This window comes from Periplaneta americana, chromosome 15 (assembly GCF_040183065.1).
Source record: "Periplaneta americana isolate PAMFEO1 chromosome 15, P.americana_PAMFEO1_priV1, whole genome shotgun sequence".
In the NCBI taxonomy this organism is placed as follows: domain Eukaryota; kingdom Metazoa; phylum Arthropoda; class Insecta; order Blattodea; family Blattidae; genus Periplaneta; species Periplaneta americana.
The window spans coordinates 51,736,246-51,952,539 of record NC_091131.1 but is presented as its reverse complement, the minus strand read 5'-3'; the positions used below and the strand labels follow the sequence as shown (position 1 = coordinate 51,952,539).

General features: G+C 35.0%; 1 protein-coding gene and 1 non-coding gene across 2 annotated transcripts; both read right to left on the bottom strand.

Annotated features, from left to right (window-relative positions):
• Nucleotides 1-19,787: 19,787 nt before the first annotated feature.
• LOC138714919 (uncharacterized) lies at nt 19,788-215,393 on the bottom strand. The gene is made up of 9 exons (XM_069847203.1): nt 215,125-215,393; nt 127,569-127,674; nt 119,237-119,370; nt 61,203-61,425; nt 57,090-57,168; nt 35,640-35,779; nt 33,977-34,150; nt 24,360-24,579; nt 19,788-20,854 (listed from the first exon to the last, which is right to left on the bottom strand). Exons 1-9 carry the CDS (start codon nt 215,206-215,208, stop codon nt 20,629-20,631), a joined length of 1,386 nt encoding a protein of 461 aa, XP_069703304.1. The 5' UTR covers nt 215,209-215,393; the 3' UTR covers nt 19,788-20,628.
• Nucleotides 189,689-189,761, bottom strand: TRNAY-GUA (transfer RNA tyrosine (anticodon GUA)). Its single transcript has one exon. It is a non-coding gene; the product is annotated as a tRNA-Tyr (tRNA).
• Nucleotides 215,394-216,294: the final 901 nt, after the last annotated feature.

Below are 216,294 nucleotides of genomic sequence, written 5' to 3'. Positions count from 1 at the left end.
AGAAGTTTCAGTTCCACTTGAACACTATCTACTGGGTGTTCAGTTCAAAGTGTGTCATGGCTCGCTGTATGTCGTCATGTGGCTAGTCGATGAGCCTAGAGAATTCAATCTTCCTACACTTCCGCAGAGGTGTATTACTTATGTGCCAGTGAAGTTACCTAGCAAGTACGGCGCTCATTCAGAAGAGTACTTACAGATACGTACAGTAATGCCGGTAGTGTCAGGAATGTGAACTGTTTCGAAACATGTACTGAGGTGAGTTTTTTCTTACTGTCGGGATATGTGGAGAGGGTTAAGATGATTACTTACATATTTGTTGACATTAACTTGGATGGTCAACATGGACACGGAGCATTTGATTTGTATTGTGGAATGTTGCCGTACGCAACCAATGATAACAAATATCCTGCGTACTACTTGGCCGCGGAAAACACAGTTCGAAAGAGGTTATGGTAGCACACAGACCGTACAGACCGCCATCTGTTGCTACGACGTTCAAGTTATACCGTAGGTACACGTTCTCAAGTTCAGATTGAACGCCTTGATTAATAGGCAACTTCTCTGACACAAAAGCTGACACACTTTGAAATGAACACCCAGTATATCACAGAAGTAATGTTCGCCAAATGGCTTTAGAACTTCATATGCTAAGAAAGGTGGAGTTTCGGGATGTAAAGTGTTTATTCCACTAAGGCAGGTGCTATTTACAATAAATCTTCTGTTCGGTTCTGAAATTGCCCTTTCAAATTATTGGAATATAAATACCGGTATGCTGTCCTAAGTCATCCTCATTACACAGATTTTCTCGTCTATTGGGTAGTTGTCCTGTCACATTACATTTGCATAAATGTGTGGAAGTCATCTCTTTTGTGAGTACTTACATTAATGTCAACCTGTTTTTCTATAGCAAGCTTTTTGCTCTCTGATAATAAAACTTGAACCAAACCCTCTTAATGAATTTCTCATATCATTCAATCATTCAGTATTAGCCTGAACAATAATACAAGCATTTCCTATGTCACAGTAGGTATTTATTTTTAAGACAATCAGGAATAACTTTTAAGTCCATAAGCACCACAAGTATGGTGGTATTTCTTTTTTAATAGCAATACATGCTGTAATTTAGCTTGCCCAATGAGTCTCACTTATTGCTTCAAGTTCACGTACCTCAAGCCCCATACTTTTCTGTACGACAATAAACATTTGATGTCTTTTCGATTCAGATATGAATACATAATACTGGGTGGGCAAGATAAAACTGGCTCAGAAAATCTGTAATATTTACATTTATATATATTTATAGTTATAAGCAGGGTGCGAATTAAGATTTCTGATGAGGGGGGATAGACAGCTAGATAGAGAATATCATACATAAAATTATTATTATCCTCATTCGATACGGCTCAACGCTTGGTCGCTCTGAGTTGCTTGTCTTGCATCTTGATCATAATAATAATTATATCCATGAGCAGGCTTGAGATAAGATGTTAATTCCTAAGTTATTGATTGTTGTCAGCTTGCTGGTGATAATGATACATCAATATTATTTTCTTTGCTTACTTTATACTTTATAAAGTACATATACTCATATTAAAACAGGGGAATAGAAATTATCCCTGGCAGGGATGTTAATATGAATTTATGAGAGGAAATCCCCCAATCCCCCCAGTTAATTCGCACCCTGGTTATAAGACTGTTTAAGACTGACCTTTATTAATGAACATCACAGAAGATGCTGGAAATGGCCACCTTTGACGTCGATGCAGCGTTGTGCTCGCTTCATCAAATTGTGAGACACACGTAGCAGCTCTGCCTGAGGAATAGCAGCAATAGCGTTTTCAATGTTCTGCTGTAGTTCTTCCAGCGTGTGAGGATTATTTGAGTAGGCCTACACTTGACTCTTCAATTTGCACCACAAGTAAAAACCACAGGGAGAGAGATCCTGCGATAGAAATGGCCAGGAGATTGCACTGCCTCTACTGATTGTCCTCTCCTCACCGAACACTTCATGTATTAGTCTTATACATATAAATTCATATATAATATTTCATATATATATATATATATATATATATATATATATATATATATATATATATATATATATATATATTTTTTTCCGTGGGCCTTCTCTAAGATCTTATACAAAAAGTTACTCCCACACACTGAGAAAATCATAGGAAGTTATGAAACAGGCTTTCAGAAGGGTAAATCGATAATAGATCAAATATTTATTTTAAGGCAAATATTGGAGAAAACTACTGAACACAATATTGAGAACCATAATCTATTAATTGATTTTAGTACAGACTATGACACCATAGTCTCTATGAAGCAATGGGGGAATTTAAAATCCCACATAAACTTATTAATTTAGTTAAAGCTACAATGAAGAATAGCCAGTGTCATATCAAAATTCAGAACGATATCACTGATGCTGACATCCAAGCTCGTGGGCATATATTTTATAAATCTATACAGCTATTAGTCTTTAGGCTACTGATGATATAGATATTGTAGCCAGATCAGAGAGAGAAATTAGATGGATGTTCAGGGCTATAAAAAATTCAGCAGAATCAATGGGTCTCAAAATTAATGAAGATAAAACTAAATATATGATAGGAAGTGATAAAAATGGTAAACATGAGAACATGGAGAATCTGAGACACACATTATTATTGATGGGTATAAATTCGAGAAAGTACAAAGCTTTATTTACCTTGGATCATTAGTAAACAATAACAGTGACACCACAGAAGAAATTAAGAGAAGAATCCAAATAGCCAATAGAAGTTACTTTCGTTTAAAAAAACAATTTAAATCTAAATTGCTCTCTCGTGGAACTAAATGCAGAATCTATAAAACATTAATTAAGCTAACTCTTATGTATGCCTCCAAAACTTGGGCTATGACAAAAACTGATATCCAACGCCTTCATATATTTGAAAGGAAGATATTACGTAGAATTTTTGGCCCTATTAATAATGGTAATGGATGGAGACTAAGGTATGACAATGAGTTATATGAACTCTACAAATCCTCTGACATTATACAATCGGTCAGGATTTCAAGACTAAGATGGGCAGGGCATATAAGGAGGATGGAAGAGAATGATATACCTAGAAGAGTATTGGAGTACAAAGTCGAGGGAAGGAGGAGAGCAGGACGACCTAGTTTCGATGGGAGGACTGAATACAGAAAGATGTTCAAAGGCTTGGAGTGAAGAATTGGTGTATTGTAGCCAGGGATAGGGACACATGGCGAAGAATTCTGAAAGAAGCCGAGGCTCGACCCGGGCTGTAGTGCTACCGATGATGATGATGATGATTTTCCGTGGGCCAGTTTTATTTTGACCATCCCGTTTAACATCAAAATGTGATGCAGATTTTACTTCTTTACAAACTGCTTGTGGAACTTCGATTTGCAAGAGAGCTTGAATACCATAAAGTTACAGCTTATAACACTGGCACCATGGAATGGAATTTTAGCAGTGTGACTTTACAGGAATATGCCTCTGAACATGGACCATTTCTAAAAATGACGAGAGGAGACTTGAAATTTTTGAAAGGAAGATTCTTCGAAGAATATATGGTTCAGTTTTTGAAAATGGATTATGGAGAAAAAGATATAATGGGGAATTATATAGCATGTTTAAAGAGCCCAATATAATAAATATAATTAAAACCAATAATTGAGGTGGATGGGACATGTAATGAGAATGGATGCATCAGAACCTTGTAAAAGAATTATTTTTACAAACCCCGGAGGTCAAAGGAGACGAGGACGATCACGTCAAAGGAGACGAGGACGATCACATCTGCGATGGATTGATGGAGTGGAGGAGGATCTTGTAAGAATGGGATACAGGAATTGGAGGACTGTTGCACAGGACAGAGACAGATGGCAACGCCTATTGAGGGAGGCCAGGATTCATAATGGGCTGTAGTGCCAATGATGATGATGATGATGACTTTGCAGGATCTATTGTTCTAACTCTCAACCTAGGCGCATTCCCAAACCCACACGGCTGACTACACTAAGATTCGCTGCATACCAGATTTCGAGCAAGTAACTTCACTCATCCCTAGGCCAGCTGGTGTTTGGGGAATGCTATGTAATGATGACGAAATGGAGAAATGTTGACGGAATGATGTAGGTGCCTAATATGGGGAAACAGGAAAACCTCGAGAAAAACCCTAACTGCGACCTTGTCCGCTGTATCTTAGGACTCGTTATGATAAGGATGTCAGAACTTTTCAATTTGAATGATTTAAATTATTTCCATGGCCGGAATACAATATTGAGTGTGATGCAGCATTCTGTAGATTATTTTCGAATGAGGGTAGGTCAGGTAAAAATGCTTTTGTTTGTGATTATGAGAATTGGAAGCGAGCATTTACTACAATACTATACTACACTATTTGAATATGATGGCAGAGTGTTAAATTGAAGCCAGACTCTTGTTTGATAAGTTCTACCAAGCTATTATAATTAATTATATGCAGTATCAAAACAGAAGTAAATGCATGACTTAGAAAATAATAAATAATAAACTACTGTTAGTATTTTGTGCACCATTTATTAAATTTTTAGGTGTATTAATTCTTCTTTTGGGGTGGGCAGAAAATTTTTGGTTGCGTGGGTGCCCTCCCTCACCCGCCCTACTGCCATCTCTGACAAGAAGAAGAGAATTTTGAAGAAAAATTTTACAAGTTATAATGGATTTGAACTTTTTTTTTTTTACATTTTATTAGCAGCTATACTTCACCAGTTTCTATCTTACCTTTCGATTCTGGTATTTGTTACTTCATTTTCCGTGTCAAACAACAAAAATAAAGTATTTAAATACTTTTCTTACAGAATTTCGTATTTTCGGTTCTGAAATGTAACTTTAAATAATGTTTCCAAAGAAATGTACTTCATTATGAAGTCATACAGTAAACTATTTTGAAGGAAATCTTAATGGTATAGCATCCAGACCACTGCCTGCTGGATCACATCCTTTAGCTATGTAAACTGCCTGCTAAATCAAAGTTATTTTGCCGCTAGGTGGCAAGCAGTGCCCAGCGCTATTAACATTTTATTATGCAAAGTCACTACCCACCACCTAGTGTTTACTTGCGCATAAGCATTGATTGGGAGGCAATGTAAGCAGCCATAGGACGTAATCCAGCAGGCAGTGATCCAGACACAAAATGTTAAAATTTTTTATTTAAATAAAGTTCTATACTGAATAACATAACGAAGACACACATATAAATAATTAAAATGTTTTTACCTGCACCTCAAATAACTTAATGGGATCTCTATTTTAAAACATAACTGAAGTTTTATTCAATGAAAAATTAATAGTATACTTTTCAGTATACTCAGCAGTTACATTTTGTGTTTTCTGAAAGGTCTGGTCCCAGACTAGAGAGAAGGATTTGATTAAATCATCAGCCCTCCAGTGAGGGTGACCACAAATATTCAGAATACAGAACAGTTATGTCTTTTAAGTCGATTAATTAAAAAAATACTAAAATGTGGATTTCGGATGCACTTGATACCAAAATGTCATATTGACAAAATTACCTTTCTGGAAAATATAGATGATATTGAATGATATGTCAAGAGTCCCTAAGAATTTGTAGTAAGATGTTTTGTATTTGAAAGACTTGGAATTTTAATTTCACTAATAGTTGGTAGGTAGACTGTGGAAGGGAACCTCTCGCTCCAACTAACATACCTTTGACGACCCACTGATTAACAGGTATGTTATATTTAGAAGAGAGGAAAGGTAGGCAAGGTTCATATATTTCTTGTTTTTCCTTGTTGATCTCGTCCGCTTGTGAGAGGTTTCTCTCAAAGCAGATGGTTGGATCTAATACCATGGCCTTATCCTTAACTCTGTCGATGGCTATGATGTTCGCGCACCTGTTGGAATCTGCGGCCGAAATGCAGTGAACCTCTTCATGAACCTCCCAACCAAGGTGTCTTAGGACTTATGCAATACTTGTCCTCATTCTATGATGTCTGTTGTTCCGTAGCAGCTCGCTTTTCCTGCAGAATCCCAATACGTGACCAATAATTTCTGTCTCATTGCAGTCAGTATGCCTGCAACGTGTTGTATTAAAGGATCTGCCAGGAACGGATCTTACAGGAATAAGATTGCAAGAAAGCTTCACCGCATTAACGTATTCAGATGTTGAAAGAGGTCTTTTGCTGGACATTCATGAATTTGCTTTAAGGCACTAAGCATACATAATCACTCCTTTCCCTTTATGTAGCAGTTGACACCAAGCTTGGAAAGATCTCGTTCTTAGAATTTCTCTAAGTTTCCTCCCAGTGGTCTTTGGAGGAAGAGACGATTTAGTAAAATTAAGTTTTCCAAGGTCCACATTTTTCTCTTCTTCAAGATTCTGTATATGATGTAAATGTGGATCATGAAGGGGCTGAAGACGATTGCAGATATTAAAATGCTGTATACTGGCTTCCCATTCCTCACACAGTATACCTAGTCCACGAACAACTAGAAATCCACGAAAAACTTGATCAACATCTAATTCCCTCAAACAGGGAATTACTGTATGTCTGCTCATTCTTTTTTCAGCTGCGTGTCTCCCAGTAACTACAATGTGTAAGTGTATTTCGAGACCACCAACGAAGGTTGTACACCTGCTCGATGTGTCACCATCAGTGAAGAATGGGGCTTGCCAACACATCTGCTTGTGCAGAGCATCCCAGACTCGGGGAAAGGTGAGGTAGGGTGGGTAGCAGTGTACTAATGTAGACAGTCCATATGGGCTGTACCTGATGTACAGTGGTGGTTGGGACCCATCTGAAGGGGCGGACATGTTTTCTGGAGTTGTGATGAACTCCTAATGGGTGCGGTCAGGACACTCCCCAGGCATCCTCCCAGGTGAGGGGATGGTGGGGTTGGGGATTACTTTGCGAGTTAGATAGGGTGTGGGTAGGGGCGTCGTACCTCTTCATGACTGCTACCTTGACGTGGTTGGAGGGCTTGCGTGCCTCTTTAATCTTGAATGGATCAAAGAGGCCAGACTAAAGGCAGTCAGATAGGAAAGATAATCAGGGATAGTTAGAAGTTAACCGAAGGATGATTTCAAGAAGACGAAACACAAATGAAAGGTAATACAAACGTAAATATAATTTAATGCTAAAATAAAGAAGACTAAGCTGGGTTTCAAGGAATTTTTTAATCCTTAAAATTCCTATAAGTACTAATGTAGAGTTACAAGATGTTCACTAACGTTAATGACTCGCTAAAGAGTCCACTAACTCAATGGTCTCCAAACCTTTTCAAGGCATGACCCACTTTTGGCGAGACTTTTGTTTGTGACCTCTTTTAATGATAGTTTGCAAGGCCAAGATGTTAATATACTGAAATAGTAGCCACAGAAAAAAACTGACAGATTTGTAAGGAAACTTGATTTCTGGTCGACATCATTTGACAAAAGTAATTTTATTCATTCCAGTGTACTAAAGAACTTGTGGAAAATGTTGCTACGTAGACATACCGTATGATACAATAAATTTAATATGGTACATACTGAGTTTGTATTTGCGGGCATCCAATTAAGTTAAGTTTGCACAATTATTACATTTTATTTTCATAACAGTATTCATATTTAATTATATTTATTTGCTATTAATTTCCGGATCCTCGTGGTCATCCTTAATTAAGACTGGATGATTTATTTCTCTCTCTCTCTCTCTTAACTGCGTAATATGTGAAGGTTATATATTGATATATTATACATCTTCATTACCACACAACTTTTAACACTACCTATATCACGTGTTGGGATTCTGTCGAAAAACGGAGCTGCTGCGCAACAATCGACACCATAAGGCCAGGACCGGTATTGCTGATGTCCTCAAGCGTCGTGGATGGTAGGTACTCGAGGAGATCCACTGCGTTTCATCCTTAGATTCGAACAGAAGAGCAGATATTGTAGCCATCCATAGGACTCAATCTAAGGGAATAGTTCTTGAACCTACAATCCGGTTTGAGAGGGATGTCTTGCAGGCACAACACGTTGATGAGGAGAAGAAATCCATTTATGAATCCTGCATCCCATATCTAAGTGAGAAATATAACATTCCAACTAGTCAGTGGAGTGTTTCTGGTCTTTTGTTTGGTGCACGTGGCACACTTCCTAAATTCACATGTAATATTTTAAAAGCACTTGGACTCCGATTTTTTGAAATTCAAGAAATTTTGTTGAATATTCTTAAGGATTCAATCCAAATATTACATCACCATTTATATTTTGGCCATTGATGATTCTGTCGGGTTTGCATTTCTCTGAATGTTTTACTAAACAATTCCTGTCTTTCTAAATTATTCCGTAGTTCTTTTATTCCGGATCTTTATGGTCACCCTCACTGAGGGCAGATTATTCTCTTTAAATATTTATATATAAGTCAACTAAGGTACTGTATATAATATATATATATATATACTTAGATGACTAGTTTTGGCTTGGGAGCCATCTTCTGAACTGCGTGGTCCTTGCGTCTTCCGATGTCTTCACCCCCAACTGGTGATGCATTTTTGTTGTGTAGTGTGGAGAAAGTTACACAACACAGAACTGCACGCATTGTATTCTTTACCTGACATAATTAGGAACTTAAAATCCAGACGTTTGAGATGGGCAGGGCATGTAGCACGTATGGGCGAATCCAGAAATGCATATAGAGTGTTAGTTGGGAGACTGGAGGGAAAAAGACCTTTGGGGAGGCCGAGACGTAGATGGGAGGATAATATTAAAATGGATTTGAGGGAGGTGGGGTGTGATGATAGAGACTGGATTAATCTTGCACAGGATAGGGACCGATGGCGGGCTTATGTGAGGGCGACAATGAACCTTCGGGTTCCTTAAAAGCCATTTGTAAGTAAGTAAGTAAGTGTGGAGTCAAAAAGTGTGGGTGTTCTGAAATTCAGTTGTGTTGAGGATTTTTTGTGGGTGTGTTTTTGTGTATCTGTATATTTTGTACTGTTCTAGTATGTGTTCTGCATATGTGGAAATGTTGTGTAATTTGGTTATGGCTGTGATGTGTTCTTTATAACTTGCATCTTTTACAAGGTGAGCCAGTCAAAAGGAAAGATTTCAAGACGCAGAAAAATAATGAAAAGTTACTATTATATAAATTTAATGAATAACAATTAGGTATGCAACAAGAAAAAAAATTATTTCTTAAAAATTACGTCAGCCAACTGATCTCCATTGAAACGCACACATTCTTCGTGTCTGGCCAGGAACTGTTGCATAACCCTTCTCAGCATATTGACAGGTATCGCAGCGACCTCTTCTCGTATACGTTGTTTTAGGGCTGGAATTGTTCTTGGAAGATTGCCCACAAACACCTTCGTTTTGAGGTGTCCCCATAGGAAGAAATCATATATTGTTAAATCAAGTGACCTAGGCAGCCAAGCGATATCCCTGTTCTGAGAAATAACGCGGCCCGGGAACAAAACATTCACAGCATCCATCGAAATTCTTGCGGTGTGACTTGTTGCTCCGTCCTGTTAAATAGTGTGTTTTCATTCTCTGGAAAATGGGCGAGTTGTGGTGTAAAATGTTCTGTATAATTTCAACATATCACATTGAATTAATTACTACTACTACTATGGCCTAACAGCCCAACCATCGTCATCCTTCTCCATGCCGCGCTTCCGAATAAGAGTCTGGAGTCAGTAGTAACCGCATCAATCCACCTATCTTTAGGTCTTCCAACAGGTCTCCCCCCATAAATCTTTCCTTCCAAAATTTTCTTTGGTATTCTCTGCTCTTCCATTCTGTAAACATGCTCCACCCATCCATCCATCCATCTTCGTTTATATGTAATCCAACTTTTGATGTTTCTGACTCCAAGTCCTTAAAAACTTCTTCTACTACCTGAACTCTTCGTCCCATGATATTTAAATCGTCTGCATATCCAACTATTTGAATGCTTTTATATAGCAATGTGCCGTTAAAATCTACTTTGGTTTGCTTAATAACCCAGTGTAAAACTAAATTAAATAACATTGGCGTTAAACCATCTCCTTGTTTAAGGCCTGTGTTTATATTTAAAACATCGGAAATACCTCCACATATTTTAATTTTGGCCGTCGAATTCGACATAATCATTTTGACAAGCCTTATAATTTTATTATGTATTCCAAATTCTGCCATGATCCTATACAATCCTTTTCTTTCCACACTATCATAATTATGCAGACTTAAAGTCTACAAACAGATGCAGTAGGTCAAGATCATATTTCCAGAACTTTCCTGCAATACCTTTAACTGTATATATCTGATCTATAGTCGATCTACCCTGTCGAAAACCAGCCTGATACTCACCTATGATCTCATTATAATATCCTTCTATCTTCTTCCGGAGTATATGTGTAAACATTGAATTAACAGTCACTGCATTTCCGGCCTCATTCTCAAAAAAGAATGGGCCAATTATTCCAGTTGTTGAAACAGGACACCATACCGTTACCTTTTGGGCATGGAGAGGTTTCTCATAACCATTGAAATCAATTAATTGCAGTTTGCAGTAACGATGAGCAAGCACCATTTAACAAAACATGGTAGAGACAAACAACTTGGTTACTAGGGAATGCAGAGTTAGTGACGTCACCGCCTAAGGAGTCATAAATTGTAAAGTAAGTAGGTAGAGAAGAGACAGTTATATTCATTCTCACCCTCTCCATATGAACAGTATACTCCCAGCACATCTTTCCGTTTGACTGGCCCACCTTGTATATTGAGATATTATCATTTCAATCCTCTACAATTTATGATGATAACTTACTTGACAAGAATTGGTACCCTACTAACTTTCCCCTAATCCTCATATCATGTAGTTCATAATCTGTGATTTTTCTATTGGCAGGTTTAGTTGAAAAAGTGTTGGTGCATATCAACATATGAAGCAGTTATCATAGGTTAGAGCTTTGATTAATGCAATCAGGTAATACAGTTATTCCGTGAATTTAAACAACACAAATTTATCATGGAGGTGAAACAGTTGGCTTGCTCTCAGAATTTTTAAATATAGACGCTTTCAATACTACTTCTTTCTTGGGAAATTTACCCATGTAAGGGGTTGGTCTGTTGCCTTTTCAGGCACTTTTAGCCTTATACACTAAACATATATTTGGCAGGGCTCGTGTTATGTAGGATTAACATGCCACTGGGCTGGGTTCTATATGTTTAGGGCAAACTATTTACCATTTGAAGGGTACAGAGAAAAAACGAACAGAGTCACAATTTTGTTAAGGGTGATGTCATCGTCTAATTCAGTATATTACTGCAAAATTTATTGCTGTTCCCAATGAAAAAGTAGAAAAGGATGATTGTATCCATAGTGATAATTCTCCTTTATCAGTTTTGATAAGAAAAACACATAAATTTTGCAGTAATATACTAAATTAAATGATGTCGTCACCCTTATGAGAATTGTAACTCTGTTCGTTTTTTCTCTGTACCCTTCATTTGAAAATGACTTGTAGCAAAGGTTCTCAATCCATAGAATCAAGAACTGATGAGGAGGAGGAGGAGGAGGAATAGGGTGAGTAAGAGGAGGAGAAGAAGAAGAAGAAGAATGATAAAGAGAAGGATTGTAACTACAATATACTTGACGATATACTAGAATATTAATAAGAAATGTGTACAACTATATTATTATTTATTAATCACTGCATACGCTCAAGGTATATTTAATACATATACATAGAGTGTTAAGATATTTCATTATAAACTTTCAGTTATTATTATTTACTGTACAAAACATTATAAATCGATTGCAACTACATACTTTACTTTTTTTAATTTATAAAAAAATTTAAAACAGTTACTTGTTTACAGGTTATAACTATTTTAATTATTAAAATTATCAAAATATAGAGAGGCAGAGAAAATATAGTACAGTCTCAATATTTATTGGAATTTAACTCCAAGACTTCCTAATATTGCAGGTTTCTTACATCTAAACTGTATTGTCTTTAATCAAATTGAAAAGAAATAATCTTGTGGTTTAATTAAATAATAAAACAAGATTGTACGAGTTTTCCATTTTTGAGACAGTTGTACAATCATAAACAAGTTCGAAAAAAATATGTTAGTTACAGATATTTATTTTTTTAGCATCTTTTGGTCACAAGAAATTAATATATAAAACCAGGACCACAAAAATACTGAATAATACAAGAATTACTGGTGATCTTCTCAGTTTCTTTAAAGATATGAGTTTGCAGTGTTATTAAAGGTTTCTGTATCAAAGCCATGAAACATATAAATTAGCAACATTCAGATACTTTTCACATTTATGAATGTTGCATAATCATTCCACAGAAAATACAAATAATGCAATATTAGAAGTCAGAGGTATTAAGGCCCATTCCCTCTTACTGGAATCGAATCATACAGAATTCTTTTTCACATTGTATTTCAATGGAAGGTAGCAGAAATTAGCACGTCAAATCGAACCAAACCAAATTGAATCGAATAGAATTCATGAGCTACAATATTTATTTCACTGCTGGAGCAGAATTTCTTGTTTCGGATATGATCATTATGTTCTCGTCAGCCTTCGTGAAAAAATAAATGAGCAGTGTACATTTTTGGTAGCCTAGTTTGTTTTTTGAAAGTTATTCCTGAAATAATAGGCATATGTATATAGAAAATTACACTTTAATAATGTGAACGAAAAAAAAATAATAAATCTTGTTCAGAATTATCCTCTATTGTACGACAAAACATAAAAGTACTACTGTAATAATAATGCCCATGAGCAAAATAAGTAAATTAATGGAAACATCAGGTAAAAATTAAAATCCAAAGAAGTGCTATAGAACGAAATTTTGTTTCATTTCTCAGAAGATAGTCAAATAAAGTGGCAAAATATCATGCAGCCAGTATTTTCTTTTCTTGTTTTTGATATTTATTTATTCTTTTTCCGCCTCTTCACATAACTATGGCAAAGCTATTATGTGATCCATTTACACTGCAACACACATTGGTTCGGTTTCACTAGATGTGAGCAGCAGCAGATGTTTCGTTTCAATTCGGTTCGATTCCACTAAATTCATACATGAAGCCTCTGAATAAAACAAAAACAGTTTCAATATATATATATATATATATATATATATATATATATATATATATATTATGTTTCACGGTACATTTTTAAATTTACTTATATTGTAAGAATAGTCAAGTTTTGAAGTTAAATCATGTTCAATAAATAGAATTACCGAGGAAAGTAACCTATTGGTACCAGTACCTCAACACAGAGTAAATCACAAGTTTTTATTACTGGTAATATACATTTTTTAAAAGATCGTTCTACGTAACATGAATTGTTAAATATTCTTAATGCTCCAAGAACATTATTACATATATTATCAATTTTTAGTTATTCATATTCTGAATTTGGAAGTATTGTGCGTGGTTTCCTTATTCTTAAAAAATTCTCTTCTTCATGGTGTATTTTTTAAAGAATAAGAATACCATAAGTTATGCACAGTTCTCTGTCAGAGTTGCACACATCATTAATAGGTTGTATAATTTTTTTTTTTTTAACTGTAACAGTTAGTCATCAGTTTTCTTCATAAGAAATAGAATGTTGTAAATAAATTTCAGACAATTCTCATTTCGAAGCAATAAATGTTCTCGGTCTGTGGAGAAACTTCCGGGCTTATACCGCGTTGTCTTGGTGTTAGTGGCTGACGTTTTCGACCACTGTGTTGTGGTCATCCTCAGAGCTGTGGATCAGAGGATGACAACAACACAGCAGTCGAAACATCAGCCATTAACACCAAGACAACGCGGTATAAGCCCAGAAGTTTCTCGACAGACCATCATGTACACGAGCCGTAGAAGCCTATGCCAACAATAAATATTCTTGCCTTAAGTATTTTTATAGCCGACAATTTTACATACTGGTAGCTGTATACAAAAACAAAGGCTGCATTCAGCCGGGACAGCACTGAGGTAGTACTGAAATAGGAACAGCATTGAACACCTTGCTGGCTGACAGCACTGAAATAGCGGGCGCCATTTTTCGTAGCAACATTTTTTTCGCTGCAAGCTTGCTGCTAGCCAGAAAAAGTGGAGGCAACAACCAATGGTATCATATATTCCGGAGTAGACGGAACAATAGCAGCGTGTTTCTTTGTAAACACAGCGGACATTTTGCAATGGTCGTTCAGGAACTCACAGCTGCTGTAACTCAGCAAAAATGAATAGCTGAATTAGCGCTGTCCTGGCTGAACACAGCCATAGTTTAGAAAGACATGAAGTACTATTATATATAATTCATACAGGACTGTACTGCTAACTGATGCAAAGCTTTAAACAGTTGCTTTGTTTATCTTATTGCAGAACTGCCTCTGTTAGAAATGAAAATAGATAAAGGAACCACAAAGTTTACTTAAAATTCTATTTACCGGTACTCGTATTGCATGTTTATGATAATACAACAAATTAACATTGAAAACTTGTGTATTTCTTACCAACATACTTATTTTAACGTTTATATTTTATCAATATGAACCGAATTTTTACTTCTCTGTCGTGTAAAAAGCAATAAGAAACTATTTTCATAACATCATATATTTTATAAACAATTTTCTCTGCTCTTTAATATACATGTTCAATCTAATGCCAGAATAATCTTCATACATCTTTCAATCATTCAACCAATCATACAAAGTACTTACAGTGTAGTAGGGATGTAACATGAAAATCAGGTTAGGTTAATAAAGTACACAGCATGAAGTCCTGATAACCACATTCGACCTTAGACAAAGGCCTTTTCCAAGCAAGATCAGAATTTACAGATCTTTAAATGTAGGAGATACAATATTTCAAAATATAAAGAAAGTTTCTATATGGACCCTATGTTTATCTCTTCATGGAGATTGAGAAATTTCCATTTTATAATTAAGACAAGATAAATGTCTTACCCTATATACAGGAGGCAGATTGAGACAGCTTCACATGCTGGACACCATATTCTGAACGATTTTACATACACGCTTTGAATAGGAGTTACAAAATTGTTCTTCTCCCATGAATGTAGAATTTTTAGAAAAAAAAATATATGATCCCATGTGCACGGTATCCCAAGATGCTTCAATTCTTATAGACTACCTTCCTCTCTTCGATTTTATCGAAGTATTAAGAACATCTTTCTTCCAGCACCTATTAGATTAACAGTTGCAAATTTTTTCGTAGTTTTTTTTTTTTAATTTCAATTATTGTTTCGCTTTTCTCTAGTCTATCGCATACACTGCAAAGATAGTAAAAAAATCGTAACATAACATACATCATTGTTAAGTTTCACTTCATTCATACAATCAATTCAGACTACACTAAACGATGACAATTGTTTCACAGAGTAACAAACAATACATATTTCTATTTATACGTACTACGTCTGATTTCACAAATCAGATATTAAATCTAAAAGTTAACAAAAGACTTTTAAAAAAACTGAACTGCAAAATTATTGCATAACCTATGAAATTTGGCAACATTGTGTATAAGTCTTCCCCTCCTCCCCCGAACTTTGTAAAAAAAAATATACACTATTGTAAAAATTCAGAAATGAAAATCTTTTTCTCATAACTATTTACAAAAAAGAGATTATGAGCAAAGAGTACTAGATATTGCCATTCATAGCGTTTCGAGAAAATTTAATTTGTTGATTCAATCAGAGAGTGAGCTAACTACAGCTGAATATGAGAAACACTAAGTGTCAGATAATCCATAAATTGTCATAAAGTTTATTACTTCTTCGTACGTATTTTAGGTTAATAGATTATAGGACATTTACATGGAAATCATTTACTTACAATTATGTACGATTTCTTCATAATTATTTTCACAGTCGAAATGCAAATATTTCAGTTTCAAATAATTGTAAGTTAATAAAGAATATATTGAAATAAACTTGAGTAAAATGCATTATTCATTGGCTCATTGCCCTTTGGATTTGATGTACAGTAATGAAATCATATAAATGACTTACATGAGTTAGTACACTTTCTCATTGAACCAAAGAGTTAAAACACTCTTAACATTATTAGCTAGCTAAGCAGTTTTAATTTACTGTTACGAAATACAAAAGCCTACCTGTCGTATAAGTATTGCTCTTCAGATTTATGTGAATTATTTTCACAACTGCTTCCTATTTGTTATCTCTTTTCAAGATAAAGCAATCGGTACATTATAAAAATATATACCTATTTTTTATTATAAATCTATAACTATAAAATAAGTAATGCATATTTACTGAACACATTGTATACATGAGATTATAAAATATATTATTTTGAAATGGTTAGGCCTGTTAAAGTGTATATCGTTACATAAAATTTATCAGGAAGGAAGCACTTTGTATTCACTTAAAATAAGCTATGCAAGGAGATATCACTTTCAATTAACCTAAAATTTGAACCAAGTTAAAATAAAGTGACCTGATATGTTCAGTAATTTACTTTGTACAATGTAAGTTCAGTTTTGGAAGAAAAGGTCAAAATTACAATATATCACCTACAAATCGCTTGTTCAGTGAAACTGAAATAAAGGAAGTTAGTTATAAACAACGATTGGAAATATTGCCACAATTAAATTAACGATTTAATCTCAACCTCAAAAGCCTTTTTTCAAGGAAACTAGTTTTCTAATTCTTCCTGAGTCCTGCCAGTTTTGATTTATGCCGTAGAAAGACCTGTAGTCCTGTAATGCTAGCGATGATTGTTGATTGTGTGTGTGAATGCAGAAAATAACAAAATCTATAGGCACTATTAAAGTCATTATTCTCATAAGTTGTGAAGATAGTGACTATTATTCCGATTTTATTAGTACATATGAGGCATGTAGTTGCAAAATCAGATACATCATTTTTTTTTTCGAAAATGAGTTAATGTTATATTTCATATCTTCGTATGATTCTACAACTGCTATAGAACTATTATGCTCCAAAGCCAGATACATCACATGGATTTGTATGATGAAAGAATAGATTGGTTGCAAATCTTTGGTTCCTTGCAAATGTTTTTCTTTCATACTGAAAAATTATGTTTTAGTGATGTATCTGATTTTACAACTAAACACCTCATATTTGATTTCGAGACAACTGTAATGTATTTTATTGACTATTTTCGATAGTTACTATCATACTAGCATATCATCGGTAATAGCATATATCAATTTCTTGTTGTGCATGTGAACTGTAAATTATGCATCATCTCATGAAAATAATAAGAGTTACAGAATTTCGGATTACATAAAATCTAAATAAAATGTAGTATTTAGATTACCGGTACTTAGTTAAACTTTGTTTTTCAACGAACTAAATATAATTTTAATCTGGAGTTAACAGCATAACTTAAGTCTTATTCATAAATTTTAGAAACAAGTTTTACCTCGTAGAAACTGTATTTCAGCAGCGTCTCTTTTCATCTGTAGTTGACAATTTAATATTCGTTAAAAATGGACAAGTTCAATTACAAGTCTATATAACTGTCAATGCAAATGCTATACATCTATACTCTAGCCAGCGAAAGAGTAAAGTGATCTGTAAACAATAGAACAACAATACATTTGTTTACATGGCAACAAACAAAAGAGTCACTAGCAATTCAGAAATCTCAAGACCACTTGCATTTGAAGAGTTGGAGGGAAGAACGATAAGGGTCCATAAAATTAAATGTTTTAGTTAGAGGTGCCATCTATTGGATTATGTTGAGAACTAATAGAGGCTTACATGGTTATTACAAAATCTCCAGGTGCAATAAAAAATTAAAAGTAAATGACATTACGCATATGAATTACGGGCTTCTGGTGGATGATCAGCGAACTAACATTTTTTGCATTCTTAAACAAGTGTTAACAATATGATATGTTATGAATCCTGTATAAGTAATCAGTCGATAGCCAGGGCTAGTTTAGCACGCTCGTAGTGTGGGCTAGTGAAATGTCTATGCATAGCACCCTAGAGTTTAAAATTCATTTTTCTCTCAAGTGTGTTATTGGACCCTCATCGTTCTTCCCGCCAACCCTTCATTTGTTTACATCACTTTAATCTTTCGTTGGACAGACTTTATGCAATTCGTTTCTTGTTTTACATATAATCTCCCTCACTTGTATTGTATTGGGGCACTATGACACAATGCTGAGACCTGGAAGATCTACAGATATTTCATTTGGACGCATGGCCGGTTGGCGGGGATTTGTTTGGCCTTGCGCTGCACTGCTTGTAACCGGTTATGTCTTCCTTCACTCTGCCGTCTCCCAGTGTTCTGCTAAATCAGTTGAAGTGAAGTCTTTCTGCTGTACGGAAGTTGATACATGTTTCAGTGTGTTAGTGCTGTTATAATGCCAAAAACAAAAAGTCACTATACTTTAGAACAAAGAATCTTTATGTATGATTCCTATGTGAAAACAAACTCTTGTAGAGAAGTGAGATGGCGATTTATAGACAGAGTTCCTGCTGTTCGTGCGCCTCACAGAGAAACAGTTCGTAATCTTGTGAATATATTTAGGCAAACAGGATCTGTTCTTAATAAGAAACAGAGAGTAAATCACCGTGTTCTTACAGAGGGAAAACTCGATGATATCGGGCAAAAGTTAGAACGAAGTCAAAGGAAATCTCTGAGAAAACTTGCACAGGAATCAGGAATTTCGAAAATCTCAGCTTGGAACACCACTGAACTTTTAAAATCCCCATTGAGCCAGCGCACTGAAACACATGGTTTCACAGAAACTGATTTAGCTGGCACACTGAGAGCCAATAGAGTGAAGGAGGACATAATCGGTTACAGAAACGCAGCGCAAGACCAAAAAAATCCCCCGACAGCCGGTCACGTGTCCAAGTGAAGTCACTGTATTATGCTAGGCATATTCTAAAATCACACTGGCCGACTGCACTAAAGTTCACTGCATATCCAGGTTTCGAGCAGGCAATTCCAGGCCTAAGTGGGACTTGAACTCGGTCCATCTGCATAACAGACTGAAGGTCAGACCAGTCATCGCCCCAGGGGGAATCTCCCCCACGCTTTACATTATTTTGATTATGATGTAGAATCTTATAATGTTTTCGATTGTAAAATAAGGTTGAAGTGATGTTCTTCAACATTTCTGCTGCCCATGACTCTTATCATTCTGGAGCGAGATGCAAATCAAAATCACATGCAATACAATGTTGAACTATCTTGCATCTTCTATGTAAATATTTCGACTGGAGTTGGTGTAGTAATGTTGAAATTAACTGTAGATATTATCGATATTATCTCAATATGAAACAGAAATAAACTAATGCAGTGATGGGTGATGTTAAAAGTAATCAGGTCTTGTCATACATATCTATGTTATGTTGTGCCAGTTATAGTTGAAACAAATTTGCAATGTAAGTCACAAATATGTAACACATTTTAAATGTAGTACTGTACTTTCTTGACACAGTTATTACAATTTATTTGAGTCACTTTTTATATGATTCAGAAATTTAGAATTATTCGAAATCCCATGAAACATTGCCAGCTGTATCTCCAAGTGTAGGATAAAGTCTTGATTTAAGGCAGGAATTATTTCTGGCCACTGTTTGATAACCACAACGTGTATTTTTTTTTAGCAATTTTACGGATGACATAATTTCCTTCATTAGAAGGAGTTTGTAATTGTAACACCATTAGACAAGGATGAAGTATATGTTTTTTTTTAAACAAAAATCATGCCAATTAGCTTTAGAGTAATATTATATTTTCTTAAGCGTTTGTGAATTAAATTTTCTTGAAAATGAACTGACATTAATCTTTCCAGCAACTATTGACAATTCTTGAAGCTGAAAACTTTTGAAATCTCATGCTGAATAGGAGTGAATGACATGACAGTAGGCTAAATTTCGAAATATAATTCGATGTAGTAAAACAAAAAAAAAAATATATATATATATATATATATATATTTTACTGTCTTTGGAGATTCTTTGTAATTGTTACCAGTTAAAAATTGCGTTTGTCTTATGCACCCCGCATAGCTGAGTATGAAATTGCTGTCTTCTGTAGTATTTTTCCATCGTGTTGGCTGTAGACGATAGAAATGTATTCGAATGCACTTTGAATATCTAAGAAATGCGAAGTTTTTAGGCATTAATACGAGTGTATGTGAATATTTTTCTTCAAATGTGTGAAACTACATCCCGAAATTTGCCTAGTCTTGTATATACTGTATACATGACAAAAATTGTTATATCACTGATTAAATACACTTAAGATAATTTTCACTTTTAAGGCACTAGAATCTTAATCACTTATATTCTAAATAAATTTTGAAAAAGTCTGGAACCTGAAGCTATGTACAAAGTTAAGAAGTTCTTGCATTATTAACGCTTATTCCCTAACGCCTATGGCAAACTGGCAACTCTGTTACCTACATGATTTTTGCCTTATTCGGCAATGTTACATCAAGTTACTGTAACAGCCAAAAGACTTACTTTTCAAACAGAAAACAGGATAATGCTTCCAGACAAGTGATCGATGGTTCACATTTATTTAGTATCGCATTTGGTGAACCACCCCACTGTTTAATAAATCCTGCTCTTCACCAATTCGTTTCATAGTTTTCCGGAATAGTGTGAGCCAATGTTGGATGGCGGACCACGGTTGTGGTGATGATGGGGGTGTGACAATGTTGCCGCTTTGTGTGACCCGGGTGCTGAATATCTGCTTCCGGGTCTGGAATGTACTATAGCGTAGTGATCACTGTTTGTTGAGATGGATCGCGTGGAGTTCATAGTAGAGCCCCCAGAGGTGTAACCAGGCTTCCCGTTGAGAGAGTATCTGAAACAAAGATAATTTGCTTTGATAAAACAAAATAAAAAAATTTTAAAAATTTAAAGTAATAAAATAAAAAGAAAAAAATAAATAAAAAATAAAAATATAAAAAAATAATAATAAAATATAAAAAATAAAGGAAAAAAATAAAAATAATGAAAAATAGAACATAAAAATAAATTATAAAAAAATAAAGAATAAAATAAAATAAGAAATAAAATAAAAAATAAAAAAGAAAGAAAATAAAAATAGAAAAATAAAAGAATAAAAAAGTAAAGAAACAAAATAAAAAAATAGAAAAATAATAAAAAATGAAATAAAAAATAAGAAAAAATAAAAAAGTAAAAAATGAAAAAAGGAAATAAAGAGAAAAAAGAAAAATAAAAAAATAAAAAAGAAAAAGGAAAAAAAAAGAAAAAAAGTAAAAAAAAAATAAAAAATAAAAATGAAATAAAAATGAAAAAATAAAAAAATAAAAATATAAAATATGAAGAAAAATAAAAGAAAATGAAAAATAAAAAACTAAAAAATAAAAAGTAACAAAAAAGAAGAAAAAAGAAAAATTAAAAATGGAATACAAAATAAAAAAATAAAAAAATAAGTAAAAAATAATAAAAGAATAAAAAATAAAAGCAATGAAAAATGAAAAAGAAATAAAAAATAAAAAGAATAAAAAATAAAAGAAATAAAAAAATGAATATAAAATAAAATAAAATAAATGATATATTTAATAATTTTAGCATATTTTTTTGTTTCTATTTATCACAATTTCAACTGTAAATTGCCCATGCTTTTGTTAAATATGTTATGATATATAAATATTTCATTTACAGTGATTTACAAAATATATGTAGCCAAAATTAGCAGAAATGTAGATAAATATGTAATAAATAAATAAATTAATTAAATACAGAACAGATGTAAAGTTATTAAAAATATAAGTTAATGTTATGAAATATTTGATACCATGAAAAAAAGTTTTCAATACCTACTGCAATTAATCCAGAATAGAAACAATTTTTTTTTCTCAAGCATTTGAGTATTTCTGTGCTCTCTCTCGCGTCGAAAAAAAAAACTATGTGGTTTTTTAAGGAAAAAATTTGGGCACCACTGGTCAAAATTATTTACAACAAATGAAGTTAATTAAAAATGCAAATGCGATTATTTATAGTGACGTTAAGAATAACTTCACTTGTTCACACACGAGTCACTCGGCCAAGAGATTCATTTGAGCGTGGCTTTCTTTGTCATTCGTTTATTTCAAGGAAATCTCTATTTTTAGCAAAGGAAGGAAAAGATTTATCTCAGGTAATTGTGTGAGCACAAAGAGCACCTGCTCCACCTGATGATCACATGAGCAGAAATCTAAACTTGACACAACTGTATGGGCAGTAATTATTGTTTCAACAAAAGAAGAAGAATTACATTTGGCAGCGATTGAATTATTTGGGCAGATGTGGATTCTTTGTCAGCTCAGCTTTCGTAACATCAGGCAGATGGTCAGGAAGCCTGCAATATGACTTTTTATAGTTTCACACATCACTGGAAGCCGTGGTCAGGCTTCACTTGGCTTATCTTCGTGTCCTTGAAACCCACAGCGGCACTTTATGCCGTAAGTTTCATTAGCAAGCAAGAGGACTTTCTGTGAAACTACCAGGGTTGCCATTAGCCGGTATTGACTGCTCAGGTGGGAAATTTTAGATGGTCTGAACATAAGGCCAGTAGCTGGTATCCACCCTTACTGGCCCTGTTTATGGCTGGTAATTTTATCAAATGATTTTGAGAACAAGTGATAAGAGTTTTTATCAAATAGGCTACAAGGAATTTTTCTCTATTTCGTGGGACATTTCAACTTTAACTCAGATCAGCTAAAGATATGGGTATTTTCAGGTATTTTTCACTCTTAAAACTTGATGGTTCTGTACCAAAAGTGGAAGAAATTGGAAGTATTGGACAAAAAGCAAGGTTTAAAATAGATGAAAGTCTTTGACAAACTGAGCTTATTATATGAAGTGGCTCCTTCCTTTGTGAAAGAAGAACATTTAACATGTTTGGAAGATATTGTAAGAACTTTCAGGATAGGGTACTCAGAGAAACCTCCACACATAAGAATGGCAGCTCAACACGTGTTTAATATTCTTGTAAGCAGTGCTTTTGTGAAGCGTGTATCATAACATACGGAATGATGAGAGAAATCGTATAAGGTCGAAGTAGTAAAAGTTGAACTTTGTATCGGGGAAAACCTTAAATTTAGTTGTCAAGAATTTTATCACTTTATAATAGAAAATGAGTTCTTAAAGCTGTGTTGTCAAGCTCCAAACGCAAATTTAAAAAGCGAATTTTGAACACTGAAGCAAGATTAAAAAAAAGTACAGTATTGCTCATTTATATCAGAAATTACCAGTATGTAGGCCTATACAGTTCAATAAAAGAAACTGTTTTCTTAGCAGTTAGTGTATAGTCTATATAGGCTACATGTGTAAAATGGCCTGTAATTTTATTTGCCAGAATTGGCAACCATAGAAACTACCATAACACTACAGTACTGATAGTAGCCTTCTTTTTCTTCTTCTCCTTTGTCCCATTCATCATCATCATCATCATCATCATCATCATCATCATCATCATCATCATCATCATCATCATCATCATCATCATCATCACTATCTTTAATCTTTACTTTTTCATTGTCTTCATCTGAATCTTCTTAGTTTTACATAATCATTTTCATTTTTCTCGGGGTCTTCATTCTCCTCCACCTTTCCCTTTATCAACATTCCCTGCTTCATCATTATTCTTTTTTTTTTCCGTTGTTGGTAACTCTAAAGCATCTATTAGATGCTTTATGGTTGTGCTAACAGATGGAGTTACTTGTCAACAATGTGACGCTGAAAGGTGTGTTCAGGTTACTGCCCAGCGACAGTCCTGATGTATTTTTATATCTGCGATGATTGGTTAATTCATATTAACCCAGCACGCTCACATTCATACAAATTTCCAGACTCTAGACACCCAGGGAATTATTCTTCTTCAAGAAAAATTCACCGAGAGCCGAGCCCGGGAATCGAACCAGGACCTCCTGATCTGGAAGCCAGCATGCTGATCATTATTCTTGAAACAAAATATCTTTCCTCCAGTTATTATTGGGCAATGTTTTGTGTTTGACTACATGAAAAGAAATGGTGCTGCCCATATGGGATGAAATGAACAAGGACTAGTGAGAATAGTGAAAAGAGAAGTAAAGAATCCGTTGTGAACTGTGTTTACGTAATAACACACATCACAACATAGTCGTCATGACAACGGCGTGAATGTGATCGAACTGACTTGAGTGGAACCTTGACAATGACGCAACTGTGATTAGGCAACCTGAAAAACACATTTAGCAGCAGTACAGTTTTAATTGTCTGGTTAAAATAGTAACCTTGGCAACAACATCAAATACTGTTTCTTTTTCATAGTCACTCAGCTGTCATATCTGTCCCAATACTGTGTATGTATCTAATATTACCTGGAGCCATACTGTGAACCATGCCAGCTCCTGTAGGGGTCGTAGTCCTCGATGATGCTGGGCTCCTTCTCGATGACCTCGGTCCTGGCACATGAACAGGTCATGGCAGAGCATAGGAAGATGTTGATGATGAGCATGATGAGGAACATGATGCCGAATGCGATGCACAGGTACAGCAGCCAAGGAGGGTTCACCCCACCCTCACACAACTCCTGCAGAGCTGCAAAAAAAATGTAATAATATAATATAATATTCATTCATTTATATAATATATACCGTAGGTAATGTAATGTATCATATATGGAATTTAAAATGTCTAAGCTATTTTGATTGCGTTGTAGAGTAATTTGAAAAAAAAAATGTTAGAAATGTTATTTGTTGAGACTACACTAGTGCCAATGATGGGAAGCTTGCACTCAGCTGTGTATTATAAAGTTTTAAATGCGCGATGACTCTTAGAAGTCATATGACGTATTTATTGCGCCTCATCAAAGATGAAGCCTGAGGAATGTGTTGCGTAACAGTCACCTTGACTTGCCTGTCAATCTTTATTATTCATTAATCCTACCAGACCCTTGACCACAATAAACTCAGAGTTGGCCCTGAAGAGCCTGCCATAAGGAGCTCTCACCTCCAGTGGTTTTCAAATAAGCCACGACCACATACTCCTAGCCATCACCACAGAATACAAATGATCTACCGTAGCTCAGCAACACTTAAGATCGATTCTGGATATATCCTGTTTTAAATGAAGAGGCTGTCTGGCAGATTTCCATCTGAATATATAAAGGACAATGGAAATTGAAGAATAATCGAGAACCATGCTTGAAATTATGTTTTTGGAATTAGATTTTTGACCAGTGATAAAAGACTGTAGAATAAAATGAAAAATTTACTGAAATATTATATAAAATGTGCCATAATAATGAAAAAAATTCGTGGCACATAGGTGAGTAAAAAGTATGGAATAATATTTTTAGCTTTCCTATTTTTAATTTTATAAAGAAACTCCACATACCGTCATTTCCCATAACTATGGTCCTGGAATACAACTATGGTCCACGATACAATCATTCAAATTTTGTACTCCATAACGTAGTACCTCGTTTATCTATATTTTTGCTGTACTGTAGTTTGAAGTCAAGTCACTGCAGCTATCTACGGACGGTCTATGTTACTTCTACAATTTTTTGAATGGGTGTATCGTGGACCATAGTTATGTTCCAGGACCATAGTTATGGGAAATGGATTATAGTGGGTGAAAAAAGGAATATTTTAAACTTGTTTTCAAAAGCTATGTTTTTCAATTATAAGGGGTGTGCCAATGAGTATTTTCTTTTAATGACACCTTGTAGTTATTTTTCCATTTTTGGATTCTTCAGGTCTCAACACGTCACAAAATGGATATGAATAATGGAAATTTAACTACAATATTAATACAAGGCATATAATTTAGAGAAAGATAAACCATTAAAAACAATGTAACAATATTCTAACTGTGTCACGTGTTAATATCAGTTCTCCATTCACTGCCAAATAGTGCATAATTCTGTCTTCAAAATTGTTTAATTAATGTTCAATTGATCTGCTGTATCTCATCCCTAATTCTTCGATGTACAACTCTTCCAGGTCTCGTGGTCGGTCTTGCAAGAAAAAAATAGCCTTGCAAGAAAAATTCTAATAGCTTGAGATCAGGGGATTTTGAGGGCCATTGTTATTCAATTATTTGTATTACCTTTTGTCTATGATTAATTAATTAATGGCCCCCTTATTCTCCATAGTAATAAAGGGATATACTGAAGCACTACTCTTTGTTATGTACTGTACACATAGATTGGGATCATAAATTTGAAGCAATTTTTACAAAATAATAGTTTATAAATGGGGAAATAATATATGATCTTGTACGTTTTGAGACCTGAAGAATCCAGAAATGGAAAAATAAGTACATGGTGCCACAAAAAAAAACTGCTTGGCACACATTTGATAAAATATGAAAAACATGATTTTTGAAAATATATTCAAAGTATTATTTTTTTTCACCCCTTATAAAATTGAAAATAGTAAAAGCTACAACCAGTGTCCCATACTTTTTTTATGCATGTAATGTAAGTACAGGGACATAAAAATTCGAATAAAAAATGTGTGAGGTAATAAATGACGTCGAGGCAAATAATTTTTAATAATATATTCATGACAAGAAATGGCACTCATCGTCAAAAGAAGTCGACAATAATTACTTCTTCCATTAGGGATCAACTCTGGTTGGCTTCAATCTAAAAACTGAAAGTCCTTCGTTTACAGTATTTACACTGTCTCCTCCTCCTCATCATCATCATCATCATCATCATCATCTTCTTCTTCTTCTTCTTCTTCTTCTTCTTCTTCTTCTAGTTCATCATTGCCATCGGCATAGCTTAGACAGTAATGCATTTGCCAACTGACCCGGAACTGCATTCGGGTGTGGGTTCGATTCCCACTTGGACCAATTGCATGGCTGGGTTCTTTTCCAGGTTTTCCCCAATTGTAAGACGAATGTCAGGTAATACATGAGCAATTCTCGGACTCATCTGGTAAAATACAATCTCGCTAAAACCAATTCCATAACACTAAATAACCTACTACTGCAGTTGATACAACGTCGTTAAATAACCAACTAGAGGCTGGTTCACAATAAACCGGGAACGGAAACGACAACGAGAACGAGAACAGAAATAATGTTAAAATAAATGTATTTAAATGTGAGCATTCACAATAGTTATTTGTGAATACTCATGTTTAAATACATTTATTTTAACAATATTTCCGTTCTCGTTCTCGTTGTCGTTTCCGTTCCCGGTTTATTGTGAACCAGCCTTTAAACGTTCACCTATACTACTATTCCTCTTCCATCATTATTGCAATAGATGTCCATTGTCGTAATTTCCATTTAAAATCTACTCTACAGCATACTGTTATTTAGAGACGACTACTTAGGCTATGTGAGAGATGAAGTTCTCGAGGTTAAAGACCAGCTTGTATCGGTTATGCAATTAGCTAGCCTGTTCCATAGACACTTTCTCATCCGGTTATGCGTTCCATCTGCGTTAGAAAGTGATCCTTTCAGAATCCGGAACCAGATCGGAGTCCGCCCTGTTTCCGCTGATACTGCAATTATCCGCGAGGCGTGAAAAATGTGACGATGGTCAAAGATAACAGAGTTAGTGACATGCTGAATATTTATAGCAACACACGGACCTGGAGCCGATTTTCATTTCATTCATTTCTGCCAAAGGGCAAGTCATTCACGAACGCAGCATTCTTCAAATCCTTCTTTTCCACCTTCCTCTTTTAGACTCTAAGCATACGACCCCATATCTTTATGTTGTCTATCATAGAATAAAATATAATATAGAATAAAATATAAAATAATATAATATAATAAATATAAATATAATAATAACAATAGTAATAATAATAATAATAATAATAATAATAATAATAATAATAATAATAAAAGCTGAGATGGTTATTAATTTCTGAATAGGAAGGGCATAGGCGGAGAGAGAACCGTTTCCTTGGGGGGGGGGGGGCAACGCAAAACCATAGAATCCCGATATAACGAGGTTACGGGGGATATCATTTATTTCCTCTCCCATTATAGCTTGACCGTGGTACAGTATATCGGAATATGATCATTTAATAAAAGTATTTTTGGGGTGCATGTTTCTTATAGTGTTACATCCATATCCACGATGTTTCGGGTCGAGTTGTATAGGGCTTCAACTGTAGGTCTACTACAAATTATAATAGGGCATAACCATAGACAGAGTTATGGGAGGGTATGTGGTGGCACTGCCCCCCCCCCCAAATTTGTCTGAACTCTTTTTATTTGATTAACGTTACAAAATACTGAATTCAAAAGACTTTTCTTGCTTTTGTTTATGAATGGGATATTATTTGTAAATGCTACCATCGTACCATCTTCCTGGAAAATGGCTGTTTTCACAAAAAAATCTTCGGATTATGGTTGTTTTATGAAAACTACTGAAAATTTCCACTCCTTTAACATGGGACTATGGCGTTTTTTTTTTTACTAACACCTAATTCAGTAGATGGCCGCTGCAGACTTCTAACACATGAGTACAGGCTGTTACAAAAGAAACATTACAGTGCTTCCATTCCTCAAATGAGGCATAGAAATTCTTATACATTCAGAAATTTAAAATAAATGTTACAGTCTAGACACATGATCTGAAGACATTAATTCATCAATTTAAGCACAGAAACTTAATCATAAACAAAAGCAAGAAAAGTCTTTTGCATTCAATATTTTCTACTGTTTATAGAAAAAGAAAGAGTTCAGACAATTTGGGGAGTCTGTGCCCCTCCCCCCCATAACTCCGCCTATGAGGAAGGGTCTAGTAAACATGTATTCTTGGTCAAATCATTTAACGCATCTTAATTATTTAAATACATAGTTTAAGTTACTGCGCAAAATGTATAATTATATTAAAGAAACATGCAATTTATGTCGTACCCTTTATTGTTATCTCTCTACAAGACACTACAACGTGGGTTTAAGGTCTCCGATCCCCCTAAGTCCATAACCGTGCTGCAAAGGGTGGGTTGAAGCTAAGGTCACTATAGCGTCATACTGCGGACCACTGCGTTTTCTTTTTCACAGGTTGTGATTCGTAGAATTTATATCCTTCCCAGCACCCGTGTATGGGCGTAGTGATATGTGCAGATCTGTTTAAACCTACGCGCTGCATCGAAAGGAAAACGGTGTTCCGACAGGGGTGTCCAACGCACTTTCATATGTGAAGAGAGAAAATCACTATTAAATATTTGTTGAAGTTGCTGGTAGTTGATAATTCTTTATTTAACTTCCAGTCTAAACTACAACTGTTCACAAACGATGCGAAAATGGGTTAATTGTGGAATGGGAATCACAGGAGAAACATTTGTACCTAAGCAAACCAATCCCACAAGGTTTAAACGGCTCTGTCCGAAATTGTGCGCCGGTCATTTTGATGTTGAAGGCACGAGGTTATGATTTAAATCTCATAAGGTTACATCACCATAAAAATTGTAATCTTATTCCTAACAATAATTTAAATGTTCATCATTTATCATGGAGTTCGATTCCCGGTCGGGGCAAGTTACCTGGTTGAGGTTTTTTCCGGGGTTTTCCCTCAACCCAATATGAGCAAATGCTGGGTAACTTTCGGTGTTGGATCCCGGACTCATTTCACCGGCATTATCACCTTCATCTCATTCAGACGCTAAATAACCTAAGCTGTTGATAAAGCGTCGTAAAATAACCTACTAAAATAAATAAAAAATTTATCATGGAAGCGATGATTTTTATGTACTTAAGCCCCTTTTGACTGAAGAAATCATTAATTGTTAATGAGGCAGTAAATGTGTTTCATTTAGCGACATTTTTCACATACAGATGTTATTCGCTGTCACAGAAACGATTAAGTTTAGTGGTTAGTTTTAAAATTGCGTGCAACTGTAAACATTATTCTCTGTTGGTGAAGTGATACTTTGAAGCTGCATCTACACCAGGGCTGGGCACCGGGAGCGAATCCAAACTCTAAACGGGGACGCTTAATATTCATCCGTCACAGCATCAACGCTGCGCGGTGTTCGGCGGGGAAGAAAGGGATTGAAGAGAAGTCATATGGCTCCCCGTGAGAGAGTAGAATTTGCACGATTCAATTTTCCATGCGCGTACGCATGCAATCTGGGGAGAATATTTAAAGAATCAAGTTTAAAACGCGCGTTCTATTAAGATGCATGAAGATTTTGTGTCTATATGATGCACCCTTTTTAACGTCATCTTCACTACGTATATACCCTATATTAATTAATATTAAATATCAATCTTGTATGCATTGTTTGAATTCGTAAAGATGAAAGGAAAGTTGAACCGTGTAGGTGCATCGTAAGTACAGTTCTTTGTTTAACGATAATTTTAAAGTATGTTGATTCATTGAGGATGTTGTTTGGCTGGCTGGCTTTTCGAAACCAGGACCCGGGGTGCATCTATGCACTTCGGCCTGGTTTGGCAAATTGTGCGCTCTATATGCGATGATTTCCCACTCTGACAGGTGGCCTGGGTGGCATTCGTGAATTCGATGTTGATAGGTGGGCCATCCTGCCTCAACCCTGACAGAGCCAGATCCAATCCCCAGGGCCTGGAGCTCTAAACTCTTAATTAATCTTATATCAGCATTAGAGACCCGCATTATCTCCAAGACTTCAACCCAGACCACTTTTAACTACTGCTGATGATAGTTTACTGAGAGGGAAGTGGAGAGTGTTGGTGAATGATAGTGGAAAACAGGAATATCCCGAGAAAAATCCTCTGGAACATCTCATATCTCCACCACAAATTCCATCACGACCTAGCCGGGATCGAACCTTGGCCGTTTGGAGTGCTTTAGTGCTGAGCCACAGACATTGATAAGACGATGACTGCAGCTTACTTTATCATTTTCAAATGGACGTTATATTTTGTTCTCATGGAAACGGTAGGGATATTATTGTTTTTAACATCCTGAGGTTAGTCATTATAAAAACGGAAGTTTAGTGTTTTGTTTTAAATTGCTTTCAGGTACTTAAATTACACAGATGGAGAGAAGGTAGACTATAGTTTATACAAATGTGATAAGTGCATTGCAACATAATCGAGGAACCAGTTTAAAAAACGAGGCAACGATCGTCATTTAAATAAATTTGTTTTTAATTCTGAATATTGCATAAATTTATTTGGTATGTAAAGACTTATCATATAAGAAAGTTTGAATGTCGTTGCCAAGGCAATGTAGATTATTTTATTTCACTGTAAACAGTCATCCTTGTTTCTGGTAATTAAATTTGTATTAATCTGGTAAATATAATATGAGTTTAATTAGAAGTTTTGTAATAATTTAATCATTATGACAAAATAATTGGTTGAGAATTAAATGGATGAAGAGATTAAAGAAGCATAGAGGATCGGTTGCGCTAAGTTAATATCACAGTCTAGTCTATACAGTCACGAACCTTGAGTTGATGAAGGTACTAGGAACAATATACTGCGCAGGTACTATTTCTCATTGTCTGTGATAAGGCGATAGTAGCGATCCTAGTGGTTTGCAACTATGTATGGATGCATATTCCCTACGTATTGAGCTTCGTGGCTGTATATACTAGACTGTTTAATACCGGAAAAGTATAAAAGAAGATATTAATTTGTTGTCATGGAGATGGTAAGTGTAGTGTTTTATTTTACATCTCGGTTACACAACTTTTAACACTGTATCACTTCGAAATATGTATTATAAGACTTTCGTGTGTTAAATTTTAACGTACCTTGTTTACATGTTTCGACCCATTTATGAGTCATCTTCATCTAAATAGGTCGAAACATGTAAACAAGGTACGTTAAAATTTAACACACGAAAGTCTTATCATACATATTCCGATGTTTCATTTTACAACATTACTATTTATTTTTATACGAAGAAGCTTTTCATTGGCAATATGTTTGGTTTACTTAACATATTTAACTAGATTCCATATTGATTATTTGTGTTTATAATATGTGATATTACCAAATAATATTTTGAAGATCAAAAATAAATTTTGGGGAAAGGCGTCACCTTAAATTGCAGAAAACATCAATAAACCTGCATCAGAATTAGAGATAATCATTGTCAACCTCCATATCATGAATATGCTATCACACGATGTGACAAAAATACGCAATGGTCTAGACTCGACGTGACGTTATGCACAGCCCTGGAATGGAACCCACGCTTTCTAGCGAATGGCCTTGCAGGAGAACCGGTCCGGCAGGCCACTCGGGAAGACGGAGTGAAAGTGGGAAGCTGGCTATATAAGGCCCGCGTGCATTTGAATACGTCAGGACGTTATCCCCGACTCCGCATTTGGCAGCACTACTGATCACATGTTGAGACTCTCACAATGTTGCCAACCCACTGATAAAGAAATACGGACTTTTGCCTAAATTATGCCTTAGCAGGTCTACATTATATTCTCTGATATTGCCCAAGGGATGGCGTTTCATGCTAGAAAATCTGACGGAACCCGGTTCTGTTTCTGGCACAAGTCTAGACTTACTTACTTACTGGCTTTTAAGGAACCCGAAGGTTCATTGCCGCCCTCACATAAGCCCGCCATCGGTCCCTACCCTGTGCAAGATTAATCCAGTCTCTATCATCACACTCCACCTCCCTCAAATCCATTTTAATATTATCCTCCCATCTACGTCTCGGCCTCCCTAAAGGTCTTTTCCCTCCGGCCTCCCAACTAACACTCTATATGCATTTCTGGATTCGCCCATACGTGCTACATGCCCTGCCCATCTCAAACATCTGGATTTAATGTTCCTAATTATGTCAGGTGAAGAACACAATGCGTGCAGTTCTGTGTTGTGTAACTTTCTCCATTCTCCTATAACTTCATCCCTCTTACAAGTCTAGACTTATTTATTTTAAATAGTATAATAATAATAATAATAATAATAATAATAATAATAATAATAATAATAATAGAATGCATGAGTATGGGATTGGCACTACTCTAATTCTCGAAAATGAAATCAGAAAAATATTAATTCTTACATGGGCTCGAACTCACGGCTGTGACACAACACCCGACATTAAGGTTGCCCGTGTCCGCTTTTGCCTTTATGTAGCCTATAATTTGATCAGAGTGTAAATGTGATAAACATGTAAGCGATTTGTGGACATCATTATCACCATAATCATCATTGTCATCATCGTCACAACCACCATCAACTTCTTTCTCTGCTTTTAGGTTTTCTAAAATACTTTGAGACACACAAATCTTTTAATTTGGTCTATTGCACGTTCACGCTACAATTTTTTTATGCAGTGGCAGGGCCCTTAACTTGCCATTATTCACCCTGACTCTACGAGCGTGGCTCATAGATATCGCCAATGCAGAAAAGTGTAGACCACTTAGTTCGTCAGGTACTATTCAGAGTGTACCACATGCGGTGGGTCCATATTACACTCATATTGAATGATATGATGACGACGATGGAAAATTTTTGGGATGCCTAAAGAGATCCGGAGTACCCGAAGAAAACTCCTGTGTTTCCAGGACCACGGGCTTGTCCAACACAAGTTATAAAGTCAGGGTGGATCGACCAGAATTTACCTTGGTCCCCAGGCTTATAAGCCCAGGATGCTGGGGTCAGGCTACAAAATATTAAACAGACAAGTCGGAGTTAAATATAAACGTGTTTAAGTTGGTGGGTTTCATGCAATTTAAGTCCTCAAGAGTTTTGCAGCAGTTTCTCGCAGTAATTGCATCCGACTCTAATTCAGGACATTATAGCATGGTGTGCGAGGAAGTTCTAGCATGTCACCACATTTAAGCCCTCAAATTTAGTAACAGAAATATCAGTTAGGCCGTAAGATCACAGTGAGAAATTTGGCCTGCCTCTTTGCTGTAATTCAGTCCAAGGCGTTCAGAATTTCTTAGGGGATTCTTTAATGCTCGTGATAAGGCAGGTGAGGCCCAATAGCGGAGGATGGAGCCTCCTGTTTGGTAGAATATTATAGCTTAAGGTAGTAAATAAAGGTACTCACTCGGCGTCTCGCCGGGGTCGAGCACAAAGACGCTGGTACTGGCCATCAGGACGCCCTCATCGTTTCCGGAAGACGCCGACGTCTCGGTGCTGTAGACGTCTCTGTCCAAGGCTCGAGCTTGCGCCGCCGGCAAAGGCTCCAGATCCGTCTCGCACTGTACGTCGGGGCACGAACCTATAGAGACATCATCCGATGAAACGAAACATTTGGTAGGCTATCCTCTTAATCAGTTCATATTAGCAAGCATGGTCTACTGAATTGTATTTATTGTATGAAACGAAATAATGAAATTGGTGTTCTAGCAGCAAATTCACATTAACAACAACAGTGTAATGTATTATAATATTTGTGATACGAAATGAAGGGATTAGTATCTTGAAACCAATTCACATTAGCTTAGCAAGCACAAGGTGAAGTTAAAATTATTTTATAAAACGAAAAGTTAGTAGGCCTAGTCTGCAGGAACAAAAAGAACAAATTTTTGACATTTTTAATATGAAAAAAAAAAACAGTTTGCATGCAAGCAACCAGTTTACATAAACAAGGAAAACACGTTGTTGTATCTGAATAGTCTGTATTTTAGCTTAGCAGACAGTTTACATTAGCAAGCACAAGATATTGTTGCATTTATGTTAAGCCATCAACAGTCCTTATTCTTGTAACCAGTTGACATTAGCAAGCACAATTTATTGTTGCATTTATATTAAGCTCTGAACAGTCCTATTCTGGCAACCAGTTGACATTAGCAAGCACAAGATATTGTTGCATTTGTGTTACGCTCTGAACAGTCCTATTCTAGCAATCAGTTGACATTAGCAAGCACAATTTATTATTGCATTTATGTTAAGCTCTGAACAGTCCTATTCTAGCAACCAGTTGACATTAGCAAGCACAAGATATTGTTGCATTTGTGTTAAGCTCTGAACAGACCTATTCTAGCAACCAGTTGACATTAGCAAGCACAAGATATTGTTGCATTTATGTTAAGTTATGAACAGTCCTATTCTAGCAACCAGTTGACATTAGCGAGCACAAGATATTGTTGCATTTGTGTTAAGCTCTGAACAGTCCTATTCTAGCAACCAGTTGACATTAGCAAGCACAAGATATTGTTGCATTTGTGTTAAGCTCTGAACAATCCTATTCTAGCAACCAGTTGACATTAGCAAGCACAAGATATTGTTGTATTTGTGTTAAGCTATGAACAGTCCGTACTCAAGCAATCAGTGCACAAGGCATTGTTACATTTGTAAGTGGTAAAGACAGAGATACCTTCGTTGTATGGTAGCATGGAGGTAAGGATCACGTGCTTTTTTGACTTCTACACGAGATGCAGGTGATGGTTGTTTTTGTGATAAACTATGAAAAGTACGTGTTCTAGCAACTAATATACGTTAGTAAGCACAAGTTACTGCTGTCTTTGTGATAAGAAACGGAATAGTTAAGTTATATCCTAAAAGCCATGTAAATCTGTATGGAACAATAAGTATTCAGTATTTTAAAAATAAAATTATTGCAAGATAATTTGAAACGCAACAGTTCGTATCTTATCAACAATTCGCATTAACACGACAACATAAAAATTGGTTTGTTAGTACGAAAACAATTTTTTCGAAAAAAAAAAAAACACTAACAACTCGTTGGTCCAGATAGTATCGCTTACCCTTGCATATGGCGATGTCGCACTGGAAGTGCACCTCGGTGCTCTCGGGGAAGCGGAACATGGAGTACAGCATGGCGTCGGCTGCCCCCGCCTTCTCGTCATATTTGAATTGTGATATCACCCGGGGATTGACCGGACACCTGCAACAAGGTAAGCTGTTAGCAAGAATATCCGACTGCAATGTTATACACATGAACTGATATTTGCCTACAAGGTAAAGATGTTGTAGACAACATTTCTGCGATTAGTATTTAAAATTTAAGCTTTTTACGTTCCAATTATATGAAATATAAAATTAATGTTGATTTAATAGAGAAAGAAAGCAATCGTGCGTTGTTGGAAGAGGTACAGATTTAACATTTCCAATTTCTGTAATAAATAAGAAATTTTAGGTATATCTTGACTTTTAACACATCATATTACTTAATAATTTTGTTATAATAAAAATTTATTGGTGTTAAAATAAAAAGTAATTGGTAAACCACTTAGTTGACTAGTTCCGACTTCGTATCAGTCATCTTCAGAATGAGTGAAGTCCTTGCTTCTTCCGGCTTCTTCAGTTGTTTTGCTGAGGAGGGGAGTACGTTTGTGTTTGGGTAATGTGGAGTCAAATAGGGTGTGTGTTCTGAAATTTAGTTGTGTATTGAGGCTGTGTTGTGGGTGTGTTACAAGGGGAGATCAATAAGTTTCCGGACTGACCTGAATGTAGGTAACACACAGGACATAGGAAAAGGGGAAGTTAACTAGAACCAGAAAAACGCCTGGAATCTATACTAAATGCATCACTCTAAAGGCAGAGAAGAAGACTAACCATAAGACGTATATGGAGAGATTCGAGAAAAAATCGCAATAAGTCGTTGATATGTTTGCTAAAAATCACGCGTAGAAGCTCAGTTCTTAAAGACAATGTGATGCTGTTTGATAGACTGACTCAACAGGCATGGAAGCAATTATCTTCAGCGACACGTACATGTATATTTAACGGTAGGCTACAATAAACACAAGTGCAGTTCGGAAAGATGTTCATTGCATCCTGCATTTTATCTAAAGTTTATTTCCATCTGGCCTTATTCTTGCTAATTCTTTAAAGGATGAGCATTTTTACATTTTTATTGTATTTGAAATTTGTATTTGTATTTGACTGTCAGAAGATACTGATGAATAGAATAATAATAATAGTCTAATAATAATAATAATAATAGTAATAATAATAATAATAATAATAATAATAATAATAATAATAATAATAATAATAACGCGGTGATATTATTATTATTATTATTATTATTATTATTATTATTATTATTATTATTATTATTATTATTGTCGTCGATGGATAAAGGTAGAGTTAAGGTGTTAGGTACAGCTTACAGCAGTAAAATTCTGGAAATAGTCAACATTTTTTTCCTCCATTACTGTATCTTGTACAATAATGAAAATTAGTATGTGTAAAACACTGTCCTTTTGATATATATAAAAATATTTTTACGATTTAAAAAAAATTATTTACATTTCATTTCTTTCAAAATTCAGTTCACTGTGCAGTGATGAAGCGTTTCCCACATAACTCAAAAACTATCCAACATTCTGTGATGAATTTTTTTGTGTGTATTTATGCATGTCATATCTACAGTATGATGCAAGATCACTTCTCTACCTTTGATGGATTGCCTGATAAAAATAAATTCATTAAAAATGGTCAAATATCAGTATCTTCTTCTAACACAAATTAAAAAAATATATATGATTTATTAAGGAATGTAGTTGAAAGAGCATGATATTGTAAACATGAGTTTCAGCAATAAAATAAAAGAGAGAGAGCATGAAAAAGTTAACAAATTTTTGAGTTATGAGGGAAACGCTTCATCACTGCACAGTGAACTACCACCATTATGAATTTTGAAAAAAAAAATATATATATATATATATATATATATAAGTAATTTTTTTTAAATCGTAAAAATATTTTTTTCATACAGGAGAAGGACAGTGTTTTACACATACCAATTTTCATTATAAGATACAGTAATGGAGGAAAAAATGTTGAATATTTCCAAAAATTTACTGCTGTAAGTTGTACCTAACCCCTTAATGAGGATAACCACATGAAACCTGTGTCAGCACACTTTCGACTCTCGCAATTTCTATTCTGCCTCGCCGAAATTTGAATTCAGGTCCTCGATATGAAAAGACGTATACGCTTCATCCATTTGGTTAATGCTGAACTTTAAATGATCTCGACCACAAAATCTCGTCTGGTAATAAAATAAACAGGTATAATATTATAAAAACAGTAAAAGTGTGTCCAGAGGACTTCAAACGTATATAACCGCTAAAAACCAAAGCTATACTTTTCATATATTATTATACTATATGACAAAACCTGTTCACGCAATTTCGAGCATACAATAACGCTCTATGCTTCTCAACGTTTATTTATGGGTCGTCATAAAAGGATATGATGTGTAGTCAGTGCCAACATAACGCTTTACGACATAAAACCAGTCAGACTTAGTATTTTGCCATAAACTAAAATTGATTTGTGACCAGACTTGATTTCGCCTGCTAATAAAATAACAACACATCTGTGACTGAGTATCCTATACCAGTTATTTGCAACACAAGCATCAATTATTTATTAGACCTCTATTGCATTTCATTGTGTTAATCCCAACTAAGTTTTATAATCTCAACCAACAACAAAATATTACGCATATGAGCAACAAAATTTAATTAAAACTCTCAAATCGACGCCAGAAGGCTTCATATAACGTTCAACTGTACTTGAAAGGCAGTACATATATTTCACAACGATTTTATTATGTCTGCCATACTATTAGGCCAATTACGTATCTTAGCAACAAGAGATAATTAAGTGCTACCGCGACGGAATAAATCTGACCATAAAGTTCAATAAAACTTTATTATAATAAATAATGTACATAAAGTGAACTTAATAACAGTTACTTTCGTTATAACAACGACGTATAATAGCTATTAGTACCGATAGCTCTGATGTCATACTAGAAGACTCTAGTGTTAAATTTTTAATTAATAATGCATAAAGAAGAAAAACTTTTCATTTTATCACTTTCAGTAATAGGACTGTTTGTTATCTTAATAATCATAAACATATAGTTAACACAATTCCGTTTGCTCTATTTTATTTTGAATGGAAGCTTTTGGCATTTGTTTCTATACATCCATGATGTCATCATCACGGAGCGAGTTTAATTTTCAATGCACAGATAAACGATGTAGGCCATGTCTGTTCTTAACATTGTGTATTGTTCTTTTGTTTTGTCAACAAATGAATGCAGCCGTGTATTAAAAACAAGAAATAAAATGTCATCCATATCATTATTACAACCAAACTTCATGATTTGTTATAATATTTCTCAAAGGGACACTATGGTGAAATAATAGTAAAAAATTAAGAAAATCCACTTAAACATTTTTTTGTGACTCTCTACTTATACTGAGCCCAAAAAAATTATTATTAATTTATATTCCCATGACTCTTTTCAAGCTTTTGAGCCAAAATGAACTAAACATTTTGAAAACTTTGCCGCAAGGAGCCTTTTCAGTGACGTCAATATAAAATATATTTAAAAATATAATTTAAAAACTGTAAGTCCTTATGGCACCAAATTTTCTATAGATGATAGTATTGTAGGCATGTTTGTGTAGCTAAATATTAATAGACCCCCTAAACTTTGGATGAAAATTGTAGAAGTTTTAAAAATCACATTTGTGACCTTAAATTTATACTTGAAACTTCCTTCCGCACAGGAGTTTTAGTTGAAGAACAGTATCGTTATGATACTGATCATTGCTTGTAAATAGTATTATTTCGTTTCTTTATTGGCTACTTTTATTTCAGACACTCTGTATACGTAATGTACATAAAATGAAATCTAGCAGCTGTTTCAGAATTAGTTCAATTTCGTATTCTAATAACCACATATAATTAACACATTTTGCTAACATGGTTTAAGAAGATAGGTCCTGAGGTTGGATTGTAACTACTAATGATACAGACTGTTGAAATCGGAAATTCAGTTCTTCACAAAGATAATGTATTTTACTCAATGTTAAGCTGATAGACTATAATTTTAAATAGAGAAGAAAACAATATTCTTACAGTAAAAATTAATAAACATTTGTAAATTTTTAAGAACAAAATTTTGTCTGATTTTCTCAGAATATTTTTTTTAGAATGGAGAAAGAGATTTTTTCCATAGCGCATATTGACATTATATTCGATAGAAAATTTTTGTGCAAAAATATAAAGAGTGAAAATAATCTATTGTTAAGCATTTCCAATAAATACGAACTCCTCTTAGAATGGGGTTGGGAATAACTCCAATGGATTATTCTATCTACTACTCATACATCTTTAATTCATTGTATGTACTTCGTTTGTAGATGTGCGAGGAATAAATTAAATCAGATTCATCAGCCTACTTCACTGGTATCTCAGATTGTGAATGCTATACGATGAACACTGAACACCCTTGACCTGGCTGGCGTATAAGAAAGTAGGAGACATTAGCTTCTTTTACGTGAAACATTGCAAAACTGTTACCATGACAATCACTGCATATAAGATCCTTCGCAAATTTCTTGTGTAAGATTTTATTTACACGAAGTTTAAATAAGAGCAAGTTCAACACTAGTAGATCTCTCATATTTAGAAATGAAAAAAGTTTACTTAACTTGACGAAAAGTGAGGTACAAGTTGATTGAAATAAAGTTCTGTTTTATAACTTACGTTGTAGACCTATATACAAATAAAGGAATTCATTCTATCTTATATAAATTGTAGTTCAAATACTGGATAAAATATAATATAAAACCGACAAAAACAACATCTAAAATAAGCATTTTATAATGTTGGCAAAGCATTGACTTACGATTACTCCGGAACGGGATTCGAATCTCGGTGATAATGGAGTCGTATTTGTCTGTTGGCTGTATAATATAAAGGTAAACTATAGGGTGGAAGTGAAATAATCCTGCAGATTGAAAGGGACGATAGGGTACACTTAAAGGAATAGAAAACTAACATTACATTTTGTGTTTAAATGCAAACCTATATTACGTTTCGTGATTAAATGCAGGATTAATTAGAAAATTAAGATGAAAGTTTCAGTAATCTGGTAACATCGCCGCTAACATAGTCTTCGTTCTTCTCGTAATGCAGATGTAAGAGGTCAACGAACTCAGGTCTGTCTCTATACGGAAACCTCCCTCTCTCGCTACAACGTTGCAATCTGCTCACATCATTCAGTGGCTCGAAATTAGTGTTTTTTTTAATTAAATTTACACGAAAACCGCCCACGCTATTAAAATACGCCAGAGGGATAAATGATTCTTCAGGAGATTTTCTATCGATATGGACAAAAATCACGATCCTAGTCGCAATAGTTACTGAATAAGAGATTGTTAAACATTTGGGGAAACAAAAAAAAAATTCTGAGAAAACTATGGACTTTCGCCCAATATGGTACCTATTACATTTTTTTGTTACATACAACATGAGCTAATCGCTCTGAAGATCTGCTGGGTTATTTCACTTACACCCTGTACAACATGCATTATACAGAGACATCATTTTATTTATACTAACATTTTTAATATTAACTTGCCTATACCTCTGTATCAACGCCGTTTGCTACCTCCTTCCACGACTGGAGTTCGATGATACTGGCATAATATATACAAACAAATCACTTTACTAGGTATAGGAGGGAAGAAAAGTAGTTCATGCATTTACGTAAACTAGAAAATATCGCGATTTTGAATTTGACCATTTTCATTAGGTTTTTGTTTAATCAAAATACAGTACAGTATTAACAATGAGTGTTTTTACTCACGAACTGAGCTTTCCATGCGGAAGTATTCATTATGCAGTGTATATTATACTGTCTACAGCACATTAGCATACAATATAGAAAATGAAGTTAAATTGAAAAATAATCATAATATGGATATTTAAACACATTTTTGAAAATGGTGGCCGTTCATTTCGATACAGGCTTCAGTTCTAATGTGCATATTATCGCTCTATAGACTATTGTACCTAATCCCAATTACCAGTTTCGTTCTTCGTACTAGTAACTCATGTTGAAATAATTCTGTACCTACTATATAAAAGAGTACCTTACATACTGTAAATTCAATCTTCACTTCTGCCTGATCCGAAAAGATAAAATTACTCAGACATACTATCTACTGTCCGTCCAAGTGGTTATGTCGTAGGGTCGTAGAAAGGGAGGAAATCACGTGACAGTAAATTACTTAACGAGGCCCTTTTATTTAAGTTATTTTAAACAGTTGTATAATATTACGTAGACGTCCAATTCCTAACAGAAATTAATGTTCTCAGAAAAGAGCTAAGACAGCCCAGCCACTAGCTGGCGAATAAAAGCTGGTGAGGGAAACCGGGATACGACGTAGGCAAATGGACGACAGTACCTATGCGAAAATGATTCAATATTGAAAGCTCTTTCGTCACTAGAAGACGCGAACATATTTTTGGAACGCACTATTTACTATGACCGTAAGGCTACTATGACTATATATGCGGTCTTGGATCTGTGTGGAGGACGGTTGAACTTCATTAGTAGAAGGGGTGGGAGTGAAGTACACTCAAAAACTCAGGTACAATAAAAATTGAAGTAAAAATAAAATGCTGTCCCTGTATTAGTTTACATTTGAGATGAGGAGTGCATGTCTGTTGCTTCTTGTATGATCCTGGACACCTAACACTGTAAATTCAGTTCGCGCCTTTCGTAAGTTGTAACGACACTGTATAAGTCTTCGAAATCTTCGGAACAATAGTGGTTTATAATTTCTTTATTCGAACATCAAATACCACTGCAGTTTCATATGTCTGAAAAGATGTCTGTCCTTTTGAAATAACATTTGAGCAACGAAATGGCCGTCAAATTCAATAGATGATTATATAGCAATTTGAAATGAATTAATCCTTATCCTACTAACCCAAGTACGGATTGATAGTGGGACAAGCTCGTTACTGATATGGTTCTAGTGCTCCAAATTTTGATGCGAGCTAGAAACTGTCGTCTAATTTTATCTGGAGCTCTCTATCAAGGACAGGTTTCTTTTGGGTGTCGTAAATTTACGATTTTTATCGCCTCAAAAATCCATCGCCTTCAGTCGAATTTGCATCTTGGCTTCAATGGCAAGCATATTAACCACTGAACCACAAAGGAAGAATAGCTATCTAGATATTCTTAAATTTTTATGTGAAACGAAACAGTCCGTATCCTAGCAACCACTTTATATTAGCAGGCGCAACATATTATTACATAATATTATATTATGACTTGTATACTTATAGTGAGTTTTAGTGTATTTTTGTGCGCATTAGCATGCATATTCAGGTATCTTTTTTACATAAATGTCCGGCCTCCGGTGATGGTGTGTACTGTATATGCATTGCATCATTTTTTTCTCGCAAAGTTTTGAAGTCATTGGCCAGTATAAACGAAGTGAAATATGCGCAATTCGTGCGTTGACTCTGGTATTCAATATGAGACTGATTGAGGCAATTCTAGTGGGGCAAGGCAATAATTTTAAGCCAATATGAGGGGGTACTTGCAAGTCGTGAGCTCATCGTAGCCAAGGGGCGAAAACATCACCCGGACTTTTGAGGGACGTTGCCCACTCATTAGACCGGATCCGTGCTCTGTCTTGTTCAATCATTCTTAGTTTTGAAAGACCAACTTCGAACATTGTGCTGTTCATATAACCAGTCGTAGTTACCGAAGATGCGTATCACTATCATCACAGTCAATGTATATCATTGTAACAATTTTCTTCTTCTTCTACGTCTCGTCTTTCTTTAGGTCCATTTCTACTTCCAATTTTTTTATATCTTATTTTTCTCTGTCAATGGTCTTCCTCACCTCCTCGTTTTCTCCATTGTAATTCTGTATTTAATATATTTTGTCTTTTCCAATTTCTCCCCTCTTCTTTTGAATCCTCAACTTTTTCTTCATCTTATCTTTCTTTTCTCTAATTTCATTTTCATTATCTTTTTCGTCATAGTCTTCTTTTTCCTTTTATTCGCTTAATTTTTCGTCTTTTTTCATTCTTTTTTTTTTTTGACGTGAAACGTTTATATTCGACCTTATATATAATAAAAAAAAAGAGTGGTGATTTTGTGGAACGGAAATTTATACTGACGTTACCATGGAAATGTTTACGTTATATCCTATAAATCCAACAATGTGAACGAATCCATTCTACACAAAGGAAGTCTGTATAACCTACTTGGAAGAGTTTATTATAATCCATTAGTAGGGTTGAAATATATATAAAAAATTGTGTTATTCAGTTATGCTTCGACATGAACGCGAAAAAGACGCGTGCACAATACATGCGTAGACTAACTGTGGAAAGTTAATACAAGGTTGGCATTACTCACATAGAGATGCATAAATAACAATAACGATAACATTATTCACCGGATATTCTCACGTGCTTATAATATAGCCTACAACACTTAAATAATTTGTGCCATATTTAAAAAGCCTTCGCTTATAATTAATAACTCTAGATAGATTCTATTAATAACAGAGTATGTGCTTAAGATAATGAAATCATGAACCTCGGCTACGTGCCGGCACCGGGTTTCTCCTTCTCTCTTCCTCCTCCTCCTCCTCCTCCTCCTCTTCATCATCATCATCGACATCCATTCCCTACACTACACTTACACGAACACTTACACATACATTCACCCTAGAACACGACATAACTCTTCACAGATACAGATCATGCATAACGTGGCCCGCCGAAGTGGTGTACAACTTGAAAATGGGTCACAGTTCTGCCATCTATCCGCAGTATGCAGAACCCGAATCACGAAAGTGAAGTGGGTAGGCATTAGACACACACTTCTGGTAGTGTGGAAGAGAAGGCCTTAAATCTACCAGGATAAATAAATAAATAAATAAATAAATAAATAAATAAATAAATAAATAAATAAATAAATAAATAATAAATAACCTTAATTCCTGTATAGACGTTACATGCAGTCACAGGGATTTCCCCAAATCTCCTGTCACTTTTTAATGCTTTCTCTTATCCGTCTAAAACTTTTCTCACTCCTTTTACTATTTCTTATTACTGTTCTTCTCCTCATTTCCCCTTCCTTTCTAGTCTCCCTTTTTTCCTTCTTATTCTGATCCTCCTCCTCTGAGAATTACACATTAGCGCTATACATTCTCATTTCTTAGAATTCCCTAATTACGTGGTCAACATTTTACAGTGCAGCCACAATTCTCTTACAGTACACAGTTCCAACCACTTTTATAGTGAATGAAGATGATGTAGGGCAGGTTTAACTGGCCATTGTCACTATCAATGCTACACCATCTTGCTTATTTCTAAACACCCATGTCATTTTGAAGAGAAATTTGATTAAAAAAAAACTAGGTCTGGTAACCAATTAAACCTGAATTTTCTTTTCCGGAAGTCGAACCCGAGCCGATGTTATAATACGATTGAATACAGTAAGGCCAGAGCGGCATTCTTGTACTGTAAGGTCCGCAGACTATAATGTGCTTTTTTTCGACCGCGTTCTGTATGCAGTGTAAATTCCTGAAAACTGGAAACATGTTTTGCTGGAGTTGCGCTTGACGAACCCCCCCCCCCCCCCTCCCAGAGGGCCCCACCTAGCCGCAAGCTCCACTATGCGGCATTGAAGGTTATTGCTCCCGATCGCCAATACGTAGGCAACCGGCCTCACTATTCTACAGGCGACCTCATTATCGGGATGGAGGAGACGCGATCGTGGACCACTCATTGTTCCTGCATGACGTCACAAAGGATTCTGTTATCTGCCCAACACTCAAAATTTTACATGAATTTATATGGGATTCAAGATGGATGAGATCCTGTATATTTGACTACCATAGAGAACAGTGTTTGCATATTGTCGAAATATAATACTGTAATTGATTCCCTTTTTGCTGTCTATACTGAAATGTGGAGAAATTAGAATGATCATGGAAAATATCTTAAATAAGTGGGGATCTTCTCAGGTGAAAAGCAATTAAAAAAATATGTACTCTCCAAAACTATAAAGTTGAAATTTTGCTTTATTAATACTAAGCACTTTTTTTTTTTACCGTCACAGAAGTTTCATTTATATATAGGCCTACCTATAATTAAAATCAAATATCTGCTTGGATTCGTGACGAAGGCTCTTGTTGTTTAGTCAACGTTAGAAAACAGGCTGGAACCTCATAAATGACCCAACAAGGCAACACTGATGAGGCAACTAAGCCAGGAGATAATGGGGTAGACTGGCCAGTTCCTTTTCCCCATGAAGAAGATTACAATATTTAAATCATATGTGATTTTTCGTACTTAGTTGCCATGGACCCAGGTTGTATGTTTTCGAAATTCTTTATTATTTACTGTCATAGAAACCAAATTTTGCATAAAAGGCGCAATAATGTGAAGAAGATAAGTAAACAAGCACCTAAATATATGAAAAGTAAGAATGAGTATGTGGATAGGTAAGTAGAGACCCAGAAACAAAATTTGGGCCACCTAATTTTACTAAATTGCAGGTACAATACATTGCGCATGAGCAGTAAACAAGAGCGCCTAAATGTATCCAGAAACAAAATTTGTGCCACCTAATTTTACCAAGTTCCAGGTATTATACATTGCGCATGAGCAGTAAACAAGAGCGCCTAAATGTATCCAGAAACAAAATTTGTGCCACCTAATTTTACCAAGTTCCAGGTATTATACATTGCGCATGAGTAGTAAACAAGAGCGCCTAAATGTATCCAGAAACAAAATTTGTGCCACCTAATTTTACCAAGTTCCAGGTATTATACATTGCGCATGAGCAGTAAACAAGAGCGCCTAAATGTATCCAGAAACAAAATTTGTGCCACCTAATTTTACCAAGTTCCAGGTATTATACATTGCGCATGAGCAGTAAACAAGAGCGCCTAAATGTATCCAGAAACAAAATTTGTGCCACCTAATTTTACCAAGTTCCAGGTATTATACATTGCGCATGAGCAGTAAACAAGAGCGCCTAAATGTATCCAGAAACAAAATTTGTGCCACCTAATTTTACCAAGTTCCAGGTATTATACATTGCGCATGAGCAGTAAACAAGAGCGCCTAAATGTATCCAGAAACAAAATTTGTGCCACCTAATTTTACCAAGTTCCAGGTATTATACATTGCGCATGAGCAGTAAACAAGAGCGCCTAAATGTATCCAGAAACAAAATTTGGGCCACCTAATTTTACCAAGTTCCAGGTATTATACATTGCGCATGAGCAGTAAACAAGAGCGCCTAAATGTATCCAGAAACAAAATTTGGGCCACCTAATTTTACCAAGTTCCAGGTATTATACATTGCGCATGAGCAGTAAACAAGAGCGCCTAAATGTATCCAGAAACAAAATTTGGGCCACCTAATTTTACCAAGTTCCAGGTATTATACATTGCGCATGAGCAGTAAACAAGAACGCCTAAAATGTATGCTACTTATGGACAGTCTTGCGAAGTTTGTTGCCTACATAGAGTAGGACTGCTACCAAGACTCAGGCCCATTTTTTAATTCCGTATCTGTACAATTAAATACATACTTAAATCAATATTCGTCCCCTGCAAGGCAGAATATCGTATCATTTTGCTAACTTTACAGGAGAGATAGTTACAATACTCATCCAACATGGTGGTGAAAACGATTGTCAAAGTTTAATCTAACATATCAGAGAGAAAAAAATCGTTGGGCTGAGGAAACTTTTACAGTCAATGCGCAGTGCTGGGCAATTTATTCTAAGCACCATAACTCATTTTCGGTAAAAGTGGCTCTTACGATATTTTGTCGTGCAGGAGACGATATCAATAAAATATATTTATAAATGAATAAAAAAGTAAGAAATAAGAAATTATTTATTCACGAGTGATCATAAACAGAATGAATGAAATATAAAAAATAAACCATACAATAAATAAATATAAAGAAACAAGATCGAGAAAGGAAATCCTTCGGATAACTTGGCTCTAGAAGACGAAGCAGCCGTATCAGAAGACGAAAAGGTATTTTCTATTTTAAGGGTAGAAGTTGAACTAGCACTTAAGGAAATGAGGAATGGGAAAGCAACGGGAATTGATGGAATCCCCATTGAATTAGTGAAATGCTTGGGTGAAGACAAGAAGGAAATTCTATCATTATGCAACGAAATATTTGAGAAAGGCGACTGGCCTGAAGATTTTACGGAGACAGTGTTGCTTTCAATACCGAAGAAAAATAACGCCAATAAATGTAACGAGTACAGGACTACCAGCCTGATATCACTCGGCGAAGATTCTTCTGCGAATATTGAATCGACGTTTATATTCTAAGATGGAAGAACAGTTGGAAGAAGAGAAGTTTGGCTTCAGGAAGGGAAAAGGTACGAGAGATACAATTGGACTGCTACGGACAATCGGCGAAAGATACCTCGAGAAGAATAAAGAAGTGTATGTAGTATTTGTAGGCCAAGGAAAGGTGTTTGACAGAGTGGATTGGAATAAACTGATGGGGATCCTGAAGAAAATTAGCGTAGATTGGAAAGAGAGAAGGATGTTCAGTAACCTTTATGTTTTATATGAAACAACGAGTCAAAGTCAGGCTAGGAGAAGAAATGTCAGAAGGAAGTCAAATAGGGAGAGGAGTACGACAAGGATGCCCGTTATTACCTACTCTGTTCAACATCTACTTGGAGAATTTATTGAAGAACTGTTTTCAGAATATGGGAGGAGTGATAGTAGGAGGAAGTGTGTAAGATTTACTGATGATATGGCGTTGTTAGCAGAAGAGGAGATGATATTAAGAGATATGCTACAGGAGCTGAATGACAGCTGTATGGGATGAAGATAAATGCCAACAAGACGAAGACCTTGGTCGTAGGAAGAAAAATAAAGAAGGTAAACTTGCGAATTCTAAATGAGACAGTAGAGAAAGGGGACAACTTTAAATACTTGGATTGTACTATAAGCAGGAACATGAGCTGCTGCCAAGAAATCAAAAGGAATATAGCAATGGCAAAGCAAGCTTTTAATAGAAAAAAGGAGAAAGAACTAAGGAAGAGTATAGTGCAGTGCTTTGTATGGAGTGTAGCATTGTATGGGGTAGAAACATGGACATTACGACGAAGTGAAGAGAAGCATTTGAAAAATGGGTATGGAGAAGGATGGAGCGTGTGAAATGGACAGAGAGAATAAGAAACGGAGTTGTGTTGGAAAGATTGAGTGAAGAAAGAATGATGCTGAAACTGATCAGAAAGAGGAAAAAGAATTGGCTGGATCACTGGTTGAGAAGAAACAGTCTTCTGAAGGATGCACTAGAAGGAATGGTGAACGGGAGAAGAGTTCGGAGCAGAAGAAAATATCAGATGATAGAAGATATTAAGACTTATGGATCATATGAGGAGACAAAGAGGAAGGCAGAAAATAGGAAAGACTGGAGAATGCTGGGTTTGAAGTGAAAGACCTGCCCTTGGGCAGAACACTATGAATGAATGAATAAACATAAATTAACCACAAAATAAACTGGGCATAAAGGAAAGCTGGTATCGAAGAAACTCAAAACAACTTGCTGCATATAACTAAATGAAAAATGGAAATAAATATGATGGATTTGATTATATGAGCTTGTCATCATGGTACGCGAAGCACAGTTTGTGAACTGCGTCAGCATTTGTCCCCACTCACTTGAGGTTGCGCACAATGTTGGAGTGCTGCGAGTTCGTGCCCAGTGAACTAAAAAATTGCAGCCGACTCCGCCGCCATAACAGAGACAACGGGGTTGACTGCACCGCGACAGAGGTCTGTGCGTCCTGACATACAGCCTCTGAGCTAGGAGTGTAGTATCATCGTCATTATTATCATCAGTTTCAAGGACTGGTCTCTTTGGGTCTGTTCATGCGAGAGTCATGTACCAACACTGAATTCACAAGCAGTTGCACTCCTAGTCATGTGACTAACATGCTAAAAGCCAACCAACCTCTTAAGTCAACACAGGACTACACAAAACAAGGAACACATATGGGATGAAAATAAACATTCACTTCTCCGCCGAAAAGATGAACACAGATTCGGTGAATGTTTAGCCAGAAACTTAAAAATGGCTTCTGAAAGGGGGAGTGGCACATTACGCCGCGCTGAGGTTCTTCAGACAAGCAAAATATTTCAGTATTTAATACAGAAAAGTATGTAGGCTATTTATTAAAGCAATAAAAAAATTCCATTTTTGTCACAATTTCGTGTCTGTTTACCCTTAATGCGTTTTGGGATCACATATCCTTAATTATTGCTAAAAAAATTAGGAGTGTGAAGTCAATGAAGAATGCGTATAAAAATGAATAAATTATTTCAATTAAAAAATTGAGATTCCTCAGAATGCAGGCTTGCCACAGCCGAGCGATCATGCGGCCAAGTTATGTAGGAAGTTTCGACGAAGATCTAGGAGGCACTGGTCCTTTGTATTCTTGGAAACAATGTGGAAATTTCTGAGGTTAGAATTTAATGTATTTTTCTTGTATTTCAATGGCGTTTTCATTGGATTCGCACTCATGGTAAGAGAGGGAGTTGGAAGAGTAAAAGAAATAGAGAGAAAGTTTCTTATGAACTTGATTGTTATGAGGTGTACGTATTTTTTCAATTGTTTTTACCTGAGAATATACTCATATTTCATCATACATTTTTTAAAGAAAATTACAAATCTAAATGCAAGGAGAAACCTGCCTTACAACAGCTTTTTCCGCCAACAATGGCAAAGAAACAACGAACGGTTCCTCTTGGTGGAACCACAGTCTAATAATAATAATAATAATAATAATAATAATAATAATAATAATAATAATAATAATAATAATACTTTATTTATACTGGCAGAGTTAAGGCCATAGGGCCTTTTCTTACACTCTACCAGGTCACAAAGTATACAAGCAGTTAAAATTTAACAAAAAGTTAAGGAACAGAATACTAACATATTACAAAAAAAAAAAAAAAAATAATAATAATAATAATAATAATAATAATAATAATAATAATAATAATAGCATAATAAAATCGACACTAAACAACATGAAAATAATGCCATAATAGAAAAAAAGAAAGTAAAATACATTGGAATATAGTGAAAGCAACTCATTTAGTACAAATGGTTAATCTGGAAAAACGCAAGGAAGAATATATCAAAATGGAATGTAATAAAATAATAATAAAAAAGAAGAGAAATACGAAAATTAAGTAAAATTCACGATAAAAAAGGATATGATAATAAATTTATCGGCTGATAAAGCGAACAAAAAGGGGAAAGGAAGGAAAAAGAAATATATAGCCTATATATTTACAAAACTATGGGAGAGAAAAGGGCTTATAACTGAAAGGAATCTAATTAAAAAAGTGTAATTTTAATTTATTTTTGAAACTAGACAATGTCCGACAGTCTCTGACATGTTGTGGTAGAGGGTTCCAGAGATGAGCTGCTGAGACGGTGAAAGATGAAGAGTAGAAGGATGTTCTGTGTTTATGAATGGAGAGTGTGATATGGTGTTGTGAGCGAGTATATATTTCGTGATATGAGGACAGATGTTGAAAACGAGAAGCTAGGTAACTAGGGTTAGAGGTTTGAAGAATATTGAAGAGTAAAGTGAGAGAGTGAATAGTTCTTCGCTCTTTGAGACGGACCCAGGACAGCATATTTAGTGAAGGTGTGATACGGTCAGATCTACGGACGTTGCAAATAAATCGAACGCATGCATTATGAACACGCTGTAGTCTGTCTGTCAGTCTCATGTTAAGGTCAGTGTAGACTGTAGAGAGTTCCACAGTAATCAAAATGAGGCATCAAGAGCGACTGTACTAAATTCTTCTTGAGAAGCAACGGAAGGAAATTTCGAATTCTTGTTAGTGTGTGAATTTTCATAAAAATTATTTTACATATGCGTGTGATTTGAGTATTGCAACTAGTATATACAGTCACGAAGCTTGAGTTGTGAGGGTACTAGGAACAATAGACTGTGCCGGTACTATTTCGCATTGTCTGTAATGAGGCGATATTAGCGATCCTAGTAGTTAGCAACTATCTATGGATGCATGTTTACTACGTATTGAGCTTCGTGACTGTATATACTAGACTGTGGTGGAACTAAGATGATTAGGAAAGAGTACGAAGTCAGTGAAGAACGTGTATAAAAATGAATCATTATTTCAATTTATGAAAATGCGCTTCCTCAGGATGCAGGTTTGCCACAGTCGAGCGATCATGCTCCAAGTTATGACGACGAAGATATAGGAGGTATGGCACTTTCTATTCTTGGAAACAACGTGGCAATTTCTGAGGTTAGGATTTAGTTTTTTTTAGTAGGTTATTTTACCACGCTTTATCAACATCTTAGGTTATTTAGAGTCTGAATAAGATGAAAGTGATAATGACGGTGAAATGAGTCCGGGGTGCAGCACCGAAAGTTACCCAGTATTTACTCATAGCCTATTGGGTTGGGCGAAAACCCCGGAAAAACCTCAACCAGATAACTTGCCCCGACCGGGAATCGAACCCAAGCCATCTGGTAGGATTCAGTGTATTCGTCTTGTATTACAATGGGTTCCTCACTGAATTCACACCCCTGGTAAGAGAGGGAGTTGTGAGAAAGAAGAAAAAAAAAGAAATACAGAGAAAACTGATGAACTTGATTGTTATGATGTGTACGTATTTATTTTAATTGAAGAGTCCACTGCAAGAATGATGGATGTCATTTGCAATACATTTTTCAGAAGAAGCAATTGAAAGTTTGAAATGCTTAGTGCTCAAAGCGTAACTGTGATTTTCCATTCATTACTGGACAATGACTATCAGTGTTAATGCCATATAACTCTCTATTTACATCCTATATCACTTAAGCTATGCATTGACAGTCTTGGTTCATTTTCGACAAGAAAGTGACATCCATCATTCTTGCAGTGGACTCTTCAATTATTGTTTTTATCTGAAAATGTACTCATATTTCATCATACACTTTTTGCAACAAATTACAAATCCAAATGCAACGAGAAAACTTGCCTTACAATAGCTTTCTCCGCCAACAATGCCAAAGGAACTACAGAGAATAACGGTTCCTCTTGGTGGAACTAAGGTGATGAGGAAAGAGTAAAGTTGGAATGAGAGTAAGCGGCGAAAACTGAAATAATTGCCAATTATTTTATTTTTTGACCACAAACTTCATAGAATCTATTATAGTCGCGACGCTGTTATTCCCGGCGTGACTCCTCTCTTTGCTTACGTCTTAGGAAGTCAAGGGTCTATAAAGTCTAGGTAGGTAGTATGTTCGCCATTTTTGTTCTTTCGTTGCCGAGCTACCAGACGAAGGATCTATTTGTCACACCGTTAAACATTATCATGTCGTAGCTCCTATTATAACAAATCAAACGCACTGTAATTCAGCAAATAATTGAGAGGCAAATAATGTCCTCATGTGCTTTCTGCGAACGCCAACGAAAGAGCCAAAATGGCGGGCGATCATATTAAGTATTTATCCAGCCTTAGGAAATACATGGCGTCTTCATCAGCGAATCACAAGACGCACACGTTTAAATGTAGCCGACCTGCAACGTGATTGGCTGCCGGAAATTAGAGCGACGGGACTATAGAAAGAATGAAATAATGAGAAGGTAACAGTAGAGGAATGGTCGAACGAGAAGGATAGGTGAAACCGAAGTACACAGACAGCAACTTTTCTGGCCACCACCAGTCTCCACAAGCTGTTCCTTTCTTGATGACTGCTCTGCTCAGGTAACTCCTTCTTGCACTGAACTGCTTCACTAATCCAGGATGCAATGACCGGTACCCCGACTATCTGGGTATTAAAATCGCAATTACGTCTTCAGAAACTTGCTAAGTAGATGAAACAACCGGTTAATCCAACAATTTGTCACTTTTTGTCCCGGAGACCCGGGTTCAAAGATCTGGTCTGTTGGGGGCGACTACCTCCTTGTTACTATCATGAGTGGGGACTTGAAGCCACGACCTTCTTGCAGAGTCATCCTGCCAAATACGCAGCTGCACACTCTGTATTGTCGGCGGGTTGTTTCACAAGTCGTTTTAACAAATGATGTTGCTAAAATGATGGGGGGAAATGGGCGTGAAGAAAGAGCTGTGAATCCTACAATGCAGCATAACGTATTAATATTGTACTCTGTAGCACCTGGCTTGATTTACGGGGAGAGGAGTTAAGGATTAATACCTTGTATTAGCTTTCGGAGGTAACATGTCTACAGCCGATGACATATTTCCATGGCGTTGTAAGAGGTTCAGATCTCGGCGAGTTAGAAGGGGAATGTTCAAGAGCGCCCACAGGGACACCACTGAGATTTTTATTTTTTGTTTTGCTTTTTTTTTCTCTATGTATTCGATACAGTGGACTCTCCTAAGTTCGACAGAACAGAATTGAAAGTTCAATCCAATAAGGGTAGTGGATGTGGCAGGTGAAATGAATACAAATTCTTATTGGTTATCCATCAACGAATACAGTACTGTACTTGCATTTCCTGCCCGCCCCGAGACTTGTGTATGCGCTTCTAGTACCACAGTGAGTTTCGACAGTTACGTCTCACAAACGGCACAATTCTCAAATAGAAAAAGAAGAGTTCATTAATTTAATATCAGTGATTAAATATGGATGTCCTAATCAATGAAATATTCTGTTTTCCTTTAACAAAAGTATCACTACAAGACACAACCAATTCCCATTCAAATGGCAAACCCATTTCTTATTGCCCGTATAAGGGCGTGTCTAATTCTCCTACGTAAGCAGTCGAACTATAGGATGTCAAATTTGCTATCTGTCGAATTTAAGAGCTTCCATTGTACATGTTTTCTCAAACCCTCGGTAAACAATTCAACAGAAGTGAATGCTTTAAAATATGAATGCGTGCACAGAGTAATTTATATTTCAGAACTAGCTATTTTTCATGTTCAATTTTCTCTCTCTTCGTCCATCCGTTTCCTCTAATATTCTAACCATCTTGCTGCCAATGAGATTGGATCCTGCGGGCGCCCTTGGCAATGTTTGGTAATCAATAACGTTTTGGATTTCCTACACTTCCACCATTTTCCAATTATTACCTCAATTCCGTCGATCTATGACGAAACTAATCCTCCGCTGTTCTAACTCCGAACCCAACGGTCCCGGGTTCGATTCCCGATCAGGACGAGTTGCCTGAGTGAGGTTTCATTCGGTTTTTTTCCCTCACTCCTATGGATGAATATCAGGTAACTTTATCAGGCGGTTGGAACACCACTCATCTTCGCCACTTCCTTTCCTCCCCCATCATCCTTTCCTCATCATCCCGTTTCTGGTTTTTCAGATCACTCTACAGGCGGCCTCCCGAAGCTGCTGACTCTCTCGACTGGCCTCCGTGAAATGTAGTTAAGCGACGTTGAATGGCTTCTGCAATGGCACCCGAGGCGGACCTACTCGGGGGAGGAGTTTCGCCTCGGACCGACAGGGGGGCCTTGGGGGAATTTGCCGAAGCAGGAATGGTATATGGATTCTGTCGGCTGTAAGGACCGATCGTTAAGAGAGTCATGTGGCTAGGGCGGTGCGCGTAGGGGATCTGTGGCATGCAACTCATTCCATATCGAGGGTTAGCGCAATAGATCTCAACAAGTCGCAGAGATGGGCCATCCGTGCCCCCCTCAGTTAAATTCCATTCCATTCCAATCCTCCGCTGTAGCCTAAGTGATAGCGTTTTCAATTATAAACTCAGTTCACCTGGGTTTTATTTCTGACAGAGAAATGGAGACTTACCTAGCTACTTATATTGCCTGTGTTCAATGTCTCGTTTTAGTTCTGTATCGTCTTAAGCGGTTGAATATGTCAGACTGGCAGTGTAGACACGGAGTGCAGTTGTTTATGAATGTTTAGTGTTAGTTAAAATCATCGCAAAAGTGAAGAAGGGAAATATCAAATAGTACGAGGCGCTTCCTTAAAGTAACTTTCCCACTCGTCCCACATCTAGCAAATCATATGTTGCGCGAAGCGACTGCGTGTACGTTATCGTGATAGAGTAATGTCCTGGCATGGCGCATGCGCTAGCGGAACTTTCCGAGTACACTCAGTAGCTTCGTTGCATTGGTTGAAGATGGACGTTCCTATTCCAGCTCCCGCCGCGTGTGAAGTGCGGTCAGTGATAAAGTTTTTGAATGCACAGGGCATAGCGCCGATTGAAATTGATCGTCAGCTGTGCCAGTTCTATGGGCAAGCAGATGGTGCGTTGCTGCTGTAGACAATTTTCAGCAGGACGCCAAAATGTGCATGACGAGGAGCGCAGTGGGAGGCCAACCATCATCACAGACGATCTTGTGGAGCAACGCACCATCTGCTTGCTCATGACGTTAGGCCCATAGACCTGGCACAGCTGACGATCAATTTCAATCGGCGCTATGCCCTGTGCATTCAAAAACTTTATCACTGACCGCACTTCATAGGCGGAGGGAGCTGGAATAGGAACGTCCATCTTCAACCAATGGAACGAAGCTACTGAGAGCACTCTGTAAGTTCCGCTAGCGCATGCGCCATGCCAGGACATTACTCTATCACGTACACGCAGTCGCTTCGCACAACATATGGTTTGCTAGCTGTGGGACGAGTGCGAAAGTTACTTTATGGACGCGCCTCGTACATACATACATAGGCTACATACATACATATTCTGGCCATGGACAGGTCTTTCATTGCAAACCCAGCATATATATCATCGTACACAAATGGGGCTGACTAATAAATGCGGGTGGTATAAAAGACAAAAATAGTTAATTTAACGTAGTCTGATTATAAAATATACTGTGGATTTAATTTCCAAATGAATTCAATTCTCTGTACTGACATATTATTTCATCACAATTTCAAACAAGTCATTGGAGTCATATTGATGTGTGAATTGTTTCGACTATCAATTGCATTGTCGTCTCGAAATTAGACCTCATGGAATGGAAGAGCAATAATTATAAAGTAATTAATGAGAAGAGTACGCCTTGTTGAATTCAAATATGGGGAGTGTAAAGACAAAATTGAAAAGAAATAACAAAGTTTTATTTCAAATCCTTATAGTCCCAACCGCGCCCACAACAACAACTCGTTTCTCGCTATTCGATAAATCCCAAGTCACATTTTTGCGAGTTGTGTGTTCTCGTTCTCTGTTATTTGGGAGCCAGTGCAGAAGTAAAATCTGAGAACAAGGGAAGTAAATCAGTGTAATTCCTTTCAAAAGGAAAAAGAAAGCAGGAGGCAACACAGTACGTGATCCTTTAAAATGTCGAGTCGGATATATTTTTTTTTCCTTTCCGCTGAAAAAGCAACCCCCGGCAACAAATAGAACGTAATGGATACTTACCCTCTGTCGTCTATAAGGGAGACGGTACTATTTCTTTTGCTGAAAGCGAAGCAAGATTTCACCCGGATGCCGTAAGTACCTGGAATAAAACAAAATCACTTTTACACACAGAACAGCAGTTTAGTTCAACTAAACTCTTTCAGATTGCGTACACAAATAGAGGTCCACGAGCCACTCTCGGTCAACCTACACAATGCCATTCAGTATTTAGAGGAGAGTTGGGTAGTATCAGACATCGGGTAATATCGGACAGTACGTTTCTTTCATCTACCGCACGATGATAGTACCTGATTGACATGGTTACGTTTCTGTGATGTCGCATACAGAAACGTAACCATGTCATTCAGGTACTACCACATGGTGGTAGATGAAAGAAACGCACTGTCCGATATTACCCGATGTCCGATACTACCCAACTCTCCCCTATCATTTGTGATTCATTGTGGAGGCTACGTTTATGTTCGAATTCCTCTTACCCTGTCCCTAATAATGGACCGTAGTAAAAATTTATCGAACATTTCTCGATCACGTGGAACATCAATGCTGGATAACCTCTACAGTTCGTCCACCGCTGTGGAGTAACGGCTAGCATGCCTGATCGTGAAACAAGAGGTCCCGAGTTCAAATCCTGGTAGGGACAAGTTACCTAGTTGAAGATTCTCCGGGTTTTCCCTCAACCCAATAAGAAAAAATGCTGGGTAACTTTCGGCGCTGGATCCTAGACTCATTTCTTTGGCATTATCACCTGCATATCATTCAGACGTTAGATAACCAATGCAGTTGATAAAGCGTCGTAAAATAACCCACTAAGAAGAACAGCAATAACTATCTCCACGATTCCCTTTTCATTAGCAATAGTGTTTTTTTTTTCAAAATTGTTTAACTTATTTATTTTTCATACTGTTGGCAATACTGACTTATCTGCGCCATCTATTCGTTACTTACTTAAAAATTGATTTTAAGGAACCCGCAGGTTCATTGTCGCCCTCACATAAGCCCGCCATTGGTCCCTATCCTGTGCAAGATTAATCCAGTCTCTATCATCATATCTCACCTCCCTCAAATCCATTTTAATATTATCCTCCCATCTACGTCTCGGCCTCCCCAAAGTTCTTCTTCCCTCTGGTCTCCCAACTAACACTCTATATGCATTTCTGGATTCGCCCATACGTACTACATGTCCTGCCCATCTCAAACGTATGGATTTAATGTTCCTAATTATGTCAGGTGAAGAAAACAATGCGTGCAGTTCTGCGTTGTCTAACTTTCTCCATTCTCCTGTAATTTCATCTCTCTTAGCCCCAAATATTTCCCTAAGAACCTTATTCTCAAACACTTTAATCTCTGTTCCTCTCTTAAAGTTAGAGTCCAAGTTTCACAACCATACAGAATAACCGGTAATATAACTGTTTTATAAATTCTAACTTTCAGAGTTTCTGACAGAAAACTAGATGACAATAGCTTCTCAACCGAATAATAACAGGCATTTTCCATATTTATTCTGCGTTTAATTTCTTCCCGAGTGTCATTTATATTTGTTACTGTTGTTCCAAGAAATTTGAATTTTTCAATTTCTTCGAAAAATAAACCTCCAATTTTTATGTTTCCATTTCGTACAATATTCTGGTCACGAATATACTTTGTTTTTTCGAGATTTATGCGCCATTTCTTCATTACAAATGATAACTAATGAAGCCACAATTACAAAAACAAACTATCAATCACTATTAACTAGTAGGCGTCATGTATCTTTAAACGCCAGTGTACAGCTTTTACTGAACTGTTTTATATGATTACAGCCGACACACTTTTCAAAACCAGTGGTGCAGCGCTCCGCCACTGATGCTCCAGAATAGAGTGTACTAATAGCAAAGTGTCACCACTTGCGTTCCAGGGGAGTGAATGTTATCTGAAGCCTCCGTCAGGGCGCTGCTGGCGTCTGACGAATGACTGCTCATCTCCGCAACGCAGTGTTAACACACTAGGAAATTGAATCTACTCCATCAGGGCAAGTCGCTTCCCTCACCTCCGTCCTGTCCGAGCTCGAGCCACTTTAGAATGTCGTCAGTCATTGTTTTAATTAAATTTTCACGATTTATTTTCTCGCCGGCCAGAAGTGAACTCAAGTAAATATAAACTGTGGAGGACAAATACTTACTTTAGATGAGTTTTTTTTAAGTTGGTTATTGAACGACGCTGTATCAACTACATACTAGGTTATTTAGTGTCGATGAGATTGGTGATAGCGAGATAGTATTTGCCGAGATGAGGCCGAAGATTCGCTATAGATTACCTGGCATTCACCTTACGGTTGGGGAAAACCTCGGAAAAACCCAACTAGGTAATCAGCCCAAGAGGGAATCGAACCCGCGCCCGAACGCAACTTCAGACCGGCAGGCATGCGTCTTAACCGACTAAGCCACGTGTGGTTTTTAGAGGCGCAGGTAGGCAATGGTGGATTTATGTTTAAAATGTTTTCTTTTGCAGTCTGTACTAGGGGACGAATCAAAATCTATAATATAGTTTCAACCAGTAAATTAGAATTGCCAGTAATAACATCCCCACTCCTAATTCGTATCAAAGCCAATTTTGATCGGAAAATTTGAATATCTAGTGGTAACATATTATTCCTAATCTATACATAATCCGTTTAAACTAGTAAAGCAGAATAGCCAGTAGCATATAGTATTTCCGCTGTAATCCAATTTTAATCAGTAAGATGAAATAGCCAATGGTCTGTCATAATCTTAACTTAATTTAACTCAACCATACAAACTGACGTGACCAGTGACAAGTTCCTTTCTAAACTGCATGTGATATAATTAGTTTTAAGGGGTTAGGTACAGCTTACAGCAGTAAAATTTTGAAACTATTCAACTTTTTTTTTCTCCATTACTGTATCTTCTACAATAATGAAAATTGGTGTGTGTAAAGCACTGTCCTTCTGCTATATGAAAAACATATATTTACAATTAAAAAAAATTATTTACATTTTGTTTTCAAAATTCAGTTCATTGTGTAGTGATGAAGCGTTTCCCACATATTTAAGCATGTCATATCTACAATATGATGCAAGATCACTTCTCTACCTTTGATAGATTGTCTGATAAAAAATAATTCATTTAAAAATGGTCAAATATCAGTATTTTCTTCTAACACAAAATAAAAAAAATATTATTTATTAAGTAATGTAGTTGAAAGAGCATGATATTGTAAACATGAGTTTCAGCAATAAAATAAAAGAGAGAGAACATGAAAAAGTTAACAAGTTTATGAGTTATGAGGGAAACGCTTCATCACTGCACAGTAAACTGCCATCATTTTGAATTTTGAAAAAAAAATAGATAAATATATTTTTTTATCGTAAAAATACTTTTTCATGTAGCAGAAGGAAGTGTTTTTTTTACAAATACCAATTTTAATTAATATACACTGTACAGTAATGGAGGAAAAAAATGTTGAATATTTCCAAAACTTTTACTGTTGTAAGCAATACCTAATCCCTTAAGCAATCATTTCCTTACAAGGATAACACCGAAGACAACTAATTGGTAATCTTGTTGAATGTAGAATTTTTGTAATTGATGTGCAAATGTATAGCGAGAAATGTGAACTTTAGTGAAATTTTTGTTTACTAATTAATAATCACAAAGACAATGTAAAATAAAAAAATTGGAATAACTGATTTGACCAGTTCTCGAAAAGCATCATATATATCATCAAGGTATATGACCTATAGCCTGTTCCGTTTCTAGGCCTGCCTTGGTCACTTAGTCCTTTTGCTCTATATTGACATATTAGTTTTGGATGTATTATTTTCAGTTCTCTGTAAACGCTGTGTTACAAATAAAGAAAGAACTATTCAGAAGTATGCTTTCTTTAATTGGCTACTATTCTGAAGCTAAAAATTATAAAATATTCAAACTATAATAAAATCTATAAATTCCATCCGATTCCACTAATGTTTTCAGAAAGTATTAAATTCATTTGTCTGCACAGTTTTCTATCAAAATTTCCAGGGTTCGATGCAAACGAACAAAAATATTAATTGTACAGTTTTAATTATTATTATTATTATTACTATTATTATTAGGTATTATTATGTTAACTCACCATCGGGACGCGAGATGTCGGCTCGTATCGTGTATGGATGACTGTACACGGCTTCCTGGACTCTCTTGCCTTTTTCCAAAAGTTTAAGGGAAACAAGTGAAGTTTCGTTGCGCGCATTCTTGAAGCCGGCCTTCCCGCACGTGATGACATAGAATTTGTCGTCGGCCAGCTCCAGTGTCTTGTGGATTCGGACTGCGATGGGCAGTGATCGCTCCTCCGTTTTCTGAAAACAAAAAAATGCAATTAATATGCAATTTGACTGTTATCACAGTCACACAAAAACAAAATTATGATGATCAGAGCAGATATTGAGTCGATTAAGCTCTCATTATTCTATTATCATAAATCTATTGTCACTGGATTGCGTCTGGATATAACCCAAAATTCCAATATGCCTATTGCTTTCGGTATCTATACACAAACGTAAATAAAATGACGTCACACAGTTTTGAGATTGTGTTACTATATTAACATCCACTTTGCTCTTGAGAAATATGGAAGTTAGAATTTATGTATAAAACATTTATACTACAGGTTGTTCTGTATGGTTGTGAAACTTGGACTCTCACTTTGGAGACGAACAGAGGTTAAGGGTGTTTGAGAATAAGGTTCTTAGAAAAATATTTGGGGCTAAGACCGATGAAGTTACAGGAGAATGGAGAAAGTTACACAACGCAGAACTGCACGCATCATATTCTTCACCTGACATAATTAGGAACATTAAACCCAGACATTTGAGATGGACAGGGCATGTAGCATATATAATTGAATCCAGATATGCGTATAGAATGTTAGTTGCAAGACCTGAGGAGAAAAAGCGGTTTAGATGGGAGGGTAACATTAAAACAGATTTGAGAGAGGTAGGGATTGGATTAATCTTCCTCAGGCTAGGTACCGATGGCGGTCTTATGTGTGTGCGGCAATGAACGTCCAGGTTCCTTAAAAGCTATTTCTAAGTAAGTAAGTCACTGTATTAACAATTTCACTCCTATAAAATTAGTGATTTAATATCTTTGAATGTTGTTCATTCTGTATCAATCTACGTAAATGATGACTCAGCTGAAAGGAATCGTTGCCCTTTTGTTTTCTGCTGTCATAATTTCCTATGTAACGAATAGAGTTGTAAAATTATGGTAGAGTACCATAGAATAAAAAAAGTCAGTGTAAAATATGCTAGTTTTCCTAGTAGTATTCGTAGAATACAATGCAACCTTAGATACACCAAGGTTCTGTTAGTTGCATAAGCAGCAGCGATATTATCTACTAATATTAAAAATGACAATACAATAAGCAGATTCTGTAACATACGGCTTCGTCGTCTAGCGTTCAACATTCGTGACTACAAGTCATGATATTCTGGGTTCGATTCTTCGTCCTATGCATGGAAATTTGTCATTAAAGAGACTATTTAATAAATTTCTAAATAAATAACATTAGAGATGTTTAACTGGTAAAAAAATACAAAACAAAACAGTAGCATAGTTATCAAAATGTTCTGGTTCTATTTCCAGATATTACCTACGGTGATATAAATAGAAAAAATCGCAAATAAATTTGCATTTCTACCACGTATTGTGGGTCCCTATCACCACGGCATGGCGCGTCCTCAGGTTGGGATAGAGGAGACGCCTCCAGATATGGAGGGTAGCTGCGAATATATTGAATAAGCAGTCGTTGACAGCCGATAAGGGGTAGTCCTCCAGCTTGGGGGTTGGGTGAAGGACTAACAACCCATCACCGTAAAAAAACAGCTTGTTACAATAAGACTAGAAATGGGACTGATTCTCTGGCACGACTACAGCAAATCTTGCACAGGATAGGGACCGATGGCAGGCTTATGTGAGGGCGGCAATGAACATACGGGTTCCTTAAAAGCCATTTGTAATTAATTATGTTGTAATTTGGATTTCTAGGAAACATAAAATATAACGTTAAATAAAGCGTTAATGTTTTTTACTTGAGATTGCACACTTGATCTCAAACATACGAAAGAAAATCCTAGCCTTTTAATAAGGGCCCAGCAATTAAAGATTGGGGAACGGATTATTATAGGCTACATTGAAAGGTAGAGATGATGTTTCAATTAGGCTTCTTGATTGTTTACACATAACAGTTGCCAAAACAGATAACAATTCAGTCTGGTATAAACAACTGTGGCGATTCAGGGCTGCTTGACGTTCGACAGTTGACCACTCCCGATGTCTTGAAAGTTCGCTTAAGCTGTCAACGACGTAGGTAATATTGTCGTGCGGGTTTTCGGCTTTGCGGGCGCTGTTACTCTTGCTTTCTCGATCGTTGTTCAACTCTACTAGACACAAATTGCGGGGCTCCTTGGTTGTGTGGTCAACACGGCGCAAGATCACCGCTGAGACAACACAGGACTGCAAATAAGGGACAAACACCCAGGTAAATATCTTCCATTGCTCACCCCGGGAATCGAACCACAGACCGCTGGGTTGGGAAGTGAACATGCTATTCCCATAGTCATAACGGCGGACTAACAAACTATTCTCCCTTTAATAATTTTACTTTCAAAACATATCCTCAAAACAAACTTAAAATATAATGATATAAACAAATATTCATTGTATACCACCGCCTTTTTGCCTTGCTGCTTTTGTCAGGCCCGATATATTATCTCAGGCTAAAGCAATTAACCTAAGCATGTAAGGCTAAGATCCTGGCTCAGGTCCTGACCTAAAGAGAGGAGAACACGCGATGAGGGTTGACGTGACATATCTAATCTTAAACTTTCTCCTGCCCGATGACCTCTGGTTCGATTCAGTAGTGGGTGGACATGAAATGCCTTCCAAGAAGCAATAAATAGTCCAGCCACGGTGAATAGAGCGACGCGTACTGCTTCTTGTCCAGGGTTCAATTGCGTACTGACACCAGCTATCACAATGAGCCTTATGACTGTAAATTCAGTTGATGATGTCTTTACATAATAGATCAGGGTTGGATTTTGTGTAGATCCTACCAGGTGTTTAGTGTAAAATACAACTCTGAGCTTATGAGATAATTCTGTACTGTAGTGTGCTGTCCTGGACGTGCGTCTTACTGCACAGGATTTTCTTGGTGTTCCCTTCGAGGATCCTCTTAATAGTCGACTTGTGAAGCACTTTAATATTAACCCTCTCTTCAAAGTGATTGATTTCAAACCGTCTTTTCCTTATTATTTCGTAATGATTTAAACCGAGGGACATAACCTATGCAACTGAAAGAGTCGTTACATTAAGCAAGTGTCGTCATTACATCGTGTAACCACAGACATTCAAACGGGTACGAGGAGTTTCCTGTACATTGCTGTGTGTTTCATTCACGTACTGAAGGCAAGCAGTGGCGGTATCATGTCGCTCTACAAACTCTGTCTCTACAAGCAGTAAGAGGTGGTTTCGTAAAGAATGAGAAGGAGAACTTTTTTATTGTTCTGTCGGACAAAATGTAATATGTTTACTTTGCTCAACGGTTCAATTAGGAGTATATAGAAACATTAATTGCCACGCTGAATAATGTATTATTATTATTATTATTATTATTATTATTATTATTATTAACATTATTATTATTATTATTATTGGCCGGCCACCAGTGTGGCTCAGTCAGTTAAGGCGCTTGCCTTCCGGTCTAAAGTTGCGTTCGGGCGCGGGTTCGATCCCCGCTTGGGCTGATTGCCTGGTTGGGTTTTTTCCGAGGTTTTCCCCAACCGTAATGTGAATGTAAGGTAATCTATGGCGAATCCTCGGTCTCATCTCGCCAAATATCATCTCGTTATCACCAATTTCATCGACGCTAAATAACCTAGTAGTTGATATAGCGTCATTAAATAACCAACTAAATTAAAAAAAAAATATTATTGGCCACTAAGTATGTGTTTCTATAATTCTTCTGTACGTGCATGAATATTGATATTTTTAGATCTTCTTCCTAGAAGGATAAAATTATTAGGTTTATGTCAATTTTAATTTTCTTAATCTTTATATGAGGGTAACTATTTATTAGTTATTCATTTAATAATAACATTGTAGAAAAACTGATCCAATATTATGTGTCAACGATCTGTTAAACACCAGGAATTGACATGTCTTAAATCATAGACAGGAAAAGAAAGATGAGATAAATAAATGTAATAGGGTTTGAAATATCTCGTGCTCTAAAGCCTTTTAATAGAGTAGAATTTCTCAAAACTGTAATGATTAAAATAACTTAAATAACTTATCCATAAGAAGTCTTAAATTTTGAGAAACTACGAATTTCTCGACCAAGTATCGAGAGAAGAATTCCGAAAATTTCTGATTATATTCAACAGGAAGTTAAAAAAAAGAAGCAAGAAAAATCGTATATTATTCACTGACTCTTGATGACAGCAGTGACATTACTCATACAGCAAAGCTAGAGATTTTTATCCGCAGGATTGCTCACGGTGTTAGTACAGGAGCCACCATTGGTTGTAGTTTTCATGCCAAGTACCTTTCCTCCGTCTCCTTACTTCATAGGCTGTCTGTCGCATGTAATCATTGCAGTTCGAGTTTTGGTCACCGCTGTATTAAAGTGAGTATAAATGAACGAGCAGGTACTTATAAAAGAAATATCAAATGAAAATTACGTAAAACTATCCAGCTTGAAATTTATATTAATTTAAATGCTTCCATAATCTCTATGTTATCATTCACTTAATAAGTAATGTATGTAAACTGTGTAGTAAAATATACAATATGTGTCGTAGGACTTTCTGGTTAATTGGTTTGCAGTTAGAATGGGCTATCTACGGTTTATGTAATTTTCCTTATACATTTTGAATGTACTGTTATTAGCTGCTGAGGTCATTATCATATCCTACAAAGTGCATTTGTTCCGCAGCATCATTCGAAATCAATTAATTTTTGATGGCTTATTTCACGCCGCCCTGTACTAACTACGTCATTATGTAGCTCAATGGAACCGGAAAAACTAAGGAATTAAATATGGCAGCGGAGTAGCTTTACTAATAGGCCGGGTCTGTGACTCAGTCTGGTCGTAATTGAATTTGTGCTGGACAAAGTATTTGCTGCACAGGATTTTCTACAGGTAATTCCGTTTTCCTCTTTCATTCCACCAACAATCTTCCGTCTTCCCCTCATTTCATGTATCATATGCAATACCTAAAAATTGACTGGGGTGAAATATTGGGGGGTAGTTAGGCTTGCCAACCTGCCAAAATCAAATGCAATGTACTGTCTCTCGAGAGAAACCTAGTATCTCCCGGAATTATATTAACTCCCTTATTTACTTTATTCCATGTATTGTGGGTCCCTATCACCACGGCATGGCGCGTTCTCAGGTTGCGGATAGAGGAGACGGCCTCCAGATATGGAGGGTAGCTGCGAATATATTGAATAAGCAGTCGTGGACAGCCGATAAGGGGTGGTCTTCCAGCTTGATGGTTGGGCGAAGAGGTAACAACCCATCACCGTAAAAAACAGCTTTTTACGAATCCCTACAATAAGCCTCGGAATGGGACTGATTCTCTGACATGACCACAGCGAAGGAATAAGGTTATGAGATTTGGTACATGGAACGTAACTAGTCTTTATAGAAAAGGAGGGGTAACATCAGTAGCAAAAGCACTAGCTAGATATAGAATAGGCTTCGTGTGAGTACAAGAGATTAGGTTAGATAGGAATGGTATATCACAAATAGGAGATTACTTGTATTATGGGGAAGGAAACAATAATCACCAATTAGAAACAGACCTTTGGCGAGGCCGAGACGTAGATGGGAGGATAATATTAAAAAAGGATTTGAGGGAAGTGGGATATGATGATAGAGACTGGATTAATCTTGCTCAGGATAGGGACCGATGGCGAGCTTATTTGAGGGCGGCAATGAACCTGCGGGTTCCTTAAAAGCCGTTTGTATGTAAGTAAGTAGCTATTTATTTTATTTTTGTCTCAAACGAAAGGACATGAGAATGCTTGATTTTCAGTAATTTTGCCAGCTTTACTGTTATCATTTACATGCCATATTATTATTAGAAGCTGATATTATATTCATTACGCATTTTTTAGCCATTTGTTTTAAAATTCGATACATGACATTGGCAGGAAATGGCGATTATTTTGCACAATACTACTATTCCTAATACAGATATATATATGGCATTTCAATTCCTTGTTAATCTTGTTCAACATATTTTGATATTATCACAAGCTACTGCTTCTGGAAGAGGGTTTTCTCATCTGCGAACAATATGAAAACAAAGACAAGGAATAAACCTTCCAGTTCATTAATTTGAGGCCTATTGCAAAGTAGGGAAATAATAGAAGTGGGTCTTTGTTGCGGATTTTATATAAAAAATGTGATAGCAAGTGTATTCTGTTTCTTGCAAAATTTTCTGAGTTTTTTTTTTGTATAAAACATAAATGTACTATTGAATAAATACTGGAATTAGCCTGCAGAATTGTAATAGGTAATTGATTTTTTTCGTTAATAATATATTTTGAAGTATTTAGGGAAATTTAGTCCTTTCAAGGGGGAAAACAAGCAATAGCTAGGGAAATTCCAGCGCATGGGGTTGGAAACGCTGTGTGGGGATGCTGTCAGAGCTGAGAAAGGATGACCCACATGTCAACATCGGATTCACGAATGCCAACCAGACGACATGCCGGACTAAAAAAAAATATCGAATATACACTCTGATCCGTTTGGGTGTGGATAATATTAATTTATTATTATAAGGCTATTATGATGGTAGGAAAAATTTCTTGCTGGTTATATTATGATTAAAAGATGGGAGTTTCCCTATATGACAATCAACAATGCATAATCTGAAAGAACAATTAATTAAAATCGTAGATGATTAAAATGGCTACTAAAAATCAACAGCGAGCACAATGTGTTCTTTGGTGTGCTAAATTTGAGAATGTTAAAAGAGTTCAAAGGGAATTTCGACGTGAGTATAGTGTGCGTAATGTACCTAAATATGAGTCCATAATGTTGTGGTATCGAATATCTGTAGAAACAGCTTCTGTGTTAAAAAAAAAAAAAAAACATGCAGGAGGTCACAGGCGAAACCCAGTACGAGAAGCAGCTATTTCTTGGCTTGGCCCCCAAACTCCCCAGATCTAACCCCTCCTGACTTCTTCGTGTAGGGTTTTGTTAAAGACATTGTCTATTCACAGAAATCCAGGAACATTGATGATCTGAGAGTAAAAATTGCTCAAGCTTTTCAACAAATCACCCCTCTTATGTTACAGCAGACATAGGCTGAATTGCATCACCATTATGTGTTGTGCAGGATGCGCAATGGGGGTCATGTTGAGCTCTGAGGAATCTCCCATCTTTCAGTGTTGTATGCACAAAGTTTCAACAAATAAAGTTCAGTAGTAAATGTTTTACGGTGATTTTATTTCATCCATACCAAAACGGATCACCCTGTAGAGTATGCAATAGGCTGTAGAGTATGCTAAGACTAAATCATGGATTCATTCCGGATATGGCCCTCAAAAAGTCAGCCAGTCGGGTTTATTGTAGAAACACAAACAAAGCAAAAACGAAAGTTGACCCCTCTATATAATCTGCACCTGTTTCACAGTCAGAAAGGTTAGAGATCATGTCTGGCTGGACCTTAGTTTAGTGTCACAATCCGTTCGCCTTTACTCCTTTGAAAACACTTAGGTTAGGTGCTCTATGTATAACATGCTCACAACAGTCCTTGCAATTAAGAGGAACAGGAAAATCCTTTATCTTTATTCCTCTTGTTTAAATTATAAACTCGTTTTAATGAAATTAATAGCGAGAACAGAATCGTCCACGCATGAAAATACATAATGATACCAAAACGAAGTGGAATCAGAAGCAGACCACCAGATGTTAGAGAGAAGAAAATCTTTGTTTACTCGTCCATTATAATTTGATACAAAACTTGGGAGGTAAGTTTATACCAAGTCTGCAATCTGTAGTTAAAACTCCCATCAATAATTCGCGGTTTGCCCACGCAATGCCAAGATAAGAGCATTTAAATATGGGCTCACATGTCTTGTAACTTACAATAACAGGCATTTCAATTATCTTACAGGTGAGATCTATAGATTAATCTCAAAATGAAAGGTAGCCACCGCCTTTACAAGTATCATGATCGCTCTAGTTCCAAGGTTTGTGAGTTCAAATTCGTTCGAGGACAAAGGAACTTCGCTTACCATATCAGAATATTCAGGCGTCGCGGCACCAACTTCACTTTCCCATCCTTAACATTCAGCATACTGTGTGAATTTTACATGTAGCTAAAACCAGATTAAGAGAGTTTTAGATGAAAGCTCTGCAAATTGACATATGGGTAAAAATAACGTAAATAAACAACAGATAGATGGAGGCGTTAGACTTACATAGGCAGACAGAAAGACAGATTTACAAACGAACAGAAGCAAAACCAGATATCATTCTTTTTTGGTGTAGAGCCCGATCGTAAACTCATAGCACCTGCGCGAAAGACGAATTGGCATCCACTTACATGGACTCGCCCAAGAGTCTTGCTGGGGGTGGGTGTTTGAACAGTAAACTCGATGAGTAAGCAGTAGCTTGAAAACGACCGCACACACAGAATCCCTCAACTCTCCGCTCACAGCAGAAACCTCATTGTCAGAAACGAGCTCGCGCAGTTTGGTACCACGAGTTTGCGATGGGCTCTACTGGGTGGTGAGAGAGAAGTAGGTTATTTTACGAAGCTGTATCAACATCTCAGGTTATTTAGCGTGTGAATAAGATGAAGATAATAATGTCAGTGAAATGAGTCCAGCACCGAAAGTTACCCAGAATTTTCTCAAATTCGGTTGAGCGAAAACCCCGGAAAAAACCTCAGCCAGGTAACTTGCTCCGACCGGGATTCGAACCCGGGCCAACTGATTTAGAGACCAGACGCGCTAAACGTTACTCCACAGGTGTGGACACTGGGTGGTGAAAACGTGTTTGGCCACAGGCATTGGGAAATCTACTGTATAGATTATATGACCATGGTACCAGGTTTATAAATATTTAATGTATTGGGTAACTGGGTAATAAATCTGCTTGAAATATTAAGATTTATCGATTGCGCTTGGGTAAAGGGAGATAAAGTCATAAAAATGAGTGTTGAGATAAATTGAAATTAAACTTCGGATCTTTATTGCAAATCTTTTCTATACAAACAAAACACATCAAATGCTAGTATTCTTTTGTTTTTGTAAAACTTAACTTGTGTATTCACCTCGTAAATAAAACTTAATTTGCACAAAAAATGACTTAACTACCTTTATCCTAACACCATTGTTATATGGCAGTGGTCGTCAGCACTCGCTGAAATGTGCAATGGGTACGCTGTGCCGTCCCGTGTGCACTGTCGTGCAACAGGGAGAGATAGAGAACATACCCGCTAGCAGCTACGAGAGCACTATAGTGCACTGCGTTTTCCGCGGGTAAGAGAGGCTAGCCCCAGCGTGCTCTGTGCTGACGACCCTGTTATATGGTATCATCATCATCATCATCATCATCAAAGTCTTCACGACAGATATTTTGAATATTCACTCTTGATCAAGGAGGAGAATGTATACCCCTGATGTTTGTCTTTCATCAACTTCCTGCTGTATTGGAACTCGTAAACATTGATTGGATAGCGGTTGTTTTTATTACATCAATATCGTTGTTGTTTTGTCACTGCACATAGCAACTGGTTTCGTTATCCGGTGGGTTTTAATATCCTTAACCAAAGTTAATAACAGAGGTAACAAAATCGGAATACTCCGGTTACCATAGTTACACCATTCTTCATATTATTTTCTGAGCAATCCCACATGTTTCTTTTACTACGTTTTCGGCAATGTTATATTTTGTGTACAAAATTGTGTTAGCTACAATAATGTCTTCCATTAGTTATCATGATACGACACACATTGTTTCGGAAAAATTATAGAAATTAACATTACTTATTTCGGGAAAAGAAAGCTGGGGGTCATGTGCAATTTACAGTCGTAAAAGAACTTCGCCATCTTGAGTAGGATTCCAGGAACATTTATTAACAGTTTCTACTCAAATTTCGCATTTGTTACCATCATCTATCTATTAGCCCCCTTGATGATATGAAGATGATAATGCCATTAAAATGAGTCCAGGTTCTAGCACCGAAAGTTACCCAGCATTTGCTCTTTATGGGTCGAGGACAAACCCTAGAAGAAACCTTCTAAGTATCTTATTCCAACCAGGATTTTAACTCGTTTTACGGTCAGACAAGCTAACCGTTAGTCCACAGCAGTGAACTCGAAAGTTAGTAGGCCTACGTCACACGCTGACAAGTTAGTGTTAAAGGAATTGGATAAATTTATCATTCAAAGAAAATTTTAACAATACAAAGATAGTGCTGCTCAGGCCAACAAAAAAATGTCGATTGCAAGTCCTTGGTACGAACACAGATCATGGTAATAACTGCTACTACATCATTATACTACATTGACATCTAAGATCCTGGAGATGAAGTAATGACCATAACAAATCACTGCGTGACAGAATATAAACTCCTATTACATGTACTAAATTGACATTTAATATCCTGGAGATAAACTAATGATCATAACAATAAATTACTACGTGAAAGAATATATAAAGTTGCTACATTCCTTGTCATAGAAAAGACATGTGGCGCAATATGGCACGAAAGGCTCCTTTATAATTATATACAGTAATGTAAAGTCCTTTCTTCTCTGCGGCATTTTTTCAAATCAATTCGTTCACAATTCGAAGCCTTGAGTTTAGCGCGCCTTCTTTGGGGACTTCTGGACAATCTAAATTCAAACTTCATTCGCTTAGTTTAAGGTCCGCTTCCCTTAACTAGCAGGATTACGACGCTCAACTGTTCCTCCTCCTCGGCTAACACCCTATGTTATTCTGCTGTGCTACTGATAAACTATATTTCAAATAGGTCTCTGCGACTTTCTTTCCTTTTAATGTAGTACTTATGTCCTTCTTTCGGCTTTTTCCCTTCAAATGTGTCTAGGTTCCTTCAAAGCTACGGCGAAAAATTGAGCGAGACAAATGGTCTACCGCCTTGGAATTCACTTAGTTTATGCTGTACATTTTAATTATTTTGCCCACCTTTACCCTAATCGACTCATTCATTCGACAGAAAAGAACATTTCGAGTATGTCATATTAAGTACTAGAGCACAGTTCCTCAAGGCTCTGTTTTAAGTTCAATTCTTCATTCCAAACATATCACAGATATTTCTCCTACAGACACAGTAGTTGTCTAGCGACACTCTTGTTTCTTCAATCAGTAACTCCTGCGTTCTTTCCACATAGAATGCTTAACTATGCTTATCCGTGTGAGGCAAATCCTTCACGTTCATTTTGCCATCGTTGTATCGTTTCCATAGTTTAAAAGCCACAGATATGCTTAGTGAATTTTCACTGTGGGACTGATTAATGCATTAAGTCAAAACACATTACTATTCTCTATTGTCAGTGCTATAATCGTTTGTTTTACGATTTCTGTAACTTGAACTATTTACATTTTAACGTCACCAATTTACAATGGCGGAGCAATGAGATATTCAGCCAATTGAGCGTCAACATTGCGCTGCTAATTTATTACAAAGGTAATTAATGTGTTGGTTCCATTTTAAATGATTGTCGAAAATTATATCTAAACTAGTGGCTTGTGCAACAAATGCTGCAAACGCAGTTAATTAGAAGTTCAAATAAAAGTTTTTCTGATTTATTTTTCAGAAAGATTACCAGACATTTTGAAAGTTATTTGCTTCCATAATATTGAGATGCAACATTTAAAGCAACATAATAACTGAATGAAGTGTAACCCTGTCTTTTAAAAAGCTTCCCTCTCTATGTTCTTTCTTACTTCAACAGATCCATCTTCAGTTCTTTGAGTTCTCCCTACACCAAAATGATATGATTGATAGCGATTACAGATATAATCGATTAATCCAAAGGAATATGAAGTTAATTTAGGTGTAGTTTAAAGATGCAGCTAAAATAAGAAGCATGACTCAATTTATTAATGCCTCTTCCATATTACTGCACTGCATCCTATAAAAATTAGAGAATCACACATACAGTAGAAGTATCTACACCGCCCCTCCACTAAATATATGAAAAGACCCAAACCACTTGATTAATAACTGTAAAAATATTACACTTTTAATAACAATATTATCTTACGTAAGCTTTGTAGTTTTCAGTAACATACATAGTATATTGTAGCCGTTACTCTTTAAATTATAGATATGAAGATCCGTTAATCTGTAAATTATAGATATAAATGTGTAATTTAAGATATTCTGTACGTCTACTTATATAATTCCACAATGTTTAAATTTCATATCATCAATATATCAATAGCATTAATGTGTATCATTAGTGACAAATATATCATGGCATAAACTGTAATAATTATAATTTTTAATAGTAATAATGTCATCAAACTTTCTTAAGTTTTGTACTTTTTAAAATCCAATACACAGCTGCACGCAGAAAATTACACATCAGAGAATCAGACCTGTAAATTATATTTAGTAAGTCTTCAGATGTTCTAAAAAAAATACACATATGAAGATCGATATATTGAGATTATGGTGTCAGAATCTGAGATCTAAATATGAGCAATCTTGCAGGTCATGACCTTCGTATAATATTGTTTATTGTAGTAGGGTAAATTAGGGTCTGTTGGACATTCGGGCATGTTGGACACTTTTTACTTTAACGTGTTACCTCGCCACTTGTGGGCACCACATTCTGCTAGAAGTCAATGACGGAAGTAGCCCCACTCGTGGCTACTTCCGTCATTGACTTCTAGCAGAATGTGGTGCCCACAAGTGGCGAGGTAACACGTTAAAGTAAAAAGTGTCCAACATGCCCGAATGTCCAACAGACCCTAATTTACCCTATGTGTGTTTTGTTTTATTCTGAAAGGCATTAGTTCTCAAAACTGACGACAGATGGATTTTAGAAAATAGAAAAATAATGTAGGAAAATTGACATTTCACTGAAAACTACTATTTTTCTGAAAACCTTTGGGTTCCAAGCTTCAAAATGAGGGGTTATTTATTAAAATCCGTTCAGCCGTTTTCCCGTAATTTCCATTACCAGTTCAAATTATATATATATATATATATATATATATATATATATATATATAAGATTTATTTCTTACAGTTTTAGTCTTGAATCCATTCTTGTTGTACTGTAGGCTACCTATTATGGTACACCCGGTGTGTATACGCAGCCCTATATTGAACTATGGATTTCAGTCTGCTCGTTACTGTGAAAATTCCCGCAGGTTAGCAGGCATAACTTGAAGTGAGTCATACAGGAACCACTGCGGTATTGGGGAGAATAATTACATACCTGTTATTTGCATAAATGTAAGCTGCGAATGATTTGCCGTTATTCGCTAGGGGCCTAGCTGTTTGCTTCAGAGTAGTTCTTTGGCATTTGCTAGAAACTGAACTGCAAACATCACGAAGGTCAGACCAGACGTACTGCATGTCAGCAAGCTAGAGGTTTCCTACCAGATAGGACGGATGCGGACACAACAAGCATCGCTGCGTTCGTGTTTCTCTTCTACAGGGACATAATTTTATTTTTACTTCAATTTTTATTGTACCTGAGTTTTTGAATGTACTTCACTCCCACCCCCTCTACTAGTAAACTTCCAACCGTTCTCCACACAGAACCAAGGCCACGTATGCGGTCATAATAAGCAGTACTGAGTTAGTGAATATAGTACGTTCCAGAAATATATTTGCGTTTTCCAGTGACGAAAGAGCTTTCAATATTGAATCATATTTTCGCACAGGTACTGACATTCGTTTGCTTACGTCGCATCCCGCTTTCCCCCACCCGCTTCTGCTCGCCCCTCTGTAAAGGCTAGTAGCTAGGCTGTCTTAGCTCTTTTCCGAAAACATTAATTTCTATTAGGAATTGAACGTTTACGTAATATTATACAATTGTTTAAAATAACTTAAATAAAAGGGCCTCGTTAAGTAATTAACTGTCACGTGATTTCCCCTCTTTCTACGACCCTGCTATATAACCACTTGGACGGACAGTATCTTTTCGGATCGGACAGAAGTGAAGATTGAATTTACAGTACGTAAGGTACTCTTTTATATAGTAGGTACAGAATTATTTCAACATGAGTTACTAGTACGAAGGCCGAAACTGGTAATTGGAACTGGTAGGCTACAATAGTCTATAGTGCGATAATATGCACAAAAGAACTGAAGTCTGTATCGAAATGAACGGCCACCATTTTCAAAAATGTGTTTAAATATCCATATTATGATTATTTTTCAATTTAACTTCATTCTCTATATTGTACGCTAATGTACTGTAGACAGTATAATATACACTGGATAATGAATACGTCCGAATGTATAGCTCAATTCGTGAGTAAAACACTTATTGTTAATACAGTACTGTATTTTGATTAAACAAAAACCTAGTGAAAATGATCAAACTCAAATTCGCGATATTTTCTAGTTTACGTAAATGAATGAACTACTTTTCTTCCCTCCTATACCTAGTAAAGTGATGTGTTTGTATTTTACGCCAGTATCATCGAACCCCAGTCGCGGAAGGGGTAGCAAACCGTGTTTACGGTTCTGAATCTTTAATCCAAAGGTATAGCCAGGTTAATATTAACAATGTTAGTAAAAATAAAATGATGTCCCTGTATTTCGTGAATTTCTTCATTGAAAATGTTTATTCACGAAACTAGGCAAATATTTGCGCTTCATTTCTGCTGCTGTGGAACAACCCGAATTTCTTATGTTACTCCTCTTTAATATCTCCATGCAGTCTTGTATTTAAAGCTCTCTTTGTAAGTCAACTGGCAGATCGCTGCCTGATGATGATCGCGGACAAGAGTTCAAATTCCGGCGATGTCAGAATTATATTTATGGTGGACGAAGCCAAGGTTGTCATGGTTTTTCTCGGAGTTCTCCCATTTCTCCTTGCCATTCTAACAACAATCTCGGTCCACCGCTGTGAAGTAATGGTTAGCACGCTTACCGTGAAACGAACGAGCCCGGGTTCAAATCCTGGTTGGGACAAGTTACCTGGTTGAAATTTCATCCGGAATTTTCCCTCAATCCATTAAGAGTAAATGCTAAATAACGTTTGGTGCTTGGACCTTGGAATCATTTCGCCCGCATTATCACCTTCATATCATTCAGACGCTAGATAACCATAGCAATTGATAAAGCGTCGTAAAATGACTCACTAAGAAGAAAAACAATCTCCACGATTCCCTTTTCATTATCATCTCCTCTCAAGAAAGAGGACAATACTTGTATATGAGCCGTTCAGAGCAAAAGTGGTGTAAGTCAAAATTGGGTAATGAGGTTTAAAGTAAAAATTCTGTAAAATACAGCGCAAAGTAGCAATTAATATGTCCTTCTTGCTAGCCACTGACTACTAATAGTTTAAATAAATAGAATATTAATTGCTACTTTGCGCTGTATTTTACAGAAGGTTTACTTTAACGCTAATTACCCATTTTTGACTTACACCACTTCTGCTCTGAACAGCTCATTTAATAGAGATTCAGAAAACCTCGGGGCCACAAGAAAATTTTGTCGCCGACTGAAATTAAACTCAGGATCTTCCAGTTCGTGGTCAGTTGCCCTACTATCTGAGCTATCCAGGTAGATAGATAGCTAAATATAAATGATGTATGGAGTAAATCGGATTCTATAAACATTCACCATTTGTCATTACTAAATTATCACCATATCTTTATCTCATTCAATATTAAGTTAATAAAAATAAAATTTGTATTGGAGATTTAACTTGATGCAGATCGCATGGAAGAAAAGAAAAACATCTCTTAATATAAGAAGTAGAACAGATACGTTACCATAGAAACAGGCAATGATTTACATTTCTACCACATGATGGCGCAACAGGCATATGAATAGATAATACATACATGATTCTTACTGTTCGAACAGCCAATAGGGTGTGATCCTGTACTTGCCTTTACCGTTACCATGGCCGCGGTATCTCGAGAGTGGAGTGTTTCGCTTTTGTTCCTTTTTTATTGCGGCCCGTTTGTCCATGTGCGGTTTTTCAAGTATGACGTCACGAGCAGGAGTCATAAGGTTAAACTACGAGTCTTGATACAGTTAGGGTCGCTATACGCTCATTTAAATGCTTGCGAATCTTATTCAGATTTTTTCTGCCGTCATGTCATATGACTGTGTCAGGTATCTGGGAGGCAATTCGTGACTTCGTTCCATCTCATTAAGATATCATTATTGGCGAAGAGTCTGTTGCCCTCTTGGCGATTCATTCGGAAAGCAAGTTCTAGTATTCAGACGATTCCGAACGCTAGAGACCATGAAGAGCTAAGGTACGTGATATGTATTGATGTGACGCAAGAAGATTGGTATTTATTCTGAAGTTAAATCGATGAGATGACGATGATGATGATGATGATAATAATAATAATAATAATAATATTAATAATAATAATAATAATAATAATAATAATTTAAAACACTACTTTTACGCAAATTTTAGTATCAGGAAGCACGATTTCATATCTTAGCAACCACATTTTTAGCTACGTAACAGTCTGCAAGAAGACTGCGTTCCGACAAGGACCGTTACTCCATTTTCGAAATATGTCTCAACTTTCGAACATAAATCATCCTTATTAATTAAATTTAGGAAATTACACAAAATAAGCTGTGTTTTCATCCTACAATCAACTGATAATAACAAAAATACAGGTTGCCAGACGACGATAGAAAACAAAAGATGCGAAAACAAATGAATGAGGTGTATAAACAATTGAATACACTTTCCTATTGAAGTATAAAAATATAGAGGTGTCATTTGAAATTTCAAAGTAGGGGAGGCTGCGGAGTGAGGGGTGAAATCTAAAATGTAATTAAGCCTGGTTTCAGACTTCTCCCTCAATATCTAAATTGACGTGTTTTTTGTTTAAATTGAATTCGATTTAAATAATTAGATATTTAGAGTGGGAAGTTTTAAAATGAAAGCCCTGTATATTTAATTGTGTACGTATTACATAACAACTCTGGGGTCTCAAAAGACCTCCCGTGTCCATCGGAGGGTTCTACCCATGAATAATAGAAACAAAGCAATAATGGTACTATTCAGTTTTATTACGAACAAAATGAAATTTAAAACAAATAAGGAAATTCAATTAAATGTACAGTTATGGAAGTGTCATTCATTAAAGGAAAATTTACTGGGTATTTGACGCTGAGAAAACTGATGTTGATTGATTATTTCTGAGTTTATTGATTGGTTACTGTGTTCCTCACTGATTTGTGGTAATAATTTGAATTATCAATTACAAGATAAAGATGACAATGATAAATAGACAGTATTGCGGTAATATATGACTCTGACTGGTTGGAATTCAAACAATTCATACAATCCATTGCCGAATTTATTCGTGGGCAAAATAGTCTTCGCAAACTTAACTTTCCCTTGACATTTACTGTAATCACACAATGTCACTTAAACTAAAACAAATACGTACATATTAAAACAAAATCTTTATACGCTGCGGTGATTTAGAAGTTAATTTCATAGTATTATCTTTAATTACATGCACGAATATGCGTGCAATTCAGTATACATTTAACTTATAATAGTGCATATAATTTGTATTCGCAGTTCCGTTCCCTTGGAGACGTTTTAATTTTTTCCCCATCTTTTAAAAGTCATATCTGCAATACAAATTATTATCAATTGGGTGGCACTAATTGCAGAAGACACGAAAAGTAGTTTGAGGTCTAATGAGGCGGTAGTTTTGTAAATTGATTTAATTACTGACGCTGAGAATTCAGTTTCTCACTTTATGGGAGCAAGGTCAAGGAATGCATGTCACTGGCTCACATCTCGACGCGTTTTTGTGTTGTTTACAAACTGTTTTCACTTGAGGCGTTTTAATTACAAACCTGCATACAAGAGAACAGCAGAATAGTGACAAAAAACCGGGAGAAGGGACAAGAAGATATTTGTAGAAAGCAACGAGAGAGAAGAAGAAAGAAGAGGAAGGAAATGAGGATAGGTTGGTTATTTTCCGACGCTTTATCAACTGCTATGGTTATCTAGCGTCTGAGTGAGATAAGATGATAATGCCAGCCAAATAAATTCAGGGTTCAGCGCCGAAAGTTACCCACGTTTTCTCGTAGTGGATTGAGGGAAAACCCCAGAAAAAACCTCAAGCAGGTAAGTTGACCTAACTAGGATTTGAACCTGGGCCCGCTCTTTTCACAATCAGATATGCAAAAAGGATAGAAAAAGGGATTAAATGAAAGAGAGAAGGGAAGAATATATAGAGAAGAAATGAGTTAAAACAAGGAACGATAAGGGGAAGAGAATAAAGGAAAAAAAAAGTGATTTTTGAAATCCTTTGAATTAGTATGTGAAACGTCTTTATTCTTTATATGTAAACAATCAGCCATGTTGGATTCGCTATGCGTGATGGGAAAAGTTGGTACGAATGTGGGCTTCTCATTGGCTATTGAAGGAATTGTCCTAATTTGAAACCAAGCCACAGTGGAGTTGTCTACATTTTGATTCTAAAGCGCACAATTAAATTCTATTTTCTCTCTGTTCTATCCGTTTTTTAACCTAAACAGTTCCAGAATGCTGAATGCGAGCACACAAGATTCTATGAGAAACGATCAATATCTAGAAATCGCAAAAAATGGAGTTGTCTAACATTGATACTATGCTCCTCAATAATTAAATAAGTTTCACTAAAGACAAATTGTTATATAATCCACAGTTTGAAAGATAGATTGGGTTTGCAGTAAAAACTTCTTTTTCACAGACATTTGGTCCCTATAGGCCTATAAACATAAGTATAAGGGCAGGAGTCAAAAATCACTTACGGGAGGATGTCCTTAAATTTTGGTACGAGCTGTATATACACACATCCGCAAATACTGTACGTACATAGGTACTTACTTACTGGCTTTTAAGGAACCCGGAGGTTCATTCCCGCCCTCACATAAGCCCGCCATTGGTCCCTATCCTGAGCAAGATTAATCCAGTCTCTACCATCATATCCCACCTCCCTCAAATCCATTTTAATATTATCTTCCCATCTACGTCTCGGCCTCCCCAAAGGTCTTTTTCCCTCCGGCCTCCCAACTAACACTCTATATACATTTCTGGATTCGCCTATACGTGCTACATGTCTTGCCCATCTCAAACGTCTGGATTTTATGTTCCTAATTATGTCAGGTGAAGAATACAATGCGTGCAGCTCTGCGTTGTGTAACTTTCTCCATTCTCCTGTAACTTCATCCCTCTTAGCCCCAAATATTTTCCTAAGAATCTTATTCTCAAACACCCTTAATCTCTGTTCCTCTCTCAAAGTGAGAGTCCAAGTTTCACAACCATACACAACAACCGGTAATATAAATGTTTTATAAATTCTAACTTTCAGATTTTTTGACAGAAGACTAGATGACAAAAGCTTCTCAACCGAATAATAACAGACATTTCCCATATTTATTCTGCGTTTAATTTCCTCCCGAGTGTCATTGATATTTGTTACTGTTGCTCCAAGATATTTGAATTTTTCCACCTCTTCGAAAGATAAATCTCCAATTTTTATAGTTCCATTTTGTACAATATTCTGGTCACGAGACATAATCACATACTTAGTCTTTTCGGGATTTCCTTCCAACCCTATCGCTTTACTTGCTTCAACTAGAATTTCCGCGTTTTCCCTAATCGTTTGTGGATTTTCCCCTACCATACTCACGTCATCCGCATAGACAAGAAGCTGAATGTAACCCATTCAACTCCAAACCCTGTCTATTATCCTGAACTTTCCTAATGGCATATTCTAGAGCGAAGTTAAAAAGTAAAGGTGATAGTGCATCTCCCTGATTTAGCCCGCAGTGAATTGGAAAAGCATCAGATAGAAACTGCCTATACGGACTCTGCTGTAAGTTTCACTAAGACACATTTTAATTAATCGAACTAGTTTCTTGGGAATACCAAATTCAATAAGAATATTATATAAAACTTCTCTCTTAACCGAGTCATACGCCTTTTTGAAATCTATTAATAAGTTATGTACTGTACCCTTATACTCCCATTTTTTCTCCAATATCTGTCGAATACAAAAAATCTGATCAATAGTCGATCTATTACGTCTAAAACCACACTGATGACCCCCAATAATTTCATCTACATATGGAGTTAATCCTTTCAAAAGGATATTCGACAAAATTTTGTACGACGTCAACAAAAGTGATATTCCTCGAAAGTTACTACAGTTAAGTCTTGTCCCCCTTCTTAAAAATAGGTACGATTATGGACTCCTTCCATTGTTCTGGTACAATTTACGTACATAGGTACACATAAAGAAATGCATACTTACTGGAGACATACGATGCATTTCGAACAATGTGTTACATAAGTGTCTGAAACGTTCGTGCAAGGACAGGACAGTAAGTTTAGCCTGTAGCGAGGTTGTTCTTATTATAAAAAAGAATGAGGATGCAATTTTTGTTCTAATTATAACGCAGGATTTAATCTGACCAGTTCGTGTGCATGTTTAACCTGTGGGAAATCGGCGTCCGGTGTAATGTGCATTGTTATGTGCCGACTAGGAACAGATCGTGTGCGTGTAATCCTCCCTAGCCTTGATGCGTTTGAGGAACTGTTTGCTATGCCATTACAGTATTATTACACCTTGAATCTTTGAAAGGCCTTGGCTAGTCCTTATCTTAGCTTTATATCGACTGCGTTAGATGGACACATAGTGGGACTCACATGGCGTGGGTAGACTCCATGCGTTGTTAAAATTGCGTCATAACTTCTGCTATGATAAATCCAAAGAGATTGCATATAAATCACTAGTTCGTCCAGTAATGGAGTATGGTGCTGCATGGTGGGATCCTTACAGATTAGATCATATTAAGACACTGGAAAAGATTCAAAAACTGGCTCTCAAGCATTGTCGCAAAAATTCACCATTTAAAAAGGACCCACTCACCGACAGGAGAACGCGAATTCGATTATGCGCAATGTTCAAAACATACAGAGGTGAGCCTGCCTGGAGAGAAATAAACAATAGATTGGAGCTACCAAATTACTCTTCAACGAACGACCACTCACATAAATTGAGGGAAAGAAGACAGAGGACGGACACTGAAAAGTTTTCTTTTCTCAATCGTAATATCAGGGACTGGAATGCGTTACCTGCAGACTTACTAAAGGCTTTATCAATAACAAAAAATGTATTCAAAAATAGGCTTAAGGGCTTTACTAATAGACGGTAGTATATTATACACACTATTTAAAAAGTGTAATTGATATTTTGTTATTGAAGTGTTGCATCAATGAAGAAGTGTGTTGTCAGTGAAGTGTGAAGTGTTTGTGTAAAGTAAGTGTGATTGTGTCAGTGAAGTTTTATAGTTTATAGTGGTAGTGCAAAGTATTTGAACAGCGAAATGTTTTTGAAGTGTTAGTGAAATCAGGATAGTATCAGTGAAATGTGTCGCAGTTCCAGTGCAGTGAGTGAGTTGACAGCGAAATGAGTGTAGTGCTGAAAGGTACTTGCGCAGGTATGAACATATCATACTCGAGGGTTTTAGTTCGAACTTAAGGTTAAGATACAAATTAGATTTACTTTAAATGTTATTTTAAGTGATCGTGCTTCATTTAATTTGGGATGCTCCTTATTACTATTATTATTATTATTATTATTATTATTATTATTATTATTATTATTATTATTACTGTTAATTATTATTAGTATTTATTATTATTAGTATTATTATTAATTGCATTCTTTTTATTAATTGTCATTATTGAGTGTAATTAATTACCAGTGCCACCGGGTATTTACCCATTTGCAGTGTGAATAAATAAATACATACATACACACTGACCGACATATAATAGGCCTAATAGATTAAGGGAGGTTGAAGAAAGTAATGGGAATCTTTTTCTCTTTTCCTGGTGGTACGAAGTTCAGAAACGCTCTGTATCACAGCCACCTGACAAGAACAATTGCATCATTTTGGACACAACATCTGCAGAGGGCGTTCACCCACTGAGCTACGGAGTCAGTAGGTCTGGCGGTGGATGCTGGCAGTGACATCTGGAAACAAAGAGCAATGCCGGCCAATTTCATCACTCTTGAGTAACTGCTCGGCCGACAGCCAGTGTTGCCAACCCGCAGAATCTTTGTCTTAGTGATTTGGGATTTTTAGTTCGTAGAAGCACTTCAGTGCAAGATGGGCACAACTAAGAGATCCAATTACAGGTCACTGATCTGACTTTATACAATCCAAAAGTGGGATCGGGTTCGATTCTAAAATGATACTTTGATGGACTTGCTTTCGAACCTATTGTATGACATTCTCCTGTACACTGTAAAAGTCTTCTGATTCTAAACAGCGAAATCAGTTGAAGACAATTAAGAATAAGATATAAAATCAAATTAATGAGACACCCAGTGTTCTTTTTCTTGAATTAAATCAACATTATGTATACGTCTGTAGGAAAGTTTGTATATTATGCCCGACGTACTGTTGTAGAATTTCACACAACAATAATTTTATTGCTTATAGGTACTGCAATGCCATCAACTGTTTCGTTAGAAGCATGACTAAGCATACACTATGCAGAAATTGCATTCCAGCCGTTGCTTTGGTTACCTCATTTCCATGGCAGCGTTTAATGCATAGTCACGTGATAGTGTTAAAGTAACAAAAGGCACTCGAGAGGGAGAGAGAAAGGAATTTTAGATCCAATTAGTTTCATTTTCTTATTCTCTAAGAATTCCTGATATTTCTTTTTTGTAATGTAAAATAGATACCAAAGCCATTGTGCGCTTGTCACTCGTTTTCTTTCGTTCTGGAGTCGCATACAAGCAACACGGTAAGGACCTCGCCCTCTGTCGTTCCATTATGTTGCTAAGGCGTTCTTTTGTTTCAATGGCGTAAAAGAAAACAAACGACAATAGAATATTTGATGTCACCTACACGGGAATAGAATATAGATGAGGCTGGAGAAGCAATGGCAACTTTCACTTATGTGCAGGATATAGCGCTGTAGTGAAGAGTAAATACCGACATACATTGTAACATAGAAACCAGAAGACGAAACTATTCGTGACGAGAAAGCCCAGAAAACAAGAGGCTATTGAGATGAAAATCTTCAAGATTGGCGATTAAATTTCGACAGTGGTTTTAAATCGCCTTTATCAGTTTTTGATAAGATAATTATGAATTAACGAAGCAGTAATAAACAAAATTTCCACGATTATTATCGTCTCCATTTCTCCTTCCTTTCCTCCTGTTTCTACGTCCACCTCCTTTTTCTCTCCTTCATTTTTATCTACGCCCCTTTGTTATTATTTTCTTTTTCCCCTCTTCATATTTCTTTCCTTTTCTTTCATCCACTACGTCTCATATCTTATTTCTCTCTTCCTTTTGTTTTCCATTATTCTCCTTTTATACTTCCTCGTCTCCTTCCTAATATTCATCTATTTCTCCAACTTCATAGTATTCCTTCCGCCCTTCCTCTTTATTTCTACATTTCTACTTATATTTCTTCCATTCCATAATTTTCCCGTCCTTCCTCTTTATTTCTATATTTCTACTTATATTTCTTCCATTCCATAATTTTCCCGTCCTTCCTCTTTATTTCTACATTTCTACTTATATTTCTTCCATTCCATAATTTTCCCGTCCTTCCTCTTTATTTCTACATTTCTACTTATATTTCTTCCATTCCATAATTTTCCCGTCCTTCCTCTTTATTTCTATATTTCTACTTATATTTCTTCCATTCCATAATTTTCCCGCCCTTCCTCTTTATTTCTACATTTCTACTTATATTTCTTCCATTCCATAATTTTCCCGTCCTTCCTCTTTATTTCTACATTTCTACTTATATTTCTTCCATTCCATAATTTTCCCGTCCTTCCTCTTTATTTCTACATTTCTACTTATATTTCTTCCATTCCATAATTTTCCCGTCCTTCCTCTTTATTTCTACATTTCTACTTATATTTCTTCCATTCCATAATTTTCCCGTCCTTCCTCTTTATTTCTATATTTCTACTTATATTTCTTCCATTCCATAATTTTCCCGCCCTTCCTCTTTATTTCTACATTTCTACTTATATTTCTTCCATTCCATAATTTTCCCGTCCTTCCTCTTTATTTCTACATTTCTACTTATATTTCTTCCATTCCATAATTTTCCCGTCCTTCCTCTTTATTTCTACATTTCTACTTATATTTCTTCCATTCCATAATTTTCCCGTCCTTCCTCTTTATTTCTACATTTCTACTTATATTTCTTCCATTCCATAATTTTCCCGTCCTTCCTCTTTATTTCTATATTTCTACTTATATTTCTTCCATTCCATAATTTTCCCGTCCTTCCTCTTTATTTCTACATTTCTACTTATATTTCTTCCATTCCATAATTTTCCCGTCCTTCCTCTTTATTTCTACATTTCTACTTATATTTCTTCCATTCCATAATTTTCCCGTCCTTCCTCTTTATTTCTATATTTCTACTCGTGATCTTTCTTCCATTCCATAATTTTCCAGTCCTTCCTCTTTATTTCTATTTTTCTACTCGTCATCTTTCTTCCATTCCATAATTTTCCGTCTTTCCTCTTTATTTCTATATTTCTACTTGTCATCTGTCTTCCATTCCATAATTTTCCGTCTTTCCTCGTTATTTCTATATTTCTACTCGTAATATTTCTTCCATTTCATTATTTTCCCGTCCTTCCTCTTTATTTCTATATTTCTATTCGTCATCTTTCTTCCATTTCATTATTTTCCCGTCCTTCCTCTTTATTTCTATATTTCTATTCGTCATCTTTCTTCCATTTCATTATTTTCCTGTCATTCCTCTTTATTTCTATATTTCTACTCATCATCTTTCTTCCATTTCATTATTTTCCCGTCATTCCTCTTTATTTCTATATTTCTACTTGTCATCTTTCTTCCATTCCATAATTTTCCGTCTTTCCTCGTTATTTCTATATTTCTACTCGTAATCTTTCTTCCATTTCATTATTTTCCCGTCCTTCCTCTTTATTTCTATATTTCTATTCGTCATCTTTCTTCCATTTCATTATTTTCCCGTCATTCCTCTTTATTTCTATATTTCTACTCGTCATCTTTCTTCCATTTCATTATTTTCCCGTCCTTCCTCTTTATCTCTATATTTCTACTTGTCATCTTTCTTCCATTCCATAATTTTCCGTCTTTCCTCGTTATTTCTATATTTCTACTCGTAATCTTTCTTCCATTTCATTATTTTCTCGTCCTTCCTCTTTATTTCTATATTTCTATTCGTCATCTTTCTTCCATTTCATTATTTTCCCGTCATTCCTCTTTATTTCTATATTTCTACTCGTCATCTTTCTTCCATTTCATTATTTTCCCGCCATTCCTCTTTATTTCTATATTTATACTCGTCATCTTTCTTCCATTTCATTATTTTCCCGTCATTCCTCTTTATCTCTATATTTCTACTGGTCATCTTTCCTCTATTTCATTATTTTCCCGTTTCTCCTCTTTATTTCTATATTTCTCCAAGTAGTCGTTTTTCTAATTTTCTCCCTCATTCTATGATTTCCCATCCCTCCTCTTCCGTTATATATTTCTACTTGTCGACTTTCTGCAATTTCATAATTTTCCCGTTCCTCTTCTTTCATTTCTACCTTTCTAATGGGCGTCTTTCTAATTTTCTGCCCCTTTCTATAATTTTCTGTCCCTTTTCGGTTTCTATCGTCCTACCTGTCGTCTTTCTTCCATTCCATAATTTTCGTTTTCTTTCTCTTTCAATTCTATCTTTCTACTTGTATTTTCTCCTTCATTTTCTCTTCAATTACCTAATTCGCCAGTCCTCTTTTTTTACTTTTCCTCTGTTACTTTCCGTTCTGCTGCAGTATAATACTTCAGATCCTAGGCCTGTAGTCCCACTGCTGCTTCCCCACCTTTTCTTGCCTCGCCCCATGTCCCTTCTCCGTGTGTTGATCATGTTCTCTCGTTCTGAAGTTTCAGCCCCCCGCGTAATGGCGGATGACTTCCCGTTAAAACAATAAAATGGTTATGAATGAAGCTGCAAGTGCATCGAACTTCCTTCGATTTGCTTTCTTGTGGTCTTCGCCCACCTAACGGGTCGCCAACCCGAGGGGTGTCGGCTAGGGACCGCATTCTTCTGCATTGCGATCCTGTATCGTGATTCTCTGCGTCCTGTTGCGTAAGACTTCTAATCACTTCTAAGTGGATAATCGAGATCCATCAGACTCAAGACAGTTGAAAATCATTCTAACCTCACTTCATGTTAAAGAGGTACAAGCTCTGAGATCCGGAAACTTAACACAAATGAAGCTTCCCTTCGTTTACACTTCTCAACAGTATGCTAAACCTTCGTAACAATATTAACACCATTCACCGCAGAACATACTTATTATACGGTACTTAGCCTAACTAAATTCGTTATCAAAAAAATATGTAAGTAAATAATCCGCAAATAAGTGATTAAATGAATAAACACAATAAGAATAACATAAAAAATACGCGAAGAAAGAGTACATTTTATTATCGAGGAAAGTAAGATTGTAAGTAAATTAAAGAAAATAAACAAATCAGTAGCGTAAATGAATGAATGAATACATAAATAATAAATGCAATTCATAAGTAATGCGTACTGTTTGCGTAGTATATAAAAATAAATAAATAATGACGATAAATAAATAATATAGCTATGTCTTAAACTATAAATTTGTAATTGATATAAGAAACATTTATAACAAATAGGCTATTTCGTGTTCAATTTTGAATGAGAGCTGTCGGCATTTGTTTTTAAGTTTGTTTACTAAACCTAACCAAAGATAGTATTACTGATTTAATAATTTGCATTTTCAATTTCTGAGTTTCGAAATTAGTAGGCCTATTTTGATTTTTTAATTATAATCTTAAAAAAAAAAACAATATGTATTATTTTATCGCGTAAACAAGAAAACGAATTTACCTGTTAATAGATCTGAGACAATTCTTCGAGGAAGTTTCTGGAATTGTGCCCAATAGTCATGAAACTCATTCACGCAATAATCAATATCGTAAAGATACTGCTCTCCAACTAAAACGCCAGTACGGAAGTAAGTTTCAAGAATAAATGTCTAATGCTCTGTTGTAATATTCATTTCACCCGTAAGATATATTTTTAAAAATTAAATGAAGTTCAAATAAACAAACAAACAAACACACAAACAAATAAATAAATAGATAAATAAATAGGTAAAAATAAATAAGTAAATAAGTAAAAAATAAATAAACAAATAAATAAATAAATAAAACCATACTGGAATATATTATGCATATTTTTTTTATTTTATTGGGTTATTTTACGACGCTGTATCAATATCTCAGGTTATTTAGCGTCTGAATGAAATGAAGGTGATAATGTCGATGAAATGAGACCGGGGTCCAGCACCGAAAGTTACCCAGCATTTGCTCGTATTGGGTTGAGGGAAAACCCCGGAAAAAACCTCAACCAGGTAACTTGTCCCGAACGGGATTCGAACCCGGGCCACCTGGTTTCGCGGCCAGGCGCGCTGACCGTTACTCCACAGGTGTGGACTATTAGGTATATAATATCATTTAAAGTTTGTTCTAAAATATATTTCGAGATGATTTGGCTTGTTCTGACTGAGTCTAAATTATACAAAAAATACAATACTACAAAAGTTATTGTCTTGTAGGCATAACAAAATTAAGAAATTCTTTGAAACCACGAGTTTAATTTTCTTTTCAAAGTCTCAGCAGGATTCTTGGATACCACAAGAAGTTGAACGCACTTTAGAGATGTCGTTATTGTTATTTTAACATGGAAAATAATATATAATAAAGAATATGTGGTGAGAATGTCTCACGGTGGCGATTACGCTGTGATGATACTGTTTAACTCGCTCCTTTCGACATAGTGAAGTTCAAGGGACCTTGTGTAATAACCTACAGAAACTGTTGAGTCTTGCACAACGACCATCTTGAAAGAACTGGACAAGTGAGTATCAACTGGACCGTGATCCAATGATAACTGGAAATGGTGCTTCCCTGGGGGAAAAAGGCGCCAGCACGTAGGACTTACATCTCTTTTGCTGATTGTCTCGTGAGGTGGGAGTCCAAAGTTCCAGCTACCATAAGACCTTTTCGGTTTCGGGGCTGGATGGGATAGTTCTTCTTCTTCTTTTTATTATTATTATTATTATTATTATTATTATTATTGGAGCGAAATAAAAAAATAGATTGCAGCCGCCAAATTACTCTTCAAGGAACGATCACTCATATAAATTGAGGGAAAGAAGACAGAGGACGGACACTGGAAACTTTTCTTTTCTTAATCGTACTATCAGGGACTGGAATGGTTTACCTGCAGACTTACTAAAGGCTTTACCAATAACCAAAAATGTATTTAAAAATAGGCTTAAGGACTTTACTAATAGACGGTAGTTTATTTAAAGGGTGTAATTGATATCTTGATATTTGAAGTGTTCTATCAGTGAGGAAGTGTGTTGTGTCAGTGAAGTGTGTAGTGTCAGTGAAGTCTATTGTGTAAGTGAAGTGTGTTGGTGTCAGTGAAGTGGCTGTGCAAAGTATTTGAACAGTGAAATGGTTAGAAGTGTTAGTGAAATCAGGTAGAATCAGTGCAGTGAGTGAGTTGACAGCGAAATAAGTGTAGTGCTGAAAGGTACTTGTGCAGATATGAACCTGTCAGACTCGTGGGTCTTAGTTCGAGCTTAGGGTTAAGATACAAATTAGATTTACTTTAAATGTTATTTTAAGTGACCATACTTCATTTTAATTTAGGATGCTCCTTATTATTATTATTATTATTATTATTATTATTATTATTATTAATTATTGTTTTTATTAGTTGTGTTTATTATTAATTGTCATTATTGAGTGTAATTAGTTACCACTGTCACCGGGTATATACCCATTTGCAGTGTGAATAAATACATACACATTATTATTATTATTATTATTATTATTATTATTATTATTATTATTATACAGCTGTATTTCCACAACCATTACAAACAGAACACATATTTATATAAACATTTTTACTCAGAAAAGCCTCTAAAATATTTACTATTCATTCTTAATCATCCTGTACGTTACCAAGTACCCGTCAAAGACCTGCCTAGCCGGCTTCGTGGTATCTGTGGAGTTGAAAAGCCATCCTTAGGGCAATTCTCTCATCTCATTCCTAACCTCATGGGGATGGTACATGTATGGACCCAACAGAGTGGTTTACACACGGATATATGTTCGTCCAGACATACATACACAGTTTCGCGCCCATGTCGGCGGTTTCTACAAGGAGTTGGGATACGTGGGTCTTTCCCATGCGGGCGCCTTTTGTTTCCAGCGCGCCATTTATGCAACTGACCCGGCGATAAACATTAAGCAATTTTGTGCTTGCTTCATTAATTAAGCAACATCATGGAAGAGGTTTATACCTCCTTTTAATTATATTCATCAGGAACTGTTAGTAACAGAGGTAAGCGGGCGTCGTGTTTATGTAACGCACCTCTAAACGCAAAATATACCGTGACATTTTCACATAAATTTTCTGCCATTGTGTTTCTTTTCCCTGGCTCTCAATTGCTCATCTTGTCGGCTGTTCACATTATAAAACACTGGGCAGGCATTGAGACAGTTTTGTTGACATATGTACTGTAGCATAGCCTTCTGCTAGTGTTTTGAATTTATCTCGTATATCATTTTATCTCTATTCCACCCTCACCTTGTTACTCAATATCTTACGAAAGACCAAACTTAAAAAAACCGACATTATTTGAAGGGTTCAGAGCCACAGTGGGCCAAGCGCCATTTATTAAAAACGGAGAACGCAAGGTTTAAAGTTAAGTGAATATCATAGTTTAATGAAGATTGACATGTCATATAGTTTTAATATGCATACTTTATATTACTTGCTATGTGTTTCATTAAATTATAATAATCACTTAATTTTAACCCTTGTTTTCTTGGTTTTTTGTTTATGGGCTTGGCCCACTATGGTTATGAACCCTTCATTTATGGTAAGATCTAATACGAGTGCAGTATTACGATATGATCGGGCCAAAGTACTGAGGTACTTCTTTCTCCTACTACTTAGTGTTTGTCGTTTCTTATTTAATCATTGCTCCTCTCTTAAAATTGGATTAAAAATTGTTTTCATTATTATAATCTTACTTACTTACTGGCTTTTAAGGAACCCGGAGGTTCATTGCCGCCCTCACATAAGCTCGCCATTGGTCCCTATCCTGAGCAAGATTAATCCAGTCTCTATCATCATATCTCACCTCCCTCAAATCCATTTTAATATTATCTTCCCATCTACGTCTCGGCCTCCCTAAAGGTCTTTTTCCCTCCGGCCTCCCAACTAACACTCTATATGCATTTCTGGTTTCGCCCACACGTGCTACATGACCTGCCCATCTCAAACGTCTGGATTTAATGTTCCTAATTATGTCAGGTGAAGAATAAAATGCGTGCAGTTCTGTGTTGTGTAACTTTCTCCATTCTCCTGTAACTTCATCCCTCTTAGCCCCAAATATTTTCCTAAGAATGTTATTCTCAAACACCCTTAACCTATGTTCCTCTCTCAAAGTGAGAGTCCAAGTTTCACAACCATAAAGAACAACCGGTAATATAACTGTTTTATAAATTCTAACTTTCAGATTTTTTGACAGCAGACTGGATGATAAAAGTTTCTCAACCGAATAATAACAGGCATTTCCCATATTTATTCTGTGTTTAATTTCTTCCCGAGTATCATTTATATTTGTTACTGTTGCTTCCAGATATTTGAATTTCTCCACTTCTTCAAAAGATAAATTTCCAATTTTTATATTTCCATTTCGTTCATTATTATAATCTACCGACAAAAACTGGGCCTTCTGGTCAGTTATATTTTCAACTACAAATGCTATACAGAACTGATGAAATACTCATATATCGACAATAGTTCAATGCTAGAAATAATTCAAATGTTATATTTTATTTAACGACGATCGCAACTGCCGAGGTTATATCAGCGTCCCCGGTGTGCCGGAATTTTGTCCCGCAGGAGTTCTTCTACAAGCCAGTAAATCTACTGACATGAGCATGTCGCATTTAAGCACATTTAAATGTCATCGACCTGACCCGGGATCGAACCCGCAACCTCGGGCATAGAAGGCCAGCGCTATAAGTTAAAAACTGCACCAACCAGGCCGACTAATTGAAGTACATTCCTTCGAGACTTGTAGAGGAAGAAGCCGCTCAAAGTACGTTTCCTCTCCTGTAATTGATCACTGTTCCACTATCCCAATAACGTCATCTTGTTTTGCTTTAGATGGCTTTGGTTTAATTTCCAGTGAACTCTCCTAAGTCTGTAGTGGTTGTAAATCACATTTTTCCCCCAGTAGTCGTACTCTGTTTTCACTTGTCATTTTCTTTCTACTATTCCTCCACGGTCGCCATATTACAATGTAGTGGATCCCGAATTGCCTCAAAGTTCAAGAGATTCTTTAAGCACAAATAATGTTCACTTAATTGCGCTGGAGTAGGTAGGCCGCCCGCAGCGCACAGGTGTGTTGGAAGATCGGGTGGGTGGTCGAGTGAAGGCCATTCCTCGGTTTCTATTGACTGATCACACGTGCGGTGTCACGCAGCGGCCGACGTGGTTCTCAACCAGTGGTCCGCAATTCCTTGCGGCAAAATCAACAAAACATTTCTCGAACATCTTCAGAGTCTTTTTTTTTTGTCTTGAAGATCAAGCCGCAACTGTCTGCTGGAGACTTCCAAAAAATAGAGACCACGAAGTAATTTATTAAAATAATATATACAGGATAAAGGTTGGTAATACTATGATACGAGTAATATTATGATAGTTCTTTTTGATAATTTATTACAATTTTACTGAGCGAGAGAAGGATCAGTTTTGTGCAGAAACTTGTCCACGAACATTCCCTTAATGCGTTGACGCAAAAAACCGATTTCCTCTCGTTCAGTAAAATTGTAATAAATTCTCAAAAGGAACTATCACAATATTACTCATATCACGATATTACCAACCTTTACCCTACACGTTGCCACAGTAACTGTTAATATACTGATAGGCTATATCGAGTGGTGATTTTACCCTCATCTTCTTAACGTGTCCTTAGCAACGTCTGCCATATTCGATAGTTGTATCTTTATATCAATGATGTTCTCCAGAATAACATTTGAACAATAAATGTACTGTTTTTGTTTTAATGGCAAGTATCCAAGCGAAACCTCCAATATATTATGCTCAAATCTTTATATGAGATTCTACGTAAAGATTATTATTATTTTTCTCCTCTAATATTAATTTATATGGAACGTAATAGCCCTCAAAAATGTTCTTTACTTGTAAAGTAAATTCTATAATTTGTTAGAGTTTCATGTAAAACGACGTAAAATACTGGGACGTTATTTGAATAGGGGGGTTGCTTGGATAATACTAAGGTTTCCCGGGTGTGATCTGGTAACAAGGAGAGTCATTTTGTCAGTCTGTGAGTAGAAATGAAGTGGGCAACCGGTTTAATGTATGAGATTAAGAAAATTGTCGTAAAGTAATCGTGCAATCCATAAGATACGTTTAGACAGAACTTCTTGAGCCTCAATAAAACTCTGTTGAATTATTCATTCATACATAGTTTTCTGTCCAAGAATATATGTTTCACTACAAACCCAGCATCCCCCAATCTTTCCCATTTTCTTCCTTCCTCTTAGTCTACCCATTTGATCAATAAATCTTAATATCGTCTATAATCTGATATCTTCTTCTGCCCCGAAATTTTACCCCGTTCACCATTCCTTTCAGTGCATCCTTCAGCAGACAGTTTCCTCTCAGCCAGTAACCCAACCAAATCCTATTTCTCTTCCTGATCAGTTCTTTCGTCACCCACTCTTTCCAACACAGCTTTATTTCTTATTCTTTCACACGCTCCATTCTTCTCCATATCCACATTTCAAATGCTTCTAGTCGCTTCTCTTCACTTCGTCGTAATGTCCATTTTTCTGCCCCACATACAATGCCATATTCCACACAAAGTATTTCACTAGTCTCTTCCTTAGTTCTATTTCCAGAGTCCGCAAAATAATTCGTTAAAAGCTTCCTTTGCCATTATAGCGATGTTAAAATTGAGTTGTATAAATAATTTACATTTTAATGACGCCTGTATATCAAAAATAAAACTGCTTTAACTTGCAACATTTTTATAAGTTATAATGTTTTCTCTTACATAATTTTGGCGTTTTCTGTTGAATTATTTAAGAAATGCTATTGTAGGTACTACTTGTCGATGCAACGGACTTTCCGAATAGAAAAGTGTGGGGTAATTTTGGTGACATATTTTTTTGAATATTATATCACCAGAAATTTCTGCTCGCAATTTTAGATGGTGAGACAATACAAAAAGGAAAGATCATAGGCTATATTGGGGGAGTGACTGCATGGAGAAAGCGATAAAATCCCTTGTACTTATAAGATCATATCTCTACATATATTGTGGATGTAGCACAAAAGCTGAATGAAACCTTGTGAAGGGAAGCTAATGGATATAAAAGATTTAATCACTACACCAACAACTGCCATGTCATCCCACTTGTTGATCATGACAGTAAAGGTTACTGCAATATGGATTTTGCATCAGCCAGAAGATATAACTGGATATAATGTCGTAAATGATAAAACATTGTTTCGCGAGCAACGTGTGAGAATTTGAGATGAAATGAATTTGTAAATAGTCGTTGTTTGTAGGAAGCTTATAGACGAAGTACTGTGATACACGAAAATTTAAATTAATTATATTCCAGGAAAATTTAATAATTCTTACACATTATCTGGAATTAAGAAAATTTAGTTTGTACGTAATCCTTCATAGTCCTTTAAAATTTGTTTATGGAAGTCATTATATATCAAGGTTTATAATTTCTGTCTATGAAATATTGTTAAAAGAGCTCTGTCACTCTAACCAAATAGCCCCTCAAATTTTTGGTTCCATAAAAGTAGCGAGCAATTGAAGGGTTCAGAGCCATAGTGGGCCAAGTGCCATTTATTAAAAACGAAGAAAACAAGAGTTAAAATTGAATGATTACCATAATTTAACGAAACATATGGCAAATAAGATAAAGTACGCACATTAAAACTAAATGATATGTCAATCTTCATTAAATTATGGCATTTACTTAACTTTAACCCTCGCTTTCTCCGTTTTTAATAAATGGCGCTTGGCCCGCTATGGCTCTGAACCCTTCAATTTAGATAGCTGAATTTCATTATTAACTGATGGGCAAAGTAACTTTATCTTCAGTGAAGGCCTTTTTAGATATATTCGTAATTTTAGCTTATATTATGTGCTTATTAAGACATTTGTAAGTTGAATATGTTAATTCTCTTTTTTTTTTTTTTTTAAATTCCAATAATGAATTTTATATAGCCAAATAACACAGCTTTATTTTTCTCGAATTAACTTCTCGCATAAAATACTTTCCTTCTCTCTCTCTCTCTATCTATCTATATCTATTCCTTTCTCTCCAGAATATACTCTAAACACAACTTTTTTAACAACGCATGTGTCTTCTATTGTTCTTGTAACGTTTCCGTGTCAATGTATGTTGTCTTCTCTAGGACCTAATAGGGAATAGAAAACTTTGTGTTAACTTTTTATCAATGAATGTATTTTCTTTCATTTTCTCGATAGTTTTCCATACAATAATCTCAAATACATGACACTGAAAGTTCTAAATGGAGCAGAGTATTCCAAAACAACTCTTAATCATGAAATATGTCTTCTCTTGTTTTCACTTCATTCTCTGGTTTCCTTAGTAACGTTTGATGTAACTGATGTTCAACATCTTATCGGCAACGGTATAAACTACAATACTATAAGGTTATAAAAACGAGTATGCCTTCTGTTGTTTTATATTTTCATACATAACTTGTTTTTAATTATAATTATGGCTATAACTGAGCATTCGCTGAATTATAATAGGGAATGTACTAACATAAACAAACAGAAACATATCATAGGCCTACTAATTTGCCGGGAGGAGTACGAAAACAAGTTGTTATTATTGCATAGTATCTACGTAAATAAATGAAAGCAGCTGAAGTAACAGTCACTTGAACAATGCAGTTGTCCTCATTAATTCAGAAATCTGCTTCAAAAGCAGGAAGGCGGTGATTATAGTTTCAATTTAAAGCACTTTCTCATGATCTGGTAATAAACTGTTTGACTGGTCATGACTTCGTGACTCGCTAAATGTTGGTCACTTGTTCGGAGCCGGATAGTGATTCATTTTCCACTCTCAAACATATATTCAGCTTTCTTAATTGCCTATCACAGTAACACAGAACAGTGATATTGTTTTCAAGTGTGTTTGTTACAGAATTGACCGCGTCTGTGGTTCGGGCGCTAGTGTGTTGGCCTTATGTCCAGTTGACCAGAGTTCGATCCTCGACTAGGTCGTGATGGAATTTATGGTGGACGACGTAGCACAAGTTTTCCCGGGGTACTCCCGTGTCCATATATTATTCAATCAACACTCTCCCTGCCTTTCTCTCATTTTGTCAATCATGTGCAATAGTCAAAAATAGGCACGGGTTTCCGATAATGAAATAGGGATTGGGCTCCGGACCCTGAAGCTTATCAGGTCTGAGGAAGGGACCTGGTTCTGTCAGGGCTGAGAAGGAATGACCCACCTATCAGCACGGTGTTAATTTTTCTCTGGTTCATTGTACATTATTAATGTTGATGATTTTGACTCAGTATTACACTCTTAAAAAATTACATAATAAAATACAAAATTTGTTTATGCCCTCAGGTCCGCCTCTACAGAGAAATGGTCGGTCTTCCAGGTATGTACTGGATAATTTATCATTATTATGTTTTGTATATTTTTGTGTTTTATGTTCCGAAAAGAAAATAACTTTGTTTCAAAAGTTCTTGCAATAAAATGACTGATCATTCATCTCTGTTTCGATGTTGATTCTTATTTACTGTAATTTGTCTCTCATTAGTTTTACATGATTAATATTGATGATTTTGACTCAGTATTATAATCTTAAAAAAACGACATAGCAAAATATGAAATATCTTATGCACTCAGCACCTCTTTATCGAGCGGTGGTCCGTCTTTCAGGTATGTATTGTATAGTTTATCATTACTAAGTCTTATATGTACTGCTTTATTTTCAGGAAATTCAGGAAAGAATAAATTTTTGTTGCAAAATTCATACAATTTACTTACTTACTTACTTACAAATGGCTTTTAAGGAACCCGCAGGTTCATTGCCGCCCTCACATACGCGGGCCATCGGTCCCTATCCTATGCAAGATTAATCCACTCTCTATCATCATATCCCACCTCCCTCAAATCCATTTTAATATTATCCTCCCATCTACGCCTCGGTCTCCCCAAAGGTATTTTCCCCCCGGCCTCCCAACTAACACCCTATATACATTTCTGGATTCGCCCATACGTGCTACATGCCCTGCCCATCTCAAACGTCTGGATTTAATGTTCCTAATTATGTCAGGTGAAGAATAAAATGCGTGCAGTTCTGTGTTGTGTAACTTTCTCCATTATCCTATTACTTCATCCCGCTTAGCCCCAAATATTTTCCTAAGAACCTTATTCTCAAACACCCTTAATCTCTATTCCTCTCTCAAAGTGAGAGTCCAAGTTTCACAACCATACAGAACAACTGGTAATATAACTGTTTTATAAATTCTAACTTTCAGAATTTTTGACAGCAGACTAGATGACAAAAGCTTCTCAACCGAATAATAACAAGCATTTCCCATATTTATTCTGCTTTTATTTTCGTCCCAAGTGTCATTTATATTTGTTACTGTTGCTCCAAGATATTTGAATTTTTCTACCTCTTCGAAGGATAAATCTCCAATTTTTATGTTTCCATTTCGTACAATATTCTGATCACGAGACACAATCATATAATTTGTCTTTTCGGGATTTACTTCCAAAGCTATCGCTTTACTTGCTTCAAGTAAAATTTCCGCGTTTTCCCTAATCGTTTGTGAATTTTCTCGTAACATATTCACGTCATCCGCATAGACAAGTAGCTAATGTAAACCGTTCAATTCCAAACCCTGTCTGTTATCCTGAACTTTTTTAATGGCATATTCTAGAGCGAAGTTAAAAAGTAAAGGTCATAGTGCATCTCCTTGCTTTATCCCACAGTAAATTGGAAAAACATCAGATTGAAACTGGCCTATACGGACCCTGCTGTAACTTTTACTGAGACACATTTTAATTAATCGAACTAGTTTCTTGGGAATACCAAATTCAATAAGAATATTATATAAAACTTCTCTCTTAACCGACTCATATGTCTTTTTGAAATCTATGAATAACTGATGTACTGTATCCTTATACTCTCTTTTTTTCTCCAATATCTGTCGCATACAAAAGTTGACAAAATACAAAATTATACACGAATAAATGGGTGGCACGACTACTGTATTTAAGGAGGAACAATTTTTATATTCTAGAAATTCTGCAACTAAGAGCAAAAAAATAAAGAAAATGAAACACTGAATGTCCCAAAATTCAATGTAATTATCAGTTTTTAACATAGCTAATTTGATTTGAAACCGGTATTTATTATTGTGACTTTAACGATGATGTTGGTGATAAAGATGTTCTATTGAGATATACCAGTAATGTAACAAAATTGTTATTTCCATGGTTACAATATATTCTTTGTCCTCAGAAACAAGGAACTGTCATATTCCCCACGATACTACAGAAAAAGAGAATAGTAATACGTTGCAGTTAACGAGAAACTTGTCGTAACCTAGCAACCTAGTTGTACTGCGTCAGTCTTTTTTTCTTTCTGGCAAGGTTCCTTCATCTGTGACATTAGGTATAACGATAAAAGGTTAGACATCTTTCTGGCACGGAGTTAAAGAGATTCACTCTTTACGATGGAGCAAAGAAGACGGGATGAATCATTAATGAAGATTCACGTCGTTAAGTGAATCGGCAACCTCGTTTATTCAAGCACAAAGAAAGAGCTGGAAAGTTTGGTATTTCTACCGCAGGCAAGAACACTGAATTCCACAACAGTTTTTATCTGAAGAATGCGTTGGAGGAATTCCTTTCTTCACATTAAAATGATGTTTTCTAATAGCGACTGTCTTTTCTTTAACAAGCAAAGCTTTGCCTGTGTTTTCTACTATATTACAATCCACAGTTTACATTATCTTAACATCAGAAATATGTAACAGATTGTCATTTTTGTTACCTAGCAACACAATGTGATTTGTTTCCTACAGGATTTTGTTTTCTGCGTTTCAGTCTCATTACTAAGAGACGTAAAAGTATATCTCAGGAAAAATAATGGAATGAAGACAGTACAACGAAATTGTACATATACCTATTTATAAACGACACATGAATTTAAACATGCAAATTCAAAGAAATGTACACCGTGTGCATAAAATAACATAACAAAAATATACAGCAACAACTTTGAAACCAATTAACACCATTTTATTGATTGCTTTACTATAAGATTAACATGTCGACCCTCCCAAGTACTAACATTGTAACTCAATTTTTTATGGTTTTGGGTTGTCCTAGTTAATATGGTCTTAAATTGTTTCTTTTTCTCCCAGTATTATCATTGTAACTCTAAACCTCTACAATTGTATGTAAAATCTTATTGTTACTCTACATATCTGTATACACTAATTTACACGATCATTTTAAAACGTCATTTTCATTTCCTGAAAAATGTAAGAAAGTGAGTTACAATGTTAGTACTTGTGAGGGTCGATATGTTGGGAGTTTAGTTACACAATTATGTAATTTCAACATGGCGCGCCTCTTATTCCTCTAATTATGTCTAATGCATAATCAATTTAGATCCAAGTTTTTTTTAAAGCATGCCTTGTGTGATTGTTGATATGACATCTCTGATTCTTTAACCTAAGACCTGAAGATTCCTTACGGGGGATCTGTAGACCTTGCCCTTTATATAGCCCCACATAAACAATGTAGCATATTTAAATCTGGTGAACACGGCGGCCAAAAAATGTCACTTCATCAGAAAATAGCGTTCTTTGAAAGAAATTGTTTTATCTGTCTATTCTGTTCAACATATCCGCGGCAATATTTATTCTTTTTTCCTTTTCCCTTGTCTTTAATGCCCGCAGAATTTACAGTTTTTATGGATAAAGTTTAAGACATTTCGAAAGAACTTTGTGGATGGCTAATTGTGAGATCTGAGACTCTCATGAAACACGAAGAATCGACTGTGTTGTAAAGATTTCTGTACTGTTGCAACTTGAGCGTCAGGTACACTGGGTCTTACTGCTTGTGACGCCTTTCTTAAGCTACCAGTTTTCATTAACCGCTCATAACACAGTTTAATATTACAGCTAGAGAATACATGTCGCATATTGTAGACTCACCTGAAGTTTCGTTGGACCTGTTTTGTGGAATTTGTCTGAATTAGCTACTCTATGCAACGAAACTATGTTACATACTATCTATTAAAAATATTGGAAAACGATCGGCACACTTAACCCTTAAATTGACAAAGTATCCTATAGGATACAACAGGTTAATAGGCTATATGCTATAATTTTAATAGAACAACAGAAAAAAATGGTAGGAAAATTAAAATTTCACAATAAGTACTATAATATTATACAACATATAAAAATATGGACATTGCGATAGTTGTTTTCTTTACGGTCCGACAAGGTTTAATAAACTAGTGTGAGAAATGAAGCTTTGCCAAGTTAAGGATTAAAAACAATAACTACTTCTTGTCAATTCGTAAAATCTCCCAACTTTTTTAACATCTTAAAAAATAGAATTAAATTATTCTGATTTTTTTAGGTCGCATAACTGCTGGTTTTTTTTGCGACCACAATATTCATATACAGAACAATACAAGACAAGCAATGAAGATTACAAACAAAGTACACAATATATTAAAATGTATCTAGAGGTAAAAAAATAAATAACAAAAAATTAATAAACAGAGTGTATGAACAGTATAAATTTTACAGTCAAATCATATTATACAAGGAAACTTCTTTAAAGAATTGAATTACTTGTAGAAAAACATCTGTATTGTTGAGTGCTGTAGATATATCATTTGGTATGTTGTACTTTTTCTTGAGGTGTGGTATTTTCGGCATTCTATGGTAACGTGTTTCACGGTGAATAAGCAATGACAGGTTTCACAGGTTGGTGGTTCATTTCTTGATATGAGGCAGGAATGAGTTAATTTTGTATAACCAATTCTTAATCTTGATAATAAAACCTGGTCTTTTCTATTAAGCTTGTGGATCGGTATATTAATAGAGCATGTTGACTTGACTTAGAAAAGTTTTCTGGAGGGATTGAGAGTCCAAAGTGTAATCCATGATTCTTTACGTTTATTGATTTTATTTTGTTAAATACTTTGTATCATTTTGTTACATTGTTGTATGTACATGTTGTATATTGTTGTTTTAGTAATATGGAGTTTTCTTTTTTTCTTTCGCTTCCTGAACACCCAGTTAACTATAAAAAAAGGGAAGGAAAAAAGTTGACACTTTAAGTCAGTGTTACTGAAAGCATGTATTTATATTATATTTTATCGACATATCTTCCTCAGACGTTAGTGTACACAGGGAAATAACAAACTGAAAACCAATGAGATAATTCAAAATTTTGTTTTTTTATCTCTTGAGAGTTTTAATGTCCTAAATAGGACTTTCTGTTAGCCCATATTGAACTTCCATTCGATCCAACACTAGCCAGTCCACTGTTCTGACCGTGAAACGAATGGGCCCGGGTTAAAATCCTGGTTGGGACAAGATACCTGGTTTGGGAGTTTTTCAGGGATTTTCACTAAAGTCATTAAGAGCAAATGCTGGATATCTTTCGGCGGTCCACGGCTTTGTTGTAACTGTCAGCATGCCTGACCGTAAAACGAAGGAGCCCAGGTTGAAATCGTGGTTGCTACAAGTTACCTGATTGAGGTTTTTCCGGGGGTTCCCCTCATCGCATTAAGAACAAATGCTGGGTAACTTTCGGTGCTGAACCGTGAACTTATTTCGCAGGCATTATCACCTTCATATCATTCAGATGCTAGATAAACCCACAGCAGTTGATAAAGCGTCGTAAATTAATCTACAAAAAAAAAACTTTCGGCGCTGGACTCTGGACTCATTTCGTTGGTATTATCACCGTCATCTGATCCAGACGCTAGGTATAATCATGTCGTTGCTGAGTTTGAAGGGTCTAGGGCATTTCGTAACCGGAAATTTCGTCACCGTTATAGTTTGTCACTTATTTTTCCTCATTAGTTTTTTGGCCATCAAATACATTTTGTCATCATGTTTTTTTGTCACTGAGGAGATTTTGTCACCGAATATATTTCGTCATCATATATATTTTGTCATTTTCTTTTATACTGAAGGGATTTCGTCACCAAAATAATACAGAAAATTACATTTAGGCTGTTTTTATTACGAGTCCAAAACTATCACTGTATAATTATTTTAATGCTATGTATTAACATGGCTTTTGAATTGCATACATTCAGCCTGTTTTTAATAAGTTTCAACCAAAATTCCAACTGAAATGCTCTGTAGGTTCTTTTATAATGGTTTTCTTATCTGAGGAAATAGTCATCAGTGAATTACAAATATCGGGCTGATAACATCTCCATACAATCCCTGTCTTCGTAACTTTGTGCTTTGTATACATATGTCCATTACATGTCGATTAACTTGTATCTTGCTCTATTACTTTTATGAATCGAAATAATTCCGCCATATCTTAACTTGAAGATTTTGAAACCAATGAATCCTGTAACTTGAAGATTTTGAATCTAAAAAGTCAATGTATCCAAACGAAATGAACAATATGAGCACAATGAATCCTGTAACTTGAAGATTTCGAAACCAAAAAATAAATGTATCCTTGGAAACGTAATCTATACTAATAATAAATCTGTAGCCGACATTTTTCTGGTAATTTCCGATTTTCCAAAAATAATTGGTCCTAACATATATAATTAACCACCCTGAAACCGAAAATCGCTTTTTTGAAATTTTTGTTTGTATGTCTGTCTGTCTGTATGTTTGTTACCTTTTCACGCGATAATGGCTGAACGGATTTCGATGAAAATTAGAATATAAATTAAGTTCGCTGTAACTTAGATTTTAGGCTATATGGCATTCAAAATACATAATTTAAAAGCGGGGTTATAAGGGGGCCTGAATTAAATAAATCGAAATATCTCGCTTATTATGGATTTTTGTGAAAAATGATACATAACAAAAGTTTCTTTAAACATCATTTGCGATAAGTTTTATTCTTTGAAAAATTTTGATAGGACTGATATTTAATGAGATAAATGAGTTTCAAAATTAAAATAACTGCCATCTAAGGCCGTGTAAAGAAATGAAAAACAAATGACTTCGTCTATAAGGGGCCTTGGACAGCAAAAATCGAAAGCTATGAAAGATAGCCTACAGAGAATGTTTCTGTGTTTGTATGAAGTAATATCGGAAGCTAAATTAACCGATTTGTATAATTAATTATTATTTCACCATTGGAAAGTGTAGTTTCTCTAGATGGACATAATGCTATAATGTTATTAGAGTAACTTCTGAGTGAATTGAGGACAGTAAGTTTAAAATAGCTTCTTATGCACAGAAAATTTGATAGGCTATTCTGTATATTCGTTTCCTGTATTTCTTAAAATAATGTTTATGTACACATTCATTCTAATCTCAGAGAGTGTATTCATTTAGTACGCAGTAATATTATGCTGGCTTAGTATTCCATTATTTTATAATCCAAATTTTAACTATGCTCAATTGAATCCTGTTAAAATACATAAAATACATATGCATTAAATGCGATGCAAAAAAATTGGGTAATGAGCCAAGCAGATTATGTTGCGCTGTTGTAAAAGTTGTTCCTCCTGAGATTCAAGAGCCCCCATAACAAATTAAAACTTACTTATCGGAGTACATCCGTTATCAACACACTTTTTTATATAATATAATATAATATAATATAATATAATATAATATAATATAATATAATATAATATAATATAATATAATATAATTTAAGTTATTTGAAGGTTTCAGAACCATAGTGGGCCAAGCGCCATTTACTGAATACTTAGAAAACAAGGGTTAATATTAAGTTATTACCATAATTCAATGGAAACATATAGCAAGTAAAATAAAGTATACACATTAAATCTAAATGATGTCAATGTTCATTAAACTATGGTTGCATGTGATAAAAATTAAGAAACATATTAGGAAAGAAATTGTCATTGCACCAAATGAGTGCTCTCTGGACCAAAATGATCGCATTTTAATTATTTGAATACAATTTAAATTAAGTAACATATTAAACGATTTATCCTTCTATCAAAACGAATGTTCCCTGGATCAAATGTCCTATTTTAATTATGTAATTACTTTATGTTTATTTCTAACGGGTGCAGCGGAGCGCACGGGTACGGCTAGTGAACAATAAAGAAAGAGGTTTTATATTACGCAGGCCTATCATTTTATATAGGTATCAAGGGAAGCGATACGAAGGGGAGAATATTGTGGTGGCGAATAGTGATGAGGAAATTAAGTTGGTGACAAAATATGGTAGTGACAAAAGTGATTTGGTGACAAAATATGGTGGTGACAAAAGTGATTTGGTGACAAAATATGGTGATGACAAAAGTGAATCGGTGACAAAATGTTGCAATGACAAAATGTAATATGTGACGAAATCACCGGGTGACGCAAACTCCGTGACGAAAATTCCGGATTCCGAGTTTCAAACCCACTTCTGTTATTTCCATACCACGTTAAAGCACAGTCTAGTATATACAGTCACGAAACTTGAGTTGTGAGGGTACTAGGAACAATAGACTGTCCCAGTATTATTTCGCATTATCTGTGATGAGGCGATAGTAGCAATCCTAGTGGTTAGCAACTATCTATGGATGCATATTTTCTACGTATTGAGCTTAGTTGAGTTTATACTAGACTGTGGTTAAAGGTGCACCTTTACTGTCGGTTTCACCAAAGCAGATAAAAAGAACATATTTTAACAGAAAGAGAGGCCTATTCTGAAAAGCGTGATTTTATTAACTCAAAAAGTATAAAGATAGTCGTAAAATGGTAAAATACGTGAAATAATTTCCTGCCCAGTAACCCACATGGTTTCCTACTTCCGTTTAATAAGAGGGGTAGGTGTAAGATAACGGAATAATGAAACAGGTTAATGAAAATAAGGAAAATGATCACTTTGACAGCGACAACGTGTTAAATTGCATGACGCGGTGCTTTCTATTTATCTGAAGAGACCTTGACAACGTTAAAATGGAGCGTGAAGTAAACAACATACATTTTTAAAACTCGCTGCTGTCAGAAAGGAATAAAGACAAAACCTGTGTGTAAAGCAGGAGACAGAAATGCTTCCATGCGCACAGAAGTGTCACTCAACCTGCGCTATGCAAGGTATCTGCGAGGCTGATATTTTTATTTTTACTTCATATGAAGTAGATACGAAAGCATTGTGGTACCGTACTGGAAAATATAATTTCGATATGTGAGCATAAACAGACTACACGTTTTCAGAATAAAAAGATATGGAAGAAATTGTTTCGGCATACAATCTGACTGTATAGGCCTACATCTCCTCAAGATTTTTAGTAGGCTTAATTAGTAGGGATGTGATTTTTAGGTGCTAAAAGTGAGAAAATATTTATTTTTATGTGCTAAAATTTTAAAATATATTTGCTAAAAAATGTAAATATTTGCTTACTTACTTACTTACTTGCAAATGACTTTTAAGGAACCCTCCGGTTCATTGCCGCCCTCACATATGCCCACCATAGATCCCTATCCTGTGCAAGATTAATCCAGTCTCTATATCCCACCCTCTCAAATCTATTTTAATATTATCCTCCCATCTATGTCTCGGCTTCCTCAAAGGTATTTTTTCCTCCGGTCTCCCAACTAACACTCTATATGCATTTCTGGATTCGCCCATACGTGCTACATGCCCTGCCCATCTCAAACGTCTGGATTTAATGTTCCTAATTATGTCAGGTGAAGAATACAATGCATGCAGTTCTGCGTTGTATAACTTTCTTCATTCTCCTGCAACTTCATTCCTCTTAGACCCAAATATTTTCCTAAGAATCTTATTCTCAAACATCCTTCATCTCTGTTCCTCTCTCAAAGTGAGAGTCAAAGTTTCACAACCATACAAAACAACCGGTAATATAACTGTTTTATAAATTCTAACTTTAAGGTTTTTTGACAGCAGACTAGATGACAAAAGCTTCTCAACCGAATAATAACAGGCATTTCCCATATTTATTCTGGGTTTAATTTCCTCCCGAGTGCCATTTATATTTGTTACTGTTGCTCCGAGATATTTGAATTTTTCCACCTCATCGAAGAATAAATCCAATCCAATTTTTATATTTCCATTTCGTACAATATTCTGTTCACGAGACATAATCATATATTTTGTCTTTTTTCCGGATTTACTTCCAAACTTATCGCTTTACTTGCTTCAAGTAAGATTTCCATGTTTTCCCTAATCGTTTGTGGATTTTCTGCTAATATATTCACGTCATCCGCAAGAAAATATTTGCTAAAACATAAAAATATTTTATAACAACTTAAAACGTTTTTCTGTTAATACTAGTATTTATGAGAAAAAAGTGCAGAGGTATTCTCCAATCGCAGCTAATCTTCATATGTTTGGAAGTTACAGTACACTATAAACGTTTTCTCCAAATTCTCCATCAGAAATTTGTGTCGGTTGTCACGGAAGGAATCCTTATATTGGGAGAAAGACCTTTCCACGTCACATGCAGTTAGTCTGGCGTATTTAAAGAGAAGAATATCACTAACGCTTACATGACCATAATAAATTCCTGCTTCTTCACTCTCCAAGACCTTAGCTATCTCGGACATTGTTTGAAAACTATTGTTTTTTTGTAACACACTTCTGAATTTGTTTTTCAAAGTTTCCATTCTAGAGCCCCTGAGTGAGTCTAATTTTTTTTTCAACACTGGGCACTTCTTGTAGCCTACGGTTTCTGCCAAGAGGTTTGTTGTTATTTCTAATCTTTTTATTGAATCAGTTGGAAGTTAAAATGTCCATTTCAATACGTCCGCAAACAGAAATGTCCACTACCAAATTTTAAATCAAGAGTAACAAAATGGCTGAAATTATACGTTCACAAAAAAGGAAAAACATTCTAGTACACAATGGCTTTTCGTATCACTTTCATTCAAGGAGCAAAAATGGTAATAAATTATATTGGAGGTGTGTGGAAAGAAACACCTGTGATGCGAAATGTGTGACCAATGCTGATATGGATAACATACAGTACATGTAGATAAAGACGGAACAAGGCGAAATATTCATGAGGCAGATTCTGCTGGTGTAGCAGTTCAGCGCATAAAAGCAGCACTCAGGGAAAGACAGTTATTCTCAGATTGTTTCTTTCTGGTAGTCTTGTCAAAATGTCTTCATTGCTAATTTGACCAGCAACCTCGCGTACAATTCTAGACAGTGTAAGTATTCATGGATATCCCTTTAGAGTTGGTGCTATCGCCTGACAATATATGACACTATACGCGCAAGAAAACAAAGGCACATGTAATATCTGTGCCTTAAAATCATATCGTTACAAAATACTATTGGAGAGAAAATAAACATGCACTAAATGTAATTTTATATCTTAACCATTGGCGATTATATGGGAAGGTAGGACAAAATGAGTTCTGAACTCATACAACCGTAACACAAAAATAAATCTGGCGACATTGTAAAATTGTACGTGAATCTCTAGTAAATAAATACAGGGGGACCACTCACGTCTGAGGACACAATAACCATAAATTTTCCACGCTCGACTACAGATAGCTGGAGTCAGACTCCACTGAACATCGCTGCCAGGACATAACTCAAGCGGTAAAAGACGAAGAGGCAATAAAATTGTATCATCGCACAGTCCGAACGCACAATCAGATAAGACAATTATAATAACGTGTTATTTACCATTAAAACAGATGAATCCGTCTTACTACTATAGCATTTTCTTTCAGTTCATTGTTGAATCGTTAAACATAAAAGTCAGTTGCTAGGTTGTTCCTTGGAAACGAATTTTATGTAATATGTCATTTGTTTGTAATTCTTCTTATCCTGAAGGAGGATGTAATACGATTTTACGAGTAACATTCCAAACAAACAATATAGATAATTCCAAGCGAGCGCCATACAACCATCAACCAGCTCATTGATACTAGACTGACCTATGAGAATCTGATTATACTGACAGTAAACATGGTGCTCTAAAAGTAATAACCGATAATTTTTTTCTCTTACATTCATTTGTTTATTCTACGTTCAATCTTTTATCATCTCTGCTTCGATAACAAGCCTGCACATTCATATCCATATCTTATAGATAGGAAAGAGAAGTCGAAATCAATACATGGGGAACTATTAATAATGGAATTTCTTAAGGATCAATATTAGGTCCCCTACTTTTTCTAGTGTTCATAAATGATCTTGCCCTCCTAATAAAAGATGTAGGTCATCCCACATTATTTGCAGATGACATAAGTATAGTAATTACACCCAATAACTCCAACACATTCCAATCTTCAACAGAGGAAATTCTCTTCAAAATATGTGACTGGTTCTCAGTCAATAAATTAGTATTAAATTGTAACAAAACTAACATAATTCAATTTAAATCCTGTTCAAATTCAACCTCGCAAATTTCAAGCGCAATAATTAACAATAGATCCTTATTAGAAACAACAACAACCAAATTTATTGGCTTAAAAATCGATAATGTGTTAAATTGGAAAAATCATATTAAAGAAATTACCCCCAAACTAAATTCAGCATGTTTCGCTATCAGATCTATGCAAAAGATCTATGTAAATATCAATACCTTAAAAACAATATACTTTGCATACTTTCACTCGGTAATGAGTTTTGGAATAATATTCTGGAGAAATTCCACAGATAGTAACAGTATATTCCTACTACAAAAAGAGTAATTAGAATAATAGTACCTGCCAAATCTAGGGAATCGTGTAGGACTATTTAAAAAAAAAACTACAAATAATGACCATGGCTTGTCAGTGGGCTATATTTTTTCATTAATAATCTTCCTCGTATGTAATCGTGAAAACTTTATAACTAATTCAACAGTTCATAGCATAAATGCTAGTCAAAAAATGACTTTCGTACTCCATCGTCAAGTCTATGGTGCTATCAAAAAGGAGTGCGTTATATGGCAGTAAAAATTTTTAATAGCCTCCCTATCGATATAAAAAATGAAACTCAAAACATAAGATTATTTAGGGTCAAATTAAAGAAGTACCTAGTTTCTCACGCCTTCTATTCTATAGATGAATTCATGACATTGAACAACGCTTCATGAAATTGATACTAAAACTTTGTGTTGTACTATTAGACTTTATTGTAAATCTCGTCTGTATATATTTCATCTAGACTGTGACTATAAATTAAGACTTTATAACAGTATTAAGTTTTTTTACTTGTTCCATATTCTAGCTGTGAAGCAATGTATGAATACCATGGAATGTTAATAAATACAATACAATACAATATTCACTCCAAGAAAATATCAGCAATCAAACATTAACATCTAACTCTCAACATAAATTAGATTGTAAATTCAGACATCAATTAAATATTTTAAATCATTCACCACAAAATATTACATACATACTATAGAAAGCATACCAAAATCTACGTTTTTAATAAGTATTTTGTCTGAAAAATATAAACACTTAGTCTTGTATAGCATCAAAATACTTCCTCTATATCCTGTATACAGAAAAAATAACAAAATTGTGATGAGTTTTTTTTATTAATGTTATATTTATAAAATCTTGACATTGAAAACTCTTCCGATACCCTTGTATAGAACTGAACAGTTGAACAATAACGTACTTGTTTTGTTTTCTCCATCTACACAATTAACAACAGGCAGCTGTTTCAGCATTCCTGTACCAGTCATCTTAAAAGCCCGGCACTCTTGTTACCATAGCTACGAATCTTTTGTGTGGGCACAATGCACAAGGGAACAGGTTTGAAGGGATTAAACATGACACACGGGCTTCTATAAAGAGTTAATTTAATTAATGATACAAGACATCCATTAATTATAATGACGGAGTGAGATAAACTTGAATTAACTAGCCTGTCTGAAACTCCGAACAATATAAGGCGCTTATCAGTTTAATTAACAATTTATCTTCTCAAACCAATGAAATGTAACTCCACTCTCCAGTTGGAAGTTCGGGCTTGTAGGAAATTAAATTGAAGTTGAACTTTTATAAAATGATACACGTTTCATCTTTGGAGTAAATCAAATTCAACCGGGACGCTACAATTTCTCGTAACTTTCATTAATTCACCATAATCAGTTCCACGAGAAACTGTGTGGTCTTCAAAAAGTAATGTAGCATAACCTTTGACTTATTTTAGTGGCTTCGTATCTGATTACTAACTTTAGTTGAAAATGGATTGAAGACAAAGTTTATTGCGAGTTGTCATGCAATACGTCTAGTAGAAGACAGAAAATTAACTTTCGAGCCGATGTGAGAGAAGGATTCTACCTGATAAAGATTCCTTATCTGTATCGACCTTAAACTTCACTGTTTCCTTACAGCCGATACGAATGGAGCTTCATTTCGAGAAATGTGGTCGAGAAAAAGTCAAGCTTCACGAAGTTACTCAAAGTGAGATCACGTGCATTTTTAATCTGAACCTCTATTTTATCGTTTCATAACCCCAGTGTAATTTCTAGACCTTCAGATTGTTATAATTATTTTTATCCTTGTGTCACTTTACATAATTTTGCATTGAAGTTAATAGCTAGTTGCTAGGAGACCGAACACAAATTAGAGTTAGAAATGGTAGGGGAGAGTCGGGTAGTATCGGACATCGGGTAATATCGGACAGTGAGTTTCATTCATCTACCATACGATGATAGTACCTGATTGACATGGTTACGTTTCTGTGATGTCGTATAGAGAAACGTAACCATGTCATTCACGTACTACCATATGGTGGTAGATGAAAGACACGCACTGTCCGATATTACCCAATGTCCTATACTACCCGACTCTCCCCTATATCTATGTGTTTACAAATGTAGTATATCTGTAATGTCCTAGCAACAACATCCCAGACAATCTTCAGCCTTTAAAATTATCGGTTAAAGATTACTATAAAAATTATTATAAACAAAATTGTGTATAAGATTTGCTAATTTGATATGGCGTTGTTAGCAGAAGAGGAGACGATACTAAGGGATATGCTACTGGAGCTAAATGACGGCTGTGAGCAGTATGGGATGAAGATAAATGGAAACAAGACGAAGACCATGGTCATAGGAAGAAACCTAAAGAAGGTAAACTTGCGAATTCTAAGTGAGGCAGTAGAGCAAGTGGAAAGCTTCAAATACTTGGTGTGTACTATAAGCAGTAACATGAGCTGCTGCCAGAAAGTCAAAAGGAGAATAGTAATGGCAAAGGAAGCTTTTAATAGAAAAGGGAGCATCTTCTGCGGCCTTCTGGAAAAATAACTAAGGAAGAGACTAATGGAGTGCTTTGTGTGGAGTGCATTGTTTGGGGCAGAAACATGGGCATTACGACGAAGTGAAGAGAAGCGATTAGAAATATTGGATATGGAGAAGAATAGAGCGTGTGAAATGGACAGACAGAATACGAAACGAAGCTGTGTTGAAAAGAGTGGAATAATCTTGAATTTGATCAGGGATAGAAAAAGGAATTGACTGGATCACTGGCTGAGAAGAAACTGCCTACTGAAGGATGCACTGAAAAGCATGGTGAATGGGAGAAGAGTTCGGGGCAGAAGAAGATATCAAATAATAGACGACATTAAAATAGGATGTATCATATGCGCAGAATAAGAGGAAGGCAGAAAATAGGAAAGTCTTGAGAATACTGGGTTTGCAGTGAAAGACCTACCCTTGGGCAGGACACTATGAATGAATGAAGCAAAAATTCTACATCAATTTTATGTCCGCTTACATAACTTGACAACAACACGTTGCTAGGATACGAATGAATAGTTCAAGTAGGACACGATGTACGCAATAATATGGTATGTAGTCCTTCAATTGTCTATTAGGTGTACATTTAAGCAACTCAGTAATTATAATCAAACATGGGAGTCGTTCTTACGTATCTTTATAATCTTGGATGTTGTCCAACTCTAAATACTGAAAAAGTGGCATACAGGCTACTTCTCGCAGTCTTCTCTGCAAATGTTACGCAACATATTCCCAAAATTATGTCCACGAGGAAGTCCATTACCATAGACTCTTATCTGTATGGGACTCAGATGTTATTACGTCATACTGCTAATGTTGCTGGGAAGCAGTTTTCGAAACATTTAGCTAGTTTCTCACATGTTGCTTCGCAGATAATCTCTGCGAACGGGTAAAATAAGGAATATGGGTAAGTTGCAGTCTAGAGAATACCCTTGCTTTCAACATCACATTCACAGAGACTCTGCATTTAAAACACATCTCTTGACTTCCTTAGTACGTTCAGAAATGTTTAACATACACTGTTATTTGAAAACAACTCTGTTTAATTTAGTCTATATAAATCAGTGTTGGTTTTGATTCTGTCCTTTAGCACAAAACACGAGTGATATAAAATGTAGGCCTATTCTATTAACAAGTCCCGATTAAATTACAATTAAATAAAACAGATAAAAATGTTGGCTAAAACTTCGTATCCTAGGGACGAGTTCCGATTAATGCAAAAGTGAACCAAAATAGATAAGAAATTCAATTAAAAGAAGTATCCTAGCAACGAGTTCCTTTTAGTATAAAATTTAAAATAATAATAATAATAATAATAATAATAATAATAATAATAATAATAATAATAATAATAATAATAATAATAATAATGTTTTATTTTCGCTGGCAGAGTTAAGGCCATAAGGCCTTCTCTTCCACTCAACCAGCCTTAATCAATACAATACATAAATTTAAATTACAAATATTTTCACTACACTTAAAAGGTTCTCCAGCAATAATCTTCACTACACATTTATTTAAATTTAGATAAATCTATAAGGTAAAGTAGTAACTTAATTTATGAGCTAATTTAATTCAATGAATTATAATTAATTTAATATTTGAGATAGCTAGTAAAATGATGAAAATTAATTTAATATAAGCTTAATAGGACTATGTTACAGGGAGAATATATATATTTCTATTTCTATAATGAGAATATTAATGTAATTGCCATTAGAGGTTTTGTAAATGTATTTAGAGAAATTAAAGATAATAATAATAAGAATGGACAGATGTTAGTTTCATTATAAGTAACAAATATTAATCAGCAATTCATCTGTTAAGTAAGAATTTATGTAATTTTGACCTAAATGAAGCTATTGTCCAACAACCCCTTATATCACTCGGAAGCGAGTTCCAATTTCTAGCAACTGAAACTGTATAGGATGAAGAATATAAAGATGTCTTGTGGTAGGGTATAATGAGTAAATTGTTATAATGAGATCTTGTACTTAGCTGATGATATGCGGATAAATTTTGAAAACGAGAAGCCAAATATATTGGGGTAGCGGTGCGCAGAATTTGAAATAAGAGAACAAGAGAATGCAGGGCTCGTCGATCGCTTAGCCTTAGCCAAGACAGAGTTTGGAAAGACGGGGAAACATGATCATACTTACGAATATTACAAATATAACGGACGCACGCATTATGCACACGTTGTAGCCTGTTGCTCAAATTTGCATTTAGGTTACTTAATATAATATCGCAGTAGTCAAAGTGTGGCATCACGAGTGTTTGTACAAGGATTAATTTTAATTTATCAGGAAGAAAGTTCTTCAGTCGCTTTAATGAGTGAATAATGGAAAATATTTTTTTGGAAGTGTGATTCACTTGTTCATTCCATTCCAGGTGACAATCCATATAAATACCAAGGTTCTTCACAGTCGTACTGTATGGAATAGTAGTATTATTTACAATTATCGGTGGCAAATTTTGTTTGTCACAGTCAATATGCCTACATAAGTCTAGACAGGAGTCGTCAGCACAGAGCACGCTGGGGCTAGCATCTCTTACCCGCGGAAAACGCAGTGCACCATGGTGCACTCCTTAGCTGCTAGCGTGTATGCTCTCTATCTCTCCCTGCTGCACGACGGTGCACACGGGACGGCACCGCGTACCCTTTGCACATTTCAGCGAGTGCTGACGACCACTGGTCTAGATTATCGACGCAAAATCCAGATCATCCCAATAGCAACGAGTTTCGGAAAATATGAATTTGAGATAATAAAACATCAACTCAAAATATGTATGCTAGGAACTAATCTAGATAATTAAGTACTAAATAGAATAGGACAAAAATATCGAGTCAAAATCTGATAAAAGTACGGTGGTTTACTTCACTTAAATATACTGGGTGTTCATTTCAAAGTTTGTCATGACGTTACTGTTGTGAGTCAGCGATTTGAAGCGAGTTTCAGCTTTTACGTCAGAGAAGTTGCCTGTTAATCAAGGCGTTCAATCTGAACTTGAGAACGTGTACTGTATAACTTGAACGTCGTAGCAACAGATGGCGGTCTGTAAAGTCTGTGTGCTACCATAACCTCTTTCGAACCTTGTTTTGCGCGGGCAAGTCGTACGCAGAGTATTTGTTATCATCGGTTGCGTACGGCAACATTCCACAATACAAATTAAATGCTCCGTGTCCATGTTGACCGTCGAAGTTAATGTCAACAAATACGTAAGTAATCGTCTTAACCCTCTCCACATATCCCGACAGTAAGATAAAAACTCACCTCAGTACGTGTTTCCAAACAGTTCACATTCCTGCCTCTACAGGCGTTAGAGTGCGTATCGGTAAGTACTCTTCAGAATGAACGCCGTACTTGCTAGGCAACTTCTCTGGCACATACGTAATACGCCTTTGTGGAAGTGGAGGAAGATTGAATTCTCTAGGCTCAATGACTAGCCACATGACGGCATACAGTGAGCCATGACACACTTTGAACTGAACACGCAGTAATTGAAATTGCATAAATATACCGACTCAAAATTTTCATCCTACAAACAAGTTCTAGTTAAAACAGACACAAATATATACGCCTATGTTAGCGAAAAGTTCCGGTTTGTATATGATTGAGTAAAGGAAAAAGTATTCTAGAAATAAATCGATGGTGTTTGGATAAAGAGAGATAAGTCATAAAAATTAGTTTTGAGATAAATGAAAATTATACTTCGGACCCTTATAACAAATAATTTTCTATGCAATTGAAACATATCAAACTAGTGGCTTGTCCAGCAAATGCTGCTGAAAACTAAGTTCGTTAGACGTTCAAATAAAAATTTTTCAGATTTATTTTCAATGAAGAATACTTGTCTTTTTGATAGTTATTTGCTTCCATAATAATGAAACATACTCCCTCTGAATGGATTTTTTTAGGCCAAATACTTTTTCTTGAACCTATCCAACTTCAGTTTTTGAGTTTCAACGCGAAAACGCAAGTATCAATGTCAGGACGATAGCAGTAGCTATTTCAGGTCATTGTGGATTGTAGGCAAAAGTTAAAAAAATGTCAGGTTTGCTAAGCTTTCGAACAATAGCATTTTCATGTAGAACTTGAAATGTAGAGTGTAAAATCATTTTATCCTACTAAGAGATCTTGCTGAAATGATCTGGAGACTACAAAATGTTCTAGGCCTCTTATTTTATCAGTAAGTAGGCCTAATACATTTTTATTTTTCCTTAGGAACTGTAATTTTTGCGCTCTCTCGAGCCAATACTGAAGACAATGACACATATCAATATCTACACTACACCGCCATTAAGTATATGAAAAAGACCCAACCCCACTGGGTTAATAACTATACAAATATTTGATTTTTAATAACAATATTATTATCTTACTTAAGTTTTGTAGTTATATAGCAGTCACTCAGTAAATTATAGAAATGAAGATATAAATTAAGACATTCTCTACATTTACTTACATAACCTCAAAACGTTTCACTTTCATGTCATCAATGTAGCATCAATATTATATACAATTAATGAAAAATAGACGCATCATGATATTAACTATAATAATATTTAATTTCTAATGGTAATATTGTCGTCAAACCATCTGAAGTTTCGTAGATTTGAATATACAATATACAGCTGTACTCAGAAAATTATACACCGCAGAATCAGTTTTTAATAAGTTGAATTGAGCTCTAAATATGTCGGCAATCCTGCAGGTCATGGCCTATTGTTTATTGTAGTGTGTGTTTTGTTCTGAAATTCAATCAAGTCGGCCGTGATTCAATAAAATTAGTTCTCAATACTGACAACAGATGGATTTTGGAAAATAGGAAAATTATTTAGGAAAATTGACATTTCACTGAAAACTACTATTTTTCCGAAAAACTTTAGGTTCCAAGCTTCAAAATGAGGGGCCATTTATTAAAATCCGTTCAGCCATTTTCCCGTAATTTCCATTACCAGTTCAAATTATATATATAGATGTTTGTATTATTTTCGTATTTGCTCTTACTTCTAGAATTTGACTTATGTATTCACCTGGGAAACAAAACTCTGTTCAAACAACAAATGACCTAACCCCCTTTACCCGAACACCATCGAAATTCTGATTGATAAAAAATAAGGATAATTAATTTAAAATATCAAGTCAAAAATCTGTCACATGATTAGAAAAGATTTTTTAGTTAATATAGTCTTGAGTAAAATAAAAAAAAACCGAAAAAAGTGGTCCAGATAGTTACGTCTGAGACTCGCATTCGGGATGTCCAGGGATTCAAACCCCGTAAACAGTCAATGTTCTGTTCTTCATGATTTTCCTCAGTTGTAGAGGCAAATATCGGAATGGAAATTTACATGCCATGATTCATCACACGCTTAATCACCAATATCATTAACATTAAAATAAATTCTAAGTCAGTTACATGAACACAACCCATCTATAACACCGGCAATACTCTTAGAAACCGAAACTCAACAATAGTCAACGGTCTACTACAGGGTTTAAGCCACAGTCGCATTTGTCGCATTTTGCTACTCGACTTTTAAAAATGCAAGAAATTTTCAATCTAAATGTGCAAAAATGCGATAATCACATTGGACTCCAGAAACGAAGATTGTAATAGAGAATAGGAACTCAGAGACTTGTTATGAACTAATTACTTCTGGAGAATCTGAATTAAATGAAATGCTAATGGCATGGGCAATGTTCAAGAAGAATGTTTAGGAATGAATTTCAGAAGTTGGTACAATTCATGTAAGTTAACAAGTTATGTAGGCCTAAACAATTTCTTGTAATCGATTTATACAATTCCATCGCATACTGTAGATTTTGAGCTAGGATTTAGTCACATGAATCTTGTAAAACCTGCAATTAGAAACAGCCTTTCAATAAAAAGAGTGCTAACTAGATCTTGAGGGCCTACTCGTAAAGAATGTCTATGTTTAGAGTGCCCAAAAATAACGTATTTTAATATGACGTAAATTCAGCGGTAATTGGCTCTAAACATACCTACGTCTAATGATTTATTTACATAGCAGGGACCGGAACTTTGGCAGAATGTCTTTTTAAATGTGTTAAATCTATTTTCATTTTGAAAGTAAATCTGTACGAATTATATCTTTGTGATTGAAACGTCACAGTTTTATGTTGTCCTTTTCTGCCTTTTTAAATATAAATGCCTAATTTACAAAATAAATGCTTTTTTGCCTTTATTTTATTATTTATCTATTATTTATTAATTTATTACTAAAAATTGCCTACAGGTATTTTTTAAATTTATTTCTACAATGAAAGTGACTTCACCGAATGTATATTATTGTCTTTCAGTCAGTTCATATTCTCTTTGCAACAATGAGTGCTGCCATGCAAAAATGTATAACAGTAAGCGTTTTAATTATCGCTTGTGTTTATTTGACAAGGCAACAATGAGTGCGGGCCTAACGTTATTTTTAAAAGTTATTTTTCTTTCAGTTTTCATTGCGACGTTGTTGTAGCTAGCTAAATATTTCATATCATATTTCATATCAATACAAAAATGCACTTTCCAAGGCTACTGGGAAGAAGATTTCTTTGCTTCCAACAGTAATTGCAACATCGAGTCGAAAATCTCAATTTGCACTCGACTTATGTAAAGCTTTTCTTGCTGCCGAAATCCCTTTGTGAAAAGCGCAAGGTTTTTGTAATTGCCTTTTATTGCGTATTTTAGCTATTTATAATGCCTTTTTGCCTGCCTATTTTAGCTATTTATGTTGCCTTTTTGCCTGCCTATTTCAATGATTCATGATGCCTAAACTTCCAGCCTCTGTACATAAGTATATCTACAGTGTGGTAAGATGGATTGAAAGTAATAAAACTGCAAGAATAAAATGATATCACTTTTTGTTTCTGTAAACCTTATTAATTTTATCTTTCTGTACAGTTATTTAGAATACTGCTCAAGCTTTTCGAAATTTGCACAAATATAATTTTTCATTTGTGCATTATTGCGACAACTATTTATTTTATAGCTTAAACCCTGGTCTACTGATATATTCAAAGATCCAAAACAAGCGACATGACCATAGATGTTAAAGCGTAAGAGTAAATTTAACAAAAACAAAAAAGAAACAAAAATATCTAGTAAAGAAATCTGTAACGTAACAACAAGTTCTTGTTAATATTAAAGCTGCATAAGAATATCGACTCAAAGTCTGTATCCTAGCAACGAGAGCTGTTGCAGTTGCGTCAAGCTGATAAACAGACGCATCGGAAAAGTAATCAAAAAGCGGTCAAGGAAACATGGCGCACTCACATTGTTGACGAGGACCCCGCAGTAATCCGGAGCGCCGTTATTAGCGAGCAAATTGATTCCCAATGTCGTCACGTGACTTCCGTTTCCATACGTCATGCAACCTGCGGATCTGAAGTCGCGAGCTTGGACGGCGCCTGAAACAAAACACACTCAGTTTTACCAACTTCTAAGAAGCTTTATGTAAAAATTGTGTAACCTGTAAGAAAAACTGGTGCGTGGTTTTTCACGCAGATGATTTGGATTCAAATTACACATCGTATTTTGTAGGGGTGGTGTTAGAGAAGGAATTTTCGTGATGCTAACTAACTTCATGTGCCAAGACACAATTGAAGAGTTCAGAACCATAGTGGGCCAAGTTCTATTTACTAAAACCTCAGAAAACAAGGGTTAAAATGAAGTTATTACCATAATTCAATGGTAACATATAGCAAGTTATATAAAGTATACACATTCAAACTAAATTATATGTCAATCTTCATTAAACTATGGTATTCACTTAACTTTAATTCTTGCTTTTTCCGTTTTGAATAAACGGCGCTTGGCCCATTATGGCTCTGAACCCTTCAATTAGTTCTATGTTGTCAAGAGTACATGAAATTTCCAGCAAGCTTAACAACAGCTCTACCAAAAGCAAGTAAAGTATAACATCTAACCAGCGATTTGAAATAACCGCATATCAAGGAAAATATTTGACCACTAATTGTGTGATCCACACTAGAAATGAACAATAGTAATATGCATTACAAGAGCCGTATGTTGACGTTTTCATGTTCGAGGAAAAGATTGAAAAAACGAAACCTAGCAGAGCTTTTTTAATTTCCGAGAACATGAAAACAAACATACCGCTCGTGTATCGTACATTATTTTGTGCGAAGATCGTTTATTACATATCTGAAAGAGGAATTTCTAATTAGTTGCAATGAAATCTCCATCTTGGTTTCTGTTCAATGACGGCAACTTTGGAAAACAAATATATCTATCTTCAACCTTGTTTCTATAAAATGTTTTCTGTGTTTACTATACTGCAGCAGGCCGTGATATACGTCTGTCTTTTTTTTTCCCCCAGTCTATGATGAGTCTGGAATCTTGTTGATTTTTTCACGGCTTCCTTAACGTTACTTGCATTACAAATGCAGTAACTTTTGTGGTGTTGTAGAGTTTACTTAATTTTTGCAAATATTTAAAAACAATAATTAACAGTGCAATTTAGGTGAAATTGCAGTGGTAAGTTTCCAATTTATAATTATTACTATATTGAACATCTTTAAAAATAATATGTTAAAAGCCTAAAGCAGTAAAATGAATATGACGCTTAAGCGGTACGAATAGGGAAATTGTTATGTGTGTTACGTTGGGAATACTGAATGTGGTATTTCATACTTACCGCGTATTGGTTTTGTGCGGAAAGCAAGCAAATACGCACGATCTCGCACAAAATATTTTATTTCGAATAAGGAAGTAAATATATAAATAAACAATAAATAAATGTATTTAGAAAGTATGTAAATAATGACCGGAAATAAAATGAAATGAAAATAAATAATATACGAATAAATAGATAAATAATTTCATATTCTCGTTATATCGGTTTACTGATTAACACCAAGCAAAATACAATCAGGGCAGTTTACATGCTACAAGAGAATAATAAAAGATTGCAGTTGCTATGGAAAACCATTAACATTTGTATAATACAATAAAGTCATTTATCTGGTTTTAAAGGCAGAAAAAAAGAAGAAAAATGAGAAAAGCAATCAATGACAAAAGAGCGTGGTTGTTATGGATACCCTCTAGACATTAACGGGTTGTAAGCCAAACCCACATTAATGGAAATCAAAAGTACGTGTTCTTAGAAACCTTCATAATTGCTGGAGTTCAGTTGTTTTTTTTTTTCTTTAGAAAACTTCATACTGGATTAAATTACATCGATTAAAGAACTAGAAAGTTGCAACTATCGTGCCCTTGAGAAAAAATAATTGCAGCAACAAATATGGAAGGCAATTGCGCAAAGCAGCCCAAACAATGACACAGCTGTTGATGTAGAAGGACTTAGCTTCATTCCTCCTTACATTCTGCAATTCATAGCAGCAACAATTAAAACACGATCAAACGGTGGTGTTAAATCAAATGTACAAGTTTTTTTTCTTTGTCGGCATCATTATCATTAACTTAATGGACTGTAGTCTATAGAAATTTATTTTGCAATGTATGGCCTATTACTTTTTCTAAAACAAGTGACTAATCGAAAACTTGCAAATTTTATTAAAATATTTAAAAATTGAGGAATAGCAAAAAACCAAAACAGTGAGCTGAGAAATGTACCATAAAATGAAATAATAAATTGATTTAATATGGAACTTCGAGTTTCTAGTTATTACATGGATGAATATAATAAAATTGTCATACATTTTTAATATTCATAGGTTAGTATTATATCTCATCTTGTCATTTGTAATTCTCAAGGTTCACATCGTTGTTATTGTTTAGTCAACTGTTCGAAAACAGGTCTGAACCTCAAAAGTGATACCAAGAAGGCACCACTTATGAGGCAACTGGGCAAGAAGATAATGTGGTAGGGTTGCCAGTTCCTTTCCCCCTCCATTGCATAAATCGCTGTCTAGTTACATACTACACTAATCAGACTTCAGATGTATACTTATCGTCAAGTGAGATGTACTGTCTGATAATAGATATACATATCAGCTATAACCTCAATAAAAGGATGATTCACAATAATGGTGTGACATAACCAACCGGTTGTCATGGCAACTTTCGATGGTAAAATAATTAACAGTGAAATTTAATCAAGTGATTGCTGTCTTATAACAACTTCATACTTCTCGTTTCAACTGTTTGAACTAGAGCCAAAAAAAAAAAAGTGAATGACATTTCTTCAGAGATTTTCTGTGAAATCTGACAGTTAATTTCTTTCCGCAAAGAAGAGAAAGAAAGCGAAAATCGCGATTTCCAATGCCCGCAGCAAAGGTTTGTTTGCGTGAACACGTAAATAAATGCTAAGTGTCTCAATTTTATGCACGTGAATTCATCCTCCCATCTAGCCAGGCTGCTTCCGGTATCTCGATGTAATTTAGTGTAATTTTGTGAAACTTCTCTTTTGGAATTTTTAAAATACGTAATGCATACCAACCTTGTTTCTATTTTCCTATTTTTTCCATTAAGTGGTATGTAACCAATTTTACTCATGTGTCTTACTTATTTCTTATATTTTTTATCTAATGTGTATAATCCGTCACGAAAATATTCATTCTGATTTTTATCTGTTCGATTCCACGTACAATTTTCACAAGCATACGTCATTATTGGTGTCGCCATGATTTTGTAAAATTTTCGTCACGTACCTTTCAGGGTGTGTTGTTTCAGTATTCTTCATGTTGTTCCAAATATTTCTTGATAGTTGGTTATTTTATATACAGCATTTTAAGAAATTAAAACGTACGTAAATAAAATGTAATATTAAAACTATTCTACAAGATGGTTCAAAAGTAATGCATAATCGGAATTAAGAGTGAGTGAGTGGATTTGGAACAAAAATCTCAGACACATCAAAATCTTATAGGTACTTAAAATGGAATATTTTAAAGAAATTTTGCGGCTATTGTTGTGCAAGTTATGGCGTTGTCGAAAACATTTTTGAATGGCCCCTATAGTGGTTAATAAATCTGAAGGAGCATATCTTTAATATAATACTTCATTTGTTTTGTACAGTAGCACTATGGTAACAAATTTTATAGATATATGAGGCGCTCAAATGTCTCAACTCACAAAACTGTGATGTTTGGTCAGAACATGATAACTCCAAAATTATCATTTCCTGCTCTCTAACCCTATCGGTAGGCTACCGAACTTGGAAGCTATAGAAAAAAACGAGCACGTGTATACTGTATAATTATACAGTACCCTAATTTATGCTATTTTCATTCACATTTGCATGTAAACTAGAATTATAATTTTAAAAGAAAAAGTAAAAATAAAAATGCTTGTAGAAGTCTGCATGCTCATCTCTTATGCAGGAGGCCTGGGTTCGATTCCCGGTTGGCTTGAATTTCCTGGTTGAGATTTTTCAGGATTTTTCCTCAACCGAAAGGAAAATACCAGGAAATTCATCGCCAGAGTCTAATTATCTCATTTTCTATTTAGAATATCTTGTTTTATATTGATTTCATCTCAATAACAACGGAACTAATAAAATATATCAACAATAAAATTGTTGCCATAGTAATTACAACCAAAGTACTTCTGTAAAAAAAAAGAGAGCATTAATGTCAACAATACAAACTAAATAAAAGCTGCCATTTGGTAGGGAATCATTTGTACGACGTAAGTATATAGAAACTTAGTTAAAAACCCAGAAAGAGAAGTGTCAATGACCCAACATATTCAGAAACAAATAAAACTCGATCAGTGAGTTTGCCCGCAGACAGGAATGGTCCAATGTCACGTGAATACAACTGAGAAACTGTTAACATTTTTATTTACGTGTTCATGCAAACAAAACTTTGCTGCGGGCATTGGAAATCGCTATTTTCTTCTTCTTTCTCTCTTTTTTTAGGAAAAGAAACCGACTACCTGATTTCACAGAAGAGTTAATCTTTAAAGAAATGTCAGACACTTTTTTGTGACTTGGCTCTAATTCAAACAGCTGAAGTGAGAAATATAAGTTTGTTATAATGGCCGAAATTAGTCGATTAAATTTCACAGTCAATTATTTTGCAGTTGAAAGTTGTCATGACAACTTGTAGTTTATAACACGCCATTGACGTGAATAATGAGAGTAATAAACGACAAGATGAATAAAATTGTAACCTACGAATACTTAAAATACAAATCACAACATGAACACCAATAATATATAAGCATGAGAATATAATCCCTCAGTCTAAAATATCTTACACCATGTGAAACAGCAGACAGGCTTTATCCTATTGCTACACAACGGAGACATCGCTAGTCGAAACAAACAATAAGTGACAGTTTTACGTTCTCATTTCGTTGAAAGGGAAACCGAGAAGAGAATCTGAACCTACGAGCAAGAAAGGTGGTTGCATCCGCCGCCACCCTCCAAGAATTCCAGACAGATAATGACGGGGTTGGGGGGAACCTGAGAGTGCAGTCTACAGCAGAAGAAGGGCATAAGTTACCGTACATTTAAATTTAAAATCTTGTTCCTCTTAGATGTACTATACAGTAGTGGCAAAAAAAAAAAAACAATTGCTGGTAAAATTCATGTTCTGGGAATAATAAATTAATTCTTCTTCTTCTTCTTCTTCTCTTCATGGAGTAGGAGAGTCTCCTGTTCCGTCCTCAACTTTCCACCTTGTTCTTGGCCGACCAATATCTCTTCTCCCTTGTGGTTTATAATCCAACAACTGTTTCGGTATTCGTTCCTTATCCAATCTTCTTAAATGATTTGACCAACGAATTCTATATTCCTTTATTTTATCTATAATTGGGAGCAGGTTTAGTTCATTCCATATGTCATCATTTCTATATCTTTCCAATCTTGTACATCCTTTTATTCCTCTGAGAAATTTCATTTCCACTGACTGGATTCTATTAATATCATTTTTCTTCAAGGTCCATGCTACACATCCATATAAGAGAGTTGGTATAGCCATTGTGTTATAAAATTTTATTTGCATTTCTTTCCTTGTTTTCTTCTTTAAATTCTTGGCAATTGTGCCACATATAGCCTGGAAGCGTTGTGAATAAGTTAATTAAGTAGTAAAATATCGCTGCAATCGAAAAGTATTGGGAATAAATTTGAATAAGGAACAAAAAAAGTTTCCTTCCCAGGCAGGATTCGAACCACGAAAGTCTTAGTTACCAGTCTATCGTGCTCTGAGTGGACAAGGCTCTGAAATCAGCTACAAGGGTCGGTCCGGTTTTTTTTTTGCCACTACTGTACATGGTTAGCAGTAGGTAATAAAATTTTTATTTCTTTATTTGACGTTTCTTTTGAACTACAATAACTATTCAAATACACTGACATGATGTAGTGATAAAGGAACTTATCCTGGAATAAGCACGACGAGGAGACCCAAACTTCATGGAGAGAAATAGTAAATTCAATAAATGCTCCTAATATTGTTATGGTTTTCTTGTAAGTCTCGAAATTGTCTCAATTTAACTCCATACAATAAACCTTACAGACATAATACAAGGTGGGTTAAGAGTCGCTTTCCCCAAACACTTTCTTACATTTAATTACATTCAATTTACATTTGACTACACATTCCTTCGCAGATTTTGTTCAAAATGGAGGCCCTGTTTCTCGATACACAATTCACAACGTTTAGACAATGATTTACAGATGGCAGAACATAAGTCACGATTTTCATCGATTTTCACGAATGACTGTTCGATCATCTGTCGCAACTGACGCAGATCCTGCGGTTTCTGAACAAAAACATCATTTTTCAGGATACTCCACAGCGAAAAATCACATGGCGTCAGGTCGCATGGTCTGGGTGGCCATTCTGTTGTGCCACGACGGCCAATCCATTCATGGAATTGTTGGTTCAAGAAGTCCCTCACTCCTACACCAAAATGATGTGGTGCTCCATCCTGTTGCCATAACAACTGCATATCGGCAAAACGAGGGCTGTTTTCAAGACATAGGCCCGGTTGCAGAAACGCAAATCAAATCAGTCCCTGATCGGCAATCAGTTGATGTCTGATTTATTTGATTGCTCATTGCGTTGCACAAACGTGAATCTCCAATCAACTTGTTTCGATTTACTAATTGCTGATTTGAGAAAGAAATGCATTTGACAACAGCGCTATTTAGCAACCACAGCCAATTTGATGCTCTTTAAAAGTCGCGAAACGAATGCATCAAGTGGGCGGTGACTAGGAAAACAAGTGAATGTTTGCTGTTTTGTTGCTTTTTGTACAAAGGAAAGAGGCGAATTCTATTTGTATATAGACTGCAATATAGTGAAAAAAAAAATGAAGCAAGCAAAAAAAAAAAAAAAAAAAAAACGTGAGAGGGCTTCTGTTGTGGGATTTGCTAGGAGAGTTGACAAGAAATTGGAACATGCATAGCCTCTATAGTCCAAAAGAATTCCATTTCCCATCTCTCTGTTTACAAATTGAGCTCGTAATATAATCATTAAAAATATTGTGTTGTCATGTGTAGAACCCTGCCAACGGGCTACAACATTCCAGAATTTCAATGATGGTGTAGGCTACATATTGCCTGTACATTCACAGAAAAGAAACCTTTTCTATTTCGATAAAGTTGGGTATCATTTCAACCAGTGATTGGATGGGGATGCGAGCAGTCTATACAACCAATTACTCTTGGAAATCCTGACATGGCCGAAAATTCTCTCTGGATTTCAAATCGTTCCTTGTCTGAGGTTGAGGTATTTATGAGATCCTGCGATAACAAAGCAATTTCATACGTAACATTCCTAACTACACGGCAAATAGTTGATTTGCGGACCCCAACAAGATTATCCAAGACTGCCTGAAAAATTCCAACAGCATAAAATGTCAGCGTTATTAGAACTTGGTTCATAGGAGAAAGTGGAAGGTTTCGATTTGTCTGTCTGCATATATTTGTTTCAGTTTTTGAAAGTAACACAGCACACGAATCCTTACTTAATCCAAATCTTTGCTCAAATTCTCTGTCATTATACATAAAAACAATTCATTTCTATCACGGAAATGCCTTCTTCTTAATAATATTTCCTTCATTCTAAAATTTCGTCATCAGAAGAATCCATTATGTCGAAAACAATATTGTTACGCTATAACTATTTACTATATAAATTACAGTAACTGCACTATAAAGAGAACAACATAAATATTTGATCAATGATCAGTCACTTAACCAGCAAAAATCTGTTGATCAAATCTGATGGAAGACTGATCTCCGATCAAATACTGATTGTTCTTTCTGCAACAGAAATAGAACTGATGGCCAATTAAACTCTCCTTGATCGCCAATCATATTTTGATCGGTGTTTCTGCAACCGGGCCATAACATCGGAAAAACAGTTGATGCACGAACATGGTTGTCAACCCACCACTTTTATTCGTTTATTCAAGTTCAACATCTGTATAGGCTTATATGTACTTGTAAAAGTATGAAACCTAAGAAAGAATATTGGGGAAAGCGACTTTTGATCCAACTTGTATATGGAAATCGTATGACTACAAAGAACTCACAGAAATTGCCCTCTGTGAATTTTAAGACTAGAACACTATGTTCTAAAAAAAAGTATATTCGAAAAGTTTCTATGTATGTGAGTTTTAATAGTCCAGATAAGATGACTGAAAACGAGAACAGAATGGATCTACTTACCGTAGAATGACTGGTTTGTCCTGACATTTATAGTCATATAACCTGCTTTGCATGTTGCCGTCACTATAGGGGTGAAGTCCTGCTCCACCAACGCATGGCATTGTGTCTGCAAAGAAAAATAAATAATGTAATCAAGATGACAAATACTTTATCATTATACAGTTTGTACGAATCTCCACTTGTGTGCTGGGAATCGAACACACAGACGTTGGATTTGTTACAGGAAATCTTACCACTTCAATCACATCGAAAGGTACTGATAATAATAGATTTAACTGAGGCGGTATGAATGAATGGTTCTGGACTTGAGTTCAATGCCCGCCTGTCGTAAAAACATTTCAATGTCAATTTACACGGGTGTGTCACTTGGTCTGGGCTCCAATGTTTGAACACCGGACAGGAGCTTTAAAGTGCCTCTGAATAGTCTGTGTACATAATAATGATTATTAAAAAGATAATCTCACTAGATGAGAATGCAATTATAGAGGACCACTTTGGCGTTTATCACTTTTTTTTTGTCGCAGGTGTAACCTTAGCAACCATAAAACTTGTCAGAAGGAGTGCTGGGAACACCTGGGCAATGCTATTGCATTTTCTGGTTTCCATTAGTACTACAAAAAATCATTAACGTGTATATGACTTTCTGCGTGGCTCAAGACGTGGATTCTTTAGTTAAAATTCCAGTGGAACCGCGTTCGGTTTTCGATAGGGAAGTGGAGATTTGTCTCTCTTTCAAAGAGATTTAATGCTGACTACATGAATATAACCGCTGCTATTTGTAAGTTTCTAATGTTGTTTCATAATTCTTGCAAGAATAAAGACGGAACGATAAAAATGATGATAATGATGATGATGATGAAGATGGTGGTAGTGATGAAAATTATGTTGGTGATTATTATTATCCCAAGTGACCCGTAGGATGGAAAAGATATGTATCTAAATCTATTTATTTATTTTATTGCTAGTAAATTTCAAATGAATACAAGTTAATATAGTACAATGTAAACTAGCCCACTCCTGAATGAGTAAGACTCGTGCTCAGGAGGGGATTCCAATACAAACAAAAATAAAATTGAGAGTGAATAAATTACAGATTAAAAAGTGTTAAATATCTTTAAACCCAAGCTATAAATCCAATACAATTTTTTATTCTTTTTTATTAATTTGGAGAGGATTAGTGGTTAAAATAATATTAGAATAAAATTTGTTTAATAATCTAGGACCTTGACTCACTCTGTGATAAAAAGCTGCATTGGTTTTACATTTACAGGTAGGTTCAGATAAACGCACAGAATTCATATTTTTAGTTCTATATTTAGGTATATACCTTACAAAGTTATTAAGATTTCTGTGAAAATATTTTAATAAAATAAAATAATAAATTTGTTTAATGTTGAAAACTCTTAAATGTTTAAATAACAGTTCAGTTGAGTAATCTTTCTGCTTTTTTAAACAAATTTTAATACTTTTTTTTTCTGTAGTAAAATTAACGGATAAAAGTTGGAGTTATAAGTTCCACCCCAACCTATAATACCATACATAAATATAGATTGAAATAGTGCTAAATAAATTGTATGTAAACAGTTAACTGACAAAATATTTCTTCGAACAACAAAGTAATGTAATGGTTTACGTAAGCTAAATCCAATACAATTTTTTATTCTTTTTTATTAATTTGGAGAGGATTAGTGGTTAAAATAATATTAGAATAAAATTTGTTTAATAATCTAGGACCTTGACTCACTCTGTGATAAAAAGCTGCATTGGTTTTACATTTACAGGTAGGTTCAGATAAACGCACAGAATTCATATTTTTAGTTCTATATTTAGGTATATACCTTACAAAGTTATTAAGATTTCTGTGAAAATATTTTAATAAAATAAAATAATAAATTTGTTTAATGTTGAAAACTCTTAAATGTTTAAATAACAGTTCAGTTGAGTAATCTTTCTGCTTTTTTAAACAAATTTTAATACTTTTTTTTTCTGTAGTAAAATTAACGGATAAAAGTTGGAGTTATAAGTTCCACCCCAACCTATAATACCATACATAAATATAGATTGAAATAGTGCTAAATAAATTGTATGTAAACAGTTAACTGACAAAATATTTCTTCGAACAACAAAGTAATGTAATGGTTTACGTAATTAATTAATTAATTAATTTATTTATTATTTTGCTAATAATCGTAACATAAAATATAATACTCGTATATACAGAAAAACTTTAGCTCGCCCCTGAAAGAGCAGAACTCGTGCTCAGGGGCGGATTCCTGAAATACGTGACTAGTTGCAGGAAATGGGACCTAAAGTAGGATTTTTTATTTTGTTGTTTTTAGTGGTTTCAAAAAGAGGATGAAATATTGAGCATTTTAAAAAATCATGGTTATAGGTGCTATAGTTCTTAATATATTACTAATTAAATATTGATATTGCATTATGTACTTTTCGAGAAAAAAGCAAATTAAAGTTTTCATTTGTTTTCTTAGTAACTATAAGAAAGTTTTAAATATTTAAGAAGCACTATGTAAAACTGTGTCCTAGTTCAGTATGTAAAAAAATCCTACAGGTAGCGCAAGATGTCAAAACATAGAAATGCAGTTTTTACACCGCAAATTAGTTATTTTACTCTCCTATAAAATTTCCTTTCACGAATTTAGGTTCCTTTTCGCGCAACGGGTCACATTATTGTAATGAATATGATTCTTCCATTTTAAATGATTATCAATAATTATACCTAAGTATTTAACCTCATTAACTTCATTAATAACTGAACAATGATTGCAATTTATATCGGAACAGTCAAAATTATGCATTTTTAATTTTTAGTATACATGAAATTGGATTATTATCTTTATTACTAGTATTTAAAGAAAATGGGATCTAAAACCTTATTTGGTACTAGCACTTTTTCATAAACTCTTTTGCTACAGACGTGAAGCCGAGAAAGTGCTTCCAGTAGAAAAATATTGACAAATGTCGCACGTGGAGATCCAACCCTTTGAAGAGACCAGTTGTTTACACACAACACTTGTACATTCCTGTAACGAAAGTACAGTAAGCTGATTTTCACTTCGGTATCGTTTCCTCATGCCCACCATGGCTGTTTGTTGACAGGACGAATATGCTGGTAGGACAATAAACTTTTAATTGCTCCTCTATGTGAGACAACGTCCGCAATCATAAACCAAACTTTCTCTGATAGTGTCAGGTTTTAGAGTGGCTACGTCTACCGAGATACCTTCCAGAGCAATAGATTCTAGCCATAATCATATGGTGGTACCACAGCTACTGCAATATTATAACAAATGCATACATTTATACTTGGAGAATAAATATACAGAGTGTTTCAGAAATACTTTGACAAACCTGGGGGATATGTTCCTCACATCAAAACAAGAAAAAAAGTTCATATAAACATAAGTCCGAAAATCCTTAGTTTTTTAGTTATTAATGAAAGAACATAATGAAACACCTGTTAGATATTGTCAGCTTGGCAGCAAGTGCTGCAACTTTAATCAATTCAGAAACTCATAACAATTAAAGTTGAAGCAAGAGGAGAACATTTGGAACATTTGTTATGAGTTTCTTAATAGATGAATTACGTATTCCTGGCCTCTCTGATACTCCTATTATAACGTTTCGTAATTCTTAATCAGACTCAAAAATAAGGCAGAGTTTTTAACTTCCTCGTATACAGGATGTTTCAGAAATACTTGGACAAATTTGAGGAGCATGTTCCTCACACCAAAACAAGAAAAAAAGTTCATATAAACATATGTCCGAAAATCCTTAGTTCTTTAGTTATTAATGAAAGAACATAATGAACATGTTAGATATTGTCAGCTTGGTAGCAAGTGTTGCAACTTTAATCAATTCAGAAACTCAAATACTGTTAATTCAGTGCGATATGTTGGAATGATACAGAACTTTTTTACACCACAACTCGCCCATTTTCCAGTGAATGAAAACACACTGTTTCAACAGGACAAAACAACAAGCCACACCGCAAGAATTTCGATGGATGCTGTGAATGCTTTGTTCCTGGGCAACGTCATTTCTCAGAAAGGGGATATTGCTTGGCCGCCTAGGTCACCTGACTTAACTGTATGTGATTTCTTCCTATGGGGACACCTCAAAACGAAGATGTTTGGGGGCAATCCACCCAGAACAATTCCAGCCCTAAAACAACGTATATGAGAAGAGGTCGCTGCGATACCTGTCAATATGCTGAGAGGGGTTATGCAACAGTTCGTGGCCAGACACGAAGAATATGTGCGTTTCAATGGAGGTCACTTGGCTGACGTAATTTTTAAGATTTTTTTTTCTGGTATAACTAATGGTTATTCATGTACTTGTCATTCCTACTCATTAAATTGATATAATAGTAACTTTTCATTCTTTTTCTGCGCCTTGAAATCTTTACGTTTGACTGGCCCACCTTGTATTTGGTATATAATCTTTTCGCTGTAAGAAAAATCCTAATATAAACACTAGCACGTGACTGAAGTGAGGCTTCATTGGGCGCTGTTTGGCGCCATAGATTCTCAGTACGTATTCCCACCTTCTGTTGTACATTGTTTCATGTTAAACAGTTCCCGTTACTCGTCAAGTAGGCCTAACCTCACTACTATGCATTCGTTTGCTTAGGAAACATTTACTTTATAATTACTATAATTAAAACTCACTTAACTTATTATATATATTTAAGACTATTTGTTTTTCTCCGCTTTTGAGAGGGTTTCCACTCTTATGTTTAATAAGCACACATACCGAGGATGCAGAAATTATACTTCGGTACCACGTGCTTACGTGAACAACTACGAGCTCAAGTGACGCCAGCTTGTTACAAGAACAGACTACCTCGGTATTACTGTTGGTATTCATCCGCGTTCATAGTACATAACAAAATATAAAAGTAGTTTTTCTTTTAAATAACGTTATACATATGAGTGAAGTTATTATGTTACATCGTATTTAACAACTATAATTCAATTTTTTATTTTCAAAATACAAGATTATGGTTTCTAGATATGAACTATATTTTCCTGCGTCATGTGAGTGTTTCGACTGGGAGCCAATCACGGGTTTGACAGCAACGTGCTTATGTTTACATTAGGATTTTTCTTACTGCGAAAACAGTATAGATATCACATTTTCAGTTCTCGGCCTCCTCCCCTTTGGATTCTCTTACATTTCTTTGTCAGCAAAGAAGGAGAGTTTGTAGACAATACGTTGGCGACATTTCCTCTCAGACAAACCTCTTGTTGACTTTTTTACAAACACCGGAAGAGTCTCCAAGTGACGTCTGTTTATCTGAGCAGGAGGGTCATAAGAACTTGGCACCAGTGAGGGGAATAGGAATACGTGTTCAAATACTTCAATGCTTAATGGGCGATAGGGGGAAGTGCGTGAATTGTTGGCGCATTGCGTGCTCAGCTGATTCCCCCAGTCTCCGCCTGTTCCGTGTCATCACTAAGGGAACGCATCCTCGGTTCTGTTCTTTCTCAGCCAAGTGTGAAAAGTGGGACACGAAAGTGTATGTTATTAGAAATGAGTAAAAAGGAACTCCCAGTGCTGTATTTTTGCACAAAGTCTGCTTTTAATTTTGTACATATTGTCTCCAGTTTATCCTCTTTACTCATTTATCTAACATTATTGTAACAAGAAGAATAAAATCTAAAGATTAGTGCAAGGATTAAACAATATTTTTACTTAGTTACGGATTGCCCATTCTAACGTTATGCACTTCTATATTTATAACACCCTCAGCACCAGGGACGTTATTAGAGAGGTAGAGAGACAGAAAAGTAGAATATTGGCAGTAGAGATGGATGGGCTCCGGAGAGGGGGCAGGATATCTAGGTTTGAAAGAAGGAGAAATGAAGATGGAAATGGAGGAAACTGTTATCGAGAAAATTGAAAGACGAACTCTGCAATGGTATAGGCACGTCAATAGAATGGGTTGTGAAAGACTTCCTAAGACTTTCCTCCATTGGTCACCATCTGGAAGAAGAAAACGTGGACGGCCGAGAGCATCATGGAAGTCTGGTGTAGTCCAAATGATGAAACAACATAATCTGAAGGAAGGGGACTGGCAGAACCGTGAAGTATGGAAGATGGAAATACAGGGTAACTGCTGACAAGTGGAAATGCCCTCAAAAGTAAACAAGTAAGTATATTTATAACAACTTCTGAACTACAGGATACATATAAAGTTAAACAACAACTACGGAAAAGGTGCTGATGTCTGCACATTTAATAACTAGCAATTCTATCAGAAAGAAGCTGAAGGTCTTCTTTTTTCTCTCTCTCTGTCTCTCTCTATGAGGCAGAGAGGGGAACATCCCTATACACTGCGACCTGACGTCTATTGTGCGCCTCTGAGATGAGTTGCAAGCACATCGACCGCACCTACGCCGAACCGACCTGAAGACAACCGGAACGATAAGGAAAGGATGATGGAGGAAAACAAGTGGCGAGAATGAGTGGGGTTCCATACCCCTGATAAAGTTACCTGATATTCATCCATAGGAGTGAGAGAAAAACCCCGAAAAAACCTCACCCAGGCAACTCGTCCCAAGCGGAGAATCGAACCCCGGACCGCTGGGTTCGGGAGCGAAGACGTTACCACGAGACCATAAGATACATTCCGATTAAAAAAACATATTGATAACCGATGTTAAGATGTTGAATGGAATTAAAGAAAAATAAGAAATGTTAATAACAGCTTTACTTTTTGGTAGAGAAACCTGGTATGATACATATAATAATTCAAATAATAGACTTGAATTAATAAAAAAAAGGTTTGATTTATCTTTCTATCAACGAAAATAAAACCATAATTATTCCATTCTCATTATCTGAAAAATGTAACAAACCTCCTACATCTATATTATTATGATGTACCGAAGTACATACGATATTTCCGTGCAGATATTCTGCGTCATCATATGATGTAAGATGAATGGAACTGATAAAAATTTTCTCCGGCACCGGGACTCGGACCCGGGTCTTCAGCTCTACGTGCTGATGCTCTATCCACTAATCCACACCGGATTCCCATGCCGATATCGGATTGAATCCTCTCAGTTTAAGTTCCACCTCCTGGGTTTCCTCTAGTGGCCTATCTTAAGTATTAAATTACATAACTCTGATTGTTGCCTTATACAGTGTAAATGTCCGATTATTGAGTGCTCTGAAGTTTAAATATTTAGGCATAATTTTCGACAATCATTTAAAAAGGAACAATTACATTACTTACCTTTGTAATAAATTACGTAAAATAATATATTATTTTGTTTTATTGAGGAATTACTTGTCAATAAGTTTATTACGCACAATATACTTAACTTTATTTCAATCGTTAATTATGTATGGAATTATAGCATGGGGTAGCTTAATTAAAACCAATTTTAATCCACTTTATTTATTACAGAAGAAAATAATTAAAATATGTCTTCATAAACCTATTGGTTTTCCATCTCAAAAATTGTTTTTAGAATTTAATGTTCTTAAGACAAATTTATTATATTGTATTAACAAATTCATACATAAAAATCGAAATAACTTTGAATTGTATTCTCATAGTTATGAAACAAAAGGTATGAATTCTTTAAGATTGTTTGAACCAAAATGCAACACTGCTACAGTATTTAATCATAGTAGTAATTTAGGCCTAAGAATATATAACAAATTTATATTTAAATATCCTAACCTTGTCAATTCTAATAGTTCTAGTATTAAATTTAAAAAGTTATGTATGGATTTTATAAACAATGAAAAATTTTAAATTTTTATATTCTTATTTTGTAGTAGACATAAGACAAATTGTATTATATACTTCTTAATTTAAATTCAGAAATCCGCCCCTGAGCACGAGTTCTACTCTCTCAGGGGTGAGCTAAAATGTTATCTGTTTATATTATATTTTATGTTACAATTATTATCAAAATAAGTACATAAATACATATCTACTTGAAAAGCTTAAGATTAGTCGGTAATAAAATGGTGAAGACAATAAATTGTATAGAATATGATAAAGTGGTTGTAGATAAACTCTTGAGCATCGTTGCTAAGACACTAAGTAAGAAAATATAATAACATAACTACATTAAGGTAAAAATAATCTCGGCACAACTGCTAAGATATTGGTATCTGGGTTATTCAACGAAATACAGTATTAATTAATACTTTAAGCTCCTTTTGTACGGAGAGTGAACACAAAATGACGACGCTAATTTTTCAATGCCTGCAGAGAGTTTTCATAAGAGCAGCAACCTTGGGTACAAAGAGAAAGGTGAGAGTTGCGGTGACCGGATGTGGGGACATCCTCGACCACAGACCAGTGGCGGCTACCAACATTGACTTCATCAATTGTATCCCAGACAGGAGACGTCACACTTGTGTGCAGATCTGTATTTATGTTCTAAGAATACGATGAACTATAGACTCAATTAATCAATCTAGGATTACCGCAAGACTAAGGATTAACATTAAATTTGTTTACACATATACAGTGAAGTAATGGAAAGAAAGAGAACAACATAACAATCAATTGACCTTTAGGATAATAGACGTAATCGAGTGGTTAAGGCATTAAGTAAGGATGGGTTACATGTTGCAAAACCTGAGCCGAAAAAAAGTGAAAACATTCACATGGAAAACGAAGACTGTGAAATTATGTGATTAAAAACATATAAAATATTAAACATTAAAATATAAATTAGAAATAAAATAACATAATACTTTCCTGAGATGTACTATTTGGTAGGTATGTATGTCGGTAGAAATGACACTGACTTGAAGATGTAAAAGAAAAGAGGTCAATGAAAACATTACCTTTTGGAAACGTATGTCAACATAGAAGAGAATGAGATTTCCCAACATCATTCAAGACACAATATTGATTTGTGATAGCGAAAACTGTATTCTAAAGTAAAGGATTGACCAATAACTAGAAGCAGCATAGGTCAGATCCCTAAGAAGTGTTTGCTTATCTGTCAAATATGTCAGATGATAGAAAGGGCATTGACGTGAAGTTAGAAGAATAAAAAATTAAAGAATAAACTTTTGGAAACTTATGTTAACATAGAAAATATTAAGATTCTCATTAGAATTTAATAAACAATACTGATTTATGACAGCGAAAATTGGATTCTAATGTAAAGAACTCTCCCAAAACAAGAAGCATCATAAATGAGAAAAGTAATAAATCAAATTTCCAAAATCAATACACCAAACCTCCGTGGAAAAACTGTACATGAGTGATGCTGTAAAAGGGAATGTGAAACATAAAACATAATTACCAATGCGAAGTGCAAGGTACAAAAATCATTTAAAAATAGATCAAAACCTGGATTTGCGTAACACTTTTGTCAAACTATTGGGAGACAAAACTTACAATGGCTCTCATTACACAAATGGGAATGATTAGTGAACGCAAGGAGTATTAAGACAGAAATAGCTAATTTAACATAATATAATTCTAAAATACTAAACTGTGATATTAATTTTCGAATGAATCTAATTCTCTTTAAAGACATATTTTTCATTAATTTTTAAACAACTCATTGGCGGCATAGCCTATTGATGTGTGAATAGTTTCGACTATCAATTACATTGTTGTCTCGCTCATGGAATGAGGAAGAAATTATGAATTAACAAGAAATTGTTAAATTTAAATGCGGGGAATATAAAGACGGAAAAGAAATGAAAAATGAAAATTTTATTTCAAACCCAAACTTACTTAGGCCTATATTACATTATCAAATTTCTGTGTCACAGAATATTATAAAAATTTTGATCGAATATATATGATCAAATGTATAATTTTGAGTATGTTACTCTATTTCAAAGCTTTTATCATATCATTTATCACAGTTCTAATAATGGATCCACAACACACTATGCATGTTGAAATTGTAAGTGCAGCAATGGTTATTGCATTAATACTAAAGAAGAAATCAAAGAAAAAAACGTATTTGGGTTAGAGATTGGGTAGGGAGAAAAGATACAAAAGGAATCCATAAAACTCTATTGAGAGAACTTCAGTATGAAGATGTGAAATCCTATACTAAATATTTTTAAGAGTGGACGATGAAACATTTCATGTAAATCATTATGTGAAATTAAAAGTTTTGTGGTTTTCACAGACCATGACTGTGTACTTAATGTCCGACATTTTCTTTCACAGATATTGTCAAAGGTATGATGATGACTATAACTTTTACCACATTACTATGTCACAGATGTGATCAAATATGCTATATTACACTGTAAAAGATTTTATCATATATATATTTGATAAAACTTCTGTGACACAGAAATTTGATAATGTAATATAGCCTTACATTCCTAACCGTGCACACAATAGCAATCACGAGCAGCATAACCTTTCTACGCAATTATAGGGATTCGATAAACCCTGTCACTTTTCCTGAAAATCAGTTCTCAATAAATATTTCCGTTAAAATGGGCTTTGATATTTATTAAGCAGCATTTATAACATGAAAACATGTGCTATTACACTGCACAGCTACTTTTACTGCTTTTGAGTAGCGTATATCCTTTAGAAGATATGATCCAGTGTTTAAAATTCCATATGGTATTGTTTCCACTAAACCATTCTTCTTGGCTGAACGTCATTAGTGCTACAAAAGAGGTGAGCAGACACGGAGCGGAAATGCAATCCGGAATGATTCATCGAGTAACATTCCATCATACACACGTTGACGACTGTTGCGCTCCCAGTGAAAGTTGTAGATACTAATACAAAGCATGGAAAGCCTTTGGGATTAGAGAGCACGTACCTTTAAAAGTGGCCGACTGCTTTCTTCAAGCTATAAGAATTAATAACACACGAATCCTTGTCAGTAGCTTTCGGTAACATTTATTCAATTTAAGACATTAAAAATTGGGTTCAAGTTATAAGTGGACAACTTGCAATTAGCCTACTGTAATTTTATCCAGTTGATCCTTTGATCCATTTCGCAATAACGTCATAGGCTACCTCCAATTTGAAGATCCTTAAATAAATAAATGGATAAAAGGTAAAAGGTAAAGGTATCCCCGTAACATGCCATGAAGGCACTTGCGGGGCATGGAGGTAGAGTCCCATGCTTTCCATGATCTCGATACTAGAATGAAGTGGTGTGGTCGGCACCACGCTCTGACCACTTTTTTACCCCCGGGAAAGACACGGTACTCAATTTTATAGAAGGCTGAGTGAACCTTGGGGCCGTTCTGAAAGTTTGGCAACGAGAAAAATCCTGTCACCACCTGGGATCGAACCCCGGACCTTCCAGTCCATAGCCAGCTGCTCTACCAACTAAGCTACCCGGCCGCCAATAAATAAATGGATAATTAAATTAAAATTCAATTCGAAACTTTTCAGACAAATCCCTATTTAATTTTTATAATTAGCTTATGTTCCTAATCTTATGCCTTCCTATGTTGTTTCAAGTAGCGGTCTTGCACGATAAGGATCAATTCTTCAGGTAAATGATTACACCGCTTTTATTAAGGACGTCATTATCACTTTTATGGATTAGATTCTAGAACCTAACCCAGTTTTAGCATCATCTCTTTCTAGGCCTGCCTTCGACGTCGCACCTTCCTCTTGGTTTATAAATAAAAATATGCCTACAATTGACAAACATGGTGATTATTATTATTAGACTAATAAACTAATATTATTATTGTTATTATTATTGTTGTATTCTTCACCTGACATAATTAGAAACATTAAATCCAAACATTTAAGATGGCCAGGGCATGTAGCACGTATGGGCGAATCCAGATATCATATAGAGTGTTAGTTGGGAGGCCGAAGGGAAAAAGACCTTTGGGAAGGCGAGACATGGATGTGAGGATAATATTAAAATGGGAGGCGGAATATGATTGTAGAACTGGATTAATCTTGCTCAGGATAGGGACCGATGGTGGGCTTATGTGAGGGCGGCAATGAACCTCCTGGTTTCTTAAAACCCGTAAGTAAGTAAGTAAGTAAGTAAGTAAGTAAGTAAGTAAATAAGTAAGTAAGTAAGTAAGCAAGCAAAAAAGTAAGTATTATTATACAGTGGGTGTACTGATTTTGCATTGCTTAAAACATTGCACGTCAACAGAATGGCGATATTAGGAAGGAATTAGGACTAACGGGAATACATTAACTAATTAACAAATATAGAGAAAAAGTGTTTGACCGCGGAGAAAGAGTTCCACTAACCAGGTTCATAAAACGAATACGGTATCGATATTAGAATTGAAAGAAAACGACAGCAAGGGAGACCTCACTAAGGGTGAGGGTGACGAACTGAATAAAATCTCCAAAAAGGCATAGACAATAAAAGCCTAATTTTTTAAGCAGGTTATTATTATTATTGTTGTTATTATTATTGTTGTTGTTGTTGTTATTATTATTATTATTATTATTATTATTATTATTATTATTATTATTATTATTAAAAGTGTTTAATCAAAATCAGATATTCACAAATAGGAGATTCATTCTCATGATATCAATATGGCGAATAGCAATCGCTTGTGGTTACTCAGAATAGAAACAAGACAAATACATAGCCTACCCAGTTTCTATAGCAGTTAAATCTTCATGTCTCGAACCTGGGGCTGCTGGAAATGCTATCGCTTTAGTTAGAGCGAAAGCTACATTAATATCGTTATTATTATCATTGTTATTTTTTATCCATTTGAACAAAAAAATTCACAATTAGCTAAAATCATTGGTCATGGTGATTAACACGTTGCAAGACTACCGATAAAAAAGACAACAAAGACAAATAGCCGACAAGGAATAATGGTCCTGGAATAGGGATGAATTGCGTCGTTTCGAACCTGGATACGCTCAATTTTTAGCCAAAAAAAAGACCGATTACGGCACAGTAAAGTGTATGAAAATAAAACAAGTAATTAAAGTTAATATTGCGAAACAGTTGTACGATGAGAAGAAGACTGAAATACACGTCAAAAATTAATAAAAAAAATAACATTGTTATCCTATTAAAGTCTAATCAAGTTTTATCTCGTGATTGGCTACAGGCTTGTAACAAGAACCTAATTTGTAAGGAACAAGGTCATTTAAAAGGACGAAGCGACATAACATCTACGTAATTCTTATCGCACCACATGTAAAACAGCGCAAGAAAATGACTGGCTATTCATTTCGCCTTTGGACAGAAGATTGTGTAGATAAAAGTTGGGAAACAATTGAAGATGAGTAATGAACTTGTTCCACTTGTCAAGGGCAGAAAAGTGATGAGATGTGAACTAATATCTAATGCTTCTAAACATTAGATGTTGGTAAGATAACCTTAGCAATGTGAGGTGTATGTCCTTTGGAGCGTGAAAACGTTTCAGACTGGAGACTTGAACGCTAGGTGAGAACATGAACTCATTTGGATTGAATAGAATCTTGTCCTCATAGATATTCAAAAATAATTCCGAAATCACATATTTTGACATTTTAAAAAATCACGTCTTAATCTACTTCTGATATATTTTTGATACCACAATTTCTTCAAAAACCATTTGAATGGCTGCTTTGAAGTTCTCAACTGTTGTTGAAATGGATAGTGACTTTTGACCAACCTTGTACAGTAATATTTATATTCTATTACAGTAAAATTAAAATTGATTTCGTCAAAAGAGAAATCTTTTATGGTATAGGCCTATATTTTTTTAAGTAGGAACTAATTACAAATCGTAAACGAACACCAATCTTTATAGATTGTTCCCGTCCGGTGTGTTCGTAAAATTACAGTCTTGGAATATAAAGCAGTACACCATGAAGGCCACAGTAATTTATGTTTGTTCACAGCTGCACAAAATCTTTGCACGGTAGAAAATGTGTGAGGTGAGATGTTCAGATCCACAGGTTGAGAGTCCCTAATTATTATTATTTTTTCCCTTTGCTTTTCTCGTGCCGTAGTATTCGAAATGCCGGCTTGGACAAAGGAATCCAATTTGAGTGCAAGTAATAATTAAAAGAGGCACAATAGAGGGCCATGAATCTTATTTATATCAGATGGCTTTGCCAGAGGGCTCAGGTGTTCTCTTCAGATTAACTCTTCGCGCGTATCCAGGCAACAACATCAAAGAAATCTAAATTAATGTTTGTGTTCGGCTCGTTCCCATGGTTACCACGTTTAGGTTAACAAAAGAAGAAGTTTTAAGGGCACACATTTCTTATGGTATCACAGCAGCAATCTTCACATAATTTTGAACATATTTCAGTTTTTTTTTCTCTTTTATATTTTTCTTACAAAAAGAAACTGCAATGTAAAATGGTAGCCTATATGAAAAATTCTAAGTGAATTAAGGAAACTCGAAACACTCTACATCACTATTTAAGAAGTTAAGAGATACACTCCATTTAATCCTATAATGTCACATCATTAGAAACGTCAACGTCAGCGGTGTTGACTTCTACGGTCAATGTATTAAAGACTTCAAGATTGCTTGGCTTACGTTTAATTGGGTCTTGAGATACTCAACTTAGGAAGCACTCACATTTCTTCACAATCTATTTCCAAAATGTAAAATGGGTCTGAATATCATAAATTACACCTATCTATCACCTGAATCATTTTCGGAAGATCGTGCATTTGTACAGATGCAACTCCCCAGTTGTAGTTAAACATAGTCCAAGAAGAAGTGTCAGAATTCGCACTTTTCTATGTCTTAAATTGATAATGATAGAAATGTGTTCCTAAACGTGACGTATTATTCTTGTGATTATTCAAAGAAATCTATAATTCCTATTTCTGAACAGTCAAGAGTTATCTTATTTTGTTATTAGCAAATAATTAATCAATATATTCTGTAGCCTACAATATTATTATATATTATTATTATTATTATTATTATTATAATTATTATTACTACGCTATTATGTATGTATGTATGTATGTATGTATGTATGTATGTATGTATGTATGTATGTATGTATGTGAAATTTAAATTATGATTTATTTAACGATGCTCGCAACTGCAGAGGTTATATCAGCGTCGCCGGTGTGCCGGAATTTTGTCCCGCAGGAGTTCTTTTACACACCAGTAAATCTACTGACATGAGCCTGTCGCATTTAAACACACTTAAATTCCATCGACCCGGGGCGGGATCGAACTCGCAACCTTGAGTACAGAAGGCCAGCGCTATACCGACTATGCTACCGAGGCCGACGTATGTATGTATGTATGTATGTATGTATGTATGTATGTATGTATGTATAGTATTATGAGCTATGCATTCTTTAAGGAATCCACTCGAAAACAATAGTATTAAAATTAATGAATGCCATTCACTCTACATTCATACCCACTTCCATATTATACGACGATGTTTTGCTTTATCTTTTATCATAATTTTGAAGAAAAGTAGGTTACATGTTCTGTAATAATTTAATTGTATAAGAGTTCGAATAGAATTTGTTGAGGTTAATATTAGAACCCACACACGTCTACTATATTCGGCATCATTTATGGTCAGAATTTTCAAGTATTGTAGGCCTCATGCTCTCAGGATTAACAAATAACCCGTTGCTACTTGGGCTGGTATAACATGTTCCACGCTCCATCCTGTCATAAGGTCACGCTTACTTATCGGAAAAACCTCACGTCAGGATGCAATTACTTGCTGCAGCTTGCATTGCAAAACCGCTTGTGACGTGCGGACTTGCTTCTGCATGTTCTGATACCGAACGCGCAGACCAGACCCACGCCTTAGATAATTAGCATATTTAAACATTCCATTTGTAACATAAAGTACTTAAAAACAACAACAACATTGCTGGTGCATGCACCATCAATCTCACTAATTACCTGTTTAAATTAGATTAACTCCCTGCCGAACGACGACAATGTCGCACTTGTAGATAGAATTGTTGGTGACAGTATTTTAATCGCGATTTCAATTGAACACGAAAACGCTTTGTGTCGGTTATTTACAAAATTGCTTTGTGTAAACTTGTTTCATATTATTTTTAAATTCAATCTCGGGGACGAAATGTCTTCATGTAAAGAATAAATTTTACTAAGCGTTAAACCCATTGTATATAAAAATGAACGTTGCTACGAAAATACAAAATGTACAGTTGTACACCAACAATTTTATATCGGAAATGAACGTTGCTAAGCAAATACATCATGAGAACTAACAATGTTGTATTAAAAATAAACATTGCTAAGCAAACACATAATGTGTATAAACAATTGTATTATAAAAATTAACGTTGCTATGCTAACATATCATTCGAACTAATGCAGTAATGTTATAATTAAAAATGAAGGTTGCTATGCAAATACATCATGAGAACTAATAATGTTGTATTAAAAATAAACATTGCTAAGCAAATACATCTTGAGTAATAACAATGTTGTAATAAAAATAAACATTGCTAGGCAAATACATAATTTGTATAAACTATTTTATTATAAAAATTAACGTTGCTATCCAAGCATATCATTCAAACTGATACCGTAATGTTATAATTAAGAATGAAGGTTGCTATGCAAATACATCATGAGAACTAGTAATGTTGTATTAAAAATAAACACTGCTAAGCAAATACATCTTGAGTATTAATAATGTTGTAATAAAAATAAACATTGCTAAGCAAACACATAATGTGTATAAACAATTGTATTATAAAAATTAACGTTGCTATGCAAGCATATCATTCGAACTAATACTGTAATGTTATATTAAAAATGAAGGTTGCTATGCAAATACATCATGCACATTAACAATTCTATATTAAAAGTGAAAGTTGCTAAGCAAATACATAATGAGTACTAATAAAATAAAACATTGCTAAGCAAATACATCTTGAGTACGGTACTAATAATGTTGTATTAAAAATAAACATTGCTAAGCAAATACATAATGAGTGCTAACAATGTTGCATTAAAAATAAACATCGCTAAGCAAATACATCATGATTACAAATAATGTTGTATTAAAAATTAACATTGCTAAGCAAATTCATCATGAGTACTAATATTGTTGTATTAAAATATTTTTGTATTATAGTAAACATCGCTAAGCAAATACGTCATGAGTACTAATATTGTTGTAAACATTGCTAAGCAAATACATCATGGGTACTAATAATGTTGCATTAAAAATAAACATTGCTAAGCAAATACATCATGAGTACTTATAATGTTGTATTGAAATAAACATCGCTAAGCAAATTCAGCATGAGTACTAACATTTTTTTATTAAAAATAAACATTTCTAAGCAAATACAGCATGAGTACTAACATTTTTTATTAAAAATAAACATCGCTAATCAAATACAGCATGAATACTAACATTTTTTTATTAAAAATAAACATTTCTAAGCAAATACAGCATGAGTACTAACATTTTTTTAATTAAAAATAAACATCGCTAAGCAAATACATCATGAGTACTAACATTTTTTTATTAAAATAAACATTTCTAAGCAATCATGTATACTAATAATTCTCTATTAAAAATTAACGTTGCTATGCAAATATATCATGTGTAGTAACAAAAAATATATTGAAATGAAGGTTGTAATAGTACTGTTTCAACGTTGTTATGCAAAAATTATATAATTTACACTAATAATTTCACATTAAGATGAATGTTTCTATAAAAATACATATTGTATATCAATAATGTTCCATTAAAAATACCGTTCATACGCAAATACACCATTACACAAATAATTTAATGTTAAATTCAACTATGATACGGATCATATCATAACAATAGTGTAAATTATATTAAAAATATGATGTTACTGAGCATTTAATGGTGTAATTTATACTTTATTGTGTGTTAAAATACCTATCGTGCTTTCAGACATAATTTCACAAAAAATAGATCCGTCATGTCCTTCAAGCAGCTTCAGTATTACACATAATAAAATTATTAGTTTGCATGAATATAGGTCGCGTTTTTTTTTTAGTTATACTTACAAGGTTCAATAGTGCATAAGAAAATATTTTAGTTCGACCCTCCTGCCCCGGATTCTGTAAGATTACTGGCGAAGAAATTGTTTATGGAAAGGTTTCTCCGAGTACTTCGAATTTCTCTGTCATCTCATTCCACCAGTATTGTATTTTCACAGTATAATCATCTTTAAATGACTTCTAGATCACAAGGAACGTTAAAGAATACAAAATCTTTCCGGCCGCCATCACTTTCTCTGTCGGCTCACAGACGCAGCCTGGAATGTGGACTGGAAGGGTGAGGCCAGACATAACTCTCTCAAGGACAAGGAGCGAGCCTGCGGGGTCTAGCCTTCCCTGGGATTCCAGGAAACCCGCCCCGATGAGGTCATGTAATTAAGGTGCTGTCCATCTGAATTAGAGTCCGGTTATCAGATCCCAGAAATCTCTTGGCAAAGGAGGAGGAGGAAGAAACTGGTCTTAAATCTCCATAGAGCGGCATCATGAACTGAATTTTAACCGAACTCATTTGTTATTCATTAATCAATGTTTATTATTTACTTGTTTTTCTGTCCATCATTGTACTTCCCTGTAGCTCAGGTATCAGTGTTACTAGCTATATATGCAGCGGACACAGGCTATATTTATGGCAGGAAAGTGAATGTTATATCCTATTCGGAGGGTTTGGGTGTGTTTATATTTCTACTGCGCTGTATTGGGCACTGGCCTTGCACTTTGTTTATCGCACAATCAGAGATTCCAGCTATTTATGTATGTGTTGGTCGGAAATTCTCACAAGAGAAAAGACGAAACGAAGGAAATAGTCCAGTTTTTATTTTCTCCTTATGTGACATGCAAAGAAAATGTAAAGAGTGTCCACCATGAACCTCCAACATTTTAAACACATAAGGTTAAAGGAAAAATTGTGTACAAATAATGCTGAGGGATTCCATGATAATGTCATATTGATGTGAATTTTTTTAAATTAACTTGGGAATTTTTTTGTTGAAGAAATGTTTCTTTGTAGTTTAAGTTGACTTATTCCATTAACCAGTACTGTCATGGTATTTTTCTCTTGGCCATAAGCCCCACCGCTTGTTTTCTCCCTTGAAATATATTTTACTCTCCTCTCTCTATCTCTTCGGCTGTCATTTAATGATTTTTTTAATATTAAAGAAGAAGTAAAGAAATTGTTTTGCTTTATATTTTAATTGTACAAGAAGCTTGATTTAAAGAATACACCACGTAGCTCCACCGTGGATGCACACTTGTCTCGATGAATCTTGGAGTGTGTATTTGCAGCACTTTTTGTTTTTAAACCATTATCTATACTAATAATAAACCTGAAGCCAAAATTTTTCTGGTAATTTTCGATTTTCTAAAAATTATTGGTGTTAACATGTATAATTAACCATCCTGAAACCGAAAATCGCTTTTTTGAAATTTTTGTTTGTATGTCTGTCTGTCTGTCTGTCTGAATGTTTGTTACCTTTTCACGCGATAATGACTGAACCGATTTATATGAAAATTGGAATATAAATTAATTTCGTTGTAATTTAGATTTTAGGCTATATGTCATTCAAAATACTTTATTTAAAAGGGGGGTTATAAGGGGGCCTGAATTAAATAAAACGAAATATCTCGCTTATTATTGATTTTCATGAAAATTATTACATAACAAATGTTTCTTTAAAAATAATTTTCGATAAGTTTTATTCTACACAAAATTTTGATAGGACTGATATTTAATGAGATAAATGAGTTTTAAAATTACAATAACAAGGCCATCTAAGGCGATGTACTGAAATAAAAACAAATGACTTCGCCTTGGACAACAACAATCGAAAGCTATTAAACATAGCCTAAGAGAATGTTTCTGTGTTCGTATGAAGTAATATTTGAAGCTAATTATACACATTAAAACTAAATGATTTGTCAATCTTCATTAAACTATGGTTGCATGTAATAACAATTAAGAAACATGTTAAAGGACTTGTCATTGCACCAAATGATTGCTCTCTGGACCAAAATGACCGCATTTTAATTATTTAAATACAATTTAAATTAAGTAACGATTTATCCTTCTATCAAACACGAATGTTCCCTGGATCAAACGTCCTATTTTAATTATGTAATTACTTTATATTTATTTCTAACAGGTGCAGCGGAGCGCACGGGTACGGCTAGTTTTATATAATTCTGGATTCTAGTGCTGCAGAGGTGGACAATTCTTGTTTATGAACATCAAACAAAATACATTAGGAACAGCAAGAGATGATCTAAGATCTGTACAGATCTCTGTGCACAAAACTTAGGCACCCATATGCCGTATGGCTCCGTACAGACAAAATTTTCGTTTCCTCATACGATTAATTAAACAAATTGTAGGTTCCCATACGATGTATGGCTCCGTATGGCCTCCATGACAGCACTGCCATTAACTATTGTTTCAAATACTCTTTGTTTTAGTCTATAACTTGCTGCAGATCTTGTCATATTGCAAACACTTAGAAGGGAAATGTTTATTTAATATCACAATTTGGACACGTTAATAAGTCAGTAATTTACTTTACAAAAAAATATACAGCCTATACAAAATCAAGTGAATGTAACATCTAAAAGATATGATTGAGAGAAGCATTCCAAGAGAAGTTTTAAATGATTTTGCTAGAGGAAGTGGAGGAATATGACATGCACTTTAAAGACAGAGAAATATTTCTGAGAACTGCACATGCGTCATGTGTAATACATGATAGGAAAGCATCAAGAAGAAGGCTTATTAATGCTATATCAATAGAGAAACTCTAGACTTCAGTACATAAAAAATGAACGGCGTCCTCGAACAATTCTACATGCACAGTTTCTAACCTCAACTGCATCTCACTTTTTTCCATCCTTATTAAACAACCGATTAAAACACTTGTCTCCATGCCTGCCTCAGATGCAGCCAAGCGAGAACATGCCCCTTACAACTCTGCAACTTTTTGTATCTGCTAACAACTTGTAATTGCAAACGCGAACCCCTGACTATCCAGTGCGTCAGACTTTCTATTTCGCTGCAAGTCCCCCCTTTCCCTTTTCTATTATAAGTGATGAGGCATCCATAAAAAAATCTTAAAGCATAGACATTAGTTGTTGCAGAAACGCGACACGAGTATAGAAATCTGCAAACCACAATTCAAACAATTGCTCTGGAACAATAATAAAAAATAAGAGACTAGACGTCAATTGTCATGGAAAAGCGATTTGGACGTTGAAAATGAAGAATCTTAACAAAAGCAATTCTTTCACTATTTCAGTTTTTACGTGTAGTCATACAACAAAGAACTGCTATATTTGTAGCAAAACACAAGTTGAGTGTTAGAAAAACAGAATATAATTGACGTCAGTTGCCAGAAAATTTTATGTGGTTGTAAAAATTCTAAAGACAGAAATTCCTCAAAGTGTTTTGTATTTTGTAGGGATCTACACCGTTTTAGTCAATAGTTATTTTTCAAGTATAACTTACTCCGACACTTAGCATTAATAGTGCAAAACACAGGGAAGGTACAATACGTAATAAAAAAAGAGAAGATGTGATTTTGTAAACCAAACATATATTTGGGGACCTATAAATTCATACCAGGTAATAGGCTATAAGACATACATGAGCGTGATTGTCGTAGTTGACTTCCTTTGAAAGAGAATTGCGGTTTGATTCTAAATAAATGTAATGTGATTTGTGAATAAGTAGGCCTAAGTTACACGTATGGAAATATACATGTCGCAAGTATTGTAACAGTGCAGATTTTAACTACTTATTTCTTTGGATAGAACACAACAACAAATTCTAACACCATATTAGTCCCAAATGAATATTTTCTAAGAAAAAAATTAATTTTTCCCTAAAAGTTAACACTGTTTTACTCCGTAAGTACTATGCACACGATTATGATTTTTATTATTATCATTAGAGGAACTGATAAGAAATTATTCATCCCTTTGGAGATTTAAATAAAATGTACGGTTTTCTTAAAAATTAATTTAAAAAGTATCGATTATTTCCTGTCATTAGGAAGTCTGGCATCCCTTATTTATTTATTTATTTATTTATTTATTTATTTATTTATTTATTTATTTATTTATTCTGCTGTAGTTAAGGCCACCAGGCCTTCTCTTCTACACCACCAGAAATACAAATACAATAATACAAATAAAAAGAAAAATCACACTATAAACAAAGTAAAGCCACATAAAAACATACATAGGTTGCAGCCACACAAACTTTAGATGAGTGATTAAGTATCGTAATTAATTACATCCTAACTAATTAACTAACTTAAACAAGAAACTTGCAATTTTAATCTAGAGTAAAAAAACACAAATCATTACTTCTAGCAATGCCTAAAGAGCATGAAATAAAACAAAATTTTCCAATTTAATTTTGAATTGTGATAAAGTTCGGCAGTCCCTGACGTCATTAGGTATCGAATTCCAGAGGCGAGGTATTTATACAGTGTAGGAGGATGAGTATAAAGACCTTCTGTATTGAGGGATAGAAAGAAGTGCTTGATGCCGGTTTCGAAGAGTTTTAAGAAACTGAAAGCGCGATAGCAGATAATTCGGAGTAGAATTACGCATGATTCTAAACAGAAGAGACAGTGAATGTATTGTTCTTCGTTCCTTCAGACGCACCTATAAAAGTAACTGGAGGGAAGGTATTATATGGTCAAATTTACGAGTATTGCAGATGAATCGTATGCACACATTATGAACACGTTGTAGTCTGGAGTGGCTAAGTATGTATGTATGTACAGTATGTATGTAGGCTATGTATGTATGTATGTATGTATGTATGTATGTATGTATGTATGTATGTATGTATGTATGTATGTATGTATGTATGTATGTATGTATGTATGTATGTATGTGTGTATGTGTGTGTATGTATGTATGTATGTATGTATGTATGTATGTATGTATGTATGTATGTAACGGTCGGGCAGGCAGTGTGTTCCTGTCAATAAAATCACGGTACTGTCTCTCTACTTCGTATAATGAGAAAGAACTGAGAACTTTGACTACATATAACCCTTGACGAAGATAACAAAGAATATTTTGCTCACAAGCTTCCTTTATCCACTTTGAGGGGCCTCCTGCGGTTTATAAAATGGCAGTAAGATGCCAGTCACGTCATTAAAAGAAAATATCCCTACGCGGAGGGAATGTTTTAAAAGTTTTGGCAATTCATTTGCATGTTCCAAGTTGGGATGTTCTGATGTTTCTCTCTAGAAGACATTTACTATAAATTATTTCGCAACTTTTGTACTCGTCTGAGGTCGAACATTTTCACCATAAAAAATGAATGAGTTAAAAGTGAAGGTTAGAATTGATTGAAACAGATGTTTATTAACGTAAAAATTTTAGTGAAACCATTTATCACATTGCTAAGCAACGGAATACTTAAATATATGTTGGTATGGAAAGTTTCAGATATTGTATATATAAAACCCAATATTTTATATCTGAAAGTATTGCAGGATAGTCTATTTACGTATATGATGCGAAAGTGAAAGAATGTATGACATTTAGGAGGGATTTAGGGAATCACAAGGGAATATTGGATGAAAAATGGACAGCAGGTGGGAATTAGAGCACAAATACACTTCATAATACAATGATCCCGCCATGGATCGGAGGATAGTACCTGACCAGGGACTGTTCCCAAGGTTACGTAGGGGTAGACACGGTACCACAGCTGTGATGAAAGCTATCTGCTACGGAGAAGAAAATCCCAAAATCAAATCTTGCCCCTTCTAACTCTTACAAAATGTCATCCAAATAAAATGTATTTCAAATCAGAAATGGTTAAGGAAACTGGACTCTGAACGGCAGAAAAAGAAGGCAAAGGAAAAGGAATCTAAAATTAATGGAAGACAATAACTATTTTGTGTAATACTGCATTATTAAACTGTGAGAAAACCATAATCTTGTGCTCCGATCTTGTCTACATCCTGGGCGTCTGCTGCCAATGTGACATTCTGTATTCTTTTTACGTGGAGTCCGAACTAGTGTTATCCCTATATCACTCGATTTACACCGTTTTTGTTTAGTATTATTTAGAAAAAACAGAAATGGACAAACAGGCTTGAGAGCTGGCAAAAAACATTTGAAATTAAATACTTGATAGCACTGTGACGACATTGGTAAAATTCGTAACTTAATGAAATAAAGTGAAATTCTAAATATGGTATAAAGCCGCCACTGACCTAATTTTATGCGGACCAAGTTCATTCAGTTGAGGCTTTATGTAAATAAAGTATGAGAGGGCCAACATTATAATAATAGGTGTAGTACATTGGAGACTTCAATGCACTGAAACGAACAGAACAGTAGCCTAATAGCCAGAGTATTAATCCTACTGGACCTACAGTATTTACCTCGTGATATTCTTACAAGATACCGGATATTTGTATCTCATACTGTTGAGAAGAATAATGGAGACACTGGCGTAGCTAGGTCGGCTAAGGCGTTTGCCTGCCGATACAGAGTTGCGCTCGGACGCGAGTTCGATTCCCGCTTGAGCTGATTACTGGTTGGGTTTTTCCCGAGGTTTTCCCCAACCGTAAGGCGAATGTCAGATAATCTATGACGATAATCTCGCTATCACAAATCCCATTGATGCTAAATAACGTAGCAGTTGATACAGGATCTTTAAATAACCAAAAAAATATTGGATATGTTAGAAAATTAATCTTTTTACTGCGTTCATTTTAGAAATACAATTATTGTAATTTTTTGTACATTATATTTTTTTTTCTTTCGACCAAAGACTATGTAGAAGTATGAAAACATGATACGGCTTTCTTTGGCAGGAAGTATTCCCAGGATCCGGGTCATAGATTTACGAATGTAAAAGGAATCTTCACCGCTAGCCGTTGCTCACTTCATGTTCAGTTTCTACTGCATCACTCTCTTAAACATTCCATCATAGAAAGTAACAAATCTGCTACAGAAGTGGTCATGTCTTAGCACTGGAATTCTCCAGACAGAAATGCTAACAGGTATACCGTAAATAAGATTTCAAATCCTGAATATCTAAAAAAATGTTACAAGCGAGGGTTTATATAGGCCTTTATACGTATAGTATACATAAAGTAATATATGTAACTTGATGCATGATGCGTTAGAACGTCGTTGAACACACAAGGTGCATTATCAGTATCTCTTGCTATAGAGGTAGTCGCCATATTATGTTAACTATGGTTACCGGTATGTATCCGTTTCATCCAACGGAATAAGCAATGAATTTTACATAGTGTAATATATCATTTTAAAGCCTATTTTGTGTACTTTCTGGTTGTATTTTCATAATAAAATTGCATTTGCTGTAGTGATGTTCTACTTTGTGACATCATTATTAAATGTTGGAACTTTTCGCCACTGCAACTTCTTCCATGGCCAACTTAGGATCATTCGTTGCCGCTTCTCTGAGATAGTTTTAAACAGTTGGCAATTTAAATAACTGATTACTAGAGTCGGTATGTTAGGCAAAATGCCTTTTTTAAACTGAGTGTATGTATGAAAGACCTATTAGAGATAAACATGTTTCCACGCATTTGGGGACGATAGGCCCAATTTTTATTTTACCTATTTTAGCTCCCGTTGCCTATTTTAAGGTTAAATGCCTTTCTCTTATCCTTTTTACGTCGTTATTGTACATTTTCGCCACCTTAAGAAAATTTATTTTTAAATTGATGATGAAGTCATATTTCGAATATATAAAAAAGTGCGTTGCAATATTCATACTAAAGAGCATCTTCAATAAAAATGTCGTAAAGAATAAGGTATAAAAACGAGACAGGGGGTTGCAACTGGCGAAGTTAGCACGCATGTGTTCCCTAAATTCGTCACTTGTGTGCCTGTTGTAAATTCAAATAATATTTTATGTCGTCAGAGTACAGTTGTTATATATTTTAATATAAGAAAAATGATCATAGTAGAATTTAACAAAGCTTTGTCATTAATAAATTATCACAGGATTAATAATTTTAGTATTATTTTACCTATAAAATATCTAAAATATCACTGATTTGAATACTAAAACGTAAATGTAATCACTGTAGAGTCCGGATGTTTAGGCATTTATTTTGGTTAAAATAAGCAAGCATATAGGCACGAAAACTAGTCAAATAGGCAGTGAAATAGGTATTTATTATTCATGGAAACGGACAAAAAATAGACAAATACTTAATAAACTGTCTCATACGGTACTCACTTTCCTTGGTTACATGTCACAACAGGATGCTTTTTAAGTTGTCAACTGTCATAGTGAGCCGCCTGTCAGAGAGAACGTTTTTCATTGTGGAAAAAGATCTTTCTACTTCTACTGAAGTGATTGGAGCAAACTTAAAACAACTTATTTCAGAAGGAATGTCTCTACTTTCTTTCAGAGATCGGGAAAAATCGATCGTGTATTGTCTCAAAAAGAGGAGTATGAGAAGGGATTAGATACTTCAAAAAACGCGTGACTTGTGCGTGCAAGCGACAACAGTAACGGGACCTGGAGACTTGCTTTTAATACTTCCCTCATCCCCTTTCTTTCGCTGGTAAACCCCGAAGTGACCTGAGCACTGAGGGTTGGTAATACTGTTCAAACATCTTTGTTAAGTGACATAAAAGATGGAATCGGTAGGGGAGAAAAGTTGCGACTTCTTGGAAACATATGTATTGCTGGAGAATAAGATTCTCAGCAAATATTTATGTGAGGTGAATATAACACATTTTTAATTTGTACAACCATTATTTTTTGTTTTTTTTTTTATATAATTTATGTGCGGTTTTTTAAAATACATTATAAGGCTTACCTTAGTTCATATTGTGAATTAAATTATTTACAGATTTGACTCAAATCTTATAAATCTCACAATAATATTATAAAGAACCTTGATTCGTAATCCAAGAAACTGCAATACTCTAGGTGGACAGAAGAGTATCCTGAGCTGGGGAAATTTACGTTTAGTCACCAAACTAATGGCTTAAGCGTGCCTCAGCCTTTTGTTATATTATAGTAATTTATGGTTATGACTTAGTATGCACAATTTCACTACGTAATTTTGCCTTAACCTCTTTATGCAACAATCAGCTGAAATAATGATAGATGCCACTATGACACTAATAGTGGAAACACGTAACACAAGATACACTCAGTTGACAATGTTCATGGGCTCGTGACAGCAATTCTTCATTTAACGTTCCTTTTCAACTTAAAAAAATACGAAATTATACAATTATGGAGAAATGTTGGAATGACAGTGTTAGAAATAGTCTAAGTATTCACAGGAAACCAGTCTCATAGCAATTTTGTCAATCACGTATCTTACAAGGTATGTCAGAGATCGAATTCTAATCCCTTTAGTGAAAATCTGTAAGCTGACTGATCTATAGTCGCGACGCTGTTTTTACCGGCGTGACTCCTCCTCTTTGCTTACGTCTTAGGAAGTGAAGGCTCTATAAAGTCTATGTAGGTAGTATCGTTCGCCATTTTTGTTCTTTCGTTGCCGAGCTACAAGACGAGGGATCTATTTGCCGTACCGTTAAACATTATCATGTCGTAGCTCCTATGGTAATAAATCAAACGTACTGTAATTCAGCAAAAATTTGTGCGGCAAATAACTTCCTCGTGTGCTCTCTGCGAAGGCCAACGAAAGAGCCAAAATGGCGGGCGATTATATTAAGTATTTATCGAGCCTTAGGAAATGCATAATGTCTTCATCAGCGAATCACAAGACGCACACGTTTAAATGTAGCCGACTTGCAACGTGATTGGCTGCCGGAAATTAGAGCAACGATAAGATTGGTACTACAATAGATAATAATTATACATCTTGATTACACACTTTTATCATTAAGATTTGTTATAGAAACAACTTTTCTTTGTTAATATGAAACTGAGTTGGTAATTTATCTTATTTGACTTATTAGTAACAGATGAATAGCTACAAGTGGAAATGAATATTCGTTACTAGGAAATATGTCTATAGCAACGGTTTTTATATCAAGAAAGTTTAATAATAGTAATAACGGAGGAAAAAGTCATTTAGAGCAAGTTTTTAATGTAAATAAATAAGTAACCGCAGACTCAAAACTGAACGTGTCTAAATTCTTACGTTACAAAGCGCATTTCCGTGTAATTAATTGAACTGTTAACGGATAGGGACACAGTGAAAGTGATTCGTGTTGTAGTTGTCGGGATGATCTACAAGATGGGGGGAAAAAAACGCGTTCAAGAAAGGGAAAGTTGTTCGGCTGCTTTTGGGGTCGTTTCGCTCTCATTTAACCCCCACATTCCCTTCACAGCGGCATTGAAACCACCAGGTATCGGCCTGTCTATTGTCCTCCATCAGTGTCTGCTAATTCAGTTATCCCTGGAGGGTTACTGGCCATGAAAGCAGGCGCAATAAAAAGTGGTAACAAAAGTGAATCACACGCGTTGCTGTGGTTACCGACTAGAAAACTTGAATCCGTGAAATGTGAAAGAAGTGCGAATCTGGAGGCGGGGAAGGGAATCGTGTTTGCAGGAGATGAAAGGCAGCTGAGAAATTTTTAATTTCCTAGATGGAATGTTTGCTTTTGTTGCTTCTGAATGTAGACCTCCCACTAGGAGAAACTGGTGGCCCACCCATCTACCAAAGATTGATGAAAAAAAAAAAAGAGAAGGGGGATTCTTCTATTTACTAACATTTTTAACAATAAAACATCAACGCCAGTAGTAATAGTAGTGGATTTATTGTAAGAGCTGCCAGCTGTTATTGTGAGATTTGTGGTTAAACTTGACTTTAAGTCAGATTTTTTTCTGAGTACTTCCGTTTCCTGCTCTATAACCGCTATTATTTGAGTATGAATATCCTTCGCATTTTTAGACAGTTGTTAAAAATAACTATATATACTTCTCACACTGTACTACTGCTAGTGTTATCACTATAGGGTAAAGGTTGGTAATATTGTGATACGAGTAATATTGTGATTATTCCTTTTGAGAATTTATTACAATTTTACTGAGCGAGAGAAGGACCAATTTTGTGCAGCAACTTGTCCATGAACATTCCCTTAAGACGTTGACGCAAAAAACCGATCTATCTCTCGCTCAGTAAAATTGTAATAAATTCTCAAAAATAACTATCACAATAATACCACAGTCTAGTATATACAGTCACGAAGCTTGAGTTGTGAGGGTACTAGGAATAATAGATTGTGTAGGTACTATTCCGCAATGTCTGTAATGAGGTGGTAGTAGCGATCCTAGTGGTTAGCAACTATCTATGGATGCATATTTACTAAGTATTGAGTTTCGTAACTGTATATACTAGACTGTGATAGTACTCGTATCACAATCTTACCAACCTTTACCCTACAGCAAATAAGAAAGGTAGAAAGAAGTCTAGAGATGCAAGCTTTGAGTCTTACCAGTAAGAAAAAAATAAAAGCTAGAAATGTCACAGGATTTTTCTGGCATCGAATCTGTTCCTTTCGAAAAGAAGTTATCGCTGATTGAAATGAGAATACAATAATAATAATAATAATAATAATAATAATAATAATAATAATAATAATAATAATAATAATAATAATAATAATAATAGTCTAATCGGATTTGTGAAGAGTTGAACCCCGGTGCTTTTAATTAGAAGTTGCCAGCTGACTGAAGAGATATGAAAGACAAAAGAAGAAGTGTCTTACAATATTTTCCAGGGATGGATTTGTCCTCTGGTCAGAAATTGTTAAATAACTTTAAGATGATGAGAATGTAGAATCTTACAGCATTTTCCAATTATGAAGCCCATAGAAGTTACCAGATGATTTAAGAAAGATAGGTCATTGGAGAAGAAGAATACTTTTACAGAATCTACCATGGATACAAACTTGGTTCTCAGCTGACTGAAAGAAGACAAGAGAAAGAAGGTGAAGAAGAAGAAAAAGAAGAAGAAGAAAAACAAGAAGGTGACATTTGTAGAGTTTGATGGAGATAGAGACATGACCACTTTGCTGAAAAGTTATCAGTTAATTGAAAAGAAAGAAATCTGACAGGTCTCGTCAGGAATCGAACATTAGTATCTTTTGTTTTGACGTCACAGGACTGGGAGAAGAGGAAAATATTCGGAGGAGAAGTAAGAGAAAAAGACTATCTTGCAAATTGCCGAGAATGAAACCATGATGCCTTCGGTTAAAACTTGCCATATTGCAGAACAAAGACGAAAGAGATGATGAAGAGAAAGAATCTTACAGGGTTTTGCGGAGTTGGACCGAAGTCCCTTTGATGACAAACTGTCGAATATTAAAAGAAGCAGGTAGAGAAAAGTAAGGGAAAGAAGAAGATGAGGGAAGAAGCGACTTAGAAGAATATTAAACACATTGACATTCTTATGAGAAACATGTGAACATGTGGGGTTCCAACATCGCCAGTTACGAAGTCGAGGATGATGGGTAAAGTAGTCGGAAAGACAAACATGCAAACCAACAACAGCAGTTTCTTTACACGAGGGAAAAAGTCAAGTCAAATGACAACCTCATGCGGTCGCCAGTCGTTGCCATGTGAGCGATCAAATGAAAGGGAAACAAACTCGCATCGCGACCAGAAATCGAAAGTTGCCAAGAAAAGCGGCTGCCACCACCTGCCGGCTGCACCCACCCGTCATGGTCCGCGGACGCACACGAGGCGCCGGCGGTCATCTGCGGTTTGATTCACGCCTGCGCGAGCCTGCCGGAAGTGTCGTAATTCTGCACCACACACGCGGTTCGGAAATCCAGTAACTTCCTTTAATGGCCAGGTGTAAACATTCTTGCAGCGTGTTAAACTTCAACTCGTATGTGTATGACTAATGCTTAGGTAGACCTCATGCCTAATCTCGCTACTCAGTGAATTATAATACAGTATGCTGAAGTTTCGACGGCCAGTTCAAAAGGAAAAGCTAAAAAATGTAAAGATTTGACAAACATGAATTTTAAAGCTTCATGTTGATGTGAAAAATCCAATTAACACACACTAATTCTAAACTTATAGTAGGCTATATTTTAAATATCATTAACAGAATTTGGAGTAATTTCAACAATCTTTTGATTTTTTCACAGCAACATAAAGCTTTAAAATGCACGTTTCTCATAAGTTTAAATTTTGATGAAGAATTGGTAGAACTGAGAAAAATTCTCACCGGTACCAGGACCTGAACCCGGGTTGTCTCGTTGAGGTTTTTTCCGGGATATTTCCTCTACTCATTAAGAGAAAAATCCTGAGTAACTTTCAGCGCTAGACCCTGGACTCATTTCGCTGGTATTATCACCTTCATCTTATTCAGACGCTAGATAACCAAAGCAGTTCATAGAACGTCGTAAATAACCAATTAAAAACAATAATTATTAAATTAGGCCAAATATTAGGGAGGGAACACATCCCTTTTGCCTTTTTCGAACATTGTTATCGACGTTTTAAATGATCAGAAGTTAATGTGTAACTTACTGTATTCTGAAGAAAGAAAAAGTGTAACGAACCATTTGGTGTCACAGTGAAATTTCATTGCATTAAATGTTATGAAATTTGTTTAAAATGTTGATTATTTTCAGTTAATATGTAATATAATCTATTTTATATCGTATAGTAGAGTAAAGTTGCCTAATGTCGTGATACCCCTAATTCCATGATACGTTTTTTCACCGACTATCATGGGATTGGGTATCTTGCTTGAAAGTTCACCGATGTCTCAAAAGTAGCTGAAAGATGCACTCTATCGAGAAGGATGTCGCTATGATCAGTTTAAAAAAGTATCACGGGATTAGGGGTATAACTGCAATTTTACCCTATATCTCTAGGTTAGGAAAAAATATTATCTGTCAGTACCTACATAATGTCAACTATTTTCCTTTATAAATGATATTCTGTAGTGAGTATTACTTTTATAAATAAATAATATGGCTTATATTTTAAAAGTTATTTTTATTAGAATATTGTTGCTATTCTTGGTTTCTGTATTTCCCCCAATCTGCCCTGAATTAATTAGGAGTATGACGTATATAAAATAACAGATTAAAGTGGATTGTACCATCGTAAATGTCATAGTCGAGACCATAAAATGCTTGTACTGGACTCCTTTCATTGCTTATGTAAAATAAATTTTACGACGTTTATAAGATTGGTCTACCTTCCTCTTCAGAAATAAAAAAATAAACGAGTAAAAATGACAAAGAATGGTAATTGCAGCCTTCGAAGGGTAGTGGTACTTACATTTCATCATACCCTGTCACGAAAGTCCAACTTTGTCCATCCTGTTATATAGGCCGAGAAATAATTGTAATAGGCTATGCCACAAAACAAATGACAGAAAAATCAAGAACATTATTTCCCACGCCATTATTATTATGATATTGCTTCACCATGTGTCTGAACAACCATTGAATAATGATTAATAAACTGAATTTAAATGAGGAAAAGTGAAATTCGAGATTCATAGCGACTTAAATTAATATCAGTAAATAAGAAAAAATATGTAGAAAGAACCTGAGACATAATTGATTACTGAATCGGTGTCAATCATTGGGACTTCCACCCTAGGTATTTACTTCTACAAGTAACATCGAGGAGCATTTTATGTATGCAATTCGCTATTTTAGAAAATAAATATTTTTTGCAAGGCCATCTAAAATTATGATAAGGCGTTACCATGGATTTTACGCTAATCAAATGTTCTTTACTGCAATGAGAAACTGTTATAATATTAACGTCTCCTGTATTGCTCGATTGAGCAAGTAACGATATAATGAGCGTAACATGTAATTATTAGCACAGGTGAGAAACAAGGCATACAAGTGGGCGAAATTATCTCCTGTCGCCCACGATGGCTGGGCGATCACTGTTTTTCATATGTCACCGAGGCAGGCGGAACGAATAACTTGTCAACCTTCGATACAAGGCTGTGATACCTACTCAAGTATGGAGGACGGCCTTCGGACGGAAAAGTTATTTGTTTCTGCTATATGCAACGTGGATGTCCCTCTCTCTCTATTTGGGCCGAAATTTTGTATCATATATTAAGTGATTGGACAAAAAATTCCCCAGTTTTCAAAACGATACAATTATACAATAATTTACAATGTTGATATTTCCAATAAGAATTGTTCTAAATACAGAACAATTTATTATATTTTAGCCTACAGAATACTGTTGTAAAGTCCACACCTGTGGAGTAACGACTAGCGCGTCTGGCCGCGAAACCAGGTGGCCGGGTTCGATTCCCGGTCGGGGCAAGTTATCTGGTTGAGGTTTTTTCCGGGTTTTTTCCTCAACCCAATAAGAGCAAATGCTGGGTAACTTTCGGTGCTGGACCCCGGACTCATTTCACCGGCATTATCACCTTCATCTCATTCAGACGCTAAATAACCTGAGATGTTGATAAAGCGTCGTAAAATAACCTACTAAAATAAATAAATATTGTCGTTAATTAATTTCAAGCTACTGTACTTTAACACCTTATTTTAATTTTTTTTGTTTTCTTTCTCGCTTTACTATTTTGCTTCAGTTTTTTTTTTTAAATAAGAATATGTTTCCTTTTCTTTGTTTATGTTTTATAAATTATGGAGGGAGTAAAAAGTATGGACAATTCTTGTAAATTCCTTATTTCTAATTTTATGAAAAAACTATTTATGCAAAAGTTGTACGGTATCAGAGAAGGAATATTTTGAATGTATTTTCAAGTACTATGCTTTTCACATATAAAAGGTGTGCCAATGAGTGTTTTTTTTTTAATGGCACCATGTACTTATTTCCCCATTTTTGGATTCTTCAGGTCTCAGTACGAACAAAATCATTTATATATATATATATATATATATATATATATATATATATATATATATATTGCCATTTATAAACTATTGTTTTGTAAAAATTACCTCTTTTGATGACAATGAATATGTACTGAATAAAAGGAAATTTTAATGCTTCAGTACATCAATTTGAGGAGGCTTTGGATATAGGGGAGAGTTGGGTAGTATCGGACATCGGGTAATATCGGACAGTGATGTTTCTTTCATCTACCACAGACAGTAGTACCTAAATGACATGGCTATGTTTCTGTATGCGACACCTGAACACTGCTACTACCATCTGGTGGTAGATGAAAGAAACATCACTGTACTACCATCTGGTTGTTGATGAAAGAAACTTCACTGTCCGATATTACCCGATGTCCGATACTACCCAACTCTCCCCTACTGTCTCTATACACTGTAGAATGAGAAAGTAAAATGAACAGGGATGTAAAATTTTTATCAGCATTTAAGTGCTAGAATAATTTTATATACAGTGTGTCTCAAAAATCGACGACAAATTAATTATGGTAATAGCTCCAGAGTAAAGAAATATTCCAACGAAAACCCCACTGTCCTACTTTATAAATATTTTTTAGATTATCATCCTGTGTATTTTTTAAAGTCCAGTTCCAATAATGAAAGTTCTCAACCACTGTGGAGTAACGGTTAACATGCCTGATCGTGAACGAGCGGGTCCGGATTCAAATGCTGGTTGGGACAAGTTATCTGGTTGCGTTTTTCCGGGATTTTCCCTCAACTCATTAAGAACAAATGCTGAGTAACTTTCGGAACTGGACCCTGGACTCATTTCGCTGGCATTATCACCTTCATCTCATTCATTCGCTATAGACTATAACCATAGCATTTGAAAAATCGTCGTAAAATAACTACCGGTAATTAAAAAAAACTTTCGACGCTGGACCCTAAATTCATTTCGCTAGCATTATTACATTTATCTCATTCAGACACTAGATGACCATACCAGTTGATAAAGCGTCGTAAAATAACCAAAACAAAAAAAAATTAAGTTGGACTACAGTATCTATGAAACGCTTAAATAAGGAAAAGGGTGTGTTTTATATGTAGGAAAGACATTCCAGATGTTTTGTTTCTTTTGGCTGAAATGATTTCCGCTTTATTAAAAGGTAAAATTATTCAAAATCAACTTAACTTAGAGTGATTAGGCAGTGTATGGAGAGCTATTCTCTGATTTTGTGGAAAGTTATAAGTTGAATAGTTCCACGTCAGGCCAGTAAACAAATGTTCAATACGTATGATGTGTACCAACTCACTGCCTAATCACAAATCATGCTCATTTGATATCTCTTGAACTATTTGTGTTAGGAAATTGAAATCTTTCCTTCCATTTTTTAATTAAAGTACATTGCAGAAAATTTTATCGGTTTATTTTTTAGAGACAACATAATATATAGCCTATGTATATATAGAATAACAAATACCAGCTAAAGTAAGCATTCTATTGAGCCAAAGTAGAAATATATCTACGGTATGTAAAATATTTACTTCGAAAAAACACATTAACTGGATATGCTCCAACATATTTATGAAATATACGCTAATATAAAATTTAGTTAAGTTATGAAATTCCAACAGAAGTCAGCTTTTCTCAACTCTTCCATGCACTAACTCGCTTTTTAGTAAACATCTCATTGAGAACGTACTCATATGATATTCATTAACGTGGCGTTTAGGCCACTTATCGCTCCGAAACCTCCAATTAAGGAAGTTCAGAGAAAGAAGCGGAAGAAGCCAGTTGTCTGACATCTAATTAATATGACTGACAATGTTTTCTGGAGCGTTCGTTGTTCTTCTATTTTACACCCGCTGACACGAGATCAGATTGGCCCGAGAGTTCACGTCGCTTGCCGTTAAAAATGTAAGTTCAAGATGAAGGACTTAAAGTGTCACAGGTTCAAGAGTAACAACTGCCAGACAGACGGACAGACAGATATAATATATGCTGTCGTTGAACTGAGGTCTCCATGGTAACGAATGAAATACTTGAACTACGCGATGTAATCTTACAGAGTTGAGATTTTGTACACGGGCAGTTGTTTGTTTTAATTTACAGAGTTCATTCAAAGTTGAGGACGTTATGGTATGCAAGGTAATGGTATATCCTTTGGACGCCATGACGGCGCATGGGGGTATGGAGTTTAGAGACCACGGTTTCATGATGTCGGCACTATTCACCACACTCCGATCACTTTTTGTCCCCGGGAAAGATCTAACAATGAGGGTGGTTATTCTGAAAGTTTTGGCAGAGAGAAAAATGCTGCCACCAGCGGGATTGAACCCGGAACCTTCCAGTTTACGGTCAGTTACTCTACCAGCTGAGTTACCTGGCCGCCGATGAATATGGATAGTAAAATATTAGAGCAACCGAATAATTCAAATCAGACTTAGATATCGGGTATCAAACTCTATTTTCTGTCAGATTTAATTATTAAATTACAACTGAACATTTATACGCAAAAATCTTATGCTGCATTCTGAAATAATTTCCTATTTATGTTAGTAACAAGAATACATTCTTATAATCATAATGGTACATAAGTTCTTCAATGAAATCTTATCTCCGTGTCGTAGCAACAAGAAGGAGGGTAGCAATGGCCAAGGAAGCTTTTGATAAAAAAAAACTGAATTTTCTGCGGACGTCTGGAAAAAGGGAAGAGACTAGTGAAGTGCTTTGTATGAAGTGTGGAATTGTATGAGGCAGAAACATGGACATTACGACGAAGTAAAGAGAAGCGAATAGAAGCATTCGAAATGTGGATATGGAGAAGAATGGAGCGTGTGAAGTGGACAGACAGAATAAGAAACGAAGCTGTGTTGGAAACAATGGGTGAAGAAAGAATTATGCTGAAACTGATCAGGAAGAGGCAAAGGAATTGGCTGGGCCACTGGTTGAGAAGAAACTGACTGCTGAAGGATGCACTAGAAGAAATGGTGAACGGGAGAAGAGTTCGGGGCAGAAGAAGATATCAGATGATAGGCGATATTAAGATAAATGGATCATATGCGGAGACTAAGCGGAAGGCAGAAAATAAGAAAGACTGGAAAATGCTGGGTTTGCAGTGAAAGACCTGCCCTTGGGCAGAGCACTATGAATGACTGAATTAATGAATATCAAGATTAATAAATGAATACAATTTTTATTGGGTTATTTTACAACGCTGTATCAATATCTAGGTGATTTAGTGTCTGAATGATATGAAGGTGATAATGCCGGTGAAATGAGTCCAGGGTCCAACACCGAAAGTTACCCAGCATTTGCTCGTATTAAATTGAGGGAAAACGCCGAAAAAAACCTCAACCAGATAACTTGCCCCGACCGGGATTCGAACCCGGGCCAACTGGTTTCGCGGCCAGACGCGCTGACCGTTACTCCACAGCTGTGGACTGAATATAATCAATGGAGTAATTTCAATAAAACGATTTTTGAAAAGTGTTCTTGTTTTGGCCCGGGTGGCGTGGGTCGTGTAATTAGAACCTAAAAGGGAGAGGTTAAACTAAGGGAGAGAGAAGAAGAAGAAGAAGAAGAAGAAGAAGAAGAAGAAGAAGAAGAAGAAGAAGAAGAAGAAGAAGAAGAAGTTCTTGTTTTGGTAATAGTGAACATTTTTTATTTCCTGTACATTTATGTAGATAAATGTGATTACCTTAAAGAAATTTATGTGCTGGTAATGTCTCGGTATCCTAGCAATAAGACTGTTTCATATAGATACAAGACAGGATTCTATTCTTCATGTTTCAATCTTCATACTCTTGCAAAAAATATTTTCTTCTCGGTATACAACGACAGAGAATATATAGCATGGAGCGGCCTGACCAGACGAAAGTTTTTCAATCCCACAACAAGTTTGACCGTTGAGTTTGTACGTTTCTCTTAACAAGATCCCATGTCTTGTCTCAAGTCATGTGTAGGAGAATTCTGCAACCGAGGATACCGCCTGCAGACCAGATGGCGAGTTTTCTACAGACCACGCCCAGTTCTGACTACTTTCAATTTCCTATAAGATCATAAAAGCATGAATGATTTAGAGGGCCCATTCACATCGACTTAAGAGATAAAATATCCGTTCTGTCCATGTATAACTTGCCAATTGACCTTACCTAACCTCAAAATAAGCTGTATGCATTGTGAAACGGTTCGCTTATTGGCTAGAGGGCAGTTACGTGCTCAACTAATATTTTTGTACCATTTATCTTTTGTTTCGTTATTAACTGTTAGGAAAGTACCGTTGCTAGGCGACTGCTAGGAAGTTTTTTGGCCAGTTTTATATTACATAGTATTTCGTAAGTAAACAGTAAAGATCTGAGGCAGAGCATTGCAATGTCTCAAACAAAATTCCTTCTAGTTTCATGCAATTAAAACTTGAAATTACACCAATAAACCAATTTCTACAGCTGAATTACTTTTTAGTATCCTAACACAAAATTTAAATGTGCTATGTTGGATAACTGGAATTTCCTGTGGTGAAACAGTGCTACTGTTCAAATTACGACATAGGTTAACCTGAGGAGCTATAAATGTTCATACATTATGACAAAATTTATGGTCATGGCAAATTCAAATCGTTTTGAACGCTTAAAATAATATTATAGTAGATTATTTCTTTTCCGTGTCTTCGTTAATATTACTAAGGTCATATGAAGGGTTCAGAGCCATAGTGGGCCAAGCGCCATTTATTAGAAATGGAGAAAACAAGGTTAAAATTAACTGATTACCATAATTTAACGAAACATAAAGCAAGTACTATAAAGTATGTACATTGAAACTAAATGATATATCAATCTCCATTAAAGTATGGTATTTACTTAAATTTAACCCTTGCTTTCTCCGGTTTTAATAAATGGCGCTTGGCCCATTACGGCTTTGAACCCTTCATATAATCGTCCCGCCTCTGGCAAAGTAACAAAAGTGACAAATTAGCGAATCTACACTTAAGGCACATATTGCACTATTTATATGATGAACAAAAACTACTCTTGAACATGTTGGTAAATTAGTTTTTAACACATAAAACGAACCATGTAAGTATAATGCATTTTACATGAGCAATCAATATTAATTTAAGGGATCAAAACCATAGTGGGCCAAGCGCCATTTACTAAAACCGTAGAAAACAAGGATTAAAATGAAGTTATCACCATAATTCAATGAAAACATATAGCAAGTAATATAAAGTATACACATTCAACTAAATGATATGTCAATCTTCATTAAACTATGGTATTCACTTAACTTTAACATACGCTTTCTCCATTTTTAATAAATAGCGCTTGGCCCACTGTGGCTCTGAACCCTTCAATTGTTTTAGCTCTCCTTAAAAATTAACAATTTACACTTTCGCTAGTTTGCCAGAGGAGTTACCATTATATACATACAGTATGGATAGTAACCACTGCACCAAAATGAAAGCCTTAAGAGTATTTTAAAAATCTAAATAATTTTTTCTCTAACATTTACCGTATCAGAGGAAATGGTTATGTTTATATGAAGCATTTGGCAACATCATGGCTACTGGAATAACTCTAGCATGCGCGGCCTGCACTACTTACCTTCCCCTCCCCCTCTGCTCTACTCTGTGCGCTGTGTTGCAGGATTTATTTTAACGATTTTTGCTATTATTCAATTTAAATTCATGGCTAAACTGTTTATTTTGTAAAAAAAAAAAAAAAAAAAAAGATTCAACACATTAACTGTTCAGACTATTTTTACCTACCTGCTTGTATAGCAATCAGCAATTTCTTTCGGGCCATTATCGGAATAGAGCGTTGAAAACATTGGGCAAAGACTAATTTTTTCCTGCTTAACGGTGTTTCATAGAAGGAAAAGTATATATATATATATATATATATATATATATATTTATATATATGAGTATTATGTAGTAAAGTAAATCCCTAGCGCTACAGCCCTTTGCAGGGCCAAGCCCGACCAGCCGGCTGCTGGCCTCACGTCCACATGCCGAAGCAGAGGTGGACGATCATCCAACCAGAATGGAGGTATCATATGTTTAGCACGATGATCCCCTCCAGCAGTTATAGCTGGTTTACCGGATTTTCGCTACCTATCGTAGCTCCCCAAGAGCATCACGATGCTGGGTGGGCACCGGTCCCATACACTGGCCGAAATTTCATGAGAAAATTTCTTCCCTCATGAGGACGGAACCAGCGTGCATTCCGTAATGCGAGTATATACATATTTTATAAGTCTAGTTTCATTATATACATTGCAGGGAAAGTTACGAAATTCTTCTTTTACGTTTTTTTTTCTAAAATTATCTAGTGTGAGTAATTTAAATGTAAGAATTCGCAATACAGATAATGGATTTCGTCGTATTTGTCATCGGTATTGTTACGCAAGGCGTGACAACGGAAACAATGAAGAAGCGGAAGTCGCGTTCACTTGTTACAAGTATGGAGCAGATAATAAGACAGGTACTGAAGGTCACTGCAGGCATTTATTTTAATATGTTCCGTGCAGTCATGCAGACATAAATGTCAGACATGGGTCACCTTTACTGTAAAAACAATAGTTCACTTTTATGCGCGTTGTTAAATAGAAAAGAATCTGTGTTGCAATTCACGTGCTTATTGCACTGCAATTACAATTTGTTGTTGCTAGGATACGAAAAAGTTTAAAGAATAAATTATAGATGTAAGTCAGTATTAAGTACATTGTTGGCTATGGACATAAAAATATTGGATTCACGTTTCGATTTCCTCATTTTAGGCTGAGATTCTGATTTGAATCACAAAAACAAACAACTTTTGTCTGAAACATTTACATCACACCCTTATTTTTTAATGATATTAACAAAATTGAAAAACATTAGTACATGGTAATAGCTGCTTTGATGGATTTTATATTAGATTTTTTTTGTTCACCTTTCACATGGACATAAACATTCGTCTCAATGATTAATAATTCCACGACTGTTGTAGGATAAAGTTATAAATTTACATAATGAAATAAGTTGATGAGTGAAAGGTAAACAAAATCAACCTGAGATACAGTCTATCGAATTATTACCATGTAGATCTACTAATAGATTTAATGTTGTTACATATAAAAAAAGTGTTTCAGACAAAAGTTGCTTGTTTTTTGCGAAAAATCAGAATCTGATGACAATAGTTTAAAAAAACTAAATTGAACTTAAAATAGCCTTCATAAACTCCAGTAAACCACAAATAATGTCTTTGTTTTAAGTGGAGACTCCACTGAAAGTCATGAAAATTTTCCAAAAAAAATAGCAATTTCAATTCCTTAGAATATATATTTTCATACCCCAAATGAATCTAGCTCAATTCTGATTACAAATATTTATATTTTTTAAATTAAGCTTTTAAGAGGGCGTTGCGTTTATAGATCTGTCAAAATTATTTTTTCATCAAATAATTCTTTTTTAAAACTTGTGATTACAAATCTAGCAACTTTTTGCTCTAAAGTTGGCTCCCTGAAGGCACTAGATGAACGTAGCGGAGAAGAATTTTGTGTCTTACATACAGTAAGTATTTATTTTATTTTAAAATTCATTTTTCCGTAAGGTTATTTTTCTCGAATCAACATTAACTTCTTTATGCCAAATATTAATAAATCTGGATTAAATTATTATTATTATTTTAAGTAGGTTATTTTACGACGCTGTATCAACATCTCAGGTTATATCTGAATGATATGAAGGTGATAATGACGGTGAAATGAGTCCGGGGTCCAGCACCGAAAGTTACCTAGTTTTTGCTAATATTGGGTTGAGGGAAAACCCCGGAAAAACCTCAACCAGGTAACTTGCCCCGACCGGGAATGGAACCCGGGCCACCTGGTTTCGCAGCCAGACGTGCTAGCCGTTACTCCACAGGTGTGAACTTAAATTATTATTGCAAGTATTTATGAGGTAGCTGCATGTTTCTATGCATTTGTTTTGTAAGAAATGCTGCTAGTTTATTTTATTAATATTTTTTTCATGATTTGTAGAAAAAATAGCATTTTCAAATTTTCAAAAAAATTCTGAAAGTGAATAAATGAGATATTTCATAAAATGAATACATAGAAATGTTTCTCTATGTCTTGTGAATGTAACCAAAAAAAAGTAAGCTTAAAAATTGAGATCTTCTAATAAAAACTTGGGTTTGAAAATATTTGTAAAACATAGAAAAAATCAAAAGCCAAAAAGATTTGGGAGTTGAAAATTTGGATTTTGTTAGTCCTTTACATAGTAAACATGCTTTCAAAATTTGGTTGAAAAAAATAATCAGGGAAAAAATTGTGATTTTTAGTGGAATGTCCCCTTAATTCAGAATTATATTCCCGTGAACGTTCGGGATAAGCAGCTAGAAAGTTAAAAAAAAAAAAACCCTGTTTAGTTTTCAAATGTTTGAAAATTTAACTACAAAATTTATTGCTCCATTAATATTACGAAAATGTTGCTATGTTTATCCTAATTTGAAGAACAGAAATTATTGGTTAAAATTTTTGTATTGGTTTCTATAATTTCATGTCTCAACAATTGCATGATCATAATTTCGACAAAGTGAAAATGTTGTGTTGCTAATTTTAACAGATTTGTGATTAAAGATCTGTTTCCATGCTTTTTGCAATTTACTGTAGTTTCCCAAGATGCAGTTAACTTTTACTGGTTTTTAAAACCTTAAAGCAGAACGATTTAAGGTGCAAGTAGATGCAATCAATTAAGCATGCTCGGACATAACTGCATCGCCGATAACATCTTCGCAGACAGAGCAATTCGTGGTTTCGGCTGGTAAGATATTGCGAATTGTTGCTCGCAGGCGTGACGCTAGAGAAACTGCACGCATTATAACGGGACCCGACCGGCCAGAGTCAAGTCCTCTGGCCTAGTGCTTTCCAAACACCGTCACCACTTTGCAGAACTCTGACAAATATTCCACTGCCTCCTATTCCCAGAAAACGCGACATTCCTCATTCAATCAACTGACGATTTCTTCCCAAAGTGAAAGGATATTGACTCCTTGCATCCTTAGAAACATGCATTTTTTTCCCTGGGTAATTTTCCAGCCTATAATTTGCATTTCCCACTATCGTAATATTACTATATATAGAGTGTCTCTAAATGAGACGGACAAACTTTGGGATCGAAAGTGTAACCTTTTTTGTTAAGGAATAAATGGGCTGTAGTGTTTTGGGTTGAGACAGTTAACTTAACACTACGGTGTCTTTTCTTTTTGTTTACTTTGTTTCTGTATTTTTTTTTTTTTTTTTTTGTATTTGCTTATTAAATTCGTTAATTAATTTTGATCTCGTCCTGTAAAATCACCCATTTAATGACTTTCTTCCACTGAAACGAAAACGTCGCAGCCTATTTGTTTCTTAACAAAAAATGTTTTAAAAAAGTTTATTTCTTCGATCCCAAAGTTTGTCGGTCTAATTTAGAGACACTCTGTGTATCATCAGTCGCGTACACAGAGTTTGGCAATATTACAAAATATCTTCTGTTTAAAAAATTGTGAAATTCAAGACCGCGTTTAGACATGAATTCGAATGTCGATTCGGCTGATTTGCTTATTGCGATTTTACGAGGTTTTCCTCAACTGTAAGGCGAATTCCGGGTAATCCATGAAGAATCCTCGATCTCAACTCGCCAAAATACCATCTCGCTATCAGCATTTCCACCGACCTAGATAACAACACAATGTCGTTAATAATTGATTACAAAATTGACATTGAAACCTTGGTTCCAAAGATTTTGACGGTAATATCCCCCCTATTAAAATTACTTTTTTGACATAGCGGTTCTTGATATACAGGGTGTTTCAGAATAACTATTATTAATTTTCTGATGTGATAGCACGTAATGACATATTTTTTCGTAATAAATAGTGCACCCAGTGTAGATTTGTGTAGTTTCATTCATTTTTTAGTGTTCTGCCCAAGGACAGGTCTTTCACTGCAAACTCAGCTTTCTCCAATCTTTCCTATTTTCTGCCTTCCTCTTTGTCTCCTCATATGATCCATATATCTTAATGTCGTCTGTCATCTGATATCTTCTTCTACCCCGAATTCTTCTTCCGTTCACCATTCCTTCCAGTGCATCTTTCAGTAGACAGTTCCTTCTCAGCCAGTGACCGAACCTATTCCTTTTCCTCTTCCTGATCAGTTTCAGTATCATTCTTTCTTTACCCGCTCTTTCCAATAACTGTACAGAATAACAACCTCATTAGTTCAAAAAAATTTGAGGATTGATAACCCAAAGACAATAGACTATAATGGATCTTGAAACTTTTAATTTGCTCTCTTGTAAAAATAATAAAACGTGACTTATCAAATTTTTCCCCTGTAGTCTTCAAATATGTTTAAAAATGTTTTTAAATTAAGACTGTAAGGAGGCTTGGCATTAAAAGAGCTGTCAAAATTATTTTTTCAATAAAGAAATTCTATTTTAGAAATTTCTGATTACAAATCTTGTAACTTTTTGTTCTAAAGTTGGCTCCCTGAAGTTACTAGATGAATGCAGAGGAGGAACATTTTAGTAGGTATGTGTTACATAAATATTCATTTTACTGTCAAATCCATTTTTTCGTAAGTTTATTTTTCTTGATTCAACACAAACTTTTTTATGCCAAATATTAATAAATCTGGATGAAATTTTTACTGCAAATATTTATGAGCTAGCTGCATATTTCTGTGCATTTATTATGTAAGAAATACTGCTAGTTTATTTTATTAATCTATTTTCTTTCATGAACTGTAGAAAAAATAACATATTTAGAATTTCAAAAAATTTTTTGAAAATGAATATATTAGATATTTCATAAAATTAATGCATAGAAATGTTTCCCTATATCTTGTTAATGGAACCAAAAAAAAGGAAGCTAAAAAATGAGATCTTCTATTGAAAACTTAGATTTTAAAAAATTTCTAAAAAAAATTGAAAAAAAAATTAAAAAACCAAAAACATTTTGGAGTTAAAAATTTGGATTTTACTAGTCCTTTACATAATAGACATGCTCTAAATAATTGGTTGAAAAAATGATTAGGGAAAAAAGTTGTCGTTTTTACAGGGGTTAAGGGGTTAGGTACAGCTTACAGCAGTAAAATTTTAGAAATATTCAACATTTTATTCTCCATTGCTGTATCTTGTACAATAACGAAAATTAATTAGTGCAAAACACTGTCTTCTGATATATGAAAAAAAATAATTTTACGAATTAAAAAAAAATCATTTGTATATTTTTTTCAAAATTCAAAATGGTGGCAGTTCACTGTGCAGTAATAAAGCGTTTCTCTCACAGCTCAAACTATCCATCATTCTATGATGAAATTTTTTTTGCGTATTTATGCATGTCATATCTACAATATGATGCAAAATTACTTCTATACCTTTGATAGATTGTCTGATAAAAATCAATTCATTTAAAAATGGTCTAATATCAATATTTTCTTCTAACACAAAATTAAAAAAATATATATTATTTATTAATGAATGTAATTGAAAAAGCATGATATTTTAAACATGAGTTACAGCAATAAAATAAAAAAGAGAGAACATAAAATGGTTAACAAGTTTATGAGTAATGAGGGAAACGCTTCATCATTGCACAGTGAACTGCCACCATTTTGAATTTTATATATATATATATATATATATATATATATATATATAATTTTGTTTAAATCGTAAATATATTTTTTTCATATACCAGGAGGACAGTGTTTTACACATACCAGTTTTAATTATTGTACAAGATACAGTAATGGAGGAAAAAAATGTTGAATATTTCCAAAAATTGTACTGCTGTAAGCTATACCTAATCCCTTAAGTGTCATTAATTAATTTCTCTAAAATGTACGGTATTTGAAACTACAAATAGTAGGATTGAATAATAGTTACTCTTGGTTTTAAAACTAGTAAGGCAATCTGAATACCAAATATTCTTAAACATGTCTAGCCGCCACTGAACGAGCAGAGTACCTCAACCTCGGGAATTAAACATATTTTTGTGTCGACCTCCTCAGCCACTAAGAACGTCCTCTTATCGTGGACTGTGCATCTCGACAGCTTCTGGGAATGTGGCTTCTTTATGAGATGCCATGTTCCTGGAACGTTCTGTGTTCATTGCCCTCGTCCGATAATTAGACTGTTGCTAGGTGACATGTTTACGTACAATTACGAGTCACGTGACCGGAGTCTGGGGGATGCAGTCTTTGCATACACGAGCCTTATAAGGCTCTGTGAAGCCCACGCTAGAAGCCTTATAAGAGGCAGCGGCCTTGCAAGACCAGCAGCATCAAAGGCGTTGTTCTACATGCATTCGATTTTTTATACTGTTCACCATTGTTAAGCTTTTTCTTCTTTTTGTCATTCTTGTTACCCCTCTTGCCTTGTCTTCTTCTTTTCATCTTTAATTCTTTCCATTCTTCAGTAATGTAGTTATACTGTTCTTCACTTTTATTTCTTCCTATTGTTTTCATTAATTAATTTCTGTTTGCTTATCATGACGCAGTCAGAAGCTAAACCGAATAACTCCACTAAGATTTGTCTAACATGTACTAGTAATCATTAAACACAACAAACGCTGCGATTCTCATGACTGTATATGAAGTCAATCGCTTGGAAATTGATCAACTGAAAACTTGAAGTAAATAAGGGTCTAAGTCCCAATTTTGTGAAAATTTGAAAATTGTATTTTTATTGAAATAATTTATGTACCTAGCCTATCCTTCACCTGACATAATTAGGAACATTAAATCCAGACGTTTGAGATGGGCAGGGCATGTAGCACGTATGGGCGAATCCAGAAATGCATATAGAGTGTTAGTTGGGAGGACAGAGGGGAAAAGACCTTTGGGGAGGCCGAGACGTAGATGGGAAGATAATATTAAAATGGATTTGAGGGAGGTGGGATATGATGATAGAGACTGGATTAATCTTGCTCAGGATAGGGACCAATGGCGGGCCTATGTGAGGGCGGCAATGAACCTCCGGGTTCCTTAAAAACCAGTAAGTAAGTAAGCCTATAACAATTACCTGTTGTATTATGGGGAAGGAAACAATAATCACCAATGAGGAACAGGATTCTTTGTTCATAAAAGAATAAATTCTGCAGTAAAAAAAGTCGAATTTATCAGTGACAGGTTATCGTATTTAGTATGTATTTATGCGTAGATAGTGCGATATCATAGTTATAAATGCTCACACCCCTACAGAAGAGAAAGACGACCATATAAAGAATAGCTTCTATGAGGAATTGGAAAAGGAGATGCACTATTACTTTTACTTTTTAACTTCGCTCCAGAATGTGCCATTAGGAAAGTTCAGGATAACAGAGAGGATTTGGAATTGAACGGGTTACATCAGCTTCTTGTCTATTCGGATAACGTGAATATGTTAGGAGAAAATCCACAAACGATTAGGGAAACACGGAAATTTTACTTGAAGCAAGTAAAGCGATAGGTTTGGAAGTAAACCCCGAAAAGACGAAGTATATGATTATATCTCGTGACCAGAATATTGTACGAAATGAGAATATAAAAATTGGAAATTTATCCTTCGAAGAGGTGGAAAAATTCAAATATCTTGGGGCAACAGTAACAATTATAAATGACACTCGGGAGGAAATTAAACGCAGAATAAATATGATAAATACCTCTTATTATTCGGTTGAGAAGCTTTTGTTATCTAGTCTGCTGTCCAAAAATCTGAAAGTTAGAATTTATAAAACAGTTATATTACCGGTTATTCTGTATGGTTGTGAGACTTGGACTCTAACCTTGAGAGAGAAACAGAGATTAAGAATGTTTGAGAATAAGGTTCTTAGGAAAATATTTGGGGCTAAGAGGGATGAAGTTATAGGAGAATGGAGAAAGTTACACAACGCAGAACTGCACGCATTTTATTCTTCACCTGACATAATTAGGAACATTAAATCCAGACGTTTGAGATGGGCAGGGCATGTAGTACGTATGGGCGACTCCAGAAATGCATATATAAAGTGTTAGTTGGGAGACAGGAGGGAAAAAGACCTTTGGGGAGGCGGAGACGTAGATGGGAGAATAATATTAAAATGGATTTGAGGGAAGTGGGATGTGATGATAGAGAATGGATTAATCTTGCACAGGATAGGGACCGATGGTGGGCTTATGTGAGGGCGGCAATGAACCTCCGGGTTTCTTTAAATCCACTTGGATTATTATTATTATTATTATTATTATTATTATTATTATTATTATTATTACTATTATTATTAAGCCACCGGTATGGCTCAGTCGGTTAAGGCGCTTGCCTACCGGTCTGAAATTGCGCTCTTGCGGGGGTTCGATCTTCGTTTAGGCTGATTACCTGGTTGGGTTTTTCCGAGGTTTTCCCAAACCGTAAGGTGAATTCCAGGTAATCTATGGCGAATCCTCGGCGTCATCTCGCCAAATACCCTCTTGCTATCACCAATCTCATCGACGCTAAATAACCTAGTAGTTGATACAGCGTCGTTAAATAACCAACTAAAGAATATTATTATTATTATTATTATTATTATTATTATTATTATTATTATTATATTATATAAAAATGCCGAGACTTATATATTCCAATAGCTTCAACTTGTTTATAACTCATTTTCTTCGAATGTTTGAAAATGGCACTTAGATCCTTATTTACTTCAAGTCTTTAATTTAGTCATTAGGATGCATTCATGCCACGTAAATAAATTAGACATAATAATAATAATAGTAATAATAATAATAATAATAATAATAATAATAATAATAATAATAATAATAATAACCTTCAGCAGCAGCTTCTGATACTTATTCCTCTTTATCTTCATCCCAATTACTATGCTCTCGCTAACTCCTCATACATCCCGTAGCAGGTAATGTTACCTCCAAACACGCACAACACGGCCCGCAGCCACCGGGCGGATCACGTCGAGTGCCGTGGGAACATAAAGAAGCGCAGGGCTTGCGGATGTTCCTAATTGGCCGCCCATGCGTTTGAATGCATACGCAAGAATGTCGCCCGCAGGGATCAACTTGTGGCCCGCGGACTGAATAAAATATAGTTTTAACAAGGAGGAAATTTGTTGCATTAAACCAAACAAATCGCTACACACTGGAAATAGCAACTACACAGTGTTATTAATTACTAGTCGTGCAATTTGTTCAACGTGGTTAATGATTAGACTAATTAGTCTCCATGACAACTAAATGAGTTAGTAACGATAGTAAAATTTTAATATTTGTTAGGTCGGCACAGAACAAGATTTATTGAATGAATCAATATAACAAATTAGTATATTTTTGCTACTAACGAAAAATAAGGACCTCGCTTCATAACGTCGTGGTCTAAGACGCCATGCCATGGGATATCGTCACGGAATAAGCGCTGGATCGATTCTTTGTGGGGGAAGAAATCTTGTAATGAAATTTCGGCCAGTGTATTGTACAGGATCGTGATGAATTTGGGAAGTTACAATAGGTAGTGAAATCTGGTTTCGGAAGCCAGCTATAACAGCTGGGGAGATCACCATGCTAACAACACGTTACGCCGTACTGGTCGGATGATCGTTCACTTCTTTTGAGGTATGCGGACTTGAGACCAGTAGTCGGCTGCTAAGTCTTAGGCCTCTATGGACTTTCCCATACATTACGCGAAATATAGGGTAAGGGCTGTTATGTTTTAAACATCACTAAATTCGAGGTTTTCACAAGAACCCAATTTCAGTAAATCCAATAGCAGGCTAATAACTTTGATTTTAACGTGCTATATACGCATACATCTGTATACACCGTAAGTATGGAAATTTAGAGGCCTACGCTATTTTTTAGGGAAATTGGATGAAAAGAGACCACTTGGAACATAACATTTTTGTAACTACAGACCTTTAAAAACAACTCATTAAGAAGTACTGTGCGTATTGAAAATATGTACGTAAATAACAACATGACAAATAAATAAAATCTTACAATATTGTTGCTACATGACTGAAATTTCGTACAATTTTACATAATAAAAATTCACTTGTTCGATTACAAAGCCACAACTTGGCTTCTAGCTGAAAACAAATAGCAAATAATTTAAACGAGAATATAGACATACCGTGTTTTTTATAGGACATAGGGATTTGACATACCATAAGAAACCTATGCATAAAACATAGTAGAAATAAGTTAATTAGCGGGCCAAGTTTAGAAATTAGCAGGCTTTGACAATTTGTGAAACAAGAGAACATCAAGCTTCGACTTGGAAACCATAATAGTAATAAGCGTTACAAGAGCGGTATGTTGACATTTTCATGTTCGAGGAAAAGATTGAAAAAGCGAAACGTAGTTGAGCTTTTTTAATTTCCGAGAACATGAAAACAAACATACCGCTAGTGTATCGTACATTATTTTGTGCGAAGATCGTTTATTACATACCTGAAAGAGGAATTTCTAATTAGTTGCAATGAAATCTCCATCTTGGTTTCTGTTCAATGACGGCAACTTTGGAAAACAAATATATCTATCTTCAACATTGTTGCTATAAAATGTTTTCTGTGTTTACTATACTCCAGCAGGCCGTGATATACGTCTGTCTTTTTTTTTTCCCAGTCTATAAATGCGAACTTAAAACAAACGGTAAGGTTATGTAATGATTTATTTTCCATTTTAATATTTTAACAATATTATTTATATAACATATTGCAGTAATAACATCGGCATCTGGAATCTTGTTGATTTTTTCACGGCTTCCCTAATGTTACTTGCATTACAAATGCAGAAACTTTTGTGGTGTTGTAGAGTTTACTTAATTTTTGCAAATATTTAAAAACAGTAATTAACAGTGCAATTTAGGTGAAATTGCAGTGGTAAGTTTCCAATTTATAATTATTACTATGTTAAACGTCTCTAAAAATAATATGTTAAAAGCCTAAAGCAGTAAAATGAATATGGCGCTTAAGCGGTAAGAAGAGGGAAATTGTTATGTGTGTTACTTTGGGAATACTGAATGTGGTATTTCACACTTACCGCGTATTGGTTTTGTGCGGAAAGCAAGCAAATACGCACGATCTCGCACAAATTTTATTATGATCTTTTTTACAAAAAGTCAAAGCCTGCTGTTTCCTAAACAAGGCCCACTGACGAAGTTATTTCTTAATACATACAAAGATTTCTTACGGCAATGTTAAATCCATTATGACTAACCAGAAAAAACACGCGGTGTTTAGTGGTAGTCTAATGTTTATGGAATAGCATTTAATCAAAATACAAGCATTCCTTCGCTATGGATGTGATTGTTATAACGGGACATTCTGTATACATTCTACTCTAATTAATGGTTTTATGAACAGATATTGCTGTAACTTTTCTATTTGATTCGAAAACCAGTATAAAATCAGTGGAGCGGAAAACAGTGTCCATGATGCGCTCTGCCGTGGCGATTTCCCAAGATTTGCACAACGTTGTAGACCCAATTAGGTAAGAAACAGTCAAAGGAATCCCGCTTCAAGGCTGTGACAAATATGGAAGAGTAGATATGTGTGTTATGCCAGACTCATCCTACAAATGAACAGCTAGGCTTTCGAAACGTCCAGTGTTGACAACTTTACAAGAAACTTTCTCTGACTTGTCGCTATCGATCTTAGGAAACTCCCAAACACTTTCCCTTATGACAGAGAGAGAGAATGATTGAAAATAAACTTAAGGAGGGTAACTTGAAAAGCGGAAAAGATAATAAGTATAAGAGGGAAGGAAGAGAATAAGGGAAGAGAAGGGAAGATACGGAGAGAGGAGAGGAGAGGAGAGGAGAGGAGAGGAGAGGAGAGGAGAGGAGAGGAGAGGAGGAATCAGAGTAAAATTATGGAAAAAATAATAGAAAAGACGAAGGTGATGACAAATAATAAATTAAAGGAGAAACGAAGGAAATTACATAGATTAATATTTAAGGAAAGAAAAGAGGCAATAGGAAGGATGAAAGAGAAAGAAAAAAGTGTGGGTGGTATATTGACAGGAAGTGTGTTAAATTCTTTACACACAGATAATCCTACATGAATATTGAGTAATCTTTTCTTCACAGATGACGGAACATCGAGTTCGTCGCACGATCAGCTGATTTGATAGCGACGTTCAACTGAATTTCACGTACGTGTTCTGCTCTTTAATGTCATTCTTCCTCCCAGCAGTTTTCTGCGTTCAATTGTCAAGTATTAATATGTTGCTTAGCAACTAGCAGTAAAACAACTATGAATGTCTGAAGAGTTCAAAACGTTTTTGTTCATTTTTTTGTACAATTTTAAGATATGTAAAAACAAATGCATAATGAATTGCTGAATATATAAACAAAATAGTAAGTACATTGATTATTCACGTATATATTATTGATTAAATGAATAAGTAGGCCTAGATGAGTGAATAAATATATAAATGATGTAAATGAATAACTAAGTAAACTATTACAAATCTTGTTACACTAATATTTTTTAACAGAACTGATCGAAGAAATTGTGCGGAAAATATTGTAGGATATGTCCAGCTTAATTGAGAAAGTGAAAAGTGCATTGCGAAAAGCAGGATGTATTCTGGGCAGAGATGACGAGGATGATGTGGTTTGTACGTTGTACACTACTCCAGATAGATACAAAATTTATTCGTCTTAATTTTTTTCAACAGGAATAATCTGTGTGAGCAAATTTCTGCAGCGATTGGCGAACAAGCAACTGCCTGGAACTTAAATACGAAGTGTAGAAATATTTCACTCTGTCCCAATGTGGGAAACGGTATTGGAATAACTAAGACTGTAACGTCACACATATGAAATGACGTTTTCAAATCATGCGATGCTTAAAATATTTTATCGTATTTCATTTACATTTTAATATGAACAGACAACAGCTACTTAAGTTTCTAATATAAATTATGAGATTACATCATATTTTCTACTAAAGGAATCTGCTTTCGTCAGAATTAACCATGGATGTCTTTCATTACCATAACCATTACCAACATTCGGGTATAAACATATTTTTATGGTTTATGTCGACTTACGCCGCTCTTTTCTAAAAAAAATTCGCACCGGTAATGCTATGCGTTCACCGCTACACTTCCTAGTTCCCCTCTCCAACAATACACTCCTCCCACCACTACGTATTTCCCATTGTTTCCGCAGGCCTAGTTTCTGACGCCATAATAGAGCACACAAGATTACAAGTCTGTGAAAAGGTAGGCCATATTGAAACATTATTTACTTTTTAGGGGAAAGGAGGGTGAGGGGAAAGTTTATGGGAAGATAATGAATGCGGCACACAATGTAAATACAGTATGTAGAAACACATAAGGTTTCTTTTAGCGAGATTTGTATCATCCGTCCCCTAATACTGGCGTATAGAAATGAAGCTCAGTGTTCAAAGTTACCATGACAACAGAGGTATTTTTATAGACCAATTATTTTAATGTGTAAGGGTCGTATTCATAGACAAGACTTTGGAGCAAAGTTGACTTTGGAAAAAACAAAGTCGCTATTTTCCTATTCACAGTTGACAATTTGACGAAAGTAAACTTCAATCATGACTTTACTTCGAAGTCGCCGAAAATCTAGACTTTGACTTTGACTTTCATTTGTGGACATAAGGAAAATGGCTGAAAATTTGTTTGAAAAATAGTACGAATTTGTTTCTCAAAACCAGTTTCTAATAACTAACGTCATAATTTTTGATTCGTGTGAATAAATTCTAACCTGTACGAAATGTTACTAAGGACATAAATAATAAAGTTCTCCATGAAATAATCTAATACAATAATACATTACACAAAAGATAAAATTATTTGAACACACTCAAAACTCAAACACAAAATAATTAATATACCAAACACAACAGCTTGGGCTATAGTTTTGTTCATTCTGTGTCAGCCTTGTCCCTGACTTATGGGCCTTAACCACGAAACCTAATTTAAATTGCACATGTCGTAACAGAAATACAGTTTAATTTGTGGTATTTTATACAAGACGGTATATCTATCCCTATAGAACAGAAATTAGCGATAAACTCAATGTTGTTAAACTTTGACTTATGGGATTTCTAAAAAAAACTATTCATTTCTATTAGAGCCTGAGTAAGCCCCAGGACCATAGATAGTGTGTCCAATAGGATTAGATCAAGGAAGAAATTCCATAATTGTATCGGGAACGGATGCGCAATATTCCAGGTTGCAGCGAAACTCTTTAATCGCGATGCCACCATGAACTCTCAATCAGTATTAATATATTATAATAAATATTTATTTTGACTATCAATAAATTTCAATATTGTGAGCACAATGAAAAACTGTCTACTATAATTATCTCGAAAAAAATGCTAGTGCCTCCACTGATCATGCCAGCAGCTTGTATATAAAATATTTAATGTTACTATAGCAACGGAATAAATGTTATACAGTTCGTATAATATCAGTTTTACTAGACTATTTCGTTTATATGATGTCATTCCATTTTCGACCAATGAAGTGTAATGACATTTTGAATTCCAACCAATCACAGTCATACATCGCGATAATTTTTGCAGCTCGATTTATCACTATCAATTTATCACATGGCCATTCTTTTGTATAGTCAGTGTCGCCAACTGTTTCCCCGTAAAGCGATGAGCATGAATCCATTGTACTAAATAAAATGCTAAATCCTACTTCCACATCTACATCTTCATCTTCTAATTCCATGTCCAACGTATCTAAAGAAAATGACACTCTTTCATAACAATTGTTCATTTAATTAATGTATTAATGTTCATTTAATTAGTGTATTAATCAGGTTATTTGTAATTATATTATAAAATGTTTAAATTAAATTTGATTTCAGCAGATAATGAAAATGTTTATGTTATAATAACAAGAGAAAAGCCCAGTACATGTAATTAACATTGTTAAACCTGTATTTCGCTTTTCTCAATTGACATTACTGAATAACATCCAATTTCTATATTGCAGTACCGTAATCGATATTCATCTACTGTATTTCGACTTCACAATGTCTGAATATGTTAAGTATTCTAAGTGTACAATTATTAACATTTTTTGAGCGAATATGAGAGATATATTATTTACATTTTTATTTTATTCACGAAATAGTCCTAATAAATGTCACTCGAGATCTGAGATTATCCAGATAAATCCACTTGCTTTGCTTGTGGATTTATCGGGGGATCTCAGACCTCTTATAACATTACTATAAGTTAGATAACATTACAACAACAAAATGATTTTCGTCAGAGCCTAAGGTATTAGTTTCATTGCAAAAACTCTGGCACTAAAATAGAAACTGACATAATCTTCTCAGAGCATGTGCATCAATTTTCTTTAGTATAGCGTATTATTCGGTTGAAATTGCTCTTCTCCATCATAACGGTATACTGTGTACTGACCATGCATTTACGCACTGTAATTCCTATAATTGGTCTAGAATGGTCAATGGTCATCTTGCATGGTAATGCAAACACTTGCCTAGTAAGAGCATAGTTAAATTGTAACTGTTCTGGGAAAATTTTCTTAAAAATGTTCGAACATTTTTTTATGTTCTACTTTGTGATTTTTAAATACGTATAATTACTAAAAGTTCAGCGTTATATCAGGAATACACTGGCACGTAGAATACATCACCCAGTTCCGGAAATAAAACCATAGCCTATTTGTGTTGATTTGGACGTTTTTTTACTTGAGTTTACAAATACAGAATATGGTCTGTGATAAGGGAAGTAATTAATAAAGGCCATGAAATGTATTTTCCCTTCATATGAAGCGACATTCCCAAAGTAATCCCAGCTCATAACAAATTTTTCTCTATGGTTCACTCAAAGTATATCGTACGTGTCTATTAACACTTTAATATTGCAGAATTCGCGATTACAAATCAAACAGTGGTCGCACAGGTTGATGCTACTCTCGATGCCGAGATATTACTGAGAGAGTCTGCGTGGCACGACTAATTTTATGAGCAATTTTCACCCTCATGCCTGACTGATTCGTGGTCTAACTATTAATAACATTAGCATTCAGCTGTGGCTTATACTCTTCTTAAGTAAGCATTTGTAATTCTGCCGATTTTTGTTTGCCAAGGACAGCAGAACGTGCGCTCACACTTGCACGGGAAAATAAAATACAGTATAACCTCGTTGATACGCTCGTCAACAGACTGTGGCCTTAAAGCGTTATAAGCGGGACAGCGCTATAGACGGGGAATGATTTATGAAATGGGGAAAACGATTATACCAGGAAACAAATTCTATAGGAACTCCGAAGCACACAATTTTCGGAATTACAGAGATATCTATCAGAGAAATAGCAAAATGAAAACGGTAATATAAGGTGAACCATGAATGAAAAACTTGAACCCTCAAAATATTATTTTTTTGTTAGTTTCTATTTATTTTTCCAATTCTACGTTTATACACATACATTATGTACATAATAATACATGCCTTCTTGTCAGAAGTAACATTTTTGACTTAATGTGCTTTGATTGTAAGCCGAAGCGTACTTACAAACCTATATGAATATAATATAATACATGAGTTATATGTATAAATTATTGTGTTATCATACATTATTAGGAAAAAAAATGATTTATGCCATACAGCGAATCGCATGTAACGTGTATGATATTATAACAGACGTAATTGAATAAATATGAATGCTTCGTTCTCTTTTCGGACGGGTTAAGTACCTGCCTCCTGGTTACTACTCACAAACGCGAGAGAGTAAGTAGGCTTTCACAATAAACTTAGTCATTTCACCAACTATTACAAAAATGAACCCCCCCCCCCCTTCACCAGCTGTTAATAGCTTGTTTGATATTTCTACATATATAGGTAAAGGAACCCGAGAACGTATATAGAGGGAAAATGAAATGCAAAGAAAAGAGGAAAAAGAAAAAACGAAAGAAGAAATGACACAAAAACCGCGAAAGAAAAACTAAATATATTAATACTACATATTTTTTTGTTTAATTTGAAAGTAAATTAATTTCAGATGAACTTGAAAAAATTCTTTACAACATCTAAATGCTGGAATGTGTGAATAACCAAACAAAATCTACGTAGAATACAAATAATGAGTTATAAAATTGGTTTAGATAGTATTATAGTAACTGATTTCAGAGCTTTTTGCTAAACAAATGCAAGAGGATGAGTCATGTCTACAAATCTGGAACCTTTATAATGATATATTCATGTTTGCAGCCGATTTTACAGACAGATTCACAAGCTTGTTCCGTCATCGATAGCATCTATCGTGAATTGTACCTGTTAACATATTTCCTGCACGAATCCGTACCATATAAACAGGGAACAAACATATTAAATGTTGTAGTGTAGGTATTCGTACAATGACCACAACAAAAAATAAAATAAATGATGTCATGTAAGTGGTACAGGGTCACATTCCCTTGTTCATAGTAAATTTTATCACTCATAGCCGACAATACTACTCGAATTATGTTGATTCGTACTAGCCAATAAGGGGCGGAGATAATTATAATGGCTTCTTATTCCATAGAAAAGCGATTTAATCTACATTTTTCAATTCATGGGACACTAAATAAGATGATCTAAACATCACGGTATGCCATAATTTTTGAGTAGAGAGTTACTTATTCAAAACTATTAAAATAGTATAAAAATACATTTGTTAAAATTTTAAGTACCATGTTATTTAAAAAAATGAGATTTTTAAATGAATATTGCACTTTTACTACGTCATATCACTTTTAACAAATAAAACGGTACACAAAGACGTGTTTCAACCAATCTTGGCTGCTATCCTACAATTTTTATCACCTCCCTAGCATTTGTTTTTATCACCTTCCTGGCATTTGTTTGTTTTTATCACATCCCTAACATTGGTTTCTTTGTCTGCCAACAATGTACATTTGTACCTTTTAAAATGATTTATGTTTATTTCATCATCCATAATTAAAACTTTTCTATCATTTACCTTGTTTATATTATTTAGGTTATGTTATAGCTTCTGCTGTATGAGATGATGGATAGTCACGTATCAGAGATTGTTTAATATATATTGGCAATTGAAGTAGAATGCAACTCTTTTAATAAAAATGAAATTGAATAAAAAAAGCCTTCTTAACTATGATGAAAGATGGGTGGAGCGGAGAAAAATTCTCTCCGGCACTAGGACTCGAACCCGGGTTTTCAGCTCTACGTTCTGACGCTTTATCCACTAGGCTACCCCGGATTCCAGTTCCGATGCCGAAGGTTAACCAAACAGTAAAGTAGAAAAAGTTAATTACCAGAATTGCATAAAAATACCTTTTCCAAAGCCTCCTTAGTACTGTACAATGTTACAAAATATCTGTAGGTGCAGTAACTAATGTTTGTGTCATTATGATAGTTATCTTTAAATAACTTTAAAACGATTAGAGATATCTAAAAACAGATTGCACCATTGTTCTTTTTTTTTTTTCAGAAAATTTCACACGATTTTGAGTACCTACATGACCCACTTTCCATTTAAAATTTCAAAGTTGCATCCAAAATGGTGGCTTTTGAGATAGCTGAGGGCTAGAATCGAATGTGTCACTGGTAGAGCATTTGGTCTGGTAACACCTACAGTACTCGAAAATAAATCATATGGGAGATATTTATTTGGTTTCAGACTTTTGATTCACCCTGAATAACTTCTTTTCTTATTTTTAGGAAAAGCTGTCTGCTTTTCAAACAAACTGCTTCAATATTCTCATTGGAAGTTTTTTTTTAAGTTAATATTTTCACAATTTTTTAATTTTTTTTCTTCAGGATTAATATCTCAATTCCCTATTTTTTTCAAAACTTAATAAATGCAACTAATTTTTACAAATTGCTAGAGAATGAGAAATGATGTATTTACGAAAATTTGGTACGTAAATCTATGAAGAAAGCTCCATTGTTATGTTTTTGTCTCCTGGAAAAAAAGTGCTTCGGTCCAACGATTTCAGGTTTTTCTCTCTTATGTAAAATTTAACGAACTGGAGATATTATTAACTTTTGAGCAAAAACTCCTCAATAGTAATAATGTTTATTATCGGAGTGGACCTATTTTAGATTTATCTAAGAGTCAGAATATAACACAAAAAACACAACTAAATGCGAAAAAACACATATAGAAAAAGTTATTTCCTCGATATCATGAACGTTGAGGACGTATAGTCTACTTTCATGAAAAAACTCGAATCGGATTTTGGAAACAATATAATAATTTTTAATTAAAATAGCAGATTAAAAAGAGTGTAGGTACAAAATCTTGCAACGTTTGCCTCTTTCCGCCACATTCGCGGTCTGGACACGAAAGAATACCTGACCCTCGCGTGATAGATCGGTCACGTGACTTGAAAGCTGTGAGTACGTGAATTATGCAACCTGCAACACGCCTGTCGGGCCTTTGTGAGGAATGTAACAACAGCAGACGTTCCATAAAACAGAAACAGTGAATTACGATTACGAATGCAACATAAATAGAAGATAATATCTGAATCTGCGATCATAAGCATCCATCACAATGTTTTGACATTCTCATATTTCTTCTTTTAAAATGGCTGTGTCTTCACAAACCATGTTTTTTTTTAAGCGAGACTCTGGACTGCTATTTTTCCTTCGTTGAAAATGTATCATAACTCATGCTTCATTGTAATATATACATTTCATGTTCACTTACAGGGTGTACCAGACCATGCGGAACAAACTTATGCATCGTAAATTGCAAGTAATTTTACAGGATAAGTTCAATGAACGTGTAATAAATAGCTACTATACTAATGTATGGAACGCTATTTCCGAACTCTCAAGTTCGAGTCCCGATAACTGTCTATAGACGCACCCGATAGATGATCAAAGCGTACGCAGGTCCTGCGACTAAAGGAACTGTACTTCGAACACTATTATCTGCTTCAAACTTCCTTATATGACCTTAACAGATTCAACGGTTCCAATAAATCAGAGGATCATGGTACTGCCTAGTCAAACAACATGACCTCCGGCTATTAAAGATGAGGAATTGGAAATAGGACACAAATAAATTATTTTAGAAACCAGTGAATTGGTAGGCGCAAAGAATGTAAATTTATATACAAATATACAGTGTGTCCGTAAAAACATTCCGAGGTTATAAACTGCTATAATTCTGTCACTATGTGTTTTAAGAAATTCATACCGGTGTCATTAGAAAGAACAGCTCAAAGAATTTCAGGAAATGCGTAATTGATAATTGTTGGCCGAAACAACAGTTGGCAGCACAAGAAGAAAGAAAAAAAACGCCGTTGCTGCTATTTCGCTTGTCATTAAAGCAATGTTGGATATAAGAAAATTGTGTTAAATGATTTGAATGTTAAATTTTCAAGTCTGTGTGAATTCTGCAGCATAGAGGGTCATTTAGGTTATGGCGAATCAACAGGAAAGTACTGTAGTTGGTGTGTATTGGAATATCATAGTATTCGGAGTGTAGTAAGAGTACAGCGTGCTTTCAGACGGAATTTTCATCATGAGGCAACTACCGACAAAACTCTGAAGTGGTATACAGATTTTGTAGAGCATGGATCGTATGTGATAAAAAGGAAGGCCATTCAGGGAAACGGCTTGTCAGTGCGGAAACTGTAGAACAGGTGCGGGAGGCTTTTGTACACAGTCCTCAAAAGTCTGTGCGTAGAGCTAGCCTGCAGTTAAACATTTCTAAATCCACCGTTTCCAAGATCCTACGTTCTCGTCTGCGATTTCACCCCTACAAACTGCAATTAGTGCGTAAGGCCTTTCAGCCAAATTAATTTTTAGTGACGAGGCAACGTTCCACGTCAATGGAAAAGTAAACAAGCACAATTCACATAGACTTGAAAATTTAAATTACATTTTATCCTTACAAGCAGTGGCTGAAAGGGATAGGCAGCTGGCAGCATGAGAAGCTATTTTCGCATAACATAGTGCAATGCGTAATCATAGTTTCAGGTCAATATAAATATTGTCGATAAAATTTGTCCCTTCTTTTTCTTTTTTGCAAATGTCCCAGGTTTCTCCTTAAAATTTTTGTAAATGTCCCCTTTTTTCATAAAAACAAAATGGACACCCTATCATAATATCATCACAAAAGCTAGGATTCATGTCATATTCTCTCTTAAATTGGACCTTAGCATGGTTATCTAACTGGAATGCTTCACAATATGGAAAAATATAATACACAAATGTAAGTTTTAAAACGATATTAAAATCTGTATAGGATATTCTCGTTGCCAAAGCAACCACTCATCTATGAAAGATATCTCTATTGTGAAGTAACACAGCTGCATATAGAAGTGTTTTCATTGAATACACTTTAGAAAGTTTATTAGATGGTTTTGCATGTCTCTTAAATGTTCGGTCATGCTTCTACGAACAGGAATCTGTCTATAAAAATAAACGGTGCAATTGTATCGCAGTTATGGGTTCTCTTAAACCAACGAACTCTCTGTTTTCTTTAAAAAAAAAGTGACAATGCAATCACTACGACCTCAAAAGTGATTTCTTAGCTAGTTTGAAATAGAGAGGCTCTGGATTCGATTCTCGGCAGAGAAAGGGAGTTTATTGTCTCCTCCATGTATGTGTCTCATCTTGCGTTTGATTTGTGTTATTTTTTTAATTGCGCCTTGTTCACCAAATAAACGAGAAATTCTGCTAATTGTGAATGTACTTATAAATAGTCCAATCTTTAATATGATCGATTATTTTGTTACTTATGTGAAGAATTATTAAGATTTTCTGTGGGAATCAAATCTTTCGTGGCATTACTTTCCCGTTTCTCAGCAAAGATTATGAAGATGATGACGATGTTGATGATGATGATGATGATGATGATAACGGTGTCTAAGTAACTAGAAATTATGGAATTATTTACAGGTATTTATATTTTCATTTCGAAGGCACGTCTATTATTCACCCATGAATACTTTACATTTCTATAGCACAATGGGTTATGTAGCTCGCACTATTTTTTAGACCTTGTTTATAGCTTTTTTCAGTATGAAAATTTGCTGTGACAAAGACGTTTTTCTGCAGAGAAAAATTTTCGGAAAGTTAGAAGATGATGGAGAGAGAAACAGCTGACTGGAAAATGTTGCCTGGATGTCTTTTATCCAGTGACAAGTTTCTTCTTTTGCTGTTAATCTACATTATGAGACTCAAAGATTTTTCTTTCACTGAGGAAATCATGCCAAGGACCATTGCTATAGTTTATTTAAAATTCCACCATCTTTTGACCGAGTTTGAACTAACGAACTTAGGATACAAACTACGTAAAGATTAATTTTTGGTCCTACAGAATTTAACTGTTGTGGTAACAATAGTTATCTGAGGAGAAAAATTCGCTCCAGCGCCGGGGATCGAACCCGGGTCATTGGTTCTACAGACCAACCGCTCTAACCACTGAGCTACGCCGAAGTTCAATCCACAGCACCGGATCGAATCCCACATCCTCTAGCGTTTTTCCCTTTGTGGCCTACTCTATGTTTGACATAATTATAATATGTTGACATAATTAAGTCAACTGCCATTATACAAGGAGCGCACTCAATTGAGTGACTTGGTGGCCGGGATTCCACAGTATATGCACTGTTGAGTGAAGAATCTACGTAAAGATTAATTTTTGGTCCTACAGAATTTATCTGTTACCAGTTACATTGAACTTCGGCGTAGCTCAGTGGTCAGAGCGCTTGGTGCGTAGAACCAAGGGCTGGGGTTCGATGCCCGGCGCTGGAGCGAATTTTTCTCCTCTAATAACTATTGTTACCATAACAGACAAATTCTGTAGGACCAAAAATTAATCTTAACGTAGATTCTTCGCCCAACAGTGCATAATTACTGTGGCATCCCAAAGTCACTCAATTGAGTGCGCTCCTTGTATAATGACAGTTGCCTTAATATATGTCAACATGTATGTGAATATGGAGTAAGGCCACAAAGGGAAAAACACTAGAGGAGAGGAATTCGCTCCGGTGCTGCGGATTGAACTTCGGCGTAGCTCAGTAGTTAGAGCGCTTGGTACATAAAACCAAGGACCCGGGTTCGATCCTCTGCGCTGGAGCGAATTTTTCCCCTCTAATAACTATTAGGATACAAAGACAAGCATGGTACCTAATCTCCAAGTGAGGAAGATCGAAAATGATGGGATAATTATAAGATAAATTAGGAGTACTCCCTAGAAAACCTGTACCAACACCGTTTTCACCTACCACAAGTTTCGCAGTTACTCGTGCAATGTTTCGAACCCGGATGTCCGAGAAACTTTGAGCGTAATATTCTGGAAAGTGTCATGTCAGAAATGAAGTTCTGTCGGGTTGTGGTCAAGGATGTGTTAAGGTGTGATTCAACAAGGCTATGTGAAATATTTTAAGTTATCTAACTCGAAAGAATTAAAAGGGGAAATCCCCTTAGAATTCCACGCATAATGTATAATTTCCCAGACATGTCTGACATTGAGTCATTACGAGCTGCTGGTCATGGTCTACGGAATTCACCTCTTACTGGGGAGAAGAGAGTGGAGAAAAGTGAAAACTGTACAACTAGTGTCCATTCTTTTCTTGTACTTATTGAATATTAAATATTATTAAATCATAGAAAACGGCAAAATAAATTATTCAATGACTAAAAACTGAAAAAAAAAATACAGAACATTGCAAAATATGCGGAAATGGTCTATTAAATGTGCAGTTTTGCACTAGAATAACTTGATGACATTTATAAAAATTACGTGTTATCTGTAAAATATCAAGAGCTGGAGTAACTTAATAAATATACATGCGGCATATTAAGTATTAATAAACTCCTTAAGGTACATATATTTTCTTATTACTTACACATTTATTTGTTTCATAAACTCGAAATTCATTAAATTATCAACAATTACAAGCATGTTTTTTTAATGATTAACAACAATAGACGTTTGTAAGCTAACATTCCTCATTACTGATATCCATAACCACATTTCTGCTAAATAATAAACTCTACAACCTTAAACAATGTTATTCAAATAAATATAGTTCAAAATAGACATAATTCACCTCAATAAAGTTGAGTACACGAAAATTCTTACTTTATGCTTCAGATCCGATTAAATATTAAATATGAATGCTTCTGATTTAGGTTCAGGGAAATTAATTGGAGAAAACTGGAGAGTTAAATATTAACTTAGATTGAAATAATATGAACTTAGATTAGCATTCATGCAATAGAAAACCTGGGTTCAACTTGATTGGCAGTCATTTTAACCCTTAATCTAGGTTCAAATTCTTTACACAACCGGTCCTTAAAATATCAGAAAAACTAAACAAAGTGACAACTTTCAAAATTGAAAAATAATTTTAAAAGTGATAATCGTGGAAACAAAAACAATTCTGTTAGACTATATGTAAATATTTTAGTTCTACTACGAAGGTTCAGAACAAAAAAATATATATTTATTTTCTATTAACAAGTCTACTTGAAACATTGAAATTAAAACGTCTCTACAGAAATGATAAGAAAGATGAACCATGAACGGCTATATCGTTGGCTTTCAAAGTCGGAATTGAATTGTGGTGAGTTCAAGTGAATTTTCAGTGGAGAAAAATGAAGTTGGATTACGAATGCAAGTATATTATGATTTTCCTTGACATTTTATACATTTTACCATAAATCAGTTAGGCAAGATTAGATAACGCTCAGTAAGCCTATGGAAATACAAACACATATAAAGGTAAAGATATCCCAATTAAAGACCATGCTGGCTCAGAGGGTAGTGGGACATTAAGGGGTTAGGTATAGCTTACAGCAGTAAAATTTGGAAATATTCAACATTTTTTTCCTCCATTACTGTGTCTTGTACAATAATGAAAATTAGTATGTGTAAAACACTGTCCTTCTGCTATAGGGAAAAAAAAAATTTTACGATTAAAAAAATTATTTATTTATTTTTTTTAATTCAAAATGGTGGCAGTTCACTGTGCAGTGATGATCGAGATTATTAATAATTAAATTAACCCAAATGAAAGTGATGAGCAGAATAAAAAAACTGTCTAGAAATTATTGACTTAATTGAAGTACCTACTGTTGTTGTCTACTGTATTTCAAAAGTACTATGTAATGTTTGCTTGGAGGCACTAAAAGGAAACCGTTAAACCTTGAAGCTAAGACAACAGGTCGAGGTGAAATTGTACTCAACCCAATCTCAAGAGGGTCACCACTTAACAAAATTTTGTTGCGGTTAGATAGAGATGAAGGCGTGACTTATACGGGTCAAGATATGCCATGCAAGTGAGGGAAATCTTCCGAAAACCGCTAGGTGCGGAGAGCAACTGTAGTTGCGATGGGTGGCAATCAGAGCGGCGTATCCAGCGGGCGTTGCGGAAACACCGATACAGATCGGCCAGCGTTTCCATGGCAACCAATATTGCTCGGCATTCAATTGTTAGTAACTTCAACTACATGATTTCGTACATGCGGAAAATCTGCTGCCATAGAAACCCGCCATTCATAAGCGAATTTTTCAGAATTAGGAAGCAGAATTCTGTTTCCATAAAAATGAATGTTTCCGTAATAACGACATTAATAATACATACAAAGCTGTCCAACTTTACAATCGCTATTGATAATCCGTAGTGAGGTACTGCTTTAAACAAAAGGCATTATATTCTGAGTGAAAGTTAGGACCTATGTCATGTGCATTGTGCCCGGGGGCAGAGGATATTCAATATTGAACATATTGTTCGCAAACTCCATATGTAGAAATTCACACACATGGAAATTTGAATACCATAGATACTTGTCAATTGTGTCGTCCTCTGTATGTGGTTATTAGGAAGATGTGCGCGGATTAAAATACTGCCGAAGGATATGAATTTTTACGGGATGTCCTTAGATGAATTCATGAAAGTAAAGACGGGAACTGAGTGTCGATTTAGAATGTGTAAAAGTATCTGTCTCGGGATAAGGATTTTCCACTCACATAATCGTTATCCTCGTTTGCCATCTCATCATAAGGAATACTTAATTATGCCCTAATATATCCTATTCCCTAACTCAGAAATCAAATTCTTCACACAGTCAAGAGTATAAGTCCCTCATTTAACCGACATAATGTTTCTTCAAGTTTACTGAGAATTTGTATTGTGCGACTTAGGGTGTTTTTGCAATCAGCAACAGTCTAACATTTATTTGAGTGTCACAAATTTGAACTGCAACGTCTTGAACTAGTTTGTCCATTAGACAGGTGCGACACCAAGTACTCCCGTGTTCCAAAATAAATGTTGTTATCAAGATTTTATGAGATATGTAAATTACGTTCACAAAAGTTGTAATCTGAACACATGATAAAATTTGCATATATCCACTAAATTATTATTATTTTTTCTATAGTTTTTATATATTTTGCTATTAATATTCAAATTAACAGTTGATAGAAATAAATTATGATAATAATTTAAAATAGATTCACGATAAATGTGTTGTATAAAATTTAGAAACTGCTTGTAACAACATTGTTTTACGGAAAGCTGTGTAACGTCTTCAGACATATCAACCCACAGAAATTTAAACTACATTCTAGTGAATATTAGGATTAGTTATTTGCTTAGGTTATAATGTAGTATACATTTCATGAAACTTGTTAATTGAAATATAAGATTGTATTTTAGTATTTAATTTCATCTCATTGCATTTCATTCATTCATGTGTATAAATTATAAAACTTTGTACAGAGATGCTGAATTTGTAGATTTGTGAAATTTTATTAATTTCATAATTGAAACGTAAGATTAATTCAATAGGAGACTTCATTAATCAATATCATATTATTATTATTATTATTATTATTATTATTATTATTAGCCGTACCCGTGCGCTCCGCTGCACCTGTTAGAAATAAATATAAAGTAATTACATAATTAAAATAGGACGTTTGATCCAGGGAACATTCGTGTTTGTTAGAAGGATAAATCGTTTAATATGTTACTTAATTGAAATTGTATTTAAATCATTAAATTGCGGTCATTTTGGTCCAGAGACCACTCATTTGGTGCAATGACAATTCCTTTAACATGTTTCTTATTTGTTATTACACGCAACTATAGTTTAATGAAGATTGACATATCATTTAGTTTTATTGTGTATACTTTATATTACTTGCTATATGGTTCCATTGAATTATGATAATAACTTAATTATTAACCCTTGTTTTCTACGTCTTCAGTAAATGGCGCTTGGCCCACTATGGTTCTGAAACCTTCAAATAACTTAAATAGTGATACAGCATAAATAGTGATATGTAATTATATTTCTTTCCTTCGAAAATGTAAGAATTGACGATCTCCTATGTACCATTGCCATGGAATGAATAAATGTGGTTTTTCTTCCTACTCAAAAATTTTATATTTTGCACATGGGAATTACTGCAGGAACAACAACGCTATAATCTGAGGCGGCGGTGAAAACGTATTGTATTATTATTTTAAAAGTCTATCAGACCTACCAAATTTTGCATAGAATAAAACTTATCGGAAACCATTTTTAAAGAAACTTTTGTTAAGTAACATTTTTCACAAAAAGCAATAATAAGCGAGATATTTCGATTTAATTCAGGCCCCGTTAAATGAAGTATTTTGAATGCCATATAGCCTAAAATCTAAATTACAATGAACTTAACTTATATTTCAATTTTCATCGAAATCCGTTCAGCCATTATCGCGTGAAAAGGTAACAAACATCCAGACAGACAGACATACAAACAAAAATTTCAAAAAAGCGATTTTCGGTCTCAGGATGAATAATTATACATGTTAACACCAATTACTGTATTTTTGGAAAAGGGAAAATTACCAGAAAATTTTCGGCTACATATTTATTATTATATTATATTATATTATATTATATTATATTATATTATATTATATAAAAAGTGCGTTGATAACGGATGTACTCCGATAAGAAAGTTTTTAATTTGTTGTGGGGGCTCTTGAATCTCAGAAGCAACAACCTTTACAACAGCGCAACATACTCTGCTTGGCTCATTACCCAATTTTTTTGCATTGCATTTATTGCATATATAGTCTATTTTATGTATTTTAACACGATTCAATTGAGCATAGTTAAATTTTGAATTATAAAATAATGGATTGCTAAGCTAACGTGCTATTACTGCATACTAAATCAATACACTCTCGTTGTTCATTAATTCTCTGAGATTAAAATGAGTGTGTACATGAATATTATTTTAAGAAATACAGAAAACGAATGTACAAAAAAGCCTATCAAGTTTTCTGTGCATAGGAATAGTTTAATAGCTTTCGATTGTTGCTGTCCAAGGCCCCTTTTTCGATTGTTGTTGCCCAAGGCCCCTTATAGACGAAGTCATTTGTTACTTCATTGCACCGTCTTAGATGGCGTTATTTTAATTTTAAAACTCATTTATCTCATTAAATATCAGTCCTATCAAAATTTTGTAAAGAATAAAACTTATCGGAAATCATTTTTAAAGAAACTTTTGTTATCTAACATTTTTCACAAAAATCAATAATAAGCGAGATATTTCGATTTAATTCAGGCCCCCTTATAACCCCCCTTTTAAATAAAGTATTTTGAATGCCATATAGCCTAAAATCTAAGCTACAACGAACTTAATTTATATTCCAATTTTCATATAAATCGGTTCAGCCATTATCGCGTGAAAAGGTAACAAACATACAGACAGACATACAAACAAAATTTTCAAAAATGCGATTTTCGGTTTCAGGGTGGTTAATTATATATGTTAGGACCAATTATTTTTTGAAAATCGAAAATTACCAGAAAAATTTCAGCTACAGATTTATTATTAGTATATATTATTATTATTATTATTATTATTATTATTATTATTATTATTATTATTATTATTATTATTAAGTACTTATAACCCTAACATACCTATCTCAGGTAAAATAGGGTTCTCTGTAAAATAGGAGTATAATAAAATTCTAATATTGCCTCTTTCACATCGGAAATGGCTTCAAACCCCCGTTGAAACAAGCAGAATTCATACGCAGTGGAGAAAGATGATGTTTCGGGTGGGTTAATGAGAAGTATTCTTGTTTCAGCCAAGGAAATCCTATCATTCTCCGTTAACGATCATCCTGCTTAAGTGCAGCTTCACCTCCCATAGTCTATCTCGAACGACGTCTATTACAGCAAAGTTATGCACATTTTCAGCGTACACTTGAATCAATAATTATACAGAATAAAACACCTGTCGTATATCATTGTTTATAAATTCATCGTCTCGTCCAGGTTTGGCCTCACGAATCTTAATTCCAGCAGTAACAACTCCTCAATTGAGGACGATTTGGACAAAAACGTTGATAACATCATAAAGTTTAGACTGAGATTAGGTAGTGCGTAAGGCATAGTAATTAGAAAAAAAAACTACTTGTAAACATAGTAAGCAAAGAGATTATCACACGTCGTGCAAATTAACTGTTCCAAGATTTCTCTGTGTGTGCCAGTAAGCCATTAAAACGGATCCACCTTCAAATTAATTAGGCTCAAGTGACAAGCGTAAAAATTAGGTCTCAAAACCAACAATTCACTCTACTTTCACTGGCCCCATGATCTAATGTTGGCGCACTCAGAGTATCAATACAACACGGTGAATGGCATTATCCTGTTCTGTTGTTATCAATACGTGCGGAATAATTTTCACTTGTGTGTAAGCCTCCCTGACCTCAATTCACCTCGATGAAACAAATTTTTAGAAACAATTTCTACAATAATCTTGTGGCTTTTTGTGAGTTTCTGTGTTCCAATTAGTGACATCTGTGCCTATGAGTAGATTTTTACCAAATTTTTTAGGTATATACTATACAGGGTGTTAAAAAATATCCAATATTTTAGAAGTTGACAGTATGCATCAAAACAAGAAAAAATGTCTAATAAACATGGGTTCTACAACACATACTTTCTGAGATCTGAACACGTGCTCATAGGAGATGCTCAATGTGACGTCCATTAATGGCAATGCATTCCTTTGCCCTGTAATATAGCAGACTACCAGATAATCATACCGTAGTTGATGGAATACTGATATGTCGCAAGGAATACTGAAAACAAAAGTTTTGTTGTGGATATGAGCGGGGTTCAGCAGAGATGGTGTTGTGAATTTTCGTAATCAGTATGAGTGGACTGATGAAAGTCCCCATGCAGTTGAAGAAATAAGGCATCAGCACCGATTCTCAAGCAACGTATGGACAGGCGTTCTTGGTGATAGATTAAGGCCATAAGTGCTTCCACAGAGATTAACTGGGACTCGTTATCAGGACTTTCTGATTAACGTATTGCCTACCTTGCAGGAGTATGTGCCATATCAGCAAAGACTACAGATGTGGTTCATGCATGATGGCACACCAGCACATATTCTCTGCAATGTCCGTGATCACCTGAATCTGACATTTCAGGATCGCTGGATTGGTCGCGGAGGCCCCATACCTTGGCCTGTTCGTTCCCCAAACTTAAATCCCCTGGACTTTTGGTTATCAAGGACAACCAGGTCAATTTCAAAGAGTGTGTGATTCCTTATGCCGAAGGGCAGAGGAATGCATTGCGCTGAATGGACGTCACATTGAGCAACTCCTATGAACAAGTGTTCAGATCTCAGAAAGTACGCGTTGTAGGACCCATGTTTAGTAGACATTATTTCTTGTTTTGATGCATACTAGCAATTCCTAAAATATTGGATACTTTTTAACACTCTGTATACAAATTGAATAATGCTTCAACTCTAGTGGATGTTACTGAAATATTGAAACTGGAAGAAGTTACTCAATACACCCGATAATCTTATTATGACACATGTTGGGCAACTACCCTGTAATTTATTAGAACTTTAGTAACGGAATGAAAGATGTTAAGAAAAATATTTGCCCCAGGAAAGACTCTATCAGCCTAGAATGGATAATTAAAAGAAATTGATAGTCTACAAATAGTACAAACAAATGTAGTTTGGTGTGTAAAGAATTAAATTATTTGGAAATCTGTTCATAGCGGTGGAGAAGAAAGAAAAGTAAAGCTAGTCATGAAAGAAAGACATATCGGTAAAGTAATTGTAGTGCCCGGTAGACACTTTAAGTACATTTTCCTTACAAACTTTTATTAAAAAATACTTACAAAATGCTTGTAAGAGGGTCTTAGCTAATTTAGTGTAGGTTCATATAGTTTATAACAAGCAATATTCTACGACATAATAACTATATATATTTTATTATTATGAGGTATTTTCTGGTTATCATTGCTATCAGGTTTATATCCAACAGCAGTGTAAATAAATATAGTACACAGACTCAAGACAGTTTTGTAATTTGATGAATTTCCCCGAGTTCTCTTCCTGCCAAAGACAACAGAATTTTATGCAGACATAAAAACCTTTAGTATGACTTTTTCAGGAGGAAGTTTATATATATATATATATATATATATATACAGAGTGTCCCATTTATCTTGTGCACCTATTATAACTTTTCTCTTTGGATAGGTATTGGAATTTTTGTTTTTGAGAGTTATGTTAGAACGAGGGGCTAACATGAGTGTAGAGATTTGGTGCATGTAACTACATTATGGTACAAGATACATGTGACGTTATCAATTTTTCAAATAGCACTACATACTTAAATCATGTTACATTGATTACACACATTAAGACGAGTTCAAAAATGTATCACAATGTCACCTTCCGGGTTCGATTCCCGGTTAAAAAACAGGAATTTTTCTTTAAAGGGGAATGTTTCTGTGTTCGTCCATAGTCTGGAAATTAGGTTAGACTTAGGTTTAAGACCTCACCTGGCACTTCATCATCATCATCATAATCATAATCATCATCATCATCATCATCATCATCGGGGCAGCGTAACTCTGCCTTCCAGGTGCCTCAACCTCAGAAGTGGTTACAAATTAGCCATTGCCAAGAGAGACCAGAAATGTCAAATGACAACCTGGTGGCATTGGATTAAAAAAAAAAAATTAATTTTTGTAGCTACGTATCTGCTTGTACTGGACTCGCACACGGGGTTTGATGACTACATTCTGGTCCTAATTAACTATTCACACTACAGAACGACAGAATAGGAAGCAGAGCGTTTCCCAATCCGGAACCGGAAGCCAGGATATGATTGCAATCACGCGAAAAATAAAAGCAATGCAACAGGAATGGCATTAATTGTTAGTTCCAATGAATGGACACAGTTCTGAAGGTCGAAACGCATCCACTTCCCACCATTGACTCAAACCCGAGCGCGAAACTCAAGTCGGTCTGACCAGTGTGATAAAGCAAGTGAACGAATCACGTTTAATTACGATTAAGTCACAGAGGATATGCTTCAAGGCTTTCATAGCGTTTAACATGGTGAAACATTTTCGGGTTTTTGTGCCTCGTCATATATTCAATATTTCAGAGCTATGTACCGGTTCCATCACAGGGATAGCAATAGAAGGGAAACTTGGTTTCTTCGGAGGTCCCTGTAGAAGATGATAACGATGCAACAGTACGATGATGGTAATAATACTTATGATTAACGCAGTAATTGATCTACAGTAAATCGAGGAAGAGAAACAGAAGTGCTCTGCGAAAATGTCTCAAATACCGTCTTTTATCCACTAAAAATTCTATTTGTACTCGCCGTTATTTGAACCTGGATATCTGGTATGTAAACCGCCGCTGTACCCATTTGGTGAACAGTGCACTTACTGTTAATATTCCAAATTAAGAAAATAAATTATATCCCTAGCTATCCACTCCATAAGATGGAGATTTTATTGTAAATTAAATAGCAAATAAACTGATTTATATTCTTATCTGTCATTATGAAATATGGTTTGGTTACTATGGAAATATTACTTGTACATTAAAAATACAAAACAAAAGTCACATTTTAAGATAAACGTTCAATCCAGAGAATAGTATCGTTTCGCGTATATTGACACTTTCCAAGAATCAGAGAGCACATACATAGAAATGTTTAAGGACGTCCTATTTTAATGTCAGAAAAATTATGTTTCCCGTTTTTCCTGCGTATCAAAAATACGAGTGTAAATCATAAAGAAATAGTGACAGAATCTATGAAAACCTGCTTCGATACTATCTCTGTCCACAAATTCCAATTTGGTGTTACCAGGACTTGAATCCCGTTCGGCAGTTGAAAAGCCAAAGTTACAAAATATTCTACTAACGATCCACCTGGTAAAAATTAAGACTTCTTAATTCATATAAAGCGTGAAAGATTTATTGTAAAATATCTTTCTGGGTGTTGTTAAAATATAAAATAATTATGAATCATGTCTCTATAGAAACGCAAAACAATAGAAAACGATACTCGTTGCTTCGCATAATGTAGGTTATTATACAATATACAAGTATATTATTTATTCATTTTTGAGTATAAATTTTAGTAGAAGTTGTTATGGAAATGTTAAAAAAAAAGAAGAAGGTGAAATAATTTGCTGTAACCTACGTTTTTAATATGATTGAACTTGAAATAGCGGTTATAATACAAGTTGATGTGGAAAAATAAGGTTATATTCAATGTTAAATTATGATTTGATCATTATAACACAGATAATATGAAGGAAAGCAAGAACAGATGCGATATTGTAATTTTTAATAGACGATGAACCAACATCTGAATTGAAATTAAGATCGACACATGAATGAAAAAACTGTTTATGTGCTGAACTGAATGTCGACTGAAAGCATGATATGGTAATAAGAATCGAAGTTCATTACACGGTGAACTGACTGTCAGACATATTAATAGCTTCAGCCCTAAATAAAGTGAAAGTTTTCTTTTTATTGGAACCGGTTTTCTTTTATACATCGATTTTATTCCACCCACTCTGGTCCCACGCTTGACACCTTACATCTGTGATTATTCATTAAATGGCTGCACCCCTTTAGAGCCCACCCCTCAATGATGCATGACGCAAAAGCCTCCTACAGTCGCTGTAACACGCAACAGGTATACGATAAAGACTTCATTCCGGTTGTCAAGGGAACCAAAAATTAAAGAATATGGCATCAGGAACACCTGAAGTTGTAAACAATTGTCCAGTAGTCCAAAAATAGAAAAAAATTATATTATCAGAGTACCTAATTAACACAGAATAAAATATCGTCTACTTCTGAACATATTACGTACTGGTAAATCATACAATGGAGGTTAATTACGAAACACAAAATAATACAACGTATAAACACGTGGAATTGTATATCAGATAAATGCTTAATTTGAAATGTAATTAATTTTGTATAAATCACTTTTGTAAGTACCTAAGAAACAACAGATGTACACAACTTCACATATCTACTTCTGCCTGTATGGATGAGACATTTCCTATTTACGTAGGATCATTGAATTTTCGTTTCATATATTGTATTCCGTAGATCTTACATCAGTATTCTAACTTTGAGATGCGAGACAAGTAAGAAATTGTACAAAAATATATAATACATAATTATTAATGCACAGTAAGCAGATTAATTCAACTTTCAAGCATAATCTGTTAAGAAGAACGTCTGGATGTGGAGAAATTTTGTTAAGATAATATAAGGCAGCGCATTGAAGACTGTAACATATTAGTAGTGTATTTATTTTCATAACAGCTTAGGGTATCAGAGGATAAATGGGGACCTGATTTATATATTGTATTCAAATTATTAATGTTTTATTAGTGCTAAAAGTAATATAATTTTTAACATATGAAATTATCAAAGAAATAATATACTTACAAGGTAAGGTCAATATTTCTTAAGTTTGTAAAATCTCTTCACAGGATATTCTTCTACGCACATCTGTCATTATTCCTATTCGTAGGAAATTATGTAGGTAAAAAAAAAATATGCTTAGCTTCAGATGAATTAGTCCAAAATATTAACTAATATTTCATTACAGAATGAAACTACGTAATGCATGTCACTTCAAGCGTATTTATATAGTCAATAGCTGCTAAGGAACTTAATGCACAACAGATATAGCTCAAATTAGGAGCGATATGTTGTATGTGTGTTTTGTAGTTAAAATGATTATCTAATTCCAATCGGATAAAGAACACTACTAGTGATAGTGTAAATCAGACATATGATAGTATAGAAGCATTAAATGAAAGAATACGGCATCTGAAACATATACAATAGGCAATCAATAAGTATCCGGACTGCACTGAAAATAGGCAGCACACAGGACATAGGAAACGGAGAGAAGTTATCTAGAATCAGGGAGACGCCTGGAATCTATACTAAATGCATCACTTGGAAAGCAGAGAAGAACGATAGCCATAAGGCGTATATGGAGCGATTTCAGGAAAAGTCACAATAGGTTCTTGCACAAAATCACGTGTAGAAGCTCAGTTCTTAAAGACAATCTGACGCTGTTTGATAGATTGACTCAACAGGCATGGAAGCAATTACCTTCAGTAACACTCGCGTGTATGTTTAATGGTACAATAACACTGTACAACATGAAATTTGTCCTTTTTGTAGAAATGTGTGTACTTGATGTATTTTTTGATGGAAAAAACGAATCTGCAGTTAGTTTTTGTCCAGCATGTATTGTTTCTCCAAAATAAAAAATTATTTAAAGTTAGTGAAATGTTGCACTACTTTCACCTTACGGGATGCAACATGTCACTGAAAGTACACTTTCTTGACAGCCACCTGAACTTCTTTCCAAAAAAAACCTTGGTGCTGTAAGCCATGAACACGGTGAGAGGTTTCATCAAGGAATATCTACTCGTACCTTCGAAAAGCGCTTCAGTGGAAGGTGGAATGCAAGAATGCTGGCTGAATATTGCAGGTCTCTCATCAAAGAGACCGCAGAAGCTGTCTACGAACGTAAAAGGTCAAAAACACATTTTAATTTGTGAATTTTGGGCAAAGAAAGATTGCTTCATGTGCTAGTGTAACAAATTTGTGCAAATAAGTGAAGTGCGTGTACCATAATAATGGTATGCGTTAGGAAATTTTGGTTTTCAGAAATGAACTCAGCACCTCTCATTTAGTTAAAATTACATAGTTTCATCTAAAGGACAGAAACAAAGTTCAAATTTGTTGTCCAGTGTAGTTAATACAAGTGTAGTTCTGAAATATATTGGTTACACCTTGCATGTTGGTGCAAAAATATGTCATTATACGATTGCCTAACTCCATGAAAAAATACAGCAACAGATCATCTAACGGTGTAAAAAAAAACCTATTCGGTTTCGTAGGAAACAGTGATGACAATGGTTTTTCCATGTTTCTTTTAATAACATGCAGGTAAATACTTCAGCATTAATAACTGATGTTCTAACCATATATCACATGGTTACCTAGGAAACAAAGAATATTATACTATCAGAAACATGTCATTCATTCATTCATTCATTCATTAATTTTATTCCATAGATCTTACAAGAGCAATGAAGCTTTAAGATGTGGAACATGTCAACATTTTACAATATTACAATTACAATTTTTACAAATTTTTATAGTTTTACAATTTAGTAATTTTCTACAATTTTTACAATTTTGTACAATTTTTTTACATTTTTTTTTTTTTTTACATTTTGGCGAGATGTAGTGAGATGAGATGAGGTCCGAGGATTCGCCAAAATATTACCCGGCATTTGCCTTTTCGGTGGGGGAAACCTCGGAAAAACCCAACCAGGTAATCAAATCAAAGGGGGTAATCAAATCAAAGGGGTTGATGCCAAGGACTCGCCATAGACCATGTGACTGTGTAATATGGGTATTACATTATTTCTTGGAACATCTATACTAATAATAAATCTGTAGCCGAAATTTTTCTGGTAATTTTCGATTTTCCAAAAATAATTGGTCCTAACATATATAATTAACCATCCTGAAACCGAAAATCGCATTTTTGAAATTTTTGTTTGTATGTCTGTCTGTATGTTTGTTACATTTTCACGCGATAATGGCTGAACCGATTTATATGAAAATTGGAATATAAATTAAGTTCGTTGTAACTTAGATTTTAGGCTATATGGCATTCAAAATACTTTACTTAAAAGGTGGGTTATAAGGAGGCCTGAATTAAATAAATCGAAATATCTCGCTTATTATTGATTTTTGTGAAAAATGTTAGATAACAAAAGTTTCTTTAAAAATGATTTCCGATAAGTTTTACTCTTTACAACATTTTGATAGGACTGATATTTAATGAGATAAATGAGTTTTAAAATTAAAATAACGCCATCTAAGACGGTGCAATGAATTAAGAACAAATGACTTCGTCTATAAGGGGCCTTGGACAACAACAATCGAAACAGGGGCATTGGACATCAACAATCGAAAGCTATTAAACGTAGCCTACAGAGAATGTTTCTGTGTTTGTATGAAGTAATATCAGAAGCTAAATTAACCGATTTGTATAATTAATTATTATTTCACCATTGGAAAGTGTAGTTTCTCTAGATGGACATAATGCTATAATGTTATTACAGTAACGTCTGAGTGAATTGAGGACAGGTAAGATTAAAATAGCTTCTTATGCACAGAAAATTTGATAGGCTATTTTGTATATTCGTTTTCTGTATTTCTTAAAATAATATTTATGTACACTCGTTTTAATCTCAGAGAATTAACGAACAACGAGAGTGTATTGATTTAGTATGCAGTAATAGTACGTTAGCTTAGCAATCCATTATTTTATAATTCAAATTTTAACTATGCTCAATTGAATCGTGTTAAAATACATAAAATATATATGCAATAAATGCAATGCAAAAAAAAAAATTGGGTAATGAGCGAAGCAGATTATCTTGCGCTGTTGTAAAAGTTGTTCCCTGGATCAAACGTCCTATTTTAATTATGTAATTACTTTATATTTATTTCTAACGGGTGCAGCGGAGCGCACGGGTACGGCTAGTATGGAATAAAAAGCATCATAAATGTGATATTGGTTATCAGAATGAAATGACTTACGAGAATGAATTACAATAACAAGCAATGTATCTGCGAGTTAAATGTATTGGTAGACGAAGCAAGGACGTAAAACATAAATATTTAATTATATTTCGTTATTAGTTGAAGACTTGCTCAAACCAGTTGTAAATTACATGTGCAAAATAAAACAAAAAAAGAATTAATGTTGTAGACAATCTGACAAAGCTGCAAGACATTAATTTTCATATAATATCTATAATCTCAACCAGAAATAAAGACATGATTGGTCTCCTAACGAGAACTCATTAAGAGATCTCGTTACCATGGAAGCTCTCCTTGCATTCTTCAAGGATGCGTGCTTCAACTGTTAGACTTGATTGGTGCGAAAAATATTCATAATGCCATTATTTTTTGCTACGGAAGGGATTTCAGGGCGATACTGTTGGACAAAGAATGCACATGTTTCCTTCTGTGTAAGAGTGGCATGTGGATTAACTGAATTTTAAACATTAAAAAATGTTTGATTTTATTGTCAGTGTCCGACTTCCTTTTCGTATTTTCGTATTTACGCCGGCCTATTAACCCTTAAATTGGCAAAACTTCATTTCTCACACTAGTTTATTAAACCGTGTCGGACTGTAAAGAAAAGAACTATCGCAATGTCCATATTTTATATGTCGTACAATATTATAGTATTGTGAAATTTTAATTTTCCTACCATTTTTTTTCTGTTCTATTAAAATTATAGCATATTATAGCCTATTAACTTGTTGTATCCTATAGGATACTTTGCGGATTTAATATTAAGTAGATACATATGCATATGGGATCCAATTGAGGAGAATAGAGATAATTATTTCAATGAAAGACGGGAAGCAAGTCGTACACTTAGGAATAGAAAGAGAGATTACTTGAAGGAAAAACTGAATGAGGTAGAAACAAATAGTAAGAATAAAAACATTCGAGATTTATATAAGGGTATAAAGGAATTTAAAAACGGATATCAGGCAAGGAGAAAATCCACAAACGATTAGGGAAAACACGGAAATTCTACTTGAAGCAAGTAAAGCGATAGGGTTGGAAGTAAATCCCGAAAAGACTAAGTATATAATTATGTCTCGTGACCAGAATATTGTACGAAATGGAAATATAAAAATTGGAGATTTATCCTTCGAAGAGGTGGAAAAATTCAAATATCTTGGAGCAACAGTAACAAATATAAATGACACTCAGGAGGAAATTAAACGCAGAATAAATGTGGGAAAAGCCTGTTATTATTCGGTTGAGAAGCTTTTGTCATCTAGTCTGCTGCCAAAAAATCTGAAAGTTAGAATTTATAAAACAGTTATATTACCGGTTGTTCTATATGGTTGTGAAGCTTGGACTCTCACTTTGAGAGAGGAACAGAGATTAAGGGTGTTTGAGAATAAGGTTCTTAGGAAAATATTTGGGGCTAAGAGGGATGAAGTTACAGGAGAATGGAGAAAGTTACACAACGCAGAGCTGCACGCATTGTATTCTTCACCTGACATAATTAGGAACATTAAATCCAGACGCTTGAGATGGGCAGGGCATGTAGCACGTATGGGCGAATCCAGAAATGCATATAGAGTGTTAGTTGGGAGGCCGGCGGAAAAAAGACCTTTAGGGAGGCCGAGACGTAGATGGGAGGATAATATTAAATTGGATTTGAGGGAGGTGGGATATGATGGTAGAGACTGGATTGATCTTGCTCAGGATAGGGACCAATGGCGGGCTTATGTGAGAGCGGCAATGAACCTCCGGGTTCCTTAAAAGCCAATAAGTAAGTAAGTATATATGCATATGAAATTATCTACAAATTAACCAAGCGCTTTTAAATGACATATCAGAGTCAAACAAATGAATGTAGCGTATTACTCGAAATGAATCGCCTTTGTATTCTATTGAGCGCTATGCGAACTGTTGTTATCAGAGATTCGTCGGTTAAACTCGAACGACGGGGATGGATTTTAAAGAACGACAAATTTGTTAGCATAATTCTCTGAAGGATGGAAGTAAAACTGTGGGTTGCATTTCGTAGAACTCTATCCCTGATAGAGGGTTCAACGCTAAATTTGTTGTCCATTTCTCAAAGTTTAAATTCAACGCTTAATAACCTCTATAGTTGAGAGCATCGTTAGATAAAATATAACTATTACTACTATTACTACCACTGCTACTACCACTACCACCACTACCACTACCACCACTACCATTACCACCACTACCACTACCACCACTATCATTACCACTACCACCATTACCACTAAAGACGATCTCAAATTTTTGAGCTTATTACTTCTAAGAGGAGATATTGTAAATGCAATATATCCGAAGAAAGAAAGATAATACGGGATTCGTATAATCCCTATAATAAAATTGTGAGAAACGTATAAGTGGTTGGTGGTTGTGTGATTTCAAATAATCGTAGATCACTACTTGTTGAGAATCACCATAAAACAAAACTTGAATTTTTAATGAATATTATAACAAGTGCAATAAAATAAATGCAGTATTCCCTACTCAAGCCTTAGTAATCTTGGATGTATACGATTATGTTCAAATTAAATTTATTTTTCCAATTATGTTGTGAGTTGCATCGGCCTGCTGCCGCTAAGAACTAATGGTATGTTGCGGGTTGCATCGGCGCGCTTCCGCTAAGCAGAAAGATGTGAGTAAAGTATTTCAGAAATGGTAACGGATATTTTTCCCGAGAAGGTACCCACCTAAACGTTCCAAGTTAAAATTAAAATTAAACGAAAATTTTAACTTAAAAAAGGCATCTTTTTACATATTAACGTAGCTCAGTTGGTAGATAAATTGATTTAGGGCTTCAACATATAGAATGTATGGAATTATACGATGGGGTAGCTTATTTAAATCCAATTTTAATCCACTTATTTATTACAGAAGAAAATAATTAAAATATGTCGTCATAAACCTATTGATTTTTCATCTCAAAAATTGTTTTTAAACTTTAATGTTCTTAAAATAAGACAAATGTATTATATTGTATTAATAAAATTCATACATAAAAATCGAAATAACTTTGAATTGTATTCTCATAGTTACGAAAAAAGGTATGAATTCTTTAAAATTGTTTGAACCAAAATGCAACACTGCTACAGTATTAATCATAGTAGCAATTGAGGCCCAAGAATATATAACAAATTTATATTTAAATATCCTAATCTTGTCAATTCTAATAGTTGTAGTATTAAATTTAAAAAGTTATGTATGGATTTTATAAAAATTGAAAAATTGTAAATTTAAATTTATATATTCTTATTGCGTAGTAGATATAAGACAAATTGTACTATATACTTCTTAATTTCAATTCAGGAATCCGCCACTGAGCACGAGTTCTACTCTTTTAGGGGCGAGTTAAGTTTTTCTGTTTATGTTACAATTATTAGCAAAATAAATAAATAAAATAAAATATCGTCGGAATGCATAATATAGGCCTATTGCATTTAATTGCATTACATTTTTAGAAACACATGAATTTACCTTAAACAAATGAGTCAATTTTGACACCAAACTCGTCATGAGTGACAACTATGAATCACCTCTTGACGACAAATTCTGAGTCACTCCACATTCCTCCGGTCCATGTCTTGTGATTCATGACGATTCAATGTGGACAGGTATACAACTAAGTTTCGAAATTTAAACGCAAAATAATTTTTTGCATTAGTTATAAAGAGAAGATAGTTTTTTGGAATGCTGTCTGCATGTCCGATGTTAGTGTATTGCGGTTTATTGTGAATCAATGTAGAGATTTTGTTCAAGTTCAGCATCTACGAGTAAATTCATCCGAGAAGTGAGGCGTTCATTTCCGTCTTCACATAAGCCCGCCATCGGTACCTATCATGAACAAGATTAATCCAGTCCCTACCATCATATCCCACCTTCCTTAAATCTATTTTAATATTATCCTCCCATCTACGCCTTGGCCTGCCCAAAGATCTTTTCCCCTCAGGTTTTCCAACTAACACTCTAAGTGCATTTATAGATTCATCCATACGTGCTACATGCCCTGTCCATCTCAAACGTCTAGATTCAAGGTTCCTAATTATGGTAGGTGAAGATTACAATGCGTGTAGTTCTGCGCAGTGTAACTTTCTCCATTCTCCTGTAACTTCTCCTGTCCCAAATATTTCCCTTAGCACTTTATTCTCGAACACTCTTAACCTCTGATCCTCTCTCAAAGTGAGAGTCCAAGTTTCACAACCATACAGAACAACCGGCAAAAAAACTGTTCTATAAATTCTAACTGGGGTATAGCTATAGTAAGCATTATTTATTTAACGTCCCCTTTAAACTATTGAGGGTATTTAGAGAGGAAAAGCTGACATTCTTAGTAAAGTAATGGGTACTATGACATTAACAGCAGGAAATAAAGTACTCCAAGGAATCCTATTCCACAGGTGCCATCTCCACTCCGAACTTTGTGGCATCTGTTCATATTGATCGCTTTAACCCTTAAATTGACAAAGTATCCTATAGGATACAATAGGTTAATAGGCTATATGCTATAATTTTAATAGAACAATAGAAAAAAATGATAGGAAAATTAAAATTTCACAATACTATAATATTGTAAAACATGTAAAATATGGACATTGCGATAGTTGTTTTCTTTACAGTCCGACAAGGTTTAATAAACTAGTGGAGAAATGAAATTTTGCCATTTTAAGGGTTAATAGGAACTCTTAACTGATTTGTAGCAGTATTGAAAATGAATGAAGAAACGGAAAGGAGGGGGTAAATTACAGGAGAGCTAGGAGTCGCTACGAAAACAATAATATTATATTTTACCACATATCAGCCGGAATTCCTGGATTTGACCTCGCATCTGCGGCGTGAAAATCCATTACTAAAAGTATTACATACATTACACAAATATCTCTGGAGAAAGAAATATGTGATTTATATACTAGAGGCTATACTCGTTAACCCTTTGCATTCCTCTGACGGGATGACTAACACGAACCGCCTCTGCAATACCAATATAACAAGCACTTATCCTTCTGTACATATCCTCTATAAACATAAGGTATGCGCATACTCGGAGAGGTTTGGGAGGGAGGAGGAAATTTGGTTACGTCACTGTCCTAAGAAGTCTGAGTCTTCCATACAGGGTTCGGGGAAGAGCCTAAGGCAACGTTGCCACATCGCCTCCCACCTGAAAGATTTCACAACTCTCAGTGCATACTATTCTTGTCCTTGGACAAATATGTTTGATTTTCTAGTGTACCGAAATGAGGCGTTAACGAAGGACAACTAAGCAAGTTCTTAGCGTAAGAGCCATGAAATAAAACGACGGACATGAGATTAAAGTTAGAAGAAAGAAGACGATCAGTATCACTTTCCAGCCTTCTTATTCCTGAAAAGAGAATTCATTGAAATTGAATGGACAAGAGAAGAGTTCCTGAAGAGGAGAGAACTGTATTTTTTGGTGAAAAATGAGTAAATTAAAAAAAAAAATCTTTAAAATACTCTATCATATATGTGGAAGCATTGCATTACAGAAGAAATAACTAAAATGCTCTCTCAATTAATATCACTCAATAAAAGAATTGTATTACAATGGATATCATCCCATTGTGGAATCCTGGGAAACGAGAATGCGGATGCTTTAGCAAAGAAGGGCAGCACTGCTAATTACAGACCTGTTACTAAATCTACGTATCACTCTGTGAAATTATTTATTAAATCTACAAACTTAGATTTCAACAAACAAAATTTGATAACACAATCTCAGGGGAAAAAATGGAACTCTCTGCATCATAATCCACAGTTAATTCCCGATTTACCACGAAAATCGTCTGTAGCTGCATTTAGATTGGCAACAGGCCATGATTGTTTGGTCAAACACCTGCATAGAATTGGAATATATCAGTCTCCTAACTGCCCATTGTGCAACTCAAACCAAGAAATGGATTCGGAACACCTCAAAATCTGTGCTTCAGTGGCTGACCATAATATCTTCGAAAAATATTGGAGTGCAAGAGGTCAAATGACTTTATTGTGAAACGCCTGGCATTAGAAAACAACAACATTTTGTGAGTATTTGTGCACTTATCGGATGTTGAGACGCCATTGGCAAATGCATTGCCCTTGTAGATGGGAGAATAATATTAAAATAAATTTGAGGGAGGTGGAATATGATGATAGATACTGGTTGATCTTGCACAGAATAGGGACCGATGGCGGGCTTATGTGAGGGTGGCAATGAACCTGCGGGATCCTTAATAGTAATATGCGTTACAAGAGCGGTATGTTGAAGTTTTCATGTTCGAGGAAAAGTTTGAAAAAGCGAAACGTAGTTGAGCTTTTTTAATTTCCGAGAATTGAAAGAAAACATACCGCTCGTGTATCGTACATTATTTTGTGCGAAGATAGTTTATTACATACCTGAAAGAGGAATTTCTAATTAGTTACAATGAAATCTCCATCTTGGTTTCTGTTCAATGACGGCATATTTGTAAAACAAAAATATCTATCTTCAACATTGTTGCTTTAAAATGTTTTCTGTGTTTACTATACTCCAGCAGGCCGTATATACGTCTGTATTTTTTTCCCCCAGTCTATGATGAGTCTGGAATCTTGTTGATTTTTTCACGGCTTCCTTTATGTTACTTGCATCACGAATGCAGTAACTTTAGTGGAGTTGTAGAGTTTACTTAATTTTTGCAAATATTTAAAAACAATAATTAACAGTGCAATTTAGGTGAAATTGTAGTGGTAAGTTTCCAATTTATAATTATTACTATATTGAACGTCTCTAAAAATAATATGTTAAAAGCCTAAAGCAGTAAAATCAATATGTCACTTAAGCGGTAAGAAGAGGGAAATTGTTATGTGTGTTAGGTTGGGAATACTGAATGTGGAATTTTAGACTTTCCGTGGATTGGTTTTGTGCGGAAACCAAGCAAATACGCACGATCTCGCACAAAAGTCATTTATAAGTATAAGGTAATATTTTACGACACTGGTACAATAATGTGGCATATATGCACGATTTTCACTAACGATAAAGACTGTTTATAATGCTGGAGTACAAAAAATATTTTTTGTATCAATTTTACAACAAGAGCGTCCAATACTACAGGCAGTACAGGTTCTGTGAATGAGATAATGAAAGTCTGATTTTGTATCATGTTCTCAGTAGCACCGGTGCATTAAATTCAACAGCGACTTCTTATATCAGTTACTGTACTATAACTAGCAATATATGCAGTTAAAATGGATCTTGCTGAGACAAAAGAAGCCCGATTGTGTATTGTATTCTGTTTCCTTTGGAGATATCTATAGATAAGAGTCCTGTACCCTTGGAATTTCCTTCGAGTTCACATGAAGAGGCTACAGCATAGAGGAAACTTGGAACATAATTTGTGAGGAAGCTTGCAAAAAGTTTAATGGCAGTTCAGACACGCCGGGGGCGGTTGCAGGACGGGCCCTGTAGATCCCTTAATTACCTAGGGGGGGTTTCATAAATTGCTTCACTGTTGTCTGGTCATATTTCTTATATAAACTAACCTGGCGGTTTAGACTCTAAGGAATGAAGTTTTAAAATGGCTTTTTAAAAGACACTGTTAAAACTTTTGCTGTTAATGTACGAAATGATTTTCTCCATGGCAGTGTCCAGGACTGAAAGCTCATTAGTGTGGGTTTGTTTCCCAGTGGAAGTAGGATTACCATGAGAAGAAATTCTGTAGGAGGACATGGAATCTAAAATAAGAGGATATTGCTGAAAAAAGAGGACTTTATAAAAATTGGTATGAACAAAATTAGAGATAAAAACAACGGCTCATCTTACTCACTAGTTGCTGGATCAGTATTACATCTGTACCCTACTTATCGGTGAAGCCCACTTTGTGCACAAGAGCCTGAAGAGACAAACTTACATCTTGTAACAAATAACTATGGAACTGTTCACAGGACATGTCCTTGAAATTATATTTCACCATGATGATACTTCTGACTGTCTCCGTTAGCATGCGATTTCGTTCTTTTGTCCATTGAGCAGATATTAGGGTAAATACTCTCTCAGCACTTCCATTGTGACTTGGGATAAATAAATAGAATTGGCATATTTTTAAGAGTTCTGAGAAAGTTTCAGTGCTCGCAGAACTATTGGGATTGAATTTGCACCATCGTTTATCTAAACTTAAATCTTCGTCCAAATTATCTTGATTGGCATATCTTTGTACATTGCAGAATAAAATTGATGGAATAGCTTAGAATCATGAATAGTGACATTTTTAGGGTGTAAGAATTCAATACATGTCAATAGGTCACCATATTTTATTTTTTTATGTGCTCCAGCTTCAACCATTGAAAGCATTCCATTAATTTCTTTCATAGATTTTCACAATTTGGTTAGATATTCTATGCATAATATCGCACATTATTCAATATTCGTATTAATTCTAGTTGAAATGCGAAATGCCGGACATTTAATTTTTTTTAAATGCCTGTCGGACAGGATAAAATGATTAAAAAGAGGACATGTCCTTCTTTTGCAGGACGGATGGTAACCCTAAGTGGAAGGATTACAGATTTTTTCCCTGTTATATGAATTATTGTTCGAATTTTAATATTTCTTCTCAACAATACATAAGGTTATATGGTGACATGACGATAGTGAAAAAGATTGAATAAGAATTCCAAGGAAAACCAAGGAATCTGCAAATCCAAACCTATCACTTTCTCTCGTGAATCTCTGAGATCGCGCACCACAGCTTGAAAACCATTTCATTGCGAAAGTTAATTTAACAAGAAAATAAAAGCATTTCTCCCCAGGGGTCCATAGCAAATAGGGGATCTCTGTTTACCATTCAGTTACATTATTGCAATAAGTGTAATGGTGAAGTATTTCTCACGTACCCAAACACGAAATTAGTATAGGGCAAACTGTTCTTTGTGCCAATAACCTAATTTTTATGCTGTTACTAAAAAAACTACTAAAACCAACACGTATATCGGTTAATGTTTAGTTAGGACTGGAGCAACTATGCTTGTCTGACGTCATTTAATTGTCATGACATTTACGGTGGTGAAACCTTGAGAAATGCATTTTACGAAGTCCAACCTCTCTACACAACAGATTTTAAAAAGTAAAAATTACATTTATTCAGACATTCAATGCAAACATTAGCATAGCGAAGTAAAGTAGTTAGTAGTATTTTTAAAAAATCCTACAAAATACTTAATAAAACACAATTCACTGTCTCACATCCACTGGCCGTAGTTTCGTGAAGGATCCAATTTTTTTACGCGTGCTAGGTGTCATTTCTCTTATAAGATATGTGGCAATCGCTAAAATAGTATTTACGGTAATTTGCTAAGAGACGTCGTTGCACATAGGTCAGTTTTACACGAATCCTAAACATCTTATTAAATATCGAACAAGTTCTGAATTATAACCTAAAATAAGACACTTTCCCCGACACTTATTCATAATAAGGTGAAACGAGCAACGCATCTTGTATTTTTGGTCCAGGGAAAATACTTCGTTTAACCGTGGTCTATATGCAACGACATCTCCTAGCAAATTACCGTACTTACTAACAAAAATAAACCAATAGTAGTTTATAAGTACGCGCCATTTTCTAAACAATTTTTGCATTAATAATATTTAACAAACTTCTTTGACGATTTTGTAACCTGTAAATATGACAAAATAGGCTTCAAATTTAAACAGAGCGAGTGACATAACACACGATCTCATACCATACTGTTACGTCTATTTTAACAAGAATATTTATTTCTCAACAAATATCACTATGGGTTTGTGAATATTTAAAGTGAGGTTACATATTGAAAAAAATATTGTCTTACCTGAACTAACGCAGAGACGAATACGAAAGCAATTATCCGTGTAGCACGATGGAAAATATAATTTGTTTCTCGTGCATCTGCCATTGTCTTCAAATTACAAATATTATTAAACTTAAAAGTTTGTATTTGCACTTAATCTCTTTCCTCACACAATCTCAATACACTCTCACTGCACACGCTCTTCACTTCTCTTTTGTTTTCAAGTCGTTACCGAACATCTGACGACACATCTCCCATGTTTTCCCGGGTTCCTGTTGTAAAATTCATTTAAAAACAAAAGAACTGACACATTCCGACACTTCCTGTGACGTTACAGTTTAACTTTGCAGTGGTTCCAGTTGTGTTATGTAGGCCTTATGTTATAAATCAATAATTATGTTGTCAAAGCATTGCGAGTTTGTAGAACTGTTTTTTATAAACGATGTGAGACTGACATAAAACGTTCAGTTACAAAGCCAACCGTCCGCTCACTTTCACGGCTTCACAACAACTGAAGGCTACCAAGAATGGCACAGGTGGTCTTGCCTCACCAACCCGTCAAGCATCTACTACTCGTTCCACGGATATAAACCCGTTGCATAGCAACAGGCAAGTGAACACTGCATATTACTCTAATTAGATTGTCTCTTTAAAAACACTGATAACTAAACTTTACCATAAAACGCATAATATCGTTTGGCTCGTAATAATTTTTCTTCTCCTGTTTTGACAACTGTTTTTTTTCCTTCTTCCTTACTATGGTAATGTTTGTAATAATTATGATTAATGTGATGTCTGTCTGTTTACCTACCTGTCTGTCTGTATATCTGCTATATCTAGCTTCATCTATTCTATGTTAAAATCTACCACTCTACCTACTGTACCTACCTACCTACTTTATCCACCTACCTATGGATAAATATAATTAATACAGTATACATGTTTCATATGTTCTTATCCTCTGATTGAGGTTTTGGCTGTTACGTATATCTATAATTATAGATTATAATCAAGCAGTACATCTCACTGGACGATATGTATCAGAGGAAGAAAAATTTGTTTGTATGCATCTGATGTCTGCCTAGTGTAAAATGTAGCTAGTCGGCATTGTATGCAATTGAGGAGGAAAGGAACTGACAATCCTACCAGTCTTCGAACAGTTGACTAAACAACAACATGACTGTTCCTGAA

Bases quoted from the DNA above. Each gene is read 5' to 3' on its own strand.
- LOC138714919 (XM_069847203.1), bottom strand. From the start codon at position 215,208: ATGGCAGATGCACGAGAAACAAATTATATTTTCCATCGTGCTACACGG. The intron at 127,675-215,124 runs GTAAGACAATAT...TTTTCTTTGCAG, and splicing joins TCGTCTCTGCGTTAGTTCAG to ACACAATGCCATGCGTTGGT. The intron at 20,855-24,359 runs GTAATATTAGAT...TCTTTGTTTCAG, and splicing joins GGTTCACAGTATGGCTCCAG to ATACTCTCTCAACGGGAAGC.